The sequence below is a fragment of the Camarhynchus parvulus genome, chromosome Z (genome assembly GCF_901933205.1).
Source record: "Camarhynchus parvulus chromosome Z, STF_HiC, whole genome shotgun sequence".
NCBI classification, from domain to species: Eukaryota; Metazoa; Chordata; class Aves; order Passeriformes; family Thraupidae; genus Camarhynchus; species Camarhynchus parvulus.
Genome location: NC_044601.1, coordinates 6,458,089 through 6,746,446, shown reverse-complemented (window position 1 = coordinate 6,746,446; position 288,358 = coordinate 6,458,089). Strand labels below are relative to the sequence as shown.

Sequence of the window (288,358 nt, the reverse complement as noted above, 5' to 3'; positions counted from 1 at the left end):
GCTCTGGCTTTGAAGTAATTTCCTTTTAGCCCTCAAATATTATATATTTGATATATTGTATATATTTAATATATTATATATACAGTATTTCCTTTAGCTTTGGGCATGCCAGCAAAGCAAGAATCAAACAATCATGGAAAAGGTTGGGAAAGACTTCCAGACACCCAAAGGATGGGTCACAGCATGCAGAAGCTCTGCCCTCTGCCTGGGACCATCCAAACCCATCAGCTGCCAGAGGAGGGAGGAGGAAAATGGAAATGGTGCACAGAGAATTTTTTTCCTGGCTCCTAAGGACACTGGGAATTTCAGTCACAGTTGTGGGAACAAGGCAAAGCAGCTTTGAGCATGGTCTGACCTGCTGGTCCGTGAGAAACACACTCTCAGCCAGCTCTTTTCAAAATGTCAGGAGGGAAATGTAAAAATTTTACAAATTGCCCCGTAAAGTTGTCAAATGAAACTCTGAGTTGGAAAATGGCATTTTCATTCAATCTTGACTGCAAAATAAAAGCATCACAATGGCCCTAAAATAAAAGATTTCATTTTATTAGGCTCTTCGTTTTGGCATAATAACAAGTTCCATTTACTCTGAATTGACTTTCCTCTCTCCCCCCATTTATGATTCATTGTTTCATTTCCATGGAACAAAAGAAATATTTTTACTATCTCCTCTGCTCTAATTCTTACCCATTTTGTGCTTTGAGAGCTGCCATGAAAAGCCCTGGACAGCAGCTAGGTGGCATTGCTATTGTTTCTACTGCTTTTCTTGACATTCCTTTTGTCATGCAAAGATTGCATTACCTCTGTTTCCACAAATTGATGCTTCGAGGCAGTTGTTTATGATGTTTCATAAACTCTCCTCTGAATCACTGCTTTCTAAGAAAAGTTATCTGTTTTCTAGGAGCAGCCTTTCTTCTTTGTACCCAGAGAAGGACATTTTATTACTGTGTTTGCAAAGGTGATCATAAGCACTATTAATGAATGATTCCTAATAAGACTGTCCCAGCTTCCCTCTTTACTGTCATCACTAAACAAGATGTTTTAGACAGAAAATTTAATGTTTTTGCAGCAGCAAGCGTTACACATAAATCTCAATAAGAAATAATCACTATTATTGTTTTACACATGAACCTACTTTTGAAATTAATTCCACATGACCTTTGAATTTGGGAATTATTTATATTCTCTGCTAAAGTGGAGTTAATCACACACAGCCCAAAGGCTTCATGTTGCTCTGTCAGTGATACACAGAGTAATCCTGAAACTGAAATCAGTTCAAAATCAAAATACACCTGGTCTTGACTTCCTTGTAGTCAGATTTTCCTTTGCTAAGGGATTATTTGTCTGGAGAGGTGACTCTGATGGCAGTGGGACCCTCTTGGTGAGTGCTAATGCTCTCTCAAAAGAAATTACACTGAAAATCAACAAGGCCCATTCTCTCCATCTCCTAAAAAGTCCTCTTTGAACTGTGTGTGCCATCTGGCAGTCTCAGGTGCAAAAATACCACCAGATTTTCACAAAGCTCTGTTGAGGGGGACAGGCCAGGCTGTGATCCTTGAGGTTGCTGTGGAGAAATCAGCAGGTGATGGAGAGGCACTTGTTGGGGCTTAGGGAAGCTTCTGCAGAAAGGTGGTTTTGATCTAGGGGGAAACATCCACCTGAAAATGCATTTGACCCTCAAGCAGGGTCAAAACCAGATGGGAAATGTGATCAGGAGAATTCAGTGCTCCTCTGTGTTGTACAAGAACTGCTTTCCTCCAGCAGTAATGCCCAATAAATGGATTGGGAGGGGGGGGATATTTGGTAGACGTCCCCAAAAAGGTAAAAACCCTGCTGATCCCAAAGGTGAGTGCTGCTCCTTTCAGGGGGATGCAACAGCTGCAGTCATTCAGCACAACTTCCACAGACACTGAGTTTGGAGAGGAAATGTGGATTTTTATGGGGGATGAGGTCACAGCCAGATCCATCACCAAAGACCAGGCCCAGTGGGGATGATCTCACTGACATCCCCCACTCTTCCTCCTGCCTTGCACCAGATGCAAGAGAGGAAAAGAGGGGAACTCTGCCTGTCCCTTTGCAGCCTCTTTTGGATCTTTTTCTTTCCACTGGTGGGCATCACTGCAGGGTTTTGCTCAAGCCTTCTGAGAAAGGATAATAACATTGTCCCTCCCAGATCCATTTTAAAAGCAATTCCCTACCTTTGGCACAAACAGCATGGATCCCTACTAGTGGATTCGTTTTAAAAAATACATACAATTTTTTTCCCAGCACAATCTGAGCCTAAACCCCAATTGCACCAGTCGTGAGTGAAGACAGACACTGAAACATTCTCCTGCCCTTTGGTGGTGCAGAAGCAGTGCTAGGAGCTTATCACGGGCCAGTCAGCCTGGCAGAACTATGCCAAGCAGCTCTTTCAAATGTGACAAGGACCTTGGGTGCCCAAAAGTTCCTCTGTTTTTTCCAACTCTGTCCTTTTGTCCAAAAAAAGGCTGCATGCTCTTTGCAGCCCTGTGGCAGAGGTTAAAGCAGCCATCAAGCTCCTCTGCCTCACATCTAAGCCAAATTAACTCCACGATTCCCCTGCCAAAAGGGAAGGTTTTGTAGTCACTCTTAAACCTTCCTAATCTGCTTTGTCCATAAAATGACAAACCCAGCATTTTCACAAACCTGCTGTGTGTCTTAGAATGCATCATCATATTTCTGTGTTGGTTTGAAAATTGTTGTCATCTGCGAATCAGTAAAAATCAATGAATATTTCTTACTGTCTGTCACAGAACACAACATTTATGTGTGTAACAGATATAACACGCTCTTAAAGCAAACCTACTCTTGCTAAATATTCAGGGCAAAAAAGCCTTCCTAAAAAATTGCTTTAGAGGAGGAATGAAGGAGTAAGAAATTGAATTTTAAGTCCTACAACACCCATGCCTTGATTACCAGGAAAAAAAAAATTAAATCACTCTGCACTGCCAGAGTAAAAAGATATTGGGTCAACTGGAAGATTTTGACTTATCTAAGTAATAATAAATAAATAAGCAGTTTTGTAAGGATTTATCACAGCTGGCTGGTTCCTGTGACAGAAGAAGCAGACTGGGGTGCATCCAAATTATATTTGTGCTCCAGTGCCTGGAGAGGTTTGGTTAACAAGCTCTGATGGCTCTTGGAGAGGAGGACACTGCTACAAAAGTGGTGGGGAAGAGTGTTCTTGGATGAGTTGTGTCCTGGTAAACAATCCTAAAGAACATGAAGGAAACCTTTGATGTCCTGAACACCTTTCTTTTCAAGGGATAGAGAAAGCTCCTTTGTGCCAAAACCAGAAGGTATTGGAGCCCTCATCAGAGTCCAGAGTAACCACAAAAACGGTGAGATTTAGCAGCTAGTTTTACAGAAGAGACACAAAAAAGCAGCAAAATAACACCAAGCAGTTGAGCTTATTTGGATCTGCTCCTGGAAGTAGATTTTGAGCCAAAGTGAATATAGTGTACTAACTCCAGCACGTACAATATAAACCCAAAAGCTCACATGTCTGTAAAACAATATATCCTCACCAACACACACACACACACAAAGCACAAACAAATCTCACCAGACAACACCATTAAAAATCTGCTCTAAAACTGTCTTGACCTTTTAAAGTAAAAAAACCTGTTGTTTTACTTGGATTTGTCTAGGCACTTATTTATTTCTCCAAACCCCAAGCACATCAAGAAAGGTGGATAGTTCAGGTTCCAGATCATGTTCATTTGAAGCCCAGAGGCTCTCTTGGTAGATGGTGAGTTTTCTACAGATGCCAACCCTGCCAGAATAAAGCTGATGTGACTCCAAATGAAAATTAAAATTTGCATAGTTTTTTTTGCTATCACCTAAGGAGAATTAAATAAATATTTTATGCAGTATTTTTACTTCCTCTATGTTACAGCTTAAAATTTCACTTGTCTACTGGTAGAACTTTTTTGTCAGTCATTGCAAAGCTTTTCTCACCAAGTTGGTTTCGTAGTTGTACTTTGAAAAAAAACTCTCTTTGAAGTGTCTTAGAAGTATTATTTTTATAAAACCAGCTCCAATTTGCCATGTAAATTCTGTTAAACTTAGTCTTCTACAAAACAAAAAATACTCTTCTTAATCAAGGTTTTTCAGAATTTTGATTAAGTTATGGTTTTTACTTATGCCTTTACTTACACCTTACTTATGCCTATGGTTTTTAGTTATGCCTTAATAAAAATTTTAAAAGTTTGTGGATGTTTTTTGGTGTTGTCCCGTTCCAGGCTAAGAATTGGACTCGATCTTTGTGGGTCTCTTCTACCCCTGTCCTGTGATTCTCTTTTGCTCCATTTGTTTTAGAAAAACTGTACTGAAAATGCCATATTTTTATATCAGTTCTGAAGCCACTTCAATGCTCATAAATGCAATTATTGCGTTATAAAGATGTTCTGTTATGGACCCAACCTTACTGAGCTGCAGCCTGCAGTTGTGTTATCACTGAATTTTTTATAACACCCCTCTCTTTCATAGACAGGGGGGTTATTCAAGGTCGTGCCTTTCAGGAATAACTGAATAATTTAGGACAACCACTCCCATAGCAGGGAGACAGTGGTCCTAAAGTAAAGACTGTGAAAAAAAAGAAAACATAACAGAGGATGCACAAACGTTCAGCTTCGTCTTGCCTGCTACTTGATTTTGAACTTGAAATCAAAGTGTTTTGAAATAAAGACAGATGAGGAACCCAAGGGAATATTTTCTCCTGACAGAGCCTTTGGGAGTCTGTGTTCTCACAAAATGCAGCCTTGGCTTGGCTGCTTGCCTGTGTTTGATGGCTGCACTGATAAGAAGAGGTCATAACCTCAGGGAATGCTCTGGCTTGATAAAATCAAAGTATCTTCCAAGAAAACAGCTATGAAGAGGCAGCAAGAGGAAAGCTCTTCTTGAGGAAAGCAAAAAGTAGCATTAAAAGGGGCAAGAATTAAGGAAAAGAGAAGAGTAACAGAGGGGCAGAAAATGGCAGGAAAAGGTGGGATGGAAAAGATGAGACATAATAAATGAGACCTGCAGAAAAGAAGGGTAACAGCAAGAAGTAAGGGAAGGAAGTTAAAGAAATGGAAGGAAACTGAAGGTGACAGTAAGAGGAAAAAGGAGAGAAGCAGAGATGATGCAAAAACTTCAGGAGGCCAAAGGTAATGGAAAAAGACAAAGGAATCCCAGAGTAGTTGTCCCGTTCCTGGCAGTGCCCAAGGCCAGGTTGGACACTGGGGCTTGGAGCAGCCTGGGACAGTGGAAGGTGTCCCTGCCATGGCAGGGGTGGGATGGATGGGCTTTAAGGTCCCTCCCAACACACACCATTTTGTGATTTTCTGGGAAGAGAAGCTTTCCCTGTTGGAGACACGGATGAGCATTGCTGGTGATGAAGAGGAGACCTGAGGCAAAGCAGCAGTAGAGGACTTGCCTTGCCTGAGATCAGCTGAGAAGAAATTGCTATTTGCCTCCAAAAACTAAAAGTGTTAATTCCCCCTGGGAATGGGAAATGAGATATCCTCTGGCAGTCTGCCTTGCAGATGGTATTATCCTCCCAGAACTCTGGGTGTGCATCTGAATGGTGTTTAAGCTCCAGATGAAGAACCATTGTCAGCAACCTGCTGGAAATGATGGAGTGCTCTCCACTGAGTCTGCAGGTGACACCAAGCCAGGGCAAAGAGAGGATACCCTCAAGAACAAGGCCCTGACACAAAAGAGGCTGATGACTTGTGAAGGCTGAGCTAGAACAGAGGCTGGACAGAGTTACAGAATAAATCAGGGATTTATTCAAAGGATCTCCTCCATGGATGCACCTTGGGCAGCACAAGAGCCCAGCCAGGGCTGCACCCAAGATGAACCAAAATGGCCCCAAAATGCACAAGCGCTCCTGGGGTCTCTCCCTGGGATCAGTTCTGCTCCATTTGCACCTTGCAGTTCACTGTCCCATCCCACCTTTAGCCCCTGCAGTCCCACCCTGCTTGTTTTTCTCTCTCCAGCCCACGGTGTTTGTGCTCTTGGGCTGAGATTTGGATCATTTGTCCTTGGTGCCCAGCTGGAGCAGGAATTGTTTTGTCTCCCTGCTCTGTGCACAGAGCTCACCATCCTCTCATATGAAGCTCAGATCCACACCCTAAAGCAGCACAGAATGTGAAAAATAGAAAAGCTAAACCTGAGGCATCAAGTCCAGTGTGGGAGAATGGGACTGCGGGAGTCACATCAAAGTCCAAAGGCAAAAATGCAAAGCTCTGCCTTGTGCAAGGAGATCAAGGGGATGAATGCTCTGTTTTGGGATGTCCAGCTTGGGAAAGACCTGGATGAACCAGAGTGAGGTTGGGGATGCCCCCAACACTGATTGGGAGTGTCTGCCCTTTGCACCTTAAGTGCTGGGGGTGCTCTGGGCCCTCACAAGAGAGACATTGAAGGGCTGGAGCGTGTCCAGGGAAGGGAACGGAGCTGGGAAGGGAATGGAGCCTCAGGAGGGGCTGAGGGAACTGGGAAGGGGCTCAGCCTGGAGAAAAGGAGGCTCAGGGGGCCCTTGTGGCTCTGCATAGCTCCTGCCAGGACAGTGCAGACAGATAGGGCTTGGACTCTGCTCACAAGCAGTAATTGATAAGACAAGATCAAATGATGCTGGGAAGGCCTAGGTGGGGTATTACCAAAAAAAATCTTCATTGAAGGAGTGTTCAGGCATTGGAACAGGTTTTCCAGGACAGTGGTGGAGTCACTATCCCTGGAGCTGGTCAGAGCACGTGTGGCTGTGGCATTTGAGGACATGGCTCAGTGGTGAAGGTGACCGTGGTGCTGGGTCGGTGGTTCCAGGGTGACCTCAGTGCTGGTTTCCAACTTTATCTTAATTCTGTGATTCCATGGTTTTGTGATGAGGGGCTGTGGGACTGGGGCTGATCCAAGCAGGATTGAGGGTTGTGTCAGCAGCCTCAGAGCCTGGGGAAAGCCACTGGGGAGATGGAGACGGGCCCTTGACAACACTGTGATTAACTGGAATTTTAAGGGTTCAATGAATGAGCAAGAGATCATTACCTCCACGCCTCCCAGAGTAAAAATTTTCCCATGACTGTGTAATTTGTATTTAAGACTGATTTACACAGATTGAAGTCCTTATGAAAGAAGGTTGATGGAAGTCTGGTCTCAACCCTCCTTGCACCAAATATATACTTATAATGGCAGCTGCAATTTGAGCGGAGTAAGATTGAGCTGTAACTTCATCAGACACTTAAAAATACATTATAGCCATTAATTCTATACTTATCCCTGAATGTCCAGGACATTCAGAACATGATTTCCAGCTGTATGGTCAGCAAACAAAAAGATCTCACCTCCAAGGAACTGTCATGTACATTTCACAGTATAGTCTAGACAGCAATGAACAACAGCATGTGGAAATCCGGCCTGTCATTATTTTCCAGGACGTGCCATTAAAAAACCAAAGAGTTTGTCAGTCACTCTGGTGAGTAAAGCAACACTGTACATGATGTTTAGCATGAGAAACAGGCAGCACTTTATTTCGAATTGGGAACACTATTATTTTCTATCAGTATTTAGGATTTCTGTGTTTGTGCTGATTCACTTCCACTGAAACCAACAGAAGGAGAAGGATGGAGGAGTGACTGCCCTCCTTTTAATGGTGGATTATGCATTTTCACAAAGGGCCTGATACAAGGCCCTTTGTCTAAAGTGGATTGAAAGGCTTTTACTCACTTTGATGGCAGTTGTATCAGGTCCTAAGGAGAATAAAAGTCTTATGAAAAGCTGCTGCTGCTGCTGTATTTGGAGAAGTAATTAATAGCAAGGTTAGAGAGAGATCAAAGGGCTATGGTGGGTAATTAGAAATGTGGGGGAAACTGCTTCTTATAAAACAAAACTGTACAAAAAAAAAAGGAATAAAAAATAAAGCTGCACATTGCTGTCCTCCCAAACGAAAAATATGTTTCTAATTTCTGTTTCAAAACAGGCTCAGAAAATAGTCTATAACTTGTTTCTCTTTGCTGCTTTAGCCAGTCATGGTAAAACTCAGTTATGCCAATAAGAAGCAATGAGAGCGACCTAGACAGATGACTGCTCGCTCGTTTTTTCATTAGGAGAGCAGCAGTGAGAGCCCATTTCACTGCAGGCAGAGAATTAGAGGATTAGGTTCATTTGCTGCACTTTTACTTTGGGCTCCATGTGGTCCCCATCTGGAGCTGTCGGAAGAGGAGAGCTTGACAACACATGCTGGCCAGCTCTTCCCCACTTTGTTTGTGCTGACGTGACTCTTGGGCCCAAAGCAGTGACACAAACCCTCCCTGGGCTGCTCCAGCTGCCCCCCAGCCCCTCCCCTGGGTGCCCATCCTCACCTCAGGCATCTTCCCCCTCCTCACAATGGAAGGGAGGGTCAGGCCTGGAGGGAAGGGAAGGATTCTTTCCTTTGCGAAATGGAGGTTGGTTTGGGATTCTGCACAGGAGGGAATTTCTGTAGGGGGTTTGTGGTGGAAACCAGGCTTCTAAATGTGATGCTCACAGCATCTTCAGGCTCCTGCTTGCTGTCCCCTCTGGCTGCCTCCCCAGCCAGGATACCCAGGAGTGGCATTTACAGCTCAGAAAAGCCATGTGGGACTGTGTGACCGAAACATCAGCTGCCATTCACCATGGGCCCCAGTGCCAGAGCTGTTCTCCTGCAGCAGGAAGGGGGAAGAGCCCAGGGCAGTGTGTGAGGATGATGTGAGGTCTGGGCAGGGGCCATGGGCTGGGGATGAGGCAGTCACTAATGCGGGATCAGGCTCATGGTAGCCAGGAAGGACAACAGATGGCATGAAAATCCACTCTTCCCTAATTTTCCTTCAAGGAGATCATCCTGACAGGAAACACGCCAAAATTTTTCAGAGTCTCAGAGCCTGAGCAAAGAGTTATTACATCTCCATGATTCAGGAAGCAAGAATTTTCTGTCTGTTTCCACCACAGTGTCTTCTCCAGCTGTGGAAAGCTCCCACATTTGCTTCAGAGGGTACCTTTGAACCATGGAGAGACAACTTCCACAGCCAGGAGAGGCATTTCCCCACCACCACAGCCAAGACAATGAAAGCCCTGGCAGTGGGCAATGCTATGACTTGCCCAATTTATTATTTCACAAGGTAATGCATCCCCTAGAAATTGTAACCATCATCAGGCTTTCAATTTCTTACATTGTGTTGGCATCACCCTTTTGGGTTCTTTGCCTCACCTTTTAAAATTCTGTGTGCTTTTCTCAGTGAAATACGTGCCCTGTGGTTCCACCTGCTGTTCTGGGGGAGGCTCAGGGATTGGGATCCTGGCCAAGGCATCACCAAGCCCTGCAGATGCCTGTGCTGTAGGTGGCACTCTGGTCTGGCTCACCAAGACCCTGCCCTGGCCTCTGTTTGCCATCACCCTGCAGCCGGAGGTGCAGCCCTTAGGCAGAGACATAAAACAGAGGTTTGGGCAAATTGCCATCATTAAAAACGCCACTTTCCCTGCAACAGTAGGCGTGTTACCTCCACAGCTCCAGCCAGCTTTTAATTCGAGTAATTTACATGTAGCTTACCTAGAATTCTCATGGCATTTTCAGCCAGATAAGGCAATTTAAGCTTTTTCCCCGGCTGCTGCCACATTCTGTGGTGCTGCTTTGTGTTGCTGCACAGCTGCTGGGTCTCACCTCGAGGTGGCTGCACAGCAGCTGTTGACAAAGTGATTCTACATTTACAACATGTGTAATTGTGTTTGGTGGAGTTTGTAAAGCACGCCGAGCTCTCTCTGGATTAAATGCGCGGCAATTACCAATTATGCACATCCTCACCTCAAATTTCGTGTTTGCAGAATCGTTTAGCCCCTAATGGGAGCTGCAACCACGCACCCGAAAAGGACTCTTAATTCTCCCCACGTCAGTAAAAGACGTGTTAATAGCAAATGGCTCTATTCATGTGAACTTATCAAAGGAAAGCTTCGACTGTTTTGCTCAGCACAGCGACTTCAAAGACGTCTCCATTCATTCATGTGCCTCAGCCCAGCCCGGCCGAGGATGAACGCTGAGTAAACACGGCGAGCGAGAAAATAAGATAAGGAGCAGGGGAGGTTGAACAAAGAGAGAACACATTTCACTCTTCCCACCGCCCTACATGGGTTTAAGTGCCTGACCGTGAGCCCCCAATTATGTTATTCTTGAAGTCCCTTTGAAGCGAGCTCTTATATTCCGAGGAGTCACAGGAAAGGATGTTTTTGTGCAGTTTTTGAGCAGTTCAGCAGCCCTTAATGGACTTCATATGGTCTCTGATTTTTCAAAGCAGCCTTGCTTATCACGGCTACAGAACAGCTCTTTTGTCTTATCTGAAAATTCTTTGTAACAAATTTATCACTCCCCGAAACCTTGTTAAAATAAATCTCCCTCCAATGCTGAAGATGCGCATGAGGCGACAAACTTGATTAAATATCAGTTCAAGCAAAATTCAAAGTACAAATACCAACCTAAGATCAACTACGTTGCTGTCTGTCCTTGTGCATCAGGTTCAGACTCAGCACAGAATTCAAACTTGATGCTGAGGGCCACAAGAAGCAGAGTCTGGTCTCTTGGACTTCCAAAAGTCTCTTGGACTATTGGCTGAAGCATCCTGTGTTGTGGGTTTTTTGGTTGACTGTGTGTTCTTTTGGTTTGGGGGGTTTATTGGGGATTTTTTGGGGTTTTTTTGGGATTTTTTGGGGGGGATTTTTTGGTGGTTTTGGTTTTGATTGTGGGTTTTTTTGTGTTTTGGTGTTTTGGTGGTTTTTTGGTGTTTTATTTTTTTTGTTAGTTGGCTTGTGTGTGTTTTGTGCTTTGCTGTTTTGTTTCTTTTTTTCTTAATTCTGTGCATTAATTAAAAATGACATGTATTAACTATTAACTTTGACTTCAAGTGTGACTTTGTTGAAAAGAAAACCAGCCATGAATAGTCCCTGACTATTTCAAAGTATGATTTTATTCATCTAACCATGTTGTGAAAGTAGGAAATCTACGGCCTCCTTTTTTACAGCTGCGTGTGCAACATGAGCCAATGAAGCTCTTGGCTTCTTGCTGCTAGGCTCAGAGAGACAAAAAAAAAAAGGAAAAAGAAAGAAAAAGAAGAAGAAAAAAAAGAAGAATGGGTTTATTATCTGCTTATCAGTCTCTTCCTCTTGGAGTAGCTGCCCACTTTGTTTGAGTGAGAGCAGCTTCTGCAATTCAAAGCCTGAAACCTTCATCTGAACCTGATGCTACAGCTGGGCAAGATTCTCAGCTGTGCCCTGCACAGATAAGGCAATATTTCACCCAGACTGGTTGGGTGGGGAGATTTAGCATGTTCAGGAAAAAAAAAAGTGTTTTTTCAGGTTTTTTTTAGGGATGTGGACTTTTATTGCTCATATTTCCTGGCAGCTGGTGACTGTAGTCCACACAATATCTTTAAAATATTTTATGTGCCATCTGAACTGTAACACAATATTATACAAAATATACATATAGGTACTTATTGTCTTACTAAGGAGGACAATGCAGAAATTATAAGGCAAAACCAAACTTGACTTGAAAAGTCAAAAACCAAGTTATCCCTGGTCACATCAATTTAATATAAGTATCTACAGCCAGCTTTGCTTTCCACTGGAATACTTAGGACCCATTAAGTAAAAAAATGGAGTATACGACCAAGTTGATTTCTTGTAGTCCAGACTTTTACGCTGCCAAACCACCTTCCTCCTGCTTATTTTTTTCAATCTGTTTGGATTTTTTCTCAGCCAGTACTCTTCCACTCATAAGACCACTATATCACTGAGCAATCTTCATATGTGCATCATATCAGAAGTGTGTTATCTTCTCAGTGTCCTTTGTTTCACTGCTTGGTTTCTGAAAACACTCTGCTGAAACCTGAAATGGTCCTTTCTGGAGCTGTCTGTACAGAGAAACGCTGATTTCTTGGTCTGCAGCCAGGTTGGCTGGCTGCCCCTTTCTAAGTAGGGAGACTAAAGTGGATCTTTCAAACTTAAATTTAAATTTAAATACTCTTAGTGGCGTAGGAATGAGATCACTTCCTCAGTTAATAACTGCCAGGGACACTGCTTTACATTGCTCAGTGGAAAAAAGAATAAAAATTGTAGACATTATTAGCCTGCAAAGATTTCTGAGAATTCCCCATTTTACTCTGATATGAATTAAAAAAAAAAAAAAATGTCCCATGACTGGCAAGCACACTATTTTTTCAGGTGGCTGTAATGTACATCAGTAATTTACATCATAAGGAAAATGATATATAAATGACATTTCATGATTTGCTGGTCACTGACTGATTTCTTCTCTCTGTAGTTTAGTACAAATAGTTTATCTATTACAAATAGTTTATCTGTTAAAATTGTGTGGCAATCTTTTGGCTAGTAGAATTAAAAATCAAGGTGCTGTGATCCAAAAAGAGCATCCAGGCAGATCACTGGGCTATTTTGATTCCAGTCTTAAAAAGAGCTATAGATGATATCTCTAGGCAGCATCACACTGGATTGCTTTGGCATAATTTCCGTGCACTGGACTCCATCCCATAATTCAAAACCAACCCAGAAGCTTATGATTTTTCAGCCATCATGTTTTTTCATTAAAAAAAAAACAAAACAAAAGAAAAGCAAAACAACTTCCCCCCCCAAAAGACCCCAAAAAACCAAAATAAACCCCAGAAAAAATCAACAAAAATGCCAAACAAACAAACAAACAAATGCCCACAAAAACAAACAAAAAACAAAAAGACAAAAAAGTGTGAAAAATTAATCTTTTTGTACGCAACACTTGGTAAATTCCCTGCTGCTTTCACCTGCATAAATAATCTGCAAGATGTATCTGTATCTAGGCATAGTTTTTCTGAGCAAAAGAGATAAGAAGGTCTTTATTCAAGGTGTTAGGTTCCTCGTCCTGATCTCTGCAGTGAGATGTGGCACAAAGAAAGGCAAAATCAATAAAATAAATAAAATAATTAAAATAACCCCAAAACCAACCCAGATGCTCTATGGTAGGGTTTAACTTTTGGTACAATTGTCCTTCTTTGTAATTTATTAAGACAAGTTTTTTGGGGTTTTTTTCTTGTCTTATATTTATTTTCTGGGTTTTTTTTTGTTTTAGTATTTGCCTTCCTAACCCTACAGCTTGTTTTAGTGTAATTTAGAGGAAAGATGTTACAGCAGCCAAGAAAGGAAGCTGAGTCTCTTACCAGTTTGTGCCTGGTTAGCTGAGTCTGGGAAGCTTAGTTTGCCTTTGGAGGGAACTTTGAAGCTATTAACATCCTTGCAAATTGGATAAGTGTTGTGTTACAGTGGCTTGTATCCCCAGATAGGGCCCTTATCTGCTTTGAACTTCAAAAACAACCTCAGAAAAATCAAAATGCCCTTAGCAGGCAAGAACTCACTTTCCACACTCAGGTTCAGATTTCCAGAGCAGTAAAAAAACCCTTTTTTTTTTTTCTTTTTTTTTTCTTCAATTCACTGAAAGCAGGGCTAACATGACTGTGGCAAAATAAGAGCTCCATCCTTCCTATTTAAGTTCCTTTGAGGAGGAAGCTTTTGTGATCATGGATATATTCTTGATACAGAAAAAATTGGCTGTGTAAGTGTGTATTGCTCACTGGAGCAGCATTGTTACAGTCAGGCCCCGCAGCATCATTTTATTTGAGCTGAGACAGCTGAAACCTTTTGAAATTGTTTGGACTGCCCATGCCAGGAACATAAATCAGAAAGTTTTCCTTTCACGCAGTCTCAGGTTCTTGGTGGGTTGGTTTTTTTCTTCTCCTGGAGTAATAGTTATGGACGTAGTTAATCGAGCTGAGACTGTGTCGGGAGATAGATGTAATTAATTCTGGCAATGAGTCCTTGCCAGCCATTTATAAACACAGTGAGAAGGGATTTGGCTCTGCTCTCATCCTCCCAGGGACACTGCTGAGACTGCAAACCAGCCCACCACTGGCCTGGCCCTGCTGCAGCTTAGAGGGCACAAAAGCACACAAAATTCTACCAAACCGCCGCATAAATATCCTATTATTCCTTCCATCCCAGTGAAATGCTGCTTCTTAGCCTAACTCTGACTTGTTTGCAGTTATTCCCCAACCCAGTGTGATTTCCCAGTGGAGCAAAGGGTTCGTCAAAGATTGATGCATGTCCCTTGGAGCAGGGTCTGGAAACCCAGGGAACCACAGGGAATATTTCCCTGAAATATTCCTTCCCCAGGGGAGCACTGACTCTGACCCTCATCCATGGAGAAAGTTTCCCAGACTTCAGACAGACTAGAATCCACAGAAGTGTGGAATAGATTATAGAGAGTAGTGTGGGTGTATCACTTGGTGAGAAATTTAGGTTCTGGGATTTTTAGTCTGTTTAGTGGATGGCAGCAAGATGGAGGGCACAGGGTGTCATCCTGAGTTTCTTCTTCATGCTTCTTCCTCCTCCATGGGTTTGGGTGGCATTTTGTAATTGGGCAGAAAAGTCCCCACTGGGGGCTCTTTGGGATCAGTTATTGGGTTAAAAGGGAAAATAATCTGGGTGTCAGCTCTTAATTGGATAGTATAGCCTTAAAAGCCCTTGGAACAAGAGATTATTGGCCATTTTGTGCCTCCAAATGAAAAGCTGCCCAACTCACAGCAGTGAGATTGTTTTATATTGATAAGAAATAATAAACACCTGAGTCAGAACATGAACTACCACCTCAATGCCTTCAATCCAGACCCAGAGAAGCCAACAGCTGGTACACCCACACAGGGGAGTCTCTGCACTCTCTCGTCTTCCTGAAACCATGTGTTTTATTCATTTATCTCGGTTCACAGTGACTTCTGGGTCTCTTACAAGCATCACTGAGGTAAAGGATCCCATAGAAGCCCACAAGAGCTCCCTGCAAAATTCATCTGGGAGGTTCAGCCCTTGGCTAAAATCATGACTGTGATGAAGCCAGGCAGACTTTTACCACTGAATTCCTGGGGGAGGTGCGGGGGGGAAAATACTGCATTGTTTAGTGTCGGCTTTATCTGAAGACAGCATGTGTCAAAGCGAGCCCAAGTGTGGATTTTCGCTGGCTGCATTTCCGGTAATTGTTTGTTTGGTTTCTGTTCAGAGATGCGGCAGTGGCGGCTGATCCTGGCTGCGGCCTGCACTAGGCCGCGGCCTCCATGTCGCTCCGACCCCCTCACAGCCTTTCACCTCTGCGGCAGTGCAGACGTGTCACACGCCCACACCATCCAGAGGGCCCTTGAAAGTTCAGAAGTTCTATTTTTATGAGCTGTGAAAGCTCCAGTAAGTGAGAAATGTATCCGCTCCGAGATAACACAAATATAGCGCACCAGCGAGTGGGTCACAGGATTTTTACAATACTTGAGAAATGTCACGGCAAAAAAAAAAACCTTTCCGGTGCTTTCTGAACTCTCAAACAACTCTGCTCTCAGATAAATTGTGACTGATCCTGCAAACACTCCACTGCAGCCATGGAGTGGGTGCCCAGTGCCAGCTCAGGGAATCTGCTGAGCACAGGAGAACCATTCTTAGGATTAAAAGTCACCCCTCAGCCTAAATGCTTTGCTGGAGAAAGGCTAGAGCAACCACTGTGTTAGAGAATTAACCTCCTAAGCTTAACAGTAAGAATTCAAAGGGACAAGCCTATAATTCCTACAGCTAAACTCAGTTCTGATCCCAAAGCAGTCTGAAGTCTATAGCTATCTTGTGTCCCTTAAAACTAAATTTCTTTAGAAACAACCAGACAGAGTAACTGCATAGGGTGGAAACAGCCACCATATTAATCCTGTTTTCATGGATTACTATTTAATTCACATCAATCACTGAAGCTGAAAACTCTATTTGAGTGAGCAGGGATTTAATAAATTGACTGGAGGGCTCTTCTCTTTAGTGTCAGGTGAACACTGAACAACTCAGGTCTGGCAAGGACTCCTTGGACCAGGAGCATCATCACACCTCTCTAGGCCTGCTCAGATGGGGAGGGATCTTTTGAAGAGAAATTCCCAACCACCTCCCTATCCTGTGCTTTTTTTCCCTTCAGGAAGGATGCACGTGCATCAAGGTGAATGAGGTCACTTTGGATGAAACTGAACGGATGGAAGGGATCCAGGAGCATCTTTGGAGCACCTTGTGGCTGGCAACCAGTTCACAAGACCACACTGGCTATTTTCTGAAAGAATGGAGGTTAAAAAACCCAGAAATGTGTAGAGTGGAGATGTCATGGAGACCCTGAGCAGCGCCTGTTCAGATGCACCTCCACTGGTCCTCAAGACACAGTAGTGTGAGCGTGGCACAGACATCAGAATCCCATCATTTGGGTTGTTTTGACACATCATCCCTTTCACAGCAGTTCTTGTATTGCAGCTCTTAGGAATGATGTCCCATGGCAGCTTGACATATTTTTCTCAAACTCAGTTTGAGAAAATTCAGTTATTTCTCAGATCCAGTTATTTCAGGTTGCCTCAGAATCTTCTCCCGTTCTTGTCCCGCCTTGTCCCACTCTTAATTTTTAATTAAAACATTTTACTTAAATATTACTTCAGGGGCCTTGCTGTTTCCTAAAGTTAATCCTTTTACTTGAAATTTTTACTGTGATGTGACAAAATTTCCTCTTTTTAGTATATTTTCTTGCATGGAGTACTTATTACTAGGAAAATTGAGAGTAGCTGACCCTGTTCCTTTGGGAAAAACAATATTGCAAGGGTTGCTTTACAGATAATATAAAAATATTTACAAAATAATAAACAAGGGTTGTTAGCCCCTAATCTCACAGAATGGAATTAGGAAATGGAATGGAAATGCTTAGTGTGGATCCTTTTGGAGCTGTTGCTTGTGCTTTTCTGTCAATCCCCCAGAGGCATCTGCCATCACCATCTTCCTCTCCATGGCATCTGGCCTTCACCTTCTTCCTGCAGCTCCTTTTCACCAAGCTGCACAATAAAATTGGCTGAGAGCCATTGGGAATTGGAGACAAAGTAAGGCAAACCCAGCTCAGCTTTTAGAGCTTGGTTTTTTCTAGAAAGCATGGGCACCTACATCTGGGTGTTTCATAACATAAATGCATTATTGCCTCTGATGAAATTCAAGCTGTTTTGTCCCAGCCACAAACACCAACCTGGGACTGCTCTTCATGAAAGCTGGGGCTTCATCAAAAGGTAGCTTTGAGGAGGAGAAAACCCTTCAGCTGTGTCTGCTGTTGGTGCTGACCCCAGCAGGTGGTCCCCATGTCAGGGTTCACCCCCTCCCAAATTCCTCTGGAGCTGGAGGAGGCTTTGCTGAGCCACTGGTCCTTCAGCTGTCCCTTGAGCCCATGTGTTCCTGCAGCCACTCACTCATTCCACATCTGCCTGGGAGGAGGAGGAGGGATGGAACAATGACACAACCCAATTGCTGTCCTTGTCCTGTCCCTGCCAAGGCAAGCAGCAAACCAACCCATCTCCCAGGGCCCTGGGGGGAAATGGGCTGCACAGCACCACACAAACAGTTAAACTGAGGGCTGCAAGTACAGCTTGTGGCAATTTATAATTGCCATTTCCACATGGCACTAAATGCTAATGCAAAAAGTACTGAGGACTCCTTTCTAATACGTTTCAAAGTGAAATTGGAAACATATTTCTGTGTAACAAGTCACTAGGCACAACTTCTTGGGGAATAATGGTCAATGTTTTATGGGATTGCTTGTTAAAGCTGTTTCTAAATGGGAAGGACCCCAGGGAAGCTGGCATGAGCAGTAAACATTCAAAGGAATAATTTGTGGTGACAAGTGATTCCTTCAGTATTTATTTAACATTTAAAATTTGTCTGAATGGAGGAGGAGGCCAAGGGCTGTGATTTGCTCCTGACTGTCTGTCTCTTGTTCGCCACGGGTTTCTCCAGGTTAAGGAAGCCCCTGGGAGGGGAGATAGCCCAGCTGATTCCTGGAAGCCATAAAGCTGAGGAGGTTTGCTCATTGTCCTGTGTGGCTGGCTGTGCTCACACGGACCTCGTAACACACGCCACGCTTTGGGTCGTTTCCCTCCCCCTGGTGAAAAATAAAGGAGCACAGTTTGTTTCTTAAAGTGCTCCATGACCAGCATTTTCCAAAGTGCAGCAGTACCAAAAAGGACCCAGGACACCGTGCTGAACTCAGAGCCTGTTTTTCAAAAAATAAAAAGAGGATTAAAAGGCCATGATTCAGCCTGCCCTTGGCCACAGCCATGCTCACCCCAAAGTGCTGGACTGTACATTTACAGTGCAGGGACCTTTTTAGGCCAGGATAAGGAGACTGATGCAAAATAAGCTGTTATTCAAAGATAAAAACTAGTTTAGCCCAGAGTTTTGTACTGATCCTAGCAATTAATTTTAACAGGAGGCACCTCAGTCTCTCTCCTTTATGAAATCTGCGCAGAAAACTCCATCTCCCTTGGGCCAGCCTCGTGCCTGCCACCTCTCAGCTGTTCAGAAAGTGAAGATTTAAGTGCAGTACATATCAAATATATGATATTTCTTTCACCAGTGCCAAACAGTACTTGATGGAAAGAGAAAATATACATGACAAATATTATTTCTTTAGTGAATATACCCCCAGACTAATGAAGGGTGACAATCTTTGCAGAAACTCTGTGTTTTGAATGGCAGCATTTTAATCACATTAAAATAAATAAAAAACAGACGTAGAGTGGAAAGCAAATACAAAAAGGTTTCTGAAAGGCCAAACCAGGTTCATTTTGAATTTGTAATTAATAGTTGGAGAAGAGATTTATCAGTGTTCCCCCAGATATATTTTTCCCCTAGGAAAATAAACCTGACTAAAATTTCATATTCTAAAGCACTGACAGATGTAGAGGTTTAAGTAAGTTTCCTTTTTTTTTTCTTCACATGAGCATTGTTTCCAAAGGTTTTCTGATTCCAAGTAACTTAAACAAAATTTTCTGGGTCTTTGTCTCCAAGTCTATTTGGCATGCTATCCACCCCTCTTCCAGATTATTTGCATATTTGAACACTTTTCTATTATTGTAAACATAATTAGTGTTTAGTGTTTTTAAGAATCTGGGTTTGGGGATGGATTAAGGGTGAGGATGTCATGATAAGTCATTTTTGCAATTAATGGCTTCTTCCTTCAAGACTAGAAGGACAACTAGTGTTTACATTTTATTTATGTTCAAATTTTTATGATTTCTGAACTTAACCTTGAAGACACTCATGTTGGCTTCTGAGCACATCACTGAATGCTATCTCTTGTTAAAAATAAGCAACAACCCAGATGTAAAGATGGCTTTTCCTCTAATAATGTTTTCCCCTTACTCCATTTGTTTGTCAATTATTCTTGGCTTCTGAAGGAGCTAAAACCCAAGCTATGGTCTGAAGGTGTGTCCAAATAATCTGGATGTGCCCTCGGAGTGGGGGCCAGCACATCTGCTCCATGTGTGCCTCGTTAGGGCACTCAGAGGGAAGGTCTGATGACACATTTTCATCAAACAAACACAAGTTTGCTGGAGGATGCCAAAATATGGCTGGTGTTGCACAGACAGCCTGGCCCGCTGAGCACTGCCCAATTTGTGGAGATGTAACACCCCCCAAGATGATTGTGGGTGATGGGGATATTTCCACTCACAATCTTTTCCTTCTCTAGAAATGAAGGGTGCTAAGCTCGTGTTTAAATTGGACATCGTGGAAGGTGGAGCTTATTTAAGATTCACGTGGGAATAGGGAGATGACAAGAAGGATGGAGGGAGATGATTTGCAAGGGTCTGAAGTGTCAGGACAAGGGGGAATGGCTTCCCAATGCCGGAGGGCACGGATGGATGGGATATTGGCAATGAAGAATTGTTCCCTGGCAGGGTGGGCAGGCCCTGGCACAGGGTGCCCAGAGCAGCTGGGGCTGCCCCTGCATCCCTGGCAGTGCCCAAGGCCAGGCTGGACACTGGCACAGTGGGAGGTGTCCCTGCTATGGCAGTGGATGAGCTTTGAGCTCCCTTCCCACCCAAACCATTCCATGATCCTATGAAATCTCAAAGACAACAATATCCTTGATTTTCTTGAGACAAAATTCCCTTCAAAGGTAGCCTGGCCTTGTCCGTAGAGAAAAGCTGTGAATATGTGCCTATAAATGTACCTGGATTGCATAAATGCTCTCTGTGTGTGCAGAGAAATGAATGAAGTTCTATTATTAAAGGATATTTGTCATTTTTGTGTCTGCAACAGCAGCAAAGAAACGGTCATTGATAATCCCAGCCCTTGGACAGAAGGAGAAAATGGATAAATTAAAAAATCCAGAGATGTGGCAATATCTGCTTCACTTTAGGCTGCAATATTGTGGGCACATTAGGATGTCTCTGAGGATGTACCTGGAAATGGAGGAGGCAGACAAAGGCAAACCCTTGGTCTCTCAAATCTGGCACTTTTCAGGCAGTGAAAGGTCCAGATCCCTCACACCACCATTGCAAGCCACACAGGTATCCAGTATAACTGCACACACACACATTGTCATATGTTTTTGCTTCCCCTCAGCCCAGGGTCTGTGGCAGCTCTCCAACATCCTCCTCATGTGTTATTGTACTGCTGCCATCCCCTGTAGCAGAGTGCGAGGTTCTTTCTCCTTTGAAATGATTTCCCATGCCATTCCCAGACCTTGGTCCTCTTCCAAGCCCTCCCTAATCAATCTAGCATTGTAGGATGTCAGCTCTCATTTTCTTTCCTATGAGCTTATGTGACTATACATTTTATATTTGTGGCATAACAAGTCTTCTTTCTGTTCCCGACTTTTGTTCATTAGCTGCTTTCTTCCCCAAGAGATTTTATTCTCTTACTCTTTGGCCTCTCACTGAATCATCACCACCTCCTTCTTCCTCTGTGTAGCATAGCTGTGAGAATATTTTCAAGCAGAGGCAAATCAGCAAAATGTTTATTTCCTGATGTTATTGCACTTATTGGAGGTCCTGCGCTCTGCCTTGGGAAAAGGTACATAACAAAAGGAGCAGTCTGTGCTTCTCCTTCAGGGCTGCACCGAGGGCGAAATAAAAAGACATAAATTGAGAATACAGAACTTGTCAGGCTTCCTCTGGGGAAAGGTTGACATGACTGTGGGGCTAGACTGTGCTCTAAATGAGCAAGTTCCATGGGAGCTCAAGAAAAAGCCTTTATTTTACCTTTGCTCATTGTTTTCTCTCTCTGTTTTCGTCTGCCTGCTCTTTTGCAATGCTGGCTTGGGGTTTTGTCACTTTGAGTGCAGTGGAGAGGCGAAGTCACCATGTAAGAGCCAAAATGAGGGATGTGGGACTGCAGGGGCTCTCCAAAATGCAGTTTATTGTATCCAAAATGCAGTTTATTGCATCCAAGAGGTTACAGCAGCCCAGGGCTGTGGGTGACAGAGCTGTGCCCACAGCTGTCAGCTCCAGCTGCAGGCAGGCCTGGAGACCCTTTGGGTTTGGTTACAATGCATTATAGACTTTTCTTTGCTGAGCATCTCCATGCAGCAGAACCAATCTACACCTTAACTATTATCTACAGCCTATCATAACTGCTGTAATTACCATATTCATGTTACTGCTCTCCAATCACCAAAAGTTAGCACATTACAGTTTAAGCTAGAAGTTGTTTTTCAGTTTTTTTGCAGTGGAAAATTCTGAGATCTTTTTTCTACTTGCCACATTTGCTGACTTGTTTGCCTGTGCTCTCTTTCTGCTGGGTACAAACATCTTCTTGTTTGGGGTGGGTTTATCCTTTGCTCTGAGCCATAAAAACCCCTGCTGACTAACACACCCTTTGCCTCCTTGGTTATCCAATGAGACTGGCTCAGCAATTCTTTTCTTCTGTATCAAAACTTGCTTCCATCTCTATTCCTTCATCAGACTCTACATTTAAAAATCTTTCTGCCAGGCACACACATCTGTGAGACTTTCTTGTCAAACTTTCACCCTTCCCAACATCACCGCACCCCAGGGTCCTGCTGGTGGTGCCCTACGTGTCCCCCTGTGCCACATCCAAAGGACAGAAGAGGACCAGGGTCAGGAGCTGCTGCCTTCACTCTGCCACCCTCACCACAGAGAGCACCTGCCCTGCTGAACACCCAGAGGCAGAGCAGGCAGGGCTAAAGCTGAAGGAAAAGGGTAAAATGTAAAGATTTTGCCTGAGCATGCAGGGAGGAGTAAAGCTGAAGGGTAAAAGGGACACCAGGACTGAGAAGGGGGTTGTGGTTCTCCCTTCCCATGCTGTTTCTGCAGGGATCGCACACTGTAATGCACAGAGGGGTGATGTCTCTCTGCTGGGCATCTCTGGATGGAGATGAGTGATGGAGTTAATTGGCACCATTTCAGGAGAGTTGCTTTGCAGGCTGATGCTGTAGGGCTGAGGGAGACCATGAGGTCAGATGGGTTAATTTTATAGCAGGGAATCACGAGCCAGCAAGAGCTGGGTACAGCATGTTCTAGCTGTGATCCTTTTCTTCTTCTTTCTTGGCCAAGTAGGACTGGCAAAAACAAGTATTTTTATTATTTTGTTTGTGTAACATCCCCTCTCCTTTAATGTTTGTAAATAGTCGTTCTCAGGATGATGTCTCAGATGCAAAACTTGATTTCTGCAAGGGAAAAAAAGGTCAATTTGTCAGGGTTCAAACAGCATAATGGATTAATGCTCTGCTTTTCTGGAAAAGATTTTATTAACAAACGTTTTCAGTTATCACAGGAGAGAAATAATTGCACCATCAGCATCTATGGAATAATACATTCATCCCAGGGCATATGCTTTTTTTTAACTATTGCATTCCTTTTGATTCTGAGCCAATGTATACTTGCAGGGAATTAAGGGGAGGAAATGAGTACAAAGCAGGATGACTGGTCAATAAACACCATGGTGATAAGGTTTCACGTCCTTCCTTGCTTGGCACGCTGCATCATGGAACCCTGTGTGATAAATTGTACCAGAGAGGACACAGTTTTCATTGTAGTGACAGGAGGACAAGCATCCTAAGCAAAAGTGACATTTTGGCAGAGGCAGAGGTGAGGGGAGATGTGTGCCAATATGTGACACTGCTTTGAATTAGACAGGAGTTTCCTGCTGTCATCCAAAAATAATAGCCACGAGTTTTGTCCAAGAGAAAGGTAAGTCTCAGGAAACAATGCAAGGCCCTTTTTTTTTTTTTTTTTAGCCCAGTTCAGATGACATGCATCTTTAATGAGCAAATGTTGTACTGAAATAGTGAAAGCCATGGCAACAGCCAGCTCTGGAGCCCTGGCGTTGCTGGGGTGAGTCACTGCCTCCTGCACATGGGGCAGAGAGCACCATTCATGCCTGGAAATGTGGTCTGGGTGGGACAGACCCCACCCGGGGGCAGCCTCAGCATCCCCCTAAGGGCTTTCAGTGCTGGGCACCCCCAGGACACTGTCAGTGAGCTGGTGGCATCCCTGTGGCACGAGGTGACCCTGCTCCTGCAGCTCATATAGCCCCTCTCTTTGGGCCAAGAGCATCCTCATGGGCTGCCACAACAAAAAGAAAATGCCCCTTGGGTCATTTTTGTCTAATTTTCCAGTCAAAATAAATTTTTTTTTCTTTTATGTGTGTTTTGTTTGCTTGTTTGTTTTGTTTTGGTTTTGGCTTTGTTTAGTTTGGTTCGGTTTTTTTGATGGGTTCCTTTTGGGTTTTGGGAGTTTTGTTTTTGTTTTTTTTTTGGGTTTTTTTTTTTGTTGTTGTTGTTGTTGTTGTTTGTTTTGTAATCTGTTCTTCTTCTAAACAATTCCCCTTGTTTGTCCCAAGCTGGCAGCAGCTTTACCTTTATTTTCCTAAAGCAGCCTACTTTTATTCTCATCCTGGATTTTAATACCAGCGAGAAGCCAGCAAGGACAGCAGAGGCACCTCCATTATCTCAGGGTTTTTTTTTCCCCCAAAACTTACATGATTCTATGATTCTATTTCCATATATGCCCATTAATATTACATATACATAATTTATACAGAAAAAACACTGGGTGGGTCCTTATTCCCTGCTTTTCCCTCTTTCACGGATGACTTTAGCTCCCAACACCACCTCTTCCTGCAGACCTGTGGGTGGATGTGTTTGCTTGGAGTGGAGCGCCGAGGTCAGGCTGTTTCACACCTGCTTTGGGTGAAACCTGGTCCCAACACCTTTCCACAGGAGATTTGCACTTCACGTGGTGTTTCAGGAGTGGCAAAGGAATACCACTAGGCCCCGTGGAAATATTTGGGTTTCTCCATCCTGGGGTTGCAGACCAACAGAGGACATGATCTGTAAGAATGAAGAGGATAAAGTGTATATAAAGCAAACAGGGGGGGAAAAAATCCCCAAACCTGCCCCTTTCCTGGCATATCCAATTCATGCTACTGTCATTTTTGTTGAAAAATCAACTCATTCTTTGTAAATAGATGAGCATATGCATCACTGTCTGGAAATTCATCTGGAGGCATTAATGGGCTCTTCAAATTAATCTATATCTATTCTATTTTTTCTATTTTTCTATTTTTTCTATTTTTTTTCCTATTCTATTTTTTTTTTGTGCTGACCTCCCATCTGCTTCTTTAAGTAAAACTGACAGAAGTCATATTTCTATTTGCAAGAGAGGATTTTTTTTTCCTTGCAGACCCACCTGTCTGAGAGTGATTTCTGGGATTGTCCACTCTTTACAAAGTGTGTCTTTTAGTCCAGGGAAACAGGACAGAGGTTTTGCTTGAAGAAGTATGATAAACCCCAATATGGAACAAACTCTCATATGAAAAGTGAATTTATAAGCTAAAGGCACAATGGAAGCTAATTTTTTTATCCTTCGTCTTCATGCAGTGGCATATGAACAGCTCTAGAACTTTGCTCCTAATAATAAATTTTTAGACACTTCTTTTGTGTAAGCAGATCTTGACTATGACCTCAGAGATCTTGATCTTTCTCATGAGGAATTTAAATTTTTTGTTGGTTTGGTGTCTGGTGCAGGAGTTTCCAGCTTTCAGGATCCTTCTGCATTTATACAGATGTCAGCTTGCTGTGGAAATGGGATCTGTGTGTTCCCTTGTGGAGGTTCTTGATGCACTGTGGAGACACCTGTGGCTGCTGTCCATTTCTTTTGTCATGACCACATTAAATACATTTCACTGTTCAGTATTTTTGCCTAGCATGGTTAAATAACCTTCTGAAAAAGCCAGCTTCAAAAATAGAGGAAATGTCAAAGTTGTGCAATACAAAGGGTACAATCACGTATTTCCCACTTGTTTTATAATCCATGTGGAATAATGTGTTAATACTTGGTGTAGTGTGAGGATCTCTGGTTCAGCAGATTTTGACCACAAGACCCTGAATTTCAATTAGGATGTTACGCCTCCACAAACATCAGGCCTGAGGCATTCAGAATATTAATATCTGCTTCCCAAATATCCTATTGAAAACCCCCTGCCATATTCATCACAATAAAAATGAGAAATGCAATGAGAAAATTAAAAAAGTGCACTCTGATTTTGTGTGTAATTGATTCCTCTTCACGATGTGACCATTATTTAAGGACTGTATCTGCAGGCTTGACATTATTAATACAAATAGTCGCTTTTTAATAAAATCTTTCAGTTGACCCAAGTCTTACCCTCGTGGCTCATTTATAATCCTGATTGTGAGGAGCCAGGCTGGATGCTCAGCTCTATCTGTTGCATCCTGCACTCTGGGAGTCTCACAGGCACTATAGCTGTAGGAGTGATGGAGCTTTAATAACATTTTTATTTGTGTTCAGGATGACCTGACTGGCAGGGGCAGATGTGTGTATTCTGAATTAAACGGAATATAACTCCCATGTGCCTTTGCTGGGCTGTTTGTTTGCAAACAAAACCTCTTAGAAACAGTGGTCTTTGTCCCCTTTCTTGCTGATGTCCTTCTTTTCTGGACCAGTAAGTGTTAACACGTGATGGAGGGAGGAGGTGTTTGGAGTAACACAAATTTCCCTGCACTGGACAGATGTCCCCAAAGATAAATGCAGCTTAAAATATAAGCAACTCCTTCCTCTGCCATGGGCAGTCGGGGAAATGAAAATAATCTCAAACACCTTCACTTTTTGTGCTTGCAGGACATTTTTACACAACGTGGTTTGTGTGGAAGTATCAGCAGTTTCTTTTTGTCTCATTATCAGACCAGAGATATTTGTACCCACGGGTCCCTTGGCTCCCATGTGGATTAATGGAATTTAATACCAGCAAGAAGCCAGGGAGGACAGCAGAGGCAGCTCCATAATCTCAGGGTTTTTTTTTCCCAGTTTACATGGGAAAAAAACTCTACAGTTTCATATATGGACTCTATTTCCATATATGCCCATTAATATTAGATATTAATATATGTAAACAGGGACCACCACCAGGGACCACCCTGAAATATCCTGGAGTGGGCACTGCAGCTGGGGTTCCTAGAATGGGATCCTAGAACATCCTGTTTGCAATATATATATATAATTATATAAATCACGCAAAACAGCATGGCAGGGAAAAATTGAAATTACAATTGTGGCATTTTGTAAAATTGGTATATCAAAAGAAGGTGAAGCTCAGGATTTGTTTAATTTACCTTAAAGACTTACTTCAAGGACCACAGTCAAGTGTGTTTACTGTGGAGATTTGGGTTTTAGGGGTTTTGTTGAGGAGGAGAAAGTGTGGCTGCTGCTAAAGAGCAATTTCTAAACCCTTGGCCTTGCTTAGAGCAGACCACTTTGTGCTGAAGGATGAAGATCTAGAATTTTTGTTGCTTTTTTATTGTTTTTTTTTTCTGTTTTTTTTGGGGGGGTGGGTTTTTTGGTTTTTTGGTGGTTTGTTTTGATTTGTTTTGTTTTGTTTTGCTTTGCTTTGGTTTGGTTTGGTTTGGTTTGGTTTGGTTTTATTACAGAAATTATTTAGGGGCTGGCAGTTGATTATTTCAACACTGTTCTTCCTGAGGTCTTCAAACTCTCACTGACATCTCTACAAATCTAGATTGTATTAGGAGCAAAAAATAATTTTATTTAAAAAGGTCCATCAACGAATTTGTGGAAGTCATAATGAAAAAAAAAAGCACAGAATAATTATCTACTCATTTGGGCACACTGGTTTTTTGCCATTTAGAGGGCTTGGCACATTAGAATCTGCCGACTGTGGAAGAAATCTTGAAAAATGTTTTGAAATTTCAATTTCCACACGATTTTGAGAACTGGGAGTGGCAGTGAGGTATGTCCACCTTCTCTGGATTTGTAGCCCTGGTTTTAGTGAGGTGTCTCATTTGGGTATATCAACATTCACATGAGGTACAGTTCATATTCTGAGCAGCAGAATTTTGCCCAGGGCAGAAACTGACATAACTCTCATTTTCTGACAGTTTGGCCCAAATCTTTTGAAAGAGAAAAATAAGGTGGTGGTGTTTGTTGTTGTTGTTGTTTTGGTTTTTTTTGGTTGGTTTTTGTTTTTTTGGGGTTTTTTTTGGTTTTGTTTTGTTTTGTTTTGTTTTTTGTTTTGTTTTGTTTTGTTTTGTTTTGTTTTGTTTTCTTTGTTTTTATTGCTGCTGTATCTCAGTTTCAAAAATCAGGGGTTCAGCCAGGGCACAGCATGGATTAAATTGAGTGGGCACTGGTTTCTGTGCCAAAAAGTGAAAATAGAGACAATGAGGGCTGAAGGAGGGGGTGATATGTCTTAGTGATTCTTTCCCTCTAGGCAACCAGAGTCCCTTAACCAGAGCTAAACCAGCTAACTGGAATCCCCTCTGAAACATTGATCTGTTCACAAATAGTCTAATGAACTGCTAAAGCATCCCAGCCTGGAAATCAGTATTTAATAAAATCTTGCTGTTCCTTAACCAGGAAAAAAAAAAAGAAGGAACATTAAAAACCATAAGGCTCAGAAATTCATGGCCTAAAAAAATTACTGCTCATAGTCAAAAATATTTAACTGCCATTTGACCTGACAGCCAGCAGAAATACCATGGTTTTGCTGTCCCATATCTTCAGAATCTGCCTATTAGTAGTTAATTATTTGTTCTAGAATTCGTAACTTCATACCAGGAAAAAAACCCAACCCAACCTCTTGCTGACTCATATTATGGTATTTATTTTATTGATACTTAAATATTCCCTTTGTGTTTTAATTGTATTATAGCAACATGGCAAAAACACAAAGGAAAATGAAATTACCGGTTCTGCTGCAAATAAGATAAAGTAAAATAAAATAAAATTAAAATATCCGATGTTTTGATGTGCATGCTCTTCTAATTTTGGGAGGATTGATGGCACAAAAATACAGTTAAGAAAATGAAAAATAAAACCAAAACAACACAACAATAGGATGTGAGATAAGAAGCATTTGTGAGAAAGTGAACATTTGTAGGAGAAAAGGATTTTTGGAAGCTACAGTCTACATAGCAGTGATAGGGAAGAACAGGAATATATGGGAGGAATAGAATAATGCCTGGTGCTGGAATTTGAGGTGATTGCACAGAGAGATGTTCAGCTGGGGTATGCACTGGTGGACTCAGATGTCTCTTGGAAATGGGAATACATGTAGGAAATAAGAGAATATATGTAGGAAAAATTTATTCTTCTGTCATTTCCTCTTCAAAGTGGTGCCCGCATCTGTGAATTTAATTAAAGCTGAGGGCAAGACCATCACTTGTGTGTGGATGATGGATTTCTCTTGCTGTCTGTCAGAGGAGCCCCTACCTCATCGTGCTCCCAATTAATTAATTAAAGACTGAGAGACCTGTGGTGCAGCTCCCTTTCCACTCTGGCTTGAGTCACAGCCCTGGATCCAGTGCCAATGTCATTTTATAGCAATCTTTGCAGCCCTTTATTTGTCTGATGGATAGCTAGGAATTCTTCTCTGTTCCTCAGGTGGTTTCTTTGCAGGATAAGATCTGTGCTTATGGATTATTGACTCAATTCCAGTGTTTCCTCAAAATAAATAATTTCTGTCAGGCAGAAATCAGAATGAACTCACCCCAGGTTGGGTTCAGACAGGAATCTGCCCCAGCAGAGGCTGAAGAAGAGGGTTTGTCTGAACCGAATCAATCCATGCATAGAAAATAAGGGAATGGCTGTGAATGCAGAGCTTCCCAGATTTTTTTGAAAGCCTTAATTTGGGTTAGGGAGTTGCATGATGTCTGGCACCCAGTTTGCAGCCAGCTGCTGATGGCCACAGGAAGGACAGTGTGAGGAGTACGAGGAACCCACGGCCTCAGGCACATGAGCACTGAGCCCAGGCTGACACTGAACCCACACATGGACGTGCTGCTGTGTGCTCAGAGAAAAAAATCCTGCTTATATTTGTGGGGGTTATTCCCTTTCAGACTTAAATTTTGCATTCCTTGCTTCCCCTTCTCCATGAGAGAGGTGAAGCTGAGAGGTGCACTTTCCCCACATCCATGCAGCACTTCCAGGATGAGGATTACAACAGAAAATTCAATATTCTTGACCTAAATAAATAAATAAATCTGCCAGAAGAGAAAGATAACAGGGCTGTTTCATTTAAATATTATTTTTTCCAATTACTTTTTTTTCTTTTTTACCCATTCACGAAATTCCCCTGGCCTGTTTGCAGCAATGGTGGAGAACTGCCTGCCTTTTTATGTTGGGCTGCCTCAATTACAAGCTCAACATGATTATTATAATTAATATTTTATATATATATATTTATATTTATATTTATATTTATATTTATATTTATATTTATATTTATATTTATATATTTATTTGTATATTTATATGTTTATATATAATTAATTTCTGTATATTATATATTTATATATAATTATATGTTATATAATTATATATAGCTATATTTATATTCTGTAGAAAATTAATATATAATATGTATTTTATATTTATATTTATATTTATATTCATATTTATGTTTATGTTTATTGTGTTTCTATTTCTATTTCTCTTTTTATTTCTGTCCTATGTGTCAATTACAATTTATGGCCATCCCTGGCAGTATCCAACGCCAGGCTGGGATGGATGCTCTGTATGATCCCTTCCACCCCAAACCATTCCATGATTTTGATGAATTTAAGATATTAAATGCTTCCAGCAGTCATAGGATGAGGGTGTCAGGGCAAAGGGTGCCACAAACACCCAGACCATGGATCAGATATTTTATCTGCTGGTTACTGGTGCCAACTCCCTTATCCCACACCAAGCGCAACTCCAAGGAGGAGGCAGAGGGATGGAAAAGGATGGTGACCACAACCTCAACGTGCAAATGAACACTTTCTGTGCCTCTGCCAGCTCTGCCCACTTGATCCCAGCCCAGCTGAAAAGCAGCAGAGCTGGCTGCTAACAGCCCCCAGGCTTCCAAGCACCTCTGACTACCCTCCAGGTTTATTGCTGCTTCTCCTGCGTGTTCCAGCTCCACGCTGCCTGCCCTGATTTATTCCATATGGCCCAAATTGAAATCTGCCATGGTATGGAGGAAGTCAGCAATCCCTCTCAAGTTTCTGCTGGATGCTGCTTGAATCTATCTGCTGTCTTGCTCTTTTATGCTACCCCCTGGAAAAACCTGAAATGGTCTGAAGTAGCAGCTGCTTCTTTCTTTCCTGCTCTTGCTTTATCTCCTGATAGTTGACTTTTCAGTGTTGAATGCTAAGAATCCACAGCTGGGCTCTTAGAGGAAATGCAAAAGCCACAAGAAACTTTAAATTTTGTTTTTCACCTGCCTGTGATCTCAGGGGTTGCAGGTACCTCCTGCCCTGCCCTCTGTCACTCCTGGCGCAGCTGTGGCACAAAAACCGTGGCAAATCTACATCCTGCCAGGAACTCAGGCTTCATCTTTCCCTTTTGCTGTAATGTGCAGCTCCCTCATTGTGCTGCAGAAGAGCAATCCTTGCTGCACTCCCTTGTTTGGAAAAGAAACAAAAATCACCCCCTGCTTTACTGCAAAGCTAAGCCTGCTGAGCTGTTTGTAAAACTAGATTTTGAAACCCAAAGTGTTGGTGTCTTAAGCTGTTATGTGTCCTGTTAGATGGGCACAGAATTATCTACTATTCTACCCTGGATATGACCTACAGAGAATATTAATGTTTCCTTAGCTATGAATTTCCTGATGGTTCATAAATGTTCATAAATGGTTCGTAAAAGACCTTATTCTTTTATTTTGTTTTGTTTTGTTTTGTTTTGTTTTGTTTTGATTTGGTTTTGTTTGGTTTTTTGGGGTATTTTTTTGGTTTTTGGGGTTTTTATTGTTTGTTTGGTTGTTTGGTTAGGTTTTTTGTTTTAGTTTTTGTTGTGTTTGTTGCTTTTTTGTTATTTTTGGGTTTTTTTGTTTTGTTTTGTTTTGGTTTGCTTTTTTTGTTTGTTTGGGTTTTGGGGGGTTTTTTGGGTTTTTTTGGTTTTTTGTTTTATTTTTGGTGGTTTTTTTGTTTTGCTTTGGTTTTTTTTGGTTGGTTGGGTTTTTGGGCATTTTTTTGGGGTTTGTTTTTTTGTTTGGTTGGTTGATTGGGTTTTTTTGTTTGGGTTTCTTTTTTGTTTTGTTTTGGTTTGGTTTTGTTTTTGTATTTTTGTGTGGTTTTCAGTTGTTTTTTTTTTTGGGGGGGGTTGTTTTGTTTCGTTTTGGGTTTTTTTTGTTTGTTTGAGTTTTTGGTTTTTTGGGGTTTTTTGTTTGGTTTTTTTTTCTTTTCCAGAGAGAAGATGCATAGGTCTTGCACAAAAAAAAAATTAAAAATAAAAAAATAAAATGCTTGTAAGGCTGCAGTGCTGCATTTGCACCCTCATTTATTCAGGGTGTGTGTCCAGACTGACAGCTGGCAAAGGCAAAATGCAGGAGGCAGCAGTGCTTTCTCAGGGACTGAGAGTGTTGGGATGAATCAAGAAAGACCCAACACTCTCTTTTCTGGCCGTCACAGCCCTAAAAAATCCTTGACTTTCCATTTTGCACTGCACACACCTCGTTTTGGGGCGAGAACAAGGAAAATTGGGTGCTGCTCCTGCTGTTTAAAACGTGGCCAAGGTTGCTCCGGGTGTCCCCAGTGGTGGCAGCAGGAAATGATGGATTTGGAATAGAGTGCTGCAGAAACCACAGTGTACCTGTCCAAACTGCCCAGGAATAGGAAAAAAACCAAGTTATTTAAATATTAAATGGGGATGATAAAATACTCGTTGATCACCTTACTGAATGCTACACTAAATTTGGGGTTCTTGCAGTATAGCAATATTACCTAGAAATATCCAATATTTCATTTTCTTCTGAGTTATTTTGTCTATTCCCTATTTATTTAATATATTCATAGTTTATATCTATAAATTTATTTATATTTATATTTATCTGTAATATTTATAATAATTATTTATAATAATTTATGTACTTACATTTATATTTATATTTATAAATTTATTAATACAATTTATAAATTTATATATATTTATATTTTTATAACATTTATAATCATGATTATTTGTAGTAATTTATTTACTGATATTTATATTTATATTTAAAATTTTTATCAATACAATTTATAAATTTAGTTATATTTATATTTATTTATAATATTTATAATAATTATTTATAATAATTTATTTGCTTGTATTTATTTATATTTATATTATAAATTTATTTATACAATTTATAAATTTTCTTCTCTCTTTGATGGAAAATCCTATTGAAATAATTATTGAAACATGTTATTGTCACTCCTGTAATTTTTTTTTCCTGAAACGCCAGTAACAAAGAAGAGAGCCCAAGTGAGGGGTTGGTGTGAAAAGTGGTTTCAGCCTGGCATTGAATTTCAGGTGGTCACAGCACTGCCCTCCCTGGCCCAAATGACTTCTATTTTAAATGCAATGCACACCCAGGAGCAGTGAATTAAATGCTGTGTTAAATGGATTCATGAAAAGCAAATTACTGCAGGGGAAGGCCAGAAACCCCCTGGTAACTCAACAGGCACCACAAGAAATAAATACAGAAAAATCTTCTTGCTAAGGTTGTTATGCTCTTCGTGTATATCTCTTTTTAATTGTTATTTCAATAAATAATGAATAATCAGCATATAACACTTTAGGCCAAACAAATGAAAACGTGTGAGCCACAGACTGATGCACATTAGCAAGTGTTGGTATTTGCTCAGGGACTCGTTGCTCATTTATCAGCCCTGATCAATTTTCTGATCCTAAAATCCAGTTTGGAAACAGAAATTCACACGGAGATGCATCACACCTTTGTTGCAGCTGACTGAGGTGAATGGGGTGGAGGATTTGCTACTCTGCTGAAGCAAGTTCCACTCAATAAAATGGAAAGTTTGGAATTGGAGGCGTTTTTTTCCCACTTCAAATCAAGAATATGATTTTTTAAAAATTATCACCTCGTTTCTCATTGTCTAAAGACTCACTTGTGGCTCCTTTGAGGCCAGTTTGTGATCAAATTGTCTACTTTGCTATGAGCTGATAATTGCTGTATTCAATGCTTTCCTGTTCTCCCCATTAGTGTTGAATATTGGTTAAAAAATCATTAAATATTTCCATCCATTTTATGTAATGTGGATGTATTAATGAACATTAATAATTTAATATTTTACTTTATGAATAATTAACATGAACCTAAAGGAGAAGCATGGAGGGAAATTTTTGGGTTCTCCATAAGAAACACCAGAAGGCTTTGAGAATGTTTTCCTGGGAAATGTGTATAATTTGTAGGGTTTTTTATTTACATGCATTGTTGCTTTATATGCAATGATGCTTTATCCGAGTGTAATGTACCATTTTGAGAAATACTGGCATGGCAGCTAGAAAATGGTGTTTTCATAGCAATTTTATGATATTTTTTTTTGTTTTGTGGATTAGCTATTTTAATAAATGTACACAAAAATCAGTGTCCGTGGTACCTGACACATCAGAATGGTTCCTGAAATCCTCTTTCCGAGAGCACAGAGAAGCTGTGTCCTGGATAGGGAATTGTGCCTGTGAATTTTTAGCTGAGAGCCTGGCTGCAGGCAGCCCTTGGAAGCCCCCAGTTCAATTTTGAAGGATCAATAACACCTGGCGTGTGCTGCAAGAGGCTTCATCTCCCCACCCTCTAAAATCAGCTTTTATTATCCATGCCTGGAGCTGCTGAGGAAAAGGAGTGGAGGAGAGGAAATAATCAATCCACTCATCCTCCAGAACTCCTTCTGTTCTTGAAAGTAGAAATGTGAGCGTTGTTATTTTTAAACATTACTGTTGGTTACAATAAGCAGTGACAGCACATCCCCTCCACAAAGCAAGGAAAGAACAATCTGATGAATTTTCTCAGTTATTTTATATATTTATTATTATTATTATTATTATTATTATTATTATTATTATTATTATTATTATTATTATTATTATTATTTCTATTATTATTATTTTAAAATTATAAAAATAATAAAAATTTAATTATATAATGTAATAATGTAATATATAGTATATGATGATACAATATATTACAATAAATAATACCTTATTATTTATTGATTAATATTATCGTTTTAAAAATATATTAATATAAATTAGTCATTATTTTAAAATTAATACTATAATATGATAATATAATATATAATATATAATATATAATATATAATATATAATATATAATATATAATATATAATATATAATATATAATATATAATATATAATATATAATATATAATATATAATATATAATATATAATATATAATATATAATATATAACATATAATAATATATAATATATAATGTATAATATATAATGTATAATATATAATATGTATTATAATATATAATATATAGTAATATCATATATAACTATAGATAATATATAATTATTTATTTATTCATATTGTTATTGTTATTTTTAAATTATTATAATAAAAAGTAATAATTATTTTTTGAATGAATAGTATATTGTTAAATTAACACTTGGTTTATTTTAACGCTGCTATGTCTATTGTAATAGAGGAAATTCCAAAGCAGGCAAATGAGGGATGTGGAAAACAGACTCAGAAATTGCTAATGCACATGAGGAGATAAGATTTAGTCCTCCAAAACAATCACAGTTTTGCAAATAAATCACAAGGCACTGCTTGGGGTTTTCAACATTATGAGTCAAGTAGGCTGGAAAAATTGAGGTTCCTGCAGTTTTTTGTCCACAAACTCGTGCACAGGGAATGGCAGCTCTGGAAAATGATAATAATTGGCTGAAGGTTGTTAAGGAGAGAGGTTCCTCCACCAGAGCAGTGCTGTGGGTTTCCTTTATTTACAATATTTGTGCTTATTCAGAATATTTGGGTGTGTTTTTTATGTTCTGTGATAGGAATGAGTGGCATTTAAACTGCACTTCAGCATAATAAGATAACACTGGTTCTTCCAGCTTGGTTTTCAAGAAAAAAAAAAAAACAAACCTGCTCAGATGTTCCCCAGTAATAAGTTTTGTTTTTTTTTTCTGTGGGATCTGTTTCTTGGATACTGCTTCCCATCCCTGATGCAGAAATGCAATAAATGGGGTGATTCACACTATTGCTGATGGACAGCAGACAAAATGCCCAGAGCTTGGACAAGGCCTGATAAATCTGAATTTTCTGAGCTCCAGGAGGCTCCTCTTTGCCACCCCACTTTATTATGCGTTTCCAGCAAGGACCTCTCAAAGTCTGTTTGGTTTGTTTTCGTACTTTTTGCCTCACTGGCCACAACTTGTTTTCACTTTATGGCAGGTAAATTTGGGTTTCCATCGCGGGGCACTGGTGCCAGGGGTCTCTGTTTCAGTCTCTGAAAATAAGGATGAAAATCTGGATTTGCCCACCTAAACCAGTTGTCTGGAAGAGCAGAGTTGACTCACTGCCCTCAGTGTACCAAGAAAATTTTGTGCAACCCTCCCTCTTCAACTAAGTGGCAAAGATTTGAAGCACACAAGGAGATTCCAGGTTATATTTAAATATTTTTCAAAATTATACATTGTTATTTTTCTCTAAAGGAGCTGGCAACTAGTTCTAAGCCTATTATTTTTTGTCTTGTTTTTTTCAAGTCCCTTATGCACACTTAATAACTTTTAACAAGTTAAATCCCTTTTTCCTCAGAGTTTTGTGGACACTTTTGTTATATTTTTTTAAACTAGCTTCACATGACTTAGAAATGAAGGGTTTTCTTTCTGATTTTATCTTCCTGATTTAAAAACCACTACACCAGAAGACCATCCTAATGACCTGATTTCAGAGCCTACCTGAAGTAAAATAAGGTGAGATGCCAATAATTCACTTGCCATGTTGCTCCAGAAGCTTTGGATCTTTCTGGAGGAAGCAAAATGTCCAGGTTTTTGTGCATTCAACAGATTCTGGGAAGAGATTTCTTGTGGATGTCAGAAATGTAACTCATGCCACTTCTTCATTTGGAAGGCATTACACACTCTGTGTAACTGTTAATAATTACCAGTCAGATTCCTGACTGTGGTTTTTATCGTTGGAATGTTGGACCTGGAAATAGCACAGAAACACAGGCAAACACCCCAGGCTCCCAAAAAAACACATTTCCGGGAGAAAGCAGCACACAGAAAACTTGAGGTGTTAATTCATTGAGTTTAGATGATGAAGTGAATAATTAGCTTTTACTGAATAATCTGTTTTGTAGAATAACTAATCTGCTGCCAGTGTTAAAATTTTCCCGTCCTAACAGTGGAGGACTGAAAAGTGCAAACCAAATAAACCAACAAATATCTCCTCAAAATTTCCTATGTTTTCTCTACTTTCCCATTTGGCTGCACCTGTTTGCTACATCCTTTAGCAGCACAGAGTTGTGGGCATTTGAAATATTTATATATATATATTAAAAAAGATGTATATTATATTATCTATCTATCTATCTATCTATCTATCTATCTATCTATCTATCTATCTAAATTATACATATATTAATATATAGAATAATAATATATAATATATATAATAACAGTATATATATGATATATAATATTATTATATATATGATATATATCATATATATATCATATATATTATAGATATGTATATATATTATTTGTTTTATATATATAAATATATATATGTATATATTTCACCCAGGCTAAATATCTCATAAATATTCCTCTCCAAAAACAAAAGAAAGCAAAACAAATAAAAAGAAACTCTTACTGTTTAAAATAGCTCCAGAAAATACAACTCTTATCAAAGTGTTTCTGTTAGTCATGGATTAATAGCTGATTAATGACCAAAAGAATTTGTTTTCAGAAAAGGCAATATTTTCAGAACAGATTTTCCCCCTGTAGTGTGCTCTCCCTTTTTTTTGGTGAAAAATACTGATATTTATTGGTTCTTAATAAGGCCTCAGTGATTTATCCAGCATTGCCCTCCAAGAGAATAGGTTTTCAGATTGGTGGATAAAAGGAAAATAAAGAGAACATGGAGTTTCTGTTCCAGCAGAGCACAGTAACTTTGCAAACCACAAAAATTAAATTGAGATGTGCAGGTGGCCCAAGAAACAGGTAGAGCTGAGTGATGCTTCTCCTGTTGACAACCCACTGACTCTCCTCTCACTGCAGAAATTCCATTATTTAATCTTGTGGGTGAGGGTACTCACTGAAGGCTGGAGCTTGGAGCAGTTCAAGCTGAGTGTTTGGGTACAAAAAAGGTACAAAATGGCACAAAATGAGTTTCCCAGGTGCCTCCATCTGCACCTGCAGGGCTCGTGGCTCCCGCAGCACTGCAGCTAGCAGTGGCACTGCTGCAAACAAGGCACATCTTGGCAAAAATCCCCTCAGATTGCCCCAAAAACACAGGAATCAAAAACCCCAGAGAACCCCTACGATGCCCTCTGACCTGTGCTCCTCACCATATTATTATAATATTTATTATAATAATAATAATATTATAATATATAATAATAGTATTATAAATATTATATATTAATTACATAATATTATCAATATTATATATTATTTACATAATATTATGAATATTGTATATTATTTCTGGGGAGAAGTAGCTGTTTAAGCATAAAATGAATTTGGTTTGTTACAGGATGACACCAACATCCTGTGGAGGCAATTTCTGGGCGCTCCCCTTTGGATCCTGTCTGTGGGAAAAGCTGGAGAAAGGGAGGGCAGGCTCTCATCCCTTGTTTTTTCTGGGATTATTTTAATTGGGAGGCACAGGCTGAGAACAGGAAATTGTAGCTGGACTGGCAGCTACAATTCTGGCACCTTGTCTGTACATTTGTAGGAACACATACCTTTGAAGATGAGCTCCATGTGCTGCCTCAGAATGTTTATACACCAAAAAACCAAAAAACAAAAAGGGTTTCAACGCTGGGCTTTGGTACATCTCAAGTAAATGAGACAAGAAAGTAAAACACTACTGTTTCACAAGCCCCACTAATCTGATCCTGATTCCGGGCTCTGCAATGTATTTATAATACTTCACAACATGTGGTGTCTAGAGGAAACGCTACCTTCCTTCAGCAGCCTGGCAAATGTGTTGTGAGATAGTCTAATGACAGGAATGAGTCAGGAGGTTTCTCTGGTTTGCTCTGGCACAGGGGTAATCTGGACACAAGTGCTTTCAGATGGAGTTTTTCAAAACTTTCCATGAGATAATGGTGGTTCTTACGTGGTTTTTACTTCAAAGCAAAGGAGATATCTCTGCCCCCCTCGTACACATCTAAAGGCACCACGCCTTGGAGTCAGACATTATATCCTCCACTGTGCATCAGACTGAGGTAGAATGATTTATCTCCCCAATTAAAGGAACTACAGGGGTTGCAAAGGTTTTGAACAAGCCTTGATAGGTGTAATCTTTCCATTTATTGTCCCCTCCCTCCTGTGCTGGCTGCTGTGGGAAGTGGAAAGGGGAAAACCCACCAGACACAGCTGGGTTAAAAGCCATTGTCATCTGACTGCAGAATTCACGCAGAGCCATTTTGGCTGGTGGCCTCCACCAGCTGGCCCCGCTACAATCAGGCCTTGTTAGCTCTGCTGGTGGGGTGGAGGCTATTTTTGTGCCCCTGTTTCCCTGGCTGGGATGCCTGAAAGGTGTCAGCATGTTGTGCTGGCCCGTCACCGCCTCGGGAAGGTGAGGTGTTGATGGATCCTACCCTGGGTGCCACCCCCACCGTGGCACTCACACGGCTTGGGATGGCCTGAGACCCCCTCAGAGGAAAAGCAGACATAAATGAGATGATCACGGAGCATTTGGGATGGGAAAAGTGAAGAAAAGACCCTCTGCAGGAAATATTTTAAGGCTGGTTGATTGCTTGGTGATCTGCAGCATAATTCCATGTGGTTGCACACTTGCGCTGCTCCAAGGCATCTTCTCTTTTGGTGTCTCTGTCTCTCCACTGATGACCTGATGGATAAAGCATTGTTTATCCCACGTTTTCACCAAAACTGAACTGAAATGGGAGCAGGGGAGGTGGAATTTGATCTCCTGTGGAGCTGAGCCCATCGAGGCACACACACAGCACCAGCCAAGGTGCTAGGGAGAACAGACCTGGAAATGGTCTCCGTGCTGTGTTCTTTAAAATCAGAGAAACCTCGTGGGTCTTTCTGCCACAGCCAAAGCCAGTTTCACAAGCAGAAGGGTCCAAGATAATCCTGGTTAATTAATTGAGTCCCAAATTAGCTGTTGTGGCCATGGAACACAGCTACTAAAAATCCCTGAGCACTGACAAATCTTCAGTCTGATGTCATGATGTCCCAGGTGCTGTGCCCTGTCCTGCTTTGCATAAACTCAGGATTATATGGTGCCTTGGCCTTCAATATTCCCATCCTAAATTCCTCCCAGAGCTACTCCTCTGAGGAAAGGTGTTTCCAGGTCAGTATGTATATTAAACAAATTTCCATAGGGGAAAAAAATGGAATTCTTTGTTCAAATTAGCTAGAAAAGAAATTAATTCTGTAACTTGAAGACTACCAAAGTAGGAAGTACTTAGACTAGTGCATAGTAGTAGTTGGCATGCACTGGAAAAGGGATAAGCAGAAATCCAGCAAAAATAAGGAAGTTTTATACAAAAAAGCTACCCTGAAACTCAGATACTAAATCTTTGTCAAAAATCACTACTAAGATCATAACAACAAAATACGGATTAAATTTTCTTTTTCCTAAATGAATTAGCCCTCCTCTTCATTAAAAAATTATGGAGGATATTACTGAGTATCAAGAAGGGTCTTTCTTTAAGTCAATGGATAATTCAATATGCAATCTCCATCAGTTCCTATGTTTACACATTTCCTTGCCAAGATGTCAGTGGAAAAGTGCCTGCCATTGTTCCTGAATATCAGCTATTAATTAAGTTGCTTGGATTTTTCTTTGAAGATAAAGTTTGCTCATAACAAATGAAATATTCCTTTGAGACTGAGAAGAGCTAGCGTGCAAAAAAAATCAACCCTGGTTGCTGAGACACAGGATGTGCTGCATTTTCCCTTTCCTGTGTGTTCTGTGTATTAAAAAGGCAAAAAACAAATCCATCAAACCCTAAAGCTGAATAATCCTCAGAGAACAAATTAATTGAAAGGCACCAACCATTTCTGCCTTTCCCCATTTCTGCCTTTCCTCCCTGGGCAGCGATGTCGTATGTGGTAGATCCTTTAGCACCACAGTTAATTGTTTATACTACAAAGTCAGCCTTCCTTGCTGGCTGGGGCAATCTTGCCAAGTGGAATTACAGCCCTGGTCCCCTGCCAGGCTTCGCTGCCAGATTTCATTATTTAACTGTTTCTTTGTGCAGCCCTGGCTTGTCACTGGGGCTGGCATCAGCCACTGGGGCCACTTCTGTGCACGGGGCTGTGGGAACAAAGTGAGGGATCCTGCAATACAAAATATTACAAAAAAAAGAGGCCTCACTCCCTCTTCCAGCACGTTAAAAGAGGGAAGAGGAGCTTGGAACTCAGTGCTAAGAGAAACGTGGATTTTGCATTAGCATCCTTAATTCCTTGCAGGACTTCCTAGAAGGTGGCTCCTCACTGGATGTCTGGCTGTGGGACAGGTCCCCCTGCACGGTGTGGTGCTTGCAGACAGACAAAACAATTTATGGGGTGAAAAATGTGCTTTGAAGAGCACAGAGGCCTGCAGCCCACAGCCAAAACACGATCCTGGTGCCCTGCAGAAATCCCAAAAAGCTGCTGTGAGGAACCAGAGGTTCTCCAAGAGCTGCAGGGCATGGGGCTCATCACAGATGTGCACAGAAAGATGCTGCAAGCTCAGAGGAATCCTCCATGGTTTTTAATTGACAGAAAGGGTGAAAATTCTGATAGAAGGGACTTATGGGTGGCCAGAAGGATTCAAACAAATATATTGCTTGTTAAGAACATAAAAAACCCACTAATCAGATACATCGTGGGATGGATAAATAGAATATAGCAGGAGCATTATTTCTGCTTCGATCCTCAAACTTCACAGGCATTTCAAAAAATAGTGGGCAAAAAAAAATTTCAGGGCAAAAATTCAGGTGGACAAGGGCCCACCTGAACAGCTGAAAGAGAGGAAAAATCTTTTTTCCACTTCCTGCATCCCTTCATGATTGTCTTCTCCTTTATTTTCTTAACACTTTTCTTTGAATAATACTGAGAAAAAAGAAAATCTTCAGTGGTTCAGTGAAAGGTTTAGTGAACAGTATCCTGTGAGTTGCTGCTGGCGCTGAGGTTTTTTTCCCTGGGCTTCCAAGGCCTCGTTGTGGTCTTCCTGTTTCTGAAGGAAAACAGCACCTTTCAATTTATTTCTGCCTTTCAAGGAAATAAGGTGGTCATTTCAAGCCCTTTCTTGCAGAGGAAGGTTTTTATAAAGGGAAGGTTTTTATGTTTTTATAGAAACAAGAAGGAATGGCTGAGGAGGACAGACAGGGATGAATGCAGAGACAGGAGCCAGGAATTCCTGCATTCTCCATCTGACTCTGATCTCTGGGGTCTTTAGAGCATGACTTGGTTCTCATTCCTTGGTGGCCCACCCTTTAAAAACAGCATTTTTAAATTTAAGCAAAAGCCGCGCAAGGTAAACCATTGTGTGCTGAGGAGGAATTCACTGAGCGGATTATTGGAAGGTGGCCTTACAACCACCTTGTGGGGCGGCTGATTTAGCTCAGGAAAGGCAGTCAAACAGCCACAGAAAGGCTATTTCAGCTCACAACTTGTGCACTTTGCTTGCCGGGGCTGCTGGAGCCTTCTCTGGGTCCGAGAGGGTCTGAGCAGCGCTAAGGCCAGAACTTGTGCAAGCAGCAAGGCCCCTCAAGCCTGGCACAGGAATTAATGGATGTGTCACTGCTGCTGAGTCCCCCTTTGTGAGTCACCAAAGCTGCTGAGGACAGGAGCATCTGGAGGCTGAAGATTTCCTCAGACATCCCTCGGGGTCATGCACAGTGGGGCAAAGCTGACCCCTCATGAATGCCCTTTAAATCCAGCAGGAGCTCTGGGGCACTGCAAGCAAGGGTTCTGACCACAAAACAAACATTTAAAAAACGCACGATGACTTATTATCATAAATTTTCCTACAACAGAGTGTGGCGTTGCAGCTGGGGCTCTTGGGACTGTGGAGCAACACAACCCCAGGTTCTATGGGAAGGGTGAGGGAGGTGGGAGATGGAAGATGCCACTTCCAGAGCTCCTGTGTGGGCAGGGAGCTGAGCTGCAGCTTTTCCAGCTCCCTGAACCACTGCTTGCCCTTGAGGCAATTGGTCCTGCCATGGTCCTGCTCCACAGCTGCACGCACCATCACCCTCAGGGAGCTGCAAACCTTAGAACAAACCATAGAATAAACCTTAGAACAAACCTTAGAACAAACCATAGAACATATCTTTCCTTACACAAAAATCTCCTTCTGAGAGTTTGCTTTAAAAAAAATCATTAAAATATCTCTTGCCTCATCTCGTAGCACCTCTTTTCCTTCCCACTCTCTCTCTCCCTTCCTCAAGCTGATCCAGCTCAGAAAATGCTGATTCTCCCAATACCAGTTTTCCTTAACTTTTCTCCTCTTCTCTTCATTCTTCCCATCACATTTAAAAAAATTTCTACCCTCTTTTTGCTGATGCAAGCCATGCCCAGGTGTTCAGGAGCAAACCTGTGCACCCCATTCTCCCATCCCACCCCTGAAGGGTGCAGCCACGGCTCCCTGCCATTGCCAGGAAGGACTGCCACGTCCCAAACCACAAAAACAATTTGGCAGACAACCTGGCAAGGCAGACACTGTGCCTTTCCTTTGCAGGTCTCATCCAGGCTCCCCCAGCCCCTCCTGCCTTGCCTGCAGATGGCAGCTGCTGTTGCTGCAGGAGGAGATATTTCCTCCTCTCTGCCTTGCCATTAATCTCTTCTGGAAGTTGTGGCTGCTGCTGCTGCTGCTGCTATCTTTGGTGAGCCCAGGAGCAACGACAGCTGTTCCTTCAATGAGCCTTCCCACCATCAAAGGAGTCTGGGAGTCTGTTCCCAATTGTGGACTGGAAGAGGCTGTGCTCAACAACTTCACCACTCCCATTTTTTTTTTTAATTTTTTTCCTTTTTTTTTGGCTCCCTTTTAGAAGAAGGAGGTATCAAATAACTTTCCATTTTAAACCATCAGGAAAATTACATATCCTCTGCTTCAAGTGTATGACCCTGGAAATCACAGGGCAGGAGGCCTCAGGGCTGTGGCTGCCTAAATGTAAATTATTCCCTGCCTGACTCCACGGTGCTGCCACAGCTTTGGAGCTGCTGGATGTGGCACAGGGGCAGCACAGCACCCCAACACTCCTGCAACCAGAAACCTTCCATCAGGAGCCCCAGGGCTCCAAAATTCCAGTTTGTGTGAGGCTGTCCTGGAGCAGAGCCGGGCAAGCAGAGGCACGCTCTAAATAAAGGAAATTTGAATTGGAAATACCTAAATGTTTCACATTTATGCAAATCAGGACCTTTTTTTGATGGTGGTTCCTCAGAACACTCCTGCTAGCATCAGCTCAGCTGCTTGCACGTGCACTCTGCAAGGTTGTGAGTGTTGGAAAAATCACAGAATGGAATCACAGGATCCTGGAATGGTTTGGAGTGGAAGGGAAATTAAAGTTCTGCTCATTCCAACCCCCTTGCCCCACAGGCAGGGACACCTTCCACTGCCCCAGGCTGCTCAGGTCTGACCATGAGGTTAAACCCATCAGTCATGGAAATAATTCATCGTTGCTCACATCACCTTCTCTTATTTATCCATGCTAAAGTATGGTTTCCAGTTGTGAGGTTTTTTTGTCTGGGTTTTGTTTGGGTTTTTTTGTAGGTTGTCTCAGGTGTATTGCCTGAGCCTGAAGCACAATAAAACATATTATCCCTTCACTGAAAACAAGAGAAACAGCTCTGTTCCAGGAGTATGACACATATGGCTGAGGTGCTGCCACAATTCACTCCATAAACCTTTTGAGAAAGATGTTCAAGATTTATTTCATTCCCCTACTTCTGAAATATCACATTCAGCGATGTCACAGCACAACAACTACCAAAGGAACCAAATGCCTCTGTAGGAATATTGAGGGCCTGATCCTTGGGCTCCTTCATGTGCAGTGACACATTCTGTCCTTACAGATGGCTCCAATACTCTTCAGAAACAACACACTGGGGTTTTTTTTTTTTTTTTTTTTTTTTTCTTCCCCCTAAGAATAATGAGCTGAAATTTTTCTCCTGTGCTGAGGAAGTCGCAACTACAACCCAAAACTTGTTTAGGCAAGCTGTAGAAAAATGAGGTTTGAACTACAGACAGAATAAATAGAATGAAAGTGAAATGACAGACAATCTGTTTCAGTGGATTTCCCATACTACTTGTTTACTTTTTTCCCCAATGTATATGCTCTTGCTGGTTTAAATATCCGTGGAAGTGCAGCACTTATAGCTGAGACCTAATTCAAATGTGCTGCATAATGCAGCAGAAGACTGGAGAGCTGGAGCTCTGGTTATGTTTGACAACAGGTCACTCAGGTAGTTAACTTCAGATCTGGGCTAAAAAAGTCTGAATTGCTCATTTTGCTTTTTCTATTGATATTTGCAGGATGCTTCTCCTTGGCTTCAGTTTCCTAAAGGAGGTACAGAATGATGTCCCAAAGTCTCTTTCTTCTTCTCTGCCATAATTTCCTTCCTAATCCAAACATTGCAAAAGGGTTAATTTGAATGAGCTGGGCTTTTTATAATTCTCTTATAATTTTTTATAATTTTCTTTATAGTTTTCTTCTATTTTTTATCATTTTCTGTATAATTGTCTTCTAATTTTTTATAATTTTCTGTATAATTTTCTTATATTTTTTATAATCTTCTTATAATTTTTTATTCATTTTATATGTGACCACGAGCACTAGGAGTTATCCTAATGTTGCTGAAACAGAAGCTCAAAGTCTGTTAATACAACAACCCCATTTGGCACCAAAATGAGCTCAAGGAAATTTTGCTGTTCAGGAAATTTGGGAGACTTGAATTTTTTTGGTATGCCTGGATTTTTACTAATGCTGACCTCAAATTCCACTTTTACCAAAGATGGAGCTCTTTCCAGCACATTTTCCTTGCCCTCTTTGTAAGTGCAGATGCATTTGTTAAATTAACACATGTTAATCTTGTGTGGGAGAAGGGGATCAAAACTACTTTAAGACTGAAAAGTGAGACTGAGATAAGAAATCTGTTGGATTTTTTTTTTATTTCAGATTTTTTTTAATCCCTTAGGGTGTTTAGTTTCCTTCTGTTAGATCTTATTGACACAGATTTCCCTTTAATCATAGCTCTTCAGGCAGCATCCTGCTTCTAAAATTTACTTCAACCATTCACCCTTAAAAACAGCTTAGCTGAAAGATCTTTTTAGAACATATCTTTTGAATCTTCTCACTCAACAGAAGCTATTTCTGAATTATTACTCTTTTCCCTCTGGGAAGATATTGTGGTCGGCAGAGAAAGCAGGATTCCAGGGCATGAAAAGAGTTGTCTTCTTTGTAGCTGTGCTATTTGTAGGGCGTAGTATGTGCATGTATTTAGGGTTCACCCTTTTATTCTGATATTTCCATATTGTGACACAAAAAATACATGTTTTCTTGCTCACTCTCCTTCCTTCCTTCCTTCCTTCCTTCCTTCCTTCCTTCCTTCCTTCCTTCCTTCCTTCCTTCCTTCCTTCCTTCCTTCCTTCCTTCCTTCCTTCCTTCCTTCCTTCCTTCCTTCCTTCCTTCCTTCCTTCCTTCCTTCCTTCCTTCCTTCTGCCACTTCCTTCCTTCCGCCACTTCCTTCCTTCCTTCCTTCCTTCCTTCCTTCCTTCCTTCCTTCCTTCCTTCCTTCCTTCTTTCTTTTTTTTCTTTCCTTTTTTCTTTTTTCTTCTTTTCCTTCTTCCTTCTTTTCTTTCTTCCTTCTTTCTTTTCCTTTTCCTTCTTTCCTTCCTTTTTTTTTTTTTTTTTTCTTTTTCTTTTTTTTTTTTTCTTTTTCTTTTTCTTTTTCTTTTTCTTTTTCTTTTTCTTTTTCTTTTTCTTTTTCTTTTCCTTTTCCTTTTCCTTTTTCTTTTTCTTTTTCTTTTTCTTTTCCTTTTCCTTTTCCTTTTCCTTTTTCTTTTTCTTTTCTTTTTCTTTTTCTCTTTCTTTTTCCTTTTTCCTTTTCCTTTTCCTTTTCCTTTTCCTTTTCCTTTTCCTTTTCCTTTTCCTTTTCCTTTTCCTTTTCCTTTTCCTTTTCCTTTTCCTTTTCCTTTTCCTTTTCCTTCTTTTTATTTACATTTTTCCCTTTCCTTTTTTCTTCCCTTCCCATTCATCTCTCAGGTCCATCCCTGTCTCTCCTTTTCTCTCTCCTCTTTCTCTTGGTCTTTTTCCCTTTTCTTTCTCCATTTCATCCATCCATTAACATGAAAAGAAGGTCTCAGAAAAAAAATAGAAGAGAAACTCAAAGCACATTTACGCCCCTCCAAACCCTCCCAAATTACAGTACAACACAGCTGAAACTTGAACCTGGTTAGGGAGAATATATAAACTTTGCAAGTCTAATAAGAAACAGATTTTGAGGGCTTTGTACTTAACAACTACTAGGAAATTTAATGTAAGAAATATTTAAGAGCAACAAGAAGATTTCAAAAGCAACGTTAACCTGATCACATTTAAAAACTATTGTGTGATTAACTATGATAAATTTCTGTATATTGGTCAGGATTTAAGTAAAATATGCATTCTAAGGCTGAGAGCACAACCTCCTTACTGACTCTTCCTACATTATAGAACTTCATTACTTGATTTCAGTTGGCTACTAATCATAATTATAAAAGCATTAGGAGATTGATTATCTATTTCCAATGTAATAAAGTCAGAGTTAAATTGCATGAGACCAGAGCAAACCCAGTGAATTACAGTGTGAGAGCACTAACTTTTCAATTTCCTTTTCACTGCAGAGCTTACATTGCCTCGTGAGCTTCACCACACGTTTTTCCCTTCACAATCCTTGCACAATTCCTCTGTTTCACCAGCAGCTCAGGAATTACAGTCCTGGTACAGAGCATTTTCCAAGGAAAGGAACCAGGAGACAGGACAGGCTGTGAGTGTGGAGGTTTCAATACCCTGGTTTCAACACCCTCGTGGTTTTAGGGTGGGTGAGGAAGACTTTGACCTCTCTTGCATCACTGCCACATCAAAAAAGTGAAGCAGAAGGAGCTGCACACTCATTGCTCTGCAGGAAAAAAGCAGAAAATTATTCTTGTCCTGTTCCTGGAGAGGAAAATGAGACCCTGAGAAGGGGATCAAGCCCAGCCCCTCTCGCCATCACCCACACTGGAAATCCCCACTCTGAGCAGTACATCCCTTCCCAGGACTCAACAAGATGATGGCAGCTGCAAAACCACCAAAAAACTCAAAAATAAGGTGATTTTGCAAAAAGCAAGTTTGTCTGATTTTCAATGTGTAGTGGGAATGGTATTTTATCTCATTTACTGAGACTAAGAGTAAATCAGAATGGTGCTCTCTTTTATTTTATTTAACTCAGAAACTCCTAAGATTTTCTGTACAACCAACACCTTTCGTTTATCTCTGCATCATTTTTGACCCAATCCTCAAGCTGCCAGCCAGCAGTGCTCAGCAATCCTGCACAGAGTTCAACACTTGGTCTGTCCATTTCAGCCTGTGCTGATTTAGCAAGGTAAGCCTGCGCTGGAGGCAATTTTAAAGCTTTTTAATCTTAAAATGCTTGATTTCTTAGACACAGGAAGAACTGCTGTTTGAAGCTGATCCAAGGAGGGGGAGGAGAGACCTGGCAGATGTCAATTTGAGCCCTGGTAAAAAACAACCTCCTCCAAGCAATCTAACTCATCAAGCTAATAGTAACTCAGTCTGATCCTGCAGGGCCTTGTGTTTTATTTCTGTTTGGGTCTTCCTGAGATAAGGCTCTGAAAGGAAAAAAGAAAGAGAAAAAAAACCACAACAGTGGAAAGCAAAACACACACAGTCTGCAAATTTCTGACACGATCAAGGCTGCAGTGGAAATAAGTGATGCGCCGACATTTACTGCGAGAGCGGCGCCCCAAAATTACTGTGAGAGGTGCCTGGTGTTAAGACAAGACCCCACACACCCCAAAAAGCCCAGGTTTGAGCTCAGTGGTTGCAGCTGGAGCGGGAACTCAAGGGATGTTGATCAACATTCCATAAAAATAAATTAGTCAAAGGAAAGAGAACCAACAAATGCAGCGTGGTTGTGACCTGTGCAGCACGTGGCTCCCTGAGATGACTCCATCAGCCTGGCCGATTTCTGTTCTGGTGGGTGGGAAACAGTCTTTCCATGTTTGGTGCCATTAGGGAGTCCAGTCTTGGAGACCACAGGGAAAAAAACAAAATTAAGAAAACCCAAAAAACCAAAAAACAAAACAAACAAACAAAAAACCACAACAACAAAATACCAAAACCCCCAAAAAACAAAACAAAACAAAAAAACCCAAAAGACCCAAAAAAATCTAAAACCCCCCCAAACAACAACAAACCCTCCCCCCCAAAAAACAAAACAAAAACAAACAAAAAACCCACACAAAAAAACCTAAAAACCCCCCAGAAAACAACAACAAAAAACCAAAAACAACCAACCAAAAAAAAAAACCCACCACAAAAAAACACCCCACAACAACAACAAAAAGAACCAAACAAAAAACCTCCAACCCCATCTAAATGCAAAATCTTAACTCCACCAGACTACATGGGAATTTTACCCCATAGCATCATGTCCAGAAATTTGGTGTAATGTAGAGCACAGGGTGCTACCGGGTCCTCCTGCAGGAAGGGAACAAAGAAACACATTTTTTAAAAAACCCAATATTAAAATGCTGCCTCTTTCTTCTGGACACAATATGGCAAATTTCATATTTTCGCTTCTGATGGTAGAAGAATTGTGGTTTTTCGTGACCACATCAAGCACAAAACCTCCGGGAGTTTTCTCTAGGTGATGGCATAACCCAACCACACTTATTCCTTCATGGAAGAGATGCCCTAAAGAATTTTCAGACAGTTTTTATAATTTTAAGAGAGACATGTGGGTCTGTTGGTATGAAATAACACTCAAATACTTGTTAATAATGTTATTTCATGTAAGTACTTCCACTGGCCTTTAAATGCTACCTACCCAGCATGAGGCAGGATGCAAAGACTAAAATCTGCAACCTGACTTGGCACAGGTAAGATTTGTGGTGAAATCAGATTCTGAATGTGTTTGCAGCTGCATAGAGGGTTTTCCACTGCCAGATTTGACACGTTCTGGAGGGAAGAGACATCTGGAGTCTTCCAAAGACTCTTTAAAAATTAAGTCTGAGATTTTATATATTAAGTCTGAGATTTTATATATTTATATATTATATATATTATATATATTTATATATATATAATTATAGATATAATTTTATATATAAAGTTATATATATATAATTTTATATAATATATATTGATATATAAAAATACATACTATAATATATATTTTTATATAAATGTAATATATATAATTTATATATAAATATATATATGTATAAATACATATAATTTGTATATATTATATAAATATATTTACATATATTATATTTATATATTTTTATATGTATCTATATATAAATATATATTTATATATTTATATATAAATATAATATATATAACTTATATATAAATATATATAAATAAATATAATTGATATATAAATATAATATATATAAAATTTATATATTTATACATTATATATACATTTATATCTATTTATATACTTATAAAATATATTATATGTCTATAAAATATATAAATATATAATTTATATATATATATATATATAATTTGTCTCAATCTAGTCCTTGGAAGCTAAATCCAGCAAAATCCATTAAAATCATTAGACTCTGAAAAAGGGCAAGAAGAGCAAAGCCTGACTCAGTGGCTGGGGCAGGGTGAGGGGGACACAATGAGCTAATTCACAGTGCTCACATGCATGGATCCAAATTCCTACCAAAAACATTTATGTTGCGCGTTTCGGAATAAAGCATTCTCTGTTTTGTGAGAAATAATAAATCGGGTGGCACAGGAGCACTCGACAAACCTGACAGATCAGTGACTGCTCCCTCACAGCAACATCCATCTCACGCAGAGCTCGAATTTTTGGACAAAGAAAATATCACTGAAAGAGAAAGGGAAAGTAAATCTGATCCCACCATGCTGCTTTTAAAGCTGGGAACCCCTCAGTCACACCATCCACTGTCCCCCTCTGGAGTGAGGGGGTGGAGGAGGGAAGGAAAACCCTGTGGAAAAGCACTTTATGGAGTGTGTTTTTCTCATATGCTCTGCACGAAGGCAGTGCTCTCTATAACCAAAAATCTTTGTGATGGTTTGGTGTCCATCCACTGCAAAAGTTGTGAAAAATAACACATATCACAGGAATAACAACCAAAAAAAATTTTAAAAGTAGGAAAACCAAGGAAATAAAGCCACAGCATCATGTGTAGATAAAAGACCCACCTGAATTTTAATTCATCTCACCCAGAAATGCACAACAGTGCTGCAGCTCTTCTACACACTGGAGGCAAAGCTGCTTGAGATATTACTTCCACCCACTGGCAGGGACTGCAATCTATTTGTGTTTTTTGATCTTATACGATAAAATAAAACAAAATTCTCCTGGCTTCTGGACAGGCAGAGCTGATGCTAAGGTTAAGCTAATGCTGTAGCTCTTACAGTCCAGGAATACATTTCTTATTTGTACTCGAGCCAAGTTCATTCACTTATATTTTCACTAAAGCCACAGCCTTTTGAAGATGTTGCACTTGGACTTCCTCCCTGCCAAGTTTCTAAATTACAATGTGCTCTGTCCATGAGAAAATAGGGGGATTTATTAGAACAAGGTGCCAGAATGTTTCTCCCTGCCCCACATCAGTCTGGGGTAGAAGTAGCACATGAAAAGACGCTGTCAATTCTTTTTGTTACTCAGATATATAAAGATTTTTTTTCCTCCTCCTCTCCTTTCCCAAAATAGGTTGCAAAAACATTGAAAATAACTTCAAAGAAAATGTTTGCTGGCCTCTCAGATCTCACTTCCACTCTTAAAGAGCAGCTGCCTGCATCTCCTGCCACTCTCTTGTTACAGGCAGCAGAAAGATTCACCAGTGAAATGCAAACTATCATTGATAGCTTCATTGATGAGAGTTTTACTAACTGGGGATTGGCCAGATGGGTGAGACAAAACCAGACAATCAAACCCAAGGTTTTTTTTTCAGTTGGATTGAAGAAAAATAATCCAGGAGGTGAAATCTATCAGAAAGGTCCACTGTGTTCCTGTTTTGGGGTTATATGAGGGAGAACACGCCCATTTTCCTGCTTTCCTGTTGAATTGCTGTGAAGGATCTCCCAGCCTTTAGGCATGTCTTGGGTTACAAGATGTACCTGGGTGTGTATATTCAATTTCCATCTGTCAGAGGTGGGGCAGTTCTCTGCTGTTCATTGGGCAGTGTTCTTTATCTCTGCCACAGGCAATCCTCCCTCCAGGAGATCTCTGCTGTCCATGGGCCATTAATTATTAATTACCTTCTGTCCATGGCCACTGAGTGTCCCTGCAGGGCTGATCCAATTCCAGCATCCCATGGGGAGATGCTGCGCCCAGGGGAGGAGCCAAGCATTCCTACCTGGATCCAATCTGAGCTTTGGGACACCCCAGCAGCCTTTGCCCCCTGCATTGCCAGAGGAGCAGCTTTCTGCTGCCCTGCATTGCCAGAGGGAGCCCAGGCCCATCTGCAGCAGCCCTGGAGCTGCAGAGGAAAACTCCCCCCTTGTGCAGGATCCCTGCTGCAGCAGCAGCACAGCTGGCACTGCAGGAGGGCTGAGCCCCCATGGGATGGGGCTGTGCCACCCCCTGACACACAGGGGGCAGCTCCTGTCCTCACTCTGGCAGTGGTGTTGTGTAATACTTCATTTTTTAAATTCATTTTTACTTTTTCAGAGTAAAAAACCTGTTATTCCTACTCCCATATCTTTGCCTGAGAGCCCCTTAATTTCCAAATTACAATAATTCAGAGGGAGGGGGTTTGCATTTTCCATTTCAGGGGAGGCTCCTGCCTTCGTGCAGTGGTTTTGGCTCACCAATATAAGAGTCCAGATTTCCCAACCAAAAAAGTTAGGTGTCCTTAGCAGACACCTGTATTTTCACACCCAGACAAGGCACAAACCAATCCTTCCACTGCTGCTCTTGGTCCCTTAGATCAAGTGACAAAACCAGGGTGTCAGTTCTGCAGGTCACCCCCTCAAGGTGCTACATGACACAAGGGACAAGGCAGTTTTTTCATTCCACCCTCCTCTTTTCATTCCATTTTCATTCCTTTTTTCATTCCACCCCCCTGGCTTGTTTTTGTTGATAACTAACCTTTCACAAAGTTGTTGAAATATCCCATGAAACACCGATGTGGTGCTGTTGTTCAATACACACCGTGACTGATATTAAGAGATTAAAAACTGACAAGAATTTGGCTTGAGACAGCACATTGCCCCTCGTGTGGGATGCAGGAGATAACCCCTGCACAGGCAGCATTTTTGAGTGGAAATGTTGGATTCATCACAGACACCACGCTTCATTAGTGGTCCCTTCTTCAACAGAACATTCTGCCTTTACCCTGAGCTGATTTAAACCCACAAATGTGACAAGCTCCACCTGGAAAGGAGAGAGTTTGAGTGTGGGACACAGAGAAGGAGAAAGAACTCGGATTTTCAAAGGGGACACAGGTCAGAACAGTGGGTATTGCATGTCATACACACAGCTTTCCCTGAGGGCACAGTGGCAGCACAAACTGAAACCCTCCTGGAGAGAATACAGAGGGGTCTTTGAAAATGCTGGAATTGTTAAACATTTGTTCCTAATAACCCAGATGACTTCACCCGCTTTCCTAAACACAAATTGTGATTATCCTCTTCCAGCCAGAATGGGGCTCCGTGATTTAATGCAAGCTGCTGGTGTCCCACAGGCACAGTTGGATTTGAGAGTATGAGGAGTGAGCTGCCTCTCAAAATGTCAGCAGGTAAAATAAATCTGCGCAGGAAATTTATTAACAATTGCCACTTTCTCCCTCCCTCTGGTTGTGAAGGGCTGAGTGGGGTTGTCATGGTGTGAGTGTGTGTGCTGGATGTGAATAGTTCCTTATTACCCTATCAGCATCATGCCAATAGCAGAGCTAGGAAAATCAATTTTCCTTTGAAATATTAGAACACAAGTGCGGGCAGTGTAGCAGAGGGAGATTTGTCACCAATTTCACAGAGACCAGTATTTCAACCTGTTTGCTTGGGTTTGTTTTTTTTTTTTTTTATTTTTCAAGGCTGAGCTCTGCTCTCAGAATTCTGAAATAGATTCCCCTCCTTTTCAGTGCTTTGTTTTGGTACATTTTTATGTTCTGCTTTGAGTGCTTAGACAAAGTCCACAAGGTGATATCGAAACCCACTAGGAAGTAATCACCAAACTTTTCCCTCAAAAGGGTGAATTTTTCTCAGCAGCATTAACACACCAAACACAGCAAATGATAGAATTTCTGTTCTGTTGATGTGCAAATTGTTGGCTCACTAAAACGGGGAGAAGATCCAATTTCAGAATGCTGCTCCTGAAGACCCTAAATGGGGCAAAATATCAGCCAATGCCCAGCTGGCCATGAATAGCTCCTGAAATAGTCTCAAAGAGTTCCTTTAGGCCAGGCATCCATTGCTAGCCAAACTTGACCAGATTTCCTAGATTTGGAGGTTTTTTAGAGACCTGGGAGACCAGAAGACTCAGGCCAGGCTGGAGGGGCGGGTGAGCCCATCAGTAAGGTGCCATCAGAGGATTGATGTACCCACGGCTTTATGCCTCATCCCACCTCCTTCTGCCTGCCTCCAGCTCCTTCTGAAGGTGTTTGTGGAGGAAATATCCTGATGTCCATCATCAATTCCAATCAAATCACCCACAGCTCTCCCCTTGTAGGAGCTCCAGGATCAGCAGGGGCTGGGTTACCTTTTGGTGCGCACACAAAATATCCCTTCAGGCATCTGCCCAGGCCATCCAGCAATGCACAGAGGTTATCTCAGTGAAGAAACACATGAAAAACACACAGAAAGGCACATGTCAAGCTTTGGTTCTGCCCTGTTTAAACTGTGACCTCAAACTGCCCTGGACAAGGGGCGTCTTTAATTGCAGCTCACATCACATTCTCCAAAGAGCATCCTGACAAAGAGCAAATAAAAATTATCACAAACATCACAAATAATAAATTATCTAACAAATTGTCTAATAAATGAAGGTCCTTGAATGGTAAAGGATTATTTTCAGGTGGTACTAAGGCAGCAGTGTCCAGGTTAATGTGTCCCATCTCTCTGGAAGGTTTTGGGAGGGAAATTCTGAGTGGCAGCCATAAGGAAGGAAAAGCCAGTGTACATCATTCTCACACCCTCAATGGTACCCAGCACCACAGGTCTCAATTAGAAGTATATTGAGTGAAACATCATTTTGGGAATCCAACAAAATAACACTTATTTAAAGGTAATACATCTTAGACAAGTAATATTATCTTTACCTTTTCTTTTAGCATCTTATCTTTTTCTTTATATTACCTTTCTCTTTCTCTTTCTCTTTCTCTTTCTCTTTCTCTTTCTCTTTCTCTTTCTCCTTCTTTCTTTCCTTTCTTTCCTTTCCTTTCCCTTTCCCTTTTCCTTTCTTTTCCTTTCCTTTTTTCCTTTCCCTTTCCCTTTCCTTTCCCTTTCTTTCCTTTCTCCTTCACCTTTTCCTTTCCTTCCCCTTTCCCTTTCTTCCCTTTCCTTTCCCTTTCCCTTTCCCTTTCCCTTCTCTTCCCCTTTTCCTTTTCCTTTTTCCTTTCCTTTCCCCTTTCCTTTCCCTTTTCCTTTTCCCCTTTCCCTTTCCCTTCCCTTTCCTTTCCCTTTCCCTTTCCCTTTCCCTTTCCTTCTCTTTCCCTTTCCTCCCTTCCCCTTTCCCTTTCCCTTCCCCATTTCCCTTTCCCTTTCCCTTTCCCTTTCCCTTTCCTTTCCCTTTCCCTTTCCCTTTCTGTATCTACTTAGATTTTTACTTCAATATCTGCTAGGAGTCAGAAAGAATGAAGAGTATTTTTATACATGCATCACTATCTTAGTTGTCCCTGAGCCCCCAGTACTCCCAGGGCAGGTTTGGATGATGAGCAGAGCATCTTTCCCACCACTTGGGTGAATTTGAAGGAGTCAATTCTGTATTTGTTGTTCATGAACACGAATTTTAGGGCCAGACTTGCTGCAGAATTCAATTCTGGTTTTAAAACTCCTCCTTTCAGTCCTATTCTTTCACTGGTAATAAAATTAATGCATAAATATGGGCACTGAAATCCAGAGAAATGGACCCAAGTGTTGCCTGTTGATCTGGACCAAGGGACAGAGCAGGAGCCTGAGCCTTGATTTTCAAAGCCTTTTGGAGGAAATTTCATTACCAGATCCTTTTTCTCACCCTGATTTCAGTTCTGTCCCAACACTAAAGCCATGAACTTTTCTCTGGTTGGCTAAAATAATTTCCTTTGTCTCATCTTTGCAACCACCTCTTGCTGATGGGCAGGAGAGAGTTTTCCATGACATTTTTTACCCAAAATTAACAAAATAATCCTTTGTGGGACTGGCAACCCCACTCTGACTGTGCTGCACCAGCCAAACTGTGGGCTACACAAGATTAAAGCTGATTTTAGCTACAGCTATGCATTTCCACTTTTCTCTTGCTCACCACGTGGCAATTCACTTCTTGCTTGCCTGTGCAATGCAGCATGGCTGGAGCACCAGTCATGTATGCATGATAAATATAGATATTTATATATTCATCCAAATTTAATTAAGATATAAGTCAGAGTATGATATTATAGTCATTTGAGTGCATGTCTTCATACAGAGCATTGGAGGGAGGCCTGCATAAGTCCTTAAAAATTGTGTCCAATCATCATCACAGAAGAAGAGACAAAATGATCTGTCAGCCTAAAAACACTGATATGTGCCTTCCTCTCTTCACCTCTTCTTCCGAGGACACTGGAAAAAAACAGGAAAAAATACATTCTTTTGCCATGAAGAGCACATTTGAGCAAGGCCACTCAATAAAACAGTGGCCCAAACCCACATTTTTTAGGATTATAAAGCCATGGCAAAGGCACATTTAATGCAGTATAGCTCTAGGAGCTGTACAGATGTTGTCATGCCCACCTAGTTCATTACATGAAAACTACAGTAAATCTGTCATGCTTGCAAGAACACCGGGTTCAAAATTCTAGGTCCTGTAGTAATAATGTGGTTAAACATGCTGAAGTGTAGTTTTAATCTGGCATCTACTAAATTTATTTGACACACCACGGCTTGAGAGCACTGAAATCCCAAGAAAAGTGTGATGATGATTGGACACAATTTTTAATCTCCAGAAAAAGTTTTAGCACCGCTGCAGATGATGCTTAATGAGCTAATGGAGAAGTGTGAAAGAGCTGAGGGCTGAATGTGCTCTGACATGCCATGGAGCACACATAAATTTTACCTGTTGTGTTTGCAGGTTGATAGTGCTTTCCACTTTATTAAAAAATGCAGCAGCAATGAGGAATTAGGAAGGAATCATTCTTCACACCTATCTCCAGGTGTGAGTCCTTCTTCTTGTGAACCTGGACATGCTACAACACCAAACTATAAAAAAAACCTTCAAGTGAAAAAAAAAATTACAACAAATAAGTGACATATGTTTGTGTTCAGTGCATAGGGCAAAAAATTAGTTTTGTCCCCTATTGTCTGCTATACAGGGAAGTAATCCCAGAAGTCTTATTTCCCTTAAAATTTGGGCTGTGAATTTCTCCTGTGGCCCAGGTGACACAGTACACATGACAGGTTCAAGGAATTATCCAAGAAGTCACTGTGATGGAGGGAATAACGAGTGAGCGGTGACAACAGAGACAAAATGGTCTGTCAGCCTAAAAACACTGATATGTGCCTTCCTCTCCTCACCTCTTCTTCAGAGGGTCCTGGCAGCACCACCTGCAGCAAGGAAAGTGTCAGAAACTGGGTGTGGAGAGGTGCATTTAAATTAAAATAGGAATGACAACTCATATTTAAGCATTCCTGGGGGCCTGTGGGCTCAGTTGTAGGCCCTGCTGCAGGCCCTGCCTTTGAAAGTGGCAGTAAAAGTCAATAAATGTGTGGAGAGAGGCTGAATAAAACAACTGCAGACATTTTAAGCTGCCCCTTTAGAAGATGTCAGAGATTGCCTGCAGCCATGGGGCAGCCACTGAAGCAGGGGTGGGTTTCCTATTGAGCTGTGTGTCATTAAATTCATTCCACAGCCTGCTTTGGAGGTGAGAAAGGCACAAAGGGGCTGTAGGGATGATCTGCTGGGGATTCCTGTGAGAAAAGCAGATTTTTGGGGGTGTCAGGAGGTGTGAGAGGAATGAGAAATTTGTCTTTCCAGACAAGCTGTGGATCTGCTGGTGGATAAAACCAGCACTGGGAGAGAAAAGAAACAATGGGAAGGATTCCACTGACTGATGAATGGGAAAAGAGATTTGCTTTTACAAATAAACTTTAGGTTTGCTGATAAATGAAATCAGACGTAGAAAGGTGAAAGAAACAGTGGGGAAGAAAACCCCCTAAATTCCATAAGAATTAAAAATGAAAATGGAGGGTTGTACATTAGAGGGGAATCTTTGGGATCAGGTGCTCTGGGAAGTCTGAACCTCTCAAGTGCCTCAGAAATGGGGAAAGAGAGAAGGGAAATGTGGCTGGGAAATTGGGATAAAAAGGAGGCTGCGTCCTCCAAAAATGTGAGAGACCCCAGGGAATGCCCCATGGCCTCTGCCTTGTTTGGAATAAAGTCAAAGGACTCCTGTGTCTCCTTTTTGGGCATAAACCTCTGCTGTTTGTGGGTTGATTTTCCTAACAGGTGTCTTTCCTGAGGGGTTCAGGCAGTGACCTGGTTAGTGGAGGAAGGTGGGAGACACCCTGGCTCCGTGAATTTTGGGTCTTCCCTGATTTTCCCTGCCCTTCTCCCAGGTGTGCTGCCCACGCCTTTGTCCCCAGGGAGATGTGCAGGGCACTTTTGGTCAGGCTGCCACCACTCCCAGGGTTACAGAATCACAGAATGGTTTGGAAGGGACCTGAAGGACCAGGTTGTCCCTGCCATGTCACCCTCTAGGCCGGGATTTTAATTAACAGCTGTAAGAACACAGATGTTGTCCACAAAATAATAAACTGTATTCCTTCCAATCTGTGTCCTGCTATTTATCTATTTTTTTTTTTCAAAAAAGGCCCTAGCTTTGTTTCCTTATTCTCTAATGAAGTTCAGGGTCAGCAGAAGTAAAACCTTACCTTTTGAAAAGTTCAGGTAGCAGCAAATTAAGTGGGCGGGGGAAAAAATGCTTTTTTCTGAATGCTCAAGTCAGGGATTTAAAGAGGAGATATCAGCATGTATTAAATAAAGTCCTTGGGCCTGTCTGTTTCTCTGGCCCAAGGTTTTGCAGGTGTGCTGGTCCCTGGTAATGACTCAGATTTGTTCCACTCTCCCCTGAAATGCACTTTAAAAAGTGTAGGTCATCTCCTATGGAAATGGTACTAAGCCTAGATCCTAAAATAGTCACAATCTTCATTAAGGAGTTATCAGGGACCATCTACATCTGGAATTATTTTTCTTTCTGTGCCTTTTAATAGACTTGTGTACACTGAAGAAATTGCAGGTTCCTGGATCAACATAACTTTGCAGAAAAAGACAAATTTAGACAAAGGTCTGGGGAGATGAAGTTGGGAAACAAATCTGTCAAGGAGCTGAACACCACCAAGAGTCTGAACAATTTCAAATAAACAACAAAGGTGGGAAAAGTTCCTTCTTTGAATGCATCAGGGTCAGACTGCAGGAGGAGTCTGTGAGATGAAAAGTTTATGGGGGCAGTAGAAGTTCAAAAGTTGTGCTCAGATGCGAAAAAAGAGAGGGGATTTCGGCACCAAACCCCACTTTATAGAAGATTAATTAAAAGACCTGCCTCAAATATGAAATGCTGGTAGATCTGCAGCAGCATGAACAGGTGAAGTCGTGTTCACAGGAGATTTATTTGTTCTACTGAGCTCAGGGATTGCATTGCTGGTAGGGCCAGAGGAAGAGAAAAGTGGCTAATTCTGCTCTAGCTCTTAACAGAACTTCAGGGGATATCCAAAAGAGGAAGTCTGATGCCTTCATTTGCTCAGTAAAAACAGAATAATATGACAAACACAGAATAATGTGACTAAAACAAAATAATGAGACAAAAACAGAATAATGAGAGAAATCCTGGCATTGAGGTAGGTTTTACATGGTTTCTGCTCCTAACAGGGAAGAATGGAGCACAAATCCACTGAAGTTAACCAGCATTTCACCCAAAGAGGTCAAGTTAATACAATCCACTTGGATTAGTGCTGGGCACGGGCCAGGGACTTTTGGTAATCTCACATCACAGGATTTTAGAGAGAGAACACTGAAAAATGCACAGTGTCCTGCTCCAGAACAGTCTTCCAGCCACCTGCACTTCAGGCAGTTCCTGAAGCAAGTGTGGTGCCAGTTTTCTATATATTTGAATTAAATTTTTTTTTAATTCCAGGAACACATTGTTTTCCTGTGCCCATAAACACTTCCAGCTTACAATGTATCTTGTGGTTCCACAGCTTGTCTGCATGTTTGTTAAGAATTTCTGGAGCCTGACAGGCAGCTAGGTTCGTTTGATGCCCTCTCATGTTCTCAAAAAGATGATTATTCCACATCAGGCATGGTGAAATGCATGTCTGTCCTGTCAGCTTCCTGTTGCCTTATGCTGCTTTCTTCCAGTTTCAAGAATGGCAGTGTTTGGTTACTTGTCTTGCCAACATCTGATTGATCTCATTGCTGCCCCTGCAATTTTTCCTTTTCTGCTGTTATTGAAGACAGAGGACTGGAAGTGCTTGGAGCTTCAAGCTGGAAATTAACATGGATTTATACACTGTCAGAATAAGGGATTGACTTCTCCAGATTTCCTTCCCTCTAATCTTTACTCTGTGAAAAACCTTTCAGGCGCCTCTATTACAGCTTTTTTTTTTTTCTACAGATTGGGTATTTTTAGTTTTAAAATTTGCTTTTCTAATGGTCACAGCTTACCCAGTCAGGGAAGGCATGTCTCTGACATGCACTGAAGCAGAGTATCTGGATTAAAATGAGTTTCACAGAGGCAAACCTGGAGTTTAATGTTGCATAACTGATTAAGGTTCTGTGATCATTTTGTCCAGAGGAAAAAAATTCAAAATCAGCCATAGCATCTGGTTATTTTTGAGATGTTTTCATGGGATGTTTTCTTCATGCTATGATTAAGGCAGAGGAAGCATTTCCATAGTTTTGAAGCTAAGATGAAATCTGGCATCTGGGACCTTCCTGTAGCAAAAGGGTTTAATCTCTTTTTAACCACTTAAACAGAAATTAAACACATCACTTCCAAACTGCTCTGTTTGCACACTCCTCCATCTGAGATTAATTCTGTGAATTTCAGGGTGATGGAAAAGCCTGTGAGTATTCAAACATTCAGTGAGTTTAAATACACGTGCCTAGAACATGCCTTTGGTTGTTGAAATAAAACCTGCACAGATTACTCTTTTTATCAATAAATAGTTGGTGTAAGTGCTTATCAAACCCACCCCTCCATGGTCCCTGTGCCACCATGGGGAAGAAGAAATGCTTGTGGTGGCATTTTTTTATCTGTTTGTCAAGCTTTTTGCCCCAGGAGTGATTAGAGATGGTGAAAAGCTGCCAGGAGGAGCAAGATCAGCCCTGTATTTTTAATATAATAATATTAATATTTTGGAGCCAGGATGCTTTCAGTGGATCTGAAAAACAACCAACTGGAAATTATAGCATCAGAATCTCTAACTGGAAATTGTAGCATCACATTGTTTCAAAAGTGGCTCCTACTGTTGCTTTAAATTGAAATCAACCTGACATTCTCCATTTGCCATTGTGAAGCACAGACAGAGGACTGCACTTGCAGCTTTGGAAAGCAGACTGACAACACTCAGTTTTCCTGAATTCTCATTTCTTTTTGGGGAAAAAAAAAATCTCAGAAATTCTCAAATGAATGAAATTCTCATTTCTTTAATTTGAAAAAAAACCGAAACCAAACAAAGAAAAACCCAACTTAACTAAATGTCCAGTCTTCCACCAGAGCCACTCTTCCCTTTGGTCGCTTTAGGACAAGAGGAAATGGCACCAGGGTGGGTTCCAGTGGGAAATCAGGAACAATTTATTTCTCCACTGAAATGCTGGTGAAGCTTTGGAAGGGCTGCCAGGGTAGTGGTGGAGTCACCATCCCTGGGAGTGTTCAAAACCAAAATTAAAAAGCTGTGGCACTCGTGATAAGGATTATTGGGTAAGGGGGTGCATGGGGGAAGGTTGGACTTGATGACCTTGGATGTCTTTTCCAATTTTTATTCTTCTATTTCCAACTTTTATTTGTTGTAAAATATTCCCAGAATATTTTATTCTGAGAGTCTGTGATAATAAGGTCCAACATTCCAAGAAGTAGCTGGTCTCCAACATCCCCTATTTAAAACTTCAAAATGAGTTTTGGCTCGATTCTGGAACTGCTGTTTTCTATCATTTCCTAATTTTTTAATTTTTGGTTTTTTTCTAGTGTCATGCAACTTTTAATGGGATGGATTCAGTTTTTTGTGGTTTTTTTCAGTTTTTTGTGGTTTTTTTCAATTTTTTTCTACCCCAGGCTGGAGAACCCACCTTGAGCTGCTGAGGGAAGCCAGGTACACCCTGCCTGCCTGGGGAATCATATCAGGAGCAGGATTTTTATTATTATTTATTATTAGTTGGAAAAGGGGGTTCCTGAGGAAATGCTTTATCCTTGGCATGCCAGTGTCACAGCAAAGGAAATTGATGGGTTTTTCTTGGTTTACAATTAAGAGTCAGGCAGGGTTAAGGGATAAAATTTCAGATATTTCAGTATTTAATAAGGACCTTTGTGGTGCAGTAATTTTTCAGGGTGGAATATGCCACAATGCACACCCATGGTATATTGTGTATATAAATTTATGGACTTTGCAAATTAGCATATCTGACAAAGATTCTCTAATGAGAGGTTTAAATGAATGGCCTGAAATTCCTTTAAAATATTCTCTTGTAGATGGGTTTAATCTTGGTTTACAGAACATGTTCTAGAGAGGGCCTTGATTTCTTAAATTAGCTCAAGGATTTTTGGTTTTTAACTGTGAGGTTTTTGGGATGTTTGGTCCTCTGGTTTTGGCAGGATAATAGGACTGTGTTAAGATATCAGGTTTAAAGAATTACAAGTGTGTATGATAAGAATACTGAGGATACATAGAGGTGTATGAAGATAAAAGGCAAAAAATCATCCTGGCATCAGCTTCACACCAGCTGTGGAGGCACCACATTGTCATGGGCAGTCCCAAAGTGGCTTGGAACACCCCTCCCCTTCCAACACAGAGTTTTTCCAAGGAAAATTTGGCATCTCAGGAGTTTTGGGGTTTGGTTTGGGTTTTTTTTCCTGATGCATTGGTGTTCAGGACGTTGATGTGAGGACTCCTTCAGCCTTTGCAGCTCCTCCTCCTGTTCCACAGCCTCTTTCAGCAATTTAAACAAAAACAAACAAACAAACAAACAAAACAACAACAACAACAACAACAAAACAACCAAAAAACCCCACCCAAAACAAACAGAAAAAAAAAAAAAAAAAACATGAAAAAACAAACAAAAAAAAAACCCAAACCAAAAAAAACCCCTAACCAACCAAGCAAAAAACCAAAACAAAAAAATCCAAAAAAACCACCACCCCCAGCACCCGCCACAACAACAACAACAACAGAAACAAAAAAAACCAAAACAAAAAAAAACAAAAAACAAAAAACCCCCAAAACAACAACAAAAATAAGAGTGAAAGGGATTCTCAGTTTGCTGCTCTAACTGGAAATTGTAGCACCAAATTGTTTCAATAGTGGCTTCTAGTGTTGCTTTAACAATTAAAATCAAGCCACATTAAAGGACAAAATTTGTCCTTTCAAACTGCTGTGGACACAATTTTTGTGCCCTGCCTCAGCATGCTGCTGACCCAGGGTCACTGAATGGGAGTGTATCAGGCACAGTAGTGAAAATTCCAGTTTGTAGTGAGACAATTGCATCACAAAACATATTAGTGTGACATTATCAGTAAATGCAGAATTATTTCTCAAATTCCCTTTTCTTTCTTTGACTTCTGACGTTCCCAGTAGTTAGTTTCAGCACTACAAATGCGCTAGGTATGAGCATGACTACTTTGAAAGAAACAAGGGGAGAACCTTCAGAAATTGTTTTGTAGACTTGGCAAAGGAAAGATCAACATTCATCCATTCACAAGGGATTTTTTTTTAATAATTTAAAAATAAATTTCTAAAATTGGGCGTCGGGGGGGAGGAAGTGCCTTGGTTCTGATTCAGGTTTGCTTGTTTCCATAATCCCCAGGTGGATGAGCAATTAAACAGATTCATCAAGTTCTGTGGCTGCCTGTGTGTACCCAGCAGAACTCACTTTCCCTTTAAGGTGCTGGTGTGATAGACATATTTCATATTCAGGCATATTTCTCCCAGAACATGATGTATTTGGTAGTTGTAATTTTTGTATTTGGTAGTGATCTCCTTTAGGCATAAATACACAGTGAGAATACCTGGATTTTGTTTATTTTCTGTGACCTATATAATAATACCTTTAATATATATAATATATAATTTAATAAATGTACAATAAATATATATAATATAATATATATGATATTATATATTATATATATGATGTTATATATTATATATTATATATTATATAGTATATAGTATATATTATATATTATATATTATACAATATATATTATATACTATATATTATATATTATATATGATGATATATGATTGATATATTATATATTATATATTATGTATAATATGTAGTGTAATATATAATCTATAATATATAATTTATAAAATGCAATCTATAATCTATAATATTTTATATTTTATATTTTATATTTTATATTTTATATTTTATATTTTATATTTTATATTTTATATTTTATATTTTATATTTATTTTATATTTTATATATATCTGTACCATATGCCACCTCAGAACCCACAAAGGCACCACAGGGGCTTTGTGGGTGTGAACAGGGTCTGTGTGATGCCTTTCATCCTTTTAACTCAATATGCCATTCAGGTTTGCTTTATCTTTCCTGGAAGTAGATTTTTTTTTTTTTTGCTGTGTAGCCAAAAGCAAATGAGGCTGGTGAGGTTTAGTTGTAGGGAAATTGTGCAGTTCCCTGGGGTAGCCTTGTCCAGAAGGGATGAATCCTGAAATCTCCCTCTGCACCGCTCCTCACTCTGGTCATTTCTGCCCAGACCACTTTGCTCTGGTGAATCTCCAGCCCAAGTGGAGAAAATCAAACGGAAACAGGAACTCAAAATTATCATGAGATTTCACCGTTTCTCACCATGGAATTGCTGTGTTTTGTTCCCTTGGTTTTGTGCTTCTGCTGATTCCCCTTCAGTGACTGAAGGGTCCAAAATAGTGGGTTGGGAAGGAGGAGGGGATACCTGAGCTGCCAGGCCAGGTGTTCCTCAGCCAGGGGGGGTTCCCTCATTTCCAGACCTTGCTGATGTTCCCTCGCTCTGAAGGGGACAATTCAGGGCCAGCATTTCCCCCTGGTGCTGTGGATCCACAGCTTTGCATAGCTGGCATGCTCCTGGGAACACATTTCTGGTTCTAATCCCTGTTCTCTCCTCTGTTTTGGTTTAACTTAGTGATTAAAATTCATTTTTGGAAGCTGGGGAATGAACAATTAAATTTCATTAGTTTCAAAGAAGGTGCAGAACCCCAGTCTGCTTCCTGTGTAGTTTCTGCTTTGCTTAATAAAATAAATGAAATAAAATATAAGATAGAGTGCCTATATGTTAGAAAGGTGCTGAATGTCTGAGTAATCATCATGTCCCTTCAAAGTCTCCAGATTTGGGGTTTTTTTACAGGTATAAACCAGACTCAGCTGCCTGCAGAAATGTTGTACCCTCTTGCTGGGGAAAAGCAAGAGTGAGAGAAGAGAAAATGTGGCCACAGTCAGGGTCAGGCTGCAGGAAAGAAAAAATGGGTTTCTATTTCATGTTCCCATGCTTTACTTCCAGCTAGGATATGACAAATTAGGATTTAAGTTAATATTTGTGTTAAAATGCATAGGAAACCTGGTTGTATTTCCCACCTGTGACTGTTTGGGGTGTTTTATTCCCTGCGGTATGCATGTGGTACTGGCAGGAGAAGTGATTTAGAGAAAATGGCAAAGGGTTCTGAAGGTTATTTTGGGCTTTGCTGAAAGATAATGTGCAATATTGTGACAAATTCTGCAAACAATGTCTTTCATCAAAGTTCTGGTTAATGTTCTCTTGGGTACTCCTGCTCATGACTTGAACGGGAGTCACAGATTACATAAAGAAGAGTGGAATTTTCTCTGAGTCACTAAAAGAGAATTAAAAAAAAAGGTTAAAAAGATAATATTTTTACAATTAGGCTTTTAAAACCTCTCTGTGAATTTGTTTGGGCTGTGCTTCGTACCACCCCTGAAACCCTGAAACTGAAATGCTAAATTCAATAGAGGCAGGCAGTCAGCTTGCAATCTGGGAAAATATTTCAGAGTCAATCAGGGTGAAAAGTCAACTTAAAAGCTTTACCAGGATTCCTCCCCAAAGATGATTTCACATCAAGATTGCTTTTAAGTGCATTTTTTTTAAGGTAGGAGGAAGGGTGGTTGTAGTTGATTACACTAACCCAAGGAATTTGATGCTGAAATCAAGACAGGCTGAACCAGGGTGACCTGACAGGATGCTCTGCTGTGATGTGATTGCAGTTAATTTCTTAGAATACATTTAAAATAAGTTTTTAATCTGGTTGTAATGGAATGAAACCCCAGGATTTAGCTGGTGGGAGGTGCCTCTTGCAGTTTTGAATTAGCTGTTCCTATTGAACCAGTGATTTTTAAACGCCAAGAAGTTCGTTTTGCTACTTGATTCCATGCGCTTTGATCCCTCTCCAGGGCTGCAGTAATTTGGATAAATCTGTGTTTGGAGACAGAGGTTTCTGAGCATCCAACCCATGCCAGAGTCTCCCTCATGAAGGGACTCACAATGGTACAAACAGCAAAGGAAAAAGATTCATTCTGGTAATTTTATTTCAGAATGCGAAGCAAATAGAGAGAAATCTGTGTAGAAGAGTGCCAGCTTCATAAATTCTTGCAATTGTGCTCTGTGAAGCTGGAAATGAAAATGAAATTGTGGGTTTTGTTCTTTATCGTATTTCAGTGTTGTTTATAAATGTTACAGCTGAATTTGCAAGTGAATGGGGAGGGAAAAAAAAAGGTGAAAAATTCCTCTTTGGGCAACTTGGAAACTTCAGTTTGATTCCTGAGCATCAGGCTGTTTTGATCAACCTTCATTTATTATTTCTGAAGTGTAGGGGAAGTTCAATAAGCAAAACAATCCTGCAGTTAAACATAAATTCAAAAGAATGTTTCTAATTTCAGTCGCTTTGTGCATTGGTAGTCAATAGAGACCAGATTTTAAATTGATATAGAAGAAGTGCTCATAATTTCAGTTGGCTGAGAGAAAAGGATCCTGACTTCTAAATTGTCTGCAATTGCTACATTGCCTGGAGGGAGACAGAGCTTTCCTTCCTGGAGATTTATGGCGTTCAAAAATTCAAGATATTTAAGTCCATGGGAGTTTTGCATGTTTAATAATAATATTGCTTCCAATCAGAGTAAATTCAGATGCAACAAAATAGTCCCCTGTGTTTTCCATGCTACCAAAAAAAAAAATCTGTTTCTGTTCAGAGAGCAGCTCTGAGGGGTTCTCACTGAGACTCCACAGAAAGTCAGGATCTGAATCAGCAACCCAGAAATAAGTTCTGTTTGGGAGACTGATGGAAGTAAGTTTTGTATGGGAAACTTCTTGAAAGTATTGCAAATAATCTTATTTGTATAGCAAATAAACTTATTTTTCCAGGGTACTCTGGACAGCCATAGAATGTCACTGATCTAGAAGCTGGTTTTGGGGTAGAGATGGTTTGTCTTGTATTTCTTATGCGTAGTTTTTACCTTGTCTAATTGTCTGGCCTTGATTTCTTGTGCTTGCTCTGATTTTCCACATCACCAAAGGAGAATGGAGTTGCCTGTGAGCTCCTGTTTGTTCTTTTTTGGGCATCAGGCTGTTGTGTTATGCACAGTAAATTACTTATAATCTCAGGGGGGAACTCTTATTTGGATTTGGATTTTGGCCTAAAACTGAGATTTCTGCTTTTACATGGATTTGGAACATTTGGAGTTAGCAGGAAAGTGATTTCCCTCTTTGGGACCAAAGCATGGTCCCAGACAGGGAAGTTTCTGATCTAAGTTTTTGATCTAACAGGGGAAATTTTTGATCTAAAGTTGTACGTTCTTAGATCAAATCCTTATAAAGTCAGGGAGCTGGATGCTGCAAAATGGGAAAAAAAAAAAAAAAGAGAATGGCTGATTTTTTTAATTTTTGGGTTTTTTTCATTTCTCACTACCCTGCTCAAATTCTTTGCTCCAGAGGCACTTGGAAAATGTGGTACATCTAGGAACAGGAATACAGGAGTGCAGCAGCAAGAGCCTTTTGCTAGACAAGCCTTTCTCAGAGCAAAGAGCCATGGTGTTTTAAGCTTGCCAAGAGGCAAAGATGATGGCAGGGGTTTTAATCTGAGCTTCCAAACCCTGCTAATGCAAAGGACATGTTACAACATCTCAGCCCTGACAGCTCTTTCTGAGCTCCCTAGTATAAATAGAGCCTTAATGCAATAATCCCACCCTGCTCCTCCACTGCTGCGCTGCACCCTCTTGCTTTGCTGTCAGAGATAAGAGGGGACAAGGCTCTGGATGTGGGGATATTTGGTGGGGTTTTTTGGTTTTTTTTTGTTTTGGTTTTGTTTTGTTTTGGGGTTTTTTTTTGGTTTGTTTTTTGTTTGGTTTGGTTGCGGTTTTTTGTTTGTTTGGGTTTTTTGGGTTTTTATTTGTTTGTTTGTTTGTTTGGGGTTTTTGTTTTGTTTTGGTTTTGATTTTTGTTTTTTATTTTGGGGGTGGTTTTTTTGGTTTTTTATCCCTGTACTGTTTTTATAAAAAGACGGTGTTCCCTTTGTTCAATTTTTGTACGAGCATGACAAGGTCTCAGTAAATTTTACCTAAAAACCACTTGACCCTGAGAGCTCACCAAAACCTTGCATTCAGCTGATCAAGGGAGGATGCAGCATAGAAAACACGGAGTTCACCAGCCGTGGATGCTCTCTGGGTAAATCACTATTTTCAGAGAAAAAGCAAAATGAAACCTGAGCTGCAGCACACTCAGGAGAGAGCAGATGACATTTCTGAGTTTTTACAGCAGGCACAGTTCCTTGTAATTCCTGTGTTTTATTTGCAACACCCAGAACCCTGACCTAAAAGCAAAAAGCAAAAATACATAATTAACATTAAGATAATTAACTTTAATACATAATTAACATTGAAGGGGAGACTGGCTGCAGGACAGTTTAAGGGTGTCTTCATTTCCCCTGCTTGCAGGTCCCTGCTGCTTTAAACTCCGCTCAGAATTAATAATTTGAACTTCAGCTTTCCAGGTGAGATGTGTGCCTCGGGCTGACTGTAATTATGAGGAAAATACCTGCTTGGGCTTTCTTTTACCAAAACCAAGAAGGAATAAATCCATATTATTTTGTTCTTGCTGGAAGGAATCCTGGCAGATATTTGTCTGAGAAGTTGCAGCAATCTCAGTGCTGGCAGCAAAATCTCCTTTCATGATGCACTTTTTTTGGAGAAACCTTTATTAATTATAAACATTTTAAAGAGATTGTTAGTGTAACTCTGGAAGTGATGGAGATACTTTTCCATGCTGGATTTGGCAAAGCCAAGAACTCAGCAGGACTTCTGTTGGAATTTCAGCTGCAATCTCCTGTACAGCTGGATTTTGGTTAAACATATATAAAATTATATTATATTAATTATTATATAAAATTATATATATAATATATATATATATATATGTTATATATTATACATATATTATATATTATATATTATATATTATATATTATACATTATTATATTATTATATATAATATTATTGTGTATAATATTATTGTATATAAAATTACATTATATTGTAAGGTATATATTCTATCACAATCTGTGGAATAATAACAATAATAATAATAATAATAACAATAACAATAATAATAATAATAATAAATAGGATAAGTAATAGGTTTTTGAAGGTGTAAAGTTGCTGGTAACACTAGTGTTACTCCTAGCATTTTGTATATTATTGTAAGCCTGCTAAACTCAGCCTAAGTTGGTTTTATGGTTAAGGAATATGTGAAACCATAATCTTGCTGCAGATAATCAGAGCTGTGAGATTTCTAAACAAGCCATTTATCTGATGGAAAACTGTAGCAAAGAGAGGGGCCTGGTTTTATCAGGAAAAAACCGACATTGTTCACATTTATGTTTCAGTAAAGGCTTACATGTCATGGAGAGGTTGTTACTACTTCATGATGTAAATGCTGAAATAATTAACTTGCCTGACTGAAACCAAGCCCCCCAAAAAAAACAAAAAACGAAAAACCCAACCCCCCCCAAAAAAAACAACTTCCCAAAAAAACCCAAAACCAAACAAAAAACTCCAAAAAAAAACCCACCAAAAAAAAAAAAAAAAAACAAAACAAAAAACCCACCAAAAAAAAAAAAAACAAAGGAATTCAAAGAGGCAATTATTGTATTAGCAGTAATATCCTCCTTTGAAAAATGGAAAACCTGCTGTTAGATGTCCTACGGGCTATGGATTCCCTTGTGATGTCAGCAGAGGGAACTTTCCTGCTGGCTCTTTGGGGAGCTGCAGCTCATCCCTGAGCCTGAACCATTTCTCTCTTTTCCTGGATCAGCTCCATGGAGATGCTCCCAGCTCCTGCTGGGGGATGACAGCAGCTTTCCTGCAGAGGTGGAGAGGGGGGTTTGCTGTTCCCTGAGACACCTCACCCTGGGGATCACCTGGGAAAGCCAAACCCAAATCTGTCTGCGCCACAAGCAGCCTGCCCTGCTCATCTCCTGCCACACACCAGGCTGACTCTGAGTGCTGGATTTCCGCAGCACCCAGCCCAGGGCAGGATCCACAGCCCCACAGCAAGAATTTCAGCTGGAATAGCAAAGGGAAACAGCACTGCTGTCCAATCACTCAACAAAACCCAGCCCAGGTTAATCCTTACTGTGATTTTCTTTTTTTTCTTCTTAAACAGGAAGAGGTTGCCTCTGCAGGCAACTCAGAAAAAAAATTAAATAAATAATACAGATTGAAAAAAAATAAAATAAAATAAAATAAAATAAAATAAAATAAAATAAAATAAAATAAAATAAAATAAAATAAAATAAAATAAAATAAAATAAAATAAAGTAAAATAAAATAAAATGAAGTAAAATAAGATAAAAATAAAATAATTAAAATAAAATAAAATAATGTAAAATAAAATAAATAATAAAAAAACTAAAAAGAAAATAATAAAATATAAAATAAAATAAAAAATAAAATATAAAAAAGTAAAATAAAATAAAAATAAAAAAAATAAAATAAAATAAAATAAAATAAAATAAAATAAAATAAAATAAAATAAAATAAAATAAAATAAAGTAGTACAAAATAAAAATACTGACAAAACTCCACATGCAAGCAGAAAATACCACTCCATTGCCACGGGGATGGGTCTCCCCTGGCCACTTCACCCACTCCTCCCCCTGCATATTTCTTATGCTGGTGATAGATATCTGTTTCTCTGGGATTTTTTCATCGCCCAGGTCACCAAAGCCATCCACATCTGAAAATCTGGCCTCAAAAATCTCTATTACCTGTGTCCTGCTGCTCAGCAGAATTAAAGATATTAAAGGAAGGCCTACACCCATTAAGGAAAGGGGGAGAGAGAGGGCAGAAAATTTCTTGTCCCCAGATATAAACCTCAGGAAAAAATGGGTAATATTTTGGGATATTTTGTCTGCAATATCCCAGCTTGTTTATGCTTCCTCCTGCCTTGCTCCCATTCCTCCCATTCCTCCCCAGCTGCTGCCAGTGCTCAGCACTCAAAACAGAGGCAGGAATTTGGGATAGACTGTCAGATGATGGGATTACTAGTCTAGACATTAGGGATTAAATCAAACTGTTAAATGTTCTTGATGGGCGGGGAGGAGTGTAACAAACTTCTCAAAATTAAAGGGAAAAACAAAACAAAACAAAAAAAACCCCTCTACAAACCCAACCAAAAGGGTTTGATATCACATTGAATTAATCTCATGGTGGGCCACAAATGAAGCAAGAAAATTTAATTTGTGGGGAAAAAACACAAATGACACAATTTCACTTTCTTGTGCCTCCCATGGCCTCTGTGGAACCATTCCCCTTTTTTCAGGGACCACCAGAACAGACCACTGGTTTCCTCATCAAGTCTGTGCTGTGAATCTGACTCCCTGAGTGGCTCCTGAGAGTCACTGGCAGTGTCTGCCTCAATAAATCTCTGGAAAAGGAAAACAAAGATGCATTGTTTGAATGTGCACTGTCACCAGAGGAGTAAATAAGCACGATTAATGCTTTACTTTAGAAAACGTCTGGTTTCTGTACCCAGAAAAAACCCCAAAAACCTGAAGCGTATCTGTTGTTCAGTTGAAATGTAATAATACAAATTGGTTATAAAGAAAGCTGTTTATACAAGCCCCTCTCTGCCATTATTCCTTTCCTCTCTTCTCTGCTGTTATTTATTTTAAAATCCAGTTTAAGTGGATTACATTTCATCCATAACCAGAATGTGACTGCATGCTGCCACAATGCCAGCTCCTGCTAGGACCTCACTGAAACCAGCAGTTCCTCACCCTCCTTCTTGATATACAAGAGACTTTCCAGTGCTTTCCTTTCTAAAAATGATTTGGAAGGCATTCTGGTTTCATTGCACTGAATTTCTAAAGGGGTATTTCACAAACAGTACCAAATCATCTGTGCGTTGCACAAACCTGCTGTAAAATAACATCAGCCAGGGTGTGTGCTCTCAAAGATGGGCCAAAGAAGGGTTTATTAAACAGTCTGAGCCTCTGATTAAAGGCATAATTAATAACAGCAGTCTATCCCCGCTCTCCAAGAAGAACTTCTGGTAAGGCTCAGACATGGGGAGGAAAATCAAGGTGGAAACATGACATCCCACCTCTGTGTGAGTGAGTCACTGTGCTGGGGCCTTTTCAGTCCCTGAGCATCCTGCCTTGCCCTGCAGCTCAGCCTCTCCCTTCCCACCCTCTTTGACATCACGGCTTTTCACTCCTGAAATAATATATATAATATATGTAATATATAATATATAATATATAATATATAATATATAATATATAATATAATATATTATAATAATTATAATTAATGTATGTTATAATAATTATATATTATAATAATTATAATTAATATTATATATTATATATTATATACAATATATTATATATAATATATGATTATGATATATGATACATGATATATATGATATATCATATATCATATATCATATATCATATATCATATATCATCTATTTATATTATATATTATACATTATATACTCTACATTTATATTATATATTATCTATTTATATTTATATTATATATATTTATTATAATATTATTATGTAATATTTTCATCATATATTTTATCCTATAAATATTATTTATGCACAATAATAAATCCAAACAATGCATCATGAAAGAGGCCTTTTTCTGGGTGTCTTTGGTACTTAACACTGGTCTTAATGTGCATTACCTGAAAAGCGAAGGGAGAAAAAATTTGGCCCTCAGGCAACTTTCTGTAGAAAAACACTGCTAGCAAAGTATGAATAAGTCAATAACACTTTAATTTTGAATTTTTTCTTTACAAAAATAAAGAGAAATAAACCAATAATTTTTATTTGCTACATTATTCCATTAAACTGGTGCTGCCTGCAGAGAGAATTTGAAATTAATTCACTTTTCACACAGAACAGCACTCAAAGCCTGGTGTTAGCAATGAATTTTATATGTTTTAAATTCTTCTGAGCTGTGGTGAAATGAGTGACAGACCCTACTGGTGTAACTGCAACCCTGGAAATATTTTGTTTTATTTTCCCCTGAATCACATGCAGAGACGAGTTACTCTCACCCCCTCCCATGTTAGCCCCAATAAACTTTAAGAGCTTCCTGTTCTGATACTGTGAGCTGCCTGGGCTTAGTCCTGGGTAATATTTATCTGGTTTAGAGCTTTTTCTGAAGGCTCTTAAATGCTACATCTCGGGTCCTATTGCATATATTTAATTTGAAGGTGTTCCCTGGGCCTCAGGATCCTGACAGTGAAATTTTTAGTCACTCTGAGAGTAATAAGGAATTGAATAATCACTTTATATTGCAATTTATATTGTATATCACATTATATATTATATTATATTATATTATATTATATTATATTATATTATATTATATTATATTATATTATATTATATTATATTATATTATATTATATTATATTATATTATATTATATTATATTATATTATCATATCATATCATATCATATCATATCATATCATATCATATTATATTATATTATGTATCACTTTATATGATATATTTTTATATTAATTTATATATTATATTTTGTAATAACTTTATATTTATATAATATTTTTAAATAAAATTTATAATAAAATATATATAATCTATATAATTTTTATAATAGATTTATATTTATATTACTTTATATTATATGGTCCCTACTGGTCCATGACTCTTCTATCTCAGCTGAGTGGCACCCAACAGCTCTCCAACTTTAATTTAGTTTGGTGGCTTGGCACAAGTGAATTCAACCCAAAACTGAATTAATTTGGTTTGGTATCTTGGCTAGAAGTGAAAAGATCCTGAGGAGGTTTCCAAGCATTTTATGAGCAAACAGAATTTGATGTTTAACCTGGAAAGGGAGGGGGCTGTATTCTGGCCCTCCTCTAAGGAATTATGCCCTCTGCTCTGCTGCATTTGGGTGAAAAAGGCACAGTTCTCTGACATCCATGCTGTTTGCATAATTCTGAGTTTATGTTTCAGGTGTTTTTCATCTGGTGATAAAGACCGATGAAGAGGCAGTGTGCAATATTTCTGTTTTCGCCCTCAGCTGGCACAGCCCTCCTCAAATGCAGGAATTTCATCCCAGACCAGTGATAACTTGGGAAAAATGCTCACCTGGGAGCAGCGTGGAAACCTGGGTTTTTCTTTGGGAAAAGCTGATTTATTGTGGAGGTGGGTGAGCCCAGAGAAATCCCAGTCTGATTGGGACAGAGGAGAATTCCTGAGCCCTGAGAGGCTTGGGGTGCTCCTGATGCAGACTTTGGATGGTTGGGAGTAATAAAAGGAAGTAATACAGTAAGTAAAGTAATAAAGTAAGTAAAGTAAGTAAAATAAGTAAGTAACAAAAGGAAGTAACAAAAAGGAACGATTGTCTGTGGGACTGGAAGATCCATGGGATCCATGGGAGGATCCAGTTTGGATCCAAAAGTTCTAAAAAAGCCATTTTGTAGGTCCAGCCATAAATAATTCACAGGATTCTAAGTGCTTACTATAAATGCACTCTATCTAACTGATTCTTCTGGAAATCTTACAGCTGTTTGTGGGGTTTAATCTTCATTGTTATGTAACTTGTGACAGCAATTTTTACACCTAATTGTTCGGTGGTCATTGTTATAACCAGTGTGCAGGGAGAGGTAAAACACTCCCAAATCCACATCCAGTTCTTCCCCTTGATCTGTGTGTGAATATTTTCCTTAAGTCCTTAGGATTGAACATGGTGCCTCTCATGACACCAATTTTGCAAGAGGAATTTGCATTTGTGATTTTAGGGACACCCATTTAAGAGGAATAATTTTTTTTTTGTACATTTATATATATTTTTAATATGTGTATTCTGGTTCCTGATACAGTCATGATTATTCCCTGCCTCAATCAATAATGAATATACACAGTAAATCAGTAATTTATTTAATGGTTTTATAAACCCTTTGATTAGCTCAGCACAGCCTTGCAAGTACAGTTTATGTGGTGGATGGAATGGGATAAGGAATAAATTTCACAGTAAAATTGATTTTTTTTTGTCCTAAAGGTAGCATAACCATCAAAATTCTTGGTGCCAAACTGTTTCCTTTGCATGAAGAACTTCAGGATAGTTATTTGCAGAGGGACAAAAGCCAGTGATGGGTGAAGGAACCTCCATTCCACAAATATCAGTAAAACTATCCAATGTCTCGAGGGACTGCACCATTTTGGTCACTCTGACTTGCAGGATTCCTGTCCCGTGGGTTTAAACTTATTTTAGGTTTGCCAAGGGGAATACATCACAGATGAGGCTGGGATGTTAAGGGCCCAGCAGTCTCCCTCCTGCAAAACACTTTCATTTAAAAACCTGTGAAAAGGACAGAATGTGTACTCACATATTTCAAAAAACTATAGGGAAAATGAGGTGAGGGTTTTGTTGGTGTGTTTAGTTTGTTTTAGTTTGGCTTGGTTTTTTTTGATGGTTGTTGTTTTGTTGCTGCAGTTTGGTTGGGTATTTTTTCCAAAACTGAACACCAGAACACCAGAGTGAAATTATTGTAGGAAATGGTACTAAAGCTCATCCAAAATTATTCTGGAAGTGGGTTTGGTGTACTCTGTCTCACCTGGAGCCACCTCACAGAGCAGCAGAGCAGCAGCTTTTCCCAAGCAGGGAATTCTCACCTGGATGTTAATGCTGGAAGGGTCAGGGAGGAGGTGGGTTAGGGCTCCACATGCTGCCTCTGCTCTGTGTGGGTGTCAGCTGGGACACCACAGACAGGGTCTGATCTCTGTCAAAAATAAAAATAAAAAAGCAGTTTACTAAGTTTTAGGATGGGAACGTGCTGGTGTCACTTTATAGACACATCTTTGGGAACCTGCTGTGTTAGGCTGAAAGATTTAGCTGGGGGTGTGTATTTTATTTTATTTTATTTTATTTTATTTTATTTTATTTTATTTTATTTTATTTTATTTTATTTTATTTTATTTTATTTTATTTTATTTTATTTTATTTTATTTTATTTTATTTTATTTTATTTTATTTTATTTTATTTTATTTTTTATTTGTCATCTGTCAGAGGTGGGGCCAGTTCTCTGCTGGTCATTGGGCAGTTTTCCTTATCTCTGCCACAGGCAATCCTCCCTCCAGGAGATCTCTGCTGTCCATGGGCCATTAATTATTAATTACCTTCTGTCCATGACCACTGAGTGTCCCTGCAGGGCTGATCCAATTCCAGCATCCCATGGGGAGATGCTGCGCCCAGGGGAGGAGCCAAGCATTCCTACCTGGATCCAATCTGAGCTTTGGGACACCCCAGCAGCCTTTGCCCCCTGCATTGCCAGAGGAGCAGCTTTCTGCTGCCCTGCATTGCCAGAGGGAGCCCAGGCCCATCTGCAGCAGCCCTGGAGCTGCAGAGGAAAACTCCCCCCTTGTGCAGGATCCCTGCTCCAGCAGCAGCACAGCTGGCACTGCAGGAGGGCTGAGCCCCCATGGGATGGGGCTGTGCCACCCCCTGACACACAGGGGGCAGGGCATGGTCTGACCCTGGCAGTGCTGGTTTTGTGTATTTTTAATTTTCCTAGTACAGAACTGTTATTCCTACTCCCATATCTTTTCCTGAGAGCCCCTTAATTTCAAAATTACAGTAATTCAGAGGGAGGGGGTTTGCATTTTCCATTTCAAGGGATGCTCCTGCCTTCCTTAGCAGACACCTGGCTTTTCCAACCTGCTCAGCTGAGAGCAGCTCAGGGCCCAGCCCTGGGTCCCTGCTCTGCTGGAACTGCCTGGAGGTCACCCCGTTCCCATTCCCATTCCCATTCCCATTCCCATTCCCATTCCCATTCCCATTCCCACATCAGGGAATATCTCTGTGGAAAGGCTGCTGCAGACAAGGCAGGGATTTGCAGTGTAAATGTTATTTTGAGCAGATACCCTAATTACCACTGATGGGTTTAGCCCCACCAATCCCTCTAATCCCTCTTAAAACTGCTCCTGCTCGTGGTCTCTGTGACATCCTGTGGCAGTCAGTACCACAAATATAACACCGTGTGACAAAACCAGAACAGACAAAAATCTTGTCATTGTGTTTGTTTTTCTGGGGTTTTTTTAGCTCTTCTGAGAAGTTCTACATTTTTCCCTGATAAATTCCCTAGGTGACCTCTCTAATAACTTACATTTGTGACATGTCCCTCAGCAAACACTTCTTTCCCAGGGATTCTAAAGCTAAAAGTTTACAGCAAATCTTTAGATGCTCATCCTTAAATGTCACAGTTTGCTGGTGTGCAGAGCAGTGCTGGGTTCACAGTGGTGGACTCAAAGACCTTAGAGGTATTTTCCCATCTTAACAGTTATAGTAATAAATAATATATTAAATAATAATATAATTAATATTATTTAATTTAATAATAATATAATTCAGATTAATATAATCAAAATTAATTTATTAATATTAATGCTATATTTAATACATTAACATTAATAATATGATAAACTAACATTATATATCTATATAATAATGTTATGGAATTAGCATTAATTGCTAGACTAGCAGCTCATATAGATGATTTTTAGGTTTTAATAAAGCTACTTGCATGATAATTGTTTCTGCAAGGAGCCCTCCATGTAGCTGTCAGTTAAAGTAACATTTTGAGGATTTAAGAGCACACTTTGGAAGAATCCGTTTTGAGCTATCCCAGAATTCCCTCTGTAGCTTATAAACATTTAATCTTGCTTTCCAGCTTTTCCTTCTATTGGGAGTTTATTAATAACAATGTGACATGCCAAGCACTCCCATTACAAAGTCAGTAACAAAATGTTGTATGTCCATCGTTGTCACTCCCAAATAATTCAGTGAAATGGGAGAGGAAAACACTTTTTTTTTTGTGAATTTCACGTTGCAATACTTGGAGACGCTGCCTTTCTAAAAAAGAAATTAAACTGGACTAATGACTATTATTGAGGTTGCATTTCTCGTCAGACAAAAAAGAATCAGAACATGAGGAGATGCAAAGAAACCTCAAAGTTCCAGACAGATTTTCCAGTCTGTGATGGTTTTTAGCTCCACAGACCCCTTCTTGTACAACAGTTTGTGCTTAGGTAAGGCAAATCATCATGATCTGGCCAGGGAAAATGGGAATTTTCTATTAAAAAAAAAAAGAAAATGGGAAATTTCTGTCTGTAATGACATCTTATGTTCAAACGTATGGGCACTTTTGCCACAAGAGAGCTTCCTGGAAAAAAACTACAATGAAAAACAACTGCAATTCATATTTAGCAGGGGATGGTACCTGGAAATATTCTAGTTCTTTGCTTGCTATCTACCCCACTACAGAAGGAGAGTAGAGATTCTCTTTTTTCCCCATGTACTAGAAAAAGAAATTTAAAATATTCCAGTATTTTCCCTGTGATCTGAAAAACAAATGAATAAATTTGCATGCAAACTTCAAGAAACCTATGCTTGCCTTGTCTTTGTAAAAAAGTGCTCAGATAAAACCATTTTGGAGTTTTGAGTGATACTCAGTGAATAGATATTTCTAGGTAAAGGTTGATTTTTGCAATAATGTAAGGGGAAGTTTTCTTTAATGAGGAAAATTAGAAATGCTATCATGTGGTGTTAAAACTTCCTGCATTTCCCTGGAGTCCAAAGATTATTTCTTTTCTGTCATTCCCTTTGACAATTTTTCCTTGGGCTGATGTTGCATAACTACATCATCAGAGGGAAAAACAGCCTCACAAGCTTTTTAAAATTTGTTTGTTTTTACGCCTTTGTTGGGGTTTTTTTGGTTTTTTTTAATAGCAGTAATATACTTTAGGGTTGAATGTACACTCTGCTTTTTTAGAAAAAGAGACAGGAAGTGTTTAAAAAGTAAAACAAACAGGAGAATCCAATATGTTATTATCTTCCTCATACATGGATTTTTAACACTTATTGTTGCGCTATTTCGGAGATGAAAAATTTAAGTTTTCTGCCATGAGCAGGCAGGCAGGCAGTGAATGGGGAGCTGGGGAAATCTGCCCTCTGCTTGCCCTGATTTTGGTTCCAGTTTGGTTAAAGATGCTCCCATTCCTGCTGTGCAGGAAAAAAAAAGAGCTCAGGATCTCTCCTGTGAAGATTTAAGAGCAGGCCCAGAGTGGCTGCATTGTTCAATATCTGAGTTTTGCATTTCACTGGGAGGTTCAAAGGACACTGATTTTTTTTTAAATGTAGGCTTTAATGTAGGGTTTGGATTTTCTTTTTGGAGCATCTCTGGGCAGGACTTGGACTGGGAGGCCTAAATATGCAAAATCCCACCTGGAAAGGTGATGGGTGAATTAAAGCCAGAGACATAAGCAAGGAGTGACAGGAAACATGAGCAAGGTTTCACGTGTGGACCTCTCCAGTACCCCCAAGAAATGAGCTCAAGCTGTGGGCTTGATATGGATTTATATTTCAGCCCTGCAACAGTCCAAAGGTCTTCAGCTCCAGGGATTCCATTCGTGCTGTATCAAAGGCAGAAGTCAATTGAAAAAAAACCCCGTTAGATCTGGGCTAAAGTTTAAATCTAAACAGTCACAGAGTTGAATGGGGCTGGAATTGGGAGTTGTGGTTGGAGGCAGCATTCACCTCTAAATAAAAATTCACTTTCAGTACAACACACACACAAAAGTGAGACACAGCTGAGAAAGAAGCTGCAGCTGAATGAGAAACAGATTTGCAGCTAGCACAAATGAAATTAAGGGGATATGGGTGCAAGCCAGCCAGTGTATTCTGTTGTGAGACAAAATGTTTAATTTCCCATTTGTGATAACACCGAGGAGCTGAGCAGGGCTGTGCCATGAATGTTCCTTCACACAGCGCTGATTGCCAGGAGCTGGCAGTGCATGAAGCCTTCCCACAGCAGGCTGCTTCCCCAAAAACCTCCTGCCCCTCTGCCTTGACATTGCAACAGCCCTCTTTAAAACTGTCAGATATGCCTTGAAAAAAAGGGTCTGAAAGACAAAATACTGGGATTTTTGTATTTCTGTGTATTTAGGATGCCAGGCACAACATGTGGGCAATTTGCAGTAGGAGTTCTGCATCTCTTTTAGCAGTGGGTGCCTTGAAGTTTCAGATTGTGAAGGGCAGAAATAAAAATATTTGTTCTAAATATAAATATTGTTGGATTTTTAAACTTTAAATTTTTAAATGGTAGAGATTTACCTGCCCCTCATTAAGGAGACAATTAGCTTTCAAGCCATAACCAAGAACAAAGGGTGATATTTACTTAATTTTCTTACTCCTGTTTTCTACCCCTCTCTCCATGTTGCTCCAACTATTTTTTAATTACTTTTTTTAAACCAGTGATTAGACCAACTGGATTTGATGCTTAAACCACACAGGGTTAAAAGTATAGCTTCCCTTATATTTCTGACCTTTCTTCCATAAAAATCTTGAGGAAGATGATCTCTAATTTCACTTCCTCAGCATGAAAAGCAAAACATCTGCCTGTCTTTGTTTCCCACCCCAGCAGCTGACTTTCAAGACAGCAAGTAAGCAATGACATGCTTAAGATTAAAATACAGAAATCTGCTGTGTTCGTGCTGGCATGGGAGAGCAGCAGTGCAACAGGGGGAAAAGCACCAAGTTTCTATCAGACTCATAATTACAGAGCACAGATAACAGCCTGCAGTTAGCACTTTAATATATCCTGGCCCCTGCTCTGTTTTTTCTGGCCATTGCCAGTGGGAAGGAGATGGGAGCAGCTGGTTTGGGATTCCCCTGCAGTGAGCAGAGCCCAGCTGCTGCTCAGGGGTTTTTGTGTCCCCCTCTTTTTCAAACACACAGATCCCAGACACCTGCCCAGAGCCGTGGGGATGGTCAGGATGGAGCCACCAAGAGGGGATTTCAGCAGGAATTTGGCCAGAACACTCTGGAAATGAACCTTTCAGCGTCCACAGAGCCCCAAAAAACAGGGAGCTTGGGATGAGGCTCCATGTCTTCCACGTCTTAGCCAATATCTGGGCCCTAGCAGAGGATATTTTCATTGGAAAACTTATGAAAAGGACAGAATGTGTATTCACATATTTGAAAAGACTCTAGGAATAAATGGTGAGGGTTTTTGTGGTTTGTTTAGTTTGTTTTAGTCAATTTTCCTCCTTTATTTTTGGTTGAAAGTTGGACCCGATGGTCTTGGAGGTCTCAATAATTCTATCGTTCTTTTCTATTACCTGTTCCACTCACTTGCACAGTGAAACTGAGCATTTTCCCCTTTTTTTATTAATTTTCCATGTTCTCTTCAATGGCCAATATTATTGTAATGATAGATACAATGGGATGACTTTCCTATTTCAAGTTATTTATTTTTAATGCAGTCCAGCCAGGACAGCCCCTACTTCACCTGCGCTCAAAACCTTTCAGACAGAAATTAGGGATGAAAGAGTGGTTCAGCTGTTCCCTTTCTTTTGTGCAATGGCTGTTAATTTTAAAAAAAGGTTGACCTGGGATCCTCTCAGTGATCTCTTCTGAGCTGTTCCTCACTGACTAAGGTCTTGAAATATATCTAAGGTGAGATTTTGCTACACCTGCTCTTCCACAGAAAACCTGGCTGCTGCTGGGCCTGTGGCTCTGTGGGGAAGCCAGTCCTCTGGAGAGGGCTGAAAAACCCCAGAGAATCAAAATTTTCAGGTAGGAAGTGACCTCTGGGCCAGCCCTGAGGCTGTCCCAGCTTTCCCCAGGATTTTGGCAGACAGGTTCCAATGCTGGAGGCACCATGGATGCTCCAGAGGGCCCATTCCAGTGTGGGGCTGCATCCACAGGGAAGGGACTTCTCCTTGTCTCAGCCCCTGGGGAAGGGAATGGAGGGGCTGAGGGAGCTGGGAAGGGGCTCAGCCTGGAGCAAAGGAGGCTCAGGGGGCCCTTGTGGCTCTGCACAGCTCCTGCCAGGAGGGCACAGCCGGGGGGTCGGGCTGTGCTCCAGGGAACGGGGACAGGAGCAGAGGGAACGGCCTCAGGCTGGGCCAGGGCAGGCTCAGGGTGGGCACAGCAGGAATTTCCCCATGGAAAGGGGGCTCAGGAACTGCCCTGGCACTGCCCAGGGGGGTTTGCAGTGCCCAGCCCTGCAGGTGTCACCTGGAGGTGGCACTGAGAGCTCTGGGCTGGGGACAAGGTGGGGACTGGGCACAGCTGCGACTCCATGGCCTTGGAAGTCTTTTCCATCCTCAATTATTCTGATCATGTAGCTTCCCACAAAATCCTTCTGGTCTCTTTTGAGGATGGGTGCAATATCTCTCCACTCCTGAGGGTCTTCCCTCAATTTCCAAGAGCTCTCAAACGCGACAGAGCAGCCTTAGGAGGGCATTGACTTGGATGAATGTGCTGTCACCCACCCCTTCTCCAGCTCCCCCCTCCACCAGGGAAGGGATAACACAGGAATTAATACAGGGAGGGGTTGGTCTTCATGTTCCACAATGCAGCCAAAGAGCCTCCACTTATCCATCATAAAACTCTGTATTTCAAGAGCGTTGAGTGGCACCAGGAATAAATTTGTGTACCCTGCTCTGGTTTATTTCCTTATCTTGCTTATATGTGTGATAATCCAGTCACTCTGGAATTCTACAGGCTCAAGCAAGTAATTTATTCATTGTTTTGCTCTTCCTCCTTTCCCATGTGAATGGTTTCTTAGTTATAAAAATGAGACTTGAAGGCTTGTCTGGTTTTGCACTAATTTCTGCAGGTTCTTACCCCCACAGCTGATGGTATTAGCAGTGATAATAAGATTATTACTAATGATTGTGGTAGCTTTAACATTATGCATCCTCCTGGATTTGCCAGTACACACCAGTATGCTTTGTACTGCATAACTAAACTAGAATGTAGGAAAAATCTATTTTAAACTCAGAGATTTTCCTCTTTATTTGTGTTATCTCCTCTGTTTTGATCAAAACCAGAAGCCACCATCGGCCTGAAAGGGAAACTGCAATTACCTCTGCTAATTTGTAGCTGAATTGGAAAGTTTGGGGTTTTTTCCTTATCATTCCACCATTTTCAATATGCAGGGTGGGTTTGGTGACATAAATATTGCTCCTCTTCAGTCAAATACAAATTCTTGATTTCTGCAGCCGTGCAGTGGGTTTAACATCATGATGGAATTGTAATAAATCCACAGAATAATTTCTTTGTCATTGCTGTCACATTACCTCTAGCCTTCTTATCCAGAATAAAAATAGACTAATCATGTGAGAAAAGTTGATCTCTGAATATTTTTTCTTTTTGCAAACCCAGATATTAAAAGCTATGGATTTACTATATCCTCACAGGCTAAAACCCTTTGAATTCATGAGTATTTTGGCTCAGTTTGCCTAGGCAACAAAACTTTCAGTCCTGACCTAAGCCAGCCTTTCCCCCCCATTGTGATTTCCCATCCCTAATGATAATGTGAGTAGACAATCCAGGACAAAACAGGTTTAAATCCTCTTAAGCTGTAAAAAATAAAGAAACCCAGGGATGTCTGGGCTGGTTTCTTCATCACAGACAGAAGGTACACACCCATCACACAGCAAAACATCTGGACAGCATCAAACTATCTGGGTGGAGGGGGCAAAAGTCTCTGCTGAAGTGTTTCATGAAAGATTAAATCTCTGCCTGTTCTTTTCAAATACAGTTGTTCAAAGGTGCCTTAATTTCATGTTTCCAATTAGTCTGAAAACTTAAGTTACCCATTTTTAGACACGGCTATAAAACACAGATTTGATTTGGCAACAACATAAAGAAGAGGTTTCAATATTTCATTTTCACTTTGAGGAGGAATGAATTCTAATCTTGAATCTCGTGTTGTATAAAAGCAGGTCTGCAAAAAAAACCTCATGTCCCCATTGTGATGGCTTCACAAATGGCAAAAACAGAGGTAGAAATAAATGGAGCAATTTGATTTCTGTGAATGAAGAGGGTTTGCCCATTATCCTGCTGTCCTCAGAATTACACTTTCTCACATTTCTGCTCTGGTCTGTGATGTGGTTACAGGTGTGGTTTCCCCTGGGGTGGTTTTATTTGGAGTGATTTGGGGTAGCAAGTGGCTGTGCAGAAGGGGAAGGCTCTGGGGTGGGGGTGACACCCAAGGCACACCCTGGGCTGCTCCCTTCCTTCCCAAGGACATTCCAAGGAATCATCCCAGCCATCCTAACACACTCTGGCTTTTCCACTGATGGTGAGCACCACTGGCAATGTGAGCAATGAGGCAAAATAAACCATCTGCCCAGGTTTGGTGTGCTGAGACCTCGTGATTTTGCCTTTTGACCCAAAGGTGTTTCTGTGCGCCGTAGGGTGCCCTCCATGAATGCCCAAATTTTCCTCAAATAATTTCAGTGCTCCTGCTTCCTGCTGTGTGGGTGTAAGCCCTGACTATCAAAGCTTTTCCCAGCTGTAAGGAGGCTTTGCAGCTCCTCCAGGAGGACCTGGACACAGGAGGAGGAGAAGAGACCAGCCTGGCCGTGCTTCCCGTGTGACCTTGGGTTGGGATGTTTAATCTCAGAGAGTTTTCTTTCTCCCCCACAGCCCCGAAAAAAGGGGATAATAATAGCTGCGCATATCATCAGGGGGTGTGAGGATTAATGAGTTAATGCCTTTAGGGCTCTCTGCTGACAAGGAGCTGCCTGAGTGCCATGACAGAGCGCAGGAGCTGGCAGGGCAGGAGTTGTTCACTCCACAGTGTTGATTAGGGGGGCAAAAAAACATCCAGGGCAGAGCAGACGACAGCCATAAAAGCTGAAGGAGCTGCAGAGGCCCAGCAAGGCTAGAAAACAGCTTGTGGCCCTAGATGAAGGGGTTTGTGTGAAAAATTTCATCCCACACCCAAGGGGGAGGCCTTTGGCACACCCATGTGGCATCCTGCATGGCAGATCATCCAGGGAAAAGGGTGCAAAAGGGTGGGAGGAAGGGGGATGGAGTAGCAGAAGACAAGGAAAACAGAGCCACATTCTCAAAGAAGTCTGTAGCAACAGAAGTCCCCCAAGGCACTCAACCCCCCATAAGGGATTTTGGATGCTGAGAAGGTACCAGGGTCAGTTTAGGTCCTGGATAGGAGGCTGTGATTCCTACAGGCACAACCATGTATCTTTCATTGGCCCATTGTGATTCCCTTTGTTTCTTTTGACAATTCACCTGCTTTTTTTGCTTGAAGTTTTTTTTTTCCTTCTTACCTCCTCCCCAGTGACTGATCCTAAAGGGAAAACAAGAACTGAATCCATTAACGATCAGCAGCACGGAATAACAGTTTAAACTTCATGAGAAATTATTTATATGAAAAATCTCATCTGTCAGAGCATTTGGTGTGAATTTCAGCTTTTGCAGAAGGTTTCTGTTGCTCGATTCTTGCAGTTACTGACACATTATTGTATCTGTGTGAGCATGGTCAGGACATGAGGTGAAGTTCTGAGTGATCTAAAGGAGAACCTCTCAAACATCAACTTAGTGAGGGGACAGACCTAGAGATACACAGAATGGTTGTCAAATCTTTGTGCTGAATAAAAACCCCCTCAGAATAAGCTGGCAGTGTGTGCTGGGACCCCAAAGCCCCGTGCTGGGCCCGGAGCCCAGAGCCCCGTGCTGGGCCCAGAGCCCAGAGCCCCGTGCTGGGCCCAGAGCCCAGAGCCCCGTGCTGGGCCCAGAGCCCAGAGCCCGTCGCCAAGCGGAGCCCAGAGCCGTGCTGGGCCCAGAGCCCAGAGCCCAGAGCCCCGTGCTGGGCCCAGAGCCCAGAGCCCCGTGCTGGGCCCAGAGCCCCGTGCTGGGCCCAGAGCCCAGAGCCCCGTGCCGGGCCCAGAGCCCAGAGCCCCGTGCCGGGCCCAGCCCAGCGTGGGCAGCAGGGCAGGGGCCATTGTGCCCCTGTGCCCCTCAGGCAGAGCCCACCTGCAGAGCTGCCCCAGCCCTGGGCCAGCCCAGCAAGGAGCTGGAGCTGCTGCAGCCAGGCCACAGGAGGCTCCAGCATGGGCACAGGGATGGAGCAGCTCTGCTGGCAGCAAAGGCTGCCACAGCTGCCATTGCTCACCTGGGCAGGAGAAGCTTTGGCCTGAGCTCAGGGTGGCCTTGCGGGGCCTCAAGGGGCTGCAGCAAAGATGGACACAGACAATTGCCAAGGGCTGCGGGGACAGCAGCCAGGGAATGGCTGCCAGTGCCAGAGGGCAGGGCTGGCTGGGATCTTGGCAATGAGGAATTGTTCCCTGGCAGGGTGGGCAGGCCCTGGCACAGGGTGCCCAGAGCAGCTGGGGCTGCCCCTGCATCCCTGGCAGTGCCCAAGGCCAGGCTGGACACGGGGACAGTGGGAGGTGTCCCTGCCATGGCAGGAGGGTTTGACAGAGCTGACCTTAAGGCCCCTTCCAACCCAACCCATTCCATGATTCATTAGATTGTCATTATGAGCTCCTCCACATGTTATTTTCCTGCTCCTTGACAATGTTTTCTGTAACTGCTCCAGTAGGATGGTGTCCTACTGCTTTTACTATGCTTGGTAAAGTCCAGCCTGACCCAGGTGGGACTCAAAGCATTTTTACAAAAAAAACAAACCCAAACAAACCAAAAAAACCAAATCCAAAACCAAAATCAAACCAAACCAAACCAAACCAAACCCATAAAAAAACCCCAACCAAACAAAAAAACCCACCCAAAACCAACAACACCGTCCAAAAACCCTCCAAAATCCCCAAAAAACTGAACCAAATCCAACCAAACAAATACAAAAACAACCAAAAACCGACCAAAGAATAAAAACAACCACAAAACTCACCAAAAAGAAACCCTCAATGAGCACCAAAACAAAGAGAGGCAAGTTGTAGTGTTGGTGAGGATGGAACAGGGAAGCCCTATAAATATGATTGCCTGGCAAAAGATTTTGAGAATACGGAAACTATAAGCAAGATTGAAATGAAAGCAAGCTTTGAGATCTCCTAGCTAATGAACAATGGGAAAACAATGGTGTGGCTGAGCAGGTAATCCCCTTCTTGATGAAACAATACCCTCTCCAAGCAAGCAGGTCCAAGGGTCAGAAGAAGACCCTGACTGCTTGGCAGAAGGGGCCCAAAGAGGAGTTTTTAGGGTTTAAAGTGTAACACAGTATGGTAATGTAATGATTCTTATAGGCTGTATGTAAGTCCTGTAGGATTTGTATCTTGTACTAGATTGGTTAGTGAAAATCAGAATATTCAACACAGAAGATGATTTATTGTATTGGAATGGGAACCTCGCCCTCTCACTTGCTCACTCTTCTGTGCTCTAAGCCTCTCTTACACTTGCCTCTTACTATTTCTCTCTCTTTTTCCTGCTCTTCTTCGCTCTCTCTCTCTCTCTTCTCCTCTCAGCCCTGCTCTGAGCTGTGGCTGGCAGCTCCCAGCAGGGCCCTGCACCCACGCCCTTGTAATAAACTCAAGTCCACAACCCATCTTCAGAGATCTCTCCTCTCCGTCCATCCTGGCCATGCAGGAGACCATCAACCGCTCCTACATTTTAGCATTTAGATTTAATGACAGATGACAATTAGTACACTTTCTTTCTAGAGCCTATAAAGATTTTATCTAGAGGGTAACAAATTTTAAGGAAACTGTCCATGCTTTCCCTGTGTTCTTGGTTTTGAACAGCAGCATTACTGTAGAAATGCCTCTGCCTCAAGGCAGGGATTGGCTACATCCGTCCTGTTGCAATAACAATTCCCTTGTGGCTGCAAGTGGGGCAATACCTCAACTTCACCCAGAAATTCTACTGAGCAAACAAGGTAATTTTATTCTTGAAACAAGGCAGAGCAAATTTTATTTCTTGTAGAACTGCTAAATCTCAGGTGAGTCCCACGCTTTTCCTGCCTGAGACTTTATGTCAAAACCAAGACCTTTCAAAATGGAAAGTATTTGTGCAAAGGATACACATCTTCATGGCATGTACTACCACCAAGTGTAATTGCCCATTCTTGCAACTTTCTTCATCTACTTTACAGCCCTGAAATTCAAATGGGGATATGTATAAATTTCTTATATCTCTAAAAAGAAGCCATATGCATTTCAGCATTGCTATCTTTTTATTCGGGAGACTTCATAATGCAAATAGCTCATCAACAGTTGGGTTCCTTCCTGTGTAAAATGCGATAAGGAATGATTAATTTTTATTCCAGATTCTTTCTTTACTCACATCACAATTTTGCAGAAGTTTTGAAAATAATTTGTTTAGCTGAAGCAGTACAGGAACTTAAATACAACATATAGACTAAAGATCAGCATTCTACCATCACAGAATTAAGGTTGGATAAGACATTAAGGTCACCAAACCAAACCATACACCCCAGCAGTTGCAGGGGGAGATGTCACAAAGCTACAACTTATTTGATGGGAATTACTCCCCTTATAGAGGAAAATAAGCCAGGAGGATCCATCCTGATTCACAATTCACCCCACAGGTGAGCGGAAACAAAAGCAACAGAAGATTATCTTCACCACTCTTCAGGGGCTTGACATGACCATCCCAATGCCCAAAGGTTTTGTGGCAAAACCCTGCGGATTTGTGGATTTTTCCTTTTTTGAGGAAAAATCTCCTCACTCTTATTTCTGCGTTGAGGGAGTGGGGGGTCACTTTTGGGGCAGTAGAGCCCCAAATGGAGAGTGGATGCTGGAAGATGGGGTGATCAGCAAAGCTGTGAATAAAAGAAGGAAGAAGAGCTGTGACAGGGGAGGAGAGTGGCACCCCTGGTGTGACACAGGACACACTGACCCAGCCAGGAGCAAGGTCTGGAGACCCTCTGGCCTGCAGCCAGCCTGGAGTTCTCCTGGGTGAGGCCTTTTTTGGGCTCTCCTAAAAACAGAGGCCAGATAGAACTAAGAGAATAAAAATGGATATATTTAATGAAGAGCCTTCAGGTACACTAAGGGCAGACAAAGCCTCCACAGGGTTACACTCAAAAATGGACAATGGACACAAGTTTTTCACACAATTATAAGTTTGGTCCATTTGCATTTCAGAGGTTAATCCTCTAATTACAGCTTTAGGTAATGAAGTCATTTACCCCAGTTTGCTCCCCCCAATTCACTTTTGTTTATACTTCCAGGGCCTGAGGTCTGTAGGGTGTCCTTGGACCACAGGCCCAGAGGAATTGTTTTGTCTGTGAAGAGAGTAACTAACACTCTATATGGAGTTTAGAGTTATGCCCTAAAGTAGTACAGGATTTGAAAAATATAAAAGATGAAATCCTAAGGCATCATGGGGGCTGCTGGCAGCCTGGGGGCACCTGTTGGACACAGCAGGGAAAGGAGCCACAGTGGCAACTGCTAGGGGCTGATCCCCAGCACACAGCATCCCTTGTAACCCTCACACCCTCGACCCCATGGAGCATCCAGCCTCTCCAAATTAGCAGGGCTTGGCCACAGGCACGGGAGTCCCAAAACCTGATCCGTGTGAGAGTGGCCAGCCGCCGGCTGGAGAGGTGCCAGCCCTTCCTGGGATGCTGACCCTGGGTCAGGCTGGGTTTGCAGCCACCACCCCAGCCCTGCCATAAATCCCCCACCCTGGGCCAGCAGAGCCTCCCTGGCAGGGTGACAGCCCTGAAATCCCTCTGCCCATCCCCTAACAGCCGTGATGAGGTGCTGAAACACGGGAGCCGAAATCCCGGCGTTATTGTTCTCCAGCCTTGCAAGGGAACACGCCTTGGGAACATCTGGTGCTGGGCTGGGAATTAGGAGCAGATATGGGTTTACAATGGCCAGATTATTGCACATGACACCGCTGCCTGCAACAGGGAAATCCTTGTTTTAGCTCCTCCAAAAACAAAACAAAAAGCACGTTAATTTATTTCTTTATTTTCCTAGCGAATGCACGCCTTTGTCCGTATCCCATTCTGGATAAACTGGGGAAAGAATCAATTTTCTGTGATAAGCCTGGAATAAAAATAAATTAGGATTTACTATATCCTGCAGAAATTACATGGCTATGAATGTCAGTGTAACAGTTAATATTTGCAGTTCTCACTCCTTCCAGGGCTGGGTCTCTTTACCACCAACAGCTGGGAATGGGAAAGATGACACACACACACACACAGAGCTTTCCTCTATTCTGCTTAATGAGTGAGTCTCTAATGAGAACAATCACTCTAAGGAGTATCAATGCTCCCTGCAAGAAGGAAAGTACTGATTCCTCTTCTCTGTGCTGCAACTTCTCAAATAAATAGGGTTAGTAGAGAATCTACATAATACTGTGTGCTCTTCCTAAATGGATTTGCACCTTTTTTTTTTTTTTTTTTTTTAAGTCAGGGAGATTTCTGAGTACTGGAGAATTTTATTTAGTGGGGGTGAGGTTTTTTTTTAAAACCACTTTTGGGTTTTTTGCAGACATCATCAGCCTTGCTCTGCACAAAGACTGAATCTCTAAACTGTTCAGAATTGATGTCCTTTAGGTGCTTGGAGCTTCCTCCTGCCAAAATCTTATCTGATGTTGGGAAAGGCTGTCTGACTCTGAGCAAGAAGTTTTCTTTGGAACAAAGGAACTGATATTTATCCTGGAATATTTTCTGCCTCTGCCTGGCGATTAGCTCATCTACCTCAAACTTTCCCAGTTTTTCCACCTCCTTTCTTGACAGCCTCCCTTGCCCAGCCAGCCTTTCCCACTCCCAACGCTTCCCAGAACCCCAGGGCTCAGGGAGGGATGGTGTTGGGAAACAGGAGTCAGTTGCCAAGGTAACTTCTTGTCACATAACATGTGTTAGATGTTCCCAGAACTGGGAAATGCATTGGTGCTGAGGAGCTCAGGAGCTGCACTGACACTGAAATGAGGTGTTTCCCCTTTCAGTGACCATCTGGACCTGTGAGAAATTACGAATTCTCCCTGAATTAAATTAGCTGGGATTTGTCTAGAAGCCTGTGGGAGACACCAGTGTATGGCTGATACCTGTGGAGGTAATGCCTGTCAAGCCATGAAGGTTTAATGGAAGCAGTGAAATGCTCTGTGGCCAAGCTGATCCTATTTATATGAATAAATATGAATAAAACAATACAATATATACAATATGAAAACCTCAACCCTTATAAGATAGAGTCAGATGAAAGCTGACTCATTTTTGCTCAGTTTTAATTGCTTTGTTCCAATCATGCTACTATCCCATTTATCCTTGCGTTGCCCAGTCCAACATTCACCAACAGAGGATTGACAGAAAATAAAATTTCCACTCTCACTGTCAGTACAACCTGTGCCACAAAGAGTTTTCGTGCTGACTGAATCAGAACAAAATTCCTCATGTGTGAACTCACTGATCACAATTAACTCACAGCAGGCCCATCTTCCACCAAGAACAGCGAGCTGATGGGAAGGAATGTCATAAAAAATTCCAAACAATGCATACCTTCTGAAAAGGATCACACACTTTGGGTGAAACCCTGGTTCTTTCCTTCTTTCCATGAAAACGCTTCTCCTTCTCCCAGTCCAGGATTTTACACTTTAGGAATAATGGTGACTTAATTTTTGAATGTTCAAATGAATTTCTGCTCAGGGTTAGGTGAAATGGTGAAGAAAAGGGGTGTTGTGGAGGATGAAAAAGAAATTTAATTTGTTTATCTTGACTTATGGTGACCATCTACCAATAAGGGTTTCACCTACTGAGAGTGGCACGGAGCAGAATTTGGATTTTGGATTGTGGCACTGGAAAGAATCTCCACAATCCATGAGTGCAACTCCAAAATCAAGGGGGTTTTACAAAAAGCAATTAATCTTCAGAAAAGCTGGGATCAAAGCTGGTCTCCTGCACATCATACCTTGTCATTTTTCTACTGCATTTTAGTCACAAGAAATTGTACAGAACATTTTGAGGAGGAGGCAGGGATTTTCCTAGCACGCAATGTCTGTGTGAGTGGCACTACTTCCTATAAAATTTCTGTGGGAGTCTTCCAATTCCATCATGATCCTTTATTTTTACCTTCCTGAAACCTGATTTGAAGACACTTTGAAGTGCTCTGCTCTATTCCAGTACAATACAAAATGGAGACAAAGAAGTTGTAATGTAATTTCAGTTTTGTCTCTAGATTTCTTGTCAAGCATTATTATGCTAAGGAAGAAAAAGAAGACAAAGAAAGAATAAAAAAAAAACCTTGAAGAAACTACTTTTATATGTAATATAAAACCTTGATAAAAGATGAAATGAAGTTTCTGTTCAGGGAATAATTTTTAGAAGTTACTACTTGGGTATTACATATTCACAGAATATTAAGAACCTCACAGGTGAAATATTTCTTGCATATTTTGGCCCACATGGAGGAACTTTCTTGAGCAAAGTTGGTTAAAATGGGCAAAATGGTCATATTTTTTGGGTAAAGGCAAGTTTAAAGCCCTGTCAGAGGGCAGGGCTGGATGGGATATTGGGAATTGGGAATTGTTCCCTGGCAGTGGGAGGTGTCCCTGCCATGGAAGGGGGTGGCACTGGATGGGATTTAGGGTCCCTTCCAGCCCAAACCAGTCTGGGATTCTGACATTCTTTCATGGTCATAAACTGCCTGAAGACACAAAGTGGACTTGTGGGACTTGTTTTGGGGAAAGAAATTTCCTAAATGCAGGAGGCTTTACCTCTGCTGTGTGGCTGATCCTGACGAGGTGATCATTTTAAGCTTATATTTCTTTAGGCTGCATTGAGATAAAATAGATGAAGATGCATTAAAATTTTTTCACTGTCTTTTTTGAGGCATACCTATAAATGAAACCTTGAAGACACAGCAGCTTTTGTAACCCTGAGTTAAATGCACATAGTGTTTAGATGAAAAACAGGCATGCTGCAAGCTTCCCATTTAATTTGTGCAGAGCCTTCACTCCACCAGCTGGGTTTCTTTTCCTGAACATTATAATACTCACTAATGGGAAGGCTGGAGCCAAGAACAGGAAAAATAACTGGCCCAAACAAGCGAGTTATTTAGGCTGAGAAAGGGAAGATATAAATACCTTTTACTGCTGGGTGAGAATCAAGTCAGAGCTGCCTGGGATTGTCCAAGTGTACCACGAATTGACAGCCAAAATTTCATTTCTTTTACCACGTGCATGCCAAAGTTCACCTGTAGGATTTGGCACCTTTTAGGAGCTCAGGAGTGAGGGAAGGACTGGTGATGTGGATGTAGTTCTAGTGGCAGAGGAAGCTCTGGAAGGGCTCAGTCTCTCTATCTCTGAACTTTCTGGTGAGCAGCTCAAGTCACTCCTCCTAGCACACCTTTTACTGCTCTTGCACTTGGTCCTCCTGAACTCTTCTGCAGGCACACCAGTGGTTTTAACCGAGGTAAAACTGAGGTAAATCAGGGTGTTTTATCTCCTGCCTGACTCTGGTGGCTCCAGGGGAGCTGACCCTGTCACTCTTTATCGCTGGTGCCTGCGGATGCTCGCGCGTCTCCATCCCTGACCCATGGCCCTGCTGTGGCCTTCCCCTCGTGCCCACGGGGGTCTTATCAGCAGCCTCTTATGAGGGGTCCTGTGAAAGAGCTTCTGACAGTCAAAAAAAAAAAATCTCAGCTAAAACTCCTTTAGGACTTTTCCTGTGCATGAGAAAATGAGTTTTGCCTTTAAAGACGGCAATTTTGCTTTCGCTGTTATGTTTGGAATATTGGCATGTTTTAAAGGCTGTTTCAATTTACTTGCAGCAATAAGGTAAATCCTGGCACAACATTACTTAATTTCAGACATTTTTTTAAAATCTAAGGCTGAGTCATGTTTTTTAAGTGAGGAAAGCCATGCAATTGCCTGTGCTAATGTGACATTGTGGGTGTCAGAGTTAAGAGAACAAAGCTTCATAAAATATCTTTTTTTCCCCTTTAGAGTATGATTTAAGGGAATATATAAGGTCTTGCATAGAAAAAGGCTAGATCTGGACTAAGATTAGACTCTGACTTAGGCCTGGCATGGTCTTTTCTCAAACCCTCTCATGAGAGCAGTCCAGTTGACACGAGGGCCACGACAGTAATGCAAGTTGCTGAGACACCCTTCTCTGATCAGATGCTAAAAATTATATGTATCTATTGCTTGCAAAACACTCAATGAGGAGTTGTTGTTTCCACTAACACCTTGTCATTAATTAATAAATGCTCAATACATGACTGAGAAAGCTGTGTCACTGCTGAGAAAGCCAAGAATTATCTCACGAGCCAAAGCCTTAACTCATGCCATAAACATTTGACTGTAGACTGTACTAATTTAGGCCAGAAAATTTAAATATTCTAGACATGAAATTCTCCAAAGTATTTTTTCTCCATCTCACACTGGCTAAGAATATATTAAAAATCAGTTTATTCACTGGCTCAGAGGATCACTGTGCACATGCTAAGAGGTTGCATTGAAAGCAGGCTGCAGAAATCATGATTAAACTCCCTGTCCCTGCTCCCAAATTGTCTTTTAGATAGAGAGGTTATCTGTTTTCTTCACCAAGAAATATGCTTCATAACAGACATCCCAAGAACATCATAAAGCAGGTTCAGGCTGCAGATACCTTTGTTTACATCTGATTCATTGCTTTGTACATTTCTGCCACTTTATTTTTTGAGGCAAACACTTTAATAAGGCAGACAGAGGCAGCAAGAAAGTAGAGATAGGTTGCAGTTTTAATGAGGGCCTGGAATAAGAACAAAAAAGGAACAAAAGCCATCTTTTGTGGTTTTAAGGGGGCTGATGAACTTGACAAGAGTAAAAAAGAGTAGGTACGCATGGTTTTCCTGATAGGAACAACTAAATAGTGAAGTTGAGTGTGTGAATAAAGGTTCATCTGCACTGTAAATGGACTTTCAGTGCTGGTATATGAGACTGACACCTTTGTCATCTGACATTACCATTGGCATGAACTTACATACTTTTGGGAAAACTTAAGAAAAAAAAAAAAGAAATATATTTGGACACACTAACCTCTGGTGATGTGATCTAGCAGTGGCTTCACACAATTTTTCACTTTAACTCATAAGAAAACATCTCACACTTTTCCCCAAGCAGCAGTTCTGTGGTGGGTTCACTCTAAGGCTCCATATCCTGAAGCTTGCTATAGTGATTTACACTCCAGAATGCTTTTCCTATTGTTTGGAATGGGGTTTACAGTAGGAAAATGATTGAGAAAACAACCCACTGCTATAAAAATGGCCATGAAAATGCTGGCAATAGAACAGTCTTAAATTCTACAGTTTGGGATTATCTGAAGGTTTGTTACACAAGGGGGTTTTTCCCAGTCTTTCTGTGTGGATGTCCATAAATCTTTACAATAGGCATCTTATCATGGGAACTCTGGCTTTAAAAATAAAAAGGAAAGGAAAGGAAAAAAAATCACAGAGTATTCTAGAGTTTTCTTTTTTCTTCAAGTGCAGTGTGATCCCAATCCTACCTTATTTCCCTGCACCAGAAATGCCTCAGCTAGACACAACAGAATTGAAATTTGGTTTCACACCATGATTATTGGTATGTTTGGATTTAATATGTCAGCAACTCAGGGCTGAACTTTGGCTGTCCTGTGCCAAAATCCCACCATGGTAAAACGGAAAAAAAACAAAACTGAAAGGTTTTTATGATGCAGGTATGGCTCAGATGCTCAATTTCAGTGCTGCTGCCTTGCTCAGGCTGGTTCTGAATGGCAGCTTTCATTCCAGGAGCTCAGCTCCCTGGATATCTGGAATTTCCTGCCAGCTCTGTGCTGCAGGGAGGAAAGGGGCTGTTAGGCACTCTTAGGTGGGGAGTCTTTTATGTCAGCAGCACAAATCAGAGCAGCTTTGTTTGTGCTCCTGTATGGATTTGCTGTCCCAAGAAAAGCTGGAATTTTACCTGTCACTTTCATTCCTGTTGTTTCCTTTCCCCAGGCACAGGTCTGCATTTTGCAGCTGGGGCAAAAAGTCTGACTTGGATTTCCCTGCAGTCACCCAGACTTTGGGCAATAGCATTTATGCAAAATTACTCTCAAATGTGTGAAGGGTGTCTGCGAGCTCCCCATAAATTTTCTGGAAGTTCTTTTAGGCTTCATCATGCACCAAGATAATGCACAGGTGTGCCTTCCTGCTGTTCCTCTCCTTCTGCTGAGGACTTGGACCTTGTTCCTCACCACATTCCTCATCAAGACACTCTGCCTTGGGTAATCAAGGAGAAACTAAGGTTTCATTTCAGTGGGATTATTTTTCCTGACTGCTACCTCACCGAAACAGAAGTGGCTTTTCCACTAAAATTCTGTTTCCCCCATGAAACATTGAATCTGGGAGACTTCCCTATGATTATCCACCCAAAATTGCCAGGTCTCTGTCTTTGTCTGTTTCTTCAGCTGCTCAGATATTTTTTCAGATTATTCCAATAAACTAACAATTCTATTATAAAAAGGTTTTTTTGAACTTTTATTATTACTATCTTTTCCCCAAACTGTTGTTCTACCTCAGAACAAAATACGCTTTAAACCACAACTTATTCCACAGAAAAAAGAAGAAATGTAGTTCTTGTCACCTTAACCATAAATAGTGCTTTATCAGCACCTGCCCTGGTTTGGGACACCTTATGTGGCTTGTGTTACCCAAATTCCATGTCTTGCCCCAGGTTTATTAAGTGGCAGTGGGATTAATTGCACCCCTTCCATGGAAACCTGTTTTGCTGGAGATTTATATTGATCTGTATTTTTCAGCTAGTCTAACTAGCATTTTCTAAAAATTTTTTAACATTTCCACTATCCCAGGTTGTTCCAACTTGGCCTTGGGCACTTCCAGGGATGGGAATGTTTCTCTGTAGAATCCAGCATTAGCAATTCTGCTGGAAATGTTTCAGGTTTAAGATATTTCCTAGATACAAAATTTATGGCGGGTTTACGCCAGTTTTGCAGGGTGAGAAACCATAAAGGAGGGCAGAGTCCTGCTTTAGCTGAGGTCTGTGGCAGTTTGGTGAAAATTCTGGGTTTTGTGGTTCATAATCTGCTAAAACACTTAATCCAAAATTTGGGTATAATTGTATCCAGTGAAGCACGAGTGGTTTAAGAACTGTGTGCTTTGGAAATCTCTATGAACTCTTATCTCTGAAATTGTTTGTCCTAATGCTCAAACATCCAGAAAAAATGCCCATTATAAGTAAATCTGATATCAATCATAGAACCCAAGGGTTTGGGTTGGAAAGGACCTTGGAGATCACCCAGTCCCACCCCTGCCATGGGCAGGGACACCTTCCACTGCCCCAGGGTGCTCCAAGCCCTGTCCTACCTGGCCTGGAAAATGTCAAGGAATGTTTTAACTTAAAAATGTGAGGATTGAGGCATCTCTAAAATGACAATTTGTGTCTTTCCCTGAGGGACAGCTGGGGACTTGCCTTCTGAGCTCTCCACGGGAACAGACTGGTGAGGCTGCACCACCATTTGCACATCCTTCATTATTCCAGAGGCAGGTGATGGAAGCTTCTGGCAACAAAAGGACAAGGTGGCTTTTGTATGGAGAGCAAATCTAACAATTTTGTCCTGGTTGTGCACAATGTGGCAGCCAATTTGCTCTTTGAAAAGAGCCTGGGGCTGGACAACCAGGGTGAGCCACATTTCCTCTCTCTAAGTGGTGTAAAAGCAGAGAGAGCGGCAGCAATGAGATATTTTTCCTGGGAAAAATATCCTGGCTGTGCCTCTTAACTTTCGCTGTCTTAACTGACAAAAACCTGGTGTTTTTTATCCTGTGCATGGGCAAGGAAGATGTGCAGAGGAGGTACTTGGGGACACAGTTTAGTGCTGCCCTTGGCGGTGCTGTGCTCATCTTTGAGCCTGATGATCCTGGAGGTCTTTTCCAGCCCTGATGATCCATGGTTCTGTGGGTCACAGAACTCCCAGCAAGGGAGGAGCTGCTCCCTCCAGCCAGATGAGTGTGGCCCTGTCAGACTCTGATTAGAGACAAACAGCCTGGTGTTTCTTCTCCTGTGTGACTGAATTTTTACAATCAGCCATAACATTTGTGCAGGTTGGCAGCAGCTTTTCCTGGTTTGATTCATTCCCTACCACTTCCATAATCATAATCAACCAGTTTTTTTGTTTTTGTTTTTTTTGTTTTTTTAGTGGAGAACTCCTCTTTCATCTCCATGCTTGCCTAGAAAAACATACTCTTTTTCAACCAGATGTGGTAGAAAAGAGAAATATCCTCCTGTTTCTAGTCTCTTCACTTTTCTTACCATTACAAAACAGATCTGCTCAACTTCTGCAGAACTGACTGGTGATACATTTAATTAATCCTAGCGTTTCAGTCACCCAAGCCTTTAGAAATGCAAACAGCCTGAGGAAGGGAAAAGACTCTCATTTACTGCTTTGTGTCACTTGCAATGATGCCATTTGATTTCCCTGGTGGCCCCAGAGCTTCCCTGGACTCTTTCTCCCAGGCTATTTGTGGAAAGGAGCCACCAAGCCGGAGCCAGAAGAACAAGAAAAAATGGTCAAGAAAAACTAATCCTTGAGAAAAAAGAACCAGTGTTCTTTCTCCAGAGAACCAAAGAGGTTGAGTATCTATCTATTTTGTACATTTCAAGAGCTGACTGGTTTTTTTTTTTTTTACCAGAAAGGGAGGAAAATACTGGGCAAATCACCTGGCAGGTGTGACAATTCCAGGTGAGGTGCTATTTCTGTTAGCAGAAACAGAATCATGTGAGCTATCCTGCAGGAGCAAATGGGTGATAATCCAGCATCTGAGGAAAAGGGAATTGTAAGTGAAAAAGAAATTGTGCGGGAAGAGAGGCTTCCAAGCTTAAACACAATGGAGAATTACTGTCACAAAATAGAGCACTCTTGTCACAAAATAGCAGAAATGGGGCTAAATGGGTTCTGCAGGCATCTTTGCCTCACATGAATGATGTTGGGACAATTTTGGATCAGCTGAAAACAACCAAGATATGAGTTATAACCATTTTTGCCCTGTTTGGGTCTTGATATTATCAACATCTTTTAGATTAGTTCTCAGCGCCAGTAAGTCTAATTAATGCACTCACCAATGCATATAAAGAAACATGGAGGAAAACCCAGAATGTTTTAATTCTGTTTCTGTGTTTTACATTGACAGGATCCTCCTCCCCTTCAGCAAACATATCCTCTGCCTCCAGTGTGGGATATTTCTCCCTCTCCCTGGTGCACATTCTCTTGCTTGCCAGAAAGTGTTGCTAAACTGCTTCCATTAGTGATGCTGTAAATCACAAGGACAGCTGAGATTAGTCTGCACTTTTGGAACAGGGATAATATCCAGTTGGACACACATCTATTGTCATTCCCTATGAGTATCATCTGGTAGCATCATACACATTAGTGAATTGTAAATTTTGTAGACATTTTGAGGCATTATTCTTTGCATTTACATAGAAATCTTTATTTTCCCTCCAAAAACAAGAACATTTTATGTTGAAATGGGGGCTAATCATGTCTTTTCTGAGATAGAATGTTTTGATAAGGGTCTTATTTCTAAGAATAAGGCTTTCAAGAGAATAAAACAGCAGTCTCTTGGAACAGGGGTTTTTGGAAGTAAAGCTTATTTAGTCATCCCAAGTGACTTTGTTCCAGGTGGGCATGCAATAGAGAAATAATAGTTTGGAAGGTGGAAATGGCCAAAATCTGTATTGGCAGCACAGCAGACTTGCACAGGCCTGAGAATTTCAGTTATAATTTGTGATAAATTGATGAAACATCTTAGAGATGTTGGAGTTATAGTTATTTATGTGAGTGAGATCTGGATAGCAGTTTAAATCACTTGGCTGATTTAAAGTCTGAGTGGGTCCCACTCTTTCTGCCTCTACACAGAATTTAGGGAACATCCTTCACTATAATTAGTAGCTCAGCCAATAGTCTTGGTTCTCTCAGAACACAAACTGGATAAGGCTTTCCTTTCCAGCCCTGAGCTTTTTTCATGTGCTGAGTGCTGCTCCCCTAAAGCTCCTGGGTGTTCTGGCATGGTGGAAGGAGAAGAGGGCTGTGTCCTCATCGAGGACACGTCCACAGCCCCATTAATGAGCAGCTGAACTGCCCAAATACCTGCAGGCACCAGGGCACAGGTGAGGGGGATGCTCTGGCTGGAGGCACAGCAGGTTCCCTGGAAACAGACATGGTCTGGTTGAATTCTGCATGAATTCAGGGCTGCAAAAGAACTCAGGCAACCTCCTGAAATGAGGCAAGATCACACGTAACTCGGCGCAGGTTTTTCTCTGATTCCTAAAAGCTTCAAGTAAAGATGCCTCAGGGTTCCTGATGGGGCTGTGGAATTGGTCAACAGCAAACCCATCTGTTGAAAACTCCACTTGCTTTGATTTGGTCTCTAATTGTCTCTCTGTCTATTTCCCCATCAACAGTATGGTATGCTCTGACCAGGAGTGCTTTTAAACTGAATAATTCTATCTTCAAAATGCTCTGTGTTTCTGTATATCCATTGGTGAGCGCATAAATTACTGGCACTGAGAACTAATCTAAAAAAGGGACGTGACAGACTTAGCAGAACTTATCATTATATTTTGACTAAGTATATTTTTTCCTGGTATTTGCTCTTCATGTTTGAAAGACATGGTTTGACTATGAATGAACAAAAAAAATTTGGTAAATAGTATACATAAAATATTTACAGTTCTGTTTTGTAGTTTTAAGGTAAATTAGAATATTTCTTCCTTTTTGAGAAGTAAATACCTGTTCAAACACAGGAGTAGAAATTGCTTGGACACTTCCAAGGATCAGATGCTCTAATGCAGCTTCTGGAGCTGGATTTGGAAGGATAAAAGGAAAGTCCAGGTATGACTGCTGCTAAGCTCTGGAGCTTGCTCCTGTGTGTCTGTGCTGGCTCTGAGTGGATTTCACTCTCCCTGGGGCCAGAGCAGCCTCTCCAGCCCTGGCAGGTGATGCCCTGTGCTGCTGCCTGGCACAGGCACGGTGCTGAAACAGGAATTTCCTCGGTGCTGAAACAGGAATTTCCTCACGTGTCCTCTGTCTCCAGGACAGGAGTGCATCCAGTGCTAGGGGTGAAACTGTCCCAGGGGAGAATTTGGGTGCAATAAGGATGGCAGCCTGCTGCTTTCCCTAAGGAAACTGGGAGGTGAATAATCAATATGTAACTTCCAGGGCCTGAAGGGAGCCCACAAGAATGATGGTGAGAGACAATTGCCAAGGGCTGGAGGGACAGCAGCCAGGGAATGGCTGCCAGTGCCAGAGGGCAGGGCTGGCTGGGATCTTGGCAATGAGGAATTGTTCCCTGGCAGGGTGGGCAGGCCCTGGCACAGGGTGCCCAGAGCAGCTGGGGCTGCCCCTGCATCCCTGGCAGTGCCCAAGGCCAGGCTGCACACTGGCACAGTGGGAGGTGTCCCTGCCATGGCACTGGATGGGCTTTAAGATCCTGTCCCACCCAAACCAGTCTGTGATTATATGAATGTGGAGGTGGTCAAACCAACCAACCAAGCTATGACCTGAAAGTGGCTGGATTTCAAAGGATTTGCTCTTCCTGGTGAGAGGAAGAGGAGGAAACAGTTTTTATTACTTCCAGAAGCCAGGGTGAACTCAGAGATGAAAATCTTTTCCATGCCTCCGGTCTGTGCAGGAGGGGTATCAAGTGATCAGAGTGATGCCAGAACGTGTCCCTGGGCAGGCAGAAGAATGTTTTCTGCAGGACAGAGGTGGGGGGAGAACTCACTGAGTCTTTGAGTGTGCTCAAAAACCCCTCTGGAGCAGGGAGCCCCAGCCCCAGGCAGGTCTCCAAGTGATGATGATAACTTCAAGTGCCATCTTTGGTATCAGGGTTTTATGTCCTTAGTAAATGACAAACAATTCAAATGTCAAGAATGCCTTATCACTGGGAAGGTTGGTGTTTTTTTTTCTTGTCTCCTGGAATTTTACCAATCCAATGATCCAAGTTGTCTGAATCAATCGTGAGAATTTGGAGGCAGTTTGTTCCAAAGAGACAAGGATCACTGCATTCCCTTGGCTCCTTATTAGCTGGAAAGGGTGGGGAAAAGAAAATGAGCATGTAGCTTAATAGGAAATCAAAACTGGTCTGTGCATGTGTGTCTGGACTGGCTTATTCATGACTGTGATACACTTGTAAAATATGCTGGTGGTGCTACACAGTCGAAAACACAGCTTGCCAATGCTGTCAAATTACTATTTATTTCCCCTTAATTCCACTGGGTGTGACATTTATACATCCAAATGTCCAAATACATCTATCATTTGGTCAGAGGTTTTGTTAGCCCTACTACAGCTCTGAAAGGTTATTTAAGTTTTTGCACGTGGGAATGACCAGTTGTGGAGGTTTTAGAATTGAAAAGGGTATTTCTATATTTTGACCTGACTTGACTTCTTCTCTTTAAAACAAGTCTTTTGTGTTTTAAAACAAGCCTCCATCTTTTTTTTTTTTTTTTTTCCTGGAATAAATGAAGCCATATACAATTTTACCCTTTTTAAACCTCCTGGTGTTCCTTTGGGGGAAGATACAGTATTTTAACCACTGAGTTTGTCAAAGGTAAGTGTTGGTATGTGGTGTGAGTGATGTGATAGGCTCCTCTGACTACATAAATGGGTGATGCAGAGGGTGTCAGTGCAAACATTTAGATTTTGTGTTTGTGTTGTTTTGAAAAAGAGATTATATGGGTTAATTAGGCCTGCACAAACTGGAGGGTTGTCCCTCAGCTGAACCAGTCTGCACAAACACATTCACTGAAATGTTGTGGCAGCTGGGGATGGGCACTGCCTGCTTCCCACTCAGAGAGCTGGGCTGGAGGGAAAACATCTTTTCCCATGGCACAGCTTCCAAAGAGCCATTTCCAACAACATAAATGATGATGAGATGCTCTCATAGAAAGTTCTGAATGTGACAGACCAGCAAGGAACTTCCCCACTCCTTAATTAATTAATTATCTCCCCTCCCGATGTCCCAGGAGCTGGCAGCAGCAGCTGCTGTTTCCCTGGAAAAGTTTACACCCAGGTCCTTGAGGAAATGTTGGCATTCCCTCCCACAGCAGTGGGGATTACACGAGTTAGTAACAATCCTCTCAAGGTCTTTTTCATTCAGATTAAGAAAACCTTGGACAGCCTTCCTGCAGCTACTGGTGAAGCAGGAGGAGACAAGGCAGCTGCAGTGCCAAAGGTGGTTTTATTTCTGAGTCTCTGAAGCTTGGCTGATGTTCCATCAGAGGAACCTGGGCTCCACCTGTCACACAGCCAAAGGGAAGGGTACCCTGTGAGGAGACAGGTGACGCTTGAGTCCCTGTGCTACATGAGACAGGGAACAGCTCCTGGAATTTAGGCAAAACCTCTGGACATGGATGATATCCTGACTGACTGAAAAAACACAGATTTTTCAGTGCCTTTGGCCGCACGAGCCCTTCAGGTTTGAAATGGAGTAAAAAAATTTACCTCAGAGTACAGGTTAGCTGCCTGACACCGGTCATGTTGCACCTGGGGAGGCTTCTTCCCAGCTATGAGATCCTGCAGAATGAGTATTCCTCCGCACCTTTTGCCTTATGGCCTAGGGGTGTCATGAAAAGAAATGCTATTTATAAAACAGCCAGGTAAACAATTCAGGCCTCATGCTCAAAACCTGTTTTTCAGTGTGGATCTCCCATGCCTGGCATGCTGATTACACTGCAGTACAGGAGCTAAGGGAAAACTCCTTCTCCAGACAGCCAAGTGCCATCAAACACATGTGAAGTTTTGTGATGGATGCTGGGAGCACTCCCCAAATGTGTCTGGAATGAGTATTAATGCTCAGGTAAAACAAGAGAAAAGAGAGGGAAAAGAAACCTGGCTGGAAAACTTTTCTTTGCTGGGAATGTTTGGACTAGATAATGTAAAGTTGCTGCCTGAGTATGAGAAGCAGGTTTACATCACACTTTCCTGGCTTCTGGTGGGTTTTACCACGTTCAGCATTTTAAATCATTAGGAAGATGTTGGTTTGGTTTCCTTTCTCTAGAAGATGATTATCAAAGGGAGAAGGGGGGAAAGAATCAATCCTGATGAGCCTTCCTAGGCATCAGAGAGTGGGCTCTGCCCCAGATGCCAGTGGGACAGAACTGAAATAGACAAACTGAAATAGTAACAGCCTCAGAGCATTCATTCCCTCCACCACAGTGCAGCTTCACCTCCTGGTGACACTGTATTTCCACTGCTCACTGCTGTGGTTACGGAGGTAGAAAGGGGATTCACAGAACAGGGACATTGTTCCAAGAACAAGAAATCTTCCTGTCATCCTTGGACTCCACTTTGTCTTTCCTCCTCCACCAGCCACGTCTGCCCAGCTGCTTATCAGTCCCTGCAGAACATCAGACCTTCACCATGATCCCATCTCTTACTCATGCTTTACTCATTTCCCAACATGGCAATTACTCCTGTTCCATTCAGCCTTCCTAAATCCCTGCTTTGAATCTGAGGCCATCTAAAGTGCAGATGTGGATGGAAATTAATACAATATTAATCCATACCAAGTACATGCAAGGGTATAAAATACTCTGTGTGTTCCAAGAGCAGCACGTTGTGTTTCAGATGTTTGGGCACCAACAACATCCAGGATGCTGTTTAGGAAAAAAGGATGAAGTCCCAATGTGGAAATACTTTTCCACAGTAGCAGGCACAACTAGAGCTTCAGTCACATTTAATCACTGTTCCTTTTGCACAGGGAAAGGTGTACAGACCTGCTTGTGGGTGCAAACTCTTTTGAATGACAAAAAGAAAGCCAAGAAAGCAAAATGGTTTTAAGATTCTAACCTGGGAAACCAATATTTACTCTATAACTTACTAAAAGACATGGGGTATCAATCTCTTCAAAGCTAAAAACCAAAGACCTAGTCCTGAGGCAAACACCTGCCTGAAGCAGCAATTTCAGCACAACTGCAGTTTATCAGTTTAAAGATCTTATGTCCAGACAGTTTTGTTGAGCAGCCATGCAGTTAGCACCTAATGAACAGCCTGAAAATGTCATTTATGAGGAAAAAAAAAAAAAAATTCCAACTAAGCAGCATCCATCACCCACATTTAGGCCAAAAGGATGAGCTGCCATACAACAAATAAAGTTTGAACAACAAGTAACAGCCAGGAAGAGGCCTGTCTGAGCTTCTTGGATGATAAAACCTTAACAGAGAAGGTTTTTACAACACAGTTCCTCCAAGTTAATAATTTCAGACACTCAGAACAAAAAGTTTCATTGGGTTCTTTCACTGGTATTCCTACCTGCAGCTAAACCCCAGGGATTATTAAGAATTCATCTGGTAATTAGAACATCTTGGATGACTAGGAAATGTGTGAATATCATAAAAATGCCATTATTTATTAAAAGCAGTAATAACTGGAATATAACTGCTCAACATAAAAAGTTACCAGATGATTCTCTGCATATTTTGAACAGTCAAAACCCAAGACTTTTTAGGAATCTCCCTTCCCCCTGATGAGGAACAGCTCCTTTGAAATCCAGACCTGAGTTGCTTGGATGCCCCGTTTGGAGAAGCACCCACATTCAAAGTTACAGCAGCAGATTTTGCATTCCCCACATCCCCTGCCCAGTCCCAGGCTTCTGTGTGTGCACAGCATGGTTACAGTCCTACAGCTCTGCACTGCCAGGGGGATTTATTTGGCCCAAATTGGAGAAATCTATTTTTTCCTAAGACCAGAAAAGAAAAGTCTTGAATGGCTACTTCTGATGGTGATTTAGATTCGCAGGTACACATGAGACAACACAAAGGTCATAACTCAAAATCACTTTTTTTTCCCTAGTTGCAGGATAATATGGATTGATGAAAATAAGGTTTTCAAACAAGAATGACAACAGTTAACATACCTTATAATGTCTTTTACTTTTTAGCTTTGTTCCTTCTGATCACAAGCCTTTCCAGAACAACAAATACTGCAAACACACAACTCTCCCAAATTCAACCATATGAAGTCACACAGGTGTCTGATGTAACACACACCTGTCAGGCATTATTGAAGAAGTCACTGGATTACTAGAAGTGTGCAAAATTAAGAAATACGTGCTAATGGGAGGTATCATTAAAAGTAATCTAATCTTTACTACTGGTGAGCATAATTTAGTTGCTTCAACCTTTATACTATGCCATGCAACTTCCTTATCTGCAGCTGACTGTTCATTCTGATAATTGAGAAATCTTTCCATGCATGCAACAGCAGCAGCAGAGCCTTTTCAATTCTTTTCTCAACATTTTGGAACCTCTAAAAATGAATACATGTGGTTTTTTACAGAGAACAATCCAGGTGTCTCAGATCCCCCATCTCTGCCTTCTCAGCAGCTAATCAGACATCACTACAATTATGGTCCCTGCCTTTATTTCACATCTTAACAACAGAAATATTGAGAGTTTATTTGAGAAATTACAAGTTTAGAAACAAATAGCTGAGTGTAACTTAGGTCAGAGGTCATATTTTTAGGATGAGAGTGGAGACATCACTTACAAATCAAGAGGAATTATTTAGGCAGCAAGAACTAAAAATACTTTGATAAACATCCCCTAGAGTCAAAACACTCTTTATTCTTCAAAGGGTGGTCTTATTGCTGTGGCTGATTTACCATTTCAGTGTTTCATTCAACAGGTCTACTGGACAAGAAATTTTGAAGAGTTAGAAACAGCAAGCCTTTTCAACTGCATGGTATTTAAATAAAGAAACAACCAAAAAGAGCTCCCCTGAAGCTCAGACACACAACAGACACCCCTCCACGAGTTACAGCAGGAGTGTCAGTGCTGACCTGGCTGAACAAGCACATCTCATCTGGGTTATGATCACTAAAGCTGGTCCATCTGCAGGGGTGTCCACCAGGAGAGAGGTTATCCATCGTGTGAGAGGAGACTTGCTGAGGCTTCCCATCCTTTCTTGACACAGGATCTGCTGTTGGGTACCTGGGGACACTCTCCAGCTGCTACTGCATGAACAGGATGCTGAAGGCCATCACCACACAGCACACGGCCACGTAGGGGCTCTTCCTCTCACCTGCCAGGAGGGGAGAGAACCCAGAACAGACAGAAATTCAGGTGTGGTTAAACAGGTTAAACAGATCCACCTGCTCCTAGTCCAGTGTAATTCTGCCACAGCACGTGCAAACTGGTACTCAACATTTCTAGCTGAAGAAAGGCAGGTAGAAGTACAGCTGTGTATTCACAAAGAAATGCATGGGCAGTGGGGAAATTCAGTTGTAGGACAGGTTGCTTTGATACATAAAAACAGAGTTGGGTCTCTTTGCTTTAAGAGAGGGACTTGCAAACACGGCATGGAGTGATAGGATTATGGGGAAGGGCCTCAGGCTGAAGGAAGGCAGGGCTGGCTGGGATCTTGGCAATGAGGAATTGTTCCCTGGCAGGGTGGGCAGGGCCTGGCACAGGGTGCCCAGAGCAGCTGGGGCTGCCCCTGCATCCCTGGCAGTGCCCAAGGCCAGGCTGGACACTGGCACAGTGGGAGGTGTCCCTGCCATGGCAGGGTGACACTGGCTGATTCTGGGTCTCTGTGAAAAGCCCATGTAAGGGCTTCCATCTCACTACAAACCCCCTTTTCTGAGGTGCAGTTTTATGTTGGTGCTACCTCCTAGTGCCCAAGTCAGGGGGCAGGCAGTGGAAAGTTGCCCAGGACACCCCATTTTTGCTGGTTCTGCCAGGATTCCATCTGCAGTGTGAATCTTCTATGCAGGACGTCATGCAGCAGCCAGAGCTGTGAGCTCACAGCTGCCCAGACAGAGCCAGATGTCTTTTTTTGCTTTTTTAAGAAGACATAACATTGTTAGCATGTGGAGAGGATCTGGCCCACAGATTTCCATGATAAAAATGGTCAGCAGACCACAGAAGCTGCACAGACACCTCTATTTTCTTACTCTTTCAAATTGGTGTCAGAGTTAACCAGGGCAAACTGTGGAAGAAAGTTAAGTTTACTCCATTAATAGACTTTTATCTGGTGGCAAAAGCAATCGTGAGAGATCTATTCCCACCCATTTGGTCCAGGACAGAACGTTACAGAGGTCTGTTTTTCTTGCTTTTCAAGAAAAAAAATATTCTCAGGTGGGAAACTAACACAACCAGGGGAACATCAGTAATGTTAATCAGACTGGTACATACTTACATGAGCACTTCCTACATTAATTAGCAAGATGTTTTTACACTTAAACTTTATTCTTTGTGGTTCCACTGGATTCTGCTTGGAGAGACCTCCAGCCTACAGAATTGCCAGGGAATGTTAACACTGAAATGTGTCTTTCAAGTGAGAAGATCCCTGTTTTTACACACCCAGGAGTATAAAGACAGAGCTGGGGCTGTTTGCTTTAAGCAAAGTTCAATTTCCCTTTGCTGTGTGAGGTCTTTTGTCTTTACAAACCACCTTATCAGAGACAGTTTTCAGAGAAACATTAAAGAAAAAACCCACCAAGGCTCCCAAGTCTAGCATGGTGCAATTTTTATGAAAAAAGTATTTTCTTTTACCAGCAGGACCTTTAAACACACAGGGAACAAACTTTCCACAGTAAAAGAAAAATAAAATACTTGCAGTGACACCTCCCATACACAGGATTGACTGCCCAGTGACATTACAAGAGTCTGTCATGATCTGGCATATATTTAATTAAACTTCAAATAACTGAACGAATTAATGTCTGCAGTTTCACATCTGTTTAAAATAAATGTTGAGGAAGTCCAACTCCTACGGTTCAGGGTACTACAATTTTCATATGGGTTATGCTTTTCTGCTCTTAATTTTCTTAAAAGAGAAATCACCATGTGGCAGGATTAAACATTATTTTGCACAACTTTGTAAATATGTAACCACTTGCCGGTGATTAAGATCTTATGTACATGTGAAAAGGTTGTTTAAACATACCAGGGATGTGAAATGTAAAGGAAGCCAGTAGACATTTTCATTTTTAAAACCTATACTTTCTACTTGCCTTTGTGACTAACACACAGAAAATGATAGGAATTATCTCCAAAGCCCATTTCTTAGTCTAAAAGAAAGTTAAAGTGGTCCACTCTAGATGCAAGTTGCACAAGAAACAGCTAATTGAAAAAAATATCCTTGCACTTAATTAACTACAAAGAAGATGGCAAGGTAAGGTGAAGTGCTCTCTTCTGCTTTGAACAAAGCCTAATGCAGCTGAATTTTTACATTTGTTTTCCCTGGTATAGCTCAAAATTAATTTCTGACAGCTGCCACCTTCCCAGTATCTTTCAATTACAGCACTAAAATTTGTTCTGCAATGTCTATTATCTAAATAGGACAATATCTGCAATCATTTTAACAACTGCTCTTCACCAAAACCCTGTTTTTTGTGTCAATGCTTTTCTGACATCCTGTAAAATGTTCTGCCTTGAATGCAGAAATGGAATCATAAAGGCTTTCTTTAGGTTCAGTGACAAGTAGGAAGCTCTAGAATTACAAGTTCAAAGTTTCTGCTCTGAATTAACAATGCAATTTGAACACTGATGACGGGTTAGTAGTTTTTTCTTTTCCTAAATCGTGGATATACCTTAATGTTAAGACTAAACTTCTGTTGCATATTCCAATTTCCTTCTCAAAATAAATTCAGGATAAGGATTAAAATAAATATAAAACCAATGTTATGGGAAAATGTCAAGAATCAGATAGAGCTGATCAGCCTGTGTGCAGATGTCAGTTGACACGAAAAGCTTTGTGTAATTCAAAAGTGCACAGAAGCTGAGCAAAGAAAGGAGAGGGAGAAAACCACATTTATGCTTAAACAGAACCTCAATGCATTATGAACTCCATGTTGTTTTATTACTATAAGGTAAATATCTGGGTTTTTTTAAACAGTTCATTGCAATTTCAATCAGACTGCAGTTTATAAGAAATCATTGATTTCTTTGCATGTTATAAATGCACCCTTGGTTGTTTCATGTGGCAAGAAGTGCAAAAGACTTTTGAAAATGTAACACTAGATACATGAACTGACATGAGAAGATGCAGGATTTCCATGATGCTAATCTAAGAACGCAATATCCTGCCCCCTTATTTCATGGAGGTTAAAACCTGCATTTTTGAAGACAGAGGATGTGTATGGTTTTCATTGCTGCATGGCAACGTAATCCTAATAAATTATGGTAAAAATAGGACTGATCTTAAGGATTTTGAAGGAAAAAAAAAAACAACAAAAAGCAATTACCAATCCTGGCGCATTTCCAGAATATCCCCAACAGTCTGTAAAGATAAAAATAAATTCATTAGGGTCTTGATTTAATACATCCAAATCAACGGATCTTCTTTACGTTAAAATAATCTGAATTGACAGTAATTTGTCAACTTGGTTCCCTCTCGAACACCAGAAAACAGCAGATACCTGCACATAAGGGTACAGAGTATGAATTACAGCAGCGGCAAAGTTGTAAGGCTAGCAGGGGTCTTTTTGCATGCAAAAATGCATTTAACTTGTTCTATGTTCCAGATCTAAAGATTTCACCAGAACGCCATATTTATCTACCATACAGTATCCCAGATAGAAAGTTTTGTGAAGAAAAAAAATCTTCCCAATTCTTTTGGTTCTTTCTTATTCCTTTACCAACATTTACCTTGCTTATACCTCTCCTGTGGTGCTTGCCCAGGACTTTACCTCTCACAAGCGAAACAGCAATGGAGAAAAGCAGAATTCAACCCAGGGAACACCCAAAGGGATGTCCCAAACCTACAATTTCTCTGTATAACTAAAGTAATCTCATACTGACAGCTCCAGAGGAGCAGGGACTGCTTTAGGATCTGAGGAAGACAACAGGAACAACACTGAGGTGTCCTGTGTAAGCAGACAGATTTCAGCCCTTCAAAGCTTGTCTGCAGGAAGAATTCCTTCACAGAATGGCACAGAACACTGTGGGGAAGCACTTGGAGAGCTGCCATCAAGCAGGTAGTAAATACAACCCCACAAATAATGTTCTGAACTCACACCCACAAAGGTTTGATTGTCTGTCTTTGCCCTTTTTTGGGCTCTGAGAGTCGCTTAATTCTAACACATTTAAATACAGACAGGTAGGCTTGGGGCACTTGCTCCTGCATGCTTGAGCAGTCAACATATCTTTTATTTCTCTGCTACTTCTATTTTATGTCGTCTTTTATGGTCCTGCTTTACTTCAGCATCTCTCTGTCCATTTAGCAGCCTCCTCTATTTCTGAGACAAAGATTCAGTGCTGGGCAGGTGAAGACCAAGGGTGGCAGCAAGCGACTGAGGTGTTCAAACTCAAAGTGAAATGCTTTTTGACTTATGTACCCCTTGCTGACCAGTTCACCATGAACAGCATTCCATTTCCATTTTTAGAAAACAGGCATTCTCATCTGTGCTTTAGATTTTAGTTTTACCTCAAGCAAAATGTATATACAGACATACATTTTGGGGTTGACAGTATTTCTGTAGAGCCAAAGCTCTTTTTTTCCTGTTTTTATGCAGCTCCACAAGCAGAAGTAATGATCCCTGCATATAGATCACCACACTTTTCCAGGCTAAGAGGTCACACAATAAAGTAACCTGAAGACATTTATGCACTTTTTGAAGATGTGTGCAGGTAGAAAGGCATTCATGTGTAAATCTGAAGTGCTCCACTGATAGCACCTCAGGTTCTCAGAACTGTTGTTCAGTCTCTGTAAAATTACAATTTACAGATTGCATGCTGCAAAACCAACAGGAAAACTTCCACAGCCCGGCTTCTCCTATTGCCATCTCTCAAAAGCTTGCCCAGGAGCTCAAAGAAATAAAACACTACCATTCTGTTCATATACTTTTGAAGAATCTTGCATGGAAAAAAGAATATTAACCCCTTCAGGCAGCCTAGAAGTCTGTTGAATTTGCTTCACCATCTCAGCAAGGGTATTTTTTCATCTTCTCAGGGATTTCTTGACTAATGTGAAGCCACTACAGCACATTTCCCTACAAAGCCCCCTTGGTGAAAACAGGAATTTTCCTCATGTGCCAGGTACAAAACAGAGGATGGGTTTCACCAGCTGCCCTTAACAACTGCAATTAACAATTTATGAGCCTGAAGCCACTGACATGAGGACTGACCAGCCTTCCCATGATGACACCAGAACATCTTAAGGGGCTTCTGTGCTACTGGAACAGCTCATTGCCTCTGTTTGTCCGCACAACCTGCTGCTGATCAGCAGACTGGACCTTCTGATAGAACCCTCTGGAAGAACTGGGGAGGTCCCACTGCAGGAAAAGCCTGTGCAAACCTCCTACTTCTCTGGTTTTTCCATTAGTGCCCACCCCAGGTCCACAAGAAGAACCTCTTCAAATCAAAACCTGCTTGCTTATTACAGAAGTGATGCTGCCTTGAATAACTGTGCTCCAAAACAATTCTTCCTGCAGCAACTCCTTTGTGTAACTGCACTGCTCCTTCTCCACCCTTCGTGTTCTGCTCCATCCTTGTTTGGATGCAGGTGAAGGTGTGGGTCCGGCTGGGATCCCTGCTCTTTCTGGCACCCACAGCCCAAAAGTGCACATCCTGCTGCAGATTCCTGGCTCTCAGTGCTTAAATGCTAAAAGCACTCATTGTGAAAAGCGGAATGTGGTTACCTGGAGGACACAAAACCCAAATAAATGGAACCTCTTAGGCTGAGGAGGAGTTGGTGGAGCCTCAGACAACAACTGCTAAGGCTGGGTGTGCTGCAAAATGCCATGTGTTCACCAGGAGGAGCCCAGTGCCACTGCAGGAGGGAGTGTGAGACATCCCCACTGCAATGCTGATGGAAAATCAAAGGGGATCTCTGCTGCACATGAGCGGAACACATCCTTCTGGTTAGCAGGGAGGAGAGAATTACATTGTGGTGCACATTCTCCTCTAGTTAGCATGAAACAGTAAATCTACACTTGCTTTCCCAGCCTTTAACACTGTTGCTCAGGATGGAGCACATGGAAACATTCAGGGAAAGTGAGGTTTAAGGTTCTGTTTGGCTTGGTAGGAAAAGACACACTTTGGCAGAAATGAGGGGGAGGAAATACAGGGTTATGAGGATGGGTGACATCACTGTGCAACAGCATCTCTCAACCAACAGAAATCTGTTTCTTCACTTATTATTAACAGACCTAAATCCTCAGCAAAGTTACCATTCACTTAGAAATACAGTGAATAACTACCAACATTCCTCCTCTCCATCACTTCAGTTAACTTTATTGCTACTTTTTATGCCTTTTATTTGGAGCAGGAATGATGAGGTAAGAGCATCTCTGTGACAAACTGAAATATCACTAGAATTTGCTTCATCCCACATGTCCAGACATTTCCACTGGAGCATGGAGTATGTTAGAAGAGAGGGAAAGGGGTTTAGCACCATACGAGCTCCATGTAAACATCTACCATACAGGAAACAACTTTCATTGCTTCCAGGCCAAGGTTTGTTTCTCCAGTACAAAGTAGTCTACAAATATATATATATATATAAAACAAAATGGTAAGTCCTACATCTACATAAATACAAACCTACACATCAAACGCCCAACTCCTCCACAGTGTCAGCACCCCTTGGAAACGTTTTATGAAGAGAGTTCTTTTGTACTCCAGACAGATTTGCCTCAAGAATAAACAGAGTAGCTCCAGATTAAAGGAAACACTCCTTGCCAAGAACAGCACTAAAATTTTAATCAGTAAAATAAACATTCTTACTTCTTACTGTGTATACCTCATTGACTATTGCATTATCTTCCACCAGCAGACACCCAAACTCCCCTGGTCCCCCCACTCCCTGTCCTTCATGAAGTCATCCTTTCTTCCATCTTTACTTCCATCCAAAGAAACCTCTCATGTCAGTGACAATTTCGTGGCCTCATATAAAAGGACACAAGTGTCTTCATGTTAGAACTCCAAATTAAGAAAAAAAAAAGCTGGTGTAATTTGGGTATCTTACACTGTTAAAATTAAAAAAAACATGGATAATAAAATAGCAACCCCAGAGGTTAATTACAACGAAGGTTTTCAGAAGACAAACATTCAGGTGTTTGGTTTCTTGGTCACAACACTATTTAAAACTGCATACTTCTGAATTTAAATGCCAAAGTGATGGAAGACACTTAGGGAAGAAGAACATTTTATTTAACAGGAAATGACCTAATGGCAAAAGTGGAGAAGTCAAACACTCAGAATCCAAAAGCCTGTCTGTTTTTCCACCTAGAATTACCTCCTGCTTCTACAAATATCATCTCCTTTGCACTACCCTGAGGCGACAGCATTACTGAAGCTCTGTGGACAGCCCCAGACATTTCTGTGTCACAAGTGCCCGATGGTTACTCGAAACCCACCACACTTAAATCACAGTTGTGCTAATCACAGCTAGCAGCCATATGACTCAAAACCAAAAAGTTAGGTTTATAGAAGTTTTCAAAAACTCTTCTAGAAATTCCCTCACCTTACAGAATACAAAACCATGATTTGAACAGACCACACAAGACGAACGCGTTGCTTATTTTAAAAAATATTTTTAGCTTTCTTTCAGTTACAGATTCTTGCTAAAGCTGTGTTTCAAACATCTATCTGCAAAACACCTATCTTGCAAACAAGCAAAAAGCCAGTTTCTGCTGGTTTCTTACCCACCCTAGGAATCAAAAATAAATCACTGCAACAATAGCCACATGTAGGAAAACGTTTTATTTCTGTCTCTCATTTCTGTATCTCTAATAAGCATCTAACAATGAAGCTACAAATCTAGAAGATTAATAACGCAGCATTAGCAAGGTTAGCGAGCTAATAAATTCTTTCAATAAAATTTCAACTAAGTGCTTGCCAATACCTTATTGCACTCTGTTGTGAGGTACAAAATTAAGATTTTTATCTTTAAAGAGAGAAAATTTTCAAAGCAGGATCTGCATTATCACAGACTTCATCAGGAGATGCTGAAAGACTGCAGTTGAACCCACACAGCTTGTGGATGTTAGAAATGATCAGGCCACATACCCGGATTTATTTTTGTCCAGTAAGCTGGGAGCCAAGGATCTGATGTAGGCACAGGTACATATGAGCAGCAGGATCACAGTCAGCAGACTCTGGAAGTTGAAGATGGCAGACTATGGAAGAGAATCAGGGAAAAAAAAAAAGAATTACATCTCTGCGGCGCAGAACTCCTCTGCAAGTGGAAGTTCTGGAAAAAACAGATGACCCCTTAGACAACACCAAAAATGAAACCTACAATGAGCCAAAAAACCTTTCCATCAATGGAATATGGTGGTGGTAGTGAAAGTAGAGGTGAGGACTCACTGACAAGGAAACCAGTAGTAGCCAAGACAAAAAATAACACAAAATGTGCAGCAGGTTTGTTAATATACCACTTTCTAAAAGCTACAAGCCAAATTTAACACATTCGTAGAAAGTTAAGCCCACCTGAACTATGATAACCGATTACTTTTATTTTCAAGTAACGTTCTGATTCTAAATTGAAAACATCTTTATTGTAAATACACTTTCAGAAGTGCTAGTTCTTTGGTAAATTCTGAAGAAATTGATGAAATTGCCTTAGTAAAGTTCTGTTGCGCACAGCAAACACTGATCAGCCTAGTGGCAGTGAGAACAGACAATTCTTGAGAAACTGCTGCAATATCTGGCAATTTACTGAAGCATGAAGTACCAGTAATAGGCAGAAAGTGCAACCCATAAACCTTTTTTTTTTCAACCTTTTTTTTTTTTACAGCTTTGGGGTTTCTCTTAAAGTGTCTCAACTGACATTCTGGTCAGTGTAACAGCAGCAGGTGGTGTAAGAGGCAACTGCTTATTTCAAAAAGCTTTATTTTATCTTCACTCTGCTATGCTCATTTGCAAATCTGATTTAGTTTGAGCTCCAAAAAAAAAAAAAAGTCAAGGCAAATGCAATAAATTCACTCTTTGTTCTGGAATTCTGATGAACTTCTGTCTCCTGTGTTCGTACTGCTCAACCCAGCTGGCCGAGTAGCGGTATTTAATTAAAGGTAAATATTTAGCACTTAGGAAGGGATAATACACTGGCATTTCCTTCTCCAAGCATATTTTAGGGCACATCAGAACCTTCATTTCCACGCAGCCTGAGGCACATGTCTGTTGGTGTGCACATGCTTTCTTCCTATGTCACAAAATTATAATGTTTTGAATCTCTGATGATCAAATCTATCTAGCTAACGAGAATTACAAAAGAAAACCACATTATTCTTGTTCAACGTGGCACTAGCAGGAAATTAGGAGAGAAAAATGACAAGGAGAAGGAAAGCCACTGGAACACACACAAGTGTTCCAATACTGAGATCAAAAACCTGGTGACCAAAACCCACCAATATCAACAGCAAAACAACAAAATACTTTATCTTATTTAGAAGTCTCCATGGATCATATGGACTCCAGAACATGCACAAAGCTGCCAGTCTGAAAACATGCTTTAGGCAGGGTTAGCTATCTAAAGTAATTTCAGTATTTAACTTAATTGGGTCCAACGGGCCACTATGTTAAGAAGCATCATCAGAGGTGCTCTGACTCTGCACCTTGCATAGGAGAGATTTCAGCATCCCTGAAACCCACCCCTTCTGTGATGAGGGAGCAGTGATCCCACATCCAAAGCCACCCCTCCTGTCCCAGCCATGAGGCTGCTTGGTTTCCTCTCACACCACAGCCTTTCCTAAATCATATTTAATTTAGCATTTCAGCCCAACCAGCCACCCTTTCTGCCCCATCATGTCATAAATAATGGACAGACTCTTCACAAAGGACAACACGCTGCCATCCCCAGCCTCTGGAGCCCTTGTGCTCAGCAGAAGTTTCTGCCAGCTCCAGAAACCAGTGAAGTCTCAATTCCCCCTGGCTCCTGCGGGTCTAGGAACGCGGCGGGGCCGGATCCAGGAGCGGCTGCTCTCAGCACAGCCAGATACTGCCTATCAACTGATTAACTCGATCAGTCCTGCGGGACAGACAGACAGCTGCTCTGACAGCCCACAGCCCTGTGTTCCCATGGATTCCTGCAGCTGCTTCCCGAGGCGGCACCGGGCACTCCAGCACTGCAAAATGGCAGAAGGGCACACTTGCTTCCTCTTAAGAGGGGCTGTAAATGTATACTCATGAAATGTGCTATCAGCCAGCCAACTGGGGCAGTATATAATCGTATATAATTGTCCTTTGTTGGGGTCTTCATGTGTTTCCCCAGATATTTGTGGCTGTAATCGCATCTGCCCTTCCACGGAAACGCGCTCTGAATGACACGTTTATCCGCACAACCGCTTTCAAAGGGCAGATGTGAGCATTCCAAAATTTGCCTACAATTTCTGGAAATGAGAATTTATCCCTGAATTAGACGGCTTCACTCTTCACATCTGAAGTAATTCTCATGGCCCAGCTGAATTCACAGAGAGCAGCAATCTGCATCTGGCTGCTCCAACTGATGTAATTAAAAGCTGCTGCGAGAGTTATACGTTGCTCACAACCCTTTAAAAAAACTGCATTCACATAGCAAGCTTACTTGGACAATGTAGATGTGTTGCTGTTCATTTGTTTAGACTGGGTTGCTCTGACGAAAATGTATTAATTTCAATTTTTGACTTGTGTTGACTGGCCTAGATCCTGTGAGCCTCACTCCCACTACAAAGAGATCTCAGCACATGGAGAAACCGGTGCTGTGTCTTAGACTGCGTCCCCATAAGGGTGAGGTGACAACTAACTTCCTGAGACCTATGCTGCAATGCCAAAAACAATCAGCACTGGCATTTTATTCTGGTTTTAGACAGTGCAAGCTTTAACTCCACAGGCTGAAATTTTCTACATCTGCATTTCTGACATACTGAGAACCCCTCAGCTGCTCCATTCTGTCTCATTCCCCCTGTGTCCACTCCTGTGTGGAGCACCACCACATCACCTGCAGCACCAATGAGGTATTGTATTCACCTGAACTTGAACAAGACAAGTTTTTACCAATGTCTTTGGAAATCTAAGGCTATGGACTTCAGCTTTGAGAGCTACATGCCCAAAGGCTGTTTTAAATCCTTCCCAAAACCAGGCCTTTAAAAAAAAGCCTCAATATTATTTCCTGATCATAACATATCTCAGTAAAAACCCCATATAATAAACCATAAAGAATTAGTACTCCTGAAAGTTTTATTGTGTTGGAATTAACAGCAGTGGCTTCTATTAAAAGAAATACTCATGGGGATATACAGTAGCTGGAAATCCAGTGGTACAGCTAGAGATGTATGAATGTACTCTCATCTGAGTATGAACTTTAATGTACTTTAGTAAGTGTTGATTGAAAGTTAAAAGTTACCTCTGTGGCTGTGACAGGGAATCATGACAACAATTGCACAGCTCCTCTAAACCTCATCATAGACAATGTTGTCCCTCAACATTAAACTTACTACACTTGGGCAGAAGAAGAGGAAAAAAACAGCAGCTCAGAGTTGTGGTTACCAACAGTTCTTGTACTTCACAGGAGTATTTAATTCAATATGCAGAAACAGCCATAAGGAATGCACTAATTCCAAGCACTTTCCTGCACTGACAACACCCATAGACAAGACACTGTAATTTATCCATCTTTACAGTTTTCACTCACTCCATTACCCCAAATATTCTCTGCTTCAGACACGGTTTTGTTCCCTGTCCTTGCAGGCAGCACCACAGTCACAAACCACCTGGGTTACTGATGCAGGCCCTGGGTAGCACAGCAATAAATCACACCCAAGGTTTTGATGAAACTCTCAGTGTCATGAAGAACCTGCTGATTTTCCCCCTGCCTCATAGACTTTTGTTTGAAATAAACCACCCAGTACCATGGTTCTGGGGAAAATGAAACGTGCAGGAGGAGAATACAAACCCTATGCTGCTGTCCTTTTGGGTTGGTAGAAAGCCTAACACAAAAGCTCTCTGGGTTTATCTCAGCAAACTTAGCACTGAAACCAAAGCTTAACCTTCCCTAGACTTAAAGGTATTTACAAGATGATTGTTTTATCTCTGATTGCAGCGTGGCCATGATGATTTCATCCACTACTGCTATAAAAGCTGAAGTCACTGTAGTGCCAGCAAGTTGCAAAACTTTGCCTTGTGGTTACTATTATAACAACCAATTTATGTGGGCAAACACAGATAAATAACTGGAATATTTTAAAGAAAGTATAATCTTTGTGTAATGTGCTTCAGAATATTCAGTCTTTCTAGAATGGTTTTATTTTTTTTCCTCCCCAGTATAATAAAATTGATGAATTTCTGTAATCAAATATGGATACCAAATCATCCAGCTGCCTTTCTCATACTGGAATATGAGCAGGAGCATACATACCACACTTAAACTTTAGTTAGGCAAGAGGTGATAAAAATTTAATCACAGAAAAATTAAATCAAGCTATGAAATTTTAACCAAGAGGTCCTTACAAAGCTGAAAGACAAAATGCTTATTATCTACGGTTTCCAATAGACTCCACTATTCTTATTTTGTCAGTAAAATCAAAATTTTCAGAATATTGAGAAAAATAATAGGATATAAATCACTCCCAACCTGAAAGCCAAGGCAACTGCTAAAAAGTAATTAAAACATGCATCAAACTGTATTATTTTCCAATCTATTAAAAAAATAATTTTCCCACTGCTGCCAAATGCAATCTGATCAAAACAAATGGAAAACAAGCATTTGTAAAAGAGGCATGCTAATTAGCATCATAAAACAATTACAAAAAGTGCAAATTAGTGAAGTTTGAAGCAATTATTGCCAAAAGCACACAACAAAACTAAGCAAGGGGTGTTACTAAGTATCCAAATACCAGCCAAATGCAGTCGTTCCAGCATAAATATGGCTCTTAACTTTGGATTTACAGCATGTTCTCCTCAGTATTTCATTTCCAAAGAATTCAAGTATTATATTCAATGTTCATTCAGATTTCTGTCTGAAAGATGTATTTTTGCACTCATGGAATGTAAGCTAAGGCTTGATTAGAGAAATAGGGAAATTTTTTCCCAGTCATTTTCTGGAGAAGCACATTGTCAAGATTAAATGGCAAGTACAACTAACATGTATGCTTTCCAGTCAACTGAAGACTAATACATCGATTTAAACCAATATCCTCAAACAATTAAACACTTAATTAAACAATATGGACACAGCTGCCCTCCCCTATAAAGAGCTCATTTGACTTTAGCACATTTAGGATTTTTACTGTAATTCAATCCACAGACCAGCAGTGAGAAGACACCTCCAGGCAATGATGCTGAAATTTCACACTTGCTTGAATTCCTCCCTCTTTGCCCCAATACCTAGTTTGAAAACTGAACTTTTGCTGCAAGCCGCTAGCTGATGCAGCATTTCACCAAAATATCTTACTATGAAAAACAAAGTGACTATTGAAGTCTTTTACTGGGGTCACTGTAGCACAAAGGTGTGTATGTCCACATATTAACTAAACAATCAAAGAATAATGGTGGGTATGCCAGTGAAATTTTAAAACACCTTTATCCCCAGGTCTTCTCTGTACATTATACAGTTTTAAATTTTACAGAGATATTTTCCCTCTTTCCCCCATTAGATAAAAGCAATATTTTAAATAAACCCTTTTTTTTAAGTAACTCTCCCATCTGAAGTTGCACATCAGACTGTTTAGTTGACCATAAATTTAGTACTCAAACTGAAAAAAACAGCAAAACTTCTGTGTGTGAACGGAAGAGGTAAGAGCCATTCAGAAGCACACTTTAAATCAGGTGACATCTTTACTGTAATAAAAGCAGCATGCAAAAATCAGGAGTTTGTAACAGAAGTGCTACAGGAATGTGAACACAGCCATGGGAACAAGTCTAACTTCTCAAAAAAAGAAGATTACTCTAATTTACCTAAAAACTACAAAACAGAACTGTAAATATTTTATGTATACCATTTACCAAAATTTTTCTTTTGTTCATTCATAGTCAAACCATCTCTTTCAAAAATGAAGAACAAATACCAGGAAAAAATATACTTAGTTAGGAAACAATGACAAGTTCTGCTAAGTCTGTCATGTCCCTTGGCCCTGGGCAGGTCCACAGCACCTCTGCAAGTCTTTTGTTTGGCAGAGGCTCAGGTGCATGGTTTGAATATTCAGCATCTGGAAGACAGGTAATATTTTTCACAGCTGTTCCCACCTTGTTTCCACAGCCACCAGGTTGAAAATCAAAAACTTCTGTTGAGTTTGAACACCTGGCTCTGTGCATTAGCAGGAAAACATATTCAGTGCTGCAGTTGTTACAATGTGTGTGGTGTCTAACCAAAAAATTAACTTGTGACATTCACTTTTTTATGGCACTCAGCGAAGAAAAGGTTTCTCATAACCAGTGTCATTTTGGGGGAATCTGTTAAAGTAGACTTACTGCACCCTACTCTTCCAAAAAGAGACCATCTTACCTTGACAGAACAATTTCCTCAGTTCCATAATCACAGAAATAAAACACTGACAATGCATTTTCTCATTGTCCTCTAAGATGACAGAAGTATCTACACTAAACACTTCAGGTGAAATAAATTCACAATACAAAGATACTTTAAGACTGTAATACGACCTAGAAGATGTTTTTAAACCTATGTACCTTTAGGTCATGATAAAAACAAAGCTGCTGGCAATGAGGATTGAATCCTCATTGAGCCAATGAATGAGGATTGATTCATTCTTGTAATTTTGAATAAGACAAACACAAAAATTTGTGCTTGAAGACTCCTGAAAGCTCCTTTTTCAGAGCAGCGTCTTGGGTTCTGGTGTGTTTATATCCAACAGCTTGGTTTGAAATAATATTTACTAATGAATGTTTTCACAATTGGCTGTATGAGCAACTCCCCTTCCTTCTATAAACACCACACTAAGAGAGCAACAAAGACTGTGACAGAAATGTTTGTCCTCGTGGAAAGTTCCCAAATCAATTTTTGTGCAGTAATGTGGGGCCAGGATCAGCCCCAACCAGAGGGTGACAGGGAAGAAGCTGTTTTTGTCAAGTTTTCTGCACTTCTTTTAAATTTTCCCCATCACCAAATTCTGTCTGAGGGTAACTTCACATTTCTCCTATGAAGGAAAGTGAAGACCACCCTTCAGGAGGTGAGAACCTCCTCACCAACTTTAATATTACCTTTGGCTTCTTCCCTTTTTCCATCCATGCACGTGGCAAACTTTTCAAGCCCACAAGAAAAACTTCTGTCAAGCTTTCAGATGTAAAATCCCAAAGGCTGGCAGGACAAACTGACTTGTGAAGGCAGCGAACAATACACATTCTGCTCCTAAATAAATGAGGGAGCTGTGCATCCCTGGCGCACCCCTTCCATTCCCAGCAAGTTTGGAATCCACTGAGAAGCTTCTGCTGGCTTCCATAGCTGATTGAAGTCAAAATAGTGAGGGTTTTGCTCTAAGTCAAAATTGTGAGTTTTTTCCCTATCTACTAGCAGTGAAGAGGAAAAAAAATCCCACAATTTCTGCTTTTATATTAAAAAAAACACAGGTAAAAGTCACCTTACATATATATATATATATATATATATATATATATGTAAATAAAATATATTTTTTTTTTCTGTTTGGCAGCAGCTGGCCATTCAGCACAAGTTCTCATCTGCTTAGCCAGGAAGGACATGGTAAGGGATCCTGGAAAACAATGGGATGAAAAGTTTCTAAGGGATAAAGTCCTTTGAAAATCATGCTTCAATATTATAGAATATAGAATACTCAGAGTGCTGCTAACTTTCCAGAACTGCAGCTCTTACTCTTTGGACAAGGAGAATAAATTGGAGATGTGGCTCTAATCTCTTCCATCTCATAACACACAGACAGCAGCTGTTTCCTCTCTCACAGTCAAATGTGAGCTCAAAAATTATCCTTTTTTCCCCTAAAATGCCTTGACACCAGAGGCGGCATTGTGGAGGACCAAAGTCCTGGAGGGCTGCTGCTCTCTTGAAGAAATTCAAACATCACAGTAAGGCTGAAAGAAACTTATTTTCACCTTATTTTCAACATTAAATCACAAGCAAACCATCCTTACAAGAATTTCGTGCTTCAGGGTCCTTGAGGCACTCAGAGTAAGGAAAAGGGACAAGTGGACAAGATAATCCTAAAAGAATCTCATACATGTGCCATAATCTTTTTAGCTTTAAATATTACCTTTGTTTTTAAGTTACTGTTACATATCACTAAGAAAATATATAAAACATAAATGACATAGTGAGATAATATTAAATAATTAGTTGTATTTAATCATTACACTGAGCAACTCCAATGTCCCACCAAGTTCTCTTGCCTTTTTCTATCACCTCAAACCCTTTTAAGCACAATAAAAAAGAGTGAGGTGCTGCTGTAATTCTCTACATTCACCTTTCCATGGCACTGATTAGATTCCTTTCTGCACGTGTGTTTTGGATCTCCTGAGAGATAATTTATGCCTCTCATAATGAAAAAAAAATCTCCTTTGTTTTCTGCTTGGAGCCCCAGACTGGAGCAGGTTCCTCTGAAAGATCTGCCAAGGAATGCTCAGGTGAGCAGCGCCAGCAATTTCCTGCTGGTGACAAGATCTGGAGCCTGGGAACCCTTTTTTGAACTGAGCCATAAGGAACTTCAAGTGATATTGATCTTTTCTGTAAATGCGCAGGAAATACAGCAATATTCCATTAAACTGCACAGCAACCCTGCTGTGATGGATAATCTGTCCATGCTCATGGGAAAGGGGGAACCAGGTGATCTTTAAAGGTCCTTTCAACCCAAACCACGTCCTGGTTATTAGAAAAATGCCAAAAATTCCCATCTTAAAACAAACTCTGTGCAGAACTTATGGACAAACACGTACTTTGTACAGGAAAAACTTATGTTAATTCAGTTATTCCTTTGATTTTCCTTTTATTATTAAGTTCATGTATCTGCTCTGCTCATATAAATATCGTTGTAAATATATAAATATTTAATGTACAAATCTTGACTAAGAAAAAGCATTTCACTGCTCTGCTTTAACTCTGACAGAAATGCAAAATCTTATTTTGCGTTACCTGCACAGAGATTGGAAAAATGGGGAGGAAACAAAAAAAAAAAAAAATAAAACCACCAATCTGCCTCTAGAGCCACTCTAAATAAAAAATGTATATGTTTATACACATATATATATATATATCTCAACACTCTATTTATGTGTGGGGTTTATAAAAAAAGGTATATTGGTAATATATAATACATGACTATTAAAATATTCAATTATATATATAATATATATATTTGAATATTAAAATATTTAAATATATATATATATTTGGCATACAGCCACATATATATATGTAAGTACCTTTATATCCACATATATTGGTAATACACACAATAAACTCACATATAGGCGTAGATATTCTATTCCAGATGTACTTACCTGTCTTTTATGCATTTACAAAACTATAAATAAACTTAAAAATGAGTATTTGTATGGAAAGTTATATTACATATACTTCTATGGTCTTAAAAATTACACGTTGGGAACATATGAACTTCTAAAATAGAGGAAAAAAGTAATATATATATGTATACATGTATAATTTTAAAATATTCATACATATATATACACACATATATATAATTTTTATATATACATACATATGTATAATTTGTTATATATGCACACACATATATAAAATTTCTTATATATATAAAAATACACATATACATATATACACACACACACAATATATATATATATATATATATATATGTATATTTGAAAAACATGTAGTTTTAGATATAATCCACAGTTTTCATCAGTAAATGGACCTGGGCCTCTGATGATACCCCTGAAAAGGAGACAATGACGCGGCTCAGCGCACTGCTCTGAGCATGACGTCACCTAACACCACCATGACGTCACGCAGCAAAAAAAAATGACGCCAGGAAGCCGTGAGAGACACGCACAGCACCTGACCGACCTCGCACCGGCTGCTGATGACCCGCACAGCCACAAAACAAGTTTGTTTCTTGCTACCAAACCCCTGACGCAAACCCGCCCCGCGCTACTCCCACCAAAGCCCTGAGGCGGCTCCGCTCCCGCGGCCCGCGGCTTATGGCGTGAGCGACCTCTGTGGGCGCCGCCCGGGCTGGGAGGCGCCGCTGGGGACCGTGCCGGGCTGCGGCGGGGCAGGGGAGCGGAGAGGACCCGGTCCCGGCGCGGCAGGGCCCGGCGGGCCACGCGCTTACCATCGCGCCGCGCTCCGCCACATCACCTTCCGGCCGCCGCCACGGGCGGAAGCGCGCACCGTGCGCCCTCAGCGCGCGGGGGCGCGGGCACGGCCGCCATTGGCCGGCGGCGCCGCGAGGCGTCGCGATTGGTCGGCGCTGCCGGCGCGGGGCGGAACGGAGGGGCGGACGCGGCGTGGATTGGCCGGCGCGGCGCAGGCGGAAGTGGCGGTGCGGGAGGTAGGTCGGGCGGCCCGCCCCGCGCGCGCGCCGGCACGGGCGGGACTGAGGGGAGCGTCGGTGGTGGGGGTTGGGGACGGGCCGTGTCCCGGTGTGGGGATAACCGGGAAAGCCGGGATAACCGGGGTCAGCCCTGCTCTGACCCCGCACCGGCACTGAGGGGAGCAGCGGGGGGCTCGTGTCCTGGTGTGCGGATAGCCGGGATCAGCCCTACAGAGACGCCTCACTGGCACTGAGGGGAGCAGCGGGGGCTCCTGTTCCGGTGGGGGGATAACCGGGATAACCAGGATAACCAGGATAGCCGGGATAACAGGGATCAGCCTTGCACTGACCCCGCACCGGCACTGAGGGGAGCGGGGTAGGGGCCGTCTTCCGATGTGAGGGCAGCCGGGATAACCGGGATCACTGAGATAACCGGGATCAGCCCTTCAGTGACCCCTCACTGAGACTGAGGGGAGCCCCGACCGTGTCCCGGTGTGGGAACAGCCGGGATCACCGGGATCAATCCTTGACTGGCCCGCACCAGCACTGAGGGGACCTGGGGTACTCGTTCCTGTCCCGGTTTGGGGACAATCGGGACAATCAGGATCACCGGGATCGGCCCTTCACTGACCCTGCAGCGGGCCAGGGGGGCCTCGTGTCTTTAGTGAGACGCAAAAAAACCCAAACAAACAAACAAAAACAAAACAAAAACCCCAAAACCAACAACAACAACAAAAAACCCAAACAAAACAAAACAAAAAAACCCCCAAAACGAGAAAAGCCCCTACAAACAAACAAAAACATACAAACCCCTCCACAACAATTGGTTCTTTTGTGTGTTTTTTAGGTGGTTTTTTTTCAGTTGTTCGTTGTTATTCGGCTCCCAGCGTTGTTGTCTTGCCCTCACGTCCCTGAAGCGTGAGCCACTGGCTACTGAAGCCTTAATAACATAAAAAACCACCTTAATAACATAATGAATGCCTTAATTAGGCCATTTCTTAATTAGGGTTCTCTTACTGTTATTTCTGTTGTTGTATAGGAAGAACCCTGGCTGTCTTCCCTGGTCTATTGTATTTTGGGTCTTGTGCTGCATTGTTTCTCTTGGAGCTTTTCATCATCTTTTCTGTAGCTGCACCTGCCCAAGAATTTCCAACTTTTTTTCTTCCAGGAGGTTTTTTTTTTTGTTGTTTATTTTGTTTTGCTTTGTTCGTGTGTTTGTTTTTTTACGGAGTAACCTTTGATGCTGTGAGAGCTCAGTAAAATGAAGAAGTCGCCAGTGTAGAAGAACTTCACAGTGATGACTTTGTGTTTAGGTGCCTGTTACTGTAATAGCAAACACCTGAACCTGTTCCTCCTTATAGATGTGGTTTTAAAAGCATCATCCTTTCACAAGGTGGTGGCTTGGTTTTGGGGTCTGTGTCATTCTCTGTGTTTCAGCACCAGATTTGTGCTGGTCTGCTGAGTGTGGGACAGTTTCTGCTTTTTCCTTTGGTGAGGGTAAACAGATTTTTTTTCTCTCTAAAATGACATTTTGAGGTAACATTTGGCATGCCTTGTGCAGCTGCTGTGGGAGGCTGGGGGTTGATGCACATGTATAAAATGCATTTATCCCATGGAATTGAGGCAGTGATTTACTGAAGCAGAGGACTTTAGGCTAAGTGAGACCTACACAGCCCACTCAAAATGATGTTTATGTCTTCTACGGAGCAGCTTCCTTAGCAGTAGTAGATTTGGTGACTGTAAATTGACAGATCTCTGTGAAATCGTGGTTTCAGATTCATAACCACCAAAATTTACTGGGATGTTACCAGCATGAGCAGGTTTAGGGTTCTCTTGTGTGACTTTTTTCTGTCCTGTGGACTTGAGGCACTGTGTTGATTCTGGATTTGCTCTGATTCTTTAGATTGTTCAGTGGCCATAACGGTTCTTTCAATTGCAGATTTATCCATCTGTCTAACAGGTAGTCAGCATCTTGCTGTGTGCTCATTTTCTCACAACATGTTCAGACATCTTATTACTGTTACTCGGTTAAATTCATTGGATTGGGTTCTTTCCATCGCGTGTCAAGGCTTTGGATTAAAAAGAATCATTAAATTCATAAAGACAATTCTAAAAATAGCCTCAGTACCTAGGATAGCTTCACTTTGAAGTGTTTGAATGATGTTACATTGAAGTATGTTTGTAAAGAGAAATAAGTAGTTAGTATAATCACTGACTGGTTCAGCCTCTGATGGTCAACATGACTGAACACTTTAAAGGCAGGAATACTTTTGAACTTTTTTTTATGTATGCCAGAGATAGAAAGCAAAACCTGGGTTGTTTTGCTTGCTTGGACTCACTTCTGGACGCTTAATGGGAATTAGAAACTCAATAGAAACTCAAATTGAAAATATTCTGTAAGGTCCAGGCGGACTCCAGCTGTCAGACCTTGTTCACACCATAGCCAAGCCTGCTTTCAGGTGGTCATCTAGCTTCCTCTAGCGTAGTTTGTTTGCAAACATACCCTTTTATGATAGATTTATTACAATTTTTCTACTTTGACAGTTTCTGGCAGGATCCCACCTGAAACCCATTGGAGATTTTTGCAAAAAATACTCTTTGTTTACCCTAAACGTTTAATTTCCAAGTGAGGTTTCCAACAGTCTCAGCTATTCAAAAGGGAGATTTTACTGACCATGTGCTGTATTAAAATGATTTCAGGTGAACAGTTTGCTGTGGTGGGAAAAATGCTATTTAAAGGTTTTGTGGGACCCTTGGTGGCATAATTTAAAGTACTGGTGCACCTTGCCTGGAAGTGTCTCCTGGGATACAGCTGTGATAGGCATGGGATGTTGACTGGAATATCAGCTTTCAGATGGTGTTGTTCCAGTTTCCCTTGTACTTTTCTCCTCCTAATTAATATCTTGTTTTTTTTCTCCTCCTAATTAATATCTTGTCATGGAAAAGCAGCTCTGAGGAGTTGGGACAGCTTGGTTGGTGTTGTCTGCAGGAATGGGCTGGGTGAAAATGAAAAACTAAATCGCAAGTTTAAACAACTACATTGGTCTACATAGCAATATTCTGATATTTAAAAAAAAGCTTAGGATGAAGATTGGATTTTTTGTTGTTGTTGTTGTTAGGTCTCTTAAGAGCAGTTTTGTGGTTGTGGCTGTGTTTCCTGGTGTTGAGAAATATTTTAGTGGTGAAAGGTTTTCATACTGCTCAGTGGAGTAAAGCACACCAAGGAATTTGTGTCTATAATGGAAGGTAACAAAGGTTTAACCTCTAGGCTGTTCCCAGATGCAGGAAGAATTACCACAAAACAATGACAGTTGCATGTGGAAGCCTTGGTTTTTACCTTCTGTGTGTTTTACCTTTCATCAGGAGGAGCATTGCAGGAAATGGTTTTAAAAATATCACAGGCGGGTGACTGACATGACAGGTACATCCATATAAAAGTTTCTGTGCTTAGCACATCCATGTGTGTGTATGAGGTGGAAAAAACGTTTGAAAATAAGCTATAAATGCAGTCAGTTGGGTTTTTTTTTTTGGAGAAGTGCTGGTTTGAGTGACTGGCAAAAAGCTGATACTGCTTTTCTTTTCTTTGGCTTCTACGTGGTGCCCACATCTGTTATTCCCAGGATCTTCAAACATGGGCATGAATGCTTATAAACTTATTTGCATTTTTGCTACTGCTACAGATTTGCTCTGCTCTCAAGTCTGGAGTAAAGAGGCGGTGGAACACGAGGGGTGTGCCTCTTGCAGGCAAGCCTGTCGTGGGTCGGTGGTGTTCTGTGTGCTGACAGTGGTAATTAGAGCGTGGTATTTTGTTTGCTAGCACCATTTTGAAAGAAAAAAAAAGCCCAAAAAACAAACCCAACAACAACCAAAAAACAAACCCCCATCTACATTTAGGTTTGGCTCCTCTTTCTCTGCCTCTGCCTGTTACCTACCAGAAGTGCACATGATATTCACTGTGGAAGGATGGATCAGAGTAGCTGTGAAGGGCTTGGAGTTTGCAGCTGTTCTGAGCAGGAATGAACCTCATTTTTCATGTCAAGGGTGCTTTAGCCTGGTATTTTAACCATGCATTTAACACAAAGTTACTGCACAGGGTGATGTGTGATGGGGGGAGTGTTCCTACCGCGCTGGGAATTCCTGCACCCTAAAATTTCTGCTTTTTGCGGCAGATTTCATGCGTATGCAACTGATGGGCTGATGCAAAGGGTACACCATCACTAAGAAAGATACTCCAGATTGTAAAAACACTCAAGGCAAGGTGGCCTTGCTGCAGAAATAGTGATGCTGTGCCTGACACGGGTGACCTCAGTGCCTTTCTGACACAGACAATCCCTGCTGCTGGTGTGCAGCAACAGTGGATGTCTTGCAATGCTCTGTTTTGACCAAAACCCCCCCATTTCTGTACAGATGAGATAATTTAGGTGGTTTTCTATGCTGCATGTTGCCTTCATCAAAACAGTATAGCAAATACTTGTGCTATGTGCTCGTGGGTGTGCCATGGGCCTTGCAGGGTCACTTGCTGTTTTGTCTCCATGCCGGTTTCTGATGTGCTCGTTATCTTGCAGTGCTGCCACTTGAGGATGAGAAATTTTAATCCCTAACTCTTGTCACCTAGGGCTTAGCAGGAGGTGGAGAATGTGTTTCAGGGGTTGTGTTAGAGCTTGGGAGCCCCACATGAAAAAGCAGCACACGTCCTTGAGTGAGTGGAACCACCCAGAGCTGAGGGTCAGATTTTCAAGGACTCAAAACCATTATCTGATTCTTCAAGGTTAGTAGGATGCAGCTGTGATTTCTTCACTGTTACATTTGGCAGAAATGTAACATACTGCTTGCTGATGTGGGGAATGCATTAAAATCGTGCATAAATTCTGAACCAACATCACTAAATAACCAAGATTCCAATTTAGACAGCTTTTGTAAAATAACATTAAATGGTTCTTGAAATCACTTATTTTTCCACCAAAATGAATATTTTCTCTAGTTGTATCCCTGACTTGAGCTGTGTCCCTTTCCCGGGTTAGGAAACAATGGCCTTCATCTCCTGCTCTTTGTAATCAATGTCTTGTGGATCTCAGTCTTCCCCACATCCTTTTCCTCTGTATATGAGGTGGAAAAAAGGGAAAGTGGCAAAAACCTCCTGTGAATTTGAATATTATTCATAGAACATAGTATTAGATAGTGTAAATGTTAAGGACTGCTGTCCAAGATATGTCAAGGTACAAAAGACTCACTGAATTATGTATGGTGCCATGTTGACACAAGCTAAGGTGAAATTTAGGAGATAATTACTAAACAAATTACTGTTGTTTGCTAATCTAACACAGTCAAATCTGATCAACGCAAAAGAACACGTCTTACAGGAAAAGTTCCAATTGGAAAAAAAAAATCATTAAGTGTGTGCCTTGAGCAAAGGCCTCTGGGCTACTGATTTCTAAGGTGTACTGGTGATTGCACAAAACATTTTTTGATTAAATTGTCCAAATTTACAAAGCTTGGAATAGCCTTGGAATATTTCTGCATCTGCTCTGCAGACTGTTAGGTGGCTTTTCTGGGAAGGGATGTCCTCCAGCAGAGCAGACAGCTAGAGCCCAGATTGTAAAATAAACAGAAAAAAAGGGAGACTGATCAGATGTGACTTTTAAGAGTGCAGAGACTGAGAACTTTTTGTGCCCTTGATCTAGACATCAGCCAAATTGCTTGCTATCTTGGGACAGAAAAATTAATGGAACTAGAGGAAGAGTGAGGCTATATATCCTATCACAGGCTGCATTTGTTGTTTCTTTTTTGTCTGTGTGTTTTTTTGATTTTTTTTTTTAATAAGTGATTCAAATAATTATGAAAGGGTTTGTTTGTTTACAGGTCTACAAAGGGGTCTTAGAGGCCACCCTTTTCAGTACAGAAGCTGGACAGGATAGAGGGAGCCTGGGGCTTTCCAAACGCTGTCAGCTGTGTCAGGCTTGGGGTGAAACCTCACAAAATCCCAGGGAGAGATTTGTGCTGGCTGAGCCAAGCAGGGAAGCATCAGACTCTGGTGTGCAGGCTTATATTAAATTACTCCAGCTGAGAAAATTAACCTTAATTTTCAGAGTCCAGCACACAGCATGCACAGATCAGGAGATGGGGCAGAAATGTTAGTTTCTCTGAAAGCTGACGTGGAGGATAATTGTTTTAGGAGGCAAGAAGCAGGGAACTAGCATTCTTGTGTGTCTTGGAAATACAGTGCTGGAGTAATGTTTTGTGATCTCCTGAAGGCAGTATTAGAGGGAAGAGTTTTTTTTTTTCCCTGTGCCTTGGTCAGAGAAGTCTGTAGATTAAAAATGTGCCTTTTATGTTACAAATTTTTTACTCTTCTCTGTTGCGAGGGTTTGTTTTATTAGCCCTGACTATCCTAAAACCAGATTTTTTTTCCTTTTCTTTAAGTAGAGAGGTAGAGGAGGAATTTTTTAGTATGTTGTCTTCATTTGAGGTTAATGTTTTGAGTTTGATACTTTTGAGGGTGCAAAATAAATGAGGGCATTTGTAGCACTGAAAGAGAGGAAGATGCAGTGGCAGGTTCTTTACCTAAAGCTGCAGTGGAGCAGGTTGTTGGAGCTGTGGAGAGGTGGCTCCTGTGTTCAAAGGCTTTTTTTTATGCCCATGTACCTGCATTATTTCAGGGCCATTGTGTTTGCTCACTGTTGTGTTTCAGGTACTGATGTGCAGCTGCAGCTGGGAGCCAGAAACACAAAGGTGAAGTGCCCCCCAACAGAAACTGAGACCTGTTTTTAGAACATTTATCTCTTCTGTGCTGTTTCTCCCCATGTTTTATGTCGTCATTAACTTACCTGGGAAAGCAACAATTTACCCTGAGACCTCTGTGGTGCTTCACGTCTCTGCTTTGTTGTAATGTGAGTGTTAAGATCTCCAACTTCTGTCTGACTGGTTCAGTGCCAAAGCAGTTTTGCACTGTATTTTCCTAATGAGTTCTTAATTGCCCTCTCAGCTCAATTCCCAGTGGCATTTTTGCACTGGTCTGCCCCTGCTGTGCCCTCATCTCGGCCTGCAGGTTTCCTTTCACGCCTGTGCAAGCATTCTTTAGGAGCTGTAAGGGAACACTAATACTGAAAAGCTGCTTTCCTAGAGTAGACCCCCTGCGTGGCATCAAGTGTCTTGGGTAAGGGTTAAATTTTCCAGTGGGGTTTTGTTTTTCTGTTTTTTTTCTTTCCCAGTCCATAGTAAGAACCAAAACAAAAACAAAACAGAAAACCCCACATGAAAAGAGTCATGTAAATTGCTTAGAAAAGCAGTGAGCTGATGAGTCTTGAGAGGCTTTTTTTTTTTTTTTTAATGTACAAAACTTGTGATGCTGAAAGTAAAAGTGACTGCTGTGAAGGTCTTTGTGCCCTTTTCCCTTTCCAAATGTGGTTTGTAGCACAAACCAGTAGATTTGTAAGTGCTGGCTGAGGCTGTAGAGTGAGTGGCTTCTGAATTTTGGGTGGAACTGTGTCCTCATTTATTTTATCTATTTTTTTCTTTTTTTTTTAACAAATCTACTTGTTTGCTCAGAGCTTGGTGAGGTTGTGGGATTTGTGTCCCATGTTGCCTCTCTGTTAAAATCTTGGCACATGCCACGATAGGGACTGGTGCTTCTGCCCTGCTTTGCTTTGTCAGATGTGGATTATCACAAAGCCTGAGCTAAACCCATGCTGAACCTGTGCCCATGTGTGGAAGCAGCTGAAATTGGTGCTCAGTATATGTCTTTTTGCCTTATCTTCAAACTCAGCCTAATCCATCAGTAGAGTAATTAATGTTCAATGCCAAATAATAAACATAGCTGGATAAAGAGCTGCAAAATTGAAATTTAGCTGCATTGAATGTCTCAGTTCCTTGTGAATTGTTCTTGTCTTGTGAATTATTTTTATGTGAGGGTCAGGTGAAGCAAAATCAATTACAATTTTTACATTAATAAATTTAAGCCATGTGAGCTCTTTGTTTTCGGGGAGTTTAGTGTTGCATTTTCTAATAGATAAATAGCAGATGGAAAGAAAAAACATAATAAAACTTCAGTTAAGTGAAGACTGGCTAATGCAGGAATTTTCTTCAAAGAAAATGCCTGAGGAAACTGTTTAGTAAGATAAAGCAATTTGGAGCCTAGGCCTATTTTTTATTATTAATTTGACAGGGACGGGAAATTAAAATAATCCATCTCTTTGAAAAGTCTTGGGTGTAGAGGTGAGAGGAGAGAAAGATATGTAAGCCTTCATATTTATACCTGCCCTTGTCCCACTGAAGTGGCAACATTTGGTGAAACTTGTTTTTCCAGGTTACTGGGCTCAATTTTTCAAAACTCCTCAGAAAATCCTACATACAGAATTACATCCATCTGTATCTACCTGACACTGATTTCTTTGTTTCATTTAGCTTTGTGTCAGACTGGGCGCTCTTGCCTGTGGATCTCTTGTGGATTTGACAGTACTTAATTTATTTGACTTTAAAAAGAAGAAAAAAGGGGGAAAGGAGCAGAAAAAAAAAGAGAAAAATTAGTGGAATCTGTTGCTCAGTGTTGTTAAGTCAGACATTTAGAGAAACACATCAGACTGAGTGGAATTGTATAGGTCTGTGTGGGGACTGAAAAATAGAAAACAAAGGAAATCTGTGCGACAGATTTGTATTGAATATCCTGATAATATTTAATCCTAAAGAAGGCAGTGTTTTGGAAAACAGATGATACCTCAGCCAGACTATGTTGTTATCCAAATATACATCAAAAACACATATGTATTGGGGTATTTTTGGATGGACGGAGGGTAATTAAAACATGATGCTTTTTTTGTTTGTCCTCCCCCCAAAAATTTCCTCAATATTACTATCCTCAAATGGATGATACTAAGGTACTGAAAACTGCAGAGATGCTTTTAAAAATATGACTAAAAGACTTGGAATTCCCAAATCTTTGTTCTTACTGACTGTATACATTGGGCTCAAAGATTGTGTCTGGCACAGCTTCCTTTTTCTGCTTTTTATCTGCAAAACATACAGCAATTTTAGTGCTGTCTTTTCAGAGAAATTATGTGAAAATGATATATATTTGGAATATGTGTCTTTTTTTCTTCACTTTTTGGGGGAGGAAGTGAATTATTTTTCTTAATAAGTACCCTGTGGTTTTCAAGTGAAGGCACTGTGCCACCACTGGCTTTGGTAGGACCTTGGAAAGCCAGGGTGTCCTGCTGCCAAGTTGGAATTGTAAAGTATTTGCTGGGACTTGCATCTTCCAGGAGCAGCAGAGAAAGGGAGTCTGGGTCTCTGAGACACGCCTTGCTGACTTTTCATCCCAGATCTATCCTCTGCAGGCTGGGCTGGCTGTTGCCTTTGATCTTTGCTGCCTTCCACATGCACTTTTTAGTAAAACTTCACTACTAAAATTCACTTTTTCAACAGGAAACATGACAGTTGCTTGACTTAATTTTACTTTTATTTTTTTGCAGGTTTGTAACATTCAGTTAATGTAAGCTGGCTTATTCGTGCATCTTGAAAAGTGAGGATTTGCTGTTAGTTTTGGGAAGAATTGTTACAAAAAAGGGGTGAGAAAAAAAGGGTCTGCCTCTTTTATAAATCTGTTTGCATACTCCCTTACTTGCTAGTATATACTAGTATAATTGCCCACTTTGGTGTTTATTTTAATACACTGAAGGCCTTTTTTTTAACCTTATTATAGCTTAATGTAAGTGAGCTTGGCAAGGCTGGATGCCTGCAGTGGGTAGTGGGTTAGGCCTGAGACTTCAAGGGGATGAAAGACACCAGGGTGGGCTTTGCCTCCAGGCTACAATTAAGATCAAGGCTTGTTAGTAAGATTCCTACTATAAAGGTTGTTGACTGTCTGCTTCCTTCTGTTTCTCCTCATTTTTTAGCTGGTGACTGTAGTAAATAAGCCTGACAAGGGTTGTTCCTTATCGTGGATTCCAGATCTCCTGTGGCAAATCTTCCATATCCTATTGTCCCCATGGAGCCTGACAAGCTCAGAACTAATTTGTTTTTGGTTTTTTGGTTTGGGGTTTCTCTTTTTTGGGGGGCACACACACAATTGCACAAAAAGCATGTGCATGTTTCCAATAGTTCTGTGGCTGCCATGAAGCAGTGGGAAGGCAGCAGTGCAAATGGGAGCCATGTGAGCCTCGACTCTGCCGTTGGGTCCATGATTTCGTCATCAAATGTTGCCATGGAGCACTGAATTTCTTCAATGGCCCACTTACCCCTCTGCACAAAGTTAGAAAATCAGTCACTTCCTTATATCCAAGTGCTAATTTTTGGTTCATTTCTTTTATCTCCAAGACAAAGTTGCATTATTGGCGAAATTGCAACCCGTGTGCTTTTAATACAGAGTAAAGTTAAAAGAGCAACTAAATATTACTCAGGGTGCATGTAATACAAAAATGTCTTAGCCCCCTAAATTGCATTAGGGAACAAAGCTCTTTCTAATTTTTTTTTCTTCTTTGGCTTCCAGATTTATCTGTAAGTGCCACATGAAGGTTATTATTGAATCATTCTTCAATGTGAAACCAGTATTGTGGCCAGAGGAGTGGGAGGATTATTGTGAGATGGGACAGGAAAGATGCTGTGTTATTTGTCTTCATGTTTGTTGGCCCAGTCATGTTCCTCCGAAAAGAAATGAGAAAAGAGGAACTCCCTATTGGATCAGTAGTAGTTCTAAGATTAATGGAGTGAGAGTTGAGGTTTTTGTCAGGTATTTTAATGTTCTTACTCCTGAAGTATTGGAGTTAATGGAATTTTAAATTAATACAAGAGAATATCAATTTGTATGAACTATATCACTGGAAATATGCATAAATATAGGCATTATCTTATTTCCTTTTGTTAGAAAATGTGGTAATAGCTAGTTTTAATCTTTAAAAGCAATCTTGAGCTTTTCTTGACTGGTTTAAGTCTCCAATTATCTACTTATGAGTACATGTAGCATCTCCTGAATGGTACCTCTTCTCTGATTATGAATTTACTATTAACTTCCTTCTGCTTATTAGGTTATGATCTGTAGTTTGGGCAGGGTCAGAAAGAACCAAACTGCAGACTTTAATAGCAGTGTGTGGTCTTCTGTTCTGAACTCCCTGTGGATAGCTCCCATTTTTCCTCAGCAAGAAAGCACTTAGGTTAATTGCTCCATTTCAAAGACATAGTAGCTCTTTCTGGTGTGTAAGTAGCCTTCCAAGCATAGCTGCTGAGGTTTGGAGCACCTGCAGCCTGACCAATTTGGGGGGAAAGCCATTAGTCTGCATGGGGGGAAAAAAGAAAAAAATGAAGTGGTGAAGTTCAGAATATTATCAATGATGCTGTGTTGGAGCAGCCTGAAAGATTTGGCTTTTGGTCTATGCCTGGTGCTATCCAAAACAACATATAAAATTCTTTGTGGGCCCATTTTAAGAGTGTCTTGTTCATTCAGAAGGGCCTGTGTGCGCTGTTTGTTCCGAGGGCAGAGGCACCAGCCAACAGCTGATTCCTCCTCAGAGGGAAACATTGCCTAATGGTGCTCACGGGAGCCAAAGACCACGGGGACAAAGTGCTAAAGATAAACAGCTCAATCCCCGACTGTTCAAAGGCCTCAATAAAGCCTCTGATTTACACATTTGGGGTGGGACCCCGCTGTCTGCAGCCTGGCCCCGGGGCCCTGGCATGGAGAGGGGCTGGTGCTGTGCCCCCCAGGGATGGAACACTGCCTTTCTGTGGCCCCAACCCCAAAACTTCTCTGCAGCTTTGCTTTGTGACAACCAGGGAAGGGAGAAAGAACCAACTGCTCTCATTTTGTGGAGGTGGTGAATGGGAAGAGCCCACAGGGGCTGGATGCTGAATGGCACTTGAGGGTGCTCCTCTGGTCTGATGGACTCAGAGGGGCTTTTTAGGCTGCCATAATGAGAGGCTGGTTCCAGTAATTTGGGTAGCAATAAAAATACAATCTACTTTTATGCAATGATTGTATTTTACTTTGTTTTAACAAGCTTTACCAACAGCTGGACTGCTGAATAGTGACACTCAAAAATTCAGGGGGCTGTTTTAACCTTTCTGAGCATAAACACAGTTCCTACCTTTCTACTCCAAATATGTGAAAGAGAAAATAAGATTTCACCTCTCCTTTATATTTTTGTCTTTCCTTCATAATGAAATTTTTACCTGGCAGAAGTATTTGAACTGTGAAAGGTCACATAAGCTTGACAAATTGGAAGCTGAAGGGGTGATGAATTTAGTGAGTAAGTGGGTGCATTGGGGCAGGTTAGTCTGAGGAGATTGTTTTATTTCATCTCTTGAAGTACAGAGGAAGACATCTCTTTTTTGAAAATACAGTGCTGTACATCTGTTATTAAGATTTGCCTTTCGAATGAATGAAGTGCATGCAGTCACCTTATAGTAAATGAATAAGGAATATGCCCTCATTTATTGTCTGTATTTTTAATTTCTTTAGTGGTAACTGGTAGTTGTTAAATAAGTAGGGAGCTCCTTTGGTCTTTTTTGCTGAATTTATGCTTTTTCTGTGTGTGGTTTATCTATTTACTGAAGACTGCAGTCGATGTTGTGTTCTCAGGACATAAAAGGGATAAGGGGAAAAGGGATTTGGATTTTTAATTTGTTGTTGCTGTAATTGTTTTACTTTCAAAAAAGCAGTAAGGTACAACATTACTGTTTGCAGTGATGTTTTTTTGTGCTGTGTAGGTCAGACTAATTTTCATGAAGGTGGTTTTCCCCTCCTCTTGAAGAGAAGTATATAATAGGCATTGTATATGGCCAGGAGTCCTTGAGCTTTTGCTGATGGGTTGGAGGAGCTGAGTGCTTTGGAGATGGAGTCTGGCTGAGCTTTTCCAGAGGCAGATCCTAAACGTGGACTAATAAGTAATATACTCCTTTCAAAAGGACTGTGGAGGAGATGAAAGCTGGGAGAAAAAGCGTCTTCATTTTATGCTTTCTTTGAAAATGCTTTTCTTCAGAGCTGCACAATAAAATGTGGAAAAGCAGGAAAACTGTATTTTCCATTTGTTTTGATGTTCAGAGTATTATTCTTGGTTGTGTCTCCTCGTTCTGTTGAGGTTGTGTTTTACCACAGGGGTACCAATAGTGTTGTCTAAACAGAACTTTCATTTTTAGCTGTGCTACATCACTGTAATGAAACACTGATGTGTGCATGGGAAACCAGTATCACTGTATCAAATGAATTTAGTCTCAGGCCTCAGAGACCTTGTTAGTGCATCTTTAAATAAATAAACAGTCTTCTTTCCTCTGCTACTCCTGACCTCACTTTTTCTGACTCACACTTCATTTGCTTCATTGTTACATAAATAGAAACTGTAGTTCTCTTGCTTTGTTTTTTGTTATAAAAAGTCTGGGTTGATAAGAAAGCCTGTAGTGCAGGTGTTTTTCACTGAATGCTGCTCTACTTTGTGATAAAAATCAGATAAAACAAGCAAAACCTTCCTGTTGAACTACCATATGTGCATCAGTACCCTATGTGCTGTCTGTTCAGGTTGTCTGCTACTGATTTACAGTCTTTAATTGAAATATTTTTAAAAACATTGTCTTTCAGAGGAGGATTTCTGTGAAAATATTTCACGAGAGACTGTGTTTTTCCATAATTAACAAGAAGCAAAAGGGAATCGGGCAGGCAGAGGAGAGTGCATGCATGTGTGCTTGAGCATGCATTGCTTGTGTTTCCTGCCCTGTGCTCATTGCTGACCCATGGCCAGGCAGTTAGTGCCCCACAAATATTTAAAATGCCTTGATTTCTGGAGTCACTAATTGCAAAGACATTGTTCCAGCTGTCCACACCCAAATATTTCTTTTTTTGTTCTTGCTTACAGGTGCACAGACATGCTGTAGATTTTCAGAAATGGTCAGCTGGTTAGTGATGGAACTAGAAAACGGTTTTTTCTTTTTTTTTTTTTTTTTTTTACTGAGATTAATTTTTCAGTGTATGTTTTGGTAACATTTTAGTTTCTGTTGCATTTTCAGGGTGGAGTATGACATCTGTAATAGTAAACGCCATTGTGGTTTAGAGATGTAAATACTAAAGCTTTATACTTGAAAATCAATGCTTAAATTAATATATTTTGTTGGTTTTGAATGCTATCCACTTGTCTGGGCAAGGGAGAGGCATTTTGAAATGTTACTGGGTGCAGAGTAGAGCAAGGGTTAGGAACAGTTCAGTCAACTGCAGTTAAATCTGCTCCTCCTAACCTGAAAATGCCAATTTTTGGGGAAGCCAAGGTAGTTAAATCAGTACCTAGATTTATTTCTCCATGTCCAGGAGCAAAGAAAAAGCTCCCTTCTACTCCTGCTTGGAGAGCAGAGTCCCTTCAGGGCCTGAACTGATCCTAGTCATGATTATTTACTGCTGCACTTCAGATGGAAACCTCCACAGAGCATTGAATCCCTGCCCAAGCACCATTGTACTCAGTGCATGTCGTTTAAATTTAAATGCCTCATCTCGGTTTTTCTTCCTTTTACATGCTGTTTTTAGTCTGTGAGTGACCGTGTAGCCTTTTCTCAGTCACTTCACTTAGGTTGTGTATAAATACATGGGATTCTCGAGAAGATCTTAAGTCAAGCACAGGTTGCCAAGTTGCTTTGCCATAGAGCAAAAATATTCCCTGTAACATCATATATTTTGTTCTCTGCAGAATCCAGTGCTTAAGATACTTTTTGGGTTGCTGGCATTTGCTACACCCTCTGCTTTGCTGTGAAGCTTAGTAGCAGCTTTCACATGGCAGTCTTCCAGATGAATATTGATTATTTTGAATTATGTTAAATATTCTGTACTTTGGGTGATAGCAGGCAGTGAGTTAAAAACAGAGCCATGGGGAAGAGCTTGTGTGTAGTAATTTCCTGACAGTAATTTCCCATCTTCCTGACAGCTTCTTAATTTCAGACCATTCAAACATGTTTAATTGTTGGCACTGAAACCTTACTTATTATAATCCAGTTTCCTGTTTGCAAGTATCACCAGTTCTCTGACAAAGTGAATTTGGGGAGGAAAGTAGAATAAAATTACAAGCATGCTTGTATTTGTATATTTCCCATACACATAACCCTCAAGCTAGTTATGCAAAGCTGTTAATCACCCCAGTGGTTATAACAAGATTATCTTGCTTTTTAAACAGGTAGGAGAAGAAGATGGAGAAGACTTTGAACAGAATTCATCCAGTTTCTGACCCAGAAGCAACCTATTTTCTACAGGTGTCATGGGAAAAGGATTTAGGCACTGGCTTTGGTTTACTTCTTAGTGATTGTCAGTATGCCTGGACTGGGACAGGTAATGGAAAGGAAAATGCATTAATTTAAATTATTACTGCTCTTAATTGCTCCTTTTAAAACACTTTCTAAGCTGTGTCCCACAGATTGTGTGGAAATTCCATGGGCATTTTGTCCCCAGTGATGGAGGAGGTGGGGTTTATGATCTTCTGGGATGTGGCCAGAGAACTTTGAAATCTGGAGAGATTGTGTGTCAAAGTTAAAACTAATTCATTCAACACATGGATATGCAATGTTTTGTTCTTTCTCAAGAATGTATAATTTCTTGGAGTGATGCTGAAGTAACACTTCTGTGTCTTCTCCAGATTCTTGAACAAATGTGTATGCAAGTTCCGTTTGCAAATTGGAGAGTCCATAAAGTCTTTAATTGCAGATGTTTTTAAAATATTTTCATGGAATTTACATAGCCAAAGGTAGCTGTATTTTGTAATGAAGGGAATTTTTGGGAAGGAAAAGGGACAATAAATTATCAGTAGGAAAAACTTAGCCTGTGGGATTTTTCCCCCCTCTAAAACCTCAGTAAGAGGATGGGTCTTTCCAAATGTGCATGATTCTCTCATTCATGCCCAACGGAAAAAGTCCTTGAGAAACATCAAATACTTCATCAAAAGCCCTTATCTCAGTAACAAAAATATTTCAAAGGGAGGACAGAATTATGTATTTTGAGCAAATTGTAGACAAAACCATTTTCTGGACTCCTTGTCTGAATTATAAGACATATGTATGTAGCTCCTTTCCTCCTTCCTTCTCCTTACCCAGTGGGTGTTGTTCCTCCTCAGTTCCTACACAAGCCAAGCTTTCATATAGGTCTGAGATTAGATAAATGTAAATTAAAGTCAGCACATAAATTAAATCTGCTCTTCCATATTCCTGTTAACATTTCAAACACTCCATTGATCACGGCTTCCTGCACAAAGCACATACATGTATTCCAGTCCTGATTCTTGGTAATGAAAGGTTTTTCTTTCTTGGCTCGACAAGAGTAAAGTCAAGTTATTTTGAAAACAAAAAAAAGGGTGTTAACACTGACAAATACTGTTTTTTCTGTTTGAAGATTCTTCTCATTCTTAGGTGACTTCAAAATCCCCAGTTTAGACTTCACAAAAAGAGGATTCTTTTTTTTTGCAAGTGAAGGCTTGCCACTATAGCTGGGAGTGTACAGAAAAAATAGGTGGACACAGTTATCAGTTTGTTGAGTTCCTGCATCTGGTAGAATGGAGAATAAGGATTTCCCAAAACAGAGGGGCAGTGAAAGCAGATAACCTCACTCCATTAACAAGGAAAGAAAGAAACCCACAATAGTTCTGCTGCGAGCATTGGGTGCTCATCCAAAGGAAAGTTTTTTTCTGTTCTGGAAGAATCTGATCCCTTTCTAAGAAACTATTACTGAATTTCTATTTCTGTTCTTACTGGATTTCTGAATTCTTACTGAATTTGTTCTATTCAGTCCCTTGAATAATTTCATTGGGGGTTGATGTTGTTGTGCATGAGGCTTTCCTACTGTACTGATCTGTGCTTTCATTCAACAAAACATTTTGGTCACTTTCTAAAGTTATTGCATCATTTTTGAGACTGCTTCCATTTTAAATTCAAAACCTGGAGGGAGTGGAAAGCAACGGTCAGAATATTCCTGCTGTGGGAAATCCCTTTTGGGTTTCTCATGCTGTGGATTATTTTCCTTGGCAAGACCTACCAGGGAGAGAGTGAGAGCTGCTGATGGAGTTGTCTTTTATGGGTTTTGTATGTTTAATGTGATGATGAAATGTGTTAGGAGTCGTGTTTAAGGAGAGAGGGAAAATACTGAATGTTGTAGGGGAGGAGAAGCACACAAATATTCAATGTAATCTAGTGTGTTACCTTGGTATTGGGTTAAAGAAATACATCTGTTTGGATTTATGCATATCATATTTCCCTAATGATTGATCAGTTCTGCTGGTTTTAAATAATAAAGGAATATGCAGCATATACAGGGAAAAAAAAACCAAACCCCAACAAACCCACAGTGCTCTATTGCAGTATTTTAGTGTATTTCTTTTTATGACTTTCTTACTGTTATTAAAAGTTTATCTTCTCAGTACTGAAATCACTGTTCCAGTCAAGCACTTGCTCTGTAAATATTTCTAACTTACCTTTTTCTACTCCTTTTCGCATCACGCATGCAATGGATTCCACATTTCACTCTGTTCTTTTTTGGGTGACTTTAGGCAACTAGAATTGTGGATCAGTAGCAGTAAGGAAATAATCAATTTTTAGATGAGGAAAAAAGGGGACAGAACTTCTGAAAACCCCAGTATTCCTGCTGCATTTCCAGACACACCAGTGTGTGTTCAAGGGAAAAATTATCTCCTAATATTCCATTGAATCACAGAATTACAGAATGCCTTGGGTTGGAAGGGACCTAAAGGTCATCTAGTCAGTATGTGTCTGTATATACATATATATAAAAAAATAGATTTTTTAAAATTATATATAAAAATACATATATACTTTAGGATATTTATATATCTTGCTCTATGTATATATATAGCAAATATATAAATACAGTATTTATATATATATATATAAATGCATATTAATAGATACTTTGTGTGTAATGTATAATGCACATACTTGTTCCCACACATATGAATATTTATTCCTCACATGTCTTTTTCTGGTAGTGTCTGAATCAGACATTTCTAGTGAGGCTGCTGATATAGAAATGGACAGAGAAAAATATGTGGAAGAGCTGAGGAAAGCACTGATAGCTGGAGAAGAGTCGGCTGGCAAATACAACTTTGTGATTTCAAGAGACGAGCAGAATAAGGCCTGTCACTTCTCCTATGAAAGGAACCTGAAAGATGGCTCTGTAAGTAGATAAATGTTTAAATTTAATTATTAAACCATGAGAATGAAATACATTTTTGTATTTTATTATGGTCTTTAAAATCAGATGTGTGATACTCGCTCCAGATTGAATGAGTGTTGCAAGCCCTTGCATGGGCCAAGCTAGAAAGAAAGTGAGTGGTCTGGGGGGGATGCTGTCCTTTTCAAATTTTATCCTCTTGTGCACTTTTGTTTTCCTTGTTTCTTTATCCTCTCTCTGTACTACTCATCTAAATTAAAAAAAAATCAGGCAAGATTATTTTCAAATGCTAAACCATAGTTCTAAAATTAACTTTGCAAGTACTTTAGATATTTTGGAAGTTAAGGCTGAAATTGTTGCATTAAATTGCAAATGGGAAAGTGGTTCCATGCTGCTTGCTTGGCTGCAAAGGAAAGGACCCTCTTAAAACAGGAAAGAAACCAGTATTATCTGTATCTGTAGACACTTCTGGATATTTCAGGTTGTGCTTTGCTGTGTTAAAACTTAGTTCTGAAGAAGAAGCAAATTTTAAGGTGAATATCCCAGTTTGTACTTCTTTTTGTTTTTATTCGTTTACATGCCCCTTTTCTTGTGCAGTATACGAAATTTCAGGTGAGTTTGGATCTTGAGGAGCCGTAAGTTAGGGCATGTAAGTCTACCAGTCTGCATTATAAGTATTTCTGTGAATTTACCCATGGCCATACTGACCCTAAACCTTGTGAGCTGTTTGATTGTTCACAAAGATGTTGAAAGTTTAGGACCAAACTGTACTCAGAAATTGAGAGCAGTAAGGTTAAGGATCTTTTTTTTTTTGTTTTTGTTTCTGCTCTGTGTCACACATGTTCTAAATGCAGGCTGGATTAAATACATTCTGTATTTTTATTAAGTGAAAACATCCTTGTGTTTGTTTCACCTAATACATGTTTCCATCAATTAAGGCTTATGAGAAATTTAACCCGTTTGAAAACAACTTTGTGTCAAATTGGGAAAATAATAATCTGGCCAAAGAAATTGAAAATATAAAGAACCTTGATTCCTATATATGCTTTAAACTTTGGTGTTGAAAGAATGTTTTTAGATAAGATAGGATTTCTTGGGTGAAAATGCATTTTTTTCTCCTTCTGTGCTAAACTAATGCCTACAAATAAAATTGCCAAAGCAGTTGTATAGATATTAAATAATAGAATTAGGTATTAGAAATAGCTTTCAGCTGTGTAATAGAATATGTTCCAAATATTTTGAAAACTCTCTGTGGAAGTATTTGTGATCTCTCTCTTTCAGCACCACGTTAGGAAATTAATCTTCCTGGGCTCTGTACATCCAGAGGGCTGATATTCAGCTAAATGTAAATTTAGTGCAGAGGAAACCTAGAGAAACTCCTCTGCAGCTTAAACACTACTTAAACTCAGGGCTAATCTATTATCAGTTTAATAATTAACAGTTTCTAGTAAAAAAAAAAGCAAAAACTTCTGAAATGCATTGTTTCACTTTGCGCTATAAAATGCTTATTAATCCATGTAAGTAAAAGTTATTGCAAAATCTTGTAATGAAATTGGTATTTGGGTGCCTGAGAGTAAATTTTGTAGTCATAGAAAATCAATAATATGCCTTGCCTTATTTTTAGAAATATATGCATGCTTATATGCACAAATTTAGTGTATTTTATTATTTTAGTTATTTTTAATGGGACTTGCCTAGAACATGATGCTGATCACCAGCAGTCACCTGTGCCCAGTGATTTCCAGAGCTGAGCTGTCACAGTTCTCCATCCCACGTGGGACTAATGACTGGCAAATCTCTGAGCTAGATCCTGATCCTGTTTTCATGGCTGTACCAAACCTTGGTATTTGAAATAAGTTTTACTTTCCTTGTAGCATCTTGCTAAAGCTCTGCTTCCATAAAGTCTAATTATGTGCCAAAACTGTGTTGGGTGGTCTATAGGAGTGCAAATAAAAATAGTGGGGTGATGTTAAGCAAAGGAAAACATAGGCATATTACTGGGAAAAGCTTTCTGATATGGAAATTTGTTTTACTGCCCAGGTGTTTTCTGGAGGAATTGGTGGCAGCCCCATTGTGCCCCTTGCTTTGAAAGGGACTGTAATGAAAAATGCATTGTAATTACCTGTATTGCCAGTGCAGTACATTTGGTGACTTAACAAGGTGTTTGATTCACCTGTTGTTCAGTTAATGAGCAAATATGTTCCTTCCATGAACTGTAAAAGGATGTTACACCTACTCCTGCGCTGCTTTGATGGAATGAAACCAAACCTGTATCTTCACATAATTTAAAAAGTGTTGATAATCATCAGTATATAATGAAGTGCATGTAAGGTTTATGTAAGGGATGAGTGCTGATGGTTTGGGTTTTGAATGGATGGAAAACTTACCCAAGTCATGAAGAATTCCTGTCTGATTTAGAGGAAGCACAGTGTAACACGTTTGCTTTGTAGTGCCCTGGCTGCCTGTAATTCTTAGAAGTAACAGAATAAGAAAAATAATTTATCTTAAGGTATGTTCGTAAGAGTTTTAGTACTTATTTATCCTGAAATGTTGGTCGGGAGAGATAATGATGTCTGAGCTTTAGAAACACTGGTTCTGGCTGTGCCTCAGGATGTGCAGCTGAGCCTAAGAAATAGTGGTTTAAAAATCCCCACTCCCTTGGTGAAAATCCCGATGGGTTCAGTGAAAATCCTGATGTGTTTTTGTGAGAATTCTGACACATTGGGTGAAAATCCCGGCGTGTTTGTGATTTACCTCCCTCAGGACAGGTGGCTCTGCCTTTGGGAGCCGTGTCTGGGGTGCCTGGGGTGTCGGGAAGGACCCTGGAATAACAACGTCTGTGGAGCACAGTGGGAATTGTGTGCGGATCCAGCTGCAGCCCCGGACGGGCCACACACACGGAGACCCCGGCGAGGGGCCGGGGAGGCTGGTCCAGCTCAACTGCTGCCACCTAAACAAACACCAGCCACAGAGGCAGTGATTTAGTGCTTGATCTAAGTAGGTGACCACTGGGAAGTAAATCTTTCCAAGTGCTTCAGCGAGTCACTCCACATATAATAAATAATGGAAATCCGGCAAGCTCTTTCTTTTTTTTTCTTTTCTTCGGGGCTGGCAATTAAATAGACTAAATAGCCTTTGATAAACAATTATTTAAGTACTAGCAGTCTCTTTTTTTACAGTAACGTGACAGGCTCTGGGGTTGTTTTTTTCCTTGCCTTTTGCTTACATTTGTAAACAGGGAGGGTAAGAGCTTAACAAATTCCACCTTAGATGCAGCACGGTTGCTAATTAGGATGATGGAAGAGATGCTGTTATTTGTCTCCCCCATTTCCTGTGGCTGCTTTTCCCTGGTCGGGCCTGTGAGTTCATTATAAGTTTACTAAAAGTTGAAAAAAAGGCTGGAGAAGCTTGTGCTGACCAAAACTTTTCACAGCATGCTAACTGAGAGAAATGCAGTTCGTAGAGCTCTTTGTGCTGTCCAAACTATCTTGGTTCAAGGTCTGAGTAGTTACTTTGCTCCAAACCACTGAGGATGTGTTGTTTGGTTAGCAAAGGTCACTGAGAGTTCAGGTTGTTTCCCAGGCAATTCCACCAGCTGAGGAGAGGGGAAGATGAAATGATTAATCCTTGGGTCAGTGTGAAAGTAATGACTCTCATATCACTTATATCACTTAATGTCTATGCACTTCAGGACCTGAGAGTGGACACTTGAATGGATTTCCTGGAAGCCCATTTTAGAAATAGCTGGCTTCTAATGTGCCTTATGTAATAGAAACATTAAGTGTTATCTTGTAAGTAATCTCAGAATTCTGAGTGCCACATGATTTTCCCCATCTCACCTCGGGTGTTCCTTCAGATATTTCAGGTACACTGGAAATGCACTGGATCATTTCTGTAGCCTTGAGGTGAGAAAAACAATTTCTGAAAATTATTCCCTACCATATTAGTAGGTGTGCAATTCACCTACAAGGTGTATCTGTACAATGTGTGACAGAAGTCCTGGTGAATTAATTAAGCTCTGCTATTTTCCTTGCTTAGCTATTAGATTATGTATTTGATTGCTGCTTCTGATAAGCAGTAGTTTGGAGAAATAAATTTAAAATACTGGCAATTTATGCCTTTAAAACTGGTATTGTTGAAAAAGGAGGAATCAGACACTGTGATGAATAAATTCTCCTAATTTTTTCTCAACCTGTTAGGATCTGTGTATTTCACTAGACTTATCCAATTGGACAAAAATAGTAGTTTAGGTGCTTTAAGGTGTACTGTAAATTACACTATAAAGTGCATCTTAGTATTTCTTGAGTACAATGAGAGTCTAAACATATTTCAAGTATACTTAATGTGTTCATAAAATAACAGATTTGGATTTGTGCAAGAAAAATTGTCAGTTATTCTTTCTTCCTCTTGGTGTTATTGTGTTGTCTCTCCTCCTCTCCTCTCATCTCCTCTTGATTTTTTCAGATTTTCCCTTTTTGGAATACCTGCTGAGCATTTAAAATCCCTGTGTGGACATCAAGGCTTGCTTTCATTTGCAAATGCTTTCCTTTTAGAAGGAAGAAATCTTTAAATCACGGCATATTGGCAAGCTTTAGTTTCCCAAACACAAATTACAGAGGACAGTAGGTGCTCTGGAAAAGAGATTACTGTGTGTGGGCTCTAAACCTTCACTGCAAGACCCCAGTCCTTTATTTTCTGTGAGGATGAGCAGCAGCCAGGGCTTGAAAACCAACGAGAATCTCACCAGTGGTTTGTCTTCAGAAGCTCTCTCACCTCTCACAGCTCCAGAGGAAGCATTCATCTTTCTACCTGCAAAGGCACAGGAGAGCTCTCAACCTCATGTTAACTCTTAGGTTCGCTAAAATAGCACCTTTTCCATGTAAAATATTGAATGGGTATGTTTAAACCCTCTCAGAGCAACTTCAACACCTCTGTTACTTCTGCTGCAGTTACAGAAGATGTTTTGAAATGTAAGAAAAGGGCAAATTCAGGATGTCCTGCATTTTTTAAAAAGGGACAAATATGGAAATATTGTGGGGTGATGAGATGAAGAAAGGGAGCAGCAGAATGTGCAGTGAGGAAAGTGTTGCACTTCCTGTTGATTTCTTTCCTTATGCTGCAGTGATTTAAAAGACACATATCTGGTTTTCCACTCTGAATTCAGTCTGTATTAGTAGACAAAGATAAAAATGAATTTTTTTTAACAGTGAAGACAGTGAAGAATAAGTCCCTAATTTCTGTGTCCAGTGAGGAGAGCAAGATCAGCTCTTTTTCTGGTGGAACAGCACTACCATAGGCTTAGTATGGTAAACTTACCATACTAACTTTCTTAAGTTTAAAAAACCTAAAAGCCCTGTGAGGTGTTCTGCCTGCCCATAGGATTTGACAGATGTTACTTACTGCCTGTTACATGTCAATATGTGGAATGAATGTTTTTCATCATGAGGACAAAGCCTAAGCATATTTGAGTTTTAAACTGTAAATGCCAGATTGCACATGGATTTGGAGCTGGTGAGTAGAAGATTCAGTTAGAATTGTTCTGAAATATTTTAGTCTCACTGGAAAATGTGGTTCTCTTGCAAAAAATATGTTTCTGAGAAGGGCAGGTACATCACACAATTTTGAGGGTAGGTTTCTGGGTAGTATCATTCCAGGAAAAAGCTCTTCCATAGAATATTATTTGTTTCATTCTCTTTTCTTGTTCCTCTCAGGTACCTCTGCAAATAATGCCGGACATTTCATTAAAAATTAGATGTCAACTGCTTTGCTGGGTACAAAGTGTGACTAATTTTTTCTAATTTTTGGAACCCAAATCCTAGTCTTTCTGCATGTGTTTTTCTCAGATAAGCCCTAAGCTTTGGGGTTTTTTAGGAGTTTGAGGTACTGTTTTTTGTTCCGTTCATAAACGCACATTGTCTTTTCAGTGTGTGAATAATACCTGTAGGTTATTAGCTTAACACAGATTTGTAACAGAACATTGTCAATACTCTTAGGGGCTGCAGAGGTGCCAAAAACTGGGATTTGGAAGCAGTCAAGTTTTTTTTTCTACTAGTTCTTTGCTCATTTAATTGATGGCTGTACATCTTGCAAAACAATGGGAGATTTATTTCCGTTAATTTACACTGAACTTGTTGCCTTGCAGTTGTGTTTCGTACGTGTTCAATTCCAGCTGGAATGAGAATTTGTTGTTCTGTATAGATAATCCATCCCAGGAACATCAGGGATGAATTTTGCTATTTAGTTGGAATAAACCTGACTGTACTCTTTCAGTCTATCCTGAGTCCATATTCTTCTCCTCTCAGCTGAATCACTCTCAGGAAAGAAAAAAAGAAAAAAAAAGAAAGAAAAGGATTTATTTAATGTAGCTTTTAGAGACTAACTTGAGTTGCTGATTAGCAAGTTCTGATTTAGGTGAGAGGTCTAAGCCTGACTGAGGTGGAGAAGATACACAGTTATGAAAAAATGTGAACTTGTCTAGCCTTCACAAGCACTGTTTTATTTCCAGTTTTGGTGAGGTTTTCTTTGCTAATAATTGAAAACAGAAGAATTCACTGTCATCTTTTACTTCCCTGGGCTCACAAAGGAGTTAAAATTGTAGTCCTGTGACTTGCTGGGATTTTCTAAATCAGCCATTCAGCAATGCAATTTTGGTTTTGCCAGTGTTACTGACTTGGTGGGCTGAAATACATTGAGCAATGTAGTTTTCATCTCACTTAATACTAGTGAGACATTGCCTCGGACATGGGTCAAAACTGAGGAATTAAAATAAAGAGTGCATTAATATATGCAGCATTTATTTTGGTTTTATATGCACTGATTTGTATGCAAGAAAACTGTTATGTTTCTGAGACCACCTGAAGGTTTGGTTAGCTGTGATGAGGGGCAAACCCCCATGTTTTCCTTGACTGTAAATAACTAAATATGAGTTTTCTCTTCAAGAGATCAGAGAAGTATGCTCTTATGTGGGTGTGCTAGCTTTAAAAGCCTGTAAACTACATAACTAAGATGTTTTGTTCCCAAAAATCCTTGCAGGCCATGGGTAAATCACTAAAGATGTTTGGGAAAAGGATTTTAATAGGGCCCTTATGTGGACATGTGGTAGCAGAAGTGCTGTGCTAACCAGTGGGAGGGGGGCTGTTATCTCTATTAGTTACCTGACATAATTACAGTTTAGCAGTTCTTTTTTCAGTGATGTGATCTGGGGATAAAAAACCAGCATGATTGCAAAGAGGACATTCTTTCTGTGGAAAAGAACATGCAGGTACCAGTCCTTTAATTTTTTCCTTTTTGAACGTGGTCCTCCAGAACTTTTTTAAACCAATTTTTCTAAAACAACTATTTTCTTTGTTGAATGCCAAGATGTAAACTTACAGAGGATAAGACTGACCTTATCCACTATCACTGAGGGTCTTCATTTGTGGGAAATAATCAGGACAGATAAAATGTGGAGAGAATAAGATAATAAAATAGTATTTCTTTGGATCTGGGTCTAGTAAAAACTGAGCACTCCCCCACTGAAAAACCCCAACACGAGATCAACGACAGCAGATACTTAATTTTGGGTTTAACTTCTGTGGGACAGGCTAATACCTAAACTGAGGAGTGTGACATCTATTTACACACCTTTATTACCAACTGTTTTCAGGCCTGGCAGTGGGGAGCTGCTGCCTTTGCCCCTCGTGGCTGAGCTGTGTGTTTTATCTCAAGTTTGTCAGGCAAGGCTTGCAGAGCACAATCTGGGGCTCTGCCAGGGCTGCATGTGCTCATCAAACATTGTTTAGTCACTGCAGCATGTTTATGCCATCTGCAGATGCATGTGCTCCCCTTCCTGAACAATGCTCTTTAATCAAGACCACTATTGTGGAGGGCCTAGCAGGAGCAGTATACATAATCAGCAGGATGCCAAAATTAGAGTTACACGTGCATTCTGCCTAACCCCAACACGCCAGCTCGGGGTAACAAGCTTCCAGAGGGTGCCACTTCTCTGGAATTAGTACCTTTATCCATAATCTCTCGTACTTCTGTGTATATTATTCAGAGTCCAAGTTGTTTAAAGAGCTTTGCGGTAATAATAACAAATCAAGAGTTGTCGTGGAGAATTGTTAAGCCTGTAGGAATTGCCTGCTATCTTTTATTTGTTAGGAGACTCCATTTTCCAGGTCTGTCTAAACAGAAACATCCACTAAACCATTTCACATCTGTTGTGCTCCTTTCTTCATATTACAAAAGCATGAGCTTTTTCTTCCACATATTTTTCTGAACAATTTCTCCATTGTGTTAAAGCTCCCTGTAACTTCTTGCTGGTTCTTTTTGCTGGGTACTAAAAAAGCTCTTAGAGAATGCAAATGTGTTTGAGATGGTGTTAATTCCCCTGGTAAGAGCTAGGTGAAGTGTGCCAGGCAATGTTCTGAAAATGTGTGTATTCAGATATGATGGTCATGATATTTGAATGATTTACATATAAATCATGTGTGTATAATGATATATATTCATAAATACACACTCAATTTTATCTTTTCCATTTCTTGCAAAATAATAGAATACTTAAGGCTGGTATGGACCTTAAAGACAACTTCTGTTAACTTCTTGTAAATTTTAATGGCAATTATTAAAGGTGTTTTGCTTTAACAATAACTTGTCTTCTCTTGACAGCTTAATGTTTTGTTGTGGGTTTGCTTGTGGTTTCTTTTTCCTATGAAAATCAGTGGTGTGGTTGGAGGAAATGTCTCTTCTGACAGTGCTGTAGTGCTTGACAAAGCTCAGCTAGTTAATCCTAGTATCCCTAGAGCAGGTGAGACAACCACCCTGGACTTTACTCCCTTCTCAAACCAATTTTTTTCTTATTAAAGATTTTTCTATTTTAAATTTAATCTTTAATTTTTTAATTGCAATTTTAAGGCTTTAAGCTAGATTTGGACAAATCTATCTGTCTAAACTCAGTTTCTCATACTGTTCCTTCAGCAGTGTTAGAGTTTCCTTACTGAAAAAGAGAAGCTTAAAACTGAGTCAGTGACGTGTCTGTCTGTCTTTCATAGGTTAAAATTTCATGACACCATCATTTTGTAGTGGAGGCTTTCTGTGCGATTGCACATCTAATTCAGGGGTCAACAAAATTCTGTAGCTGCTTTTTCTTTCATTTACCACATCTGACATACTTGGTCTTGATTCATCAAAACTGGGTGGAGTGAAACGTTTCTCAATTATCTACCAGTCTTGGATTCTAGTCAATTAATTTTCAGTTCTCTGTTGCTTTTACCTGAAGAAACTCATGTATTTCATGGTGTGTGAGTGACTCTGCAGGTTTTGCTCAGTGACAGTTACAAAACTGGGTATTTTATGTACTTGGGCATGGAAAATGATGTCATTCAACAAATGGCAGCTACTTTAATTAAAAAAGAAATTAAAAGTCCCTACATGTCAGGTCACATGGTTTAGGAAAATAACATCAATTCCATGACACAGGAGTGTTTTCCTTTCAGCTGCGACTTTAAACCCGATCCAGACCATGACATTGGAAAGAAATATATTTCCATATGGTAAAAGAAATGTAGTCATTTTTGTTGAGAAATTCATGTGGGTTTCTCCATAAAGCTGTTAATGCTTCAGTAGTCTGGTGGGTGACAAAAACCCTTTGTGCCTCATTGTTTTAGTGCTTTTGAAGAGAAAATGGCAATCAAATGAGAGTGGCCTTTATCACAGGCACTCTTTTTAAAATCAGATATGAAATGTTACAACTTATTGGTGTATGATGGCAACCTCAGGTTCTCCAGGCTATATTGAACTCTCTGTAGCCTTAGATCAGGGGGGTGTGCATAGATTTGAGAAGGAAATCTGTATTTTGCTCTAAGGCTAAAACAGCAGTTAAGGAAAAAATATTCTGAAATTGTTTTTTGAACATTGGGATATACTGTGGGAAATGCAGGGGAAAATGTGGGAAAGCATTTTTTTTCTGTTTCTTAGAATTCAGAAAAGTAAATTTATAGTGCAGAGGTAACCTGTAAGTGGTGTCAGTCTGTGATATTTGCTTGAATCTATCATGAGTGTTGTGTAATTACTGTTTTCTGAGTACTGTATGCAAGATGAAGACTGTATTTGTTCTTAAAGCTTTTGGGTAGTACTCAAAACCAGCTTATTGCTGACAAATGGCATAGATTGGCTGCTGCTAACAACCAAGCTACAGAATTTTGGTAGTTCAGGAACTAACCCTGTCTCTTACATTAACACAGCTTGGATTGCACAATGACCTAATTAGCTGAAATGTTCTGGTATTTCTACAGAAACCCCACTGGAAACTTACAGCAAGCTTTCAAAAAGTACATTTAACCTGTTAATTGACTTAGGTGGCCTTTGTTGAAGGAACATGCCTTTTGAGAAGTGAACATGCATTTTTACTTTAGAAAAAGAAGGTGCCAATAAAACCTGAAGTTGTAGCTAAGACATATTTGAGCCCCGTAGGGCTTTTTTTTTTAGTAGTTAAGGATTTCCCAAATGATGTCTGAATGGACTCTTGGTTTGCCCTGAAGTTGGGCATTTAATTGGAACTCATCCTGTTACAGGTCCCAGCTGCTCTCCTCAGTGAAGAAGAGTGAGTGTTCATAGCCATGGGCTAAGGAGGGTTGTTTGAGAGATAGGATCTGGTTTCCTTCAGTGTTTGTTTTCCAAGGATTATCTTCTGGTTGCAGTAGATGCCCAACTGTTTAGCAGGTCCTAAATTTTCCATTCATTATCAACTTGACACCTATGGAAGATAGGCAAGATCTTGAGTTTCCATCAGGTCTTTCCCATGGGCATGGCAGCTAATTTTAAAGCATTCTGTAGATAAAGCCCTCAAATGATTGTTGTAGAGCATTTTAGGTCGTAGGATTCTTTTATTTTACTATGTGCACCCTTGTAATTGGTGGGGATGGCAGCAGTTGCAGGCAATGGCATAGACACTAGATAGTTTTATAGTAGTGCTGTTGTAGATATTTCAGTTTGGACGCTTCTGTCCAAATAAAATATCTTTTTTTCTGGAAGTTCCACTGGGATTAACACTATGAAAATGCTGGGTTTTTCCTGAAATCAGTTTTTCATGGTCCACTCTCTGTGGTGACTTTAAAAGCTGATCGGTCTGCCTGTTGGCCTTCTCAGATTTAGGGAGGTTTTGGGTACGTATTCTCTGAAGAATTTCAGCCTGTCTTTTTTGTTGTTTTACCTTTTCCAAGTGTTACATGAGGAAGTTTTCACTGTTGAGAGAGAGTGATGTGCAGCACTTAAGTCAGCAGTACAACAGATAGCCAAGAAAAAGAACCTGGAACTTTTAACTTATTTGTCAAACACAATTACAAGTGAGTTTGGGTTTCACAAATACTATTTATTGTTCAGTCCATTAGCTGGATCCTGTTGGAGCAAACAATCAAACACAGCTGAAGCAGCAGCTTTTCAGTTTGAAGCTTCTAAATTTTGATCATTTCAGCTATGTGGCGTCCTCGTAAGTTGAAAATTATTTCTCAGTGCAACTCAGAAATTTCATTTGTTGAAAGGGGAAGTCTGAGATGTCAAGGGAGGGCTCAGTTCTCATATTTGTGCTAAGCCTTAAAAACTGGCTACTAGGTCAGCCAATTTATGTCTCAATAGCTTCGGACTTGCACAGCAGTCATTCTTTACTGTGCCTTCACAATGACTCAGCCCAGGCAGATTTCCATCCCCCTTTTCCACCCCACTCCCCTGGATTAGTCATATGCAATTTAGGAGTATTAGAGAAGCTGTTTCTGGGCTCTCTCTGCAGACAGTTCTTGATTATCAAATGACAAAAGGACTTAATTCACAGATAGCTTGTAACTTGGAGACTTCATTCTGAACAGAAATGAAAGCCTGTTCCTTTCCTTTAAAAAAAAAAGTCACTGTGATAAAATCAGTGTCTGGATTTGTAAAGAAAAACATAATTACATTTTTGCACTAAATTCTGTTAGGACAAAAAATCAGCTAAAAAAAATCTCAAAACTGATTCTGTCTCTCATGGTCTGTTTGTAACATTAATCTTTTTTGCAATGTTTTCACTTTAATTTTCTGTCACCGTGCTTTTTTGAGTCCCTTCCCTGAAGCTTATTGCTGAGCACAGCTATAAAATTATCAAGATGAAGATTAAAACTGCTAAAACACTGAGTTTGCTGCATGTTACACCTTGGAACTGCACGAGTACATTACAAGCAAAGAATTTCCATGGCTCCCCTTCAGCATCACAGTCTCAGCTGCTCATATGGCATCCATCTGTGGTCTTTTGGCAGCAGCCTGGGCTGCTGCATGGGAGTTTTTGGAGTTCAGAGCTAACCTCATATCTGTCTTCCCATCACTCTGGAAGTTATGAAAATCCTTCATGGCTGCCCTGAAGTGAGGTATTAAAATATTACAGAAACATGAGATGGAATTAATAATGCTGCGAGTTCATAATGGGAATGTAGGCTTGGGGTTTGGTTGGTTTTTTGTTTTTTTTTTTAATAACAAAGCCAATATCTTTGATTTAGTTTCCTTAGCTGTGTGTTCTCTATGTGCAGATTATGGTGGATTTCCTATACACAGATGTAAAGGGTGATTGATTCTTGTTTGATTAATTTGCTTTATGCTGCCTTGCCTTTAGAAAAGGTAATAAAGACCATACAGATGGTTGAATCAAGAACATAGATCTATATCAACGAGATTTAAAGCATTTAAAGGATCAAAAGTCTCACAGTTTCTTGCTTAAGAAAGCACATTTAAATGAGGCTTTTCCTGCTTAAGTGGGAGTGTCAAAGTACAAAAGACTAGATATAAAAAAGTGAGTTTACAAAAGATAATCAGAATAATACAATGAAAAAAACCTGCAGCTAATAAAATTAAGAGAATAAATGCTTTCTTTTTGAAAAACATTCCGTGAATTGTGCTAGGCTTATATTCTTAGGCTTATTGGGTTTCTGAATAATGCTGAAAAAAGTTGCCATCACTTCAGAGCAGACCAAGATGTTCCATTAGTATTTCTCCTCTGAATCTGAGAAGCAAAAATATTTGTGTGTCACAAAGACAATCCATTAGTTACTAGGGAAGATATTACATAGATGAAAACGCTTAAATTACCATTCTCCTCAAATAAATGGTGTCCAAGAGAGCAAAAAGAATTGGCTGAACTGATTTCTGGCTTGCTCGAGTCTGGTTTTAATGCTAAATCCATGGGAAGTTATGGAAGACTTGAAAATGTGCTACTGTTCTGTCAGCATGCAGTGGGTATCCTATCCCACTTGTTGGTGTTGAAATCTGAAGCTGCCTGTGCTGTAGTCAGTCTGGAACTAAAGTAATAGGCAAGTCTGCTAAAATACTAAAGGGATTACAGAATGAAAATGTAATTCTGGCTGGTAAATTTCCTTTACAAAAAAATCCCTCTGCAGGATAGGATCAAGGCTTACATACCTATAGTTACTCATGTCCAAAGAAGAGAATGTCAGGATCACTTAGACTGACCTAAAAGTGAAAAAAATAAAAGATTGCATCTGTGGATGAAGAATATCACAGTAGATTTTTTTGAGGTAGTGTTGCAAAGGTTTCCATATTCTACACGAAAGCTGGATTTAATTATTTCTATTTAAATGTCTGAGGATTTGAGACTCAGTGAAATAAGTAATGGCTGTGGTTCTTACATCTGTACTTGTTGTTCAAGCCTAAAATATATGTGGTATGTTTCATGTCTACTGTAGATAGAAAGTCTCCATGAAATCTGAAGATTTCATCCCCGCAGGTTGTGTCCTTGAGGTATCCACTGCTGTGTTTTCCACTACTGTGTTCAGAGAATAAAATGTCAGTGAATTCCCACATTAGTTTTTTATATCTTGTGTTACTCTTTGTCTTGATTCTTGCATTGCTTTGAAATGAGAATCTGCCATGCAAGTTCTGCGTTTCATCCCCCCGTTTTGGTGAATTAGGTAAGGCCCAATACAATCCAGCAATGAAAGTTGTGTCAGAAACCAAAGATTTTCAAAAGTGCCAGGGCAGTGGTGTGGCTCTTGACTGTTTTTGGGCTTATCATCTGCAGAGTGAAGAAATGAGGTGTCACTTTGAGATGGAGAGCAAAAAAAAAATGTGTCTGAGTGCATTTTCCAAGTGGTGGAAGTGGTTGTCATGAGGAAACCAGGCAGTTTCTTGTTTCTTATAACAAAAGCGAGTTGAAAGATGTCATCTCTTCAAACCAAAACATGACAGCAACCTTAGAACCTTAGAATTTAGCAGAAAGAGTGGTTGGAAATTGGAGAAATATTTTAAAATTTCTTCAGAGGAGCCCTCTTGAAAGCTTTGAGAGGAGTTTGGGCTTGTAGCTTTTGCCAGCAATTTTCTATATTGGAGAGACTTGAGCAAAGGTCAAAACTTAGACACTGGAAGTGAAATAAGTATGTTTAATGTCTTGAATTTAGTGCTTTTTGAGACCGGGAAAAGCAAATTACTCTTTTCTCCCTGTAAACTCTTGGTGGTGGCTGTTCTGTGAATGAATAAGAATAGTTGTGGGGTTGTAAAATCGTGTGAAACTTTGTTTTTCTGTGAAGTGGTTTGTGCCTGTGTGGAGGCTGGAGCTGGAGGTGAGAAAAGAAGGACGCAAAGCAGGAAACCTCTGGGTGAGATACATACATTTGGTGAGATAAACTGACACAAGGTCATCAGCCTCTCTCAGGGGGAGATGGGGAGAAGGACTGGGTTAAGCTGGGCAGTTCATTAAGGCAGAACAGCTGTAGCTTGACATTTTGGTGCTCTAAAACTGGGACTGGCCAAAGCTCATTTTGGATCCTTTCGGGTTTTGTGCATTCAGAGTGCTGCGTCTCCTTTGGCCCGAGACCATCAGTGCACATACAGTATAAAGCTGAGAAAATAGTGCCTTGAACAAATGTGTTCTCCATGTCATGTTCAAAACAAACAGGCAGTGTATTGCTGTGGAAACCAGACAATAAACAAGTGAAAAAAGAGACAATCTCCCTTAAAATCACAGTGTGCGAGCAGTTAGTTCATTTAACAGGATTATCTTCTGCAGCTTGTGATCACCATGTTGTAGCAACACGGAGTATCTGTATAAGTTGTCTGATGTTTCTCAGCCTGTTTTTTATCCCTACAAGTTTATATTTTAATAAAGCTAAGAAATATTGTGTGAATATTTAGGATGATTGCATAATTAAAGAAAAACTCAGCAGGAAGTTGGCTCTGATGGTCTTAGAAACCGAACAGAGAATGGTGTCTTGTTTCATTTTTGTTCCTTTTTTTTTCCCCTCCAGACATCACTCCAGGTTCACAAACAAGCAAACAAAGGGAGTTAAGCTGAGTCTTTAGTCCCTGCCTATGTACCTTAGCAGTGGATTTTGGAGCTGCTGTGGAGCCTGAGCTGGCAGGCGGGGAGGCAGCGCCGGTCCAGGACAGGGTGGTTCCTGCTGGTTACTCACCCACTGGACAATATGCTGGAAAAGCTTGCAGCACTGCTCTTTTCACCAAGTTCCTGAGTTATGAAGGGCTTCTGTTCAGCCCTGGTTGCAGGCCATCACTTTTATTGTATCTCATTTGTTTTTGGAAGTGTCTTGCAGAACTTGCATTGGTGGGTTGCAGTTACTGTAGTGGTCTAATGCAGACTGCTTTGGAAATACTCTGTGCCAATCTTTAAAATAATTTCCTCGTTATTTTTAAGTCTTCTAGCAAATCTTTAGACAGCTGAGACTGATCCATTTCCTCTTCTGAATCTGAAAAGCAAAAATATTTGTATCATGAAGACAGTCCATTAGTTACTAAGGAAGATATTACATAGATGACCACACTTAAGTTTGTAACTTGTTGAATTTTATCACTGAATCAAGACTATTAGATCAATGTAATTGCATGATAATTTTGTTGGCACCTTGTTTTATAAAGTAAAAATTACGTTCGCTTCTCAAAAAGAGAAGTGAACGTGTGTATTCACCTCACTTCTCTTTTTGTTCCTTCAAAAAAGGCCATGTAAGTTGATTAAAAGGTTAAATATAACTTTTTAAAATTGGTTGCAAATTGATAATATCCTTGCTATGTTCATTAACCTCCATGGATCTGTTCCTGCTGGTCTGGGTAATGAAGAGGAAAACGTTGAGTGCTCCTTGGGTCGTATCTGCACCAGCTCTATTTATTTGTGAATAAAGCACAGCAACACCTGTGACAGCCCTGTGCTGTAGGTGTCAGATGTGGTGTTTCCTCAGCACTCCCAGGCACAGGGTGGGATTGTTGGGGCTGTCCTGTGCAGGGCCAGAAGCTGGACTTGGAAGGGACCCATCAGGATCATCAATCTCAGTATATTCCATGATCCTAATGAAGTTCCTGATATGGTAGCCCTCCTGGGCCCCTTGCTGTAAGCATACAGTTAATTTAGGAGTATTGGGCCACTGAATTAATTAAAAAGTAGTCTCAGCCCCATACCCAGGCTGTTTTCTCTCTCCTGAGTTGTATGACAAGTGCATAATCTTATGACCTGTGGGAAGGCAACTGTTTTAAATATTAAAAATCGTTGTGTTGTTGGTCCAGATTGGAATTGCTTTAAGGCCTTGCCCTCCAGCTATTTCAGTTTCAGGTTGGCAGTCTGAGTGAATAAAACTTCCAGTCTTCCCTTGAAAGAAGTTTCTTTTGACTCTGGTACTAAGGCTCATATAAACTTACATTTTATTTCTTTCTTGGCTCGACTGGAGAACCACAGAGACAGGACTGTGCTCTGAGCCTCAGTGGGGCTGAAATGGGGTGTAACTCCTGAAACCTGACTGCTGTAAATAACAGCTCCAATATAAAGCAATTGCTAGTTGTGAGTGAACAATGGAAGTATTGTGTATTTACATCAGTTTTGAAGCAGCAACCAAAAAACCCCACGCACAGGAGCACCATTTTGGAGAGGAGAAACATCAAAGTGGTGGCTGTATATGGCTTGCTAACAGAAATGCACATCCCCTGAGCTCACTTCAGCTCAGGTGTGCTGGTTGAGATTGAAAAGTTGATGGTTTTTTTACAGGTACCTGGAATTTTAGGTTAACAGTTGTTTTCCAGCTCAGCCTTGCAAGGAGAGCAATCTCAGTTGCTGTAGGCAAATGGAAAGGTGATGTAAAGAAAACAGATGCCTTCTGAATAATTACAAGTCTGGACTTGCTGAGGCTTCTTCCACAACCCTACTGGGCAGGAGGTAATTTCTGAGAAGAGTGATTCTGCCTGTCAGGGAGGAGCTGACCCACTGGGAGGGGCAGAAAAAGCTGAGGGGATGGTCTCAGCTGCATCATAAAAGTTCCACTTTTACAAATCCAGTGATTCACTGGTGCTGCCTGGTGACCTGAGTCAGGGTGGTGACAGCAGCCAGCCCCATAAAAGGCCATTAATTAGCTAATTGCTACTAAAAAGAAAGCTGTTAATAGCTCTCACTTTTCATTCAGCCCTACTAAATGCAGGGAATAATGCAAGCTGAGCAGGAATATTGAGGAAAAATTAATTAATTTTTTTTGCCGATGTTATTTACAAATTGGATTAAAGCTGCTCACTGACACCATATTGTGATGGAAAGGCAATTAATGGACTTAGGATGAGCTTTCTGATGTTGGTAACTGGATTATTATACATGAAAAATAGGTTTCAGGCTGTTCTAAGGAGTGAGGGGATGAATTTAGCTTTACTGGGCTAGCATATGATTTTTGGTGCGGAAAATTGTTCTGAAATTAAATGCTACAGAGAAGGAAAAGACTATGAAAAATAGTGCTAATTGTAGGGCTTCACTTCCTTCAGGTTATAGACTACTTCCTGTATTTGTTCACCAAATATAATTTTAATTACATTTCCCATTTTTTGCATGGAGTTTCTGTATATATCAGTAGCATCTAGACCCCTTTAGGTCATGTCTTAAAGATAAAGAAGTACTGGTATGGGAAACATCCAAACTAAACAGTAATATACAAGACTTGAAGGCTAAATGGATGCATTTTACTGATTTTTTAAAAATTATTATTTATTTGATACCTACCACAGTTGCCTAGCTGAGTCAGAATTTTAGCTTTCACTCAAGTTTTGACAGTCCCCATTGTGAACATTAGGGGAAACATGGTTTAAAAGCTTAAAAATATCAAAAACCCTATGGAACAAAAGATAAGAGTTAATATATTTTAACCCTATATTATGATTTTTGGACAATGAAAAATCTTATGTGTTTTTTTTTGGATGAGTCATTAGAGTTGGAGTTTAACTTGACAAAAGCAAACAAGTATTTGTTCTCTTAGTGCCATTACTGACCCTTTCCTTTACATTTCGTTCTGAATTACAACAATTTGAAATGTTTAAATTAGGGAGGACAAACCTTAATGACAAATCCTTAAGAAAAGAGGTTGAGGACTTCTGAGTCCAGCCTGTGGAGAATGTGAGTAAAAGCTGGAGAAGTGCTCATTAGCCAAAGGCAAGGAGAAGTGGATGCTGTGCTTTGTTAATATCCCTTTTCAGCAGTGGCTGAGATTGTCTAATCCAATTTTGTGTTACTGGAGGAAAATTTGAAGGCGTGTGAATTGTGGGCCATCTGCACTCAGGAGGTTTAGCTTTTAAGTTAAATAATCATGATTTCTATAGCTCTGGAAAGGAAATGGTGTAAATAACTGATTTGTCAGTCAACTGTATACTGCAAAAAGCTGTTTAGCTTCAGGTTGAAATAGATTTGTTCTTGTATATTGTCACTTTTTTAATGCAGGTGTTAAAAAAGAACAAACAGAACTTGAGAACGACACTTGTTTTTTTATTACATTCTGTTTCTCTGTTCATTTTTCTTAAAAAACAGTGAAGTGGCTTCAATTTGAACAATGCTTCAGACAAGTAATCCAAGTTAAAAGAACTACTCTCAACATTGAACATTCATCTGTACTGGTAAACAAAAAAAACTTGGTGAAAAATGGATGGAAAGGAAATAGTCTGTGGCAAAATGAGTTGAGTTTTGAAGGAAAGGAGAAAAACAGTGGAATAGTGGAAAGAAAAACAGAAGGCAAACTCCTCATTTTTGTGTCTCAGTTCACAGTGAAAGTGATTTGTAGCAAAAAGGCACAATGGAGCTCACATTTGCAGAAGGGTATTTGAGTTTTCTAATGCTTTGTGAGGCCTAAGAAATAGCTGAAGGATGAAAGTTTTACCTATTACAAGATATTTAAACCCACCGAAATCGTGCTGAAATTTGTCATTTGCTGTTTTCTGTTTTCTTTTTGCTGAAGACAGAGTTGGCAGCTCAGAATACAAGAGGAAAAGGTTTTGGGATAGGTGTGATGATGCTGAAAATGAAGTATTTCAACAGGCAGGCAAAATGCATTTGTAATGCTCTGACATTAATTTCTGCTCAGTCTGACATTAATTTCTGCTCTGTCATCTTATCAGTTAACACCCTAATAGCTGAAACAGTGTAAGAAAACACAGTAACAACTGGCAGTGACCATTGTCTGGTCACAAATTCAGGAAAAAAAAGACAAAACAGTGAAAAACTAAAATTTTCTCATACTAGATGTGGTTCTACTTTTCAAAGCATTGGCCAATACAGACATTGGACTATTCAAAGAAAAGAAAAGGTAAAATGCAGAATAGTTTTTAAATTTGCATTTTATTTCCATTTACAGAGGATACACTGTAATCAAATTTCCAATGTTCATCTTTATCAAAATTCTCCTCGCACTACTAATTTCTCCAACGTTTCAATAACCATAGGCAGATGAGGTGCATAGTTTTTCATCTGTTTCTTCATAGTCTTTTTTGTTGGACAATATGCAAGTGAAAAGGGAAAACACATTTTTTGTTTGTTTTAAAGAAATTGTCACATTTCAGTCAAACAAGAATAGAAACCCTGACCTGGAGTGGAAAACCACCTTGACATAATTACACATCAGTACTATTTAGTCTTTTGAGTGTTGTGTAATTGCTTTCAGTTTTTTTTAATTCACAAGTTTATGTTTTATTTTCCTTTAACAGGAAATAGGAAAAAACAGCTCTGTTAATGGGAAAGAAAAACAAAGGTAAAATGCTGGGTTTGCACAGGTAGTTATGCTGTAGTTAAAAGGTGCTGTAAGCTTACATGAATGATTAAAAAGAGAGCCCACAGGACTTGAGTATTTGCTGATACTTTAAGTTGTCTATGAATTGCAGTAGTGCTTGAATTTCAGTAGTGCTTGAATAGTATTCCTTTATTTTCTGTCCATGGTAACCATGACAAATTAACCCAAAACATTCACTGTCACTAGAGAACATAAATCTTTCTTTTCTAACATTTTTGCTGTATGCAATTAAAATAAACAGCTTTATTTCCTGTAAGCCCTTGTGAAATAGCCATTATGAATCAAACATTGAGAATTTCACTCTCGAGCATGAAAGTCTCTGAACAATGTATATTTTGGTACATATTGAACATTTTCTGTAAGCTCCCATAAATAAATCCAGGAAATGTCGGTCCCTTGAGTACTACCTTCATTAAATCTGGAGCAGCTGTTGTTGAACTTCCACCCAAACATATAATGGAGTCCTTGACATCAAAAACTCTTCCATGGCTGGCATGTTATTGTAACTCTTTGTAAACACGCATTTGTTCTGAAGGAGGGCTGATTCTATCAAAACTACCAACTGGTTCATGCTGTGGAAAATGGAACTCTAAACCCATTATGTTCTGGAAGATGATTAATGGTAAACAAGCTTGCATTAATCGTTTATTTGGGTTTGTTTGTTTGTTTGTTTGTTTGTTTGTTTGTTTGTTGGGCTGGTTTTTAAATGTTTGTAGGGGTTTTTTTGTTTCTAGTTTGGGGTTTTTTGTTTGATTTGGTTTGGTTTTTGGTTTTTTTTTGGTGTGTGGGGGTTTTTGGGGTTTGGGGGTTTTCTTGGTTTTTCTTTTCTGGTTGGTTTTCTTGATGATTTTTTGTTTGTTTGTTTGGTGGGGGTTTTTTTAAATTTTTTTTCTTGTTTTGTTTTGTTTTGAGTTCATTTTTCTTGTTTTTTGGGTAGAAGGATTTGTTGCCTCAGCATTCTCCATGATGACAGAGTGGCAGAGAATCTTGGTGTGATAATGCAATAATTATCACATAATGTTAGAAGAGCTTTAAGATACCTTTCCTGAAATCATGGTGTTGCCATGACTGAAAATAATAATGCTAGAAAATTGTAATTCCCTTACATTCTTACAAGTTGAGTAGTACCAGAATATGTTAATGTTTCATCACTCTGGGGGATTAAATTGCTCAGAGTTTTTTGTATCATTGGTTTTCTACAGCTTTTACTACTTGATTGAATCACGTTAAAGTCATGAAACTGTGGAATGGTTTTGGCTGGAAGGGACCTTAAAGCTCACCCTAAAGTGCCACCCCAGCCATGGCAGGGACAGCTCCCACTGTGCCAGTGTCCAGCCTGGCCTTGGGCACTGCCAGGGATGCAGGGGCAGCCCCAGCTGCTCTGGGCACCCTGTGCCAGGGCCTGCCCACCCTGCCAGGGAACAATTCCTCATTGCCAAGATCCCAGCCAGCCCTGCCCTCTGGCACTGGCAGCCATTCCCTGGCTGCTGTCCTTCCATCCCTTGTCCCCAGTCCCTCTCCAGCTCTCCTGGAGCCCCTTCAGGCCTCTGAGCTCTCTCTGGAGCCTTCCCCTCCCCAGGTGAACACCCCCAGCTCTGCCAGCTTTCCTCCAGAGCAGAGGAGCTCCAACCCTGGAGCAGCTCCATGGCTTCCTCTGGATCTGCTCCAGCAGCTCCTTGTTTTTCTTGTGCTGAGGTCCAGACTTCCACAATCCATCCAACATTTGATTTCACCCCAAAGGGTACGTGGAAGGAGCCCTCCCTGTTCAGAACAGAGTGAACTGCTGCTGATTACTGAGTGAGATTCCACCTTTCAGCTCTCCAGGCATCACCACCATCAAAGTGCTCTTTGTCTGAAATAGTATGAACCCAGTTTAGAATTGTAGAGGTAGAAAGTCTTCCCCTGATCTCAGAAGTGTTTTATTTTTCACTAGGCAGAAGTTCTCATGCTAGGAGGGATTGTTTCATCTACTCCTCCAACACTGCAACTTCCCAACTTTTCTGCCAGGAAGAGGCTGCTTTCTGGACAAGTCAGCCATCACAGTTGATTTGTGTTATTGTTTGTTTTACTTACAGCTTATTTAAATATAATGTTATATTTAAATGTTGCTCCCAATTTATCAAGGAGAAAAGTGAGAGGAGTTATCCTGTTTGGATTTTGCTTTTCAGTTGCTATTTTTTAACTTGAGAACCAGTGGAAAGGAAAAGGAAACTTGTGTATAAGACTTACGTTACTGGTTTAGAGAAGAGAGGCAATAATCATGGCATGATAGACAACTTATATTTATAAATAAATCCATCCTTAGCTACAATTAATGAACTGAAGTAGAGGAGCACTAAGTATCCTGACCTCTTGCACAATGAGCTCCTCCCAGTGCGTTTTGAAATACAGTATTTGTTTTCATAGTAGTTAGGATTCCTCCTCATTTTGACGTGAATTATCTTGCAGCTCTGCAGAGAGCTGTCTTTCCTCTTGGGAGGGGTATGACAGAAGTGTTTTGTTCTCCATTGATGAGATCTGCCTCACTATGTGTGGGGGAAAGAGAATAATGTCCCTAAAAACAGTTTTGCAATTGCACAGTTTTAGCTGCAGTCCTATTATTTGTATAGCATGCTACCCTAAATTACTAATCTGTGAAATTTACATGAAAAGTAGGACATCAGTTAATTGTTCTTGTAGAATACTGCCCTAAATGATTAATCTATGGAATTTGTATGAAGGTAAGATATCTGTTAATTCATGAAACTTTATTAAGATGATAACAGAAGCCTGATTTCCTGGACATGTTTCTTATGTTCTGTAATCTCTAGAGCCACAGAGAGTTTATTCTGTTGGTGGTGCATCTTCTTTTCTGGAAGGGGCTCTCTGAATCTCATTTGGACATGACACAGGTGGTCATGACTGTGATACTTTGTGGTAAACTACCTCTAACTTCAGGTTTAAGAAAGAGAAATCAGGATTGCTGCGAGCTGTAGCTACTTAATTCTGCACACAGTAGATGATTCTATGCACACCAGTGTTGGTTCTTGAGATATCTGATAAGATACCTCCTGTCTCGTAAGATTCTGCTCAAATTTATTTAGAGAGAGGTGAAATAGATTCATTTGCATTTCTTTGTCTTGTTTTCCCTTATGATCTTCCAAATATAAGTGCTCAGATGTGTGAGATACAATCTTTCTGCTGAGAGTGTGAAAACTTGGACAGGCAATGTCCATTTCCTGGTAACTTTTTAACACCCTTCTCCCTTCCATGTGTTTTGGAAGTAGCTGATCTGTAGTTCTTGGTGCAGGAATTTTGTGTTTTGGGTTAGTCCACTCACTATCTCTGAGGAACCCCAATGTGCTGGAAGTTGGGTTGGGCAGATAGTGGACAAATTACACTTACTTTTAAAGTTAAACTTATGGATTTTGAAGACCCAAGTATTTCCAGTATATTTTTAAAGGCTTAACAATGGAGGTTCCTGCATCTGCTATGGAAGGCTGTGTTTCTGGTAGATTTCAACACATAAAGGTGATGAAATTATTATCAGATCTCTTTTGCTTCTTGGAAATTTCATCCCCACATTCAGTTAGTATGGCCTCATTTTTGTTTTAATTTCCAGTATATTTGAATTGCTACACTCCAGTAGATAAAAGCAAAATGTAGAGACAATAAACATGCTGCTTTTGCAAGTTTCACTGTGCTCTGACATAATTAATGTTAACAGAAATTTGCCTAGCAGTTACCTATTTTCTTTTGTTCCTTGGTACTATTTTCAAGCAACATTTGCTGTGGTTACCATCACCACTTTCCAATGGCTCAAAGTAAGGGGAAAGAAATTATTTAGCAGTGTTGAGCATCCTTACTTAACTTTTATTTGTTTTAGCGATTGTTTAAATGTTAACAAGCCAAAAAAAATCTGGTGACTTCTGAGGTTGGTCTGAGTGATGTTGGCCACTGGCTGCAGGACTCTGGTCTTGCAAAATATGAAATAATATTCTTAATTCTGTAAGTCAGGCACAGCATAGGGATATGTCCTGTTGCTTTTTTTTGATGAGTTCCTATCCTTTGGGGTTTTGGCAGCAAAGAGCCTATTCCAGTGTGCTGTGCTGCTGCTCTGGCTCATCTCTGGCTCCTGTTTGTGTGGGCTGGTGCAGTCACTAACACAGTTCTGCTTCCCAGCCTGGGCTGTTTCACACTGCCTGTGTCATGGCAGTGCAGCTGCGTGGGGCTTGAAAGCACCACTTTCCCCCAGCTTACATCCCAGGATAAATAATCACATCTCCTGTGTTTAAACCAGCTGTCCTGGAGCGTGGAATGGTTTCTTTTCAAAAGTCTCTTCATGTTTTTCCGTGTGCTTTGTGTGCACAAGGTGGGATTTGCTCACAGGAGCATTTTCCTTGTACATCCCTAAGGAAACCCTCGTGTTGCTCTGGTGGGAAGCAAGTTTAGTGATCAGTTTTGTAGCTTTAAAAATGGTGGTGGATCTCTCCTGTTTGCTCAGGCAGGGATAGTTTTAGATGTTATTTGGGGCCAGGTTTTTGCAGGTCTGTGGCTGAGCATGCAGTGCAGGAGGCTGCTGAGAACCCCAGTGAAGTTATATTTAGCAAAGTGCAGATAACTGCTTGCCTGAGGACAGCCCAGACCATGCAAGTACTTGTTTATCCTTGTCAAAAAAGAGCCTACATGAACATGTCAGGCCTGTTTAGCTCTGGACATGCCATTGTCTCACCAAACACTGTCTGTTTGACAGTGAAATATTGATATGAAGTCAGAAAAATGGTAAAATTAAACTTCTCACCACTCTGTCTGTGCACAGGGCTCTGTGTAGGGTGGTCTTGCAGTCAGGTATTGCATCAGAGCTTCCTGAGCAGGGCTTCCCCAAGTCACTAGAACCAGAACCTGCAATGGGTTCCTGACAGACACATCCCTTTAGATCTTATTTTGCCCATAATTCTAATAGGGATTTTTTTTTTTTTTTTAATGCTGATAACTGTTGGTTGATGTTTGGCACTAAGACATTTTGTGCTTTAAAGGAAAAGTTACCTCTCTGTCTTCAGCTTGCATTTGCTGCTGTGCATTTTCTTTTCCAGCTTGTTGCTGACTGAAATGTATGTTTATTGAGTTTTGCCCTTTTTTATCATCTCAATGTATGCATTGTCATCTGGTTGTTGTTTTTTTTATGGGCTTTTTTTTTGTTTCTTTGTTTGTTGGGTTGTTTGTTTGCTTTTTGGGTTGGTTTTCTTGGTTGGTTGGTTGGTGGGTTTTTTCTTCTTATCAGTTGTGTTAGACAGCATTATCTCAACCAGATGTTCTTTAAGGTGATCACGCTGCTAGCATTTTATTATTCTGTAGTAAATAAGATGGCAGTATTAGTATCTTAATATTATATTATTATCCTAATAAGATAATATGAGTGTTTAAGAATTGAACAAGCACAAAGCAAAAAACCAAAGCCAAACAAAACCACAAAACCCCAGGATTTTCTGATTCGTAAGAAACCTTTAGTTCTACTGCTATAGATTTCAGAAAATCCACAGATTCTCCCTTTTGGGCTGGTTTACTGGCAAGTAAAAATTAATAAAATAAAACACAACAGACCTGAACAATGATGTTCTCCCTCCACTGAAATTACTGCAAAGATAAAATTAAATTCTGTGGTTCTTTGCCACATTGAGCCATTTCTGTGATAAGTGTTCTGCTTTTGGCCTCTGACAAACTTCTGGGGCCATCCAGAGGGAGCCTGTCCCTGCCTCTGTGCTGGGAGACTGCAGAATTAAGGAGACTTCACTCATTTCACTTGATTCCTTGGAAATTTTTGCCTCTGTTTTCTTCTGCAAATGAAATGCCCTGATGTGGCTTTTTGGTGCCTCGTCTGAGCACCTCATGTTCTACAACATGATCCCATGAAGTCTCCAGTTGTGCTCTATAGGATCCTAATGGTGAGAGGAAAAAATGCTTTCCTTCATCCAGGCTTGGCTTGGCTTAAGAAAACATTAATTCTCTAAGTACTTCGTCACAAAAACTTTTGAAAACGGTATTATGCAGAAAAGAAAGTAAATGTTTTGTTTGTGTTGCTAGCAACCAGTTTAGTCTAACTTTTTTATCTGTGAACTATATTTCTTTTGCAGATGAGAATTTATACGATTTCAGGGAAAAATATTTTCTAATTGAATCCATTCCAGATTTTGATCTGAGTAGAAACTTCCATTGTGAAAAGACGTGTTGTAATTGTGTTCATTTTAAGCATTAGGTAAGAGATTTAAGACATTTAAGATAGGAAATTTTTTTTGTCTTTAGATAGATTCAGGTGATTTGAATTTTCAGAAAATCTATTTTTATTAGAACTATTATTAGAACTTAATACGGGTTTCTTGAATGCAAAGATTTTGATGCCTTTAATCATTATAATAATCCATATAGAAAAATTTCTGGCTGGAGTTGAATTTGTAGTGCCCATGAATGGATCTGACAAATAACTTAATAATCATATTATTTGAGATAAAGTGGCATTTGATCACTCAGGAATGACCTATGATCAGTTAATGCTCTGAAATGGCCTTTACCTATTTAATAAAAATGTCATATTTTAATTATTCTTACATGATAGAGCATGTGGTTCTGACTGGAGTCAGACAATGGTTCCTCCAGACATTTTTGGGGATAATGGCCCCATGGACTATCAGTCTAGAGTTCAAGATGTTCTTCTGCTCCTGCTGAACCTGGGAACGGCTCAAGTTTGAGGTGCCCCCTGTGTCATTAATTCCATGTGAGAGCTGGGTTCTCCTTGTGGCTCCGTGTTGGGACCACTGTGGTCACAAACACTTCACTGTTTTTCATTCTTGTGACGCAAGAAGGGGGAAAATGCATCCCTCAACCCACCTCCAACCAAGTGAGAATCTCTGTTAGCTGTAAAAATACCCATCCTGCTATTACCAGAGTGTGTAGTCCAGAACAAATGTTTGTTGTCAAATTTCTGCCTCTCTGACAGTGAAACAAAGTGAAGTACGCCTTGATTTTTACAAATACTCCTTTCATTCTTGTTTTTCTTAAAGCTCACTTAAAGAGCACCCTAAGGGGTGGGGGGGGATCTTTTTCTGCTGATGAAATTGAACAATAAGAATAGGGATGTAACTGTAGGGAGAGAGAAATCAGTAAAGTTTTTTTCACCTGCATTGCATTCCTGAACCTGAACTTGCACTGATTTCTTTCTATGAAAATAAGAAAATAATTAAAATAAGATTTGATTTTTCTATGAAAATAAGATTTTGGCCTTTTTTTTTCTTTATTGGTTTCTTTAGGCTCTTGGATGGAAAGAAGTGTTCTATTCATGTCTTGACAATTTAGAGAAGTGTTTATGTCCTTCTATGAACTCAGCGCTGCTTGGAATTTTGGCTTTACTGGAATTTTTTCATACTCAGTACATATATCTCATGATGCATTGAGTTATTTCCACGTTTGTGGGTGGGGCACAGCACACACAGATGTTCAGATTGCTCAGATTAGGTGCACAGTCTTCAATATGTTGCTTTTTTTTTTAATGGGATAGAATAACTCCATTCAATGAAGCTTTTATTAAATAGTTAGGTGTTTGGATATTGAAGGCTTCAGCAAGTGGCTGTCAACATTCTGAAGGGATTTTTTTTTTTTTTTCAAACAAAGGGTAAAATACCATCCTGAAAATAGTCGATGGTTGTTCTAAATGAGTGCAGTGTTATTACTCACACTGGAAAATTGTTTGCAGTGCTTAGCTGGGAACACTTTTATATTTTGCCTTGGTCTAGGCATTATCTCATGCTTATTCACGTGGTTATACATTTACTTTCCAAAGGAGGGGGGAGAAAGAAAAAAAAAAGTCATGTGCAATCCTGGAGCTGTTTACTGCCAGCATATTCGGGGGCAATCAGACCCAGAGTACTGCAGAACGTTGGCACGTCAGCTCCAAGGGTGTATTCACCCAGCACTTTATAGTTTCCATTACTTCCCAAAGCCTAAAGGTCAAGTGTTTGAAGGGAAGCAGCTCCCAAGACAAGTTGTCTTCATATCTGACAGCTATTACTCCAGACATTTCAGTTGTGCTTTATTATATTTTTTAAAGGAAAGCTGCAGTCTGGGCTTCACATGTAGGAATAGGATCACAGTTGACAGGTAGAATTAAAATACTCCTATTATGCAGCACGTAATGTGGTGGTGTTTTTTTTAATCTTGGAAGTATTAATCATTTATATTTTGTTACCTTGGAACCTTTACTGACAGTAATATCACCAGCACTCCTGCAAGGCTTGCTTTTATTTTGGAGATTTTTGGCTGAAAGCACATATATATGGGTCTACCTTTCATAATGTTTGTAGAAACTTCTCTGGAGGTTTTTAAAGGCTTGCGTGGTACTTTTTTTCAGTGTTTCATGTTCATGCTGCATATGCTTTGTGACTGTTCAGAAAAAGAACTTCACTCTGCTCCTTTAAGCATTTTGCTCAAATAAGTTTTTTTAAAAAGCGCTTAAATAAGTGCTTTTTTTCTGGAATAATTTTTGATTTAGAAACCTGAATATAAGTGAAGAAAATGAAAACAAACAAACAAACAAAAAACCCATCAGATTAAGTTAAAAATCCTTGGCAGGTATCCTTTCATACTTTCAGGGAGTAAAGCCTCAAGCTTTACTCAAAGCTTCAAACTCAAGGAAAGTGCTGGATGATAAGTTTGTGTGGCAGTTGTTTTATGGTAATGGCCCTATGTTCTGTTCGTAGCTTCTAGGAAATAAATTCTGATTTAAGCTATCTCATAGTGCTTTCCCTCTGAAATCTAAATTAACACGATTGGGAACTGTTCATGCATTTAAGCCCTGAGACCTGAATCCAGAAGTTATGTCTAGAGTCTATTGTATTATTGCTGCACTATAAATAACATGAAAAACAAGGAAGAAAACAAGCTTAGATCTCTAAGTAAAGCTGATTTCCTAATTCATTTAGGGCAGGTTTTAAAAATAATAAAAAGTGCAAGTGTTTTACCCTGCTTCCTAAGGAAACAAAGCCTATGTGGTCATGCTGTGTGCCTCTGCTAACTGCCAGCCTCTTGCCTCCTCCCTTTCCCCCCAATAACTTCTGAAACTCCTGGACAATTTCAAACAGATTTGACAGGAGTAAAGGTCTCAGAGATATCAGGTTCCTACTAGTTTCATGGAAATAGGTGCCTGGATGGAGAAAAAGAGACCCTATTCATGTGCCTGCTTTGGAAAAAGCTGTGGAATGAGATCAACTGTATTATTAGACACTAGCAAATCCTCATGGGAGAGGAGAGAAGTTATGAATGCATTAAATAAGGGAAAAGCTTTGACTGGATTTCTCACCTTTTTAGACATTAGGGGATCCAGCACAAGAGTCATAGCCATAGGAAACCAGCCTTCAGTAGTTCCATTGCTCACAGACATTGCTCCTGCTCTGCGAGGTGGGAACACATCTGATCCTGCCTGGAGCCACGGAATTAATGAGGGAAAAGGTGAAAAATAAAAAATAGAAAAAAAAAAGGTCTTTTAAGGGTGTCCTGCTTCACTCCTGTTTGTTAGCTCTCTTCAGAGGCAGAGGGGTAGCAGGGAGGTGAATGTACAATATTGCCTGAAGTACAGAAGGGAATGATAAAAAGCGGGGAAGCATCCAAGAGGAATAAAGCATTTGGGGTGCATGCATAGAGTGCAAACATGCCAGGTTTTGTGTGGTGAAATCGTAATTTCAGACCAAATCCAACAAAGTGCCTGAATTGTTGGTTCTTCACATAATCATGTTATCACTGTTTGTGGAATTATAAGGTGTAGTTGCCCATTCCATATTTATTGTTCTAAAAAGTAACTTCTGCACCTGATTTTTATAGATTTTTGCCTTTGGCATTTTTCCTTCAATTGCTTTGAATTTTTTTTTCCTTTGGTGAAGTGAAGCAATTTATGTGATTACCACTGGGGGAAAAAAGGGAAAAAAGTGGAAGAGATGCCTGATGTTACAAGCGCTGAGTGTTACCACTGCAGTTCATGGTAGTATTCAATGTATTTCTAATTTTAAGGGATTCAGTTGCACTCTGGTCAAAAAATGGGTGGGTGGGGTGGGGGAAAATTAGGGGCAGCTTTCTGTGGCTTAGCACCTTGAGAGATGAGCATTTCTGTGGTGCAAATGCTCTGCAACTTTATTCAGTTCATGCCTTTTTTGGAAACGCATCTCACTTTTTACAAATACATGATTTGGGTCTTGCAGACATATACACATATATATATATTTATCTGTGTGTGTGTATAGGTTTAAGGTTAGTTAAGAGGAAATGCTCTCGAGCAATATTTTTTAGAGTAAGACTGAAAGAAATGGTTACAGAGCACTTTGAGGCAGTGGAATCACAGCCTGGGTAGATGCTGAGCAGACCATGCCACAGCTGTCAAAATTCAGTAGCTAAAGACCCTTTCAGCCTGGGTGGGATTAAGCTTCACAGAAGTAGCTGATGGTATAGATATGTGAAATATGGTGTTTCTGACTTCCTAAACAAGGAAGTTTTCCAAAGTCTTTAAGGAAAGACATATAGATATAATGCCTTTTATGAAAGAAATCCAGTAGTTACTTGCTCAGTAGGTGTTTTTGGTACTCTAACGTATGTACATGGCTTTCTTTTTTCTTGGAGGGGGGTATTTAAGAATTATCTGATGTTCTTACTATTTTAATTTACCATTTTAATTCCAAGACTATCTGGAGAACCAGGCATCCTAAAATGTAGATAATTCCTGTGTCCTGGTGATTCTTACACAGGGTACATGTGGCAGGGGTAAAGGAAAGAAATGAAACATGCAAATTGATTTATGTGACAGTTGAACACTATCAGTATTAAAGTCTATGTCTGTTTTCTTGGATTTTCACTGTCTACTTCAACATGGTTTATATTTGAAATTAAATGTACAGTCCTGATCATTCACAATCAAGAAATGCAAGCTGAAATTGAGAGGAAGGCTGTGTGGTATGAGAGATAGGGAAAGTAACATGTATGTAGCCAAAGCTACATGGAGCTTCAGTCCAGCTGAAAAAAATCCTGGCTGAGAAATTTATTTATCTATAAATTATGGAGTCTGAACATGACAGAGGGAAAAGAACACTCTAAGCCAGGGAATAGAGTATGTCCTAGAACAAATGGATACAAATTGGGCATGTGTGTGTGTGTTTAGGAGACAAATTAGGAAAAAATAACTGAGCTACACTAAAGAAATGAAGAAAATCTTGTGAAAAAATCTTTCTGTATGAGAAGGTTTATGTGACACTGTTTCTTGTGATTGCACAGAGCTGCACGTCCCACAAAAATGTTTAGACCTCCAAAGCTCCTTCCCAGTCAGTAACTCCATCAAGAGCTTTCAGGATCAGAGCCTGCTGCCCAGGCTGAGCATGGGCTGGATGAGGGGTGGAAGGAGTAACAGAGCCTTCCTTGTCCTTGAGGGAATGGGTATCCGTGTGTTTGAGCACCTGGGGATGTTCCCAATTTCTCTGTGGTTTCCCTCCTTGCACCCCAATCCTTACAGGGCCCACAGTGCCATGAATGTGTGGGGTTAAGGGTGTGAGGAACAGTGAAGCACTCTCCAAAAAATACCTGGGAGGTGCTCCCATGCAAAACAGTGAATCCAGAAGGAATTTAATTTTCAGGGGACATGGACCTAATAGGATGGCAATTCTGAAGGTTTCTGCAGCGTGTGGTAAAAACCTGAGGGAAATCTCAGTCACGTCAGCTGTTTTGCTCTAAGAGTAGATGCGATGCTTTCGTCAGGGGGGAAGTTGGTTGCAGGCAGGGTTTTTGTGTTAAACTTGTTTTTTTGGAGTTGATGATCATATTTTTACACCGTCTGATGTAACCTGACAGATTTCTTGGCTTCCATGGTGCTGTGTAATTTTTTCTAGCTTCCTAGAGTCTGCTGTTACAAAAGCAACTTCTGCTTTCACATTGTCATCACTGTATTGTGCAAGTCTAGTGTACTCGTTTTATTACCACACCCAGGGATGTCATAGTTACTGCTGAATGATTTCCCTCGAGATAATAGTGGCACAGCTTTAAAAAATCAAGACCACTCACTGATTGACTTAAGAAATAAAAATGGTATAATGCTTTCCAGATTCAAGCTTGTAACAATACTTTCTTTGTGTAAGTGTCAGCATCATTCATTTGTAGGTCATATTCTTTAACCCTGTACATGAATTTTCATTAACATTTTTCTCTTTTAAATTCTTAGGTATTTTCATAGTGAAAGCTTGTTTTTATCCCAGTGTTGATTCTACCTTATTTCAGAGTCTGTGGAGTAGGAGAGGTAGCTGATATTTAACAGGGAATCACAGGATGTCTGTCTTGCAAGAGCTCCAGTTCTCAACAGAGAAAAAGTTGCTGTATCTCACATGCAAAGCACAACTTCCCTTTGTAACAATTCCTCTGGAATTCAATTAATTCCAGTTTAATTATGACATTCAGACTCTGTAGTAAAGAATTTGCTTTCAGCACCAGCAGTAGACAAAGGTATTGTCAGGGACTTCAGGGTAGCTCCCCTGTACAGCTTTTAACAGCTTCTCCTAGCAGGATTTTTCTAGGTGGCCACCGAGCTGGTAAGGAGGACTGGGGCACCTCTGCTACAAAAACAGACTGAGAAAATTGGGTTTTTTCACCCTGTGAAGGAGCAGGTTGTGTGGAGACCTGAGAGCACCTTCCAGGATGTGAAGGGGCTGCAGGGAAAGGACTCTGCATTGGGAGCTGGAGGGATAGGACAAGGGGGAATGGGTAGAAATTTAAAGAGAGGAAATTTAGGTGAGATGTTAGGAAGAAATTGTTCCCTGAGAGACCCTGGCACAGGTTCCCAGATAAGCTGTGGCTGTCCCTGGATCCAAGGCTAGGTTGGACAGGGCCTGGAGCAGCCGGGGACAGTGGAAGGTGTCCCTGCCATGGCAGGAGTGGCACTGGATGGGATTTAAGGTCCCTTCCAACCCTTCACATTCTCTCATTCTGTGATTCTGTGCTCGGAACAGGGCAGTGACAAAAGGATTTGTTGTTGTGTGGATCTGCAGGGCTTTCCTGCTCCAGCACAGGGGTCACAGCTGCTTTCACAGACTCCAAGAAGCCAGACAGGGACTGCGCAGCTGCTCCGTGCTGGTGGGCTGCTCTGGAATTTATTTTTTCCCCCCACAAATTCCTCTTTGATATTTCCCTGGGGAAAAGGACATTGCTTGGGCAATACCTTGCAGGAGGCAGCATCTGTGTGTGAGGATGTAGGTGTTTGTGGGTGTGCTAGCTCAGTCTGAAATGCTGTTTTAGGGGCAGAGCACAGGGATCTCTGTGTCTCACCCAGGGTAGGAAAAGTGGGAGCTGAGTGAGCAGAGCTAAGAGCCTGTAACAGGCTGTGCAAGGTTGGCTTGTGTGATTAAACCTCTGTCATTCAGTTCACACGCTGGGAATATTTTCATTTCAAAATCAGACCTAAGTGTCTGTGAAGTGTGCTTTCTCAAAAAATTATTTGTTAATTAGTTTTTGAAACAAAGAAGGAAAAATTGAAGTACTGTGGGTTAAGATTTAATAGGAGAGAGGCTCACAAATACACCCAATATCTATATATCTATCCATACATCTATATCTATACATCTATATATCTGTATATCTGCTATACCCTGCCAGGACAACAAAGGACAGAATCTATCTAATTTGGTGGCAATATAGAATTCCTTGAATATATTGTGGGGAAAAAAACATTATTAGAAAGGGTTGTCAGAATATTTTACTAATAGAGAGAGAAATCACAACCAGCAAAGCAGATGTAATGAGAGTTTCCAGCATGATTTCTTTTTTCATATAGACACAGTGAAGAGTTGTTGTTATTTGAAATAAACTCACTGTTAGTGTTTAGTTTCAGATTCTGACTTAGAAGAGAGGCATTGCTGTGTGTCTGTCTCCTTTCAGTGCATAACCTCTTATAATTATTGCCTTAGATATGGTAACTTTCATATTTAGTGAAGTAATGCAAAGATTAAATAGCAGGTATGTGTTACTTAATGCAAAATTAAAATTCACTGTCTCTATACAATAATGAAACTTTCAGTTTTGGAATCTTGTGTGAAAAATGTGTTGTGTCATTTTTTAATACCTGTTATTTTCTTATGTGAAGCACGTCTTCCCATAAGCATAAGCATCTACAAGAAAAACTGAGAAACTTTTCAGTTATTTCTGAAATATTTTGTTTCTTATGATTAAGATCACTTCTTTCTTCATCCCTAGAAGGCAAACAGTGGGCAGGGTGAGAGGTCAGGGGAAAATGAGATTTTTGTCATAAGCTTTTAATTCTTGTTTTTATTTCTTAAGCTCAAAATACAGACCTGGTGGATATGTGATGACTGATTTCTGATTAAGGGAACACAGTTTTCTAAACGCTTCTGTGGTCATCTTCCTGTGCCTTTAAAAAAAAGAAAAATTTGAAAAAATAAAATCTCAACAAACAGTAGAACAGATACTGAAGGGCAGCAGTGTATCAGTCACAGTCAGTCTGTTGTCCCCTGGGACCTCTTCCAGGTCTGCTCCCTCTCTGTATAAATGAAGTGTTTAGTGCTTCAGTGTTTTACATAATGTTTTCTTGAATGATCTGGAAGGGGAAGTAGAAAGCACATTAGTTACGTCTGCAGATGATGCAGGGCCAGAGAGCTACAGCAGCTGTAAGGATGGTGAGAAATTTAAATTCATCTGGGGAGCGGCAAAGTGCAGGAATTTACAAAGCTAACAAAAAAAAAATTAAAATTCACCGTTAAAAATTTACCAAATCACCTCGGAAACGTGATCCAAACCAAAGACATGTTGCTTGTCAAATTAGCTTAGTGAGGTGTTAATGATGTTTTCTTTCACTCCTGCAGTAAGCAAGAGCTGTTTATCTTGATATCCCACCCGGTTAACTGTTTGTTGTGGTATCCTGATCTTTAACCACTTCCACTGCATCTCCCTGGAACTGTTTGCAGTTCCCCTGCTGTGGCTTTGGCGATGAAGGACAAATAACTGGACTGTTTCTTGCTTTAGTTGCAAGGAAAATCTTAGCTGTGTGTGGGGAAAACTAACATCTCCTTTATAATGATACACTTTTTCCCCCCACAACACTTAATTTCAATAGAATTATGTCTGCAATTTACACGCCTGTCCCAAATTCAGAATCCTTGGATGTAAAATTGTGTTATTTTGTCATTTTCTCCTTCACCAGTCCACTTTCCAGTTCGGGATGCCAGCAGGACTCCAGAGCAGAACTGCCTTGAGATTTCTTTTTTTCTTGACGTTGTTTTAGCCCTACTTTGGGAATTGAGGGGGTCTTTTTGGCTTATCAGCCTCTCAGCAGCGGGCTCCTGGTGGGGCAAACACCACTCAGCTGTAATTTGCCGAGATAGCAGCGTTGCTATTGTTAGTGCTGACGTCTCTGCCTGTTAAATAGGTGGTGTAAAACAATTCCCTGCTGGAGGAACAGCCTCAGGGAAGGGGATTTTGGTGCACTTCGTGTGAATTTGTGCTGTGTGAGGGAGGCAGAGCATGACCACAATCCGGGATCGCAAGGCACCTTAAAGCCCATCTCATTCCACTCCTTTCCATGGGCAGGGACACCTTCCACCATTCCAGGCTGTCACATTAGTTTTGTTTTAATTAGGGCTGTATCCAAACATTCTGTGTTTTCCTGGAGGTAGCTGGCTAATGTGCTCCCCACAGCTCTCCTAAATTAAGATTAGATGGCTGCTGGAGGAGGGGAGATAGAGAGGAACACTTGTTTTGCAGAAAGCCTTACTATTTTTTTCCCCTTTTTAGTCGATTTGTCAGCACCTGCATGATAAATTTAGGCCTCCTGGTGATGGACTTGCTCTGCTCACCTTTGTGGGCCTCCTAGAAATGGTCCACAGGTCTCAGTGTCCAAGACAGGAGGAAAGTGAATTTTATTGTGAGAGAGTAGGTAATAGTCAGTTGCTTCACATAAAGCCTGAACAAAGGTTACATGAAAGATTTAAAAGGCAGTTAAAGTCAAATTAAAGTCAGTGTTGGACTTCAACACCTGCAAACATGGACACACATATCTGTGTCCCTGTTGCAGTGTTGGGCTTTTTTTAATCATTACAATTGCATTTGGAGTGTCTGCAATGTGTCTGGCATGATTTTGGTTGTGCTTTCAGAATAATTCTACTGCTACTCTAACTTATTTCAGGATTATGCATTTTTAATTCTTTTTGTGCAGTGAAAACTTTAATTTGTTTGTCCTGATTAAATAGATTTGCCTATACCTGATCTCAGTTGAATGTATTAAGGCAGAAGACAAAGATTATGTGCTCTCCTTGCTATTTCCTTCATGGTAAAAGGTTGTGATGCTATTTATCTGTGCTACTGTGCCTCTCTATCTCTGTGAATTCTTTATCCAAATAGCATGGTGGTGGCTTGCAAGTGATGAAAAACAGTTTCCTTTACACAAATGTGCATCTTTGTTACTGCTGTCAGACAGCAAGTGTGATATTCAGGGGGTGCACGCCAATCTGTGGGCTACTGATAGTGTAATCTAATTTCCAAAAATAAATTAAAAGCATCTTTTCATCTGTAGCTATCAGATGCACGCCTGCTAAAGACAGCAACGCTTTAGAGACAGCACATGTGAATTTGGTGGCTAATTGGAAATTAAACCTTCGGGTTTTCCACATTTTCTGATAGACTGACCTTGCTGAAGGAGGTCAGGGTGGTATCATGTGTTGGGGCAGAGACTTCCACAGATAAAAGGTCCACGTGGAACGACTGTTCCTTGTTTCAAACAATGTCTTTGATAGCTTTGTGAGCAGCTCTTACTGAGCCTTTTTCAGGCCAAAACTTATGCATGGCATTCGTGAAACTTGCACGTTAAAAAGGTAACAAGCAATAGGCATTTTTAATAGGTGTCTTTTATGTAATTTTCCACGCCCTCCCAAGTAAAATGAGGGGAAAACCAAATCAAACTGCATTTCTGTTTTTAATAGGTGAGATGCCACAACACAGAGTGAACACTTCTCTAGTGTGTACCACTTATATTTATGCCTTTTTAAAGATGTTATAGCTGTGTATGCAAGTTGGAAAGATGGGTAATACTTCTCTCCATAGGGAAATGCCACAAAATTTATGGCAGTCTTTTTGAAGATCACAAGATGAGAGAGACAACCCCTTCTCCTTCTTCCACTCCCTCAAACTATTGTGTTAGATATTAATGTGTCTTCACCCAGACTTGCATGTTTGTAGCTCAGCTGGCACTGGTTTCTATGTATGGCTGAGCTATTCCTCCTTTAACTTGACTAAAACAAGAGTCTTCTGTTGTTTATCCCAGACCAGGCAATACAAATGTGTTCAGGCCTCCTGTATATCTTGTACAGCATCCCCACTGCTGCCACAGTGGTTCATTGCAGATCCTTTCACCTCACTGGCTTGATGAGGCTGCCTGTTTAATTGGAGGAGTCCTTTTAAGATTAAGAACTTGCTGTGTGAACCCTGGAGGTCATAACTTGCTGGCTAGATTTTTCAAATTAGCTGTATAAATCACAGAATCATCACATCCCAGAATATTTGGGGCTGGAAGGGATGCCTGGGGATGATCTGGTGCATCCCACAGGAAGGTGTCCAGCCGGGGCTGGGATGTCCCCAGACAGGGACACTCCAGGCCCTCCCTGGGCAGCTGTCCCAGGGCTCTGCTGTCCCTCCATGGACACAAGTTCTCCCTCCTGCTGCCCTGCACCTCACTGCCCTTTCTTTGATGGCCCCTGCTGCTGCTGCTGGCACTGGCAGCACCGAGCAGAGCCCGGCCATGCTCTGGCAGCCCTGGAGATGTCTGGGTGCATTGATGGCATCCCTGGCAGCGTTCCCTTCTCCAGCCTGCCCAGCCCAGAGGTGCTGCAGAGTCCTTCTCAACATTGTGGCCCTCTGGAAATAATTACCATGTAGATTATTCTACATATTCCTCCATTCGCTGCATGACAAAATTATTATCTCCCTTTAAACTGGAGGACTGTGAGGTATTAGCTATGCTTATTAAAGATGCATTCAGGTTTACTGGGGCAAAGCCTCAGTGAAGTTTTTTGTGCAGTTGAAATAACTCATGCTTTCCTTGTGTCTCAGTTCAGACTTGGATCTCTGAAGCTGCAGGAAGTCCCAAACCCAGCAGAGGTGATCAAGGAACTCATTGGTTACTGCCTGGACAGCCTGGGGAAGCTGCAGGCCAAAACTGAGCATCTGCAGAGGGAAAATGAAAGGCTTTTCAGCAACTGGAGCGACGCGGAGAAGAGGTGGGTTCCCAGGTGGATTCACAGGTGACACCTGAGAAGCTCAGCAGCAGTGGACAGAAACTTTTATTCATTTGAGACATGTTTTGAGCTCAGTTAACCACAGCCCATGTGGTTGTGATAAAGATGCAACTGATACTAAAAATTTGCAATTAAAGGTGGTTTTAGTTTGTGAGTTAGGAAAAAGCCCTAAACACCTCAAAATCTGTGTAATTAGCTTCACTTTCTTTAGGAAGCCTTTTCATTAATATTATTTCCTATGATTCTTAGGACTGGCAGTGTAAATTATTTACATTTTTGAGTGGGGAATAAATTATTCTTTCTTTCATCAGTTTTCTTTGTTGAAGAAGGTGAAATTGAAAGATAAGTGCAGTATTATAGGAAAAGTACCATTATTTTTCAAGAGAATTTTGTAATTGCTGTTGCATTTACAATCTGAGTTGTCTATCATTCTGTAGTGAAATAATCTGTGCTTGTTTCAGTAAGCATAGAACTCTTTGAGAGAGATTTATCTTGCTTTTCTGTAGCTTTACCTGAAAAAACACACAATCTAGGAAGATTGATGAAAGAATGCAGCTAATTTGCGTTAATTTACCTTGAAAAAGAGAGCCAACTTTTTGGGAGGAGTTAGTTTTGTTTCCCTCTCATTAAAATGAGTAACAGTTTCTCCTGACAGTCTGCCTGACAAGCAAAGGGCCTCCCTAAGTAGTGTTTTACTGCTTAACAGTGTAATTGAACAATAGTGTATTGTATAACCCGTGTTCTGTACTGCATTACACGCTGATGTGTAAGAGGCATTAGTGCTTGTATCAATTTCCATGGTGGGGTGGCACTTTTACAGAGTAACCCCAAAGAAAAGGAGGAAAAAGAAAAAAAAAAAATCAGAGTTGCGTGACTTTGTTCTCAGTGCAAGCTGGTGGATTTCTTTAGCATGTTTATAGTTTTGAGTAGATGAAAAATGGTTTTTCAGAATATACACTGAAGGTTTTATGGTCACCAGTCTTTGGCCATGTCTGTTAAATGCAGAATAAAAATAATTCAGAAACCATTTTCATTCAAGAAGCATTGGGCTTTTTGGTTTGGTTTTTGGGGAATTTTGGGGATTTTTGTTTTGTTTTGTTTTGTTTGGGAGATTTTTTGTTTGTTTTTTTTTTTAATTTTTTTAAATTTATTAATTTTTTTGTTGTTTGTTTGTTTGTTTGTTTGTTTTCTTTTGTTTTTAAATTTTTGGTGTGGTGGTTTTTTTTTAAATTCTTTTTGCCGCAGCCCAGTTCTACCCTGCTGCCTCCCTTTGCTTTTTCGGCTCCAAACGCTGCGAGTTGCCCTGAGCTGAACAAAGCTGTGCCTGTCTTTGTTCAGGAGGCAGGAATTCAGGATTTACATCCTGCACCACTCACGGTGCTGAGTGCTGGAACATCAAATACAGAGCACGTGGTGTGCAGAATTGCAGCCAGGGCACACCAGCCCCACAGCCCCTGCAGATGCCTCTGCTCACAGCCTCTCTCCTCAGGACTTGATTAGAATTAAAACATAGCAGGCAGGTTTCTGAGCTGCTTTTGAGCCCCTCAGTCGTGGGGCAGTGGGTGGAATTATTCAATAATCCCATTTCCATCTCCTTGTTTGAATTCTGTTGACCACCACGGAGGTTTTGGTGAGCAAGTGGCTGCCTGGGCTTGGGTGTGTGTCTGTGTGTGCACACCTCAGGGATGCATGTATTAAAATATCAGAGCACAAAAGCTGTTTTCTTTATTTCTTATAGAAAATTCAAGGCCAATAGCTGTTTTCTTTATTTCTTATAGAAAATTCAAGAGCAATTATTTTCAGGCCAGGTTGGACACTGGGGCTTGGAGCAACCTGGGAAGGTGTCCCTGCCATGGCAGGGGTGGCACTGGCTGGGCTTTAAGGCCCCTCCAACCCAAACCATTCTGTGATTCCATGATAATGGAGGTGGCAAATTTTGAGTAATAATAACCTGTAGCAAAATAATTCCTTGAACAATAAAAATCCAATTTCTGGTTTGGGCACGGGGTATGTATCTTGGTTTTGGATGTCCAAAATTTGAGAGACAAGCCAAATTCAAAATAGCTGCCATTTGATGTTGTGGTCATCTGCAGTGACAGTATATTTAAACCACAAGCAGATTATAAAAATGCAAGCTAGGTGCTTTGGGCTTGAAACTGAGTCTTCAGCATTTAGCTCATCAACATTCCATACCATTGCCAATGCTGGGGGAAGGGTGAATCTGAAATGCAAGGGAGCAGTGCCGTGGGATCCAGGAATTATTTTAGAGCACTGGGAACAGGGATGAATACCAGAGATGCTGAATTATTTCCTTCATAGTGTTGGATTGTGAAGGTTGCCACCAACAATTAAAGAAAAGCCATTAAGTTTCATAGCTCACGTTCGCCTCTGTAGAGCATGTGTGATTGCTCTGTGTTGGGTCAGCACCTGAAATCTTGGTTTTTATAATTAATTTCTCAGTTTATGGTTTGTCATAGTCCCTAACAGTGGCTGGTTTCAGTGGGCTGTGCAGGATTTTTGATGCCTGTCACCTTGGGTGCATTTTGGCACATGGAAAAGCATTGCAGAGAGACCTGAGGATGCACAGACTGGGAGGCACCACTCCAATAATTAACCCCCATTTGGGTTCATCGTGCTGGGAGCTGTCTGTGAGATGAGCAGCTCCTCCATTTGGCCTGGGGAGATGGTGTTTGAGAGGCACAGGGCACACTCAGGCAGCACCACGTGAGGAGTGGCAATTAAAGTTTGTGTTTGCAGCCACTGAGGTATTGGAATAAACCCCAGCCAGCTCTGCTCTGCGCTCAGGTGGTGAGTGCCTCAGTGAATCCAGAAGGGTCCACAGAGCCACCCCACCTGCACAATTACTGCATCTCTGTCCCCAACACCATTGCCTTTTACTAGTCTCTGCTAAATTATCAGATATGCCACATAATAGTGTATTTTAAAGGCTCATAAGCTTCAAGTACAGCATTCATGTGATGCTTTTCTGATATTCATTGTTCTGCAAAATTAATGCCATTCTGTGTCTAGAGAATGTATTTGGATGTGGACAGCTTTGAATAATGGGAAAAAAAAAATTAAAAAAGGTGTTCATGTAAATGAAAACAATCATATAAGATTAACTGATGGCATACTACTAATTGGTTGTGCCCAAAGGGAAAAGTTAATATTCTGATTCTAATATTCAAGATGCTAATTTTTTTCTCCAGAGACTGAAGAAATTGGCTAGTCTTGCAGTTGGTTTCTCCACTGTACTACTCACAGTCCAGGCAGCATCAGCTTCACTTCACTGGGAGTTTCCATTTATGTGGGCCTTCATCAGGGGATATCTTTGCAGCACTCAAGGACTGCAGTTATAACTGAAGTTATCTCAAATGGCACATTTTTGGCCAAGTCAGCCACATTTCTCAATATTTGGACCAGCTTCAACTGCTCCGCCACAAACCAGTGCCTTGTCAAAGTAAAAGCAGAGAGCAACCACTTTCCCTGGTTTATGTGTGGGAGAGGGGATTATCCTACAGGATTTGATACAGACAAGATTAGCATATTTTAGACAAAATCCCTTTTCTCCCCATTTTTATGTATACAGAAATAATTAGTATCAAGCATGTCCAGGCTCTTCTGGGCGCTGCATTAGAGTTTATGGCTCTTTGTGAATTGTCTATTTATTTCCCACTAAACAGTTAACTTCCCTTTTGTAGGTGGGAAGTCTCCTGATAGTTGATTAGTACCTATGATCTTTCATTTAGGAATTATTGAACTGATCTGTATGGTAATGATGTTCTGCGATTTGCATTTAAATTAGATGAATTATTTATCAACTATCAAGCATATCCCTAAAGCATTGAACAGTAGGCTTAATACTTCATGAGATTTCACACATTTCACCACAACATAAAAATTGTGAGATTTCTTTTTTGCTATTGTCTTGCTTCCTACATCATATATGGTTTTGATCTGTGAACAAAATAATTAGTATTCATGTAGAAAGTCTGTTGAAATATCTTGTCTTATAAATTAATATTTTTAAAGTCTGTTGCATGTCTGGGTTTAATAGCACAATAAGCATTCTAAACTTTTTTACAGCCTTGCACATGCTGGTGAAAAATATGGTTTTAACTTATGACTATTTACTATACTTACCATGATCAGTAAAATTATCAAGATGCTTATTTGCTTCTTGTGTATACAGCTAACAAAATGTTTGTGGTTCAACCCAAGGACTGAAAGTTTATGAAATACAATAATTAAATACAGAATTACATTTGCCACAAATCACTTGATTTGTTGTGTTCAGGTTTACTTGTATTCCAGTTTTGCTTATGAGACTTCATACACCATATTCTTAATTTAATACTCCCATTGTGCTTCCTTTTATTGACATTCATCTACCCACATAGATCAATACTAAAATTTTTTAAAAACCTGAAGTATCTTTTCATCTGAAGATATTAAGAGCTTCTAGGCATTTTTAGATTTTGAAATTTTATTTTCCTCTTCAAATATATTTCACACCAATGTGTAGTCCAGATTTGAAACCTGTCAAGGTGAATCATATATGTTTATAATCTCATTATGTGATTCAGCATTGAAAATAAAGAACATTTGCCTGTTTAAATTTTAGTTGTCTCGGGTGGAGGTGTGCAAGAACCTACCAAAAAAAAAAGGCATAAAAAGAAAGATTCACATCTGGGAACTTTTCCCTTTGGGAAGCAGAGTTCATTGCACTTCTCTGTGGAAAAACAACAACAAAAAAGCTTATTCTGGCCTGTTTCAGACACAAGGGTCTGGACCAGTGGTGCGTGGTTTGGAGTGGGGATTCCTGGCTGGCCTCAGGACAGAATTGTCTTCTAGGAAACAGAGGAATTGGTGTAACAGTTAATTTTGTGCTGCAGGCTGGAAAAATGCGTGGAAGCCAAAGAGGAGCTGGAGGCAGACCTTTACAGCAGGTTTGTTTTGGTGCTGAATGAAAAGAAGGCAAAGATAAGAAACTTGCAGAAGCTGTTGAGTGAAGCTAAAGAATCCGCAGTGGATGCCAAGTGTGCAAGGTATTTCATTTCCCTGGGTTTCTTGGTGTGGTGCACATTGGAGTTTAGCTTAGCTCAGTTTCCATCTCCCTGGCCCTGACAGTGAGTGACAGTTCTTCCTGGCCGAGTGCTGGGTTATCCAAACCAATCCTGGAAGTCAGGGAAGAGGAGGATTCTTTCTGGCATCCCTGCAAGCAGCAGCAGATTGCTGTGGGTGCTGTAGCCAAGAAGTGAGTGTTTGATGGATCTGTCCTGCTTTCTGCTGGGCTGCAATTGATTTTCCAACAAGACCATGTCCCTGCCCTTTCCACAGGTGGTGATTTCATACATAATCTCCCTGAATCATTTAATTCTTTTGAGAGACAAAAATATCTTAATTTCTTTGCCTTTCTTTTGATGTTTTTAGGGATAGTATAGCTACTACTCAGGTGGTTGTAAAGAGAGAAAACAACTATGATGCCAGCACTGATGAGGAAAGTGAAAATCCAGCACGGGCCTCGTTGCCATCAGGTAAGACAGAAAGCATTGTCTTTGGGTTATATCACAGACAGGCTTCGTGTGAATAAACCTTATGGAAGGGAAAATACTACCTGACAGATTGCTCTGTGACAAGCCAGCCAGCAAGCCTTAAAAATACCTCTCCTGGAGCAGAGTACAATACTGGCATTTTCAAATTAGAGAGGGGAGGTTTAAAAGCATGTTGCACGAGTGAAGGCACTGTCATTTCTTGCAAAGTGACAAATTACACACTTTGCAGAGCTAATGACAGTCTAACAGTATCTGAACCATCAACAATTCCATTTTAAATTCTAGGAATCATGATGTGTGTGCCGTGATTGATAAAGTGTAAAAGGTAGCTCCTGACAGCTTCAATAGTGTTTAAAAAGGGGAAAGAGGGGAGGTTTAACAGCTATAAAAAGAGCTGTGTGCATAAATGGAATGAAAGTGTATTTATAGCGGAATCCACTTTAATTTGTCAGAGAATTTTTGGCCTTGTGAAGATGCTCATGAAACTTAATCTGATGAATTTTTCCAGGACTAGAGCCTTGTAAAGTGTGTGGGATGCAGTGATGGCCCATTATACAGTACAAAATATTTAACTGTGAATCAGAATTTTGGCATGTTTGTGATAAACTAGTGGGAATACCCAGGGCAAATGCTATCAAAGTTTCAAAAATGCATTGATAGTTGTAGTATGGTTTATATATATGTATAGATATATACACATATGTGTATAAAAATAGACACATAAACTTCCCTTCAGGTCTGCAAAGGTTGCTATGGGTTCTCTCACTGGAGCTTTTTATTTCCACCACAGGTAAAGGTAATCCAGACACCAATGTTTTCCTGTAAAACAGCAATTTTCTGTGCACATTGGGAACTGGAAGTGGTCAGGACCCTGGTGCCAGTGGCCAGCAGCTTGGTCACTCATGTGGGTCTGCTTGCAGAGGAATTTCTGACTTTATATAAAGTAGGCAGAGCTTCAGACAAGTGGAGGAAATTGTGATCCCAGAAAGAAATAATTTAATGCTGCACTGTCTCTCCAGAAGTCTTTCCTGTCAGGTGGTGATTGTTCAGTTCAGGTAACGTGATGAGAAATTTGTTTTGTGAAAAGGCAAGAAGTGGAAGGTGTGGAATCTTCTTCTAAATTCAGTAGGGCCGAACTAGCTCAGTGAGAGTTTTGAGACAGAGATATGTATTTAATAATGAAAACAACACCTACAGCCCTGCTCAGGCACTTGTGAGGGACTGGACTGGAAAATACACCAGCTGTGTTTTTATTTTAGGTGCAAACAAAAAAAATGTACTTTCTTTTGTCTTTGAGGGATGCAGTCCTCAGGGTTTTGGTCCTGACTGGAAGAGTTCAGATGCAAAATTTGCAGATAACATGAAAAGACCATAAAGTTAATGCTCTGGGTAACACAGTTGAGTTTTTCAAGGCAGTGGCACTGCTGAGCCCTCACAGTGAATATCCCTGAAGTCAGTTGCTGCTCCTCCTGTGTGCACAGCTTTCTCTCTCAGTGAACAGTGGCAAAGCACAGCTGGGTGCTGAGTATCTGAAGTCTGTCCTAGAATTTTCACACTCAAAAAAGAGGCAGACCATGTCTTTATGGAGAAAATAGTGATTCAGGGATGAGTGGAATGAGTGGATAATGAAAATCAAAGCTACATGAAGCATCAAGGACTGTAAGACATAAAAGATAAGACGGATAATATTTGGGGGTTTTTTTCTGTTTATCTTAGTTTTCCTATATTCTAGTTTATCATTGTATTTCTTTCCCTTTTGGACTTGAAATGTCACTGCAGGAGTCAATGAGAATTAGAAGATCATTGAGGTAGTTTTAGTAGATAGTGGTGAAACCCACAATCAAGAGAGAAGATCATAATTAAAAAACTTCTTTGAAGGAAAGTGAAGGCAGGTGTGTGTATGCACACATAGATGCCCAGTAAAAGTGCATTTGTATATGTGCATGTCTAAATAATTCACTATTAATTGAAAAAGCAGCAGTGCTCAGCAGGTGAATGGGTTTGTGTTGGGAGGGGAAAACTTTTGGTGGTTCCATCACAAGATAATTCTGTTCTAGCAGCTCATGGGGATGTTACACAGAGGCTATGAAATCCAGACAAAATAATTTTCAACATCATCATCATTTGCAAAGTCAGCAAAAAAAAACCAACCAGGATTTGTTGAACTACAGAGTTTAAAACTCTTGTCTGAAGGTTTTTCTTAATCACCAATAATTGTTCTTCTCCCTGATTTTTGGGGCATTCAAATGCCAGGGTATTTCAGTGGATATGGAGGAAAAACCTGCTGATGTTTATTAATAGAAAATTGAATGACTTATTTAGTTATCAGTCTGGTGTTGATCTGATGGAAATATTGTAACAACATCCAATGAAGAAAAATATTAAGAAAATTAGTAAGAATGATTAATTGCAGTCTTTGTAAAGGGGCAGAATCTGGAGCCTAAAAGTTTACCTAAAATTTTTCTCTTTTTTTGGCATTTCCAGTGCTATTTGTATGTTTGATTTATGGTTTGCTTTCTCACAACAATTTCTGCTTCCTAGCTTAAAGCAAAGATTAACTGAAACATGGTAGTTTTTGTCCTGCCTACACACTGATGTAGTTAATGCTTTATATTGTAAAGGGAGAAATTAAAATTGAATTAGTAAGTATTTTAAAGCACTCAGAAAAACAGCTGATGAGAATTAAACCCCTTAGAAATAGTACAATGTTTATAAATAATAATGCATATATAAATAATACTGTGTGTGATTCTACACAAGAGCTTTGCCTGCCATGCCATGAGCATGGAGGGAATTTATTTGAAATCTTGTTTAGGGCTGTGAATGTGAGGATGAGAAAGGCACAGAGCTCCAGTTCTCACTGCAGTTTAATAAATTCTGAAGCAGCAGCTACAGATGATGTGTCAGGTCCTGGAAATGCCTGTGAGCTCCTGCTTGAGAGAGAAATGAGGAGATGAAGGAAATCCTGCTGTTGTTCCTCATGGATGGAGTGTCAGGAATGTTTCTTGGGAGCAGGACAGGGTTGGTTTTGCTTTGGCTTGTTGAGGTTTTGCTCCAGGGTTGGTGAGATTCTCAGAGTTATCAAACTCAGGTGTAGTTGTTGTTTTCTTTGCTGGTGCTTCAGCAAAGTTCCCCCATCTGGAGCAGAGCTGGAAATATCTCAGAAGGTGTGGAGTGGGGTAAGGCTGTGGTTCCGTTTGTGAGCTGGTGCCAACTGGACACAATTGTTCCTTAAGGGGGAAAAACCAAACCACAAACCCCAGAAATCACCAGCCTGTGTTCCTCTTAGCCCACAGGAGTGAGTGGGTGACTCAGCATGATGCCACCACACTCTGATGCAAGATGTTTCTGTCGTTTTAGGATACAGAAACACTTATTCTGGTTAAGGACAACCCAGTTGTTACGGGTTCCTCTTTCTCCCCCTCTGAATTGTACTGGTTTTGTTTACTGAGCTCTTCCTCCTGAAAATGGATCAGGCATCCTGAAATGACAATATCAGTCTGATAAATAATAATTTGATATCATGGTGGGAAATAATGGCTTTGTCCTGCAAATCAACTCCTTTTAATAACTGAAAAATGTTAGGAGGCTTTTAAAACATGAGCAAGGATGGGATAAATGTTCCCCCTCTCTGCTGCCTTCTTGGAAGCTTGAAAGGGAGATGGAGGGTAACAGTTACTCTTCACAGTGCCTGGAAAATGACCAGAAAAGAGAATATTATTCCTCCTCCCAGGTATATGACAAAACTGCAGGGAAAGATTTAATTATTGCAATCTATTGTAGCTACGAACACAGCAGGTGGGATGTAAGCAATGGAAGAAATTGTTTAGTGATTTCTTGTTGTTATTTTCATTTATAAATGCTATTATATGTGTCTGCCTCTGGACAGAACAAGGCTGCTGTGCACCAATTTACAGTCAGCTTGCATCCCATTTTATTTTCTCTTGTCCCTGGCTTCCTTAGTTATATTTCACAATATAATTGGTAGAAGTTACCTCTCCTTAGGGTAAGGAGGGATGTCATGATCTGCCCTGTTGGATCAAATAAAATTTTATGATCTGTGTTTCTTGCCGAGTTGTGTGGAAATATTCCACATTTCCCCAGACATCCAGTGCCCACACTTTTCTGCATGTTTGATGATGAGGACAGGTTCAGAATTGGTTGTACTAAAATCTCTGCAGAGCCCACAGTAAATAAGAGCAAGCACCTTGCCATCTCCCACTGCCTCGCCATGCAAATGTTCTCACTCCCTCCATTCAAGCTCCTGCCTTGGGGATTGTGTGTTATGCCCTCAGGACTTTGTGGCACTTTAAATTTAATTAGCTCTCCTGTGTAGTCCAATCCACTGATGGCTCAGTGCTGCTGGTTAATAAGCTTTGATCAAAGTTAGTAATAATAAAAATAGCCTGTTGTAACAGCACCCGGCTGTGCTGTGCAGTTAAAGTTCCATCTGTGAAGGCTTCTCTTTAAAAGTCTGTTTTTTAGGAGTTTTAGTAGTTAGCCATCTTAATTTACCTCGGGTTTAAATTATTTCTCTTTTTGTCAGGCTGTAATTGAAAATGGTTCATCCTGAGGAATAATCTAATTTCCCTTTCCCTTAAAGCTGTAGATTCCTTTTCTTTTCTTCTCCCTGAAACTTGATACTGATTTTTTCCCCCACAACCTGATGGTTTTGTGCCTCTGAAATACTTGTGGTGGCCAAACTGGTTTCCCTCTGTGTTACACCAGGTGTCATGGTCAAAATGCATTTACAGTAAAAGTATCAAGATGTTTCATGCCCCTTTAAAAATCCTGGTGTGAGTGTTACACTAAGAGGGATTTACAACATATTACCTGGACATTTTTCTATGAAAATCATCAAAAATACTTTTATTTCTGCATATTCTCTACACACCTTCTTTCTGTTCCTGCTTCAGCATTTAAAGTTGAATGTGATTTCCAAAAATGAGTCATTATTCAATGAAATTCTGTAATTGACAGAGTCAGATTTATGCTTTGTTGAGGCTTTTGAAAGTTAGATGATTGATCAAAAAAATTAGAGCAGCAAATGATCACACTGCACAGTTAGGTGCAAGAACACTGATTAATGTAAAATTTAAAAATGTTTGTTGTATTATCCACATACTACTACATGTTACACATGAAAGAACTTTTATTCCTTCGTGAGTTGTAAAATGTTTTCAAGTGCTATTTAATTTCTGCATAAATCATCAAATAACTGCCTTTAATATATTTACGTTAAATTGTAAGAGCCTTATTTTGGAATAATTTTCAGACCAAGCTGCTGATTACAAGCTTGATGCACATCCATGAATCCAGTGTTATTTTTTTCTCTTCTCCTCAAATGAAAAACCAGGTTAATTTCAACAGTTCAGCAATGCGCACTTTGAACAGAAGTGGAATTATTTCATTTTTGGGGGGGACGGGGTTAATATGGTCATGCAAAGGAGAATAAGTGACATAAAGTTCTTAAGTAAATAAGTCAAAATTAAATCCATTAATGAAGCAGTGCCTGATCTCCCTCCCTGAATAATGGAATAATTTCCCAAGCCTATTTTGACACCTGTTGGTAGAGAATTTAACTCCCCAGGTGTGAAACTGCAACTTCAGTGGTGCTGGAGCTGTGCCCTGCTCTGCCTCGTCCTCCTCCAGTGCCCAGCTGAAGAGCCACTGCTTATCAGGTGAGCAGGAAACTCCTGCCAGGGGCAATCCCCATTCCAGCTTCTGTTTCTGCTTTAATCCACAGTCCCTGCATTTGTTTAGCACCCAGGGTAATGGTCCTTTTGGGATCTGCTGCAATTAAAGGACCTGGCAGGGATTATTTTTATTACTTCAAATTATTCTTCAATACTTGTATTATGGACCACAGCAGTGACTGAATTCAGTGCACAGTGAAATGCAAGCCTGCCCAGGAAACCTCTGTCACACAATTTCATTTTGAACTTTATCCTCCCACTGTCCCAGGCTGCTCCAAGCCTTGTCCAGCCTGGCCTTGGACATTTCCAGAGATCCAGGGGCAGCCACAGCTTCTCTGGGAATTCCATCCCAGCCCCTCCCCACCTTCACAATTCCTTCCCAATTTCCCATCTGACCCTGCCCTCTGCCAGTTGTAATTCAGACAGGAAGAAACAGCATCAAAAATATTTAGGCATATTTCACGATATACTGAAAACCAGATAATTGACATGCAGAAAACTCAGTGCATTTGCATTCAGTTTTTGAGAACGCATCTGTACTTCAGAAGAGCTGACATTTGGTTTAGCACTATTGGGGGATCCTTTCAGCAAGGAGAAGTATTGATTCTTGAGGAAGAAAGGTTCCTGAAAGGGTGGTGATCCTCATTGCTGGGATAAAAACCCTTATTTTCATCTGGGGAATGGGCTGCCTATCAGTGCCAGCCAGCAAAGCCTGGATGCTGCAGGTGCTGTCACACCAGGGAGCAGCACATCCCAGCAGAGTTTGCTGTCACGTGTGGCTGTTCCAAGTTCTGTAACAGCTCCTCTGATGCAGAGTTGAGTATTTTGCAGGCTGCCTTCTCAAACTGCACATTTCCTGTGTGTTTTGGGTGGGGAGTCAGGCAGTGGGCAGTTCCTCAGTGCTGGGTGCACACACCAGTTTATTTTTTATTTGGGCTGTGGGGCCATTTGCTCTGGCCACCTGTGCAACACTCACTGCCATAATTATCCTAATGACTTCCCAGCTGCATTACAGTGTCTCATCCCAGCAAACAGCCTGTGATGATTAAAAGCTGGGTTGCTCAAGATTGCTCTAAGCCCTGTGGTTGTTCCCTTGATTTATTGCTTTTCCAGGTTAAAGCACACATCCCTGTTTTTAACTGGAAGTTTTCTCAGCCAGGCTGCACCTTGTGAGTCTGGTGGGTCTTGGCTGGATTTGAGAGTTGGTTTCCCTATTTGGCTCTTTATTGTGTCTTTAAGCCCACTGGAAACTTGATAGGAAACAGATTTTACACCTAAGGAAATGTCAGAGTCATCACACTATCTAAAACAGGAATGGAAAAAAAGTTTTATTTTAGTGCTTTAAAACACCTCTGAGTAAGAAGAAGGAAATCTCATTGCTTCATCTAAAAATCATGAATGTAATACTCCTGTAAACATTTTTTTTAACTTATTCCCTACTCTTCTTCTCTACTGTCCTGCTTATTTTACTGGATATTTTTGTTATTTATGTCCATCTCAGGTAAAAGTTAGTCTCCTAAAGTCACCTTCCTACCTTAAGCTTTTATTTTTAAGGTAGCACATAGATCAACCTAAAAGACACTGAGAGTGAGGTGATAAAATTGCAGTAGAAAAATTTGCTTTACTCAGTGGAAATCATACATGACGGCACTAAACTGATACACAAATTCCACATAAATCACTTGGCATGTTGCCATACTTCCTGGAAAGCAGGTTTTTGATTTTTTGGGGTTTTTTTGTTGTTTTTTTTTTCTTTTGTCAGTCATTGTATTGAAAGGCTGAGAAGTTCCTTTCCATCTTTAGCATGAAAGGCTCTTCTCAAGGACCCTTTTCCTCAATATCCATGACGCTGCACACATCACGTGCACAGCTTTAATGCAGAATATTAGAAATTTGTGAAACTTGGAAGGGGGAAAATGGCTTCAAAGGGGAAAAATGGCTTCAAAATAATCAAGGCACAACAGGCAAATGCCATCAGTAGTTATTATTCCAGATTTTGTCGTGCATTTTGCTGCATTCTGCTCGGTTTTGAAGCTTCACCTGAACCTGCTGGTTTATGTACAGCAGGCCAGGTGACCTCATAAAGGAGCTCTCAGTTACACACCCTGTGTCCAAGCAGGTCAAACACCAAACTGCACACTCTAAAAGAGAATTTTCTCATGTGGGAACTGATGGAGGGGAGATGTTTTCACATCTGGAGCTGTCAGCAGCATCTTATTAGCTTCTTTTTTTTTTTTTTTTTACTTACTATATAAATTAAAAGTAATAAAGGAAATAATGCCAAAGAAAAGTATTGAAAACTCTGAGTTTTTGTTTGGTTTTTTTTAATTAGGTGCAGAGAGAACCCAGTATAGATAAAACAGAGAAAGTGTGCATTTCCTCTCGCATAGAAATACCTGATTTATTTACCTTTGTTTTTCTTTTTAATATCTGATGTGTTTTTACTCTGTTAGGACACACAAAACACGACACATGCTAACCTTCCAGGGAGAGTAAAATCCACGAGGTTCACAGCTTTACATTTATATTTAGAAAAACAGGTGCAAAACCCACTCTGGGTATCCTGAGTATGATGCCCCTATCTTAGAAACAAAATACCTAATTTTTGTTTTAAAAAGATAGATTTAAATAGAAAGAATCTCACAGATGGATTAATCTTCCTGCAGTTTTCATCTCCATTTCACAAGTCTTTATCTAGCTTTGCTCCTGTTCCTGTGAGTTAATAGGTGTGATTGTGATCACCTGGGACCCATCACACTGAAATCATTGGGCCCTCTTTTAAATTCTTCCCAAATTTAAACCCAGTAATTTGCTTTTCCAGAGAAGGTATCCTTGTAGTCAAGCTGCAAACGTCTTCTTCCCTTGTAGCTTATAAAAATGTCAGTAATAACTCATTTATAACTCATTAAAATTCTGTCGTGTGTAAAAAGGCACAATATCACTCTTGATGCAAACAGAAATTTGGATGCTCTGTGAGCAGTTCAGAACATACTGTTCTGGAAATCTGGATATCTAAACATAAATTAAAATGAGTGACCATCTTTAATTATCTTTTTTTCATAGAACATGGGGTAAAATTTGAACCTTTTTGTGTAGATATCAATTATGTCCAAATTCATCATAATTGAAATGAAACAAAAAAGTTACATTACCATACATTTGTATGTACCACTATTTTTAAATATACTGAGAATATAATAAGAACTAAAACTTGGCATTGATTCCATGATAGTTTTGCTTAGCCTCTCTTAAGTAGTAACTCCCTCAATCATTTGAAAGCCACAATCAAAATAAATTAATGTTCAGTGTTGATGTGCATGGCACAAAACCAGTTTCCTAGGCCTATGTGAAATGACTTCCAGGGCATTCCTTTGTTCAGTTTGAGAGCAGAGTTTTTGGAGTTTTTTTATTTAATAAGTATATGAAACTTCATCAACAAAAAAGTGAATAGGCAGCTCTTTGGTAACTGTGCTGACAGCTAAAAATCCCAGCTTTCAGGAGTGCCAAAGTAATTTTCATTATTTAATGGGTTAATCCATCAGTAGCTTGGAAAGAAATTGGATGTAACCAGTTCAGGCAAGACCAAAATCTTAATTTTTGTTTCTGTAATGAACCTGGTTGTTTCAGGTGGAGAAATAAACTCAGCTTGTAGGAGAACACCTTGGAGCAGGGTTTTGTCTCAGCTGAGACTGGGTCTTCCAGGTGTGCTCACCTGGCTGCAATGTTGTCCCAGCCTACACAGCCCCCAGATTTCCCTCTGCTGATCCTGCAACTGTCTCCAATTCCATACAGGAAAAGCAGGGTTTATTTGGGATTAGCCATACTGTGAGCTGTTGTCTCAGTCAGGAGAAAAACATCTCTTTAATCTGTAGCCAGGTGCTGGATTCTCACAAGGATATTCATTACCTGGGTTCCTGGGAGAGGAGGGTCAGGTCAGGAGTATCTGATTGCCAGCAATTTCCTTGAGACCTTTCCTGGTTAACCTGTCTGTAATCCCCAGGGGTTCTTCCAGGGGCTGATGTTGGCATTCTGGCACTCTCCATGGGTTTTTTGAATTTTGTCCCACCATCTTCACGTGGTGTGAATGTACTTCATCTGCTCTAAGCTTCAAAGTAATAATAAAAAAAAAAAAAGAGCGAAATTATAAATATAAAATAAAGCTGTTGAATACGCCCTACTTGATTGTTTACTTCATTACACCTCAACAAATATTAACTACTCTAGTTAGGCATGAAATTTGGTCTACTTTGGGAACAGTATCATTAACTAAATGGCTCACTAGTATAGCTTGTTTCTCCTTCAGGAAGCATCAAAACACTTTGGGTGCAATCTTTGAATTCTAGCAAGACTTGGAGAATTTTGATGGAGGTGAAATTTTCTTTTGTTGTTTTTGGTGGGTTCGGGTTTGTTTGGTTGGTTTTTTTGTTGTTTTTGTTTTTTTTTTTTTTTTTTTTGTTTTGTTTTGTTCTAGAGGTGAGGAGAAGAAAGCCAAAAGCAGTCCCTGCACTCCATGGAGCTGTCCTGTGGCCCAGGGGAGAGGGAAGGAATGTGTGATAGGATTTGGGACACATCTCAGTGAAAGGAGGCAGTGGCTTCTTGCGTCACTGATCAGTGTGTGAGTGAGGGGAATGAGGATGAAGCAGGTGCCAAAATGTGTGTGTTTATGTTGGAAACAGCACTCAGGGCATTACCTGACAGAGCCCCTAACATGTGCATGGGGTGCAATAAGCAACCTTGGGGAAATCTCCTGGAAATGCTGATTTTTCCAAAGCAGTTGCATGAATATCCCTTGTTAGGTAAGACACTTTGTGCTTGGTTACCAGTGACTCCTGTTTTCCATGTGTGGAAGACTCACAGAGTTTTTCATTGGGATTTGCAGGAACACCCCCCTTGGTGTGAGAAGCAAAAGATATATAGGATGTGCAAAATGACAAGGATATTTGGTACATAAGTAATTTTCTTGGCCAGTCTGTAAAAGTCCCACATAATCCATGAGATTCACACAGGGTTGTGTGTAGATCACACAGAGTGGTTTGTGTTGGAAGGGACCTTGAGGATGCCCCAGTGTCCAGCCTGGCCTTGGACACTGCCAGGGATGCAGGGGCAGCCCCAGCTGCTCTGGGCACCCTGTGCCAGGGCCTGCCCACCCTCACAGCACCCATGGTTTTCACCTGGCTGCTTTTATTGGTGTGAATTTCCTCATAGCACGTAACAAGCAGTTCATTTTTTGTTTAGTCCTCGTGCTGAACAGAGCCTTTCCTTAGATCAGAATCAGCTCCTCTCTGTTTGCTGTGAGACACTGCTTGCCATCAGCTTCCATCTGTGTCCAGAGTTGAATCCTCATCCTTACTCCAGCACTGCTCCTGGGCTCAATTACCCCTAAGAGCACTGGGCTCATTATCTGTCCTTCACAAAGTCTGTCCCCTGCTCAGCCCTGGCTCTACCCAGCGCTGTTTGCAGCCTGCCTGAAGACAGAGTTCCCTGATTCCCTCGCTTGACAACAACAAATCTGAGTCACAATTCCCAGCCGTGTGTCCAGGTGTGCTGAGCAAACCTCCCCACAGAACACTGCTGCCTGTTTGTGTGGCTACTGCCTGCAAAACGAGCCTTTGTGCAGCAGGTTCAAAACATGTTGATGCTGCAGTGGAAGGTGCTTGTAAATTGCACCTGGTTTGATTTCAGTTCCGTTGAGCAAACAGGTCAATTCCAATATCATCACCTACGTTGACTGGTAAAGGAAAAGAAAATTTGGGGATTGATGTGAAATGCAGATGGACTTTTAGGTTACATGGATTTTCAATCATTTCACTATACTGTCATTCATTTTTGATGTGATGTGCTCTATTTTTACTTCACCTTGCTGTTTTTTCTGTCCCTCCCATGTCTAAAACTATCTCATTAAACAGTGAAATTTAGGAACATGTTCTGCCAAGTTTCTGTAACTTCTGAGGACATTAAGAAATCACTAACCAAGCACAAAATGCCATCAAGATGCAGAAGAAGTTTAAATACACCTCCTCTCTGCATGCCCAGGAGGGATAAGCTCCTATTGTGCACTTAGCTTAACTTTTCATCAAAGTGGAGAACAGAGAACTATTTTCTTTCTGGAAATTGTAGTTTAAACTTCCCAGAAATGATTGAGTCTTATAGCTTTTAGGGAAATGTAAAAAGTGCTTCTGCCCACCAAGGACTTCATAAAGATTTTTGGCACTTGTGACATGAATGCATCTGTCTTTTCCTTGTGATCAGAAACGGAGGCAGGCTGTGAATGATGGAAATGTGATCTTCAATTCCCCACTTCCCTCTGCCTAAACTGATTTTTTTTTTTGAGAGAGAGAGAGAGAATGAAGGGTGTTGCACAGGTAGCCACCAGACTGAGCAGCTGCCCTCAATTATTGCAGGCTGATCACACTGACCACATCACACCAAGGGTAAAATCAGATTTCTGCCATGAGTCCCTACATCTTGGGAGCCTCCCCCATGAAGCAGGGCACGAATTAGAAGATTCCCAACAGAGGATTTTTGAGGGCTATGAATGCTTTCAAGCAATCCTTACAATATTTGAATCATAGGATTGATGCCAGTAATTTCCAGAAAGCATCATCAGCAAGCTCAAAGCTGTGATTAGCCTTTGGTTTGTGAATTATGTCACTTTCTAGGCTACTGAGCTGCTTCCTGATGCTTTATTCTTTACTCGGTTGCAACACTTGGTTCAGGAGCTGCCAAATGAAAAAATCTACTCTCTTTCTAGGCATATGACCATCAAAAAGCTGTTTCAATAGCTGAGAACCTCCTGGTTAGCTGCACAGCACAGCTGAATTTTGATAATCTGAGGAAAAAATAGGCAGAAAATCACTGGAATCAGGCATCATTCTCACTGCACCCTGAGAGAAGGAGGGTCTTGTCCACCTCACAGAAACATGGAATTGCAGATTCATAGGTTCACTAAGATTGGGTGAAACATCACAGAACATTGAGTCACTGCCACATCCCTAAACACCACATCCACACATTTATGGAACACTTTCAAGGATCATTCCACCACTACCCCAGTCAGCCCATCCAGCATTTGAAAACCCTTTGTGTGGACAAATTATTCCTAATGCCCAAAGTAATCCACCCCTGGTGCAACCTGAGGCCACTTCCTCTTGTCCTGTCTCTTATCAGGGGGCAGAAGAGATCAACCCCCATGCTGGACCTTTGAGTTTTGGAGAGCCAAGGAGAGGAGATGGTTTATTTTGGATAAACTAAGGATGGAAGACATGCAGCCATCCCATTGTAGGCACCTTTATGTGCTCTGGAGGTATTTTATGTGCAGGAAGAGGCCAACTGTGCCACTGAAGTGTCACAGACACTGGAGAGCTGCACAGAGTATCCAGATAAGCCAGCACTTTCAGGAGATACTTATATTTTATGGCTAAATGACATTAAATAGTTTCCTAAAGCCCCAGCCCCATTAAGGATGTGTCTGTAGCCTACTGAGGAGAATGTTTACTGCATGAATGATGGAAAATTGCCTTAAAATAAAGCACTGGGGAGTTTCCTCTGTTGAGCTGGAGGGAAAGGAATGGGCACAGGAGAGGAGCCTTAGTGGGGCAAGAGGATACAATCCACAGTTCCTGTCTTCTGGTGGGAGAAAAGCTGTTAAATTCATGGTACAGATGAGGGACTTTGCAGCTCTAAGGTGGGAACAGTGTCTGTTTCACTCTGTGCTGCTCCATCCTTCTGCAGCAATGAGTAGTAGCAGTAAAGGACAAAACAAGATCCATTTTCATTTAATTTCTTTTTTATTTTTTGAAAAATGGGACAGGAAGAAGTGGTACTGCATTTTGGTGAGATTAAGCTATTTCCCACTTCATTCTCCTCACTGTGGCTTGCTGGAATTACTGCAGGAGAGATGTGACATTTATTAACAGCAGCCAGTGGCTCAGTCAGGGGTGACCCTTATCCATATAGCAGTGAATTAACCCTGCTGTGTATCCATGTCCTTTGTCTGGGGTAGGAAACTGGAAGGAAAAACAGCCACCAAATCCTTCCTTGCAGCAGCCTGGTGTCTCAGAGCTGAGCTTCTCCCAGTGGCCCAAGCTGCTGTCCCCATTCAGGACAACACTGACATTTTTAATTCACGTCTGCTTCTCAGAACAAATCATCCCCTTGTTGCTCATGGGCCTGAGGAACTTTAAAATCCTTGTCTGGCAGACAGGAGGTGGCTTTATTTTCCTTAGATATCCTTGGATAACTAGATCAACACAGTTCTTGTTATCAGCCGGAATAGTTGTTATTAGTGAAAACAGTGTTAGAGGAAATAACAGGTATTTTTGTAGCGAGGGTTCCTGAGGGTAAATGGTGAAGGCACAGAGCATTTTCCTTTTTTAAACCACCAAAACAAGAGGCTCTGATGTGTGAGCATGCAGGCTAGCAGCAGTCCAGGGGCCAGCAAGCTGCATGGGCTGGGAGCTCATCACAGATTTTGGGAATGTCCTCCCAAAACTGCCCTGGCCACGCAGCTCCCTTCAGCTTTTCCAAGGCTGGGAAAAGATTTGTTGTATCAAATAGAATTTCATATTCCAGGATACGTTTGGTGTGTTAGCAGTTTAAAAATGGATGTTTGAGTAGTGCTAGTGCTTTTTTCCTGCTGCTTCAGGGGGAAAAAAGCAGCAAAGGACCTAAAGCTCTTTCATGTAATTTAAAAGATTCATATAATAAAATTCATATAATAAAAAGAACAAAGCTGCTATGTGCAGGTTTTGTGGGAGAGGAATGGTCAAGAAGGATTCTAGGTGTTTCTCAGGTAATGATATTACTCAGCTGCCTTTTCAGGAAATACAATTTGAAGTGACTGCGTTCATGCCCAGCATGCAATTAGCCTTTTTCTTTGTTTTGTGCATTTCACCAGCAAGCTCTATCCCAGAATAATACTCTGAATTCTCAATTGGTGTAATTCATTATGGTTCCTTTAACTTCCAGAGAGGCTGCTCTCGCTTATTCTGGCCCAAAGTGTTCAGTTCTGAACGTGCAATAAAAGTGTTACTCATCTGAGCAGCCGCTATTCACATCAGCACTCTGTGCCCAGTCCTGGAGGTTTTAATGTGTTTTTTGTTGGTCAACAAAGAGGGTGTTGTGTGCACGGGCAAAGATTAGATGTATCTTTCTCTGCTTTTGAGCTCTGCTCTGACGTGTTTCACTCTTCTGCACAGTGTTCTCCTCCACGAGGAGCCAGACCAGACTGGCCTTCCTGGGAGGCAGGGTGCCAAAATAACACCCAGTACCAGCAACCGTGGGACTGAGGGCAGCACTGTGGAGCCTTCCCAGCTCCAGCTGGAGCACACAAGGAAAATATTTTTTTGAATGTCTGATTTGGAACTCTATGTGATTTCTCTTTTTTTTTTCTCCCTCCCCCCCCCCCTTTTTTTTTTTTCAATTTAGGTATACCAATATAATAATCATGATTAATCCATTCCGATAAAAGAAAATTGCAGGTTCTCAAACATCTTTTTAGACAGGTATTATGATGGTTAGAAACAATGTTAGGTAAAGGCAAAAATTCTAACTTTAAATAATATCAACATTGTTTTTTTCTAAGGATCAGGCTGTCAAACACAGCACTACTCAGGACAGCTGGAGTACTTCTAAGAGGGAAGCTTTCATTTGAGAAAATGTGATACCAAGAATCTCTGTTTTACATTTCTTTTTTTTTTTTTTTCCTGGAAAGAGTGAAAAAAAAATCAAGTTATACAATATTTTCTGCTTATAGAACCTTGTTATGCCTTTATGTCATCCCACACATCACCTGCCTAACCTAGTGACTTTATTCTGCTTTTACTGTTAGTGAGCTTAATTCTTCAGGTCTTTGTAGCCTACAACACCTTTTCTTCTCTTGGTTGTCTAGAAAAATTCACAAAGTAATTCATACTTTCCAACATCTTCTGCACATTTCTTTGGAAATAACCCACTGACATTCTTCCTTTGACGACATTGTGTTTTTAGAGTATTTCATCAGTAGGGTTTAGCATGTGGTTTATATCACAGTGATCATCCCTTGATATTTTTTCTGAAGCAAGGTGCCAGAGGAAAAACTCTTTTCAGTCTAAACCAGTCTGTTTTGTTGTGGTGGGAAAAGGAGTGTGTGTTTACACACCCTTTGTATTTAAATCCCATTTTCTCTAAGCTTTATTTAGTTAGAGGGAGACTGTATTACTTTTTGTAATCAAACCTCACCATTACAGTAACTGTTGTTTTGGAGAAATGTCAGGAAGTGTTTAAAATTTCCACAGGGCCTTAATAATTTAAATGAATTTTTGATGGTAAAGGGGCATGAGAATTGCCCAGTGTAATGAAATTACAAAAATACATTAAATATAGAAAAGCATTTTCTTCTTGCCTATAGATATTTTGAGCTTGCATGAAATATTAAGCAACCATAAATTATCCCTATATATAGATACATTTTTTTTAGAATCACAGCACGTTGATTGAGGGGTAGAGGAATTGCATCAAGCTTTGCCATTCCAGGCTATGTTTCACCCTTTAGAAATCCCTCAGGCAGCTGATACTCTGCAAATTTCAGCAAAACTTAGTAGGGAGACTCCTTATCAGAAGAAAATACCATGTTTCCTGATCTTGGGTGTTTGGGGCTTGTGTTTCCAAGTGGGTTTGGGGGTTTGGGTGATCAAGCCCCTGTCATTCTCATTGTAATAAACAATTTTCCTGGTGCCTCCTGGCCCTGGTGGCTCGCAGGGATGTTGGCTGGGGGAGGATCTGTGGAACATGAGCACAGCCCAGGGCGTGATCCTGTTTTTTCTCACTGAGGGCTGCAGCTTTTGCCATATGGAAGGACTATCCCAGAGTTAGTGGTTCCCAGGGGAGCAGGGCCAGTCCTGTAAGGAGTCTGGCCATCACACACACTGACCTCACCCTGCATCCTGGCTCTGCAGCCCTGCTGTCTGACTGACTTGTTTGCCATGGTCTTCTGCCATCCATCTCCACCACTACCCTCTAAAAAGTCCCTGAGGATGTCCCAGCTTGTCCATTCCCTGTGCACCACAGGTGTTTTGTGGTGTGGGTTACATCTCCTGAAGCTGAGCTGCTTCCTGATTGTGCCCTGTTAATGCTGGGCTTTGCTCATGGTGACAGCCCAGCCAGACCAGGGAGCCCTGCAAATGTCCAGGGAGCTGGTGAAGAAAAACAGCCCAGGTCAGGGTGTAAACACAGCTCTGGGCTCCTGCCACAGGTGTCACAGTCCATTCACAATGAATAATTAATGGTGGCTGTGTGCATGTGTCTGTGTGAGTGTTTAAGAGCATCTAAATAGAAGTTGTTACAGTTTAAACCAACTTCTCCATTCTGATTGAGACCTGGTGATTGATAATTTTCTGTTCGTCGTGTATCAACGCCTGGGCTTCACGTTCCTTGTTCAGTAAGTGTTGTAATAAATATTAATGTGTTGCTGGTGTCAAAGTACTTACTGAGATCTTTAAAATTCTTTAAATATGCCCTCAGAGCCTCTTAGGGCAACCAGAATTACCTGTAGCATTTTCCAAAGCAGAATTATCCCGTGATGTTGATTGAGATTGTGCCAGTGCATCTGCCATAAAAACATTAATGTCATGTCTGACTGAGGCACCTTCCATGTTCATCATTTCTGAATCCATTTACAAAGACCTTAATGGCAGCTGTATATAAAGACATGCCATAATGACATCTTAAATGCTGTCTTTAAATTCACAGCATGAAAAGCCTTTTAGGAATACGGTATGACAAAAAAAAAAAAAAAAGCAGAGAGCTGACAGCAATTTGTAGATAATACTCATGGTATGTCTTTTATTTAGTGGAGGTTTTATATTGATTTCAAGAGAAATAAATGGGTCCAGAAAGGTAATAGTGTAAATAGAACTTTGTTCCTAGTGAATGACATGTGAGACTTCAGTTCAGCTTGCTCATTTCACAGGAAATACAGGAAAATGCATAGCAGAGTTTGGAACTGTATCAGCTGGTTATACAAAATTAAAAAATACACTGTAGAAATAAAAGATCTAGAGCTTGTTAAATTCGGGGGAAAAAGACTGTCTATACATACAAAAAGCACAATATAAATACACCAAAAATCACTTCTGCAGGAAAGGTTATTTGGAAAGGGTACAAGCTTCTCATGGAACAGTGTTTGAGAACGAAGGGGTTTGAAATAGTTCTGTCACTTTCTGGGCAATGATCTGCTTTTGCCAGTCACCACAACCTCTTCTGTTTGTCTCAAAGTTTGCTAAAGGCAGGGAAAGAAAAGGAGAATGGATATAAAAGCAGGCAGTACAAAATTTCACAGATTTCACCTCAAATTTTTGATGTTCATCACTGAAGAGTTGGAGGATGCTGGGGCAAAGCTTGGCTTTCCTGAGGTTGTCATGTTGAACTTTCCGATTTTTTGCTTCATTTTTCAAGACATTGAATACTTTGGGCAGTGGTTTAATCTTTAAAATACTTAAAATAAAAATTTTGAAAAGGCCAAATCACATTTAATGTCTAAATTTGCTTCCTTAATTAGGTCACAATGTCGATGTTACCTTTGGTCCGGTCAGAAGTTCTGTTTGGGGCATTAATTAGGTTTTTCACTCTTGATCAACATTGACTGGAGGATTATGAACACACTTTATAATCTTTTGCATGCTGAAAAATCACATTGGTCATCAGAGTGGCTCGTGGGCCATTAGATCCCAGATTTTCTTGTGTCTGAGCCTTGCTCAGCAACACTGGCTTTCTCCTTGTGCCTGCCCACCCCTGGAATCACCACTTCCCTTTTACTCATCTCGACTTTTGTCCTCTGACAATGACATTTTGAGTGATTGGGCTCTGTGCTGTCATTAATTCTGTGTGTTCACATGTAAGGACAGTTTTAAAGTGGCTGGTCTGTGTTCCAGGGTTAAAGCTGTGTCTTGTTATGGAGGGGGCACAGGTCTTGTGTCACTGACTGATTTTAAAATGGGTTATTTTAAAGCTTTAAATCTGTCTTTTCCTCTAAAAGATGTAGTGCCACATATTTATGTTGCTATTTTATCTCTAAAATAGTACCATGTATTTATGTTGCTGTATAAATAAGTAGCAAAATCCCCTCTGTTCTGAATGTAGTGTTTGTTTAAATATTTTTGTGCTTCCTTACAAATACAGAGTGAAATACAGGCAATCAAAGTCCCTGTTTAAATAGGTTTTTATTTTAGATTTCTTTTTTTATTTTAGATTTTTCCACGTGAAATGTTTTCTCTACCTAAAGTAGAAATACCTATAATGCAAAAAACTGGAATGTGTAATACAAATTTAAAAAATCTTAGGCTTATAAGTACAACATGATCAAATTATTGGTAGAGGTTACAAATTTATCCACCAATAAATGCCATCATAATGAAAACATACATTTTCCAGAGTTATGGCCTCCCTTGAGTTGTATTGATTTCCTCAGAGGTTGTTTAATGGGGAAAGAAATCATTCTTGTGGCAGAGGAGTCTGAGCTCCAGGGCACTGGGGGAGATGTCCTGAGTGCAGCTCACACTTGGGTTTGGTACACAGGGAAATCTCTCAGTCCATTCCCTAGGAATCCCATGGGACTCCTAGGGAATTAACTGTGTGTCAGCATGGTGATCCTCCAAACCAGCTGTAATCAGGGAGACCAGGTAATGCAAAGGCTGCTCAAGCACCAGGGCGGCCCAGTGCTTTATCCAAAGGAATAAGAAAATAAATTTAACAAGTGGTGGAATCACAGAATCATTTATTTAGGTTGGAATATCCCTCCCAGCCCATGGAGTCACAGCTGTGCCCAGTCCCCACCTTGTCCCCAGCCCAGGGCTCTGAGTGCCACCTCCAGGTGACACCTGCAGGGCTGGGCACTGCAAACCCCCCTGGGCAGTGCCAGGGCAGTTCCTGAGCCCCCTTTCCATGGGGAAATTCCTGCTGTGCCCACCCTGAGCCTGCCCTGGCCCAGCCTGAGGCCGTTCCCTCTGCTCCTGTCCCCGTTCCCTGGAGCACAGCCCGACCCCCCGGCTGTGCCCTCCTGGCAGGAGCTGTGCAGAGCCACAAGGGCCCCCTGAGCCTCCTTTGCTCCAGGCTGGGCCCCTTCCCAGCTCCCCCAGCCTCTCCCGGGGCTCCATTCCCTTCCCAGCTCCGTTCCCTGCCCTGGCCACGCTGCAGCCCCTCCATTCCCCGTGTGAGGGCCCAGAGGTGCCGCAGCCCTCGAGGTGTGGCCTCAGCAGGGCCGGCACAGGGCCGGGCCCTGCCCCGCTCCTGCCGCCGCCCCACGGCTGGCACAGCGCGGGGGCCATCGGCCTTCTGGGCACGCTGCTGGTTCCGAAAGTCAAAATAAAACTAAATAATGTCAAAAGGCTTTATTGCCTACAGATCTTGCAGCGGCTGTTGTGTATTTCTCCATCCAGGAGAATCACAGGAGTAGGAGCAGCTCTCACTACATGCATGAGGAGTTCGAGGCTTACTGTTGGTATTAATGCAGAAGAATTACGCTATTTATTTTTTAAATAGTGGTCATGAGCAAATGTGTGACTTATCTACACATTCCAAATAGCAGCCCAGGTGACTGTTCCCTGCAGAAGTTGTGGAGTCCCCAGAAGGGTCCCCCAAAGTGTCCCAGGCCAGGTAGGACAGGGCTTGGAGCAGCCTGGGACAGTGGAAGGTGTCCCTGCCCATGGCAGGGGTGGGACTGGATGAGCTTTAAGATCCCTTCCAACCCAAATCATTCCACAATTCTGTGGTTTCATGACTACATAAAGGTTAACAAAATAATCACTTACTGGCTTGAAATCAGTAAATGATGTTGATTATTCACATTCTTCTTTAGTACTGACTTTCAGACCTCGGGCTCCACATCCACACTCACAGGGGTTAGGGATAATACTGATTTCTGACACGTGGGTTAACTTTAGAGGTGATCATTGGAAGCCCCACCACTGCTGGTGCCAGGGCCTGGATCAGCTGGGTGGGCTGAGCCACATCAGCTCAGACACCAGAAAATCCAAGTCGAGCAAAAAACGATGGAATTCCAGGCACGAGGTTTATGCTTTACGAGCCTGGTGAGGAATTACTCTGGGCTCCACTACCTCACGTTGAATTGAGACATCACAGCCTAGAAATCTTTCCCAAAGTGGCCTCATGATTTCAGCCCTTGTGTCTGCCTGCTTTTGTTGTTTTGTTTACTCGACCTGCGTGGTGCTTCATGCCTCCTGGGAGTTATGTCCAGAAGCCTCCTACCTCCACCCTGGGTGGTACAGATGATCCAAACGGGACATCCCGGGAGCCCAGAGGATGACTCCAGCAAACAGGCACACCCGGGACACTGAGCTCATCCAAACCTCTTCAAACCACGACCTTTCTGGTGCTGATGCCTGAGCTTGGATGTGCTTGTGTGCTGGATGACTGCATCCAGCCATGGTGCACAGAAAATTAGCCTTAATTTAGAGGCTTGAGGAGATTCAAGGGCCAGAGAGGGAGGAAAGGTCCGTGCAGTAAATCAGGAATTGCAATGGATCGTTGAAAAGCTGTTGCTGAGCAGCCTAAAGCTTTGTCCCCAAACAGCCCCTGGCCAAGCCTAAAAGCACCTCAGCATCTGAGCCTCCAGCTTTGGTGCTGCCTCTGTCAAGCACCCATGGAAAATAAAGCAAGAAAAACATTGTTAGGAGATTTTTGTTAGGAGATTTTAGACTGGTAGGAGATTTTTATGTGTCCAGATTGAAATTGCAAAATGTTGCCTGCCTGATACGCACCAGGGAATATCTGAGCACATCCCAAAGCTTTCTCTTTGTGCTCTGAGGGAGGTACTAACTTTCAGGGGCTAGAGGCACTATGAATTTATAGTATTTTCAAGCAAAATCATAACCTTTTGCAATGCTTGTAAGCAGGGACATTTTTAGAATTATAATACTACTGCATTATTTTTGGCAAAACACATTGATGTGGGTTATTGAAAATTAATATTGCTCCTCTGATTATATGATTCATTGAAATTTCCCTTTTCAAGGTATTTTGTAAAAGAGGGATTTCTATTACAGATCAAGGTTTTGATGATTAAAATTAATGAGATCCCTCAGAGTCTCTTGGATGTGTGTAAAATGCATTTTTTTTTACTCATGTATTTTGATGGATGGAAAGAGACTTTTTCATGCTTCATGACCAAACTTATTATTTGTGTGTCAAATTTACCGAAATTTTTTTCCCCAATGTAGTTTCAAGGCAATGTGAGATGGCAACAGATGAGCACCTGAGTTATCCCAAATAAATAAGCATTGAGAAGAAAACCTTATGAGAAACGGATTTTACCATAACTTGATTGGTTTCCCTGCAGGTTTGAAATGAGGGTATTTTGTGTGTGATTTTTGTTTGGCTTGTTTTTTTTTTTTGTTGTTGTTGTTTTTTTATAAAACTGTTGTATTTAAAAACATTTTAGAAAAGGGTGATGTCAGGAAAAGAATAGACTTTACAAATAGAAAACTCAGTGGTAAGACAGCCTAGAAGGGTGAAATGTAAACTTCCTTACTGAGCTGAATACAATTTATAAATTTTGTATAGCTGGAACTAAACTTCTTGCTGGAGTTGTTTTAAAATGTGTCTTCATAAACACTTCCCATGGAGATATTCTTTGTAAAAATAAATGTTAATAACCAGCTGACAGAGAATTTATGGAACCTTGGTCTCAGCTGCCTCTTGGCCCCAGGGGATTATGGTACAGTAACCCCAAATTTATACAAAGAATTCAATATACAGTAAGGCAGGACAAAAGGAACAGGGAATGCCTTTCACTGTTTTCCTAAAATTAATATAGTGACATATTCCTGTTGCTTTCACTGCAGCAGATGCATGGACTGTAAGTACCAGTGTTTAATATCTCTGAGTGATCTAAATAAATCAATTTCTCCTGAAAAATGCCAGGATCTGTGCACACGGGGTAACTTCAGAGTAGGTAGGAATGGTGTTTCCTCAGCTGCCTGTCAGGAACGACTTAATCCTGCTTTGCAGATATTGCCTCTGCATCCCTGGGATGTGTTAATTTCCATACCCATTCATTTAGAAGGCTCTGCTGAGACTGTCAAAGAGATGCTAATTATCATCAACCACGGTGATCCCTGGGGAATTATGCTGGGATTGAGAAACCAGGGAATGGCTGGAGTTACAATCAGGGATTAAAGTGATGAGTTCTGCTCCCTTTCTGCTTTTGCCTTCCTCCAGCAGCTTGGGGGACAGCTCTCACAGGCAGTCCTGCTGCTCTCCCGGTGCCTCTCAGCCCATTTTGGCTAATAGTGCTGCTGATTTTAGGCTGAATCAGCAGCTTCATTAAAGAGCAGAACTTGGGAGTCCAGCTGATTAATTCCATGGAGCAGCGCATGCTGCCTGGAGTTCTGCTCTGCTAACAGGAGGGCTCTGGGAGGAATTTTGGGGAGTTACAATAGTGTTAATATCTGAAAATCTGGACAAATTCTCCTAAGTCCGATGAAAAAGCTGAATTTTCATTCAGAAAATAAATAAAAATGGTGAGAATTCTGTGCTGCTGTTGATGAAATCTCCAGGATAGAAGATAATTTTAAATGAAGGCTTTTCTTCAGGATAAATGCCTTTCCTTTGAAAATATTTCCTGTTCTATACCAATCTGGAAAAGCCCTTTTTAAAATATTTTTAAAATTTTTTTTAATAACTTCAAATTCTTTATTGTGATCAAACTAAGTAATTTCATTTAGTGGTGCAGGCTGAAAATGTGAATGTCCTTTGAATCAGTTTAATCGTTTGTTACATCTTGACTATATAACAGCAAGGTGAGGAGAAGTAATGTCTGTGATTGAGTTTCCTGTAGGTCAAATCTGATGAATTGCAGCTTTTTTTCTTGCTTGTGGTCCATCACTCATAATTTGGACACCGGGGCTGTGTATTCTGTCTGTGTGGAGTTAGGTCATTGTAGGCAAACAAATTCCTCAATTTTGGAAAACTTCTGCCTGCTCTTTGCTTGCTTTGGTCCCTGTTTATATTTTTTATGGCAAAACTAAGCTTTTGGTGCTGATTTTAGCCCTTTATTGCTGTACTGAGGTGATCTGGATCCTGTTTTCTCAGTGACGCTCTCATGAATACTTAGGCAAGGCAAAGCTGTAGGATTTTTCATTAGAGGTGATGGTGTACACAAATGAAGATGCACAGAGCTATTGCTTTTTCACACTGAAAGGTGGATATGACAGACTGGAAGGTATTTCTTTTCAAACAATTGACTTCTGTATATAAAAATAAAGTAATGCAAAAGTGTATTGTGGAATCTAACAGGACTGCCTGCCTATAACTATGCTGCAGAAGTTAATTTCTGTAGTTTCAGAGATCCTTATGCTGTATATCCAAATGTCTTATGAGTCCTGACATTTTTCTGTATTAAAGGCATCTTCTCTTTCCAGGTCCCCCGCATTGTGTGGCTGCACTGATTTAATTTCACCCTGGCTCTTCCAAACCAACGACAGCTACTTTTAGTTTTCAGTTATTTTCTGGAATACCTCCTTCAACCCACCAAATAATATCACTTTTCAAAATTACAAAAAGAGAACCCCCAAAACAACAAAAAAACCCTCCAGCCAGCAGGAGTTTTTATTTAAAGCCTTTTAGTTCCTGGGCACAAGGATTCTTCTACTACTTGAGCCACGATCCCCTTCTTGCTCTCTTATCAATCTCATTTCTTGCAGTTACTCTCCTGCAGGAAGTGTGTTATCTATTGGGAATATTTTCTTTTCTTAATCAGTGTTTGGTGTAGGAAGTTTAATTACTGTTTTTCATCCAGCAGTACTCTTGTCTATGCCTAAATTGCTACCATTCCTCTCAAAGGTATAACAATCATTCATATTGAATTACATAATATAAAAGTGAGAAATTCAATTTCACGAGGAGTCAAGGAACTTAATATTGCACTTTCCTTCCTTAAAACATTGCTTAGATTTGGACAGAAAATATTTTCAGGATGAAAAGCTAGGCTTGTGCCTAAGACTGTCTCTCATTTTTCCAAAAGATTTTTACATTGAGCAATGAATAATATTTTGCTGAAGCTTTCTTTGGCTTTTAGTCAAGTGCTATAAATGAATTCATTAATGGGAATTATTTTTGGGTAGCAGTAGTGGGTGTGTGCTTGAAGTCCAGTGGTGATGCATGGCACTGTGAGAGTCAAGTGTATTCCATCTTTTCCTCAGCAATTCTGAGAGTTTTACCTTGGAGGAAAGAAACAAACACAAGAAAAATCCCCAGGCCTGTGATGATCAACCCTCACCCATGAGCCAATCTGCTGCTCTTTGTGAGCTTGAATTCTGGCCTACTTGAAGTCAATCTTTAAGCCTTTCTTTTGATATAATTAAAATAAATGATTTCTTTAGAAACAGAAGAAAATTAAGTACTTTTAAAATTAATTTTAGACACAGAAGAATTCTGTGTAAAAACAGCAAAAAAACCTGCTGAGCACGAGGGCTGTGTTCACCAGTGCACAGGTGAAAACTCAGAGACATTTCTTTATTATGCTAGGAAAATTTAGGTTTTGTATATGAGGTTCACCTCTGGATGTACTTTTTTGGTCAAAAGAGAGGGTGTGGGAGGAGAACAGCAAAAAGGAAGGATAGGAGTTATGATAGTAAATTTATTCCAGTTTGTTGGGTTCTTGACAGCAAACTGTTCTGTGTGTACTCATCATGAAGAGGCCAACTTTTAATAGTGATGTTGAAATATATAAAATAGTGTTTGTGCAAATGTTGGACACACTGCCCCAGACAGGTAAAGACTAACTACCATAAATATATTGTCATCATTTAACACTGGAAAAGCATGCATATCTGGTTAAAGTTTAGTGTGGAGACTAAGGATGTCATTTAACCCTTCTCAGCATTTATTGTAGGAATGTGTCCTGTCTGTGCTGGACTTTGGAACTTGTTAATTGCCCTGTGCCTTGGAAATGTGTCAGCTAATACCTGTTGTCACCCTGCAAGTATCTGCAAGTCTGTGATGTAGTGTAGTGCATGCTGGTGAATATTTAATATTATTAAATGTTAAGCTTGTGCTTCACTGAGGGCAGAGGCTCTAGGGAGCCTCTGATTAATTTATCAGTGTTCTTGGCCAGAAACACATGTTTCTTTGAGAAATGGTGGAAATGCCACTTATGGGCTGTTTGTTACATCCGTGCTTCATTTTCGGTACACGTGGATGACAATTGTGAAAGGAATGGGGCAACAGGACTCATTATTTACTTTCTATGAAAAACGTTTGTGTTGAATCTCAAATTATGGCATCTTTCATCCACATGAGGATTAAACCACCCTAAAATGCACAGAAATGTAATAAACAGGGAAGTTACCCTAACAGCTTCAGCCTCAGTCACCACATTGTTATTGAATATATTCCAGCTGAAATTTGTGCTGTTCTGGATATCGTTGTCTTGAAAATTATAGGTAATTTGCGATTTCATTTTGAAAGCAGGCATACCAAATGAAAATACACTGCAGGATGTTGATAGCTGGAGTTAAAATGTCTGCATAATTTCTGAATGCATTAATAAGGGGCTTTTTTTTATTTTATGGAGGATTTTAGCTTAAGGAAGGATCTGTTTGTCTTGACATTTGAGTTTTGAGTAGGTAATTGTCAAAGTGGAGAGAGGTTTGTTGTTTAAGTGTAGATAAAGCATATTTTATGAATTTACGTGGTAATTTAAACAGGTAGATGGACCTGGACAGAGCCTGCTTCAGCAAAGGAGGCAGTGAAAGTCCAGACAGATTGTCCAGTTTAAGGTTGGTCCACTGGTTACAAAGAGGTACAGAGGGAAGATTATCTTTCTAGTCTGGATTCATTCTTTTTGACCTTGCCTTTATGTCACAAACTTCTCCCAGTTCTGAGGCCATTTTGTGACTACAGAGATTTTCATAAGAAAGACGCAGAAAGGAAATATTGTAAGGGTTGTCTTGAAACACTTCAAATGTCAGATTTCTTTTGACCTTGGTTGTTTTTCCTCCTGGCAGCTCTGGATCGAAGGGATTCCTCCCTGCTGGGCAGCCCAGACATCGTGGACCCAGCTCCCAGGAGAAAACGAAGGCAAAGGACAGCAAAACCTGCAGGGACAGGAGCTAAGGTGGCTGCTTACGAGGCAGAGCAGCCAGCCCAGGAAAAGTAAGCAGGTTTTAGATGTATTGGAATGTTTTTATTCTCACAGATCTCACTGGGGTCATGGGACTCCAAACCTAGCTGGACAGGGGACACCTCTGCCCAGGGGCATCCTCAGCCAGGTTGAGGAGGTTCCAAACTCACCACCCTGAGATTCTGCCTTTGGGATTCCAGTGCAAAGAAATTACCTCTCAATTCCACCTTTAATAGATTTTTTTTTTCTGAACATGGAGTCTCCAGGCAGAAAAAATAGTTTCCTCTTACAACACAAAGGGGGTCAGGATTTGTAACACTTAAAAGTATTTTTCTTATGTCCATTTCAAGTTCTGGAAATCATTCTAGGTATTCTGGAAGGTGCTTGTAGCTATGCATAGAGTTGCCTCAGAGCTGTAATGAAATTGCTAGTATTTTCTTCAATAACCTGGGGTTTTTTCCTAAATATATGGCAAATTACATTTGAAAATGCATATTTTCCATTTTTATCTGTAATATTACATGGATTGTAAACTCTTTAAACAGCAATGGACAGAAGTAGACTACAAAGACTTTCCCCATGATTAGCAAAGATTTCTGTTTAAATCAGCAGGAAAATTATCTTATTTTGACGTAAAAGTTGTGGTTTGATGCCAGCTAGGAATGTTTGAATTTACAGTCTGGTTTTATTAGTAAAAAAATTGCATTTTCTATGATGATGTAGAAATATGTCAGACCTTGCTTTTTTGTTCTTGTACATCCCAGTCCATTGCAATGGAAAATGCCCTTTCCCCGTTGTATTTGGTCTGTTTGATTTTGACAGCCTGCCTGTGCTTGCCTGAAATTCATTTTATTTAATATTGATTGTTGAAGGAAAACCTGTGGAGGCAAAGTATTGCAAATATACAGAGACCTTGGACTGAGTAATTATCTTTTTATGAATATCTGAGTCCTGTGTGTAGGGGGACAACTAAGAAGATAATGATATTTTTGTTTTAATTCTTTGAAATAAGGCAAATTTTAGTAGAAACAGAGCAGCGTTATGATTTTCATATGTGCAAAGAATTTCTACTCTGCTTACAGATTGAGTCAGGGCTGAATCTAAAGAGTGGCTCTTCTTATTGGCTACAACATAATTAGTTATATTTTGAGACTGGGCATATGGATTATCCATTCTATCAGTCCCTATCTCCATTTTCCTTTCTTGCACTTTATGTGGCAGTGGCAATTCTTGGATTAGATAGGAAGATAGAAAATATCCCTGTTTACCTGCAACATTACAAAAGCTGAACTGAAACAATTTCCACTTTGCTGGTTATTTTTTTTCAACTGCACTGAAGGTTTTGAGCTTCACCTGAAGTCTTTAGCCAGCTGCTAATCAAGTTTTCAGTCAATTTGCTTGGCTAATAATTTTCAGTTCTCTTCAGCCTGTCAGAAGTGGGGAGATGGAGAATTAGCGCCGTGATCCAGTTCACAAATGTAGGTGTTCTTTTTGTGGAGTAATTTGTAATTACTCCAGTAATTTGTGCTGATGGAATGCCAAATCCTTGGTGCTGCAAAGGGCTTTATCTTAAGCTGACAGCATGCTGGGGTCCTGCCCAAAATGTTTTCCAGTACTGTGTCACTGAGCAAAAAGAAAAAAAGTAAAATTAGAACTTATTTATCCAAGCAAAGGGGTGGCAGTGGGGGAAGTTAACTTGGAAATTCCTTCACCCCTGGAAGTGCTCCATCACAAACAGGGAGATGGGGAGCATGTTCTGGGATCAAGTGCCAGATTTGATCTGGTTTTGTGATCACGTCTGCAAATGCACCAACGAGCCCTCCCTCCTTCCTGGGCTCTCCTGCTCAGACCTGCACCCAGGGCTGGCTCCTTAATGCAAATAAAAATGTAAATGCTTCGAGGCCAAGTCACACAAAACCCTTCTCCCACAGTTCTTGCTGTATCAAATAGAGTTTGTTTAGGGTTATTTCCCATGTGGAATTTCTGGTGACATCAGCAGCTCTCTCCAGGCGAGGGAAGGGCTGCCACAAACCCAACACCTCCAGCCTGATGCTGCCCTAAAGCTGCTGCATCCTGAGTTCCTTGGTACAGGATCCTAAAAAAAAGGCTTAAAAATATCTCTTTAGCAAGGGAAAGCACTCAAGGCTTTATTTTCCCTTTGCCTTCCAGATTATTTTTTGATAATAAAGTGTTTTTCAGCGTTATCACATAAGAAAAGTTGTGTCTTAACTTTCATATATTTTTCATAAAACTTTACAGTATGCTAAGAAAGTAGCATTTATCCTAAACTCAAGAGCATCTACAGTAAATACTAAGTCATCAAAACCTAAAGAATTCTATTGCTGCAAATATTTTAGATTTATGGATATTGTGGCTAGTTGTGTGGCAATTCTCTGCTCCTGTGAATGATAATATATTCTTGGATATGACCAAAAATACTCAGAAGAATGCAAATAAAAGTCTGTTTGACACAGAAAGTAGAGCAAAAGGAGTGCTGCCTTTCTCATGCTTTGTGTGTGTGTGCAGTGGCAGGAAAAGGAATTGAATTGTATTTATCCATATAGACATCTAGTATTACTGTGGCAATTCATTCAAGGGCTAAATCAACATTTTTAATGAAACTTGGCAATGTGCTTTGCATAGTATTAAGCTTAGTGAAAGTAGCCATGCGAGCAGCAAGGAACTGAACTAGGATTTGTAGAACAAGGTCTCTAAATGATCTGTTTAATTATTTGCTGAAATAAAGATGTACTCTAGGATAAAGTAGAAATTTGGAATAATTAGTGGGTTAGCCAACTGCCAAGAATGAGGTTTATCCAGCTCTCTAGCAGGTTGTTCCTAAATCAGAGATATCCAGTGGAAGGAAATGCTTCTTTGGGCAGACAGATGTTACTTTCAGTTAATAACAGCTGACCTATGGCTCTTAATTTACACATTTTAAAAATATGTAGAGACAAAAAGTAGATCTTACTTTTCAAAACACAATTGAGCCAGGAGGTAGAATAAAATTATTCTGATTCCAGTACATCATGATGGTCCTGGTGCAGCTTTAACTGTAACTTAATATCTGGCAATTTCCTAAGGTGCAAGGCAGAGATTATATATAAGTCAAGTTAAGATGCAAATTCTGCTTTTCACAATTTGCATTTCATAATTGGAGGAGAAAAAAATTAATAAGAGCATTCCCAATCCACAGTTAGAAGTTATGGTTATTGAGGCATTACCCAAATCTCTTTGGGGGCTGCATATGAATGGCACTAATAGCTGTGTGGAATATGCATTCAATATAGAGGCTTAGCTCTATGGCCTGTCAGCCTGAATGCTGTAAATAACTGGATGGTTCCATAATATTTTCACTTTAAAAGTGCTGGAGCCTGCTTGAGAGCAGATAGTACCTACTGAAGAAGGCAAGATTGTTAATGTAATTTTAAAAATGGAGCGTAGTCATTGAACAAAACCTGCAGTCAGAGACTACTGTGTAACAGAGATGGAGTCTCTATGGCTAAAATAAAAATAAGTCAGGAAAAAGCTTCCATTTCTAGTGCAAGTTGCATCTTTCCACTTTGATTTATCAAAATTGAGGGAGTGTTTTTTTAATGAGTTAAGACTAACAAAACCTTTTCATTTCAGTCTTTCACTTTTTGCTAATAAAGGATCTTTTATGGTCCTCATTCACACATGTGTTTCCGAGGAGAAAGGCTTTGCTGGATAAGGCTCAAAATATCTATAAGTTATTCTGTATATTTCAAAATATAATCCATTCCTGCTGCTCGAGGGTTTTCATAATTTCTGTGCTATTTAATGCATGCCTGCTGTTGAGTGGATGTACAATTACAGAAGTGGTTTGGGGAATGGCATCTTAAATACAGGAAAAACATTATTATGGATGCAAATATGCTGGATTCTCCTGAGAGTAAGACTAGAAAAGTAATTTTAAGAAAAGTTCTTACAGAGGAAGTGTTCCATAATTGTGAGAAGGAAATATTAAGAGATACTCTTAATCCAGCTGAGAAGTAACATGTATTTTTTTTTTAACGAGGAATTCCGTGTTTACACCAAGCACTGTGACTCTGACTTATTAGTTGTTCTGCATGCCAAAAATTTCAGTTTCATAAGTCTAGCTCAGTACATTTGATGTCACTCTTACTGCCTTTATTACTTGTTTTTTTTAATTGAAATTTTAGTTTTGCTGGCTTGGTACCTCTTGCTTGAGTGGTAGAATGGAGTGACTGTCAGAATCAGGCCTAAATTTAAGTTGAAGGAAAGAGATATGTTACCTCACTGTGCTTGACTTTGCTGAAATTTCAAGGTGGAGGTCAATTTGATGGGACCTTTGCCACCACTAATTAAATTCTTTCTTTTTTCTTTTTTTACACATAAACCCTGCTTCTTCAGAGAGCTCTCAGAAACACCCAGAGAAATGTAATCAGGTTTCTGAGAGTGTGTTTGAAGGTCCCAGGAGTTGCCAGGGGGAGGCTTGTGCCACCTGCCTTGCCATCCCTTGCTCCACCAGAGGCCAAGCAGGGAATGTAATTTTTACTTTAAACACGATTGTTACGGTGCTCACACTCCCTGTTTGTTCCTGACTTCAGGGCCTGATTAAACTTAGTCATGTGTGTAATTGTGGGTAGAATGAGCTGCTGCATGGTTTTTACTTGTTAATGATAAATGTGGAATTTTTTTTTTGCCCATTCTTCATGCTCTCCACCCTTCAAAAGGCTTTTTTCGAGTCTTTGCAGGTATATGTAATTTATTTGGAAAGAAATCCTTTAGCATTGTATCCCAATACTGTAATAAGCTGGACTTGTCTTTTCTTCTGATAAACTTCCACCCCCTTAAAAGCACTTGGAGCCTGTGGTGAGCCCAGGGCTCCCTGGGGATCCTCTCTCTGCATTTCTTTAATTCATTGCTTGCGGTTCACATTTTTGGAGCTCTAATGCAAAGTTTATTTAAAGTGTGGTCTGCCACCACCAGTGACTCAGGTAGGAGAAACCACAGATCTGTCCTGGAATCTGGCATTCTCAGAGGGTGACAAACCAGGCTTTGGGTTTTCTGTCTCACACAACAACACTTCCTTCTCATAAAAGTTCAACCAGGCAAATATTGTCATTTTTCTACTGAAAATGACACCAGAACCTTCCAGAGGGAGTATGAAGTTCTCACCACAGTTATCCCTTTTTAGGGAAAGATGTACTTAAGAGCTCATGATGACTTGTCACTTTTGTATTCTCCCAAGTGCATTTATTTAATACAATAGGAGAGAACTTTCCAGGATTGGCAAACACTGTGATCACTGTGATCTTTAGTCAGTCAATGTGTACAGCAGTGAGAAGCTCATTCCTGCCATCATAAATTTATGGAAGGCAATGTTTAGAAAGTTTTTGATGATAACTCGTTCAGGCTGAAATGTAAACAAGTTAAGAAATGTCTTAGAAGTGGATGGTTGGGTTGTATGAGCCTTTAATGTGAGTATTACACCAAAAAATTTAAATACTGACTTAAGGCATCTTTGTGATTCATGCATGCTTAACATTATCTTCTTTCTTTCTTTCTTTCTTTCTTTTCTTTCTTTCTTTCTTTCTTTCTTTCTTTCTTTCTTTCTTTCTTTCTTTCTTTCTTTCTTTCTTTCTTTCTTTCTTTCTTTCTTTCTTTCTTTCTTTCTTTCTTTCTTTCTTTCTTTCTTTTCTTTCTTTTCTTTCTTTCTTTTCTTTTCTTTCTTTTCTTTCTTTCTTTCTTTCTTTCTTTCTTTTCTTTCTTTCTTTTTCTTTTCTTTCTTCTCTCTCTTTCTTTCTTTCTTTCTTTCTCTTTTCTCTTTCTTTCTTTCTTTCTCTCTTTTCTCTTTCTTTCTCTCTTTCTCTCTCTCTCTTTCTCTCTCTCTTTTCTTTCTTTCTTTCCTCTCTCTCTCTTTCTCTCTTTCTTTCTCTTTCTCTTTCTCTCTCTCTTTCTCTCTCTCTTTCTCTCTTTCTCTTTCTCTCTTTCTCTCTTCTTTTCTTTTCTCTTTCTTTTCTCTTTTCTCTTTCTTTCTTTTTCTTTCTTTTCTTTTCTCTTTTCTCTTTTTCTCTTTTCTCTTTCTCTCTTTCTCTCTTTCTCTTTCTTTTCTCTTTCTCTTTTCTTTCTTTTCTTTCTTTTTCTTTTCTCTTTTTCTCTTTCTTCTTTCTTTCTTTTCTCTTTCTCTTTTCTTTCTTTCTTTCTTTTCTTTCTTTCTTTTCTTTCTTTCTTTCCTTCCTTCCTTCCTTCCTTCCTTCCTTCCTTCCTTCCTTCCTTCCTTCCTTCCTTCCTTCCTTCCTTCCTTCCTTCTCTTTCTTTCTTTCTTCTCTTTCTCTCTCTCTTTCTTTCTCTCTTTCTTTCCTTTCTTTTCCCTTGCCTAACTTCCCTGAATTCGCCTTCCCTTCCTCCTTTTTCCATCTATTTTTTGCTCCTCTGAGCAAAAAATGACACTGGCAGCAGCAGTGTGCCATCACTCACACCAGACAGTTTTTCCCCACCTGAGCCAACATCAGAAATGTCCCAGCCCCTTTCTGTGCCCAGGGGGAGCTTTGATAAGTGACCCTCATCACCTGAATATTCACCTGCCACTGTTCCAGGCTGGGCTGGGAAGGAGAGCTGTGCTGTGTGACCTGTGCAACAATGGGGGGCTGCCAGAGCAAAGAAAAAAAAATTGTATATATATATATAAAGCCTTTGATGATAAAATTGCAAAAACTGTATAAGACATGAATCACTGGTGGGGGGGAAGTGGAAAAATCTAGAGTAATTCTTTGTTCAGCTCAAATGAATAAGGCAGAAATAAAAGCAACAAAGCACAGCTGGTTTTCTCCTGGTGGTGGTACCTTTGCAGTGTCTTTTTTTAACTGAGCAGTAGATAATTAGGCTTCTGCATCCACGTGGGAAGGGGTGATTTATTTCCATGGGAAGTGGAAGGAATTGGGATCCACAGTTTCACCCAGCTCCCCAGGGAAGGGTGGGATAATGTGAAGGCTGAAGGGACAGGGCGGGAAAAAAAATGAGCATTGTCTGCTGACCTCAGAGGCTGCCATTTCTCCCGGGAAAAGCCTCTCAGCTCTCCAGTTTGGAGCACATCTCTCAGGTTTTTGTCACTGGTAATAGCCCAATAATTGACTGCTGATGGAGGAGTTATTACTCAGTAAGACTGACAGGACTCTACCCTCTGCCGTCTCCGGGCATGTTCCTTAGGTCAGGGTTTTACTGCTGTGACAAATCTGGTGAGATATGTGTCTCCAATGATTCATCTATAATGCATTTCACTGAAACGCTTCCAGAAAATTTATTTCATATTTCAGGCTGCAACATTACAAGAGAAGAGCTTAAAAAATGGAAATACCTTCTTCCTCCATTACCTTTCTGGTAGACTTTTTTTTTGATGCTTTTCCCATGCCTTTTCAACAAAGGTTTTAACTGGAGTTGTGTTTTACCTGAGCTTTTTAAGCCCCTTTTAGGTAGGTTGTGGGTTGGAATAGTTTAATTTATCAAACTATGCATTAGTTTTGTTAAATACTGAGAACCTCAGTGGGGTGTTTTAATGTGGGAGGCCAAAGAATTTCTCCTCAGAGGTAAATTGCACTAAGAAGGAGGGAAGATTTTGTGTGGTTGAGGTAACCAGCAGTGCTGGAGCACTTGTTGGCTTTTGAAGTAGACCATGCTCCAGCATTTTCAGCCTTTGAGGGTAAAGGGTGGGAAGCTGAGTAAAGGAGACTGTGTTAAAAGCAGCAAAGAAGGCAATATTTGAAATTCCACGTGCATCCTTGTGGATCCAGGGTGCAGGAGCAAACGTGCACTTTCTGTGTGAGCGCTTCTGCAGGGGGCTCTTGATGGTGCCATTACACCTCAGTTTCCCAAAGCAGCTTTTCAGGCAGAATTATTTTCGCATTATTTGTAATAGGAAGGAGCAGGTAATGCAGGGACCTGAGATTTTGATCAGGTGTTGGCAGGAGATTGAGATTAGGCTGATGGAAAGCCCAAGCAGCCTGCTTGGCACCTCAGCCCTGGTGTCAAAAATAGCATGGCAGAGAATAAGAGGAAAGCTTGGCTCTCTTAATGACATAAAGCTGCCTCACATACCTGTTTCTGTTGTTCTTTGGACTGAACATGAAGTTAAGTCTTCTTTACTGCACTGAATTGGAGTATTCTGTGTTGTGGAACTGTCTGGGAAGGCCAGTAATCCCTTAAATCATAATGGACCCCAGGAAACCTGCTGGAGAAAAACCCTGTGCACAGAAATACACCAAAACTCATGGTCTGGGAAAGGATTTCACAAACTCTTGTAAATGCTGCTTGCTCTGCTGAGGTGATTGCTCAGTTCAGTGCACTTTTCAAAATTCAGATTTGCTGCATGAAGCTATTAATCTTTCTATTTTTATTTCTCTTCATCCTTTTTTCTTTACTTAACTTTTTACCATATTTTTTTCCTCCCAGAAATGTCCCACCTCAGCAAAGCAAGGCTAAAAAGCTGCCATTTAGATTTAGCAAGACTTTCTTGAATTTCTTAATGCTATAAAAAGTGCTTAATCCTCTGCTTAAAATCTACAGAACTAAAAGCATGGGAATTATTTTTCCAGTAGTGAATTTACTCCTCAAGCAGGGATGGCTGTGTCTAGATTGTCTATTTTTCTTCACCTGCTTAATTTCACTGATTACTGTTGATTGTGAAGACCTAGGTCCAGCCAATGAGAAATATTTTATCAGATTTGGGTTGGGTGTCCTTCTAGACCTCTTGTGTGTGACGCATAAGGATGCTGCTGAAACAAAAAAGTATAGAGATTTTCTGTTCCAGAATGCTTGAATTCTGGTGCAAAAACGGAGGAAAAGGGAGAAAAAGGACTTGTACTGAATTTATTTTAATCCTGTTCCTGCCTCAGAATGGCTTGGAGAAGGAGCAGGAGGAGGTCTGGAGCAGAGAAAAGGGTGAGAGGTGGCACTGGACACATCTGTGAGCAGAGACAGGAGAGGGAATGTGGTGAGAGGCACTGATGGTGCATTTGTTTTCCCATTCACCATGTAGCCAGGTCTCCCCAAAATCAGTAAATCAAGCCCTTGATGTCCATGGCAATGAATTTCTGATGATATTTAGAGCATCCCCAGATCTGGTCAGAGGGGATAAATATTCATAAATTTATGCACTGTGACTAATACATATGGCCTGAGCAAATGCACTTTCATGGTTGGGTGAGGGGACTCATCTGTTTCTGTCAGCCTGTGTCAGAATTCCTGTGGCATTAATCAGGACCCCTTCCTGATGAGTTCTGCCATCTGTGGCAGGGCACAGAGCACATACTCATGCATCAGTCCAAAAACTTTGAGAATTAGAGACAGAGCTTTACAAATCAGGTCTCTCTTAAAATTATTTGACTACCTTTTCCTCTTCTTGAGCATAAATAAAAATGCCCTTATTAGAAGCTACAGGAGGTGCAGAATTAGATTAATATGAGCCTTGTTAACACAGAATATTGCTGACACACTCCCTTGATTGCTTAATAACACTTAAAATAATTCCTTACTTTATTAATCTGTCAAACTATTCATAACAATTGTCATGGAGCTGTTGCATCACTCAAGCTTGAACATACAACCAGCAATTTGGAAGCTAATTACATGCTTGTGTTTTCCTCAGATGGTTTTCTGCATATCAGCTGTTATAAGTAGACTGGGTGTAAAACTGAGGGAAAATGGTCAATATTCAAAAATTATCAGCAACAGAGTCAATGTCGCACTGAATCCTAAATAGCAGAAGTGAGATAAAATGAAAGGCTCTTTTAAAATTGTTTTGATGATTCAAAGTACTGAGGTGAATTAAAATCTAACGGTGGTGTAGCCACTGGCATCAGTGTTTCATCCTGTACATTTAGAATGAGCAGAATAATAATGATTAAAACTGAGGAAGTGGGACAAATGTGCAAGAAAACTCCACCGTTTGGTGAGGTTGAGTTTCATTCTAGGTCTCATGCCAGAAAGAGATGAGATTTCTCATGTGCTTCTTTAAAAGGTGTTAATTATTAAAGAGCATAGAAATAAATATTTTATATTCCACTTATATAGATCCCCCAAGGAGTATTTGACATCAAAGTAAGAGACCTGTCTGTTAAGTTAAAAAATGGTACCTGTGGCCTTGTGTTTATCTTGAAAAGATCAAGAAGGTATTTAACTTGAGAAAATCATTTATGAGAGGGTTGAAACCTTTGTTGAAAAAGGTGCTAATTGTAGAAAAAGGTTGAAAGAAATTTGTTTTATGTTGTAGAAGCTCACAGAGATGTGATCTTCTAAAGACATCACAGAACACAGAGAATGTTCACTGAATTTAGCAGGAGTCTGAAAAATGGGGGGTTTTTTGGTTGTTGTTCTTTTTTTTTTTTTACATATTGAGAAGTTCTCCACATAGTAATTAAAATCACCAGGTTCTGAACTATGATTTGGCCACAGGAATAAACTTTTCATCAACACTTAGTTCATATTGTGATCTTCCCCACTCCCCAGATTCCTGAGCAACTCTATAAAACATTTTCACAGGGGTTATTTTTCGTTCACAGAGGAAAATGGTTCATTACTCATCACTTCAGTGTTTTGCCACAACTGGATAAACCTTGAGGTTGCACAAGTGTAAAACTGGAGTAAAGTGGTGATAAATCATTTGGTTTCTGCTGGGGATGTGAACCATCCAAAGAGTTTCTGCTTTATTCCCTCTGGAGCTGATCCTTGGGTAACTACTGAACTACCTGAACAAAATTCTACTTTTATTAAGTTATCCTGAAAAAAATATATACTTTTATAAAGAAAACCTTAAATCCTTTAGGCTAAAACTCACCCCTGAATAGGAAAACATTCCTCCAAGGAGTGAACCTCCTGGATTTGCTGTATGTCACAAATACAAAATTATTTTTCTGTTCAAGTGCTGTGTCAGTGTCAAACTGTTCTGGAACACCAGGTTAGGAAAGAATGTCTTGGTATTAAAACTCCTCTCTAGTTGTATATCTGTGTAGCTACAGCATTGACTAAAAATGTTAAATAAAAAAAAACAGAAAAACAGATTAAACCCCACTGTGTTGATAAAACTGCTCAGAACCTGAGCAAGTGTTTCAATTGAAGTAAAAACAGATTTTTGAAGACACAAACCAGAAGTCCAAATAAAAATACAACGTTGTCAGGATGTGTTGAGTTGCCTGTTGGCTCTTTAAGTGCTTCAAAATATTTTGTGAGCTCCAAAGTTTTAAAAAGAGGCAAAACCATCAATTTTTTATCAATGATACTGAGAGCCATCCTGGAGCAAAATGTGTAAGCAAAATGTCCAAACCAGTATGCCCCAGCCAGTGATGGTGGTGAGGGAGAGAAGCAAGGGGAAGAACAGAAGGGTAGCAGAGAAAAGCAATTTTTTTACAAATACATGAAGTTTGTGCAACTTCCCTTTGTGGTAGGTGCCGTGCTTCCCAAATCTGGGAACACCTGGGGTCGTTTGGGACATCAAGCTCTGCCCATGGGAGAGCTAAACATAGGGAATAACACAGCAGGTTGTTTGGGAAAATCATGTCAGGGCACTGGAATGAGCAGGGGTGGGATTGTAAGGGTGGAGGATTTGGGGTAATGTGAAATTCAGTTTTAGGGGGATGTGGTGCTGCCCAAGTGAGCCTTTATCCACCCCTTTGGTGTGGCCTCTCAGCCTCCTGTCTGCCTTGCCACTTTCTCAACACTTGAGAGGCACACACCTGATGGCCCCCTGCATGCCTGGTGTGCATTTACACCTTTTCTGCTCTAACTGACACCAAATCAGCCATCACATCTGAGGGCAGGGGGAGGAAGGCTCGTCAGGCTGTTTGCTCAGCATGACAGGGTTCAGGATGCTGCCAGAGACCACAATCCTGCCTTCACAGCCTCTCTCATGCAATGATTTGCAAGGTTGAGATGTTCCTGATGCTGTTATAACCTTTCCTTGAGCTAGATTTACAGAAAAATGCCAGTTTTTTGTGTTACCCTGAGGCACTGTTAGCCAGACACTCCCCTTCTTCATGGTTTTCTTCACACCACTCCCAGCTCTGCACCAACTCCTGATTCTTGACATGTTCTCATTTTGTCAAGCTAAAAATACAGATTTGTTATTTCTGACTTTCCTGTTTCTCAGGTCCCTTTGCAAAACCAGCCCACAGTTGGGTAGATTGCATTGAATATGGTGACACATGTAATTTTCAGACACCACTGGAGTTTTGTGATGCATCAACCAAAAGACATATTTCCATTCCAAAGAGAAATATGCAAGTGAAAGAAAAAAGTTAACTTGAAGGAAATCTGTATTAGTAAAGTTTATTACTGAGACGACAGATAGTAAACAGGCTTGGATGTTGTTGGACACGTGAGTATGCATGTCCTATCCAAGCCTTCCAAATTGCTTGAATCACTCTGAATCTAAGCTGGCTATTCATATTTTTATTTCTCATCTTCACTTTTTTTTTTTTTTTAACCAGGCATTCCTGTCTTTAGTAGTATTTAGTGTTTATTTTTAAGCATTTGCTTGATATTTATTTAAAGGCCATTACCTTGGCATCAGAAAGTTGAGTCTCAGTTGGGGCTTCCAAATCATTAACCTCAAAACTTCTGTCACACCTGAAATTGGTGTTCCCTAGCAGGGCACCAACATTCCAAATGTAATTGAGTTCTCTGCTTTTACATATATTTCTTGGCTGGGTCATGTTGACAAGTGCTTTTCATCTTGACAACCGTCCAGTTGTTAAGGCTTAGCCAATTTGAGATGGAATTCAGAAAATGAATCCAGGTAGAGCCCGGTGCTGCCTGCATGAAGGTGCACCTGTGTGGAGGTTCACCTGCCATCACCTGACATCTCCAAATATTATTCTTCCATTGTGTGTTCTCACAAAAGTAGGTTTTCTCATGTTACAATGTCTCCATTGTCCCCTGGAGCAGAAACGTGACTGCCTTAATGTAGGTGGAGAAAAGAGGAAGAAAAGAGAAAGCAGATTGTTTCTTCTGAGCAATTTCACCTAAGCATTTAGCTGATGGAAACAGAAACATAGGGTCCACAGCTGTAGGGTGGACCTTTTTTTTTTTTCCTTTGAGGCAGTTCATAACCTTGGCAGTAGCATCCTGGAATGGGTTTTGGAATCCTTGTGTGGTGTCTAAATCAGGTAATTCCCCCATGCCAGGTTTGGGTCTGGCAGAGGTACCAGCCTCAGGGTGCTGCAGGACACAACAATTTCAGACATTAATTTATAGGTTATTGGCTCCAGTGCTGGTTGTGGCAAAACAGCACTGAAATACAAAATTCCAAATGAATAGTGGGGATTATTTGTAAACTATGGCAAAATCTGTAGTCTTGAAAGCCTGGTGATCTTCCTACTTAAAGACTCTGTAGAATAGAAGTTAATTAAGAACAAGAGAGTGACAGGATATAATCAGGGTCCTCAGTCTTTAATAATTTCTTACAGACATTATTAACATGTCATTCCTCATTTGTGTTTTTGTGGATCTGTTAATGGAGAAGGATTGGCAATTCTTAGATGAGAAGGTAGATTGTGGGGTTTTGTTTTGTTTTGTTTTGTTTTGTTTTGATGGGATTTGTTTTCCAAAGACATTTTTGCACTATGCAAAATTAATTTTCAGTGAGCCAAGGAAGTAATCAGTGGTGCAGGACAGGATATTACAGGGATATAATTGAAAAATTAAACTTTTATTATAAATGTGCAAGCAAGACACCTCCATAGACTTCTGTCTTTTTCTTCTCAGCAGCAGGAAAATTTGAATGTCTACTGGTTTTTCCCTTTCCGTATTTTACCTTGTTTTCAATGTGGTGCTATATATATTTTCTCATTTTCCATCTTTCAGCAAAATGAATTTTCCTGCCACTAACCAAGCTGTCAGATAAATGATAATAAAATTTATTTATTAACCTGAAAAAGAAACCAAAGGAGTAATCCATATTAAAGTAGACAGTAGCAATTCCATATTCCATCTGTATATGAAGCTTACATGAGAATTCCTTGATAATACCAACTCTGAAGCTACTGTTTTTTATTTTAACACTCCTTGATTTCACAGGAATTTTGCTGTGGATATTATTGCACAGAAATTAAATTAAATAGTACAAGGCTTCTCCACTGGGCATGCACTGGAGAAAAAAAAATTAATATGTTGACAATAAATACCCTTTTAATTAGATAAATAAGACAAGCTTGTGGATGAATGATGACTGATAGGTGATAAAGCTTTCTGGTGTTTAATTATAGATGAACTGACACCATCAGGATAGAGCAGATGTATGAGAAGGGCTTAGGCAGCAGCTTCAGTTTTATTAAAAAGCACTTCAGAAGAAAACTTAATTATACACAGGCAGTGGATGGATATAGACAGGGGACAGAAAAATTCCTGGTCTGTCGAGAGATGGCATTAAGCAAAGTGGCAGGAGGGAAAAGGTTTGGAGCCTGATGGTTTCCTGCTCCTTTCCTGGAGCTCAGGATGGAGCTCTCCGTCCCTCTGATCCTACCAGTTCCTGGCACACCTTCCAAAACAAGGCTGACCATGTTCCACCTCACTGGGAGGTTTCCAAAGTCACAATTTGTGACAAAATTTGAGAGGTGTCCACCTTGTGCAACCTCTTGCTTTCCGGTGCTGTGAAGAGACTAGGAATATTAGCCCAGTCCCCTTTTCCCAGCAGAATTCCTTCTTCTCCCTGGCTGTTTCTGGCAGTATAAATTATATATATATAAATATATATATAAAAATATATAAAAATATTCTGTATCAGCTGTAGGCTGTCCTCTGGAGGTCTTTGGAGGGCAGGATGATGAGCTTTGACTGGTTGAAAGGAGCCAAGGAATGAGGCCTGAGCTGAGCTGTGGCTTGACCTTCTCCCTGCTTGCCAGATCAACTCGAGCTTGGGTGATTTTGGGGGTCAGTGGCAACTTTGGGCTGAGAAGGTTGGGGCTGTTCAACCTGGAGAAGACAAATTTGTGTGGAGACCTCACTTGTCCCTTCTAGGACCTGGTGGGGCTGCAGAGAAGATGGAGAGGGGACTCTCCATCTGGAACTGGAGTGACAGGACCAGGGAGAATGGGTTCAGACTGCCAGAGGGCAGGGCTGGCTGGGATCTTGGCAATGAGGAATTGTTCCCTGGCAGGGTGGGCAGGCCCTGGCACAGGGTGCCCAGAGCAGCTGGGGCTGCCCCTGCATCCCTGGCAGTGCCCAAGGCCAGGCTGGACACTGGCACAGTGGGAGGTGTCCCTGCCTGTGGAACACATGTCCCAGCAGGAACTGCATGGGTTTGAGGGTCCTTTCCTACCCAGACCATTCTGGGAGTCTGTGATTCTGTGAACTGTAGGGAAATAATCCACTCCATCTTTTGTGTCTTTACCTTTGGCCATTCAAACCCTCCATCCATCCAACTGAAAATAAAGAAGTCTTCTAGAGTACTTCTTGATTCTGAATTAAACTTTATTTTTAAGCTGTGAGGCTGTCACTGGAATATTTATGCATTTTCCTTTTTGGCTCATGATCTATTAATTAACAGTGTGCACTTTGAAATAGACACTTTTTTCTTGATTTTCTATTTTAATCCTTATCTCTCCTTCCTCATACCTCCAGCCTGCTGAGTCCGCCCACTGCTTCCCCCTGAAGCTAATGTGAGAATTTAAATTTCAAATTACTGACAGAAGTGGATTGCTGTTCAAACAAGGCATCTCAATGTTCTCAAACACCTTGATGAATTATGCATTCAGGGGGCGTTTGATCAATGAAATCTTTAGTGTGTTTTTATTTATAGTCCCTTTCCTATCAGTGGAGTTGCCTTCTACTTAATCTCCAAAGCCCAGTCTGACAATTGCTGTGGAGTTGCAGGTATTTTATACGCTCACCCCTGAAATACACAGAACAGATTAATAAATATTGCATGATAACAGTGGTCCCTGGACTTATTAATCAACATGGAAGGTTAACTGCTTGCGTTCAGAAAAACACAGATATTTTCCCTGACAGGCACTGAAGATATCTTAGATTTTATTGTACCATCTATTCAAGTACTCTGTACAGCTAATCATGATATTAAGTGGTGGAAAGCTGTTTTAAAGGTGCCCTTATAGCTTTAACCAGAAAGATAGATTTCTTATGCGTCCATTTGATGTTTTAGTAATTAAAAAAACCAAAAAAACCAAAAAAAAAAAACATATGCAGCTCATTATCTGAATAAAATATATACTTAACAGAGTTCTAAGCATAAGAGAATGAGTCTGTAGAAAGGGGATCACTTGGATTAGGGAATAAGTTCTTTTTAATGGAGACATAATCAATATAATGTGATTAAATGTATGAGTATAGATATCTACTGAGTCTGAAATAAATATTTTCAGATGTATAGGCCGAGCCTCCACACTTAGTCTCATCAATTGCAAAAATCATTTGGAACTGGGATGCTTTTTTAGCCTTTGAATGGTTTGTTTATACACTCATCAGTCAGGAGCTACTGCAGAGGGCTCACCTGCCAGAGTCCTTCCTCAGGGCCTCCAATTTCCTGCTTTTTTAATCACCCTGTGTCACTGTGTGTGTGCCTTCCTGAGGATTTCAGAAAGAAAGCAGGTGAGCCTAAAACCACTAATTGCGGCAGACTGAATTCCCTGATACTTCACAAGGCAGCTCTGATGTTGGGCAGCACCTTAGGTACATGGAGCTGCTGTATTTTCACTTTTGTGTGTTGAAATTTAAATTTCCTATTGTGCATCCCTCAGGGCTTCCTTTTGGCAGGTGGCTGTGCTGTGTAAGAAAACATCCGACCAAAACTGTAAATTTGCTGTTCTTGGATAACCTGCAGGTTTTTTTAAAGATCTTCTTTTGTTAGGAATCACGGAACATCTGAGCTGGGAGAGACCATCAGGATCATTCAGTCCAACCCCTGCCCCTGCACAGACCTCCCAAAAATTCCACCTTGTACCTGAGAGCATTGTCCAAACCCTCCTGGAGCTCTGGCAGCCTTTGCCCCATTCAAATTCTAAGCAAAATTGCATCTGTATTTCTTTTACATAGCATGAAAATTTTTGTTTGGGAAATTAAAAAAAAGGCATTTTGTTCTCCAACATGAAAGAATAATGATGGAAAATAGAATTACTGATCTCCCTTCCTGTGGTCACAGCAATGATCAGGGCTTGCATCAGAAGATAACTTTGTAAAGAGGCAGTCTGCAAAATCTTAAAGCCAACCCAAAAGGCAGTGACAACAACATAAATTCATCCCAATCTGGAATTTGGCCTATGGCATCCCTTCAGGTGGATGGGAATAAGGGAGATGGGAGGTCCCTGTAGGACTGTAAGGACCCAGGGATGGTGCAGGTTCTGTCTGTGAACAATTGTCTCCTCTTCTCAGAAGGCTGATCTGGGCAGGGATGTGTCTCCTTTCCAAGGGAAAGGTTTTTATGGCACAATATTGAGGCACAGGCTGCGTTTCTGGTGTGGATGGGAGCAGTTGTGGTGACATCCAGGGCAGGAGGATGGGATGGTGCATGGTGAGGACATCAGCACCCCTGTGGTGCCCTGCTGGACCCGCCAGCTGTAACTAAACTGGGCTTAAATGTTTGCATTGCTGCCTTGGGTTAGTGGAAGCAGAATGATACAACAAGCAATGCACAAAACATGCTGATGACAGGCAGACAATGCATGTGGTGCAGCTGTGAGGAAGCACTGAGTTCTCAAATATGGATTATCCTTGAATTTGTGCTCGCTGGTAATCCACTGTAATTCCCATTAAACAAGCATTGTGAGCAGCCTATTGTTTTTAGAGGAGTTAATGAGGGTCTTAATGAATTAAAAATGTACCACATTTATCTGTGGAGGAAAAGCTTTCATCTTCACTCCCTCAGGTCCCAGTGCCCTCTTGGGGGGGGAATGGTCACCTGCTGAATTGACCAGAATAAAGTGCTGAAAATTGCTTAATAGGAGGAAAAGCAATTTTTCACTAATCTGTTTCAGGCTTGCCAGAGGTGATTTCTCAATCTGAGCTGTGTCTGCTGGAGCTCAGAGGGATGGCAAGCAGAAATGGGCAGGTGGAACTATTCAGCGCAAAACCTGCTTGCCAGGAGCTGCTGCCTTCCTAGCAGGGAGGTTCTGGAGGGCAAAACTGCTTTTCAGGCTTTTATCTCCTCTTGGCTATCAGTGGAAGGAAGATGTGTAATCACCCATGACTGGCAAATTAAAAATAAAAAAAAAACACAAAAAAACCCTCTCTTCCTTCACCTTCTGAACAAACTGTCGGAATAGGAAGTTTGAATTTCAGCAGAGTGAATATAATGAGGTCAGGGCAGCTGCAGAGCACTAATCATTCTTCAGAAAAAGGCCACTCTGTGCTCTCAGTGTGAAACATTTCCCGTCCTCAGACATGCATTTTATCCCCTTTTTGTCTGGCTTTTGCAAGTGGACGGCTTAGTCACCCTGGTATTAACAGTTCTTGTATTCTAGGCCTCGCTATAAGCTTGATTACATAGGCAAATTTTTGCAAAATAAGCTGTTTGTTTAATCAGTGAATTTAAAGGGCAATGGTATTGCACAAGTTCCTGAATTACACTCTGACTCCACAATTATCCCTTTTTTATGCTGCAGCTCTCCCCAGCTCCAGAAGAGGCAAACCCAGACCCTGTGGATGCTCCCTTAGCACGGGAGTCTCCATCTGAGCAATTGTTCTCCTGTTGCTCTTCCTGTGTGTTTGAAAAATTGAAAAGTCCTGACTGTCTCAAGACCTTAGAAAAATGTTATTTTATCCAGTACATGTCCTGCTGTATTAGCTTTCCAATACTGTTAATTTCTGGGGGATAGTTCAGCCTGATCAGCTTTGAGAAAAATTGCCTCTGGAGCAGAGAAACTTGATAATTTTTCTTGCTGGGAGCCAAAGTAATCGGATTTCAACTTTGCTTTATTTCAGGGGCTGGGTAACATTAGTAAATTAATCTGGTTTTTGAGTAAACTGTTAGCATGTTGGGCATTCAGCTATCTGATTCTGTACTTTTTAATATCTCTGCAGCTTAGCCCACAGGATTGCAGCAGCAGCTGAAAGTGAGCAGCAATGTAACAGGGCAGGATTTGTGGTGCTGCTCAGCCCGTGCGCAGCACAGCTGGAAAATAATGCAAAAAGTATTGAAATTATTATGGAAAACATGAAGAGCTCTTATGAGAACTGCAGGCTGCTGGAGCACGAGAAACTGTACCATATGTGAGGCTGGCAGAGAGAGGTTTTTGGGGGGAATGTAGTCCTTGGAGGAACTAATCCTGACAGTTTATCAAAGGCATAAAGCAAGACAAACTGGGAAAAGTAAACAGAGCGACAGAGCCGCCTTTGTCGGGACAGGTTTGGGATACAATGGCTCATGTTTTTGTTGCTTCCTGCGTGATCCTGCCCCATCCCTGTCAGCCTAGAGCTTTTAGTGTGCCTGATTACCCCTCTTTCATCTCACTGCCCCTCTCCTCAGGTGGGGCATGAAATAACAGAGTCCCACCCGGAGCCGAGGCTGCTGCGCTGAAAGCTTTTCCATAAATTGCCCATTTTCTGTGTCTGTCTCACAGATGTGCCAGAATTCTGGTCAGGACCAGTAAAGCAGGAGGTTCACCAGCCCCTTAAGACTGTGTTTTTAATGGTGTTTTATTCCTGTGGATGCAGGGAGATGTTTTCTGGGATAGTTGAGTGTGCCTTGGCTCACGAGATCCCGGGGGGACGATTTGCTGTGCTCACTCAGCCTAGAAGGAAAGAAATAAACCTGCAACATCTGCAGAGTCGTAAACATCTTGAATTTAAAAAAAAAAATTGTGTTGCTGAGTATCAGGAGTGAAGGTTTTCTTCGCTCCTGTAGGCCTCATCTCACACAGAAATGACTGTAAAGCCTTACATGCCCCCAGAAATGTGCCTGTGGTCGTTTTCAGCCTCTGCACACACATTCTGTAATGGTATCCATTATTACAAATATTCTGTTCTCAATATAGAAAAGTCCTTAAAAAGGCACAATAGAGCAAATTTAGATAGGGGAAAAAACTTCAGCATACATTATAGTATCATTTACAGATCATCTGGAACATCTTTGCTCTCTCCAGCAGGAGTTAAGAAATTTTCTTCCAAAATAATTTTGCTGTTGTAAGAATTCTTTCAGGCCATAAAACCCTTGAAAAGCTGCTTGTTCCTATTCTGCCTGCAGGCAAATTACAAAACTTGATGCTCTGAAGAGAAAGAGGACCTGACACTTTTATACTTTCATGGCTTTGGTAATAGATTGTGCGTGGGGGATTCAGGGAGGATAAAAGGAAGAGGTGCATTTCCATATTTTCTTGTAGAGTTGAAGAGGTGAAGGCAAAAATCTAACATTCTGAGGGTCTGGAAGGCAGAAAGAAGATTTAAATTTTCTTTATATTATTAATTAACTTTATTACAAGCTGCAAGAGAGGTACTGGAATTGTGGCAAATTCAAAATTCACAAAAAATCTTGTGCCAAAATGCTCTGCTAGGAGAGCGGGGAGTGCAAGCACTCAAAACCTGTAACCTTTGTTTTCTCTGTAGAAAGGTGCTTTGTTTTAGCTCTTTTTTTTTTAATCTAGTGTCTTGAATGTTACCAGCTACTTATAATTAAAAATTCATATTTGCAAATGCAGTAAATTGAGCATAACCAGAAGCTGCAGCTTTGGAGGGAGGACCAACCAAGCAGCCACAACCACAAAATCGAGGTGGGTGATGCTCCAGAGCCCTGTTCCCGTTTCCTGGCAGTGCAAGTGGAGGCTGGGAGCTGCCTGCTGCTCCTTTGCCTCCCTAAAGTGCAGCAGTGAGCTGTACAACCGATCCAATGAAAGCCCTTAAGGTCTAGTGGGCAATCACCAAAACAAAAGGTGCAGTTTTCTTTCAGCCCAACCAGCACAACGTTTCTTTGATTAGACAGCTGAACGTCGAGTAAATAAAGGAAGAAGATCATCACTTGCTCTTACTTTGGGAGCAATTAATAGTCCTTTGATAACAGACTATTTCCTTTTTTCCGGCTTTTCCATTGCCCTTCCTTTCCTTCTGCTGGTTAAGCACTCTCAATAGAGTTTAGTCTAAATTTGTGGGCAGTTGAAGTCCTGATGTTTTTTATCTTTTCCAGGTGATTAATTTTGTTTAGTTTGGTTGGTTTTTTTTTTCCTTTTGGTTTTTTTTTTTTTTTTTTTGTGCATGTGGGACACAAAGGTTACCTTTCTAAAACAAAAAATATTAAAAGTTTTCTCATAGCATTTTTTGCTTTCCTCCCTGACTAACACAATTAGGCTGAAATGTCTTGTATGTCCCGGATGGAATATTCAGTAATTGCATTTCGTTCCATTAAGTATTTATTTTTATTTCTTTTGACTGTTAGAAAGTTCCTGTATATCTCAGTTTATTAAGAAAAAAAGGAGGGAGGGGGTGAAGGAAGAGAAAATTCCAACTGGATACTTTTCTGGAATCAAGAATCATTCCGGAAACTACATGTTTTTTCTTTCCAATTGAATGATTTTTTTTGTTCAAATTGTACTTCCTATCATGCGTTAAAGAATTTCATAATTGCAAGCACCATAAAATTAGATAAATTGTTGTTCTCCTTATTACTGGTGATGATACTACTTTAGCAACAAAATTGATAGTTAGCAATCATGCATAATTAAATTTGTAAGTTTCACTCTGCAGCTGTGCATTTGTTTCCAGTCTTCCTGTCCCATTTAGATATCCATTCCAGGACTTCTTTTTTTTTTCCCTTGGAAACATGGGAATTTTTTTTTTTTCAATGTTTCAAATAACTCTGGAACTGACAAGGTTCTAATCCATTTGCATACAGCATAAATTGACTTGTGTGATTTAGCCCTGGCATAAGGGCTATTTTCCTCTCATGGTACTGGTGTAGAGTTATAAGCTTTTAACTTATTTTATTGGTTCATTGTTTCCTAACCTTTTTTATTTTTTTGTTAAAGTAGATAGCTCTGAATCTGTAATTCCATTCAGGATATATTTATAATCTATAAAGTCTTTTTGTTGTATATTATTATTAGGAGGGAACCATGGAGCAGCCAGCCATACACTAAATCCCTCTCAGGTTTGTGTCTATGTTGGAACAATGTCAGAAGTGGCAGCTTGTTATTGGTAAGAGGAAATGCAAGTAAACAAGGCTCTTCAGAGGCAAATTAAACTGTGCTCCTGCCAAAATCCTGAAATTATGCACAACAGAGCAGCCCTTGGGCTGCAAATGGGCATTTTGTAACCATTTTTGCTCCATTTTGCTGTCTTTTTCCTGTGAATGTGTCAATTTCTAGCCATTCTCTCAGTGAGCTGTGCTCCAGGGGTGGAATATGGTTCCCCCACCACCCTCCTGCAGTTCTTACCTTGCCTGAAGACATGAAATCACAGAAGCAGTCTGATTTTTCATATCAGTAAATATCCATGCTGCAATGACAAGGCTTTTCACCCAGTGGTCTGGAATTGGTACCAGGACCCAGCTGATGGTGCTGAATTCAGCACAAAACGTGGGGTTTTAGGCTGACAGGTGATCCAGGTGTGGCTCAAGGCCTGTGCTCAGGTTTGGAGGTGTCCCCTGCCCACTGCTTTTGTGTGCAGGGGCCAAGCTGCCTTTTGAAAAGGTTCATGTCATGCAAGAACATCCACATTGTTCCTCCTCCTTTGCTCATTTATATATATATTTTATTTCTGTTTCTTTGGCTTTCTGTCTTTATGGCACAGAGTTTTTAATGTTCCACGGGTTTATTGCCACGGGATGACTAATGCTGGAGCAGGGCAGGGACCAGATCACCCACTTTGAGGGTAAAACAGAAGGTGCCTCTCAATTCCCCCTGCGCCGGCGTGACGGGCCTTTGAGTCACCCTGACTCATCCTTCACCCCCTCAGAAAGCCCAGACCTACAGCACGGGAGAGGCAGAATTCCTCGTTTGTTTCTTGTTTAATTTTCTTATTTGTTCTATTTCTTCATCACTTATCAGACCTAGAGTTAGTGGTCCCATAAAAGTAATAATTATAAACAGATTTGTTCCTTCCCGCAGTGAGTGCAGCAACCCCTGCTGCTGCCGCCCTCACCTTGTGGCAGGGATTTAAAACAAAAAATCAACACTGAATCCTTCTGTTTGGGGGGGTGACTCCCACCCTGTCTCCTGCTTTCACTATGACAGAACACAAGCTCTTGCTGATAGCCTGTATCAACTTTATTAGAAGCCTTTCCAAGCTGCTTGCTTTATTTTTTCCCTTCTTTCTTCTTTTTTTTCCCCTTTTTTTTTTTTTTTTTTTTTCTATTATGTGTGTGTATGTGTGTGTTGGTTTTGCTGTTTCCTGGATTAAACCCCAGCCAGCAGCTTTTAACCAAAGCCCTGCTTCCCAAACACCATAATTCACCAGCTCATTGCAGTGACACTGATTTTTGTCCTCGTGTTTTTAATATTTCTTCTGCGAAACAAGGCTCAATTCTTGTCTCTGTTCCTGACAGGTAACATCTGATACCTTTAGGGAATGAAATGGTTCCCTTAATCAAGTGGAAGGAACATTTTTTTAACCGCTGCCACAAAAACTGGGTCTTTAAAAGGATTGAATGCTTCAGGGAAATGCTGGAGCTGAAGCCATATATTTGAATGCCTGATGATATTGAGTTACTGCTGGATGTTATAAATAGCATTTGTTTCAGTGTCCCAAGGTGTTGCCTCAGCAGCAGTTTTGGTGAGGAAAATTACTGTTTCTTTTAAACACTGAGCATTTATGAAGTAACTCACAAAGATCAGTGTTGGAGAATTAATTAATTGCAAAGTTTTAAAACTCGAAACACTGGCAAGGAGTTGACTGTGTGTGTTAATAAGGACATGGGGGTGCTGCTAAATTCATATTTCTGAATTTAGGCAAACTTAGGTTTTGCTGTTACTGTTGTGTTTTGATACTTCCCAGGAAAGACAAAAACTGTAAAGATTAAGATTATTCCTGTGTTCCCAAATTTTGTGAAATAAATACCGCACCCTGAGAAAAACCTATATTAGCAACTGAGAGGACGTGTTTTACTTGAGGTATTCTTGTTCTTTATGGTGCTATTAATAAAATCGCCATAAAATCTCCCTATTAATATTATATTATTCTTATATGAGTCCTTTTCTCTCAGTTCTCTGGGTTGTTCCACATTCAGTTCCACATTCAAAAGTTAAGAAGAACATGCTTTCCTAGTCCATGAAAAGGGCAAAGTACGCCCAAAGTTTTGGTTTTATTTGTTTTTTTTGTTTATTTATCAGGAAATCAGTAGGACTTAGTCCAATCTAAGACTATTTTTAAAAACCCAATAACACTTGTACTGCTCTGGTGGATCTGTTAGAGGGTGGGATTTCTGCACATTCACTGTATAATTAACAATGCATAAGGCTGTCTGTAATATTTAAATTACAGTATGCAATTTATGTACAATCAGCATGGCAGACCTCTAAATGCAACTTGTTTTTGTGGAAGTTTGGTTCTTGCTTAGCACTTTTTATTTCACTTTTCAGCAGACAAGAAATTTCCCTCTTCTATTTTTCCTGGGAAGGGACAGCTCCAGCCCTTTCACTTTTCAAATGTAATATCAAAACCAGGGAATGTATTCCTATAAATATTAGGAGCCTTATCAGCTGCCTGTAGTTCTGCTTTTGTCATCATTGATATCTGTTTTTTCTCCCAGCTTTTATTAGTGGAAAAGTCTGCAAAAGTAGGTCACTCCTCAGTTTCACAGTAAAAACTTTTTCATGAGTGTATAAGAATTTAAAGTAGCTTTGCACTTTTCTAACAATGCCTTTACATGTAAAGTGTTAAGGATTAGTGTAACAGTGGTGGTGCATGCCGTATTTTGTATTTCTGTGCTGACAGATGAGAAGTGTGGAGTGCCTAGAAAGGTAAAATGAAGGTGTTAACAAAATTCATGTCAGTCCACACAGGTAATTTGATTTTCAGAGTTGCCATGTTGGTAATACAGGACATTCTTACTTAAATATATTAAAAAAAGGTCAGTTTTATTTCTGTGCCCTCACTGGATCTGATACTTCAGCTCATGTAATGAGTGGAGCTGACAAGTGTATTAATTGGTATCAACTGAATGCCCTAACCTGAATCTCCAAATGAATTAAAAAAAAAAAAATAAAAATAGACTAATGAGGCAAGGAGGTAACACAACTTCCATGCCATTTTATTTTTTAACACATGGCAAATGGAGACCCCCATGGCCGGGCCTTGAACTGAATAACCAGAATAAAACCCCATTCCAACACAAACCATTCCATAATTCTGTGATAAGTTATTCGCAATATTGCACACCTGGCAGCCAGTCAAAACAGATACAGGCATTAATTCCCTCTCTTTTTCTGCTGGACTCTTTTATGTCTTTGATCATCACTCTGCAAAACCATTATTAAATATGCATTTCTTGAATTTGTGTGTTCAATATGTGCGATAAAACTTGGCTTCTTAGTGGTGACTTTCCATTGGTGACACAGCTCAGGTGCACACTGAATTTTGGGGCAGTGCACCAAATTTTGTAGATTATCCCCATCTCTGGGGATAATATAAAGGGAAAATGAAACTTAAATTTCAATAGCAGTATGGTCAGTGACTGTGACTAACAACATAAATTTCTCTGGTTTCTCATAAGAGTGGAAATACAATTGATCAGGTGACATTATGTATTATAAGGAATAATTACCTTGTAATCTTCATTGTCTCAGGTTAATGCCATTTACTGTCTGCAGATGTTTTTGAGCATCACTTTCATCCCTCTGACACCAAAATGTCTATTTCAGTGTGAACAAAGCCCATATCTAATGTAAAAATGCTGTTTAAGGAGAAATTGCCAGTGGTGTTGTTTTTGGTAGGTTTTGGTTTTTTTTTTAATTATCTTTAATTTCAATTACCATTGTGCTTTTAATTTACATTTTTTGTAGCATGGAAATATTCAACCATTCTTTCTAGGGGTCATTAAGCTTGTATTTAGTAGGAACACCTCTGGGATTGGGATGAGTGACAGCTCATAAAATTCAGAGTCACTGGAGACCTCTGTGTATGATTGACATGAAAAGCATTGAATTGGTTGATTTTTAAGAGTGTTTTTAGAGGCCCAAGGCATGAGGCTATGCATTTTTAAACTGGGTTCTTTGATACACTGTGTGAAAATACTCTTATTTTCATTTTGCTTTACATCAGAATCATCTGTAGCCCTTAAAATAACTAATGGAAAGGATAAAAGGGGTGTAGACTGCACATATTTCCAGGGGGAGGGGAGGGGGAAAAAAAAAAGGGAAGGAAACTCCCTTGTGGAAGGTGCTTTTTTTTTTTTCATAATTCTGAAGTGAATAATTGTTTAATTACCAGAATTCTGCAACTTCTGTGCTTTGCTGGGTTGTTTTTCCTGGGTGTGCAGGAGGGTGTGACGCCTGAGGGGCCTCTGTCCCCCCAGCATGGCACAGCCTTGGGGAGAAAGAGGTGTTGATGCCTTGGGATTCGAGCTTTTATAATTTTGTAATTTTATGATTTTGTAATCCTGCAGCTCTTTAGTGTGTAACTCCAAACTCCACATTCAGTGTCAGCTGCTGCTGTCCCATTTTGGGCAGACACAACAATTCCTCTCCAGGCCTGGCAACCAAGGACACCTCACTGCCTCAGGGCCCAGAAATTAAACAAAAGTGAGTTGGGGTCAGCAAATTTGGAATAAATTGCTTCATTACCTGAAGCAGTAATTGTTAGATTAACCCACAATATGCAAATGGACCAAACATATAAAAGTATAAAAAACTTGTCACTGATTGTTCATTTTGGGTGTAGCCTCTGGATGGGCTTTGTCTGCCCAAAATATACCTGAAGGCCCTTCAGTAAATACAATCAATCACTTTTTATTCTCTTAATTTGGTCTGGCCTCTGTTTTTAGGTATTCCCAAAAAGCCATCAGTGTCTGTGTGCTTTGAGTGCCTCTGAGCACCCACAGTGCCCAAACCTTCCTCCTCCACCACTTCCTGCAGGACTTTGGGGTGATTCTTCCCTTTTCTTTTCCCCCTAAAATGTGTTCCCACCCTGCTGTTGGTTTCCTGATTATCACAGTGAGCAGTGAGCGTTGCGGAAGATGTGCTGCTAAAATAATTTCCGTGCTGAAGAGTCATGGCCAGCTGCTTAAAAACATCAGCCCTCGTAAACAAACCCCTGTTTTATGGAGTTTGTCATCCACTGAAATGTCAACAGCAGCAATTCTCATTAGAGAGCATAATGACAGAGACCTGAAAATGTGGGTTTGAGTTTTTTACTGTCATGGTGCTGTTTTGGTTAGTCTGGGTTTGTTGCAGGTGCTAAATGTTTGAAAATGAATGCCATGTATTGTCTCACCTAGCCATCTGAAATCTGAGCTGCAGGACACTGCAAAGCTGCCTGTTCATGAAGCCTCTGCCTTAAAATTCTGTGAGAAAATCCCCCTTTATCCATGGGTGTCTTCAGAAGTGTAGTGTTTATTCTAAATACTAATATAACAGCAGCTGAATAAGTAACAGATCTGTATTAGAGAGCATGTCAGTAGTGGAATTTGTGGGAAAACAGCAGCATTTATTTATGTTTGACTCTTCAGAATTGGTATCTGTTAAGGGGGCTGGTGCATTTTGAACCAGCACTGAATTTTCCTCTCTTGGTTGATAAAATCCACTGGCACTGCTGGTCAGGACAGTGCAACCCCTACGTGAACATCAGACCCTCTTTGTATTCACTGTGCCGCAGCCTCTGAACACCCTGTCTACATTCCTGAGCCAGCACTGCTCTCCTGGGATACTCATTTTCTGATCTCCTCAGGCTCCACTGGAGCTTCCTGGGGCAGGGCTACACCTGGGACTGAGCATTTGCAAAAGTGGGATTTGAATTGAGGTCCATGGAGAGAGGTGCAGACCACAGGAAAGAGGAGGATGAGGGAAGAAGTCACACTGCCCCTTTATAAACTGTGTTTTTTCATTTCAGGTCGCTTCACATCTTGAGAAGTTAGGTGGTAGTATAAGGAAGGAATTTCATTACGTGCAGGAAAGGCTGTTTTGGATTTTGATGGGTTTTTTGCTTCATGTAACACAGAAAATTATGCCTTTTGGAATTTGAAATGGTTTATGATCTATCCTGCCAAGATATCATCCTAACTCAGTGTAGATATCTCAATTATTCATGTTCTGCACTTTAAAAAATCCACCATCTGTTACCTTAATATTAATGCTACTTTCCCAGTAGGTGTAAGTGAATTATAAAATATGTTCCTACAGGTTTTGTGCTTATCAGAAAACAAAATGCAAGAAAATTAATTGTTTCTTTATGCTGGAAACTCACAGTTTTGTGTAGTTGCTGTTCAGTAAAAGTGCTATAATAAATTTGTGATGGGAAAAAGCAGGATTGAGATGAGAATATCAACTTCTGTGGGTACCACATATTCATCTTCCATTTTGGTGAAGTCTTGCCTTCCTGGCCACAGAAGTGCTGCAACTAAATCTGGTTTATTTGATATGAAAATTTAAAAAGTAGAAGAGCCAGGGGTGGGAGAAAAATTAAAGCTGCGTTTACATGTCCATGGCATAGTATTTGTAACAAAAGATAAATTCACCCCCAAACAGACACCCCATCAATCTTTCTGTATTCCATGCAGTTTCCCATTTCCACATCCCAATGTCACTGCAGTCCTGTGGGGAAAATTCAACTTGTTGTGGCACCCCAGTAAACTCCAGCTCCATAAAAACACTTCCAATTCAAGGCATTCCTCTTTCAAACGTGTTCCATATAATTTCAGGTATTGCCAAAGGGAAAAAAAAAGTGAATTAGACCTGCTTGAATGTGTGCTGAGAATGGTTTTGTGGCAAAAGTGTTGGGAGTTTTTTTGTTTGGTTGGTTTGGCTTTTTTTTTGTTTCTTGTTTCTTTCCTGTTTTTATCACTTATTTAACAAAAAGGAGCTGTTGAAGAGGAGTTTGCAGGTTGCATCGTGCACCAAAAGCCATTTTGCTGTGGAATTCTGAAATCACTGTCAAGCCCAAAGACAAGCAAACAATTTTGCACAGGTTTTACTGCATTAATACAATTCAGCTGATACACAAACATGAAAACATATTTGCTCTTCAAGCTACAGCATAAAAAATAGCAATTTTCAAGGCTCTCACCAATTGCCAAACATGATTATGCTCCTGCATCTATTATTTCAATTTGTCTGTAGAGGGAAAAAGAGAAAATTGAAGCAAGTTTTAAATAATACTAGACCTGAGTGGTGTAAGTCTTTTGTTTGCAGTGCAGGGAACTACCTATAAATGTCTCAGCTTTTTGCAGTTTATGCTGAATATTCCTGCTGCTCTCCAGTTGCTTTCAGAGTTAGCATGGATAAACCTTGCTGTGTGCATTCTGACAGGCCTAAATCAGGTAAAATAATGTTCAATATCACAGCATTCCACCAGTATAAAAGTTTTTTTTTGCCCCAGCACTGTGCACCCAGTTCATTTTAAGGCATGGTGGAAGGACGCCAGTGACTTTAAATAAATAATAAATCAATTACTTCAATCAGGATGAAATTAAGATGTTAGTGCTTCCTATTTGCATGAAAATTACTCAGCCATGAAGGCCACAACATTGATGAGATACGAGACTGTGACTGATGGTGTCACTGGAATTTATTGTGCTTTCCTTTGTCCAAACCCTCTGATTTTATCCTCATTCTTGTTCTGCAGTGCCTGGAGCAGGGTCAGAGACAACCTTCTCCCACCTGCTCGTGGTTCAAATCTCAGCCCACAAATGAACTATCATTTATCATTTATGTTATTTGTTATTCTCATTTATCATTTATTATTTATTTTATGAACTATCATTTGTCATTTATCAAAACCTTTGCTATTTCTGAACTGCCTCATGAGTGCAGGAAATAAAGGGATTTTCTTTCTCACTGCTTTTCTGCAATAACTTCTTGTTTTCACATCATCTGAGGAAGACACTGACACAATCACACTTGGTATAAACCATGTGGGGTTCAAAAGGGACAAAAACCATCAAGCAAAAATGTATTGAAATGTCCTACTTGGATTATATTTTTTTCCAAATAATGATTACATGTTATCTTTGCTCCTGTGTAATCTGATTTTGGAGGGACAAATATGAGTTTTAAAATAGTCAGTGGATGAGGTTGCTCCACAGTCTCACCATCAGTATCTTTCATTTGATTTCAAAAAATGCATTTTTACATTTTTATTATTTATTTATTTATTTATTATATTTATTTTAACTTTTACATTTAAAATTTACATTTTACACTTTTAAAAAATTATTTATCACTGGCTGTCAGATCCTCAGAGGTTGCTTCTCTCTTACCCTGGTCGGTGTTTGGCTGGGCAGGATCCCCTGGACTGGTACAAATAAAGGAAAACTGTCCCAGTTCCAGTCTCCCTTGCTGAAGTGTCTCTGAGAACTCCTTTGTGACACAGGAGGCAGAAATCAGAGGCACAGCCCAGTAGAAATGAGGTTTTTTAATAACTTGTGCGGACTCTCTTTGCAAAGATGGCAGAATAAGATGGTTGGATTACTTCTGGAGCTGCCTTAGGAGAGATCAATATGTGAGCACCGCTCCCACGATGACTGCAAGGAAAATTCTTGTAATTAATAATAAAAAAGAATTGATTTTTGGGATGGTGGTGGTGGTTTCAAACCACAGCTCTCAGGCTACCCTGTAGGAATAAAGCACTGCAGTGTTTGGTGAGAAAGTCCAGTATTGATTCGTTTGATAAAACATTTTTCTTTATCTTTTGAGAAGCCTTGCTGCATGGATGGCATGAATGAAAGTTTGGTATTTCCAACACGTCAAGGGTCCCAGCAGACACAATTCTTTTTTGTTACAGAAACTATATTTTCCCTCTGTCTCCTTTGGTGTTGGACAATGTATGTGAACAGAGAACTGCACACAGAGGCAGAGAAGTATAATTCTGTGTTTTTCTGAGGCTCGGGCTGCTGAATAGGTATCATTGTATCTGTCTCTCTTGAGGGGGGAAAAAAACACTGCAAAAACTTCTTGGAGCTTTTTTTTTAGTTTTTGGTGGTGTTTGGTTTTTTTTTTTTTTTATTTCTGGTGTGCAGCCTCCTTCTGACAGCTGCAGAGAGAAATGTCTTGCGGCCTTTTCATCCCTTCCTCTGGCTCTGTGCTTTTCCTATCAACTGGACCATAAATATTTTGCTGTAACTGGCACGGGGGATGCTCAGGGTGAGACACAGAACTCGGTTCCTTTGAGGCAGCTGGGGGCTGGGGCTGAATACCAAATCCTCCTGCTGAATTTAGGGACTCCACAGTCCCTCCCGTGCTCAGGTTTCAGCCCTGTGCTCGCTGATTCATGACCAGTTCATAGGCAGTGCCAGAGTTCATTCTCTGTTGTCAACAGTTTGTATTTATCCCTGCTCCACACCTCGCGTTCCCTTCCTGCCTGCTCCCCTCCTTCCAGACCATCCTGCACCTCTCTCTGTCTCATGTCATACACCAGATATCACTAATATGCTAAATAAAACTCTTTAGATTTCCAGTTTTAGCTTAAGATTTCTCCTTTCACAAGGACAGATGAAATTCCCTGTGATGGGTGTTAAGGTTGGATGGGATGGCCACGAAAAAAATCTCACTTCTTGCTAAATTCATCCTGATAGACACCTCCTTCATAAGGAGGGAAGAAATCCACGTGTGTTCCACGTTTGCATTGGTTCCTTTGCCATTTGAAATGTTCATTTGGGATATTTCACAATAAAATTGAAATAGGTTTCCCTTGTTGTATGTAGACGGGGGAGGTAGTGATACAAGAAATTACAATTTCCCATTAACAAACAAACAAAACCCAGAAAAAAAAAAAAAAAAAAACAAAACATCTAAAAAACCCTATCCAAAAAAACCCCCAAAAACCCCAGAAAGATCTCCTGCAAAGCATGTGAAGAGATGCTGGCATGTGTGGTCTGGAATTGTGATTACCTGAATTAATGTGTTTGGGGTTTTGAAAACAGAACCAAATTAGCCAAAAAGACACCAAACTGCACTGGAGTTTTGTAAACTATATAATCTGAGTTATGGAGGCTGATGAAAGAAATCTCCTTGGTGTGTGACAGCAAAGATTAGCATTCAAATCACAGATCTGTTTTTATTATCACATTGCAGGATAATATTGGTTTCATCTTAGGGTTATTTAGCCCTGTACTTTGGTTCTTGCAGGGAACATTGTTACAGTTTGGGTTTTTTTGGTTTTGTTTTTTTTTTAAGAAAAAGCATAACTTGGTTATGGGTGGATGTTTAAGTGTTATACAATATGGCTTTAAACTCTTCCTGCAATTAAAGCCTAATCCAAAACACTGAGGCACATTATTAATTTTATGCTTAACTGGAGCATTTTTTTCAACAGGCCTATTCATCTACTTAAAACTAAGCACATGCTTAAGTGCATTGTTGAACTGGGGCCAGAGTTGTTATGCTGAAGCAAAAGAGAGAAAAAAGAATAAAAAATAAAGGAACAAACCACACACCAAAAAAAAAATTATGCCTAACAGATAATATTCACTTAAACCTTCTCACAGACAATTTTTTTTTTTTTTGGCATATTAAGTTTGTTCTCATGGGATAAAATTGCTGATTTTAGGGCTTTTTTGTTGCTGTTGTGGACAGGTAGTGACACCAGCAGCTGCAAGAGCGCTCGTGGTGGTAAATTATTAATGGAATTCCTCTCTGGTTTGGGTTGGGAAGGACCTTAAAGCTCATCCCATTCCACCTGCCACCTTTCCACTGCCCCAGGTTGCTTTTAGTCAAGTGCTATAAATGAATTCATTAATGGGAATTGTTTTTGGGTAGCAGTAGTGGGTGTGTGCTTGAAGTCCAGTGGTGATGCATGGCACTGTGAGAGTCAAGTGTATTCCATCTTTTCCTCAGCAATTCTGAGAGTTTTACCTTGGAGGAAAGAAACAAACACAACAAAAATCCCCAGGCCTGTGATGATCAACCCTCACCCATGAGCCAATCTGCTGCTCTTTGTGAGCTTGAATTCTGGCCTACTTGAAGTCAATCTTTAAGCCTTTCTTTTGGTATAATTAAAATAAATGATTTCTTTAGAAACAGAAGAAAATTAAGTACTTTTAAAATTAATTTTAGACACAGAAGAATTCTGTGTTTAAATAGCAAAAATCTGCTGAGCACGAGGGCTGTGCTCACCAGTGCACATGTCCAGCCTGGCCCTGGAGGTGACAGATGTAGAATAAAACATTGATCACCAATATCTGTGGGAGCTGAGTGCAGCCCTGAGCAGAGTCTGGCTCAGGAGGAGAAGGATTCCTGCAGCAAACACTGAAAATCAAACCTTTTATTATAATAAAAGCACAGTCTGGGAAAGGAGGGCCACCCCAAGCAAACAGATGTTGCATTTTTTTTACTTTTCCTTCTGTGTTCTCTTCCCTCTTTGTGCCTGGATTGAGCAGAACACCCACACTGGTCCCCAGCACTGCTGTAGGGGTCCCCCAGCTTTAAAGTGAAGTAGGTGTTAAAGTGGTTTGTAACATCAGGGAGCCTGGGCAAGAAGAGGAAGAGGCTATTGTGTTGTAAACAGTGGTGGTTGCTATGGAAACTGGTGATTCGCAGAAAAATGGAGAGAGGGCAGGGAAGAAAATACAATTAATATTTTTTTTTCCCTTTCCTTAATATTTAAATCATATCTGTGATTACTGACCACGCTTCCTGTATTTGTTTGGGTAACGTGGTGGGCAAATATAATTGTTTTGGAAGTGCCAGGAGTCCCTGTGTGTTGCTGCATGCCTTGTCTGTGAGGCAAGGATGCTTGTACTCGACAATTATCTACTGAAAACAGTTGACCTCATGCTCGTGTATCCTGAGCTATTCTGCAGATTGCCACGGTTCTCATACAGAGCAATGTATGTTGTCTAATGATTTGTTAACTTTTCACTTCTTGGCCCACGTTTGGCTGTAAAACCACAGTCCTGCTAATTACAAAGAATCCATGTCTGTGTTTTCTTTACTTGGCTGTGTAGGGGAGAAAAAAAATTAAATCTTGGGGAGAGGAGTTAGGGTTTTTCAATTTTTTTTTTTCATATAAAATGTTAAGTGACCTGTGGCAATTTCCAAAGTATTTCACTGTGTTCTCTGATGTTTAAATTAAACTTTACATCATTTGTTATAGTGACACCTGCTGCCCTTGTTATAGTTAAGTGTATGTGAGTACACAGAACCCACTTTTCAAAAAAATTTATAACTCCACTGTAAAGATTTTATTCTGTGCTGAAACTTGGCACACAGGCTTTTTGACTAGGAACAAATTATTCTTTTAAAAAATGTGTTGGGGAGAAGTTGGTTATTCACAAGAGCTTACTGTGCAGTAAAAGCAAGCTGATTTTACTGACACATTTATCTGTTTGTGCCTCTGTAACTTGGAGTATGAAGTTGAAATAGTGCATTTGTCCAGTTTTTCTGTCTTTAAATCTCAATTCAGGCTACTGCTTGGGTCCCTGGTGGAAATAGACCTGATTTTTTCCCCCCTTAGTTTTCTTCTTAATATTTCTCTCTGTCGCAGACAATTTGATTAAAGATTGCTCAGCAAGGAGCCCAGATGGTTTTCAGCCAGAGAAGAGGCATTCCTGGATGAAATCCTGGAAAATTCCTTTAAGGCTGTCCCACTTTCTAGGTCTTTCAAACCTGCTGCTTGTGGAAACAGCAACAGGTGATGGTTCTTTCATGTTAAGGCTGGATTTTTTAATATTTTTTTTTTATAAATATTTCCCCCAGTGCTGAAACACCTGGGAAGGTAATCACTGCTGATAGTTATGTTTGTTTTATGTGGCATTTTCACCTTCCTAAAATGACTGTTTGCTGGAGTCATCTCCAACATGTCTTTGACAAAAATCCCTTGCACACCAACCTCGTTGTCTTTCTGGTTGTGTTTTACTAGGAACAGTAATGGGAATAAAAACTGCTTTTTTGTTTGGGTAATCATGTGAATACAGGAAACATTTCTTTCCAAAGCAGCACTCTATTAGTTTATCTACACAGTGCCAGGAAACAAAACTTGAAGCAAACACATGGAGGGTAATAGTCAATGGCAAGCATTGTATCACTGTGTAGAATATGAAGCAAATTGAATTTGTGCAATCAAGGCAATAGAGTGGAACTACAACAGAGTACACTGCACTCCTGAAATTGGCTGCCTGCATCTAGTAAAATGTGCACTTTACATTTTGTGGGTTCACCTAAGTTTCCCTTGTTTCTGTGGAGGAAATCGGGAATTCTGTCCTGATATTCCTGGCGGTGTTCTGTGAATTACTGCCTTTGCATCGTGCTGCTGAGGAGACTGGTGTTAAAAGCCACAGATAAAATAGCAATAGTGACAGAGGTGTTGCAAACCCTCCCGGTGCTCCAGCTGCACCTCAGAGGTGAGAAATGCCCGAGGGAATCTGTGCTGAGGATCTCCTGCAGGCTGGGTGTGAGGGTGCAGTGGGCGCTGGGGCTGCATCCATGCGGATGATCCCAGGGCAAAGATTATCTCAGGGATTCTCCCAGACCTGTTCCTCATCCCTGAGCATGCCTGGCATCAATCTCCAGCCCTGTCCCCGTGGTAACTCAGTAACCAGCAGCAGCACCAGCACTGGTGACTGTTTATCCAGAGTCTAGACATTTTATACGAGGTTAAGGGCTCTGTTCTCTGTTTTATAAGGGAGGCAAGCACAACTTTTTTCTTTTTTTTCCTGGTCTTGTGGTAGCATGACGGGTGCTTTGGCTGTGTGCTGTGCCGCCCAGACAATCTCCAAAATCAACAACCTGCTGGCTTTTTTTGGTTTGGGAAACCTGCAGAGTGTGCCCTCCTCCACCTGCGGAAGGGGAGAGTGGAAACTCACCTTGCACCAGGAGCTCAGCATCGCCTCTGAGAGCTCAGCAAATGCCACGCAGAAGCATCAGGTGGTTGGATGGAATGGCTTTTTTAAGGTCTTTAGGATATTAATCCCGTGCTTTGGTCTGATGTTTGTAGAGGGACTCTAGTTCAGGTAAAGAGGGAATGTGGTAAAATGCTTCATAGTAAACAGGCTTGTTGGAAAACAGTACAGTGGGAGTGAACATCTGCCATCCCCATTGCTCTGGGGCAATGCTTGCAGAAAAATTAATCACAGAATTTCCTCAGTCAAAAATTGGTACATTTAAAAAAAAAAAACCTGGGTTAAGTGGTAGGTGAATCCTGATAGGTGCTGATTGTGCTGATCACAATGAAAAACAAATACGTAAACACAGAGATTTAACTTCCATATCTCTGCATAACTCCTCAGAGTTCTGTGTTGATTTATTGGACCAGATCCAAGAATGCAGCCTTTTGGAAGAGTAAGCCTTGCCAACCTATTTAATGCCTGCTTTAACAAATTATCTGGGTTGGTTTCCCTCCTTTGTGTGCCCCGTGCTCATCGTCCCCTCGGGCTGGTGCTCTGTGACAGAAACCCACCAGCCATGAGCTGTGGGTCCCCCAGGGCCCCGTGCTGGCACTGGAGGATGCACACCCTCATCTGCCCTGCTTCCAAGGTGTTAAAGTGTGCACAAATGTGTTCCACTCCTTTGTGGAACGGAGCTTTGGGAGTGACACCCGTTAAAGTCAAATGTAGGAAATGCTGGGCAGTGGAAACACAAGGCCTTTTTTGTTGGTTTTGTTTTTCTGAATGATTAATAGCCAAGCTGCCTGAGCTCACCAAACTTCGTTTCATTCAGTATTGAACAATCCCCCTGCACCAGGCCTTGCTGGGCAGCCAATAACTCAGTGAGACAGTGTTTATACAGCAAAAAATCGGTGTAAAATACACAGGCAAAGCTGCAAAATGTTCCGAGTTTCTGTTTACATTCAATTCATAAACAGCAGAGCGGCTCGGGCCGTGTTTTGTGTGTGCAACACTCACATTGCAGGGCCCAGCTCTTGTGTGTACACAGCCCACACATAAATATTTCCCATTATTGTATCCAGTCAGCAGGGCTTTGTCGGAAATCAAGTGCCCATGACCAAGGGTTGTGCACAGAGTGTGTTGATGTGAAGTTTATGTGACAACAGTAATGGGGCACGTTTCCCCATCACAGATAAGGATGCTTAATATTTATACAGCTCTTTCCACTTTAAAAGCATTTTGGAAACATTAATTAGCACCGGCCTATCGAGGGAAGAATAATCTGAGCCACGGATTCCTGAGGGTGAGGGGAGCCTTGGAAAGCAACAACGCCAAAAGGGACTTTAAAAAAGTAGTAACTGACAGCAAATTAGGCATGAATTTGGAATGCTGATTTGACAGCAATAAAGAGCAATTCAATTTCAGCCCAATCAGCAGAGGTCTCCTGTCGCTGGGGATGCTGAGGTCTCGTTAGCAGGGGAGGTACTGACAGCTGGAGGGATGGAGGGAAGAACTCCGTGCACAGGAAAGGAATTTGGAGCCCGGATTTATGAGGGATGGGTTTAGGTTAAACACATACAGGCTGGCTACAGGACAACAAAGGAAACATTTGATAAGGCTTGAAGAGTATCAGCGCGGAGCAGAGGATGTAATATGAGAAACGGGATTAGGGAAGATGACTTGAAATGAGAAAGAGCTTTTGGGCAATATATTAAGGAATTGTCAGTTATATTTATTGGCTTGCAAAATAGTGTTTCCAGAGGAAAAAATGAAGCAGCATCTCTGGCTGAATTTAACAGTGTGCTGCAGAAATACTAATAATGAGGAGGAGTTCTGGGGGAAATAGATCAGTTTGAAAAACTCCACAGAGCTTGTTTCTCTTCAGAGTCCTTTGTAAGGTAAATAAAGACCCCTCCTCTAATTCTGTATTGTGGAAAACCAGTGTAAATGGAGAAATCAATTATTTTGTGCATGCAGGAATGCCAGTGCAGCCCTAGATCTGTGTACAGATAGGTGTGCACTGAATTCTGGCAAATTGCTCTTCGTTGTCAGGGCATCCTGACTCCTTGCTGAGCACCTTGTTTTCTCAGGACTTATTTATATGGATAAAAGGCAAGTTTTCCACTGGCATCACCTCATTTTCCCCATGCCTCTTGCAATCAGGCTTTAATGTCCTGAGATGAGCTGAACACGCTTGGAAGTTGGGATTTCATTAAGGGTACCAAGGCAACCAGTTCAAGGGATACTTATTTTGCTGAGGGATGTCCCCAGCCACACTAAGGAGCAGTTCCAGCTGGAGTGACCTGCTCTGATGGACATCCCAGCCCTGGCTGGACACCTTCCTGTGGGATGCACCAGATCATCCCCAGGCATCCCTTCCTACCCCAAATATTCCATGATTTGCAGCTCTTTATGGTATTACACCCACTGCTTTTACCTCTTTGAACCTCTACAGGTTCCTGCTACCAGGAGTGTTTCTTTCAGCAGGATTGTGATAGTCAAGTCAGGACTAGCAGAATGAGATTCCATCCAAAGAGTAATTTCTTTTTTTTTTTTTTAATTTTTTCTTCAACGCACAAGATCCTATTTTGCAGAATTACTGGCAAAAAGTCTTGACTTGAAGCGAGTGCTGTAATGAAAGGCTCAGAAGTTGGAGACCTATTAGTGTGAGGGACCCCCACTGACAAGACACAAGAGTAATAAAGTAAATAAAAGAGAAGAAAAAGAGGAAAAGATTTTGTCTTTCCATGACAGAAAGGTACAGGGGGAAAAAAACCCAAAACAAAGAAACATAGAAGCCAAAGGAAAAAAACCCAGCTGGGTGGCTGCTGATTCATATTCTGTCTTGGTTTCCTCAGGACAGGTATTTTTCCATCCCTCCCCCAGGAACAGGAGCATTGCTTGGAGAGATGCTGGAGGGCTCAGCCTTGTCAGAATTACCAGGGGAAGCTGCTCTGCAGCCATGGCTTGGTCTTGCCTAAGCTCCTCCTGAGACTCAGCTTTGCTGGAAAGTACCCAAAGATTCTTTCCTTTCTGAAGTGCCTTCTATGAAAGAAAAAGAAAAATAAAAAAAAAGCTGTGTCTGATGGCAGCAGCAAAATTCCATAAATTCGTCCATTCCAGCATCACTCCTGCCAAGACAGGCATGAGTTTGTGCCTTTTCTGCTTCCAGGGCCTTTAACAATGCATCCACGGGACGCGGGGTGGAAAACAGCAATGAAAACCAAGTGCAGCTTGCAGAGTCCTCGTGTGCCTTGTGCCACATGCAGCCCCTTGGCTGATTTATTGCCCTCATGTTTCCCTCTTGAAGTTAAATTGAGTCGTTATCTTCCCAGTGAGGGGGGTCCTTTCAGTGTGAAATGTTGTTTCTTCCCCAATGCCTCGTGGCTAAATGCACGAGAAATTTAATGGTGGGTTTGACGTAGCAGTGAATTCCTTGCAGTGGTTTGACAATCCCTCACAGATCCTCTGCAGCAGCTTTCATTCATTTAATTGTAAAATCCCATTACAAATACTTTTCATTATCTAGGAAAATATATGCTCTGTGGTTGACTGCCAGAGTTGACGGCTTTGGGGACGGGAGTTAAATTTTCAAAACTTTTTCTAATTTTTTTTCTCCTAATACCCTAAAGAAAATGCTTTGTCTTATTACTTGGCTAATTTCCCTGAAATGTGGAATTGTGGAATGAGGTCTTGTTTAAACAGCTTCAGAGTGTGCATTGTGTTAATGCAGAAGATTTTAGGAGGAATAAACTCTGTTCCAGTAAAAACACAGCAATAAAATTTGCAACCTACGACTCCCCTTTGATCACTTGGATTCTTTGGGATTTGATTCCCAGCATTGCAGATTGGGTCAGTAATTGATAGTTCATTGTGCTGCCATATAATTCATGGGGTTTAGTGGGCTTTTTGGTTTTTGGTTTTTTTTTTTTTTTTTGCAAAACCACAGCAGAGGCACGGCTGCCTCCTGGCCAGGGTGAAAGGACTGATTAGGCAACAGGAACTTGGATCCCTGAACTGCTTCTTCATGCGGGGCTCTCACACTCTTGGCAGGGTCTGGGGTTTGTAATCCTGGCTCAGCTGTTTGTGCACAGACAGAGCAGGGCTGTGATGTGGAAAGCAGCATCAAAGGGGAGGACACTGGGGGAAGGCGGGAATTGGGCAAAAAAAAAACCCAAATCAAGCTTTTATTTCTTATTTTCAAGTAAGAAATAAAACCATCATGATGCCTTTATGGAAAATTTATGCAGAAATTAAATAGCACTTGAAAACATTTTACAACTCACGAAGGAATAGAAGTTCTGTGATAATTCTCTCAAATAAAAACAGGCATTGATTACCATACCATCAATCCAATGAGACTCTGTTGGCTGCTCTGAGGAAATAGTTATGTTGTTAGAATATGGGTTGTTTTTTGGGTTTGTTTGGTGGTTTTATCTTTTTTGAGTTTTTGGGAATTTTTCATTTCGTTTTGGGGGTTTTTTTTGTTTTGTTTTGGGTTTTTTTGTTTGTTTGTTTGTTTGTTTGTTTGGTTGGTTGGTTGGTTGGTTGGTTGGTTGTGGTTTTTTGGGGTTTGGTTTTTGTTGCTGATTTTTTTGTGGGTTTTTTTTGGTTTTTGGGGTTTTTTTTGTTTGGGTTTTAGTTGGTTGGTTGGTTGGTTGGTTGGTTGGTTGGTTTTTGGGTGTTTTTTTGGGGGGGGAATATTGTTGGTTTTTTTTTTTTGGTGGGGAAATCTGCCACAGCCTCATTAAAGTATTATTCCACAGAGCTGTAGACAAAGAAACAGCTTTGTGCTGTAGATCAAATCTGGTAAATCCCAACCTGGAATTACTCATCATTAGCTGTGTTAGTGAGTGCTCGTTTTCCAAAATCAATTCTGTCATTTTGGATTATTTTCTGTGTGCTGTGTGTCACAAGTGTTTATCTTGACAGAAGGCAAGATACACTCCTCTCTGTTCTAAAATTAACTGTTTGAGTTGAAAAACAGCATGTAAGCATAAATTGCTGTGATAAACGTATGTGAAGTTATTTTTCCATGTCTTTTGTGGAGGGAACTGTAGACCTGTTGGAAATTTCCATTAAACTTGGAGGCACGGCTGTCCAGATCAGAGGACTTGCCTGAATTAATATTCATTAAATACCCCTTTGACATCCAAGTGTGGAGAGAAAGGCATGTTTGATCATTTGGTTTTAAGGGATTCTTTTAGTGGGCTTCTATCAGAAATTCAGAAATACAGGCTTACGTGATCAATGAACAGAAACAAAAAGGATTGTCTGGGAAAATGCTCTTTTTTCACCTTGCTGTTACTGGTTTAATATTTACCCCTAGACTGTTTTTAGTGTATTCACCCAGAAACAGGAGTTCAGCTGTGGGACAGAAACTGGAAAAGCTGGAAAATCACACTGTCCTGTCCCAGGACTCTTCTGCTTCCCTTGCTGACAAAAGCTCTTCAAAAACAAATTTAAATTGGTGCTTAATACTTAACCTTAATACTTAATGCTTAATTTCAATTGGTGCTTTCTATTTTGCCTGGCAAACATACAAACTAAATGCCTGTCTTTCCATCAAGTGTTAGACAAACCCCAAAATCCAGCTGTGTATCTGGTGTGCCTTAAAAGGGAAATATAATAAATATGTTTTCCTGTGGTGGGGAGGAGGCCTTTAAAAACTCAGGTGTAAATGGGGAGATAATCTGAATTTAAGGTGGGGTGTGTTACAATATATTAATATATGAATATTAATATATATTATAATATATATAAATATAAATATAAATGTAAATATAAATATAAATTAATTTCAGGTGGAGTATGTTGCAATATATTAATATATTAATATTAATATGTACGAATATATTATATATTATATATAATAATATATATAAATATATATGAATTTCAGGTGAAGTGTGTTGCAATATAGTAATATATGAATATTAATACATATATTATAATACATATTATATTTAATGTATATAATTATATATTAATACATATTAATTTAAGGTGCAGGATGTTGCAACATATTAATATATGAATATTAATATATATAATAATATCTATTATATATAATATATACAATATATATTAATATATATGAATTTAAGGTGGAGTGTATTGAAATACATTAATATATGAATATTCACGAATATATGAATATTCATTAGTATTGGATGTAAGGCCTATGCTGGACATACCACTCCATTTTGCAAGCTGTTTATTTTTCATGTCTTCCCAAAACCGTGTGATGGAAGCTGGAGGGAGACCCAGTGACTGCCTGGCAATGTGTGTGGTTTTCTCTGTGGAGCAGCCACATCTAAGGCAGACCAGAGCAGCGCTGGTGACAGGAACATTGCACAACAAATTTCAGGAAGGGCAGCGGGGGTTGCTGAGCATTTTATCTGCTGGGAGTAGGAAAAATGCTGTATGTGGATGAGTGCAATTAGGTCATTGCTTTATGTGCCCAAAGCCCCAGTTTCCCAATGTTTCTTAGAATTAACGAGGATGTATATTTAAACGTGTGCCTTTGATTTGGCTGAAGAGCACAGCCAGGCAATCCCCCTAATGTCTGCCCATAATTGTATGTATGTATTTATGTACAGAGCTTCACAGACAGAGATTATTCCAAGAACATCTCCTCAATAGCCTCCAATTCCAGATAAAATCAGACTGCCAGGCTCTGGAGCACCTTTGGTGCAACACAACTCCCTGAATATCTGTCACTTAAGGGACAAGCTCAGGGGGTCTGTGGGCCGCAGTTATTTCCTTGGATTTCTTGTGGAGGTGGGATACTCCAGGATGTGATGAGCGCCTGAGCCCAGAGGCTGCAAGGGTGGCCAGGCAGCAAACTGAATTCAAGATGTATTGGGAAAAAAAATCTGTTTCCAAATCCCTTGTTTAAGGCTGCTTTATTTTCCCTTGCATGGCAGGGTTGCAATCTGGCCTTGCAAAACAGCCACTAACACGTCATGCTTTACTCCTTTGTGCTTTTTGCAGTAACAGCAGCCTCATGGTGAGGCACCCTCTGTGTGATCTCTCTTGGTGGTGGTGGCACCCCTGGCGTGGCAGATGAGGGGGTGAAGGACCTGTGCCGCTGCAGCTGGGGAGGGGGACAGGTGAGAGGCACCCCCAGGTGAGGGGAGCAGGTGCTGGGGGGGCTCAGATCCCACTGCAGGACCCCGCTGTGGGGCAGGGGGTCCCTGGGGGAGGCTGTGAGTCCAGGCTGGAGCAGGGTCCTGGCAGGAGGGAGAGGAGCCCAGGCTGGAGCGGGTTTGTGGGAATGTTGTGAGCTCCAGGGGGACCCACACTGGGGGAATTCCTGAAGGACTGAGGCCATGGAAGGGACCCACACTGGAACAGGGAAGGAATGTGAGGAGTCCAAGCTCTGGAGAAGAAGGAGCAGAGCCCACCTGTGATGTCCTTGCCCTCCTCAGCTGAGGATTGGGGTGCCAGGGCAGCTTTGATGGGCCCTTGGTACCCAGCCAGGATCACCCCACAGCATCCTTACTTCCACATTGAATATTTTTTCCTTTTCCTTTCTTTTTTTTTTCTTCCCCTCCACAGAAGGTTCTCTTCATTTCCTGTTGCACAAAGAAGCACTTGTGAACACACCAGCTCAGCAGAGCCCTCAGCAACTCTGGGGCTCACTTCTGCATTTAGGGATCTCACCTTTGGCAAGGGCAGCAATGCATCACCCACTGGAGGTTCTGCAGGACTGTGGTGTGCTTAACCCCTGCTCACCCCTCCCCAGCTGCCCCCTTCACCCTGCCGGTAACAGCCTCTCCAGAAATGGCGTTTTTGTCCAAATTTGGATTGCTCTGCTGCTCCCCAGGAGTTCCACACCTTCCTCTCCCTCACCCAGCTTTGTAAAACTTCAATTTTTGATCGTTCTGCAGGTATTTATTCATCATTAAGGCATTTTCAGCAGCTCAGTGGCCCCTCAGCTTCGAGATGCAGGGAAAACAGACAGCCCTGGTGAGGCAGAAGAGTGTCTGTGAGGGAATTTGAGTCATCTGGGCTTTAAGCAGAAGTGTCTTCAGGTTCATTATTCCCTTTATTGATTTAATTCCAGCTGCTCGCCTCGTATCGATCTGGACTGGCCACCAGAGACACTTTCACTGCAGTTTTTGTCTTTCCACGCAACTGTTGGAAGGAAAAACCACTCCTTTGAATTAAGCATCATCTGCTGGGAAGGTTTTCTAGGAATGTCTGTTTTTATCACCCTCCTGTTGCCTAATTTGCGATTTCTGACACGCAATGGACACACAGAAGTGCTCAAGATGAATGACTCAATGTGATAAAGCAGTAACTTCCCTTCCCCTGCCCCCCGAGGCTTCATTCCTTTTTTTTTTTTGGTTTTTTTTTTACCCAAACTTCAAAAGGGTTGTCCTGGATGTTTATGCTATCCCATTTTTCATCCCCCCTGTGCTGTTTTTATCCCCTCTCGTTTTTGAAAGCAGCAATAGAGGAATCTTACAGGGGGCGTTTCCCTTTCATGATTTTCTGCTGCTTAAAGCCTTGGGGAGAGAGAACTGTGTGGTTTTGATAAGCCCCCAGTCCACTTCCAAACCTCCTGAATCTGCTGGTTTTTTGTGATGCTGGGATCAGGTCTAGGATGCTTAGAGGAAGAGAAGAACCTCACTACATAAACTCTGCCTGGAGTGTGAGCATTGCTTGCTGCTCTTGTTTTGTACAGCTTTCGCAAACAAATAAGAGGGTTTTTTCCCTTTTTATCTTTTCTCCTGCCTGTTGAGCTCTTGCTGTTATCAGGAGTCAGTTAAATGCACCTGATCATTAAAATGTTGAGAGGGAAGGGCAGGAGTGTTTCAGGTTTGAGCAGCCTCCTTTCTGTAAATGCAGAAATCAGAAACATCACCGCTGAAATTTCCCTCACCTCACCAAGGGCCTCGAGGTCCTTGTCATATTTTTTCACCAGTAATATCAAACTTACTCTTCACATTTATAATTTTATTGGTGGTTTATGGAGTGTTGTGGTGTTGTGCAGTTAAAATCTGTTTCTTTGAATTCCCACCAGAAAACAGCTTATTCTCCTCCTTCTAGGACAGGGAAAGTGTAGGCTCCAAAGAATTATGTTAGGCTTGAAACTCATTATTTTGGCAGCACCAAACCCTGGTTGAAATGGCTCCTGTTGGCTCCCACCAGGTTTAGAATAAACTTCTGTTACTCTTGCCTGAATATTTTATTACAATTAGCAATACTGAGGATGGAAGCATAGAAAGGGTTGGAAACCTGGCTGGTAAATTGTTTTAAAAGTGATGTTGGTTATTTCACAAGAAGTTAAGCTAAGCTCAAACTGAAAACCTATGCTTCAGACTAAATTCTGAATTTTTCCCCCCTAATGATACCAGGAATGTCTTTGGTCTGCCAGATTTATTGGAAAACTTTTCATTTTTATTTATAGTAATGCTTTAAAATAAATTCTAAAAAGGCTCTTATAACAACTTTAAATTTTAATTTTTTTGCATCATTCTGTACTACTTTTAACTGCCTATTCTGACCATGAGATTTTATCCCAGATTTTTAATTTATTTTATTTTGATCTGCTCTTTTAGATGGGAATTCCTGTGTCTTGCTCTTTCCCCTTCCTCTCGTCTCTCTCCTGTGCAAAGGTACCCACTTCAGACAGAATCAGGATTCAGGATGCTCAGTCTGTCGCAATCTCAGTTAACAGCAGACAGTGTGGGCCATGGACTGACTATTGATCCTAATTTCTTTCCTCTGGAAAGAAAACAATTGAGACATCAGGTGAGGAGGTTCACTTTAAAAATATGCATTATTCTTTCCCTTTTTCCCAGTGCCACAGCGTGGATAAAAACCACGTGGGTTCCCACTGAGAGGACCTGTTCCCAGTGCCTCAAGATCCAGCCGCAGCTCCATTTTCAATGCTATTTCTGGGTTGTTTTACCCAGTCAGAAGCACCTATTTAATATGTGAACCATGATTTTTCTCCTCTGATTGACACCTGCCTTCTCCTAATAAAGTCCCAGTTGCGTGGTGTTCTTCCCTTTTCTCCTAATGCTTTTAATGTAAGATGAAAAATTCCTTTACAGCACTGTGCTGGAACTCAACAGAAAGGCAAACTATTTAAATTTTTCAGTGGTGGTGCAGCACTGGGGCCTTTTTCAAGGCTCTCTGTGGATTAAAACTGTGCAATGTTTGTGGTTTGGATGCTGCTTTCAACCAGAGCAGCACAAAGAAATTTTCTGGAGATACTTTAGGTTTGTACTGATATGTCAGAGCTCGAGGTAAAAAATCTGGCTTGGGCTGGAGTAGGGGCAGCTGTATATAGAAAATTACTGTACACTGGTATCTAATGAATTTTGTCACGTTTTCATTGCGTTCTGTGCTTTCTGCTGTGCTTTTCCTGTTCCTGTACATTATGTGTGGGGCGTCTTCAAGACTCTGGGAAGTTTCCCTGGCCTTGAGAGGACACAGGGCCATGACACAGAAATTCTCTGGAAGCTGCTGAACACACCAAAAGCAACCTGGGCAGAGCAGATTTGACCCAAGGACAGCTGTTCCCACATTGTGTACAGCTGATGGGTCATCCCTTAATTTTTTTTTTTTTTTTTTTTAGCCTGACACAGCCTCTTTCCTCCTCACAGGAAGGTGCTGATTCCACCCCAAAGTGACCCAAAATTGCTGAGTGTTTTTTGCAGCGTGTGAAATGGAACCTGCAGGTGTCCATGCAGGTGCTGAGCAGGCTGGAAGGGCACCAGTGGCTTTGGGGACACCAGTGTCACACCTTCCTGTGTGGGTTAGTGCTCCTGAGGAGCCTCACAGCTCACCCTCAAATGCCTGAATTTCATCCCAAACCTGTTCTTAATGTCCTGATTCCGTGTCTCTGAAAAGCTGGAGCCTGAGAAGGAGCACCTGGTAGGGAGGACATGAGGTGCATGGGCTCCCTGAAGCTGTGCCTTGATCTGTGGAGAGGTAGAAATGAGAAATTTCTGTTGAAAATGTCACTTTTTTGGTTTGTGTCTCACAGCTCCATGGGTTGTCTTGGTTCCTTTCCCAAAAGGTGGCTCGTGGGTGCAGAGCCTGTGCCCCTCCTGGGCTCCTCTCCTCTCCACCTTTGGGGCTATTGCCATCCCAGCTGGGCTCTCGCTGCTTTCTGTGATTTTGGCCATTTACAGGAATAAAAAGCAGAGTGGCTCATGAAGAAGAAAACCCCTCATTTTATGGCAATTTTCACCAAGGAAACAAACAAGGGAAAAACCCATCCTCTTGTTTAGCTGGGGTTTTGTTGTTTATTTGGAGATGGTGCAACCTTTCTTAAAAATCTCATTCTCCAGATGCTTTTGCAGCATTTACCCAGCAAGTAATGAACTTGCGTGTTTGGTCTGAATACACTCTGTCCCCTTCTTTTCATTGTTTTTTTTTTTTTTATTTTTCCCTTCCTGTGTGTTTGAACAGGTTTCAGCTCTCACAGGTGTCACTGCAGGCGATTGTTTGATCTTAATTATCAAAGCTTTGATCTCATTTCAGGAAAGTATGAATGAATTCAGGTCTGTGGCTGGGGAGGGGTCAGCAGGAACACAGGGAGAGGTTGGATGGGAGTTAAGAGGCAGCAGACAGGAAAGCACAGTTCTGAGTTCTAAAAACAATTTTATATTCAATAGAGTCCTGTTAGAGGGGGGAAAACCTTGCTGCACTTCATCTGCTCTGCCTTAGGTTGTAAATTGAATTCTGCTCCCAGATTTATTAAGAGCTCACTGCTGCTCTGTGTTTCTGAGTGCATCTTGTCATTAGAAAACACCTACAGGAGTGGTACATCCACTATATTTTCCTTTTCCATCCATATGCTCCACTGATCCAAAGTGGTTTTCTGCAATAAGCTGATTAAAGTGAACGATCCCAAACTTGCTGAGCAGACCTGTGCAAAATAGGTAATCTGGGCAGAAATGGGCTCCTGATGGTGCCCAGGTGTGTGTGCACAAATTGTTCAGCAGGGAGGGGGAATGTGCTTAATTCTGTCGTAGGAGGTTTTAAAAGAGTCCATGGATTCTCCTTGTAGTGGTTTTGGTTTGGGAATGTATGATTTCTTTAATTTTAAAATTTCACCAAACAAGACCAACCCCGCAACACTCCCTCTTTTACCCAATAATCAATAAAAGAGCCAACAAACACCACAGGAAAAAAAACAAAAAACCCAAAAACAACAACAAAAAAAAACACAAGTTTTTTTTTTTTCATTTAACATATATCTTTCACAAAAACCAATCCAATTCCTTAATAATTCCACAACTATTAATTATACAAAAACTTCTGATATTACTTCCCCAAATTCTGCCCGTGTCAAACCACAACACTCCTAAATCAGAGTACCCCAGTCTGGTACTGAGAGGGGGAATTTTCATCATACACATGCTGAACTAGGCCATTTTATTTTTTTGGTTTCAGAATACTTTAACTGTTGTTAACTTGTGGAGGGGGTGGTTCCCCCCTTCATCAGGCAGGGCAGAGGGTGGGCCCCAGAGAGCTGCAGGCTGAGTCTGTGGTTCAGGAGGCTCTGCAAGCTCAGACTTAACTTTACACCAACTCCTCTTTTTCTCCAGTTAAATACTCTTTTGTTCTTTGTTTCAGCGTGGCTTTCGGTTGTAGCTGCCGTGTGCAGTCACCAGATTTTGGGGTGGAAAACCCCATCCCTCCACACTCCACCTCCTCCGGGATGCACCAGGACACAAGAAATCAAACCAGGGTTTTTATTCTTATTTGCCCTCTGAGGTCTCTATGGTCACCCTGAGGGGTAGGAAAGGGTTATGGACACCCTGCATTCCCAGGATCTGGCAGCCTGGAGCAGGATTATGGCACGGTTTAGCCAGTTTTGGTGTTATATAAATGTATATGTGATATAAATAGTGCTCGATGATTATGAGAAATGTCTCCCAGCATTTGCCAGTAGATTTGCAATGCTCTGGATTTATGAAAGGCCTTGACAGAATTCCCAAACAAACCAAGTTTTTTCCCTTCACTCTGTGCTTTTGTAGCTGTGATTAAGAGGTTTGTGTTTTTCCCCCAGTGTGTGCAGTGGTGCTGGGGTGTTCCTCAAAGTGCATGTGGTGTAGTTTATTTAAGCAGGAAGGAGTTTAAGTGGAAATGAGCCACAGAAATGTGTGCCACTTGTCTAAAACAAACATGGTTTAGGCTTTTTCCTTGTAAGTGACATCTATTATTACATTTTTAAGTAGATCTTTGCTAGTGAGCATCTGTAAGCGTGTTTGATCATATGGAAAGATCCAAGGCTGTATTTATATTGCTAAACCAGAATGTTCTCTTGACATAAGGACCTGCACCAATGCCAGCTGAAGTTAATTGGGAATTTGCAACTCAAAGGATAGAAGTTTCCCTAAAAAAGTTTCTGCTTTGTAGAACTAAATAAATGCACTGGATGAATAGGAATGTTGAGAACTGATCTAGACCAATTACTGGAAGTTATATCAGATATTAAAAGTTATGTCATTAAGAGATAAATATGAGCATATTCTCAATATATAAATATATATTTGTTTGCTCTTGCTGTAGTCAGTGTGGATATATAGGATATTTGAGGGATTCCAAATTCACTTTCCTCCCTCTGGAGGATTCCAAGGATGTGTGAATTAAAAAAACCAAAAACATACAACTTGTACAAGCATCAGACAAAATCATCCCACATTTGATGGTTTCTAGTCCCAGAGGAGGAACAGCATCGTTCACAGGAGCTGAAGACAAAATTTAAAATCATCCTGGGTTTTAAAGTTTGGCTTTAAGTTGTGTTTCACTGAGGGAATTCCAGGCTTGCCCTGCAGTGCAGAGGAGGTGATGGGTGCAGGTGCAGGTTGGCCTCCAGCCAGAGGTGGAAGCTTATGAAGGAGCATTTGATCCCCTGGTTGAACATTAATTTTGTGGTTGCTGCATTGAAAATATTCTTCATTAGCTGTGAAATCGAACAAGATTATTTATATTATTGTTACTATTATTATTATTCTTTTAAATTTTATTATTTTTATTTTCATTTTTATTTTCATTTTTATTTTCATTGGTGCTGTTGTCATTGTCTGTCTGTTGACCTCAGTGGAGACTGGACTTGCTCGACACACTGAGCTTAGGGGGATGCCAGGCATGGAATTGTTCTATTCAGCTATTTCCTGAGTATTTTTCTCTACTTTCTATGAATTTTTCTTGTGGCCAGGCATGGATTGGGCTCTGATGATCTCTGACACCACAGCTCTGTGCAGATGGACACAAAAAAAATCTCAGTTTCTTCACTAAATTAGGGAAAAGTCCCTCAACTCTAATTTCAAGTCATGATGTTGAATGTACTCAGCAAGTTCTTCAGGACTTGGAGGGATTTACATTTTGCAGGATTATTTAGAAGTATATGGGCCTGCTTTCATGTAATTTCTAGGAATAAATGCCAGCAAAAACTATATCTGGAAGCTGAGTACTCGTACTACTGCCAAAATGTAAAACATTTTATTTTCTTTTTCCATTCTACATTGAATTAAAAAGCAAAATGCCTCTGTAATTTACCTTATAGTGACTCTGGCATATCTCTGAGGGGGAACACCATCATGTTTTTAATCACATCTACCTCCCATGTAGCCTACCCACATTTTTAATATTCCATTTTAAAGATCTCTGTCTACATGGGTTGTTCTCAGTGCATCACTTCATGTGAGAGGTTTCCCCCCCTCCTCTGTGGCACCAGTGCTTTTTCTTTTTGTGGTTAACTTTCCTCTTTTTTCCCAGTAACCACAGGCAGACAGGATTTCTCTGAGCACCATGGGACATTGGTTACTCCAGGCCAAGATTTCAGCTGCAGCCATGAGCTTTAATGGGGGCCTCAAAAGTTAGAAATATCTGTGTTAATGCTGTAATAATTCTCTGCTAGGAGCTGCTGCTCACACCTATATTTATGACACTGAAAAAAGTGTGTATCAGTTTTTATCCTCTGTTATTATCTACTCACGGTGTTAAGACTTTATTAAGATTCATGTCCAAGTGAAGCATTAAACCAAGCTGGGGAAGGATGAACACACTGAGAAATTCAGATGGTGAGAGCTGAGATCCCCTCTCTTGGTAAAATGCCAGCTCAGGGTTGGAAGCAATTATTTTAATTACTAAAAAATTAGGGAAATAAGGCAGTGATTCAGGGGGCACAATCATGGATTACTCAAGTTTCTTAGGAAACCTTTCCATCCACGTTGTTGTGCGAGGGTTTTTCTCTTTCCAGATCCCATGAGAGTTGCTCAAGGACAAAAGCTGGGGTGGAATCATAACCACAGCGTGCTGGGCTGGCTCTGGAGGCAAAGCCAATTGCAAGGACACCTCTCTGTCCAGAAAATAAAGCTTTTTTTGGTGCAGCTTCTGCAGGGCTCTGAGCTCCTGTAAGGAGAGCCTTGCGTGTGTCCTGCTCCTCAGGACCCCTGCTCAGCTCTGGAAGGAAATATCAAGTCATGTAAACCACTTTCTTCCAGTTCTGGGGCCAGCATCTCAGCTGGTGTAAGTCAGCAGAGCTGCAGTGACATTATTAGTGCTGCAGTGATTCACACCAGCTGTGGGTCTGGTCTTCTGCCTTAATTTATGAACTAAACGTCAGGAAATATGAAATGATCTCTTATAGTCAGCAGTTCTCCAGATGTGTTAATGGAGTTTAAGTTTACCAAAAGGCAAGACTTCAAAAAGAGATCCAGCAGAAGAATAAACTTTGAGGAAGAATGCCTTGCTTACAGGCTTCTTGGCAAGAGGGGGCTGTGCAACTCGCTGCAATGTACAGAAATTAACTCAGTTACGTGTCAGGATACGGTAATACAGCCTCCCTGAGAAACCCAAAATAATTTCACAGCACAGAGCAGGCTGCTGGCATTCAGTGAGCAGCTGCCATGCAAGTGGGAACCACCAGGCCCTAAAACCAGAACTAAGCTGCTGATGAGCTTTGTGTTGAGAGCCCAGTGCCTCCCCTCTGCAGGCATTGGATTTATTCAGGGCTGGCTTTATTCAGAGGCAGCTTTTTGGAGATCAAATGAGGACCGTGTTGTTACAAGGACACAGAAGCTTAATAGTTCTCACTGTGCAATGTGAAAACTCAACAGTGGCTTGGCTTAAAGATGTGCTCTCATGGATGGTGTTGAAAACTGTTATTTTAGCCAATGAGGAGGGAATGGTTGTCGATGCTGCTTAAGCCCTGTCAGGCTTCCTTGTCCAAATCAGAAAACTCTGGAATTGCTGAAACCTCCCAGCCAACAAATCTGGGGTCTCAGAGGACTTTTAATTATTTTATGCCTGAATAATATATGAGCAAATGCTCCAAAACAACAACAACAAAAAACAAAAAACAACAAACCATACCTGAAATATCCCGTGGTGGCACAAAGGCCTCCACAGCCTAATTTATTTGCTAATGAGACCTTTCAGAATTAATCTAAATGATCAGTGGGTGGCCCCACACTGTGTGGTTCACAGGAGATGGACCCACAGAGGTAAAAGGACAACACACCTTCAGGGACTGAACCTGAAATCCCTCTGCTGGGGCTTGGTGCCTGTATTTTATTTGTAAATAAATTGATTTCTATCCACCAGAGCAGCGTGGGATGCTCTGAGGTCATTGGTGGAGGGTCCGGGTCTGTTTCACAGCTAATCCCAGTGACTTTTTTGTGAGGCAAATATCTGTTTAGGTGTCACTGTGTGCCACAAGGAATAGAAAAGATCCTTGGCCAAAAGGAATATAAAAGATGCTAGGCACAATTCATGCCTGAAGAAGATTGTTTTGGAAGAGTTCTCAGAGAAAGCTTGTTAGACTTTCAGAGAAAGAAATTACCATACTCTGAATATAGGAATATACTGAATTTAGAGGGGTTTGCAGAGCTGGAGTGGTGAGGAAACCCTTCTGGATTCTGGAAGGGGCAGCATCCAAGACTCAGCATTTACAAGACTTCACCTGATTGCCCAAGGGTGGAATGGAATCATTTCCCACCCCCAGGAAACACAAAATGTTCAGAGCTCTGAGCCTCCAAGGGCCTGAGCAGCTGGAATTGGGAGCCACTCAGTGCCTGCTGTCTTAGAGAGCTCATTCCCCTTTGGAATTGACATTTTTATAGAGGCTTCTGCTCCCTAGAGATTCCTAGGTGGGAGTGATGGGCAAATTTGGTTCTGAAAATTGAAATATTCACTGATTTGACCAACAGTGCTGACTTTATCACACAGAGCAGCTGAAGGCAGATGCTTGAATAGTCGGAAAATTAGGATTTCATTGTGTGCCTCATTTCCCTGAGTCCTCACAGGGCAGCACTGGAGGGTAGAACTCTCCCTCGCTTCTCTCCATCTCTTCCCATCCTGGGCAATACATGACATTTTCACCTTTTTTGTCAGCGTTGCAGCAGTGAAATGAACCTGGGCATGAGCCCTGTGAGGCTGCAGCCAGGTCCTGAGCCGAGCCTAGGAGATCACATCCTACGGCCAAGGCAGGGACTGATGCTCGTCCCTGGGATTCCTTGGCACTGGAAACACACCCCTGGGATTGATAAATCCCCTCTAAACTCACAGGAAAAAAGATTTCTCTGCAGGATTCAGTTGGGTTTTTTTGTGTGTGTGTATTCAGCCTATATAAGTGTAATTCCAACAGGCACCAGAAGCTGTTGGAAATGCCCCTTTTTTGGTGTTTTTTGGAAACATCACCTTCCCAAGGCACAAGGGCAGAGCTGTCTGTACTGGAATCATGTCCTGGAGAGAGAGCAGAAAACGGGAACGTGGTCTTATAGCATGATTGCTGGGTCTGGGATGCTCTTCCCAGCTCTCCATGTGGAGATTGTGGGTGAAATGGTCATTCTCAGGGTGTTTGAAAAACTTCTAGCAGAACATTTATAAACTCTTTTAAAATATAACATTTTATATAAATATAAAACTATAAATATAAATATATTCTATTTTTATATATACTTATTTTATATAGTTATATATAAAATATATATTATTTACATATTTGTATAAAATATAAAAATAAACTATATTAATAAACAAATATATTTATAAATATAAATGTATAATGAATGTTTATATTTTTAAAATAAAAAATTTATAAACTCTTATAATATACATCTTTCTATAAATATGAAACCATAAATCTAAATATATAATATATATTTATATATTTATATAAAATATAAATTATTTATATGAATTCTAAATATAAAGTATAATAATGAATATAAATATAAATATATACTGTACATAAATATAAATTTATAAACTCTTTTCAATATACATTTTTATATAAATATAAAACTATAAGTATATTCTATTTATATATTTGCATATAAAATATATAAAAATATAAATTTTTATATAGTTATATAAAATATAAAAATAAATATATTAATGAATATAAATATAAATATATATTTTAATATAAATATAAATTTATAAACTTGTAATATAAATTTTACTATAAATATAAAACTGTAATTATATTCTATTTATTTATTTATAGGTATCTGAAAAAATATGTATTTATTTGTATAAGATATAACTATAAATATGCCTATAATTATAAATAAAATATAAATATATATTTTGCATAAATATAAATGTCTAAACTATTTTTGTATACAATTTTATATAAATATATAAATTATAAATTTATAAATTTATACCATTTACAAACTGAATTTCTTCTGCTTGCTTTGCTACTGCCACCCCAGCGAGTGATTAGGTCTCACAGAAACCCCCTTCCCCTTAGGAAAAAACCCAAAATTCGTTGTAATTACTTATGTTTGTTTCCAACCTTGTCTCACATCCCTCTGTTTGTTCCAGGGCTGGTCCAGGCTCCTCAGGGCAGCGCTGCCCGGACTGGGATCTGGAAACCCTGGAAAACTCCTGTGAGCCAGAGGAGCTCTTCGAGGACATGTAGGCACCCTTGGGCTGGGCACAGGGACACGGCTGCTCCCAGCAGGGAGGAGTTATCAACTAACATGTTTTGTTTTTTACAGAGCAAAGCCAAAATCTTTGCTCTGAGGCTCTGAGCCCTCCTGCGCCGCGCTTCTTGCAGACCCTTGCCCTGCTGAACCTCATCTGTGGGTGTCTAAAATTGAGTTTAGGCTCTGTGTGGAGCTTTTCTCACCTGTATGGGGGAATTGAGGGCATTTTGGATGTGGTTTTGCATCCTCACAGCCTCTGGTTGTGCTCAGGATCAACCTTTCCCAGACTCCAGGCACGAGGCGATGCCAGACCTGCACCGAGCTCAGCCTTTCCCCAGGCTTGGATGGATAAATCAGCTTTATTTGAGGTGCAGCTGTGACTTTAGATTGGTTCTGAGTCAAAGCAAAATGTCCTTTACTTGTGGCACTGTGCATTGTAAGGTATTCCAGCTTTTGGAAGTCCTGCTAAGGCTGATATTGATTCTGTTTTAACTTTCTGTAGAAACCCATAGCATTTAAAATTGTGATTTTTGATACTTCAGCTTTTTCCCTATGGCAATTTCTTAAAAAAACAAAAAAGAAAAATAAAATTAATTTGAAAAAATAAATAAAATCGGTCTTTATTTGTTAAACATTATGAATAAAGGTAGTAGTTACCAAAGTGTGTTCATGCCTGAGCTTGTCTGTTCCCAAACTGATGCATTCATTTAGATTTGAAGCTTCACCAAAAAGACAAAGTTAACATGCATTTACCTTTCAGTGGCCAAAATGAAGAGCTAAAGGTGGACCTCAGGATTCTGCTTTGCATTTTCAGGACCTGAATCCATCCTGAAGGCTTCCGTTCTTTCTGCAGGAAAGAAGGAATCCCACTGAAGTCAGTCCTTGAAATCCTCTGTGCTCTGTGGGTTGCACAGCTCTTTGGTCAAATACTTGATATTTTTGAAGTGCCTCTGATTCTGCCAGAATTCCATCCTATACTCAGTTAAAAGCATCCCTGTCAGTACTTGCAGGCTTCATACAAGAACGTGGGGATCTGGGAATATTATATTTAACCATTCCTCTCTGAAAAAAACCCACAGTCACAGCATTTTACATTCACAAAGGGCTTTGGGACAGTGTTATAAATCACACAGCAAAAATAAGAATGGCCAAAATATTTTGCTTGCTAAAAAGGCTTTGTGCCTGGGAAGTGGCAGGGCCACAAAAGAGCCATTCATGCACCCATTCATAGGCACAGCCTGATTTAAAATCTTCCAGTGCTGATCTGACAATGCTTTCAGCAGAAGCTTGTATATGGTTTCAGTTTTAAAGTGAAAATGTTCCATGACTTAACTCAGAGTGCTTGGCCTGATGGTGCCTGCAGCAGAAAATGGAGCTGGGCATCCCACAGAACTCCCTCCTTCCAGGAAACTGTTGGGTTTCTAATAGTAAAATGTTGTTGTTGCAAATAGGAAATGTTACACACCGTTGGCACGTGTAAGAAAGTCCATGAGGGTGTTTAATCTGTTCTCTCCTCTTTTTTTTTTTTTTTTTTTGCGTTTTTTTTTATTTTTTGGGGGGTTGTTGGGAAGTTTTTGTATGTGTTGTTTTGAGGGGTTTTTTTGTTTGTTTTTTGTGGGTTTTGGTTTTGGTGGATTTTTTGGTTTTGTTTTGGGTTTCTTTGGGGTTTTTTGTTGTTTTATTTTTTTGTTTGTTTGTTTTTGCGGTGTTTTTTGTATGCGTGGTTTTGGTTTTTTCTATTTTTTGGGGTTTTTTTGGTGGGTTTGGGTTCGGATAAGTTTCCATTTTCCTGGTGACTTTGGGAAAAATCCACCAATCTCCAAACCAGCTCTGTGTGGTTCTTTCATTGTGTGAGAGCAGAGGTAGTTTTTTACCTGCACAAACTGCAGGAAATCAGTAAAAATTCCTCAGGAAGTACATTTGTCTGTGAGAGAAGTGGGGATCTCTGCTTTGTCTTCAAACTCATCCCTCCCTGTGCATGGGGATATGGTCCAACTCACCCAGACAGGTGAAATCTATTTCAAATTAACTCCTGTTCTTTGGGAAGGGAGCCCTGTGGTAATGGCTCTTAAAAATGATTTTTTAAAGCTTGCTAAATTAATACTTGGTGTTGCTTGATTGGCTCTGAGAAAAGCCAAGGTTTTTGCCACCCCTGCATGAGCAGTTCTGGATTTAATCCTGACTCCACTTTAGCAGATTTACCAAATTTTTTTGTTTTGTGGACAGGTTCTCTAACTCAGTGTTTATAACACCAGTTTTTCCACATGTTCCAATGAGATGTCACATCACTCAATTGCTTCTCCCCTACCCAAAATTACAGGAGACAAAATACATAAAAATGCCCAGAAATGGGTTTTTAAAGGCAGGAACTTAACCAAAGTTAGGAATGACAGATCAAATTACAAAGATTCTTTATTAACATTTATCCTTGATATTGATCTACAAATCAGTACAAATCAATTTCCAAAGTAATTTTTTTCCCCACCAGCTCAAACTGTATTTTTGGGGGAAGATAAAAAAAGGAGTTGTTTTGCAGAAGAAAAAAAACATGTTTCCATTAAAGACTCATCTGGAGTTTTATACCTTTAATGTAACTGCTTGAACGGAGTGTGTGCTGTCAAAACAATTTGTTATTTGAGGTCTGAGTTCACCCACCAAATTTTAAAAGCATCCCTCAAAAAATTTTTCTGGACCAAAAAAAACACCCAAAAAACCCCATTAAGTCTTGAGGAAGTACTGCATAAAGCGTTGCTTTTGGCATGATAATGCTAATTTGATTTTGAGATAATGTTTTGACAATCTGTATCACTATTTCAACTCCCTTCTCACTATTGTTCCCCAAAGCAGACACTCGTGTGTGTGTCTGTGTGTGCATCAGAATGTCCCCCTCTTTGTGCCTGTGATGTATAAATGATATTTATGTGTGGATAAATGTGATTATCTGGAAATATTTAGTGTAGTATTAGTATTTAGAGCTGGCTCTGACAGTTCCTGCAGTTTGATCCATCAGCCTGGAGGTGCTTGAGGAGAGGAAAACTCTTTACACATGGGGATCCAGGTGCTGATAAATGTTTATGGCAAAGCTTTTTTTGTTTTCTTTTCCTGTTTTTTTCTGGGAAAAATAAAATATGGGAGTGGTGAAGTCAAAATGGAAGGAAAACAAGGCAGTAAAAGCATGTCCAGGGTGCTTAGAGACAGAAGGTGATACAGCTGAACTTCTTCTGAGCAATCCAAACTGAGAGAAATGCCCAGGGTTTGGTGACCCCACTGAGAGAGGATCAACCATTGATCCTCTTAGCAATCCTCACTTTCCTACTAAATGTGTTCCTCCTCTAATTTTATTCTAATTCCCTTCACAAAGTCTGCCTGCTCCTAAAATCTTCCTCCTAAAGTTCCTTTTGGTGATCTGTCATCCTCCAGCTCATCTTTTTTTTTTTTTTTCCTTGTAATGTTGGTCAAATCAGAATTTTCTTCCCTTGCTGATCATTAAACTATTTCATTGCTGTTGAAATTATGCTCCAGAATCCATTCAGTTCATCCATGTCCTCAGGATTAATCTGCTGCTGTTAGGAAAATGAAATTTTTTTTTTAAAGACCAACATTTTTAAGAAGGAAAACACTGAGCTGGAGGAAGTTCTTTCTGGAGATCCTTAGGGATCAGTCCTGGGGTCAATCTCATTGAGCATTTTCTCCAGTGGCTTTGGAGTAAAAAGTAAGAATTGCAGTGAAACCTCTGGAAGATGTGGATCTGGAAAGCCTGGCACTGTGTGGTATTGAATTCCATGCTGTCCCACTGGGCAGATGCGACAACAGCAACCAGAAATCACTTTTTTTTTTTTAATTTCTTTTTTTTTTGGTTTCTTTTCCCCCCTGAATTCTAATACCATCCAAGCTGATGTCTGTGCAAACCCTGGATTAAAAGGAGGACCATTCCACTTTAAGGCTCTTTCTTGGGAAGGAAACAAAGCTCAGTTTTGGAGGTTTTTATGGCTCTATTTTCCTAGTGCAGAAATACTTAAGCAAGGAAAATTTTGCAGCCTCACAGAGTCACTGGACAGGTGATTTTGGAAAGGGACTGTGAGAATAATCTCTGTAAATGTTTTCTTGTGAGCCTCAGCTTTTTGGGAATCCAACCAGTGGCTCCTTGCTGGAATAACCTACCTGGGTAGGAAACAAACATGAAACCACTTCAATATTTTCAGTATTAAATAAGAAATGATTAAAAATGCTGTCCTCATTATCTTCCTCTCACACACAGAGCTGCTATTCATGGGAGACAGTCTGAGAGGAATACTTGATGGGAAAATTCATGTCCAGAGGTAGACATCTACCCTGTGAAGGACATGAAGCCATGAAGTGTTTAAATATCTGTTTTTATGCAGCTATTGCTGTAGAATTCATTTAATAATCATCAGTTCAGCATGTAGCACCCATGTTGCTCTGAGAAAATGATGTAATACCATATTGTCCTTCTTTTCCTGCTTAATTAACCATGACTTTGAAGCCCTGCATCTCATTCCTAGTGCATGGTTCTGATTCCTGTTGGTTGAGAGACCAGGCTTAAGCTCTGGGTTTAATCAGTTGAATCATCTGCCTCAATATCTCTTGTAGCCCTTTCTTTCTGAGATGTTGCCAGGTCCTCTTTGGCTCCCAAGGCAGTTGAAAGATGATGTTAAAACTCAATTTTAACCAAAAGCCAGAGCTCTAGGCAGAAAAGGCTGGAGAAGAGTCTGTCTTCCAGACTCACATCCACATAAAGACAGAGAAAGGCAATAAAATATATTTACAGGACTATTCACAGGCCTGCTTAACTCAAGTTTATAAAGGCACTGGGAGAGCTTTATATGCAGCAAAGAAACGAGGAGATGGGGGAGCACAGCAGTTCTGACATTAAACAGTCATTGAGAATTTATCAAAATGTGCAATACTGTGCTCAAGGTTTTTCATTCTTGCTGTATTGGGAAGGCAGTATTGACAATACTCTCTGACAGCATTTCCTCACAGAGAGCATATGGTTAATTTCCCTTTCTGGGGAGGGGAGAAAAATCATCTCCACCCTTCCCTTCCTGGTACCTGGCAGGCCCTGGTCAGGCAGAAGCCATCACCTGATATCCCTGAGGATGAATTAATTAATTATTTACATTAATTATCCATCAATTATTCATGTGAGAGTGGAGAAAGCTCAGCAGCAACCGCCTGGCTTGGGCCAGCTCCTCTGCCCAGGAAATTGCAGTGGGGTGATTCTGAACCCAGGAGAAAAATTCTGGGTAAAATTCTGGTAATAAAAGCTAAAATCCACCCTGGTGTGGATCCTTTCTGCCCCTGAGCTGAAGGCATCCCTGCACTCTGGTTTTTTTCAGCCTGTCTTAGCTCAGCTTTGATTCAGCTGGTGATGTTCCAGGCTTGCCTGGCTAACCACACTTATTTCAATGTATTTTATTTCACAGCAGCCCAGGGTCTGGTCCTGAGCAGCTCCTCGTGCTGGAGGAGACAAAACCCTGAGCGCTGTGTCTGCCTTGTTTCAGCCCCATGACTCCATCCTTCCCTCCTCAGAGCCAAAACCCAGAGAGATGGGAAATGAAATCAGCTGTCTACGAGCTGCACTAATAAATATCCATAAAAAACAAGAGCGTCCTCCCCGAGAACAAAAGAGCAATTGAGACGTTTTAACTTAAAACTCCGCAATAAATTAATCAGGGCTGATTCAGGGCGAGAAATATTTTTTTTGCTGCAGGGGCATGGAGGAAGTGAAATAATTTCTGCCTAGCACTTGGCCTCTTGCAGCTTGTCCTGCTCCTGCAAGCCTTGGAAAGATGGGACAGGGCTCCTCGTGACAGCTCCCAGGAATGTTGTGTCTCCCACTTTGGCTTCAGCTGAGCTCCAGGGCCAAACTGGATGATGATTTATTTATTGCAACTGCTCCATAGTGAGCTGCTGTGAGCCCAGAATAAGCTGCTGTTTTGCAATGCTGTTTTTTTTTTTTTTTTTTTTTTCCTTCTTAAACCTTGATTTTGGTTTCAGTTCTGTGTGCAGGAACAAGCTGGTGATTTTCTCCAAGTGGAGCTGCTGCAAGGGCCCTTCCTGCTGCTGTCACCAGCCCCAATGGATGGCTGAGCTGCCCTCAGGGCAGGTTTTTTCATCTTTCAGGAGGTGTGTTTGCTGAATTAAGCCTAAGCAGAGATGCACATGGACCTGTGTTCCTCCTGAGCAGCACGGGGCCTCACCATGGAACCTTCAGGCTCGCCCAGGACTGCTGCAGGAGGGAAACTTCTCAAGTCAGACTCCCCAGATTAGAGCCCAAAGCAAAGTTTGGTGCACAAAAACCACTGGCAAGGTCTGAAAATGAGATGTTCGAGGCCAACCCTGTCTGATTTTATCACTCCAGTTCAAGGCCCTAAATGAGAAATTTAACTGAAACAGCACAAGAAGATGCACAACCTGCCCTCCAAAAAAAACCAAAACAACCACCACCAACAAAAAAACCCCCAAAAAACAACAACCACAAAAAACAACAACCCCCAGAAAAAAAAAAAAAAACCTACTACCCCAAAAATATAAAGATGCAGTCTCTGGTTTCACAAAAACTATATGTAGGTTCCACACCACAACAGGTTCTTCATATCCTTTCCCTTTCTCCTCTGAGCAGAAGTGATTTGGAGGGAAATTTTAAAAAATCAGGTTGGGCACATTCTGGCCAGTTTTTTACTGTTTTGCAGTGATTTCTGTTTCCCAGCTCAGGGGAAAATTCTCAAATTGATGTTCACACCTCACAGGCCTGGCCCAGTCCCTTTGTTCCCCTGTTGCCTGTGACTGTGGCACCCTCACCCTGCCCCTCACCAGCCCTGAGCTGCCAAATAAGTTCCTCCACACCCAGCCCTGAAATTACAATTTGAATAGAAAACTGCCACGAAATGAAATCCCTTTGAGGCCCTCGAAAAATGTCCCTATAAATTCTACTGACAGGGGTGTTTATTTCTTTATTTGCCCGGCTAGATTTCTGCTGTAGCCCTCTTGTTAATAAATTGCTTTCCATTGAGGCTCAAAATCACTGGAGAGAGTTTTGCTGGGGAGGGGGATGAGTGAGTCAAGTCCTCACCACACTGCAGCCACCCCAAGCCCTGTGCAGACTTCAGGGGAGCAAGGATGTGAGCTGTGTGCTGTCTTAAGAAAAAAATGGCACTTTTAAAGTGCATAAAACTGGCCAAGGTGGCAGGTTAGGGTGGTTGGGTGATGATCAGGTAGCCACTGCTGTCATGGCTGGAGGGCAGTGAAGTGGTTCACCTTTATAAAGACACTGGGAGAGGTTTTGTGCAGCAAAGAAATGAGGAGGCAGAGAAGCACAGGAGTTCTTATGTTAAATAGTCACTAAAAATATATCAAAATGTGAAATACTGCCCTCAAGGTTTTGCTTTCTTGCTGTATTAGCAAGGAGGGACTTTGGGGACAGGAGGGCTCTGATGTTTAGGGTGATGTGGGGAAAGGGATCTCCCTTGGCTGTGCTCTGGAGGATTGGGGTAATCCTTGAAAAACAGGAGGTTGATGTTTTTATTTATGGGTTGGTGTTTTTGTTTACCTGTGGCACCACAGGTGGTCCCAGCCCTTGAGATGGACACAGCTCAGGACATCCTCCCTCCTGCTGGAGCTCTGATGGCTGAAAACTTGGAGCTTCCTACTGTAAACAGCTTGTTTGAGCTGAGACCTCGGAAAAGGCTTCAGAAATTGAGTGATGATAGCACAGAAACAGTGTGTGTGTGGTTTGGGTAGTGTTGTGTGATCTCACAGGGTGACAAAACTTAGATTTGGGGTTTTAGTACATGGTGATATATGGGAGCCAAGGTGGAGAATTTTGGGTGTGGGCTAGATGTCTTTTTGGTACCTTCTTCTTCCTCCTTCACTAATCTGGGTGGTTTTCTCTAATAGGGTGAAAGATGTCAGCATTGTGGGTTTTGAGTGATCATAATTGGGTTAGAAGCAGAAATAATATAGATGTCACCTGTTTATTGGGTAATTGGGACTTAACTAGCCTTGACCAGGCACCGTTTTGGGGCACTTTCTCAACTTGTTAGGGAGAGCTCACATCTCCTGGGTTTGTAATAGACAAGGATAATAAACTTCATAGTGAGACTGCAAAAACAACCTTTCCTGAGTATTATTCACCCTGAGCTTGGAGCAGGAAAGAGCCTGGCATGCCAACACCTCCCCTCCTGACCTCACTGCTGAGGGATGCTCTGCCTTACCCAGGTGTGGCAAACGCAGCCCTGGGCTGAGCTCACCTCTCAGTTTGATTGATTTTAATTTAATATGGGGTTGGCTGAAGACCTGCATGTTGTCCCACCAAAAACTCCCTCTGCTCCGAGATGTTTGATGGATCATTTTGTGACCTGCCAAAATCACCAGCAGCAGAAATTCTGGGCCCCATTTTGGTACCCCCAGGTGAGTGCCATCCACAGGGGGTGTGTGAGGGGGCTGTGGCGTGGACAGAAGGGGTTTGGAAGGCAGCAAAAGGCAGAAAAGGCAGTGGGAATGCTTCAAGCAGAGCTGGAGGGGAAGGAACAAACAAACAAACAGAGCAAACCAAAACAAACAGCAGGAAGCAGCTCGTGGGGCAAGCCCTGGGGCTGGCTGCCAGCAGACAGGGTGGGTGCTGAGAGCCAGCACAGCTCCCACAGGGAATGGGCTCTGGAAAAGGGCCACCAAGTGATGGCCTGTCAGGTCCCCGTGTCTGGGGGGCTGGGACAGCACTGGGGAGAAGTATTTATATTAATATTTGTATTTATTGGTCCTTTTCTGGTGTGGGCAGGTGTGAGCTGGCAGTGGCTGTCCCTGTGGGCACAGATCACTGACAGATCCTCTGCCTGAGGAGGAGAGCAGCTGCAGAAGTGGGGAATTCCTACCCATGCTGGTGTTGTGGTGGTCCTGGGGAATGCTGCTGGGTGGATTTATGGATTTATGGGTGGTTATCTCCTCCCTGCCCTTCTCCCACCATACAGCAGCACTGAATGTGGTCCCTGTGTTCTTCCACTGAGGTCAGAGCTGGGGTTGGACCTGCACCAAATCATCTCCTCTCCAGTCCCCAGAGGGTAAAGTGCTGCTCTGACAAGGGATTTGACACAACAGAGTGAGGTGTGTCCCAGCCACAGCCAGAAAGCTTCATATTCTGATATTTAAATGTGACATTTTCAGGAGACCATGTCATCCTTTTTTAAATAATGTGTGTGTGTGTTTCCCACCACAGCAGCAGAAAAGCCTGTGCTGTACAAGTGAACACCTGGGCAGCTGCTGCATGGGCAGGTTTGAGCCCAAAAAGGGTGATTATAGGCACAGGCGCAGGTTCAGAGAGCATCCCTAGGCTTCTTGTTGTTGGCCAGCAGAAGGAAAATTTGGTTTTTATTCCAAGAGCTGCAACCTTACAGCTGGACAAGGTCTAACTTGTGCTACAACCTCTTTTCTAACAGTGTGTCTTGTAAAACATCTTGGTCTTCACTTACCTGTTTAACATTTGCATCACATTGTCTGGTGCAAAAAACATTTCTTGTGTTTCAGCCTGAGAGACACATTTCACTATTTGTGTTTGGTTTGTGTGGCCAAGTGCTTTTGTGTGGCATTCACATTCTCTGAAAAATCCCTTCGCCCAGGATTTTTCTCCTGGGAAGCTGAGAAGCCTCAGAGAAAAGGAAAACAATATTATCTCATTTGCTTCTCCTGTGCTGTGCTCGTGTGGAATGTGTCTGGAGATTGTTTACCCACAGGTGATTGTTCCAATGGATTCTGCTGGGAGTTGTTTTGTCTCATTGGGGCCAGTTGGGGTCAAGGACTCTGGAGAGAGTCAGGAGTTTTCATTATTATCTGTTTAGCATTCTGTAAGTATCCTTTCTGTATTCTTTAGTATAGTTTAGTATAGTATTCTTTAATATAATATAGTATCATAAAATAATAAATTAGGCTTCTGAGAACATGGAGTCAGATTCATCATTCCTGCCTTCATCAGGGCACCCCACAAATACAATACTTTTGGACTGCAGTGCAGTGTTCTTGAGACTTTGTTATTATAGCTGTTGATTGAATCATAGATGGGTAATCACAAACCTGGTCCCCAGGAATCAGCCCCAGTATTGCCTGCTCCCTCTCAGAATCCCAGGATCACTGAGGCTGGAAAATCCCTCTCAGATCCTTGAGTCGCAGCTGTGCCCAGTCCCCACCTTGTCCCCAGCCCAGAGCTCTGAGTGCCACCTCCAGGTGACACCTGCAGGGCTGGGCACTGCAAACGCCCCTGGGCAGTGCCAGGGCAGTTCCTGAGCCCCCTTTCCATGGGGAAATTCCTGCTGTGCCCACCCTGAGCCTGCCCTGGCCCAGCCTGAGGCCGTTCCCTCTGCTCCTGTCCCGTTCCCTGGAGCACAGCCCGACCCCCCGGCTGTGCCCTCCTGGCAGGAGCTGTGCAGAGCCACAAGGGCCCCCTGAGCCTCCTTTGCTCCAGGCTGAGCCCCTTCCCAGCTCCCCCAGCCTCTCCTGGGGCTCCATTCCCTTCCCAGCCCCTCCATTCCCTGTGTGAGGGCCCAGAGGTGCCCCCAGGATTTGAGGTGCTCCCTCAGCACAGGGTTCAGTCACTGCCTGGCTCCTGCTGCCTCCCCATTCCTGACACTCCCCATTGTCCCATCAGCGGGGAAGGTGTTTGCAGTGCAGCTCCTTTCTGACTCCACTGACATTCCAGAGCCAGCAGCTCAGGGAGGAGGAGGATTGGTCATGGTGCATTGCTCTCCCCTCCGTATCTCACATGAGTTCATTAAAATTATGAACATGTTGTGAAATGAAAATAAATATAATTCCGGCTTATCCGGTGTGAAACTAGCTTAGTCATGCCGAGATAGGGTCTGTCTGCATCTGTTAATTACACCCTGACAGGCCTCAGCTTGAGACTCCTGAGACATCACAGGCTTTCCCGAGATCCCCTGATGGAACCTTTTTCCCCAAAGTGCAGGAGCAAGGGGCAGGAGGATTTTTGTTTGTTCTTTAGCACAAACAGAATTGTTGCTGGGTCTGTCAGCCGCTGGGTGAGTTACACCTGACCACTGGTTTCTGTGCCAGACAAGTCACAGAACATCTTGCAACCCACAGTCCTAACTCTGAGGGGAGTTTTCATTGCAGAAACTCTGGGAAATAGTATTATAATTTACTGCTTTTCTGCTGTTTTTATTTTAAAAATGCTGTAGAGAGTCCAACAAGTGTTAAACCTTCTGTAAGAGACACATATGGGAGAGGAGTTGCAAAGCACAAGCCAATGCTGGATACCTAAAGCCCAGAGAGAGAACAGATGTTTTACCACCTGCCCACTCTTTCCTACCAGAAAATAATTCAGATTCGGATGCTCCACACTGGATGAGTTTTCATTTCTTACTTTTCCTTTTTTTTTCTTTAACTGACTTACCATCTCCTTATACTTAAAGTGTAAGCAGGGGCGTGAAAAAAAGACATTACTATTATACCCTAGGTTTGCACAGTGCTTACAGGAAAATGTTAAAATGAAGTTTGGGTCTCCTGGGGTTAATAATGCATGGTTAGTGCAGGGTTGTTATGAAAAGAACATAGTTACAGTGAGAGCATATGGCCAAATAAAAGAAGGAATCCAGCCTTTCGGAGATGCTGTTCTCATGGAGTGGGAGAGGCATGGAAATGCTGCAAGCTGCTTCTTTTCCTCACAGAATATTAGGGTTCTGCTTCAATTGTTGTTTTTGGTGGGGTGAAGTATTTCAGTGAGAGGTTTTAGGGAGACCTGAGGGATGTTGAAGCAGTGAAACACAAAATCCTTGATTGGGATTTTGCTAAAGGGGCGAGGAGCAATTTATGCTGGGGTGAAATCAGACAAGTGTGCCTGCTCTGGGGGGCAGGAGGTGATGGAGATGGTTCCAGGGGGATTCTTCCCTGTGTGCTGGTGGAACAGAGCTCAGGAGAGTGTCAGGAAAGCCAGGCACAGAAAGACTGAATGAAGGGATGTGTTAAATTTACCGGGGAGCGTTCTGTGTGTGTCGATCCAGGCGAACGAGCAAAATTAAACTTAAACTTCCACAGACCCACAGAATGATCCAGGTGGGAAGGGACCTTAAAGGTCACCTGGCGCCTTGGAGTGGTCAGGGACACCTTCCTGCCCGGCTCATGACAGCCCACCCTGCCTCCCAGGGCACAGAGCTGCAGAATTCTCCCACTCCCAAACCACCAGAAGAGAGTTTGCTTCACTGACAGAGATGAGCAGAGGGAGGCAGCTGTTGGGAGAATTCCATTGACCTGAAAACTTGGAGCTTTCCCTAAAAATGCTGGCAGGATAAATAGGACACTTAGATACGGCAAAAGTCCTTTAATATTAGTTAATTTTAAGGGGTTGGTGTGAGGGGGGTGTGTGGGGTGGGGAAAGGGTCCCTGGATTTCCAGGGTGAGTCACCACACTCTCCAATATTATTGTGTGGGCAGCTTTATTTTCCCAAACGAGCCCAGAGCAGATGCCCTGACTGCTGCTGACTGTTCAAGGACTTCCTAAAGACAAATTCTAACTCTGGCTTCACAAAACAAGCCCATACCACACAGAGTAGGAGGCTCCCATTTCAATGCCTTCAATAATTTAAAGTCTTAGTGGCACAGCAGTAGTCTGGAAATACTGAAAAATGCATGTAAGAAAGCCAAACATGCAACTAATCCTGATTTTATTGATTTTTTTCCGGGGGGATTGGGGTTTTTTTGGGTTGATTTAGATCAGTTTTATTATATACTTAAGACAATTGTGTGGGAGGGTGTGTAAGTGTTTGCCCTTTTAGTCAATGCTGGTTTTCACTTTTAGAGACCAGAAATTTATTTAGTGATGCCTGCAGTTAATATGTGGAAATTCAAATCACTGATAAAATAAAGCTGATCCATACCTTTCCAGCTAATAAAAATAGTGGTTTTTTAATTTTTGATCCTCCTCAAACACCTTCTCAGCAACAGGTACCTGAATTCAAACCAGGTTCTTTTTTGGGGTTATTAGGCTGATAAATGGCAGATATCTTGGGCATTGGAGAAGATGCTGCCCTACAATCACACAGGGAAATTGTTTTTATTTCTCCTTCCAGCTGCTGGGTTCATTATTAATGGGAAATAACCCCTTTCTGAGCTGTGTTTATTACAGCTGCCCGCAGGACATGATTTAGTTGGTTAGAACTGGCTACAAACTTTTCCTATGAAACACAGAGATGTGGTGACATCGTAGCATTGTAGAAACTCAAATTTAATTTTTGCCAAGTCATTTGTCTTACCAAGAGGAAAAAAAAAATCCCAGAAAGTCCAGGAAAATCTGGAAGCAAGAAAAAAATGGAAATCCAAGCATTCAGATTATTTTGGGGATTTCCATTTAGGCAGGATTTTTGTTCCACATTTCCTTTAAGTCAAAGGTCTGAATCCAAAGCAAAGTCATCTTTTAGGAATTAGAACATATTGCTAAATCCCAAAGTATTTTTTGAGCTGACTACAATCACCAGATTTTGGATCAGCCTGAAATGAAGATTTTTGTTGTCTTTTTTGTTGTTGTTGTTTGGTTCTGTTTGGTTTGGTTTTTAATTAGTCCTTTATTTTATTTCTTTCAATCCACCAGTTCAAAGCCAAGGATCTGCTCTCTCTTCAGCTCTGGTGGCAGGTGGGAAGTGCCACTGGAGGCGCTGGGATTTACCCAAATGGAGCAGTGAGGAGAGGCTGATTTTTCCCCATCCTCCCCAGCCACCCTGACTCTCCTGCCCTTGGGGACTTCTGAATGTATTTAGGAAAGGTGAAGCACCAAAACTGCTGCAGAGGTGAGGTCATCCTTGAGGAAGAGTTGCCTTAAAAGCTACATCTTTTACCTCCATCTTTAATAAGTTTTTTTCACAGTAAGATTTTATTTTATTGTTTTTATACTTGAAACAGGTTTGGGTTTTGTTTTTTTTCCCCCAAATTTCCTGGAGTATAACTTGCTTTGACTAACACCAATGTTGGTCTGGTTATGCCATGGATAACCGTGGCATAACCCTGGTTATGGATGGCATAACTGATGGGTATGCCATGCTTGTTGCACCGGGCAAAATGTGACCTGCTTGGGCACTTCTTGGTGGCAAAACATCAGATTTTTGGAACTTGACCTCTGTCTGGTTTGGCTTAGGAAGGACCCCCTTGGGGACACCCCTTTTCATACCTTCCTTTAACTGAGCAGAGCTACAGAACTTTGGCTGGCACTACCCATACCTTTTCCACTGGAGAAAATAATATGTAATCGTGAAAATTAAAAAAAAAAAAAATCCAATGCTACCATATAATCCAGAGGCAATTTTGTTACTTTTTAGTTAGCTGGGTTTGCTTGGAGTTCCTTGGGGTTTTTTTGGGTTTTTTTCGTAATAATTCAGTCCCAAGCTGGCTGTTGAATACTACAGTTGCTTTCAAAACATGGAACAAATGGATTCTACAAACATCGGCCAACAGCTACACTCTGGTATTTGTTTTAAATGCAAGAGACAAGTGTGAGCTGAGAAATTAAAGCCCATAAATCTACCCTGTTCACATTGCCAGTTTATTTAAGTGATACACTGTTATGTTACTTGAAGTGATCATAGGAGAGTGCTAATAGCAAGTGATTAGTTGCCCAGGCATATTTATTTAAGAAATATAATGGATTAAAAGTCTTCTGGTCAGAGTAGATACTCCATCATCTTTAAAGTAAAATAATTCCTGCAATTTATGGCTCCTTTTGTCATAATTCAGGCTTTAAACCCATGAATCACCACTGAATTGCTGTTGACTGGGCTGTAGGCAGAGAAATTTCTAATGATGATAAAAAGAAAAGGGAAATTTATGATTCTTGAGCCTATTTTCCTCTGCAGGTTTGAAAAGAGAACACTGAAATGTTCATTTCTAATGTCCCCCTGCCTGGCTCTCACATTTTCAAATTTAAAATGACTCTTCACCCACCAAAAGTGCTACAGCACTTTATGTAATAAAACCTTTTGCTTTGCGTTTTCAAGTAACTCAGTGGAAAATGATACACATTAAAGAGGCAGCAGTACCATTTCTGTGAGCACTGTGCATTAAACTCTTTTTTTGTTGCATTGACATTCTACATGAGGGTCGTGAATGCAATTCTTGACCATAAAGTGGCGTGTGTGCGGCTAATTATAATAGCAGAGCACAAAAAGCAAGAGAACAGAGATTGCAGGTGCTGTGTGCTGGTGTTTCAGCACCCAAAGCCTGCAGAAATGGGGTCACTAAGGGGTGATTTTGGTCATCAGGATTTCAACTATTTCCCTCACGTTTCTCATGGCAGCCTTTTCCACTTCTTTGCCAGGACATGCCATGGGAATGGCATCTCCACAAGGTTTATTGTTTAATGTAGTTCTCACCAGACACGGAGCTCCATCAAGCTCCAAATGCTTCTGATAGCTGTGGAATCCTGGAATGGTTTGGGCTGGACAGGATCTTAGAGCCCACCCAGTGCCACCCTTGCCATGGCAGGGACACCTCCCACTGTGCCAGTGCGCAGCCTGGCCTTGGGCACTGCCAGGGATGCAGGGGCAGCCCCAGCTGCTCTGGGCACCCTGTGCCAGGGCCTGCCCACCCTGCCAGGGAACAATTCCTCATTGCCAAGATCCCAGCCAGCCCTGCCCTCTGGCACTGGCAGCCATTCCCTGGCTGCTGTCCCTGCAGCCCTTGGCAATTGTCTGTGTCCATCTTTGCTGCAGCCCCTTGAGGCCCCGCAAGGCCACCCTGAGCTCAGGCCAAAGCTTCTCCTGCCCAGGTGAGCAATGGCAGCTGTGGCAGCCTTTGCTGCCAGCAGAGCTGCTCCATGCCTGTGCCCATGCTGGAGCCTCCTGTGGCCTGGCTGCAGCAGCTCCAGCTCCTTGCTGGGCTGGCCCAGGGCTGGCGCAGCTCTGCAGGTGGGCTCTGCCTGAGGGGCACAGGGGCACAATGGCCCCTGCCCTGCTGCCCACGCTGGGCCGGGCCCAGCACGGGGCTCTGGGCTCTGGGCCCAGCACGGGGCTCTGGGGTCACCCAGCACGGGCTCTGGGCTCTGGGCCCAGCACGGGGCTCTGGGGTCACCCAGCACGGGGCTCTGGGCTCTGGGCCCAGCCCAGGGCTTTGGTCTCAGCCCAGCACAGGCTTTGGGGTCCCAGCCCTGCCCCACAGCACCCCCAGGGCTCCTTTGCAGAGGATCCCATGAAGGCAGAGGAGAGGAGGAGGAGGAACCTTCCTCATCCTCTGCCCACACTGGTTTGGTGGAGGCCGGGATGTTTTGGGCCTTCTGGGCTGTGAGCACACACTGTTGGCTCAAATCCAACTTTTCACTCACAGGAACCCTCAAGTCCTTCTCTGCCCTCACTGAATTCTTCCCCCAGGCTGTGGTCATGTGTGGGATTGCCCCAGCCCAGGGGCAGCACCAGCCCTGGCCTGGTTCAGCCTCCTGAGATCCCCAGGGGTCCCTTCTGGAGCGTGCCCAGGTCCCTCTGGATGCCACCCTGTCCTCACCCTCAGGAGTGTCACTGCACCCCCAGCTCGGTGTCACCTGCAAACTGCTGCGGGTGTGCTCCATTCATCTCCTTTGGTGCAGGTGTTGAGGGCCAAGACAGACCCCTGAGGACTCCCCTGGACGCAGAACCTTTGGTGAAGCCACCCTGGCTGTCTCAAATCAAATCTCAAATCACCTCCTTTTCTTGCATGTACCCTAACATTGCTTCCATGTGGATATTTCCATGTCCTCCCCAGGCACAGACGTGAGGCTCACTGCTCTGGAGCTCCCCACGTCTTCCTTTCCCCCCTTTTCAAAAGCAGGGTCCTGTTTCCCATTTTCCAGCCACAGGGGGCTTTGCCTGCGTGCTGTGACTTTTCAGATATGATGGTGATGCCTTGGGAAGGCTGACCTAGGACAGAGACCAGACAGAATTACAGAATAAAGCAGGGATTTATTCAAAGGATCTCCTCCATGGATGCACCTTGGGCAGCACAAGAGCCCAGCCAGGGCTGCACCCAAGATGAATCAAAATGGCCCCAAAATGAACGACCGGCACGGGATCAGTTCTGCTCCATTTGCACCTTGCAGTTCATTGTCCCATTCCAGCTTTAGCCCCTGCAGTCCCACCCTGCTTGTTTTTCTCTCTCCAGCCCACGGTGTTTGTGCTCTTGGGCTGAGATTTGGGTCATTTGTCCTTGGTGCCCACCTGGAGCAGGAATTGTTTTGTCTCCCTGCTCTGTGCACAGAGCTCTCCATCCTCTCATATGAAGCCCAGACCCACACACTAAAGCAGCACAGAATCTGAAAAATAGAAAAGCAATGATGGAAGGTGGCTTGGCAACACCAGCCAGCTCCCTCAGGGTGCTGGGGTGCATCTCACCAGGCCACAGAGATGTTATCACTATTCAGTTTCATCAAGTGATGCCCGAATTCTCTCTGCTAGCAGTGGCAGGGGCTTTGCTCTCTCATTGGCCTTTCTTTCTGACCTGTGCACTGAGAGAATCTCACCTTGTTACTCTTCACATCCCTTGCCAAATCCTGTTCCACCTGTGCCTGGGCTCTCCTCACCCCATCCCTACACACCTGAGCCATGCCCCTCTTTTCTTCCCCATGTCCCTGCTCCCACTGGCTCTGCATTTCATTCTCACTCCTCAGTCTGAGAAGTTTAGAGAAATGAAATTACAATTGTGGTCTTTATTTCTTTGTGCTGGAGCGGTGAGGTGTGTTTTATATCATATCCACCTCTGTATTTTCACAACATACTGAATGTTTACCACTTAATGTTTTGTCCCTGGAGATGGGTCACCCTTTCAGTGCCAGTGTGGGTGTAGGTTAGGGGTGCTTTCCAGTTTCCTGCTGGAAAGCCTTTTAGGAATGAATGATAAGATTGATTGGACGATGCCTCAAGCCAGGAAATGGCTGCAATATTAAAATATCTGCTCTTTTTTCATTTGTCTGGCTGCTGATAGAGTGTCTGTTGCTCTGAAAAAAGGGCTGGATGTACAAGTTTTAATCTGAATAGGTCATTGTGTGAGTCCCCCTCTGTAAGAGCTTTCATTTGCTATCTGGGACCCAATAATGGAAGTGCTCTGTGTGTGGGAGCACTTCTGAAAGTCAGGAGTATGAAAAACATTCTTGTCTGCCTTGCTGCACAGCGGTGTAAATGTTAATATATGGGCAATATGTGAGCAGAAGGTCTCTAATATCAAATCCTCCTGGATCCACGTGATCTGTGGTGGAACTAAAGCTCCTTTATGCTGAGCACCAGCAGGAGATGTGGTCACAGCTCCTCAATTTTGATCCCACCCGTGTCAGGCCTTTGCTGGAGCCTGTGGAAACTTCTGGGATATCCCCAGATGACAATGCACAGCCCCATCTCCCAGTGTGAAGATTTCAGTCCAAAACTGACCATTTTCCTGAGTCAGTCATCAGCAAAATGCCCAAAAAAGTGCACTCCTGTTAGCTTCCCTCCACAAATCTTCCACTCAAAAAACACCTCACCTGTACACACAAAAGTGTGTTTGTAGGGTTACCTAAGCCTACCCTAACCACGAAAACTTGTTGGGATTATCAAGGAATTATTAAATAGGGCTGTGTATTCTTGTGTGTTTAAAATAGTACCTATTTTTCCTGTCACAGGGTCAAAAAAAAAAAAAATCAGATTTTGTAGAAGCAGCAAAGGCACCTCCTGCTAGTTCTGACAGGCTATTGTACACAAGCTATTAACACACTGATTTGTGGCCCCATAGGATGAATGCCCAGGTGGTCTCTGGCCTCCCGAAGGAGCTCCAGCTCCCTCCCTTCAGGCAAAAAGAACCACTCACTTAGATTAATGCTGCCTTATCTCGGCCTCCTTCAAAGCCAGCCCGAGTCAGAGCCGGGCTCAGCTTTCAGTGGCAAACCCCGAGCTGTGAGCTGAGCCCCCTAGACTGGATGTTAATGCAGTTTTTTTGGGTTTTTTTTTCCGAGGGTAATGTCACGGTGTGTGGTGAAGGCCTGCGTGGGCACGGGTGCATGAACTCGCACAAACCCCCTGTCCGAGCTGAGCCCTGCTAAATTAATTGTGACATTAAACGAGGAGCTTATTGCC

At 40.9% G+C, this 288,358-nt stretch overlaps 2 protein-coding genes and 1 long non-coding RNA gene across 6 annotated transcripts; 1 reads left to right on the top strand and 2 right to left on the bottom strand.

Annotated features, from left to right (window-relative positions):
- Positions 1-48,517: 48,517 nt before the first annotated feature.
- On the bottom strand, positions 48,518-50,855 carry LOC115915058. The gene is made up of 3 exons (XR_004061476.1): positions 50,792-50,855; positions 49,018-49,078; positions 48,518-48,623 (listed from the first exon to the last, which is right to left on the bottom strand). It is a non-coding gene; the product is annotated as an uncharacterized LOC115915058 (long non-coding RNA).
- A 55,300-nt stretch (positions 50,856-106,155) lies between these two features.
- On the bottom strand, positions 106,156-125,547 carry TMEM167A (transmembrane protein 167A). The gene is made up of 4 exons (XM_030969019.1): positions 125,456-125,547; positions 115,254-115,363; positions 110,489-110,523; positions 106,156-107,322 (listed from the first exon to the last, which is right to left on the bottom strand). Exons 1-4 carry the CDS (start codon positions 125,456-125,458, stop codon positions 107,252-107,254), a joined length of 219 nt encoding a protein of 72 aa, XP_030824879.1. The 5' UTR covers positions 125,459-125,547; the 3' UTR covers positions 106,156-107,251.
- A 97-nt stretch (positions 125,548-125,644) lies between these two features.
- XRCC4 (X-ray repair cross complementing 4) lies at positions 125,645-269,874 on the top strand. 4 transcript variants are annotated; one of them, XM_030969105.1, is made up of 9 exons: positions 135,121-135,170; positions 139,489-139,528; positions 140,788-140,939; positions 143,599-143,786; positions 181,928-182,094; positions 187,008-187,160; positions 187,546-187,649; positions 214,363-214,510; positions 269,176-269,874. In XM_030969105.1, exons 3-9 carry the CDS (start codon positions 140,801-140,803, stop codon positions 269,270-269,272), a joined length of 996 nt encoding a protein of 331 aa, XP_030824965.1. In that variant the 5' UTR covers positions 135,121-135,170; positions 139,489-139,528; positions 140,788-140,800; the 3' UTR covers positions 269,273-269,874. The 4 variants fall into 4 exon arrangements, with proteins under 4 accessions (XP_030824964.1, XP_030824967.1, XP_030824965.1 ...); XM_030969104.1 differs by lacking the exons at positions 135,121-135,170; positions 139,489-139,528 and adding an exon at positions 125,645-125,674; XM_030969107.1 differs by lacking the exons at positions 135,121-135,170; positions 139,489-139,528 and adding an exon at positions 132,490-132,543.
- The last annotated feature ends 18,484 nt before the right edge of the window (positions 269,875-288,358 follow it).

What these genes read in the sequence shown, in the direction of transcription:
- TMEM167A (XM_030969019.1), bottom strand. An exon ending in CTGGACAAAAATAAATCCGG is followed by an intron (nt 110,524 to 115,253) that starts GTATGTGGCCTG and finishes TTATCTTTACAG; the next exon opens with ACTGTTGGGGATATTCTGGA. An exon ending in CTGGAAATGCGCCAGGATTG is followed by an intron (nt 107,323 to 110,488) that starts GTAATTGCTTTT and finishes CCCTCCTGGCAG; the next exon opens with GTGAGAGGAAGAGCCCCTAC.
- XRCC4 (XM_030969104.1), top strand. Translation starts at nt 140,801, where the DNA reads ATGGAGAAGACTTTGAACAGAATTCATCCAGTTTCTGACCCAGAAGCA. An exon ending in TGGAGCGACGCGGAGAAGAG is followed by an intron (nt 182,095 to 187,007) that starts GTGGGTTCCCAG and finishes TTTGTGCTGCAG; the next exon opens with GCTGGAAAAATGCGTGGAAG. An exon ending in ACGGGCCTCGTTGCCATCAG is followed by an intron (nt 187,650 to 214,362) that starts GTAAGACAGAAA and finishes TCCTCCTGGCAG; the next exon opens with CTCTGGATCGAAGGGATTCC.